The sequence below is a fragment of the Armigeres subalbatus genome, chromosome 3 (assembly GCF_024139115.2).
Source record: "Armigeres subalbatus isolate Guangzhou_Male chromosome 3, GZ_Asu_2, whole genome shotgun sequence".
Taxonomy (NCBI): Eukaryota; Metazoa; Arthropoda; class Insecta; order Diptera; family Culicidae; genus Armigeres; species Armigeres subalbatus.
Window position 1 is genome coordinate 354927836 of NC_085141.1, and position 245303 is coordinate 355173138.

A 245303-nucleotide genomic window follows, 5' to 3' on the forward strand; every position below is an offset into this window, starting at 1 on the left:
AAGAAATTGCATAGAAACAACAATTTGAATGATATTTTGAGAAGGGAGTATAGTATTACTCGATGTGACTGGCTTGCGATTACTTTTCCATATGGGACAATTTGACTTGATATTTTTTCACATTTTTCTAGAACAAACTTTTCGTAAAGAACAGCATAACACATAGTACATGTGAAAATAAAGTAAAATATGGTAATAGCTGAAAATTGCCAAAAAGTCAGATGTGCTCGACTTGCGGTTAGTGGCAGTGTAGGAGATTGTTGTTTCCCATTGAATAGTCAACGTACGAAGGATCGCGCAAGCGGGTGAAGGAGATAACACTGCATTTGGATATGTTAACTTCTATGCCATTCAGAGTGCACCAGTGCAAAAAATAGTCAATATCTTGCTGGAGGGTACAACAGCCGAGATTAGATATATGCATTATTGGATTATTTTTTTCATTGCAGATAGATAGAATATGCAAAATTATCCACTGTTACCGGATCATATACTGTTCTTTGAATGTGCAATATCCATACGCTATCAATTTGACACCATTGGTACTTCGCGTACCTGAAGGAATAAAATAGACCCCATCTCGCGGTCCTTAGCCTCTTACCCAGCAACTCCTATCCCTACCTCCCCGCGGTGCTGGCCGGGATACGAGCAACCTTAGGGAAGATCGGGTAACCAACCCCGGTGGGAACTATGGTCGTATGCTGACAGGGAAGGGGGGGTGCAAATCTTATTGAGCGTCTGTTCTCCATGTCAGGATCGGCTTACAACAGCGTCTGTTCTCCATGTTAGGGGCGGCTGATCATCGTCCGAGTGCCAGCGAGGGACTCTAAGTGAAACTGTGCACCATGGTCCTCCGGAAATTTAGGGGGTTTGGTGTCAGGCCCTGCAAGCCAGCCTTTAAAAAATCATAAGCAACGAACAATCAACAAGAGAGTACGGACCGGAACCATCGGCGAAGACCACTGCGACGAAAAGGGACTAGCGATTGGAAACTCGGTTCGTGGAACTGCAAATCTCTCAACTTCATCGGGAGCACACGCATACTCGCCGATGTGCTCAAGGACCGTGGATTCGGCATCGTAGCGCTGCAGGAGGTTTGTTGGAAGGGATCAATGGTGCGAACGTTTAGAGGTAATCATACCATCTACCAGAGCTGCGGCAGCACACACACGAGCTGGGAACAGCTTTCATAGTGATGGGCGACATGCAAAGGCGCGTGATCGGGTGGTGGCCGATCAACGAGAGAATGTGCAGGTTGAGGATCAAAGGCCGGTTCTTCAACTTCAGCATAATCAACGTCCATAGCCCACACTCCGGAAGCACTGATGATGATAAGGACGCATTCTACGAGCAGCTGGAACGTGAGTACGACAGCTGCCCAAGCCACGACGTCAAAATCATCATAGGAGATTTGAACGCTCAGGTTGGCCAAGAGGAGGAGTTTAGACCGACTATTGGAAAGTTCAGCGCTCACCGGCTGACGAACGAAAACGGCCTACGACTAATTGATTTCGCCGCCTCCAAGAATATGGTCATTCGCAGCACCTACTTCCAACACAGTCTCCCGTATCGGTACACCTGGAGATCGCCACTGCAGACAGAATCACAAATCGACCACGTTCTGATTGATGGACGGCACTTCTCCGACATTATCGACGTCAGGACATATCGTGGCGCTAACATCAACTCTGACCACTATCTGGTGATGGTTAAACTGCGCCCAAAACTATCCGTCATCAACAATGTTCGGTACCGACGACCGCCGCGGTACGACCTAGAACGACTGAAGCAACCTGATGTCGCCACTGCATACGCGCAGCATCTCGAGGCAGCGTTGCCGGAAGAGGGTGAGCTCGATGGGGCCCCTCTTGAGGACTGCTGGAATACAGTCAAAGCAGCCATTAACGACGCAGCGGAGAACAACGTCGGGTCGACGGAACGATTGGTTTGACGAAGAGTGCAGACAGATTCTGGAGGAGAAGGACGCAGCGCGGGCGGTCGCGCTGCAGCAAGGTACCCGGCAGAACGTGGAACGTTATAGACTGAAGCGGAGACAGCAGACCCGCCTCTTTCAGGAAAAGAAACGCCGCCTGGAAGAAGCGGAGTGCGAGGAGATGGAACAGCTGTGCCGTTCTCAAGATACACGCAAGTTCTATCAGAAGCTCAACGCATCCCGCAAAGGCTTCGTGCCGCGAGCCGAAATGTGCCGGGATAAGGATGGGAGCATCTTGACGGACGAACGTGTGGTGATCGAAAGGTGGAAGCAGCACTACGAGGAACATCTGAATGGCGCTGAGAGTACAGGCAATGAAAGTCAAAGCAGCGGAGGAGATGACTACGTCAGTTCAGCGGACGATGGAAGCCAACCAGCCCCCACCTTGAGCGAAGTTAAGGATGCCATTCAACAGCTAAAGACCAATAAAGCAGCTGGTAAGGATGGTATCGGAGCTGAGCTCATCAAGATGGGCCCGGAAAAGCTGGCCACTTGCCTGCACAAACTGATAGTCAGAATCTGGGAAAACGAACAGCTACCGGAGGAGTGGAAGGTAGGGGTTATATGCCCCATCTACAAGAAAGGCGACAAACTGGAGTGTGAGAACTTTCGAGCGATCACCATCCTTAATGCCGCCTACAAAGTGATATCCCAGATCATCTTCCGTCGTCTGTCACCATTAGTGAACGAGTTCGTGGGAAGTTATCAAGCCGGATTCGTTGACGGCCGCTCGACAACGGACCAGATCTTTACTGTACGGCAAATCCTTCAAAAATGCCGTGAATACCAGGTCCCAACGCACCATCTGTTCGTTGATTTCAAGGCAGCATACGACAGTATAGACCGCGTAGAGCTATGGAAAATTATGGACGAGAACAGCTTCCCTGGGAAGCTTACCAGACTGATCAAAGCAACGGTGGATGGTGTGCAAAACTGTGTGAAGATCTCGGGCGAACACTCCAGTTCGTTCGAATCGCACCGGGGACTAAGACAAGGTGATGGACTTTCGTGCCTGTTGTTCAACATTGCGCTAGAAGGTGTCATGCGGAGAGCCGGGTGTAACAACCGGGGTACGATTTTCAACAGATCCAGTCAATTTATTTGCTTCGCGGATGACATGGACATTGTCGGCCGAACATTTGCAAAGGTGGCAGAACTGTACACCCGCCTGAAACGTGAAGCAACAAAAGTTGGACTGGTGGTGAATGCGTCAAAGACAAAGTACATGCTTGTGGGTGGAACCGAGCGCGACAGGGTCCGCCTGGGAAGCAGTGTTACGATAGACGGGGATACCTTCGAGGTGGTCGAGGAATTCGTCTACCTCGGATCCTTGCTAACGGCTGACAACAACGTTAGTCGTGAAATACGAAGGCGCATCATCTGTGGAAGTCGGGCCTACTACGGGCTCCAGAAGAAACTGCGGTCGAAAAGATTCGCCACCGCACCAAATGTGTCATGTACAAGACGTTAATAAGACCGGTAGTCCTCTACGGATATGAAACATGGACAATGCTCGAGGAGGACTTGCAAGCACTCGGAGTATTCGAGAGACGGGTGCTTAGGACCATCTTTGGCGGTGTACAAGAAGACGGTGTGTAGCGGCGAAGAATGAACCATGAGCTCGCCCAGCTCTACGGCGAACCCAGTATCCAGAAGGTAGCTAAAGCCGGAAGGGTACGATGGGCAGGGCATGTTGCAAGAATGCCGGACAGCAACCCTGCAAAGATGGTGTTCGCTTCCGATCCGGCGGGTACGAGACGACGTGGAGCGCAGCGAGCGAGATGGGCAGACCAGGTGCAGAACGACTTGGCGAGCGTGGGGCGTATTCGAGGATGGAGAGATGCGGCCTCGAACCGTGTATTGTGGCGTCAAATTGTTGATTCAGTGTTATCTGTATAGATGTAGACTAAATAAATGAATGAAATCAATTTGACTCGTTGTAACCAGGTTGTAACAATCATCGGCTGGTAAACAAACAAACTTCGATACTGTGGGCTACAACACTTGGCCGAGAGAAGAGAATAAGGATGAGTATGATTGATCCACAACTGGACCGTATTTATCACATTACCACTAAAATAACTTAAAAAGATAGTGTAATGTTCGTACATTTTTGAAAAGAAGCTCAAAACGGAAAAAATAGATTAAAGGTTATAGCCAGCCTAAGCATCGGAGCTAATTACGCCAATGCGTAAAAATAGTTAAAGAAGATTTAATTAAACCTATGGAATGCATTAGCATTAGCATTGTTACGGTGTAATTCGTAGATTGGACACTAGTGATACTCATGTTTTACTTTTGAGATCCTTATCTAGAGTGCTATCAGAAATCAAGAAGGGGAGTGGTCCTTGATTCCAGTCTTAAACAAAAATAACAAAAGCATGAGGATTACTACTCCTGGCCACGCCCATCTTCACCGTAACTAGGGAGAGGAAGGAAGTGTTGATGTGGTACTTACTTAACGAGAGGCCACCGACTTAGCGACACCGTCATAAATACCACGGAGTTGGATAATGAGGAAGGTATTCGTTGGGTCAGGATTTGCCTGTAGCTAGCAATGTAACCGTGGTAGATCTTACCCCGTAACACACCATGTAAAGGTGTCTACCCAGCGTTACGGGTTAAATTATACCTATGGAATGCCTGAAGCGTAAACTTTTTGTTTATATTATTTCCTTAATTAGGTAATCATTGAAATTCCTCTACCTGTGTTTCATCACGACTGAGCGTTATTTCAAAACATCTCCTTTTCACGTGCATTAAAGGGAATGCATGTAACCTGGGGGCAGCAGGGACTATTTCCAAGGGTTTGACGATCCCTCCCCAGGCCATCTGCGAGTTGTGGCGCCTGCCTAGGATGTGGTGGGGTTTGACAGTGGGCCCTGTTAAACCTCTATAAAAAGCTACATGAATCCGCAAGTAGGCTCCGCCAAAGCGACCGTGTGCCGCTCAAAGCGCACAAGCCCAAGTCCTGGTGTTAGGTGGGACGCTAAACAGCCCTGACACGACGGCCCTCCGACGAGACAGGAGGTTTGCGCAGGCCCAATAAGCCGCCTTTAAAAACAACTATTACGAACGACATAGAAGATAATACGACTCGATACAATCGGCAACGACATAGACGACGAATAAAGGATCACGATTGGAAGCTTGGAACATGAAACTGCAACTCGCTAGGCTTCGCAGGTTGCGAAATCTGCTGGACAGGACAGAAAGTGTGGAAAAGCGGGCATCGAGCGGCTACCTTCTACCAAAGCTGCTGGGAACCGGCTTCATAGTGCTGGGAAAGATGCGCCAACGCGTGATTGGGTGGCAGCCAATCAACGCAAGGATGTGCATGCTGAGGATAAAAGGCCGTTTCTTCAACTATAGCATCATCAACGTGCACTGCCCACACGAAGGGAAATCCGACGACGAGAAAGAAGCGTTCTATGCGCAGCTGGAGCAGACATACGATGGATGCCCACTGCGGAACGTCAAAATCGTCATCGGTGACATGAACGCTCAGGTAAGAAGGGAGGAAATGTATAGACCGGTCATCGGACCGGATAGTCTGCATACCGTATCGAACGACAACGGCCAACGATGCATAAACTTTGCAGCCTCCCCCGGAATGGTAGTCCGACGCACCTTCTTCCCCCGCAAAAATATCCACAATGCCACATGGAAATCACCTAATCAAGTAACAGAAGACCAAATCGACCACGTTCTAATCGACGGTAAATTCTTCTCCGACATCACGAACGTACGCACTTACCGCAGTGCGAATATTGAATCCGACCACTACATCGTTGCAGTATGCCTGCGCTCAAAACTCTCGATGGTAATCAACATGCTTCGGAGTTGTCCGCCGCGGCTAAACATTGGGCGGCTACAAGACGGTAGACTAGCCCAAGACTACGCGCAGCAGCTGGAAGTGGCACTCCCAACGGAAGAGCAGCTAGGCGCAGCATCTCTTGAAGATGGCTGGAGAGATATTCGATCCGCCATTGGAAGCACCGCAACCGCTGCACTAGGCACGGTGGCTCCTGATCAGAGAAACAACTGGTATGACGGCGAATGTGAGCAGTTAGTTGAGGAGAAGAATGCAACATGGGCGAGATTGCTGCAACACCGCACGAGGGGGAACGAGGCACGATACAAACGGGCGCGGAACAGACAAAACTCGATTTTCCGGAGGAAAAAGCGCCAGCAGGAAGATCGAGACCGTGAAGAGACGGAGGAACTGTACCACGCAAATAACGCACGAAAGTTCTATGAGAAGTTGAACCGTTCACGTAAGGGCCACGTGCCACAGCCCGATATGTGTAAGGACATAAACGGAAACCTTCTTACAAACGAGCGTGAGGTGATCCAAAGGTGGCGGCAGCACTACGAAGAGCACCTGAATGGCGATATGGCAGACAACGGTGGCGGTATGGTAATGAACCTAGGAGCACGCGCGCAGGACATGCGACTTCCGGCTCCGGATCTCCAGGAAATCCAGGAGGAGAACGGCCGGCTGAAAACCAACAAAGCCCCTGGAGTTGACCAACTACCAGGAGCGCTGCACTGGGTGATTACCAAGGTTTGGGAAGATGAGGTTCTGCCGCAGGAGTGGATGGAAAGTGTCGTGTGTCCCATCTACAAAAAGGGCGATAAGCTGGATTGTAGCAACTACCGCGCAATCACATTGCTGAACGCCGCCTACAATGTACTCTCCCAAATTTTATGCCGCCGACTAACACCAATTGCAAGAGAGTTCGTGAGGCAGTACCAGGCGGGATTTATGGGTGAACGCTCTACCACAGACCAGGTGTTCGCCATACGTCAGGTATTGCAGAAATGCCGCGAATACAACGTGCCCACACATCATCTATTTATCGACTTCAAAGCCGCATATGATACAATCGATCGGGACCAGCTATGGCAGCTAATGCACGAAAACGGATTTCCGGATAAACTGATACGGTTGATCAAGGCGACGATGGATCGGGTGATGTGCGTAGTTCGAGTTTCAGGGGCATTCTCGAGTCCCTTCGAAACGCGTAGAGGGTTACGGCAAGGTGATGGTCTCTCGTGTCTGCTATTCAACATCGCTTTGGAGGGAGTAATACGAAGGGCACGGATTGACACGAGTGGTACGATTTTCAATAAGTCCGTCCAGTTATTTGGTTTCGCCGACGACATTGATATCATGGCACGTAAATTTGAGAGGATGGAGGAAGCCTACATCAGACTGAAAAGAGAAGCTTGATGGATTGGACTAGTCATCAATACGTCGAAGACGAAGTACATGATAGGAAGAGGCTCAAGAGAGATCAATGTGAGCCACCCACCACGAGTTTCTATCGGTGGTAACGAAATCGAGGTGGTTGAAGAATTCGTGTACTTGGGCTCACTGGTGACCGCCGATAACGATACCAGCAGAGAAATTCGGAGGCGCATAGTGGCTGGAAATCGTACGTACTTTGGACTCCGTAAGACGCTCCGATCGAATAGAGTTCACCGCCGTACCAAACGGTACGTGGAGGAGGCAAATGAACTAAGAGTTGCATCAGCTGTTGGGAGAACCATCCATCGTTCACACCGCGAAAATCGGAAGACTGCGGTGGGCCGGGCACGTAGCCAGAATGTCGGACAGTAATCCGGTGAAAATGGTTCTCGACAACGATTCGACGGGAACAAGAAGGCGAGGTGCACAGCGGGCAAGGTGGATCGATCAGGTGGAGGACGATTTGCGGGCCCTCCGCAGACTGCGTGGTTGGCGAAGTGCAGCCATGGACCGAGCTGAATGGAGAGGCCACTCCGGCCTTAGTCTGATAATAAATAAATAAAAAATGTAACCTGGATGCAATGCAACAGTTGATAAAAGTGCCTTGATATTTATTCGGGGATGGTAAAAATCTACATTATCATCATCTGATCAGAAAAACTTCAAATCATAATGACGAGAGACACCTTAAAAATCCAAGGAGCATACAAAAAAGTAGATCGAAAAACTTCTGCTCGACAAAGCAAGAAGCTGTTACATGTAGGTAACATTCATAGCATACCAAATCCAACCATCCGTCATAATGATCTCCGCAGTTAGCGGTGTGGAGGGAAAGAACCGAGAAAAATCTATTGTTCTTGCGATTTTAGGCAGCCGTCGAACGAACTCATCGGGGAATTAATTACGAGAGTTTTTATGTTGCTTTCCCCTTGATGTTTTTTTCCTTCTCTATGCTTCCCTTATTTTAGCGATTGTCATCCTTGTCTCTAATTTCGATGCAGTTTTAGGACCGAGAACGTTTTTTTTCAGCTCTAATGCGAGGGTTGAGGACTAAAATTAATGCACTTTGTGTGTGGGAACGGCAGCCAGTAGCAGTGCCAGTGGCGAGGGAGCAACCATCCGGAATCCAGTGTCGTCGTCGTCACCATGGCGAAATGATGCGAGACGACTTAGGAACTCGTATATTAGGTATCGAGCCTAGGAGCGACAGTTTGCAGCCGTGCATGGTCGGTCGTAAAAATTTTGTATTTTTTATTGATCACTGAGGGACAACTGTTATTAATGAATGAGTTCGATTGAAGAATTTCGTCATAATGAATAGAAGGCGAAACGAGTCTGCTTTGGACGATTGCATACATGTTTATGGCGGGATAAGCATTTTTGTGTTACTGTAATAAATAGGAATAAAATTTATGTTTGTCGGATTCGGTGGGTACATTTTTTATACCGATTTTACAAGGAGAAGAGTTGGTTTTAACAGTGATTGTTCAATAGCGTATATTCGTACATATATTCTAGCGTATATTCTGACTGGAACTTGGCCTGTTTTTCGACATTTCATCAGTTTTTAATTGAAAGCGTTTTTATGCCCGCCATTACATGGGTATGTATCTTGTGTGGCAAGTGCAATGATTACCGTCGTGCAGGGCTTCTTTTGACAAATTGGGGGCTACTTTGGACATTTTAAAACAAGAATTGTGACGTAAATTACTATCAAATTGCCATTATCATGATTCGGGTGTCTTGTTGATTGTTGGATGGCAACTTTCTGTTTCAAATGTTCTTGGTACATTGTTATTGATGACAACGTTGAGACTTTCTTGGAAAATCGAGAAAAAAAGATCTACAGTTCCATTAGGCTGTTTATCGATAACAGGTTGGTCTCGACTGTGATGGGATGCGTCCTGAATGATGAGGAATAAGGGTATGTTCGTCCCATTTGGTGAGTATCAGTATCACTTACTTCTTCGGGAAGAGTAGTTCTTATTTTATGCGACACAGGCGAATGATCAGATAAGCCTTTTTTTAAATTCAGTCGGCAAAAGGCATAATCATACAAGAATCTGTCTTCAGCCGTCCATGAAGCGTGCTATAATTGAGTCAGTCCAGCACAAATAAATGTAATACTGTACCGCATGTTCCGCTCCGAACAAATTATCTTAAAAAATTTAGCGATATTTTACAAGCTTGATAATTTTCAAAGATAACAACAAAATATACTGTAATAAGGTTCAGCAATATGGCGGTATGATACCAAGAAAAACAAAGGCTGGAAATTTTTTCCTTCATTATGTAACAAACTGCAACAAAATGCGTAATTGTGAAAATTCCGAAAAAGTCATTGACCCAACTTTTCCACCTCCACACACCCGATCTGCAGATCCATATTACGGAGGTAATTCTTGTAACGAAACTAAAACTCATCTAAAAATGCGTGAATGTGACAGCTGTTTCAGTAATTAATGGTTCATAGAAAGTATCAATTTTTTAGACGCAATGTCACTTCCATACATGCTTCATACATATGTGTAAAATAATACACATGAAACAGTAGAAGGGGGAAATCTCCCTCGAATCTTATTTTAGTTGTTTCGCGCTGCTTTACCTCGCATGCGAATGCAAACTGACTTGCTGGGGCAAACAAAAAATCAACACAAGGATCAGTATTTTTTAGGGTTATTCCTGTTGTTTCTGAATCGATGACATTTTTGGACGCTATAATAGGGATCAGATGAGCATCGATTGGAAAGAATGACACTGTTAAAAATTTTGGTACCAGATATTTTATGTGTAGCGCGTCACCTGGCCGATATATTTTCGCTTGTGCATGATATTGTGGCTCGTGCTGGTTCGCCACACATTTTAAAAATTTCTTGCGCGATGAGCTAGTCTTCTAAGGCAAATCACGTGCCTTGGCTGGTTCATTATACCTTTTTCGCCATTCTGGGAAGGGTTCACCACTGTCGTTGAAAAGAAGGGGCTTTCGAACAAAAGCGACTATCGATGGTCGTCTCTGGCTAGGGATAAGATTTGATATTCATTTATTAAATGTCGGTACTGTGTAAAACGGAAACGGGCTTCCTATATTATTGAAAGTATTAAAACCTACTGGCTAGAGTTATTCAACTGAGCTTTTTTCGCCTGATTTCTGCGGTTTGACATAAAATGGTACTTGTTGTGTATTCTGTTCGTTCAAGGGATTCTGGGAATCAAAACTTAACTAAAACATCGTTGTCTTGGGAAGAAAATAATTTAAAAGGAGAAATAATAACACGTATCCTTGTGATCCTACGATCCCCTATCTACCACCTAATGGCACTTGTAGCTAAACGAATAAAAATGCTAGATTTCTAAAGCAGTTTAAATTTTGTGTGTTTGTAACAGTTCTTTCTTAACGATCAAAGTTCTAACAGTTGTTTTGTATTTTCAACAGCCTGAATTCATGTTTCCGATGATTCCTCTCGAAAAAAGGCACATCATTTTTGGAGTTTCAAAGCTAACAATTCTTCGTTTCATAAAACATCCTTTGAAGTTCACTCCAAAATATTCCAGTTCTATGTTTAATAAAGTTTTTTTTTTGTATAATAAAGACGACGGATTAAAATTTTGCTTAAAACTGCCTAAGTACAATGTTAATAAATGGAGTTTTTTTTAGCAATAGTTCGTAGTCAAGAGAAGTCAGCTGTGCTGTCTTAATAAACGGCTCCTCCTCCTCCGCTGCCCGGCTTGGTTGATGAAGTACGAATTGCTCCTCTTCTTGGTGTAAGTGGCGTGATTATTGTCCGGCAATCTGTGGGTTCAGAACAGTGGAAAAATGAATTACTGTAAAACTCCAAGATGTTTGAATTATTTGTTTTGGCTATTTTCACATCATATATTGAATAATAATTATATTATTAATTATTAATATAGGGTTACTCCTTCTTGAATCCATAACACGCTTCCTTGTAAATAAGGCCGGAACAAATAGTAATTTTATCTTTTGTCCTGTTACCCATTTTCCTGCCCAAGCTTTCGCTTAGCAGATTTAGTTGATCAAAAATCGTATTGAATTTGCCACTGGCTCGGAAGCTTTTTTTCAAGAGGCTCGGAAGCCTCCTTTCAAGAGGCTCGGAAGCCTCCTTTCAAGAGGCTCGGAAGCCTCCTTTCAAGAGGCTCGGAAGCCTCCTTTCAAGAGGCTCGGAAGCCTCCTTTCAAGAGACTCGGAAGCCTCATTTCAAGAGGCTCGGAAGCCTCCTTTCAAGAGGCTCGGAAGCCTCCTTTCAAGAGGCTCGGAAGCCTCCTTTCAAGAGGCTCGGAAGCCTCCTTTCAAGAGGCTCGGAAGCCTCCTTTCAAGAGGCTCGGAAGCCTCCTTTCAAGAGGCCTCAGAGCCTCCTTTCAAGAGGCTCAGGAAGCCTCCTTTCAAGAGGCTCAGAAGCCTCCTTTCAAGAGGCTCAGGAAGCCTCCTTTCAAGAGCTCAGAGCCTCCTTTCAAGAGGCCTCAGAAGCCTCCTTTCAAGAGACTCCGGAAGCCTCCTTTCAAGAGACTCAGAAGCCTCCTTTCAAGAGACTCCAGAAGCCTCCTTTCAAGAGGCTCGGAAGCCTCCTTTCAAGAGGCTCAAGCCTCCTTTCAAGAGGCTCGGAAGCCTCCTTCAAGAGGCTCGGAAGCCTCCTTTCAAGAGGCTCAGGAAGCCTCCTTTCAAGAGGCTCAGGAAGCCTCCTTTCAAGAGGCTCAGAGCCTCCTTTCAAGAGGCTCAGAGCCTCCCTCAAGAGGCCTGGAAGCCTCCTTTCAAGAGGCCTCAAGCCTCCTTTCAAGAGGCTCAGAAGCCTCCTTTCAAGAGGCTCAGAGCCTCCTTTCAAGAGGCTCAGAGCCTCCTTTCAAGAGGCTCGGAAGCCTCCTTTCAAGAGGCTCAGAAGCCTCCTTTCAAGAGGCCTGGAAGCCTCCTTTCAAGAGGCTCAGGAAGCCTCCTTTCAAGAGGCCTGGAAGCCTCCTTTCAAGAGGCTCGGAAGCCTCCTTTCAAGAGGCCTGGAAGCCTCCTTTCAAGAGGCTCAGGAAGCCTCCTTTCAAGAGGCTGGAAGCCTCCTTTCAAGAGGCTCAGAGCCTCCTTCAAGAGGCTCAGAAGCCTCCTTTCAAGAGGCCTCAGGCCTCCTTCAAGAGGCTCCAGCCTCCTTTCAGAGGCTCCAGGAAGCCTCCTTTCAAGAGGCTCAGAAGCCTCCTTTCAAGAGGCTCAGAAGCCTCCTTTCAAGAGGCTCAGGAAGCCTCCTTTCAAGAGGCTCAGAGCCTCCTTTCAAGAGGCTCGGAAGCCTCCTTTTCAAGAGACTCAGAAGCCTCCTTCAAGAGGCTCCAAGCCTCCTTCAAGAGGCTCGGAAGCCTCCTTTCAAAGGCTCAGAGCCTCCTTTCAAGAGGCTCAGAAGCCTCCTTTCAAGAGGCTCAGAAGCCTCCTTTCAAGAGGCCTCAGAAGCCTCCTTTCAAGAGGCTCAGGCCTCCTTTCCAAGAGGCTCAGAAGCCTCCTTTCAAGAGGCTCAGAGCCTCCTTTCAAGAGAGCTCAGAGCCTCCTTTCAAGAGGCTCAGAGCCTCCTTTCAAGAGGCTCAGAGCCTCCTTCAAGAGGCTCAGAAGCCTCCTTTCAAGAGCTCGGAAGCCTCCTTTCAAGAGGCTCAGGAAGCCTGCTTTCAAGAGGCTCGGAAGCCTCCTTTCAAGAGGCTCAGAAGCCTCCTTTCAAGAGGCTCGGAAGCCTCCTTCAAGAGACATGGAAGCCTCCTTTCAAGAGGCTCGGAAGCCTCCTTTCAAGAGGCTCGGAAGCCTCCTTTCAAGAGGCTCGGAAGCCTCCTTTCAAGAGGCTCGGAAGCCTCCTTTCAAGAGGCTCGGAAGCCTCCTTTCAAGAGGCTCGGAAGCCTCCTTTTAAGATGCTCGGAAGCCTCCTTTCAAGAGGCTCGGAAGCCTTCTTTCAAGAGGCTCGGAAGACCATGCTGAGGGTGGCTGGGTTCGATTCCCAGTGCCGGTCTAGGCAATTTTCGGATTGGAAATTGTCTCGACTTTCCTGGGCATAAAAGTATCATCGTGTAAGCCTCATGATATACGAATGCAAAAATGGTAACTTGGCTTAGAAACCTCGCAGTTAATAACTGTGGAAGTGCTTAATGAACACTAAGCTGCGAGGCGGCTCTGTCCCAGTGTGGGGATGTAATGCCAATAAGAAGAAGAAGAAGGAACCATTTTTTTTAAAGAGGATCGGAAGATTCCTTTCAAGAGGCTCCGAAGCCTCATTTGAAAAAGCCTTCCTTCAAGAGGCTCGAAAGCCTCCTTTCAAAAACCTCGGAAGCCTCCTTTCAAGAGGCTCGAAGGCCTCCTTTCAAAAGGCTCGGTAGCCTCCGTTCAAAATACTCGGAAACATTTTTTTAAAGAGGTTCGGAAGCTTCCTTTCAAGAGGCTCCGAAGCCTCATTTGAAAAAGCCTTCCTTCAAGAGGCTCGTAAGCCTCCTTTCAAGAACCTCGGAAGCCTCCTTTCAAGAGGCTCGGATACCTCCTTTTCAAGAGACTAGGAAGCTTCCTTTTGAAGTACTCGGAAGCATCCTTTCGAAATACTCGGAACCTTTTTTTAAAGAGGCTCGGAAGTCTTCTTTCAAGAGGCTCGGAACCCTCCTCTTAAGGAGGCTTCTCGAACGGGAAACCTGAAGAAGCTTCCTTTCAAGAGGCTCAGAAGCCTTCGTCCAATGGGCTCGGAAGCCCCCTTTCAAGAGGTTCGGAAGCCTCATTTCAAGAGGCTCGGAAGTCTCCATTTAAAAGGCTCAGAGGCCTCATTTCAAGAGGCTCGGAAGCCTAATTTTAAAATACTCGGAAGCCTCCTTTCAAAATACTCGGAGGCCTCCTTTCAAGAGGCTCAGAAGCTTCCTTTTTAAGAGGCTCGGAAGCCTTCTTTCAAGAGGCTCGGAAGCCCCCTTTCAAGAGGTTCGGAAGCCTCATTTCAAGAGGCTCGGAAGTCTCCATTTAAGAGGCTCAGAGGCCTCATTTCAAATGGCTCGGAGGCCTTATTTCAAGAGGCTCGGATACCTCCTTTCAAGAGGCTCGGAAGCCTCCTTTTAAAGTACTCGGAAGCCTCCTTTCAAAATACTCGGAGGCCTCCTTTCAAAAGGCTCGGTAGCCTCCGTTCAAAATACTCGGAAACATTTTTTTAAAGAGGTTCGGAAGCTTCCTTTCAAGAGGCTCCGAAGCCTCATTTGAAAAAGCCTTCCTTCAAGAGGCTCGAAAGCCTCCTTTCAAGAACCTCGGAGGCCTCCTTTCAAGAGGCTCGGATACCTCCTTTTCAAGAGACTAGGAAGCGTCCTTTTGAAGTACTCGGAAGCATCCTTTCGAAATACTCGGAACCTTTTTTTAAAGAGGCTCGGAAGTCTTCTTTCAAGAGGCTCGGAACCCTCCTTTTAAGGAGGCTTTCTTTCAAGAGGCTCAGAAGCCTTCGTCCAATGGGCTCGGAAGCCCCCTTTCAAGAGGTTCGGAAGCCTCATTTCAAGAGGCTCGGAAGTCTCCATTTAAAAGGCTCAGAGGCCTCATTTCAAGAGGCTCGGAAGCCTAATTTTAAAATACTCGGAAGCCTCCTTTCAAAATACTCGGAGGCCTCCTTTCAAGAGGCTCGGAAGCTTCCTTTTTAAGAGGCTCGGAAGCCTCCTTTCAAGAGGCTCGGAAGCCCCCTTTCAAGAGGTTCGGAAGCCTCATTTCAAGAGGCTCGGAAGTCTCCATTTAAGAGGCTCAGAGGCCTCATTTCAAATGGCTCGGAGGCCTCATTTCAAGAGGCTCGGATACCTCCTTTCAAGATGCTCGGAAGCCTCCTTTTAAAGTACTCGGAAGCCCCCTTCAAAATACTCGGAGGCCTCCTTTCAAGAGGTTCGGAAGCCTCCTTTCAAGAGGCACGGAAGCCTCCTTTCAAGAGGCTCGGAAGCCTCCTTTCAAAGCTCTTTTCAAGAGGCTCGGAACGTCTTCTCCACTGCCTTGACCTTCACTGCCTGTACTTTCAACGCCATTCAGGTTTTCTTAGAAGTGCTGCTTCCACCTGTCCATCACCACATGTTCGTCCGTCAAGATGCTTCGCAGCAAGAAGCCTTTGCGGGATGTGTTGAGCTTCTAATAGAACTTCCGTGTTTATTGATGACGGCACAGTCCTTCTCCTTCTCCTTCATAATCCGTCTGCACTTTTTGTCGAACCAATCGTTCCGTCAACTTCGTCACACATTACCCAACGTTGCTCTACGCTGCGTCGTTAATGGCTGCTGTTTATATACTCCAGCATTCGTCAAGAGGGAATTAAAGAATCGATTGAGCGAATGTTTGTTTTTAACAGTGTAATGGTCTTCTTCGACTTTGACAAGAAGGTTTTCCTGGTCATTGTCGACAGTTTTTCAAAATGGATTGAAGTTCAGTAGAAGATTGGAATACATACCAGGAAAGTCAAAAGCATGTTTTTGTGTGTTTTGACGATGTTGAGGTTACCTGGCGTAGTTTTTACGGATGGCATATCACCGTTTAGCTCGAAAGAGTTGATTGATTTCTTTGAGAAGCATGGAATCGAGGTGATGAAGAGTTCATCTTAGCAACGGTGTAGCGGACCGTATGGTTAGAGTTGTTATGGATGGTTTGAAGTTATTTCTGTTGGATCCAGATTTAGCTGATTTATGTAATGAGGATATGGCGTCGTTCTTCTTGTTTGTTCACCGCATGCGTGTTTGGAGAATGAACATACGTTTCTGAACCTGGAGACGCTGTTTAAGCATTATTCGACGAAACCAGAGGAAGTGAATGTGTTGTAAATATCTCCCAGAATCAGCAGGTGGATCGAACAATACGAATCTTTTAAGAGAGTATGTAGTAATCGTCGTCGAGAGCGAGCTCAAATCAATCAAAGTTGCTCGGAATTCCTTACGAACAGGGCAACTATACCCAAGAAACGCTTCAGATTAGTCATAATATATTTAATTTGATACTGTTTCCGCCCTCATAGACACAGGCGAGCGTTCAATCCACTTCTCACACCTGGGATCAACATAGAGACTATGAAGGTGAAGGTAAAAATATTCTTTTTTTAAAACCCTTTACACCCCAATTTTTTTTTTGTTTTTTTGATTTTTTTTTTTTTTTTGAGTCCTTGGTATTAATGAACTTCCGTTCTAATTATCAGTGGTCTATAATACTAACGACAACGCAAATCATTGTATATATATGCAAATGTTTTTTCTTTAAAGTTGACAGAGATTTTATAAACAAGAAAAGCACTTACAACCAATAGGTTTCCGCTCTTGGCTCTAGTAATACTGGGCTGTGGTCCGGTCTGAATCTCAATCACACCAGTTTTACCTCTGACTAGATTGTGCGATAATCTACAAAAAAAATAAGAGCTCATTAGTTTGTTCCACAGCCCATTCCATGCATTTCCAAAACTCACGATCCCGTCTCGACGATGTTGACAAGGTTACGGTTCCCGGTCGCGTCCATTATCCAGATGCAGCACTCGATGATGTCCGGAATGTCCAGTATCAGGTCGCCCTTGTCCTTCTTGAGCTCGAGCGGAATCCGGATGAGCATGATTCCGTCCCGCTCGCTGGTGATGCAGAAATCGACCTTGTCCAGCGGGAGGCGATGCTTCTGCTTGTACGTTTTGCCATCGAGCAAGTACACGGCCTTGTTTGTTAGCAGGAAGAACCGTTCGCGGGCTTTGTACCCGTGCCGATCGTACTTGATCACCGGGGTGGAGTACTAGAAATAAATTGGAGTTTGTTAGTAAACTTTTAACCAAATGCAACAATGCACAAAACTTACATGCAGCTTCTCGTTGTTCATCTGCGTTACCACAAAGTTACTAATTGGCGTGGCATGTTGCTTGGAAATCCGATCGTCCAGGAACCACGGTCCAATACTCTCCGAGTAGTTTCGCTTCTTACCCTTGAACACAGCCTCGGACAGCACCTTCAGCTCGAACTGCTTCTTTTTCTCCGGAGGGAGAGCCAGTCTATACACTCGTGCGAGGTGAAGTTTGTGCATTTTTCGCAGAATTATTGATGCGTCCTGGCAGTGCTTTGGTGCAGGAATCCAGGTGTGGTTCATAAATGTCTTCGGAAGACTCTTGGCCAGTTTTTGCAGCCAATGGCGCTTTGTATGCTCAATGAAAGATTTGTTACACTCATTAGGTGCGTCGTGACGGGTGATGAAGCCCTTAATGAAGAATCGAATCTTATCGGCAGCAATGCGGCGTCGTTTCCTTTCCTGGATAGCAAGATATCGTCGAATGTACTTCTGACATATGATAATCTTGGCGTAGGTTTCCAGATAGATCTGGCGCTGTCGTCTGCCCTTCCAACGCGCTTGAATAATCGACGCCAGGTAGTGTTTCTTCATTTGGAATGCATCTTCAGTCTCGAACAGGGTCTTGGGGAACCGAATGAAGATTTTTGTTTTACCCATTCGATAATCGTCGCGATCGTAGCCCATTTCACATGCCAATACTTGAACACCTTCCTTGGCCGGACCATGGTAATGAGGCCACGTTTGTTTGCTAAGACATTTGTAGCGCTGCAGGAACATTTCGTATGTTCGGCGGTACGCAAAACCAGCTCGACGAACTCGAAGGTTCTCCATTAGGCCAAGATACTTAACCTGGTGGCGAACCAGTTCGTAGTCAAAGTGACCGGATGTCTGCAGGTCGTTTGGTTTGATGCACCGAATATACGACGGTTCCTTGCACATAAGAATGTCCATCAGATTGTTCAACGAGTTTTTAAACTGTGTCACGGCCGTTTCTGGGCGTCGTTTGCTGGATATATCCGCTATTGGGAAACAAGCCTTTATTATTCCGTTGTTACACTCGGACATAGTCTCCTTCAAATCCCTAAAGAGTAGGTCATTGTTCTTATCGAGGAACCCTTGAACGTGATACGTGACGTCTCCAGCGTAATGTACCAATCTAAACTCGTCGCGACCCAATGTCTTCTGGACGGTTGTCGAAGCTCTACTGTGACAAATATAGTGAGCATGGTCTCCCAGGTTGTCGTTCATTTTTCTAAGGAAGCTCAAATCCGTAGGATCTCCCGGGCGTAAGCATTCTTCGTCCATCAGAGCAATAATGCCTTTGTGCTTCTCCTCAATCAAATTGCAAATCACCTTGTTGTCAAAGTACTCTACCGGTACCCACTCAATACCTTCTTTCAAATATTCCTCCTGTTCTGACTTCAGTGTCAGCTCGATGAATAACTGTTGAAGTTTTTCATTGCAGAAATTGATGCAGAACTGTTCAAAACTGTTCTTTTTGAATATCTCGAACCCGTAGATGTCCAAGATACCCATAACGCTGTTCTTCTTTGCAATGTGCTCAGCATGTAAGGAAGTATTGATGCGTGACACCAACCAGGTGAACAGTCGATCGTAGACTGCCTTGGCAAGGGCATCTCGCGCATAGATGGCCATATCACGGTTGAGAGGGCTTGTAACAATATCACCCCGGGCTTCAATCGTCCGATTGGTAAAGGCATTGCGTAACTGTTCTTCCTCGCATCCCAAAAGCTTGATAGAAAAAAAAATGTGATTTGAGTTTTTCGTATTCGTATAATTTTTAAATTACCTTTGCAATCGCCGTGACCGACTCCGGTTTCAGGATCTTGGCCTTTCCTTCTTCCTCGGTAAAACCCACATTACCCATATGGAGCACACTTGCTATGATCTCCAGGATTAACTTTTGCTCTTCTTGGGGAATCTCGATCACCGACATAGCTGTCTGAACCTGCCGAAAGTTGTCCGCGTCTCTAATGTTAGCGCTGTTTCCACTGTCCTAAAATTTGAAATGTTTTAATTATATCTAGACAAATTATTCTACTAGTACTAACCCCATCCGTCAGATAGTAGTACGTATCAAGCTTCCGCTTCAGATGCAGTTCCTGGAGCAACCCGTCATCCGCACCGGCCAACAACTGGTAGAAAATGTGGAAGTTCCTCTCTCCGACACTCTGATGGATCACCCGGCTTTTCTCCAGCAAATAGTTCAAAATGTTGCCTCCCTCCGGCGCCCCCCGGTAATCGAACTGCACGTCCATGTACTTTCCGAACCGGGACGAGTTGTCGTTCCTGTTCGTTTTGGCATTCCCGAACGCTTCCAATACCGGATTGCTCTGCAGCAGCTTGTCCTTGACGCCTTCGACGCTGGTCGTGTGCCCCGTTGCGGCGGCAATGAACTGTAGGACCTTCTTCGACGCTTCCGTCTTGCCGGAACCGCTCTCTCCCGAGATTAGAATACATTGGCCCCGGTTCTCCTCGGTCAGCGATCGGTACGCGTTGTCACTCAAGGCGAACCTGCTCGGTGCAACATTTGCAAATGGTAAAGAGGAAGTTAATGGGAGGGCTATTTTTAGGACGCGTGCTGTGGCGTGTGAGTGAAGTTTGATTTAAATAGCGTTTTAATTGAGAGCGACCGAACGTATGCGGACAGAGTCGAGTCGCTGAAGACGGACAGTTGGACATGACATGAAGATAGCAGTAAATCATTGAAAATGAACTGGAAAATTAACTACGGTCTGATGGTACGATCTGAAGTGACTATCCAGAAATAGAAATAGATTTTCGTTCTAGGAAGGAAAGGTTGAAATTGAAGTACTAATACAACAATGTATGCACATAATGAAATTAGTTTATTTCGTAGCAAACTTTGAAACCAAGTTTAATTAATTCTGTGATCCACACATGAAAGCTCCCCCAAACACACGCGATTCTATCGCTTGGCGACTGCGATTCTGTCGCCGTTGGTGTGGAAGCGTGAATGGAACATTGCCTGCAGCGACCCAACGATAGAATCGCGGCGACTAGTTGTCGCTGTCGTGGCGATGAAATTACTTAGGTCTGGGGGAGCCTTTACTGTCATATATGAGTTTCTGCAATCGAATCGGCTTAAATGCTGCTCGGGATGTTAAAAACTTAATTAGGTAGAGTTGGGAAGAAGCGCGTCTTCTCAGTTTTCTTTGACGATTTTTATCAGTGAATCCTGATTGTCCAACCTGATCTCCATTTCAGAAACCTCAGAACTATGTAAATATAGTTCTAAGGTTTCTGTCTTTTACCAAGACAACCAATGTTTCAAATTAGAAGTAATGATGCAAAAACACTTCCCGTGTTCTATCATCAATTTACATGAAGACCAGAATGCAACTGTACCGCAAACTAGTGTAAATGAAGACAGGAGAGATATTCAGCAATCGAATAAGGTCACTGGGATGAATTGTACTAGGAATAGGGGCAAATTTTGGCTTTCAGGAAGACCAAATGGGAAATCAGGAAAATAGCCAGAGCAATTGGACGAAGCTACTGTGTGGTCTTGAATTTTCTGAAAAACCCCGTGTTGTATGGTCAGAAGAAGTGTCCAGGACGAAAAAAGAAATTGTCTGCCAGAGAAAAGCGTCATGTCGTGAGCAACCCGGATAAAAATTTACAGTAACTTGAATGACATAACCCATTGAAATAAAATAGATTGTGTGGTAAGCAATATAAACTATTGTACGCTTATTGTAAAATGTTCACGGTTATAAAAGATCTTTATTGTACTTATATTGTACGTGGATTTCCCTATTGGACCCGACCGTTCGAAATAGTCGCTCCTTGAACGGTCGTTGAATTCGCCGTTTTCACCTTCACACCCGTCTTCATAGTAAAATCTGTCAAAACTGACAAGTCTGCCATGTGCTTTTTGCTGTTTCCCTCGGACTTCTCTTTCTTTATCCGATGTTTTGACATCTGTTTTGATAGACAAGGAGCAAAAAACAAGGTAATCTACCAAACATTTATTGAGTTTGGCAAACCTTGGTGGAAAAGGGAACGTTTGAAATAGGCAAGTGAACCGACCTTCGAATCCATTGGTCGAGTAAATCCACAATATTAACATAACAATATATTTAAATGTTACCAATACATTCCATAATATTTTTATTGTTCGCTTATGTTTGGTATTGCACATCCAAAAACTAAACAAATTATGAAAGTTTTCGGTTAGGATGATCTGGAAATTCGTCTAATGTAATTGAATTAATATATTTTTGAGATATTTCATGGATTTATTATATTGATTAAAAAACAATTGAAAACAATAAAATTACAATAGCTTTGCTTATAAGATGGATAAAAATCGGTATAAAAATGTTATACCGATTCTCAAGTAATATATTTTCATATTGCAAGTCTAGAAATGTTATGCAATAAAAATTGGAATTCAAAAAAACTAAAGGGAACAAAAACTTTTGCTTACCATGTTACTCGGAGAATGGCTGGATTCATTTGAGCGTGTACAGTTTTGTTTATAATTAGTGAAGAGATGAAATTAATAAAACTGTATGGTGCAGAAAGTGTCTTTTTCATTACAGTTTCTGGTGTTGGGCAACGGTAGATCACTATGGCTTCTGTACCGTGGTAAGTATCTAAAGTGTTAGAGCGCGTTAGTGCATCATTACTGGACCTGAGCGCGAGTATTTTGATCACACTCGCCGTGCTGTCATTTTAGTGTAAATAGTCAAACTGTTTCGCATCGGTTACTATTTTCGGTTATCATTTTGGAGGCTGCATTCCGTACCGGTAACGTTTGACATTTGGTAGTTCATCAAATAGCAGCGGTGTTATCGCGCTGCCAAATTTGGTCTAGTGCGCTTAGTAGCGACCGGTAAAGTGTCAAGTAATGATACTGGGCTGGCAAACGGCTTATACTCACCACCGGTAATCGTAATCTTATACTACAAAAGTTCAATGTACATAATGGACGCAGTGGTTCATCCCGAACAAAAAATAAATAAGAAAAATTATCGTCTGATGACATACCTGGTAACATGTATGCTTGTTCCTTTACAGAAATGAAGCTTATGATGAAATACTGATGCTTGGCCAATCTCACCAACGGGATATAATAAGAACTGATGCAGGTATTTTTTTCTTTTCTTCTCGACGTATTTTTTCTAATAAAACTAACATTCTTTTATAATTTACATTTTTCACAGATTTATAACTATGTATTGTCTATCCGGAACAAAGTTAGTTGGATTTTTTCTCCAGATACAGGCAACTTACCCAACTTCGAAAGTAGTGCGCTGGATTCGCCTAAAGATGCGCTAAACAACACATCAATTAGTTTGACAGATAAAACTTTGGAAGAAAGTTCGGTTTGGAAGTCCCGACAGCAAAGCGAGGTAAATTAGTGAAAATGAAGTTCAAACTGATTTAAAATAAAATATTTAACTTGTAAAGCAAATAATTGTATTGTATTTTTATTGTAATGTTGGAGTATAATGTATTCTAAATCCTGTTGTATTTCTATTGTAAAACAATAGAAACAGTAATTGAAAACATTTAAAACACAATGTTTTCTATTATTTTGTCGCTCAAAATCATCCCATTGAAGAACCGTAAAATCAATTGTTTTGCTCAACATTTTGTATGGAAAATTTTCGATTTTTTTATTGTAAAGATACATAACAACCCCCCTTTTTTATTGTAAAAGTCCCATTTACCATTCATTTTATCGTGGAAAACCATTATTTCTCATGTGATTTTATTGTCAAAATTCCATTATATTCAATGGTAAAAATTATGTCTTAAATGGTGTTGTAACAATAAAATTTATGATATTTTAATGATATTTTTTATCCGGGAAAGCATCAAATTCCACGGAGAGATGTTCTCAAATTCGAGCTGAACTCAATTTGGATGCATCTGTTTCAACTGGTTGGAGGACTTTGAAACAATCTCCAAACATTTCGTTGTCGAAAATGAATAGCGCTCCTCGTTCGTTAACTCGACACAAGGTAGCTCGACTAGAATTTGCGCGCCGAAATATGTCACAGGGCTGAAAAAAAATAGGATAAGGAACTTCAAAGTGTTATTCAAAAAGAAATTTGTTTAAAGTTTAACTATTTACCTTTTATTATTCTAAATCTTCACAGGTGATATTCTCGGATGAGAAAAAGTTCAACCTGGATGGTCCGGATGGGTTCAATGGCTATTGGCGGGATTCTCGGAAGGAACCACGATTTTTCTCGAAGCGAAACTTTGGGGGCGGATCTGTGATGGTTTGGGGTGCATTTAGTACGACCGGAAAATTAAAAATTCATTTTGTTTCGCACAAATTGAAAAGTTCCGACTACATTGATGTCCTCAAAGCCAGTTTGCTACACGTTATTCGAAGGAGACGCAAGGCTAAATTGATTTTTCAGCAGGACCAGTGCTGAAACAATGACGTGGTTAAGGTCGGAAAAAAATTATGTTTTCGACTGGCCAGCTTGGTACCCCGACTTACACCCGATTGAAAACCTTTGGGGTATTATGGTCATGGGAAGATTTTTGAATTGAAAAGCTTTTCTTAAAATATGCTATAATTCTCCTTCTTCTTCTTCTTTTTATTGGCATTACATCCCCACACTGGGACACAGTTTATCAACTGCGAGGTTTCTAAGCCAGGTTACCATTTTTACATACGTATATCATGAGGCTAGCACGATGATACTTTTATGCCCAGGAAAGTCGCCACCCTCAGCATGGTATTGTTTTGCAGCCGCGCGTTTTACCGCACGGCTAAGGAGGGCCCCAATTACTAGTTTTAAAAACATAATTAATGAACTAGTTACCTTAAACAATAATTTTTTCATCTGTTCCAATATGCCATTTGAAGAAAAAAATCGGAAAATAATCTTTTCTCTTACAGCTCACAATTGATGAGTGGTCTTATCATTTTGAAAAGTACTGTAGTCTGGCCAGTGAAATATTTATTGGGATAAACCATCCCCAAAGTTTATCAGACCAATTTGCTTATCATCCATCATATAAAAAAATAAAAAAATAAAAGAAATAGATGATCATAAAAAATCAATGCAACATTCCTTGACGTTGAACGTGCGTTCTAGAACACATCTTACTGTTCCATGAAAAATGCTATGTTGAAACGGGGTTTCGATGTATGGATTGTTGACTGGATGCGATTGGTGAGATGTTATCAAAACGAGAAATATCAGCAAACCTTGTAAGATCATCAATTATTGTGAGGGCAGTAAAAGGGTGTCCTCAAGGAGGCGTACTATCACCTCTATTGTGATCTTCAATCGTTGATGATCTTCTAAAACAACTGGAAGCTCAAGGCTTCGAAATAATTGGCTTCTAAGATGATATAATTATATTGGTCAGAGGAAAATATGACTGTGTAATTTATGACCTAATGCAAATTGCTTTAAACTTCATCATATTATGGTGTGAAAAAGAAGGGTTTCCTTCGAAAACCACAAATTATTCCAAAGAAATAATTCATTTCCTATTTTGAAATTGAAATGCGCGGATTGGAAACTTTCAAATTCAGTCAAGCATCTTGGTGTACTGGCATGGCAAATGCTGAGTAAAGCGTACCATTGGTACTTCGCGTACCTGGAGGAATAATATAGACCCCACCTCGTGGTCCTTAGGCTCTTACCCAGCAACTCCTATCCCTACCTCCCCGTGATGCTGGCCGGGATCCGAGCTTAGGGAAGATCAGGTAACCAACCCTGGTGGGAACTATGGTCGTATGCTGACAGGGAAGGTGGGGTTTGCTCCTCTCCGGAGGTGCAAATCTTACTGAGCGTCCGTTCTCCATGTCAGGATCGGCTCACAACAGCGTCTGTTCTCCATGTTAGGGGCGGCTGATCATCGTCCGAGTGCCAGCGAGGGACTTTAAGTGAAACTGTGCACCATGGTCCACCGGGAATAAAGAGGAATGGTCCTCCGAAATTTTAGGGGGTTTGGTGTCAGGTCCTGCAAGCCACCCTTTAAAAAACATAAGCAACGAACAATCAACAAGAGAGTACGGACCGGAACCATCGGCGAAGACCACTGCGACGAAAAGGGATTAGCGATTGGAAACTCGGTTCGTGGAACTGCAAATCTCTCAACTTCATCGGGAGCACACGCATACTCGCCGATGTGCTCAAGGACCGTGGATTCGGCATCGTAGCGCTCCAGGAGGTTTGTTGGAAGGGATCAATGGTCCGAACGTTTAGAGGTAATCATACCATCTACCAGAGCTGCGGCAACACACATGAGCTGGGAACAGCTTTCATAGTGATGGGCGATATGCAAAGGCGCGTGATCGGGTGGTGGCCGATCAATGAAAGAATGTGCAGGTTGAGGATTAAAGACCGGTACGACAGCTGCCCAAGCCACGACGTCAAAATCGTCATAGGAGATTTGAACGCTCAGGTTGGCCAAGAGGAGGAGTTTAGACCGACTATTGGGAAGTTCAGCGCTCACCGGCTGACGAACGAAACCGGCCTACGACTAATTGATTTCGCCGCCGCCAAGAATATGGCCATTCGCAGGACCTACTTCCAACACAGCCTCCCGTATCGGTACACCTGGAGATCACCACTGCAGACAGAATCACAAATCAACCACGTTCTGATTGATGGACGGCACTTCTCCGACATTATCGACGTCAGGACATATCGTGGCGCTAACATCGACTCTGACCACTATCTGGTGATGGTTAAACTGCGCCCAAAACTATCCGTCATCAACAATGTTCGGTACCGAAGACCGCCGCGGTACGACCTAGAGCGACTGAAGCAACCTGATGTCGCCACTGCATACGCGCAACATCTCGATGCAGCGTTGCCGGAAGAAGGTGAGCTCGAGGACTGCTGGAATACAGTTAAAGCAGCTAATAACGACGCAGCGGAGAATAACGTCGGGTATGTGGGACGAAGTCGACGGAACGATTGGTTCGACGAAGAGTGCAGACAGATACTGGAGGAGAAGGACGCAACGTGGGCGGTCCGACCCGGCAGAACGTGGAACGTTATAGACGGAAGCGGAGACAGCAGACCCGCCTTTTTCAGGAGAAGAAACGCCGCCTGGAAGAAGCGGAGTGCGAGGAGATGGAACAGCTGTGCCGTTCTCAAGAAACACGCAAGTTCTATCAGAAGCTCAACGCATCCCGCAAAGGCTTCGTGCCGCGAGCCGAAATGTGCCGGGATAAGGATAGGAGCATCTTGACGGACGAATGGTTGGTGATCGAAAGGTTGAAGCAGCACTACGAGGAACATTTGAATGGCACTAAGAGTACAGGCAGTGAAAGTCAAGGCAGCGGAGGAGATGACTACATCAGTTCAGCGGACGATGGAAGCCAACCAGCCCCCACCTTGAGGGAAGTTAAGGATACCATCCAACAGCTAGACTAATAAAGCAGCTGGAAAGGATGGTATCGGAGCTGAGCTCATCAAGATGGGCCCGGAAAAGCTAGCCACTTGCCTGCACAAATTGATAGTCAGAATCTGGGAAACTGAACAGCTACCGGAGGAGTGGAAGGAAGGGGTTATATGCCCCATCTACAAGAAAGGCGACAAACTGGAGTGTGAGAACTTTCGAGCGATCACCATCCTTAATGCCGCCTACAAAGTGATATCCCACATCATCTTCCGTCGTCTGTCACCATTAGTGAACGAGTTCGTGGGAAGTTATCAAGCCGGCTTCGTCGACAACGGACCAGATCTTTACTGTACGGCAAATCCTTCAAAAATGCCGTGAATACCAGGTCCCAACGCACCATCTGTTCGTTGATTTCAAGGCGGCATACGACAGTATAGACCGCGTAGAGCTATGGAAAATTATGGACGAGAACAGCTTCCCTGTGAAGCTTACCAGACTGATCAAAGCAACGGTGAATGGTGTGCAAAACTGTGTGAAGATTTCGGGCGAACACTCCAGTTCGTTCGAATCGCGCCGGGGACTAAGACAAGGTGATGGACTTTCGTGCCTGTTGTTCAACATTGCGCTAGAAGGTGTTATGCGGAGAGCCGGGTGTAACAGCCGGGGTACGATTTTCAAAAGATCCAGTCAATTTATTTGCTTCGCGGATGACATGGACATTGTCGGCCGAACATTTGCAAAGGTGGCAGAACTGTACACCCGCCTGAAACGTGAAGCAACAAAAGTTGGACTGGTGGTGAATGCGTCAAAGACAAAGTACATGCTTGTGGGCGGAACCGAGCGCGACAGGGCCCGCCTGGGAAGCAGTGTTACGATAGACGGGGATACCTTCGAGGTGGTCGAGGAATTCGTCTACCTCGGATCCTTGCTAACGGCTGACAACAACGTTAGTCGTGAAATACGAAGGCGCATCATCTGTGGAAGTCGGGCCTACTACGGGCTCCAGAAGAAACTGCGGTCGAAAAGATTCGCCACCGCACCAAATGTGTCATGTACAAGACGCTAATAAGACCGGTTGTCCTCTACGGACATGAAACATGGACAATGCTCGAGGAGGACTTGCAAGCACTCGGAGTATTCGAGAGACGGGTGCTTAGGACCATCTTTGGCGGTGTGCAAGAAGACGGTGTGTGGCGGCGAAGAATGAACCATGAGCTCGCCCAACTCTACGGCGAACCCAGTATCCAGAAGGTAGCTAAAGCCGGAAGGGTACGATGGGCAGGACATGTTGCAAGAATGCCGGACAGCAACCATGCAAAGATGGTGTTCGCTTCCGATCCAGCAGGTACAAGACGGCGTGGAGCGCAGCGAGCGAGATGGGCAGACCAGGTGCAAAACGACTTGGCGAGCGTGGGGCGTATTCGAGGGAGGAGAGATGCGGCCTCGAACCGTGTATTGTGGCGTCAAATTGTTGATTCAGTGTTATCTGTTTAGATGTAGACTAAATAAATGAAATGAATGATACGGTTGATCAAGGCGACGATGGATCGGGTGATGTGCGTAGTTCGAGTTTCAGGGGCATTCTCGAGTCCCTTCGAAACGCGCAGAGGGTTACGGCAAGGTGATGGTCTTTCGTGTCTGCTATTCAACATCGCTTTGGAGGGAGTAATACGATGGGCACGGATTGACACGAGTGGTACGATTTTCACGAAGTCCGTCCAGTTACGTGGTTTCGCCGACGCATTAATATCATGGCACGTAACTTTGAGAGGATGGAGGAAGCCTACATTAGACTGAAAAGCGAAGCTAAACGGATTGGATAGTCATCAACACGTCGAAGATGAAGTACATGATAGGAAGAGGCTCAAGAGAGGTCAATGTAAGCCACCCACCACGAGTTTCTATCGGTGTTGACGAAATCGAGGTGGTTGAAGAATTCGTGTACTTGGGCTCACTGATGACCGCCGATAACGATACCAACAGAGAAATTCAGAGACGCATCATGGCAGGAAATCGTACGTACTTTGCACTTCACAAAACGCTTCGATCGAATAGAGTTCACCGCCGTACCAAACTGACTATCTACAAAACTGGACGATGCGGGACCAACGCGCAGTGGGAGTTTTCGAAAGGAAAGTGTTTCGTACCATCCATGGTGGGGTGCAGATGGCGAACGGTACGTGGAGGAGGCGAATGAACCACGAGTTGCATCAGCTGTTGGGAGAACCATCCATCGTTCACACCGCGAAAATTAGAAGACTGCGGTGGGCCGGGCACGTAGCCAGAATGTCGGTGAAAATGGTTCTTGACAACGATCCGACGGGAACAAGAAGGAGTAGTGCACAGCGAGCAAGGTGGATCGATCAGGTGGAGGACGATTCGCGAACCCTCCGCAGACTGCGTGGTTGGCGACGTGTAGCCATGGAGCGAGCTGATTGAAGAAGACTTTTAAACACTGCACAGGTCACTCCGGCCTTAGTCTGATAATAAATAAATAAAAATGAACGCAAGGGCTCTAGGAACTTGTATGGACATGCTGGGTTGATCTGTAAGACCAAATGATCTGAACTTCAAAACAATTTGGAGAACCTAGAACATCTGCATCAAACTTATTTGGACTGCACATAATACGCAAGGGCTATATGGACTTGTATGGACGTGCTGGGTCGATTCCGATTGCATAGCAGGCGTAGTGGATCTTGTTGACCACTTGATCTGAACTCCAGAACATGTTGAAGAACGTAAAAACATCTGGGTCTTGTAGAGGCAAGCTGGGTTGATTTCCGTTTTAAAGTTCTTCTTAATAAAATTTATTCATATTGAATTTGATAAATCGAAGTTTTCTACATTTTGAATGACAGCATCCGTACTACAGCTGATCTAGCAAAAAAAAAGGATCCCTAGAAACCTTACAAACTAGCAAACTACAGGAAACAAGATGAGGTGGATAAAACATCCTTGAAAGAATGAGAATCACTTCCCAACAAACAGTTTTAGCTGAAAAAGCTAGTTTTTTAGCTGAAGAAGACTAATTTTCAACTTATAAGCGCTTCACCCTCCTCCAGTGTTTGTTGGGTTAGAAACCACCCAGGAACCTGCTGTTTGAAATAATGATTTAAATGGTTTCTTGATCGCAGTATTCGACATGTTAACCGAGAACATGTACTTCCCAGAATGCAATTAGGTTCAGGTTTGCCCTAATACAAGTTCCATACAAATATTTGCACACTTGTTTATTTATTTGATAAGAGATGAAGAGATGAGATGAAATTTGCGTAAAAAGCTTAGTCACAAATTGAATCACCGCAAAAATGTACCATGCGTCTCCATATGCTTTTGTGCTTATATGCTGCTGAACAGTTTTCACAATTGCTACCTATCTTTTTACCTAAGAGCCCCATTTTCGCTTGACAAACACTTATGGGGACTTTTAGTTATTGTAATTGGCCAACTAATTATTATTTAAATTGACCAGTAAATTAGCGAATGAGAAGAATTTTACGATTGTTATGTCTATTTGTCTGTGACTCAACTAATTTCATCTCGACTAAATGTCCATTCGACTTCGGACTTTTATGGACTTTTACATTCGACTAAATGTCCAATCGACTAAATGTCCATTTGACTAAATTTCCATTCGACTAAACTGCCCATAAATTCATAACAGTCCCATGTTTACTTGATTTCCTATCTACATGAGACTGTTATGAAATTATGGGCAGTAAATGTCCTTTCGACCAAATCTCCTTTTCAATAAATGTCATTTGACTAAACGTTATTCGACGAACTCTCCCAAAGCCCATGCATACACACGTACAGACATACACATATAACCTCAATTCGTTATGCTGAGTTATTTGGTATAAAACAGTTTGCCCTCCGGGCCTCCCATCAGAAAATTTTTGGAGTGAACTGAAAGTTTTTTCGTTAAACCTTGGTGTGATCCTAAGCCACGTCCATCCTTAAATATTGTAAGCTAACCTCGAGTTACCACGAGTACGCTGGCTCCTATCCCTCTCTTACTAACTGAAAAAAATGACAAAGTCGAGTCAAGTACGAGACACTGAAGACGGCCTTACTTTTGAGGTCGAAATACGTGTCTGTCAAGATACAATTAAGTGGTGGAATTCAATGGGATTGTATAAACTCGTCTTATGACAGGTGAAAACATTCCACTAAAAAGCTCAACATAATTTTCTTATTAAATGTATATATCACAAAGAAATATGGCTCCGTAAAGTGTTATACCTGCCTGAGCCTACCAAATAAACGAACTTGGAAAAAAAACCTTGGTGTGCGAGAACACGCAGAAGAATCTTGCAAGATTAAATCAACTATTTGGATTGTTGCACCAAACAACGTGCATATTGTTATTTCAATCTTCAACATTGTTGTTTCAAAGATGATTTATTGCTTCCTTCAATTGAACATTATTGTTGTTTCAATACTGCATTGCATGATTGAAACAATAATAATATAGTTGTTCTGACAACCATTTCGTAATATAGAAAAACTGTAGAAACTGATTAACATAAATCATCCTAGCTACAAGAAGTAAGGATGGAGCAGAGGGTGGCAGAGGTAAGTTCGATTCTGCTTCAGCAACATTTTTCTCCTTTGTTGATGTCACCATAGTGTCGATAAACCAGTTTCGTGGCATTTTCGAAAGTAAAAACAACCATAAATATTGTTGTTTTCTGATGTAATATTTGACAGTGACAGCTGAAAAGCATGGTTGAAACAAATATATCCGATAGTTGAATCAACTATCGCGTATGGTTGGTTGAACCCTATTTGTGGTTGTATCAACCAAAAATATTGTTATTCATAAATCAATGCAAAAATATTGTTGATTTGAAGCAGAATCAGGTTGATTCTACCACATTTTTTCTCCGTGAAAGGCAAAAACATCGGAAATCACTGTAACCATAATTCTCCTCCAGTTTTCCCGATTATGTGTTCTATTTATTTTACTGAAAAAATAGACAATCAGTAGGGTAAAGGATGTATTTTGGACCACCCTTGCGGGGGCTCTTATTTTGGACCACCAAGAGCAATTTGCACTCAGTGGTCCAAAATATGAGCCGTCGAACTGGTGATCCAAAATACCTCCCTTACCCTACACAGCTGCTCTGCTCCATATACTTTCTTATTTCAGATTCCGAATCACAAATTGATTCACAATCTCCAAAAATTAAATTTTATTTTAGAAAATGCATAAGCTCTCTACCCGAGTAGACGAAAATAGCTCAATAGTATCAAATGTTGAAAATATAGTAAAATGAGCCATGGACTTGTTTGATATAAGAGATAAAAGATCAGACGACAATATCAATATTTTGCTCTGAAATATCTGGAGGATATCAAGTTATGCTTTTTGTAATAAGTGATCAATATCATATGCCATTAGTTTGTTCTTATCCATAGCATATCTTGATATTTAAATGATATTTCGGTGCACATTTTTGATATTGATGCCTGTTCGGCATCGAAAGCCGACTTCAATGGATATCGAGCACCCTCCTCTGCTGGACCCAATGCGACCATCTATAATAAGACTCACAGAGCAATCTGCGTCTGGTGAACGACGTTTTTTAAAAGCACGACTACGGAACCCAAAAAATATGGACATTTGCGGATGTACCTGTCATACTTGCACGACCAGCCACCTACAGTATGCATTCGTGGAACCACCAAAACCAGCGCCACTGCAATCCTAGCATCTGAAGGACTACCAACAGACTTACAACTATTGCGTCAAATTTTCCTGGATGTACACAAGGATCTAGGAATATCTCGCAACGACGCCTTGGCAGACCTTCAATCACACCGTTCGTTCCTTTCCAGTGAACGCACTCAACAACTTCAACGCACTAGGGAGGCAGCATATAAATTCTACAGCCCATCAAATTTTCATCGGCAATGGCGCTCTCTCCGGAAGTAACATTAACAAGTGAAGCTAACACCGTACATGAAAAATCAGGTAAATATTTCGTCGACCGTCATACTTCCAAAAACTTCTTCGCAGAAACAGAATTCGACTGAAGATCTAATTTATTGTCAGAATTTCAATCGAATGAAAAGCCCAGCCAAAATGAAGGATATATTTAAAAATTTATTAAGCTCATCCTTTTCGATTATTCTGGCAACTGAAACAAGCTGGGATGAAAGCGTTAGGAGTGAAGAAATTTTTGGAAGTAACTTTAATGTATTTAGAGATGACAGGAGTTTTCTCACGTCTCAGAAAAAGTCCGGTGGTGGTGTTCTAATAGCTATTTCAGCAAACTTTAATTCAGAAATCATCACAACAAATAAATTCAATGAATTTGAGCATGTCTGGGTAAAAACCCATATAGCTGGAGGAATGCATATATTCGCATCGGTATATTTCCCTCCTAATCATGCTTGTAAGGACAACTATGAATCTTTTTTTGAGTGCGCTGAACAAATACTAGCAGAACATCCACCGGAGGTTAAAGTTCACATCTATGGGGACTTTAACCAACGCAATGCTGACTTTATTCTAGACTCAGAAAACGAATGTATCCTACTGTCAGTCGTTGGGGATAACGAAACTTTGCAATTAATTTTTGACAAGTCTGCAAGTTAAGAATTGAATAATTTGGTTCAAAAAACAATAAAAAACAATCAAAATTGCTATTTGGACCTCTTGCTGACAAATATCTATGAAGATTTCTGTGTAACAGAATCTAATCCAATGTGGAAAAATGAAGCGTTCCACACTGCAATCGAATACTCGTTATTCATACATGAACAACAAAGACCCAACGATTGTGAGTATGAGGTTGACGATGTCTTTGAATACAATTTAGCGAACTATGAAAATATTCGAGGTAGGTTAAGTAGTGTAAAGTGGCAAATAGTTTTAAGAAATGAAGAAAATGTCGAAGCGTCTGTTAACGCTTTTTACAGATTATTATCTAACATTATCTGACAAGAAACTCCACTAAAACGAAAACGACGTCATAACAATAATAAAGACCCAATTTGGTATAACCGGCAAATCAAAAATTTAAGAAATCGCAAGCAAAAGGCACACAAAATTTACAAAAGTCATAACAGTAATGAAAATTTAGTATATTACTTGGACGTATGCGATCAATTGAATTACGCTATCAGTAACGCTTTGGAAGATTAAAATTCAAAAACGGAGAGCGAAATAAAGTCCTGTCCAAAGAACTTCTTTAATTACGTAAAAACTAAACTGAAATCTAATAACTTTCCATCAATTATGCATCTTGACGTAAACGTGGGGGATAGCTCGGAAAGAACAGTGATCTTTTTGCAGATTTTTTCCAGGAAACCTATTCTACATTTTCTGAAAATGATCGTGACCGCGACTATTTTGCATTTTTCCCAGACTTTTCAAATGATATTGGAGTGAATCAACTTCATGTCCATGACATTTTGCAGGCCCTACGTAGTTTAGATGCTTCGAAAGGTCCTGGTCCTGATGTAATCCCTCCTATATTTATGAAAACCCTAGCAGTTGAACTAACCACTCCATTATTTTGGCTAATTAATATGTCACTTGAATCAGGAAAATTCCCAAATATATGGAAAAACTCATTTTTGATACCCATTTTCAAATCTGGAAAAAAAATCAGACATAGGGTAAGACGGTATAATGCGCCCCACCTGGCCAAAACGCCCCCCTTTGATTTCTAGAAAACTATAACTAATAAAGGGTCAAAACCAGTTGGTACCTATAAGTATTTGTAAACCCATCATACTATGTGAATGTGGAAGTATTTTTGTATAACACAATGAAAATAACAGCAAAATACAAAAAGTTACAGTTTTGATGTAACTTTACATGTTTTTGCTCAACATTCTGGAGCGACTCTGGCATACTGTCCGCAAAACTTGCACTGGAACACTCAGTTGGGCAACAAAATTACTTTTCTCGGTGGTTAATATGATATAAAATTGCTTCCATCTTCAAAAATGTAACGATTTTCGAAAACATGTTTCACTGGCCAAAACGCCCCAGTGTAGGCAGGACGATATGCCCTTACCAACTGGACACAAGCGCAGCGAGCCTGCAGCAGTTGCTTCCAAATTGTATGGAAATATTGAAATGTAATTCACACCTGCTTGAATGGACCTATGTTGGTTTTTTAATGTCAAGCGCATAAGGATTTGCAGCCTTTTTATTATGGGATTGATAAAATACCAATGAAGGGCTATTAAACGTCTTTGGTTGAGGTGGGGCGTATTGCCCAGGCACTTTTTAAAATTCATTTTTTCACGACTTTTCAAAAAAGCTTTATTACGTGTTATCTGTAATATTTTTATATGACTACTCACGGGCAATGCATTTGCGACTTCCTGGACTACCAAATAACACAAAGTTTGCATAAATTGCGTTGAAAAGTTATCAAGGAGTTGCCTTAGGGGGGGGGGCATATTATACTGTCTTACCCTACGTAATTATCGTGGAATAGCCATTATCTCTTGCATTTCAAAACTTTTTGAGGCCATAGTAAACGAAAAATTATTCAAACAAGTAAAGAACCGAATAACAGACGCATAGCATGGCTTCTTTAAAGGGCGTCCAAGTTCAACTAAACTTCTTGAATTTGTTGACTATACCCTGAATGCAATGGATAAAGGAAACCATGTAGAAGTTCTTTATACTGACTTCAGTAAAGCATTTGATCGCATAGATATACCCATGTTTCTAATCAAATTGAAAAAAAAAACTGAAATTGAGCCAGACTACTCAAATGGCTTGAATCCTACTTAACTGAACTGATAAAAATTTAACAACAATAGATCAAACCCCATTCAAGCCACTTTCGGTGTTCCCCAGGGCTCTCATTTGGAGCCTATATGTAAACGACATTTCCTTCATTCTTGACAAACTTAAATGGTTAATCTATGCAGATCTATGCTAAGCTGAAGGGAATAAAGGAAATAAAAATGACCTCAACATATTCCAGAACGAAATACACTGGATTATGTTTTTACACGATTTACATTTTCTCAATTTTCCACTCATCCTAAATGTTTAACGTATATTAATTATCATGTGATTTTTCTTTGATTTATTCTGGATTTTTTGAAACATGTTGCGAAGAGTTTGGTGGCAAATTGAAGTCACACGATCAAAAACACGAGCAAAAAAAATCGTGTAAAAACAAAATCCTGTGTATGCACATTCTACGAATGGTGCAATAAAAGCCTATTGCAACTGAATGTAAAAAAATGTAACCTTATCATTCAGCAGAAAAAGAACATCTTCAAATGTATCAATTGCATTAGGAAACCAGGTTGTAGAAAAATGCGATAGAGTTAGGGATTTAGGAATTATCTTAGACTCCAAAATAACGTTCATCAACCACTACAACACCATTATTCATAAAGCAAATAATATGATGGGTTTTATAAAACGTTTCTGCTATAACTTTCATGACCCATACACAATTAAAACATTATATATTGCTTATGTAAGGTCGATACTGGAATATTGCTGCATTGTATGGTCTCCGTTTTCAATAACACACGAAGAAAGATTAGAATCAGTACAAAAACAATTCCTATTATTTGCTCTTCGTAAATTGGGTTGGACAACATTCCCACTTCCATCATATGAGGCACGATGCAAGCTTATAAACATTCAATCTTTGAAAGAGCGTCGTGAATAGGGTGGTCGGTATTGGCCATTTTTGTCAAATACCGGTTTTCGGTATTTGATGAAGTCAATACCGGTAATACCGGTAGAATACCGGTTTTTGTGAAAATTTCAGGTAGTAAAAGAAAAAATCTTCTGATTTGGACTTCTGGATGAAAAACAACATTTGTTGACAAACTTCAAATGTTAAAATCATTGCTTGTTGAGCTGGGCAAAGCGAAACTTAAGTAGACATTACATACTGAGCGACTCATCTCCCAATCCGCATTGGATTTTGTTAGCAATATTGCCAACTACTGAGAATGCCCTCTCTGGTTCAACCGAAGTAGGACGAATGGTTCCAAGACCGTCGAAAATCAGTGTCAAATACTTGCCCGTAATCCCTTCCGATTCATAGTAGGAGAATTCCTTACGGATTGTATGCAAGGATCCCGGCGTCAACGTATTTGCCACCAGCAACGCAAGTGTTTTGCTTTGCTACAGTCTCTTCACAAGTTGTTCTTTAACCGAAAAACCAGAAAAATATTCATAGAGGCATCTTCTTTGTACCGATCGTCGTATGGTCGTTTTCTCAGTTTCAACGATCGCATCAGGAATGATTAGACGCTTCAAGATCCCATACGCATGCTTAATCTAAGTAGCTCTGGATGCCTTGAAGAAAATGCCAAAATCGTTCCTGATTACCGTGCGGGACCGAAATCCGTCCACCTCATGAGATATCAATCAATTAAAGGGGGTTAAAGGTAATTAATGCAGAAATAATTTATCTTATCTTGTTCAGATTCTTGACAGAAAGCTTTTAGGGCATAGGAATGGGAAGAAGGCTTTGAAATTCAAACAAAAACAAAAATCAAAAACAATTCGCCACCCACCAAACGCGGAGTTTTTGCCACCATTTTGTTTTCGGGTAGAGCATAATTGCTCCAAAAGTATCTGTGTTTTAATTGCTTATTGCGAATAATTACATAAGATAAGCGGAATACAAGTCGAATGGATCTCAAGGTGCGTATCGAACTATTTACAGTCAATCAGACTGCTTCAATTTAAGTATTTCGGTAAAAAATAGCTGTACGGATTTTGATCCTTTGATTCGAAGTCCGTCCACGGTGGACGGATTTCGAGTCAGGAGTAGTTGATTTTATTCATTATTTTATCACGTTTTTCGTAGTTTTGAATGAGTAAATGCGAAACACTTCAAAAGTAGAAGCCTCCATGCTCCTGTGTCAATGACAAACGTTTTATTTACATTCGATTCCTATTTTCTAATGACTTTTTCATATACTAAGGTGCTTAAGTGTACGGATTTCGATGCCCCACGGTAATTGCTTCACGGCAGAATTATTCAAAAAAGCAAAAAGATCGGCGTATTTGGATCTTCTCTCTTGGATTCATTTCTTAAATGCATCGAAATATTGGCGGAAATATATGTGGCTTGAGTTGATAATAGTTCCAACGTAAATTGGAACACCACATCGGCTTCATATAGAGTGCAGAACTCACAGAGCAGTAGTTCCACAACAGCTTGAACATGTTCGAGGGCTTGAATTATTTCAGCGTGCCTTGGCATCAGCCACTAATTCAAATTCTTTTCCGAATTCAGGACGGACATATTTTTGCAGAAAATCGTTTTTCATAGGTGATCTACGGGCAAGGTGGATCGATCAGGTGAAGGACGATTTGCGGACCCTCCGCAGACTGCGTGGTTGGCGAAGTGCAGCCATGAACCGAGCTGAATGGAGAAGACTTTTATGTGCAGCACAGGCCACTCCGGCCTTAGTCTGATAAATAAATAAATAAGGTGATCTACGGAAAAGAACTACTACTTCTCGTACCGTTTTCAAAATTTCATACATTGCGGGAAAATTCTGGACGATATCAACAATGTTCATTGAAGAAAAAGTCAGATTTTTTATACTGCCAGCAAAATTTTCAATACCGAAAATACCGGTATTTTCCGCCTCTAATACCGGTATTTTCGGTACCCAAAATTGGCCGGTAATACCGGTATTACCGGTTTCGGTACTACCGGTTAGACCACCCTAGTCGTGAAACTGCAATGGTTTCATTTATTAACGATATAGTCTCGCAGCGTATTGATTCAACAAACATTTTATCGAAATTAAATTTCTACATACCATCTCGACAACTACGTCATCGGCATACATTTTTAATTAATCACTGCCGTACAAATTATGCAAAATTCTGACCCCTCAATCAGATGATTAATTATTATTATTCTTCTTCTTCTTCTTATTGGCATTACATCCTCACACTGGGGACAGAGCCGCCTCACAGCTTAGTGTTCATTAAGCACTTCCACAGTTATTAACTGCGAGGTTTCTAAGCCAAGTTACCATTTTTGCATTCGTATATCATGAGGCTAACACAATGATACTTTTATGTCCAGGGAAGTCGAGACAATTTCCAATCCGAAAATTGTCTAGACCGGCACCGGGAATCGAACCCAGCCACCCTCAGCATGGTCTTGCTTTGTAGCCGCGCGTCTTTCCGCACGGTTAAGGAGGGCCCATTATTTTTGGAGGAGCCCTTTACTTGCGAGGCTTTCAGCCCTAGGCTGACTCACCTCGGGACATATTTTAAAACACTATAATACCGTATTTATAGCATTAGGAAAATAAAAAAAAACATGTATATTGTATATGTACTAGTCTACGTCGGTTGACGAAATAAATAAATAAATTTTATCTCTTATATCAATCAAGCCCATATCATGTTTTGCTATTCTGTCCATGGCTTCTGCCCGGGTATTGTCTAAATCTTTAGACGGGGTACTTTTACTTATTTATTTTTGCAATTATCAATTCTAGCTGTGCAGAAAAATATCAAAAGATACAAATTCATGCAATGACAGGTACGGAAAACCTTCAAACAAGAACTGTAGAAATTTGAAAAACAAAAATTCTAGAAGTGGTAGAGTGATTAGTGCCACCAAAGAAAAGGAAACGGAAAATGACAATAACAAGCATATCAAACAACGCCATTACACATAACAACCAAGCACTACTTACACATGTGGGGGTGCCTCAAAAAAGTGTCGCTTCCGGTACTCTTTAACATCTTGCTCGGTGTAGATCGGGAGCTCTTTGTACGGATTAACGGATATCAGCACGTGCCCGATGTATGTCTGTCGAGATCGAAAGCATAAAGGAAAAACACCATAAATAAGTTGCATCAAATAGTCTAAGTCTACATTTTCACGCAGTGATACGATTATATGCGAGCAGTATGTTTGTAATCCGATCTGGGATGTAATCCAAACATTGATGGCACTCGGGATTATGACATGAAACAACGGTAACCCTCGCTTTTTCTTACACTTAAATCACGGTATCATATTCCATGGTTAGTAAAACAGCAATCGAAACTTACATAAATCAGATTCTCCTGGAACCTTTTCTTCAGGTTGTCAATGAAGGCATCCTCGCTTTGGTAGTTTTCGAGTAGGACCTGATCCTGCAGTCCCACCCGGTCCCGATCATGAAGTCCCCGTTCCATGGTGGTGCGGAATTTTGACGGGTTTCTGTAAGAAAAAGTTCAATAATGGAATGGTAGTTTAGTTTAACTGTCGCAATAAAAGAAAACTGTACTAGCGTATAAGCGATTATCGAATAGTCTTCGGATGTGATGAAATAACTCAGTTTGCTATATTTTACTGTTCTCGCCCCAATGCACCGGAAATTATTGGCAAAGGTCATTTTGTATAATTTTGTACAGATCTGTAACACAAACATAAAAATGTCTAAATTACACAGTATCCAATATGTACGTAAAACAATTATATCCAACAGACTTGTGATGCAATCGAGTTGAAATAAATACGTCTTTTATAGCAATGGTCGAAATTGTTGCTATCCGTACACTTATTTATTGGCGGTTTTCCTCTTTCATCTTCTGTTGTGATCTCACACCGCACCGGCCGGCTACCGTCGCATAACGTCTTCAGCAGAGCCCACCCGAGCTTATCCGATGAGCGCGAAAGTAAAAGCAGCTCGCAATGTAATTAGATAAGCCCAACGCTCCCTTGTGAACAAATCCGTTAAATGCATCCACCAGCTCAGTTTGCAGAGTGTAAATGGGGACTTTGCTTTAGCAGGTTGACGTACTCGAACGCACCCATTCATCGGTTGCCGGAAGATGACCTTCTCGGTGGAAAATTCACATTGTTTTAGTTTGTTTGGATTGGAACTTCCTTTGATTGATATAACAGTCTTGGATAGTTAATTAGAATTATACAATCATCTAATTAGCTACAGCAGATATAAGGTGATTTTTGCGTTTCGATTTTTTTCGGAACATCCAAAATAATTTTACTAATTAACCTAACCCTACAAGTCATAACTACCCTTATTTGGTGAAACTACTTTCCAAGAAAATCCTAACTCTGTACCAAATTTGAACATCTCTTGGTTTTTTTTATATTATCATTTTACTTACATCATTATAAGACCTTTGGAATGCGGCACAGCTTGCACATTTAAGAATTATAAATAACGTGAAATAAAACTATATTTTACTTAGATAAATTCACTACAGCTTCACAATTTATCGCTAAAGCACTTTCGCTACCATTGGATACTGTTCAGCGACTAGGCATTTTTTCTCACAATTCGATAGTGGTTTGTTCGCCGACGAACATCTACGGCTGTCGTATCTTTCTGAACTGAACCGAGGATACACAGCAGCTGATAAACAGTTGATTGTGCACAAAAATAAAATTCCTTTGGCTGGACCGCATACTTTTGCTATCCTGCACACACTCTCGTGTTTTGGAGAGCACATTCAGATGGATCTGTAATACACAACGGTCAAAATTGTTTAAATGGATGTTTACAATATTATGAATTATTAATCATCCATAGGGTTTAATCATTATTTTCATTTTAAAACTTTGTAGCGTGGTATTTTTAGATATGAGATGCTGCCTGTATGTGTGTGGTATTTTGATTTTTGTATCTATTTTTTAAAATAATTTGCGAGAAAGGCAATCTAGGTTTTTTGTTTATGTTTTAATGTAAAATAAAACTATTTTTCTTAGTACAAAACAAATTATTAAACGATCTTAATCCAATGATAATAATTGTGGCCAACTAAGGTTTGACTCGGCTTTGTATGAGAAAGGCAGTTTACATCACTTGTTGGAAAGAGTTTTGTTATTTGTTTAAAATTCTTGGCTTTGAAATGGATTGTGGATAAAATAAAAAAAACTAATTAAATTCAATTAAAGCCACATTATTTCTAACAGTGTGTATCCATTTTTAATAAAATTCTCTTAAAGAATCACTGTTGTTAGGGTCTGTCTCATTTGGAGAATTAAACTGAAATTAAACTTAAAAGTGACATTTCAATAATTCAGTTTAATTCTCCAAATGAGACAGAACCTTAGTACAGTGTATTTCGATCACATTATAGTGTGATAAAACAAGCAAAAAAAAAACAAACAACCGCACAAGAACAGAAGCCGTCTCGATCAATTAACACATTTCAGCCATAACCGCCAGGGGCCAGGAAATTTTATGCAAATTTTTCACACCTCGTTAGATCTAGTTTGCGACGGTATCTTTTTGTTTTACTGCTGCTCGTCCGGCTGGGCAATCGATGGTGAATTTATGGCCATCGATTATAAAACGGGGAACGACTGAGTTTCAGTCTATTATGACATACTGGACTGGAACCATTCGCATTGGACGGTGTGCTTGGCAATACGAATCGATAACAGCGCAGAGAGCTTTGGTGTTCAATAGCCTTGTAAACAAACTGTGTGATTGTATGATTTTTGATTTAATCCGTTGATAACGTGTTTATCAAAACAGTGCGTAGGTTAGGTACCCAGCACACAATGGCTTCAACAAGTGTGAAAATATGTGACGACGATATCTGAGTCTGTTTATAATTATCAATACTGAAACGTGACTCGGATGTCACGTACACCTTTTCAATAGTCTAGTGTTGATTGTTCTCAAGTTTTTGATGTTCATGAAACTATCAATATTAGCTATTAAATTGGCTCTTCTTAACGTGCCAATTCAAAAGCAGCAAGTACGATCTTCGGTCTGGTTCAGAATCTTTTCGGAGGGAAAGATTTTTGCCTCCCTCTAGATACAGTGTACCCGTTGATGCAATGACTCAGACTCAGTCAATTTGAAAACTAAGCTGAAAAGCCGGCCATGTTTCAGTAGAAAATGTGGGACCAAAAAATAAAAAGAAGTAAATGTTAATAATAAAAACACTGTTCAAGAATAAACAAAGATTAGAAAGTGATAAGCTCAGTAGCAGATAAAACATATAAAACAGTAACATTACGTCAAACTGTTTGGGGAAGCCTTGAACACTGAAAAAGCGTGGTCATTGGTCATCCTAGAAATGGTGAACGCTGTGAGAAAAGTATGCGAATCTAATTCTAATCAAATTTCTGAGAAAAAAAAGTAATTGCTAAACTAAATAAGTATATGTAATAAGTAATTGTTAAAATATCAAAAACACGTTAGCTGGCTTAGTTACCATTGGAACATAGGGTCACGGAAGAAGAAGATGAAACCGTTCCCGTACAATAATAGAAAGAGATTAACAAAACCAGATAAAAATGTCAAAATATTGTACCTGGGATAATAGGCCACACTACATATTTACATTCATTTATTATTTATTATCGCATTATCTTGAATCACAGAATCGCAACGGTTGAATGCAATTTGTTAAATGGAGCTTTTGAACTATGACCAGGGGGGTCAATCCACCATGATGAATTGTGGCCATGATGAACATAATATATTAGGAAAATAAAATTGAATATTCATCACATATTTTTTCTAATCCCTTTTTCGAAAGCCCAAATCTGTTGTATTAATTTTTGTACAATGCTGCAATTTCAGCAAATTATCTACCACTATTTCTCTCATCTCTTGAAAAAAAATACTAGGAAAAGCACGTGGTTTCGAAGATGGACTATTTATGGCTTTGTTGGGAATGTCCGATATTGCTAATTAATCAATTAACGAGAAATCGATTTTTTTTCTCACGCCACTCGATTGCTTTAATTAATCGACAGTAACTGATCGATTAATCTATAAAATCGATTAGAGGTTATTCAAGTATGATGTCCACTTCTTTTTGAGATTTTTTGTATTCGTAGTATTTGTACTGTCACAAAATCTTAGACGCCCTCTAAAACATGTGACGTCGTTTTTAAGCGACCCCTGTTTATCATATTATATTATATTATATTATCTTTTTTCGTATTCTTCTTTTTATTGGCATTACATCCCCCACTGGCACATTGCCGCCACGCTGCTTAGTGTTCATTAAGCATTTCCACAGTTATTAACTGCGAGGTTTTTAAGCCAAGTTACCGTTTTTGCATTCGTTAATCATGAGGCTAGCACGATGATACTTTTATGACCAGGGAAGTCGAGACAATTTCCAAACCGAAAATCGTCTAGACCGTCGGCGGGAATCGAACCCAGCTACCCTCAGCATGGTCTTGCTTCATAGCCGCGCATCTATTTCATATTTTATTATTATTCTATCTTAAAATTGTCATATTATTATGTTTTTTATCTTTTTTATTGAACCGGTGCCAGCGAAAGTGGTACATAAACCATTTTTGTCAATTTTGAGTTTTTTACACCAACGGCTTCTATTTGCAAAGATCTTGTAAGGAAATAACGAAAAAGAGATTTTTGGCAACTAAAACTGGAGATATGCACATTTTATTTTCTGGTATATATCACAATGACCATTTCGTTGCCAGAAAAAGTGGTACATGTACAATTCCACCCACTAAAATCAGCTTATTTAAAAGAAAACTCGGCAACATAACATAACATAAGATTTTAATCCTATTTTCAATTTGAAGATAGTTTACTGCTGTTAAGAATGATTTCAAAAATGTACATGTACCACTTTTACTGTCAACGATTTTCGGTTTCTGTTTCCTTTTGTTCCCAATAATAGTGGTACATGTGCAATTTGCTTCAATAAACTTGGAATTTGCCATGAACTTCGCTTATTTTTCACTACTACCTATAGGCACATCAGTCATAACATGTTGGTACAGTTTAGTTGCAAAAAATTGCGAATATGAATTTATTATTCGATGTTTTTGGGAAAATGCGTCTCCTGAAAAATTTACTCAATGTAACATGTACCACTTTCGATGGCACCGGTTCTATTATCATATTTTCATATAAACTTCAAATTATACTTTCATATTGAATATTTTATGTTTCAATACTTTCAAACTATGTTGTTCCCATGTTTTCGTATTTTCATATTTTGTAAACTTTATTTCAATGGACTGTGATGATTTTTTTTAGAAGTGCTTCGACGGAGAAAACTTCGAGCAGATTTTGTTGTTGTGTGCTGTTTTGGTGACGATTTGGATTTGGTGGAGTGCATTTTATTTTGGATCATCGAGTGCATTGTTTAAACAGATACGTGGCTTTGTTTACGTTTTTACTCTTTAGCGAGATTTATTTTTTTAATTTTGTGTTTTAATTGGGCCAATTTTAATTTTGATTTTTTGTTGATTTTGTGCGTTTCTTTGGGAAGGATGATCTTGACGTCGATTGCCGATCCTTTCGTCCCTTACTCTATGCCATTCAGCCAATACCAAGAACAGCTGGAATTTTTAAACATAATGAATTTCCGGAAGAACGTTATAAAACGTCATTCCTGGCAGTCTGTGGAAAAGAGATTTTCACAGAACTTAAAAGGCTATTCCCAGGAAAGAATTTCAATGATTTAACTTATAAACAAATGACTGATGAACTTAAAAAACGTTATGACAAGAAAGATTCAGCTGTTGTGCATAGTTACAAATTTTGGACAAAAAGGCAAGGTAGAAACGAGTCACTACAGGATTTTGTAATTACAGTCAAGAATTTGGCTGAAAGATGCGATTTTGGAGAATTCAAAGAAAGGGCGATTCGTGATATGCTTGTAATTGGAGTGAACGATGTTCAGTTACAGAAACGGTTATGTGATGAAGAGGATTTGTCTGCTGCTAAAGCAGAACGGTTGATTCTCAATTCGGAGATATCGGCTTGTAGGACGAAGCAATTGAAACACGACGATGACAGACGCGTTAGTTTAGTGGCCAGATTGGGTAACCGATCTGATGCTTCGCGGTCTAGGAGTAGATTCCGAAGCCGGAACCGTAGTTTTGATAGAAATCGATCGTTTTTGTCCAGGAGTAGAAGCAATGGTAGATACCAAGGCAAAAGAGGCGCAAGGTCAGGTAAACCAGTCTACCTTTGTTCCTTTTGCAAGCGAACTGGACATACAAGGAAATTTTGCTACCGTTTGCATGGAAAAAGCCCGCGTAAGAACCAAGTCAGTGTTAAATTTCTTAATTCTCCAAAACCATCTTCCAGTACAAAAGATTCAGGACTGTTTAAGCGTTTAAAGAAAGATTTAGACTCAGATTCAGATTATTCTGATGGCATGCCTTGTCTCATGATCTCGTCAGTCAACAAGATCAGTGATCCCTGCTATGTAGAGGTTTTAATCAATCGAAAGCGTCTAACCATGGAGATTGGTTGTGGATCAGCGGAGAGCGTTATTCTAGAAGAGCTGTATTTGAGAAATTTCAAAAGCTGTGAGCTGCAGCGATGCAACCTTGTTGTTATTGACGGAAACAAATTGAATGTAGTTGGAAGAATTTGTATTGACGTACAGCTCGCTGGGAACCGGAAACAGCTAACCATGGTTGTTTTACGGTGCAAGAACAATTTCATCCCTCTGGTTGGCCGTACATGGCTGGACGAATTCTATTTAGGATGGCGAAACACATTTAACAATCCTCCGTTGATGGTTGGGAACATTGACGTGACTGACGAGCAAACAGTTGTCGATGAAGTAATGAGTAAGTTTCCGACGATTTTCACCAAAGATTTTTCTAGTCCGATAGTTGGTTATAAAGGAGAGTTAATCTTGAAGGAAGATACATTCTTTTTTAAAAAAGCCTATTAGGTTCCGTTGCGTTTGAGACAGCAAGTTGTCGATTATTTGTTAGATTTGGAAAAGCAAAAAGTTATCACACCAGTTGAAGCCAGCGAATGTCAAAAAGGATAAAAATATTCGTTTGATGATAGACTGCAAAGTATCTATCAATAAAGTTTTGCTTCCAAATACGTACCCTTTGCCTGTTGCTCAGGATCTTTTTGCTACACTTTCGGGTTCAAAAATTTTCTGCTCGTTGGACTTGGAGGGTGCTTATACTCAGCTACTTTTGACCGATCGTTCGAAGAGGTTCATGGTAATAAATACCATCAAGGGCCTCTATACATACAACAGACTCCCACAGGGAGCTTCGTCTAGCGCTGCAATGTTTCAAAAGGTCATGGACCAAGTACTTTGTGGTTTGGAGAACGTTACAGTTTATTTGGACGACCTGCTGATAGCGGGAGAAAACTTCAACGAGTGCAAGAAGAAACTTTTTGTGGTTTTAGAAAGGCTAACTAAAGCCAACATAAAGGTAAATCTAAAGAAATGCAAATTTTTTGTAACGCGTTTGCCTTATTTGGGGCATGTTTTAACGGACAAGGGATTGCTTCCCTGTCCTGATAAAGTTAAAACTATTCGTGAAGCAAAAGCTCCACGGAACGTTTCAGAACTAAAGGCGTTTTTGGGACTTGTAACTTTTTATTTGAAGTTCATTCCAAATTTATCATCTCGCATCAGCTGCCTTTACAACCTTTTGAAGAAAGACGTGACGTATTGTTGGACTGACAACTGTGAATAAGCATTCAATGATTGTAAAGGATTTCTTTTAAACCCAAACCTTTTGGAATATTTTGACCCGTATAAGCCAGTTGTTGTAATAACAGATGCCTGTAGCTATGGATTAGGAGGTGTAATTGCACATTTGGTTGAGGACGAGGAGAAACCAATATGCTTTACCTCTTTTGCTTTAAACAGTGCCCAGAAAAAGTACCCTATATTGCATCTCGAGGCGTTAGCAGTTGTGAGCACCGTAAAGAAATTTCATAAATTCCTTTACGGCATGCATTTTACTATCTGCACCTATCTCCCATAACACGGTAGATCACCTTGACGTAGTGTGTTGCGGTGTAAGATATACCAAACAGAGCCCTAGCCTAATCTATTCTTCTAGCTAGGGCAATAAGTTGTGGTAATTAAGGATTCATCGTATTTAGTCCTCGCTACCAACAGCAGTCTCAGAAATAAAACATAATTAATGTTACCTTGCAGACAGTTGAAAGCCTCGAATTCCTCTTGTTTGAAGCTAAACTGTATGCAGCGGAAACAACTTTTCAAGCAATTAGTTAAAAAACCTCGGTACCCGGTCCTAGGCTAAACTGACTGCTGTAAAAATCGAGTTAGGGGTTTAAATACGTACTAACTCTTCTTGAACTGGTGAACAATGGTAGTGAGAGGAACACACGGAAGTTCTTATTACTGAACAAATTCTCTTGCTTGAAATGGTCTTGTAGACAGAGCTGATTTTCTTACCCAACGGCAAAATCCTGGGGGGTGCCCCGTAGAATCGGACGACTTTCTGTAACCTGGGCCAGTCTATTACGGATGGATGACCACCATTCAACTCCGACAATTTTGTAACCTTTTTGAAAAATCCACCATACCATCCGGAGAGCAATGGACAAGCAGAGCGAACAGTTCGATTGGTAAAAGACGTTTTGAAAAAGTTTACGCTGGATTCGGAGATCAGAAGTTTAGATGTTGAAGAACAAATTGCTTATTTTTTTTATCAAACTTTCGCAACATTTGCTTAGACAACAAAGGCCAATTTTCTTCAGAAAGATTACTGTCTTATAAGCCAAAAACTTTGATGGACCTAATTAATCCTAAGAACAATTTAAGAAACCACTTGACTAACTCGCATGATGATTCTGGTTTTACTAATACGCAAGTAAAAAATAAAAAGCCTGACGCATTTACTAAGCTCAAGAATGGAGATCAGATTTTCTACAAAAACATTAACCCAACAGACATCAGAAGATGGTTGCCAGCCACATTTTTAAAACAGGTTTCTGATGCTACTTCCAGATTTCTCTTGGGGGAAGGATAGTGTTGGCGCATAAGCGTCAGCTCTTCTAACTCTCGCCGTAAAGGAACTTTAATGTTCCCACATGAGAGTTCAGCGACCCCAATGCATGATCCAGCACTCATTTTGTCGCCAGTAAGAAATCCAGAAGCAGCACCAGTTTCGTCATCTGTAGAAGCACCACTTTTGTCGTCGTCATCGAATGTTTTGTCACCGATTTCGGTGAGACGTAGTAACGAATTAGGAACAAGAAGTAAAAGGAGACGGAATGAAGAAGAATCCGAATCCGACGACCAATCTACTCAAGATTTCGAATTTTATGGCTACCCAGCCGATTCTTTTGTTTTCTCTAGTGTAGAACCACAGGAAGATCGCCAAAGGAAGGCAAAAATGCGCGTTGTGAACTGCCCATGCGAAATTTCCATATCTTTATTTCAGTTTTTCATTATTTACTCAACTTTATTATGATTTTCGCATAAGGAAATAATCATATAAACCCGTCGGAAACTGTAACGAACGTGACTGAAGGAATGAAGAAAATCCATCTAACCGTTTTTCAGTTATGCGGATACGAACACAGACCATTTCATTTTTATTATATAGATTATCCCTCCCCTTGACATTTCGGAGACCAGTAGGACAAAATGTTAATTAAATATTTGTATCGGCCTAATTAGGATAAATCTCATTAAAACACCACTACCCCCACTATAGGTGCTACCTCCACTAATTTTACATTTCAATAGCCCAACATCAAACCTCACCAGGAAAACTTCACAATATGCTATGAAACCTATATGTAGACGATGTCCTGGCACGTGTCTGCTATCTGATACTAATAACATTCTAAATAATAATAAAATTCTTTACATGAATTCCAGCTTCTTCTTCAAAAAAGATACATCCCGACGACTTAACTTCGGCTCCTAACTAGGCTCCTAGTTACTTAGCCAACAAAATAATACAGCAACAGTTCGCTAACTTCAGACCCAGAGGCTCATGGCGGCGAAGCCTCAATAAAGAAATAAAAGATGTCGACCGAAATCTAACCTGGCAACAGGTTAAAGCGATAGCCGGGCAACGCTCAGGATGGAGATCTTTCAAGTCAGCCCTTTGCACCACCGGAGGTGTACAGGATCCATAAGTAAGTAAGTAAAGTTCGCTAACTGGGCGCTTTTTACCTGGACTGTTTTTTTTTACCCTGGCGTTTGCTAACTGGGCCAAAGCCCAGTTAAAAAGCAGTTATCCGTCAAAAATCAACAAAGACTCGGTGACAAGGGAATTCTGAATGGTATATTCTTCAAGCTTCATGTAAAACATGATCACAACAATGCATCGCGAATTCCCATTTCCCACGTCAGCCCAGTTGAAAAGCGGCGTTCTTAACTGGGCTGGTGTTTTGGGACAGTTAGCGAACGGTTGCTGTATCAACTTTGATATAATATCCTATTATATTGTTATTCATTTCACTACATATTTATAAAACCTCTTCATGTTTTTAAAAAGTATTAAAAATTCAACAGGTCAGCCCAGAATCACAATTCTCATGCTAAAATAAGTCACCTGTCAAATTTTCAGCTAGTTCGGATAAAATTTCTAGGTGGCTCAAGTCGATGTTTACCCTGAAGGCTGTTGTTCTACAAAAAAAGGAATGATATTTTTCCGTAGTACAAATACTAAGATCTCTAGCAAACATATCGAGAAACACAATGTTTCAAGATTATAAACATGTCATGAATATATCCATTTATTCAGAATACATTTTCGAATTTTTTCAGATTTTTCGTTCTAGAATATAAATCATTACATAGATCTATGAAACCAATTACATATTCTGGCATCAATAAATACCGCAATAGAACCGCTAAGAAGTATTAGGAAATAACTCAAAATCTTAAAACTCATGAACGATTCAAATCTATCGTGAACTGAAACGCACCCAACTTAGCACCAAAAACTATATGACTGAGTGAATTCATCCATTTGAATCAACGTAGGTTTTCTATTGTTCTCCTTTTTTGAAAATAGTGAATTGACGTTTGTCACTTAAAACAATGGCGCGCGTGTGAACAATAAATTGCCCCCACAATGAATTTAAACGCTTTTTGAAGCGGAATTATTGTTTGGCAAAAAAGTGAAACGATGCGATTTAGCTTGAAAAAACTCAGGCGTGATGCATTTCTTCAAATTCGCAAACGAGTATGCTCGCGCCGAATTGACTCGATGATTGAGATGTATGAATTATTTTACCAACACTGCCGATAAGTCTTCATAAACTTCATTCCTTACTTATTCAAGCTACTGCAGACCTTCAAGATTTTCCAAAACACTTCCCACCGTATAAGAATTGTTGAATATTTTTACATCGATAAGTATCTTAGGAAACTTCCGGAGGAATTCCTGGAATAATTTCCTGTGGAATTCCTTGACAAACTTTCAGAGGTTTGATGGAGCAACTTCCGGAGGAATACCTGGAGGAACTTCCGCAGGAATTCATGAAGGCACTCCAGCAGGAATTCCTAAAAGAACTGCCGTAGGAATTCCTTTAGGGACTTCTGCAGGAATTCAATTCCTGGAGGAACTTCCGCAGGAATTCCTGGAGGTGCTTGAGGTGATATTCCAAAGAATTTATGATGCATGAAATAAGTGATTCCATTTACAACATTTTCAAATTATTTTAGGCATTCGGGATTCTCCAAAGCGTCCTGAAGATTAGATCTTTAGTTCTATGTTAGACCTGTGTGTCACTAAGATATGTTGTCGCCGCTGATTATTTTCTTATGAATTCCTGGAGGAACTTTCGGAATAATTTCCGGAGGAACTGTTAAGTATTTAGACGTACTAAACAGTATGTTATGTACTTACACCACTTCAGATTACTTTGCATGTTCTTAGCCATAAATTCTTTCCTAGGTTTTGGATTTCTATCGATACCGATTATTATGAGGATATATCTGGCTCATCGGAAACTGTTTGGAAGAACCATAACAGTAATCGAGAATTGTTTTTTTAGTATGGCATAATGTGCTTTCATGAGTGGAAATCGAGTTGTATAGACTCATGGAGAGTTCACATTTACCGTGAGTTGCAGCAATATTGAAATGATATTGCCAGAATTATTGCTTATAATTAGTAATAACAAATCGTTAATAATTGGGAACACATAAAATTCAATTTAGGTTTAGTAAAGACTGTGAGATGGAATTAGAATCCATAGATTTATGCAACAATCACTGCGTTAATCGAAGCAAACTAATCGATTATCTCGATTGTTGAGATGTAGACAATCGATTAAAATTTACTCGATTATTGAGCTTGGTCATCGATTGATCTATTAATCGATCGATAATCGGACATCTCTGTTTGCTGTAAAATCACTACATTATGAGAATATTATTTCATATTGTAACCCAAATATCAAATATCTCTATCAGCGTGTAGAAAATGATTCTGTTGAAAATTTCTTCTTCTTCTTCTTATTGGCATTAAATCCCCACACTGGGACAGAGCCGCCTCGCAGCTTAGTGTTCATTAAGCACTTCCACAGTTATTAACTGCGAGGTTTCTAAGCCATGTTACCATTTTTGCATTCGTATATCATGAGGCTAACACGATGATACTTTTATGCCCAGGGAAGTCGAGACAATTTCCAATCCGAAAATTGCCTAGACCGGCACCGGGAATCGAACCCAGCCACCCTCAGCATGGTCTTGCTTTGTAGCCGCGCGTCTTACCGCACGGCTAAGGAGGGCCCCTGTTGAAAATTTATTGGTATTAAATCGCATTGATGATGTTACCTAATCAATTACAAAATTCATTTTGTCCATGATCAACGTCCCAAATTCTTTATCAGAAACGGCTTCGAACTAAAAATTCCAGATTGTTGTCTGGCCTAGCCCAATGAGCGTCCCGAAGTGCTAGCGTGATTGGCATCGATTGGTCTAATAATACTTGTGTACCTGACTTTATCTGTTTCCAATAAGGATGACGCTGGCCAAGGCACGTGTTTTATGATTAGCCAATATCATCAATTATCCGGCGGTGTCGATTACCGTCAAGTGCTGATAATAATAAACGATGAAGACTATTGACATATTGTTGGCGAAATAATCTTGGCAATTGATTCTTATACCACTTTACATTAGATTTCATGAGGTGCTTTACACTTAACAGCAACCAGCCGGATGTTACTTTTATATGGATTTTTTTAGTCTGCTATCTTAAAATGTTTGTCCTTCTGCTTTTATGAAAAATCTATTTTATCTGGACAGTAGCATACGACTGAAGAGCAATATATACAGGTACAGGTACCGCAGTGAATGAACCGTACCAAAAAATGATGATTTACATCGGATAATTGAAAAATGTGGAAAGCTTTCGTGCAAGCAATATGTTCCACCTGAAATCCCGCAGATCGCTTATTCAAACTACCGGAAACCACTTAACACCTTATCTCATTACACCGTGTCAAGACACCAGAGAGACGGCGGCGGTGGTTGTAGTTACTCGCACATATATTCATTAGACTGCTCTGGGTATACTTGACTGAGACCGTCAACGATGACTACCATTTATTTAGCAGTGCATTGGCTTTGTTATCAGTGCTTTCAGCCGGTCGATGAAGAATTCTATGATATGATGAATGATATACATACATACAACTTGGCTCATTATCAGTCACGCTTTTTAAATTACAATTGAGTAATTGAAACATGACAAAGTACGTAATGAGTAACATCTTCTGAATAACGAATCACATTATAAATCTAGGTAAATATAGTTCAAATTATTACGGCAAGTAAAACCATGTTCAACCTTTGTTGATCTTACTTTCCACAACATTACTCGTAGACTAGAAGCAAATGAAGTAGAAGCTCTGTGTTAGAAGTGTTGTTACAGTTCTTCAAATGAAAAGTTACTACGTAATAGTAAAGATATTGGCAACGATGAGTGATATGGAAGCATGGTACCTAGCTGTTGTAGTTTTGCATCTTTACCAGAAACAATCGTCTGCTCTCCGGTGAGGTATGTATTTTGTAAAAGTACTGCATATTAACTAGAGGCATCTATCATAGAGTTGATAAATATGGTGGTCGACCACAATAGCATGTGCACTGATTATTATTATATAGGGGAACTGCTCCGTTTTCCATCTCATTGAACATATATTCATCTCATCGCGAAACAAAGAATTACGGCACCAATTTCATTGCTTCTTTTTGTTAACTTGCGTGCTCACTGGTGAAAAAAATCACAAAAATAAGAAACAAATCGAATTCCTTTTTGTTGCGTTGTTTCTAGTGGGATGAATATCGAAGCTATGAGATGAAGTCCAGGAACAGTAACCCTATGATCTGTTCCTCAACTTTTTCTAACTAACAAAAGGTGAACCAGCCAAGAGCTGAAAGCCTCTTCAATAAAGAAGAGAAAAAAACTTTTTCTAGCTAGACGAAAAAGACTCATATAGATACCAAAACTTCGGATCAAAATAAACACAATGAAGTCGCTTTTTTACGCGGGGAATGCGTCAATAAAAAAATCCAGGGAAAACCTACTCCGACCTACATAATTAAAAATTCTGAAAATTACACGCTATGGACTTCACGCCATTTTCGCTTCAGAGTCAACAGGAATTTCGTAATCGCTCTACCCACCTCATTGCACGTGTTCTCGTTCTTGCACATTTGTTGTACGACGCTTATATTACGAGCACTGCTTGCTGAGATCCCACTTTGTTCTGTCTTCTTCGAATCGTGGACAGTCAAAAATTATGTGTTCCGGTGTCTTCTCGCAGTTCGGACTAAAGGAAGGACTCTGCGTGTCCGAATCTGTACAGATACTTCCTGAAACATCAATGGCCCGATAGGAATTGCGTCCGGTAGATGTTGACTTCCCCGTGCCTTCCCCGTGACTTCCTTTCGAACTACATACTATACTATTTCAATAGAAGTTTTATGGGAGCTATTCATACTATGACACAAACCGCATCCATCAATATCGTCCGATACGCTATTGAGCCGTGTTAGATTTGGTCCTCGTGATAACTCCAGTCACCCAGACGGTAACTCCGTATCAGAGTATTGACGTGGATACGCTGGCCAGGAGTTTCCTCTTACTGCTACTAATCGCCGAGCTGTGATCGCTTTAGCTGCCTTCTCGCAAGTATAATCGAAGTGCCTGTTGAGCCGATCGTCGATCATCATCGGTCAAGGTTTCACGTCTAACGTTAGTAGTGGTTAGTGGTTTCCTCTTCTCTTTTGCTTCTTGGCTGCTTCAGCTGCTTCGACGACTAACTGGGTGGCGTTAACAATAGACCTACTCTTCCGAAACACGAACTGCAACGGGTTATCAACCGTTTTCGTCTTCTGTGTGGATCGCCGCCGGTTAAGAATGACCCTCTCCAGAAGTTTACCCTCCCAAATAGATCCCCGAGTAACTTCCCAGTCAACACTAGATCGTATATGATACCGTATAAGATGTTAAAGTGAAGGCGATCCTTCGTCTATGCACTGCTGCATTGTGGTGCGAAACATATCCTGCATCGTCGTTTTCAAGACCAGATTGATATATCATCTATTGATATCATCTATTGATATATCATCTATATCATCTAGTCTCGGAGCCTTATTGGTTTTTAGGCTTGTTGCTGCCATGACCAGTTCCTGATTAGAGACACCGGGTTCATCCGTACTGCTGGTAATGGCCTCACTGGCGACGGCCAGACTGTTGATTCGTGATGTGAAAACAGGCGCAGCTACATTCACTATAAACACAGGCCCAGAGCCGTAGCTTGGACTCCCAGCGCCCTTGGCGAAACCGTTATTGGACGCCCCTTACTTACATGCATGTTCAAAACAAATGGCATGATAGGAGCTGTTTTTCTTTTATTATCAACATTTTTTGCGTGGTGGATTTAATAAATGTTTGCTTTATGAATTCCATAAAAATGGTCAGAACATTTCTAAAAATCCTTTTTATAGAAATTTCAACAATTTTCTTAAGGATTAAATAAACCTACGCAAATAAAAAAAAACTAGATCCAGTAGTGCGTGTCGGTAACACAAAATCCAGACTTCCTTGTTGTGAATTCACGCACTAGTGGATCTAGCTAGGCCAATAAAATTCATCTCAATTGTGCCGATCAGTGGTTGGATCACTTTCGGACGTAGTCGCAACAAGAAGAACCCTACTTTGAAGTGGATTGAAAGACCTTCGGAATCGCCATTAGACCTTGGTCGGTGGTTTGAAAGAACTACTCTACTCGCTTTCTGTGAAATTTTGAAAAGTAATTTAAAGATTGGGTTTCTTTTCTAACATACAACAGTTGCAACTTCGGACAAGTAAAAAAGCATCGTCCTGATTCTTCAGACTGAGATAGCTAATTCAACTTGAAGAGAATTAGTGTAAGGTAAGAATAGCGATTTGACCAAGTCGTATAAAAAAAGACAACTTCGGGCCTATTCGAATTAAATATATCAATTCCTAGAGTAGGCCTATCGGTGGTTTGGTGGCATTGGTTGAATTGGTTAGGCCAATAAATTTTCTTCCTTATACAATTGTCTGTTTAAATGAATCGAAAATTTCACAGGATCAAATGCGATCGTTATGGTCCGAATTTTTCTCAAATTAAAACAAACTCCCTATCACTACATCCGAGTATCTATTACTTGGAAACGGCTTAGATTTCTTAATCACGAACAAAAATTATACGCGTTTTTTTAAAATCTACATTATGTTTGCCTTTGGTGTGTTGAAGTCCTAGGGCTTCTTACCCATAAACTTGTTCCAAGCTTCTCTTAATTTATATTTCCTGTTCATTTCCTTTTTCATCAAGTAAATCATAAAAAGTAGACGGAAAGTAGACCAGTTAACTGGTGGAATTAAATGGACAGTACTTAATTCGTCTTAGACGGTTTAATACATTCCACTAAAAGAGCTTAATATATTTTTCATAAAAAGAAGTCAGTGAAGATGCTCCCTGAGCCTATGTTCTGTTACCTGTATCAATTATTGACGAAAAAAGTCCTTTCGAAAATAAGTCAAACGGTTGATTGCGGATGTAGTCCCCGAGGGAAATGTCTGTTAAAAGCTTGAATCTGAAACACTTTGAACCGATAAAATAGAGAATTTATCAAGGTATTTTACATGGTTTGATTTTAGCCGATTGAGACCCTCAGCATCAATAAAACAATGAATTACCCTCACCAAACAAATTACAAACAAATCGAAGAAAATTAAAGTGGTATCCATCCAACCGCGTAAAAAAAACCTTGATGAGATTTGTCATCATTCTGGATTTCGGCGCCCCCTAAAGGCCTGGCGCCCTTGGCGGGGGTCAACCTGGTCAAGCACACGCTACGGCGCTGCACAGGCCTGTGCTCTTCTTTTTCAACGTCGTTGCGGGCGTTCTGCATCCTCCTTCTTGCTCGGAGACATCTGCAACGAAGTTTGGCGATTATTCCTTTCTACCAGTAGATGGTCCGATGGGCATAATGCCCAACAAAGGAATTATGCTGAATAAGCTATGTTTTAGTTGAAGAAGCCAATGTTTAAATCAATCCGCTTCCAATGTTTGTTGGGCGTGGCCATACCTTTATCGGCATGGTTGTAACGCAGGCTAAGTCAATGCTACAACCAGCTCACCCGGACGCAGATTTAGCAGATTGTGCTAGAATCGCATTACTTTTACAACCACAAATGCTTCTGTCTTCTACTTCCGCCCCTTGGTACTGTACTTACTTGATTCCGTCTGTACCCTTCCTCCGACACAATATCGGACCGCATGATGGTCGCTATGCGTAGGGTCCTCGATAAAGCAGGACTACAGAAGTAACATCTAAATATGATGGATTATCTGTCTTCATTTCGATATGTGCTCTTCGAACCTTCATTATAACTAAATCTACATGAAACCTAGCAAGTGCCTATAATAGACTTCAATCTTTAGGATTAATGCAACGGTTGCCCCACTCTACAGTAATGACGACTGGCCTCCTGTCGATATGCTCTTCTGTTATCTTATCCAGCATCTGGTTGAACTGATCAATCGTCCAACGCGGTGTTGCGTAGCTGCTAAATTTATAGACACCGTTGTTTTTGGCGATGACGAAACCTTCAGCTCCACAAGACAACATTTTTTTTAGTAAGGGTATCTTCCTACTGTACAAATTCCAGCTTCATCTGTTACCTAATTACCGTTTCCTGGTAGGATCCGGTATATGGTTCAGAGACGAACGCAACGGCACACTTCGAATCCCTCGCTGATTGTCACAGCAAGTGCTGCGCTGTATCACAGTGGTTGAGGTTAATTTGTATCACGTCCACATCTTCTAAGATCCTCTTCACATCTTCTAAGAAGTTTCGACCAATCTGGGCCCTTACAGCTCCGGGCCAAATGGCAAAACTCTTGGCACCTTCTTAGTCGGATTGTTATGTTGACGTCATCCATCTCGAATCGCTCATTCATTGCGCTAATTACATTACCTGCCGTGGTAATGTCGTCCAGGTCCACGTATTAGTGACTTGTTTCAGGCGCCAAAGCTTTAACCTGCGATCTATCGCCCACAAACTTCTCCGTTAACTCCTTGTATGATGAGCTCTTTTTCTACGAGTCCTTTTTCAGTTCAAAGATCATGTCACCTGCTTGTGTACACCTGATTCTCTGCATGCCGACGTCAAAGTCCTTTAGATCCGGTTCTGTCCTCAGATATTGTACGCAGGACCTACAGATACCCTTCCTCGGTAATCTTCACGACAAGCGCCACGCCCTTCTTCATCACGCTACTTTTGGTGACTTTTTGTCACTCGTTTATTTTGCTGCGACTCTTCTTCGTCTTCCTTTAGACCACCTGCCAAAGAATTCCTCTGTTGCCGTCGCCGGCTTGTTCCGGCTGTGCGGTGACCATTTGTTTGAACAGAGCCTCCTTTTGTTTTTGGAGCCTTCTACTCGTCTCCTGGCAAAGATCTCCGGCATGGAGACCGGAGCGTTCTAGCTTCTCTTTTCCGTTATTTCAAGGTCCTCCAGGAATCAATCCAGGCGTTTCCGTTAACCGTGCGCTAATGAAATGGCGTTTTTTGCTGTAGCCAATTTGTTCTTGGATACTTCTGCTCTCTGCGTCAGATTGTTCTTATTCGTCATGGCTGACCCGACGGCTTTTCGGATCTTCAACATCACCTTTGCCTGTTGAGATAGTCGCCTGTTGTGAACCCATAGGTCCCTATGTAAACAGTGACGTCCATCACAAAACAGATAGGCATCATAGAACAAACTGCAAATTTCAAAGTAGGCTTTTTGTGTATCAACAATCGACGAACGGCACTGCAGTATATTAAAGGCGAAAGAAAGAGACAGCAAAGCATGCGATGCTGCGCTGTCTAATGCGCGTTGTTCTGTAAAGCTTGACTTCCACCGCTAGGTTCGCTTGCGTACCAAAATTATGGAAAGACCACATTTCACGGCAAAAATGCCAATATTTTATTTGCGTTCATGCAAGGGTTCACTCCAGTGCCTTCGAACCAGCTTAAATCAGGAATGCTACATCTGAATCTTGTGTCTACCAGAATTATGAACAGGTTTTGAGCGTTACTGGAGGCCTGTCAGGTTGTTTATCTGGAAGGAGGCAGTCGAGCTATTAGCCTGCTTGCCATTTCAAAAAGGTGCCTCTCTTTCTTACTCAGAAAACAGAATAGTTCGACCGTCAGTTTACAGGCTCCAGAAAACTTTAGAAAACGAAAAGTTAACTATTTAACGTAAGCTCTGAACCCCTGGGCCGATTTTAACCAAATCTGGTACACAATTTCTTTACAAAAGTATCACTTTCTCTATGGGGCGGGAGAGTTATTGAAAAAGGGGAGGTTATGGACGGGGTGTTACTATTTTGGAAACGAGCCATTCAGTGTAACTTTCATCTCTCAGAAATTTAAACCAAATTTGGTACATACATTCGCTACACTGCGGAGTCGATTATATTGGACATGGGATGGTCACTAGGAAAACGGGCAGGGCGGGGAAGAGGGGTATTGTTAAGAAAACGATCAATTATATAGAAGGGTAATTTTGACAATAGGGAGGGTGGGCGGTAAGGGTATTGTTTAAAAAATAAAAATAAATCAGTGTAACTTCTGAATGCCTGGACAAATTTCAACCAAATTTGAAACACACATTCTCAATCCTGAGAGGAAGAGAAGACGGTAGAGTTGTCAAGAAACGAGAGAGGGGGTGGAGGGAGGAATACTGTTTAGAAAACGAACAATTGAGTGTTGCTTCCCTGGACTGTTTTAAACCAAATTTGGAATACATACTACTACATACTGTACTAAGGAGACGATTAAATGGTAAAAAAGAAGAGAGACGGTAAAAATGAACGAGAAACAGGAAAAAGGAGAGGATACAAAAAAGGAAAGAAGCGTTTTCAACCTTTCGTAGTATCAAGCCCAACGACATTCGACCAAATGGCCTAATACCATGTAAGACAGAAAAACAAACCGGTACAGTCACCATATTGAGAAATTATATGCCCGCCAGCTGCATCTATGTACCGATCTATCTTTCTGACAATCTATTGGGTCATTCCATACCAAGTAACCGAATCCTTGTAATCGATTTAAAATCCGTTTTTTATAATTGGACATCCCTTTGCAAATGGGAGAACCCCCGGTTTTTGACGATTTGTAAAAAACATATTTTTGAATGGCTCATATCTCGGTATATTTTAAAGCTACAAATAACTCCTCTGCAAATGCTGGCAAATGCTGGGTAAAGCGTACCATTGGTACTTCGCGTACCTGAAGGAATAAAATAGACCCCATCTCGCGGTCCTTAGCCTCTTACCCAGCAACTCCTATCCCTACCTCCCCGTGGTGCTGGCCGGGATACGAGCAACCTTAGGGAAGATCGGGTAACCAACCCCGGTGGGAACTATGGTCGTATGCAGACAGGGAAGGGGGGTTTGCTCCTCTCCGGAGGTGCAAATCTTATTGAGCGTCTGTTCTCCATGTCAGGATCGGCTCACAACAGCGTCTGTTCTCCATGTTAAGGGCGGCTGATCATCGTCCGAGTGCCAGCGAGGGACTCTAAGTGAAACTGTGCACCATGGTCCACCGGAAATAAGGAGGAATGGTCCTCAGGAAATTTAGGGGGTTTGGTGTCAGGCCCTGCAAGCCAGCCTTTAAAAAATCATAAGCAACGAACAATCAACAAGAGAGTACGGACCGGAACCATCAGCGAAGACCACTGCGACGAAAAGGGACTAGCGATTGGAAACTCGGTTCGTGGAACTGCAAATCTCTCAACTTCATCGGGAGCACACGCATACTCGCCGATGTGCTCAAGGACCGTGGATTCGGCATCGTAGCGCTGCAGGAGGTTTGTTGGAATGGATCAATGGTGCGAACGTTTAGAGGTAATCATACCATCTACCAGAGCTGCGGCAACACACACGAGCTGGGAACAGCTTTCATAGTGATGGGCGATATGCAAAGGCGTGTGATCGGGTGGTGGCCGATCAATGAAAGAATGTGCAGGTTGAGGATCAAAGGCCGGTTCTTCAACTTCAGCATAATCAACGTCCATAGCCCACACTCCGGAAGCATTGATGATGATAAGGACGCATTCTACGCGCAGCTGGAACGTGAGTACGACAGCTGCCCAAGCCACGACGTCAAAATCATCATAGGAGATTTGAACGCTCAGGTTGGCCAAGAGGAGGAGTTTAGACCGACTATTGGAAAGTTCAGCGCTCACCGGCTGACGAACGAAAACGGCCTACGACTAATTGATTTCGCCGCCTCCAAGAATATGGCCATTCGCAGCACCTACTTCCAACACAGCCTCCCGTATCGGTACACCTGGAGATCACTCTGACCACTATCTGGTGATGGTTAAACTGCGCCCTAAACTATCCGTCATCAACAATGTTCGGTACCGACGACCGCCGCGGTACGACCTAGAGCGACTGAAGCAACCTGATGTCGCCACTGCATACGCGCAGCATCTCGAGGCAGCGTTGCCGGAAGAGGGTGAGCTCGATGGGACCCCTCTTGAGGACTGCTGGAATACAGTCAAAGCAGCCATTAACGACGCAGCGGAGAACAACGTCGGGTATATGGGACGAAGTCGACGGAACGATTGGTTCGACGAAGAGTGCAGACAGATTCTGGAGTAGAAGGACGCAACGCGGGCGGTTGCGCTGCAGCAAGTTACCCGGCAGATCGTGGAACGTTATAGACGGAAGCGGAGACAGCAGACCCGCCTTTTCCAGGAGAAGAAACGCCGCCTGGAAGAAGCGGAGTGCGAGGAGATGGAACAGCTGTGCCGTTCTCAAGATACACGCAAGTTCTATCAGAAGCTCAATGCATCCCGCAAAGGCTTCGTGTCGCGAGCCGAAATGTGCCGGGATAAGGATGGGAGCATCTTGACGGACGAACGTGTGGTGATCGAAAGGTGGAAGCAGCACTACGAGGAACATCTGAATGGCGCTGAGAGTACAGGCAGTGAAAGTCAAGGCAGCGGAGGAGATGACTACGTCAGTTCAGCGGACGATGGAAGCCAACCAGCCCCCACCTTGAGGGAAGTTAAGGATGCCATTCAACAGCTAAAGACCAATAAAGCAGCTGGTAAGGATGGTATCGGAGCTGAGCTCATCAAGATGGGCCCGGAAGAGCTGGCCACTTGCCTGCACAAACTGATAGTCAGAATCTGGGAAACCGAACAGCTACCGGAGGAGTGGAAGGAAGGGTTATATGCCCCATCTACAAGAAAGGCGACAAACTGGAGTGTGAGAACTTCCGAGCGATCACCATCCTTAATGCCGCCTACAAAGTGAAATCCCAGATCATCTTCCGTCGTCTGTCACCATTAGTGAACGAGTTCGTGGGAAGTTATCAAGCCGGCTTCGTTGACGGCCGCTCGACAACGGACCAGAGCTGTACTGTGCGACAAATCCTGCAAGAATGCCGTGAATACCAGGTCCCAACGCACCATCTGTTCGTTGATTTCAAGGCGGCATACGACAGTATAGGCCGCGTAGGGCTATGGAAAAATATGGACGAGAAACGCTTCCTGGGAAGCTTATCAGACTGATCAAAGCAACGGTGGATGGTGTGCAAAACTGTGTGAAGATTTCGGGCGAACACTCCAGTTCGTTCGAATCGCACCGGGGACTAAGACAAGGTGATGGACTTTCGTGCCTGTTGTTCAACATTGCGCTAGAAGGTGTCATGCGGAGAGCCGGGTGTAACAGCCGGGGTACGATTTTCAACAGATCCAGTCAATTTATTTGCTTCGCGGATGACATGGACATTGTCGGCCGAACATTTGCAAAGGTGGCAGAATTGTACACCCGCCTGAAACGTGAAGCAACAAAAGTTGGACTGGTGGTGAATGCGTCAAAGACAAAGTACATGCTTGTGGGCGGAACCGAGCGCGACAGGGCCCGCCTGGGAAGCAGTGTTACGATAGACGGGGATACCTTCGAGGTGGTCGAGGAATTCGTCTACCTCGGATCCTTGCTAACGGCTGACAACAACGTTAGTCGTGAAATACGAAGGCGCATCATCTGTGGAAGTCGGGCCTACTTCAGGCTCCAGAAGAAACTGCGGTCGAAAAGTATTCGCCACCGCACCAAATGTGTCATGTACAAGACGCTTATAAGACCGGTTATCCTCTACGGACATGAAACATGGACAATGCTCGAGGAGGACTTGCAAGCACTCGGAGTATTCGAGAGACGGGTGCTTAGGACCATCTTTGGCGGTGTGCAAGAAGACGGTGTGTGGCGGCGAAGAATGAACCATGAGCTCGCCCAACTCTACGGCGAACCCAGTATCCAGAAGGTAGCTAAAGCCGGAAGGGTACGATGGGCAGTACATGTTGCAAGAATGCCGGACAGCAACCCTGCAAAGATGGTGTTCGCTTCCGATCCGGCAGGTACGAGACGGCGTGGAGCGCAGCGAGCGAGATGGGCAGACCAGGTGCAAAATGACTTGGCGAGCGTGGGGCGTGTCCGAGGATGGAGAGATGCGGCCTCGTGTATTGTGGCGTCAAATTGTTGATTCAGTGTTATCTGTTTAGATGTTAACTAAATAAATGAAATGAACTCCTCTGAATTTTGAATAGAATTTTTCAAGCTTGTCAGGAAAAATATCGATTTTGGGCAGAAGTGTTGCCAACTATGTTGATTTTGCGTTTCAAATAACACATTTTATTTTTCTACCAATGAGTATATTTGTATTGAAAAATAGCACCAGCATCGTGTTCTCTAAGCCATATAAACCATATGAAAAAAATGTTTATTCTGCCAGCACTGCTAAACTATGTGAACCAATCATTTAACTGAGAGTTATTTCAAACAGAGATGCATCCTGAACAGAACATGAGCCAAGAGCGCGCCTTGGTGTTCTAAGTTTTGAACTCTGAACATAGTTCAGTGTGCACTGGGTTGGTACGCAAGCAAAACGATCATGGTAACTAAGATTCCTTAGATTTGGAACTATGCAGAAACATACGAGCATGCTTGATTTCTATCCGTTAGATGCCCACGTGTTCCATTGCTAGCCAAAAAATGAGTAGCATGCCGTCGCTTGAGTTTGTTTTCCTAGGATACAAGTTGCTAAGTTAGGTCAGTGCTCTTGAACAGTGTGCAGTGTTCAGAACTTTTTGAACACGAACACGCGTTCTCGTGTTCAGATGCATCTCTGATTTCAAAATTATCAATGTCATAGGCCTGGGAAACTAATCAGAGTTACTCGAAATCATTTCTCAAAGTAAAAATCCGTACAAGAAGGAAAAAAGGTTTTGCCCTCTTACAACCATAGGCTGCCCGATAGTGCTAGCAGAAACATTGATTTTTTGCATATGGTTTGAACAATCAATCTTCGGAGTTCAGTGCGTGTTGACTCTTGTTTCGAGCAGCAGAACGATCGCGCGATTTGCCGAAATATTGTGTTCTGCATTACGCGGCCGTCAGTGCCTGTTTTGTCGTGTTTCTGATCAGTAAGCAGTTAGTTCGCGCGGCAGAGTGAGTAAACAATTGGTGCGTGATCGGACGTGTTTCAGGTAGGATTTAGAACATTAGTAAAATCCGAGTTTTTGGTTTTGTTTTCAATGTTCGGTGAATAAGTGTGCGGTTGAACGTGTTTTGTATATAATGCGAAACATTTGTAAGATCCAGGTTACTTTGTCCTCCTTTGGACGGTTCGTAAGAAAATTGATGAATATTGAATATATTTTACTAATTTTTCAGCATATACTGTTATTGACAAACGCTCTATATTGTCGAATAGAGCTCCCTATTATTCATCTTACCCACTAACAATAATTTTCCTTCCCGAGACATCTATGAAGGTAGTATGGGTTCCCTGCATCTTCACTAGTAGATGTTGAACTAATATTCCTTCCCTTCCTTCCGTGATTGTAAGGACGTGGCCAGGTATACAACTGCTACTGTATAGGAAAATGTACTAATCCCAAGTACCAATTTACGACAATATACAGTAGACTAGCTTTATGTACCAGGCCTTGCTCGGAATTGCCAGATTGGTTTGCAATTTTCTTTTAAAATCGGAAAATGATAAAACCAATTGGTTAACAGGGTAATTTTGTTTACTTATTCATACTTTATCATTTGATTAAAAGAAGGCTTTTGGAAACATTGACTGATTTTGAAGAAGGGATCGTGAGTTTGAAAAGCCTTATTTTTCTAAAGAAGGAAAAACATCCATTGATGCCATATTCCGGGCAAACGCATATTTTTAAAGAAGGAATCACACCCACCATTGCCTTATTCCGGGCAAATGCCTACTTTTGAAGAAGCAATCACATCCACCATCCAGAAGGAAACCCATTAATCATTGCTTTTCACTGAGCATACCATTATTCCGATGAAGGGTAACAATTATCATTGTTTTATACCCAGCAAATGCTTGCTTTCTATGCAAGATTTTTCTGATGCTGTTCTTAATTATCCCAAATGTCCTTCATGTCGAATGACCTTAGGCCAAATAATGTTATGTTTGGCCTGCTACATTCAGGGATATGTCATTTTCAGGGAATCGGGAATGGTATCGGGAAGTATCATTTTTGGGAAATATCATTTTCGTTAAAGTCATTTTTGGGGAAATGTTATTACCGGGAAAATGTTATTGTCAAGGATTTGCATTTTTAAGGAACTCGAGCTATTTGTTTTCGGAGCATTGTACAATGTCAAAGAACCTCGGATGTACTAAATAAGAGGGATTTTAGTCGTCGTTTTCTAAACAATACCCAACCCCAATAACCCCCCCTCCCATTCCAAAAGTCCCTCCCAGCCTCTATATAATAGTTTCCTTTGGGTAGAGATTACGTGTTTACGTGTTTAGTTTGAATTGACCCATGCGATAAAAAGGTATACTAAACTGTATACAATCCCTCTCATTCAACTATGACACTTCTACCCAGTCTGATATAGTCTACCTTAGACAGATAATATGGTTCCAAATTTGGTGGACATCGATAAATGGGTTCAGAAGTCATACTGAATTGATCGATAACTAAACAATACCCCTCTCCCACATCCTCCCCCTTTTAAAATGACTTAATCATATCCACTAAAATCTCTCCCTTATGGCAGACAATATTTGATACAAATTTGGTTCAAATCGGTCATGAGGCTTAAGATTCACATTGAGTTGATCGATTTCTAAACAATATACCTCCCCACACTCCCTCCCCTTTTCGAAGAGCATGCAAAACCCACCTATCGTCCCTCTGTAAGATAAAGAGTTTGTGTTCAAAATTTAGTTAAATGCGGCCAAAGGGTTCAGAATTTACACTAAGCAATACCCCTCCCCCACACCCTTCCCCTTTTCCAAAAAGCAGGCTTAACCCCCCTTGAGTCCCCTCCTTAAGATAAAGAATTTGTGTTCCAAATTTGGTTGAAATCGCCCAAGGGATTCAGAATTTACACTGAGTTGATCGATAACTAAGAAATACAACTCCCCCCACACGCTCCCCCTTGTCCAAAGAGCATGCTTAACCCCATATCGTCCCCTCCTTACGATAAAGAATGTGTGTTCCAAATTTGGTTGAAATCAGCCAAGGGGTTCAGAAGCTACACTGAGTTGATCGATAACTAAGCAATACCCCTCCCCCAACACCCTCTCCCTTCTCCAAAGAGCATGCTTAACCCCCTATCGTCCCCTCTGTAAGATAAAGAATTTGTGTTCCAAATTTGGTTGAAATCGGCCCAAGGGTTCAGAATTTACACTGAGTTGATCGATAACTAAGCAATACCTTTCCTCCCACACCCTTCCCTTTTCCAAAGAGCGTGCTTAACCCCCCTATCGTCGTCTCCTTAAGATAAAGAATGTGTGTTCCCAATTTGGTTAAAATCGGTAAATGGGTTTAGAAGTTATGCTGGAACATACATACAAACATACAAACATTGAGTTTTAGATAGATACATAGATAGATTGCTCAATTGAGCATTGTATAGCCACCCACGATTTGTACAATCACATATGCAATGCTATGCTATGGTTTGAACAATCAATCTTCGAAGCGTTATAACATTTTTTGTTGTCGTTCCAGCATCGTATCTTTTTCAGCAAAGTTTATATTATTCATATTATGATATATTCAAGCTATTCAAATCATAAACATTTACAATTACTAGATGTTTGACAAATCCTGGTCGTTATCTTCAAAAAATCATCACTAAGATTCCATAACTAGATTCCACCGCAAGTCTTTATATTTTATTTTTTTATGAATTGATGCTTATTTCTCAAAGCAAAAAATTCCAAAGCACTAACAATGGTAACTAAAAGTTTTCTGGATATAATTTTCGGTAGCAGATTATGAGTGTGTATTCTCTTTAAAACATCTCCGACGTTTCACTCCTGCTTGTATATTTGTAATTTTCCAATATAAATTAATGGATGTTCCGTCACCTTAACCGTAATTCCGTAATCGTGACGGATTTTGTTATGATTCATTAAGTATAATCCCCCAAAATTGTGAGCCATAACAGTGCCCGACCTCACGAGCCGATGATTCATCTCGCGTCGGGCGTTGTTTTGATTCAATGATCACAGCATCAGCGGTGTGAGTATTCCTTCTTTTTACGACCAATTTGACATCATCCAAACTCCAAGGTGTTGCGGTGAAATGCAAGTGTGGCTGACCAACCAACGAATCAACCAGCAAGGTGTGTTATACGACTGTTGGAATCATTTGCATACTGCCGGCCGGGCCGATGTTATTGAAATATTGTTAATTTGCATCAAAGTACGCATTACCGATGCAAAGTACGCGAACTTCGCTGTGATGACTCATTTCAATAAAACATTTTATTAACATTTGTTTCCAGCAAATTTCATAGACCCGATCGTTTTCACTCACTGAATGCCACATCATCACTGCGAAAATTTTCCGTCAACCAGCACAGGTTGACCGTTACTATTTTATCGATTCCACTGCCAAGGAAGTGACCATGCAAAGTCAATCTGAAGGCAATTTCCATCCCCGTTGCTGACCCGCACTCACCTTGAACCAGCAGAGCGTTGCTTCGGTTTTCAAAATCACCGGACAGGGTGAAAATCAAACCCCCTTTTTCGCAAATGTCACTTCCGCAATTTCAGCTGTGAATTATGAATACACGCGATGATGCTTCCTCGAAACCGACCAGTCAACTGGGTGGTCTAGGTGCACTTTTCGCCAATAACACGCGCGCGATGTTCGCTATCAGTTGTCGAACAGAACGTTATCAGTTGTGGCCCATTTCGCCATCCCGACGCACGGAGGACACCGATGGTTCGGACCAAGTGAGGTCGGGATCGGTGCGGTGGGGTACCCTTGACTGTAGGGATTCCTATCAGTTGATAGAGAGCAGATCAATCGAGGGGCTGGTGGATGGCAGAAGCACAATCGATTTCCCAAAAAGCAAAGACTATCACGTTACCCCTTTTGCCGTGCAATCGAGTTTTATCAGTGGCGCGTAGGTCGTTATCTGTGTGACTTACCAATAATATTATCACTATCAGAATGTGACAAATATTGATACTTTTACAATTTGTGTTAGCCAAGTGGCTGTGACAGTATGTGAATTTAGTATAACGACTGTTAAGAAAATATATCCAATACTTTGATACTTTTTGGTTGATTCTTATCAATTTTTTGTTGACGTCTGAAATATTCATTATGCATTATGCATCCCGGTGGAAATATATGTACATTAGGGTTACTCAGATTTCAGCATTGTTCAAAAATAAATAAGAAGGCAGAAAAAATAAGGAAATTTGAAGAAGGTAGAGAGAACGAAGAAGAAATTAGAAAGAAGTAAAATGAAATTAACAGAAAAAATAAGGGAATCAAGAAAGAACCAATGTAATGAACCTTATCCCAAGAATTGTGCTACATAAAAAGAAGGATGTATGACTAGTATTTTCAGAATTTTACCAGCCAAGGGCTAAAAACCTTTAGTTTTTGGTTCGATTCGCGAGAAAATCACATTATACTTAAAAGCGACAGTTTGAAAATTACAAAATCACCCGGTCATAATAATAACTGGTGCTACCCAGCAATACCAATAGGAAACTGGACACATATGATCCCCACTTTTTGTTTCGGATAGTTCTCGATGTAACATAAGTATAAGTTATACTTGATAACCAAAGTGGACTTGATAAATTATTATATTACTTACTAGTAGACCCGACGAACTTCGTTTCGCCTAAAATTCATTTATTCTCTTATTAGATCTCGAGTTATGAAGAAATTGGTGTTTTATTTGAATGGGAGCCCCCCTTTCCAAAGCGGGGAGGAGTCTTGAACCATCTTAAGAACCTTCCCCGGCCCCAAAAACTTCTGCATACACATTTTCACGCCGATCGGTTCAGTAGTTTCCGAGTCTATAAGGATCAGACAGACAGATATTCATTTTTATGTATATAGAAGAAGATTCAAAAACATCATTGGAAGCGATTATTTTGAAAATTTCCAAAATATCGATTTTTCCGAAAGATAGAAAATTTGGCATTTTCAAAACATGCGGGAGACTTGATCCCTATGTCGGGGAGTATTGATCCCTCTATTAGATGAACGTGTTAGGGGAAGGTGGGTAGACTTGATCCCCGAGGAGACTTGATCACCCCCTGTTTTATCGAGAACTTAAGTAGTTTTGTTCTAGCGTATTTTTTAGTATAGATCCTCTAGACAAATGACCTTTATGTGGTGAGTTATTTTTGGGATTGACAACCTTATTTATTCTGCAGGGCGGTTTGTATGTTTTGACCTTCCTAAAGATTTTTTTATTGGCCACGCAAAATCTGAATAACTTTTCATAACAATGACCAAATGCTTTCGTTTTTTCACAGCACAAAGCCATAAATGTACTTAATGAATTGTACTAATGAAAATGTCAACATTCCATCAAAGTTTTAGGATATTTGAATTTGAAGTTAAGCAGTTAAATTGCCTCAATATGGGGACATTTGATCCCCCATTAGTCACCCATACAAAAATTTGGCGAAAAAATTCAAAAAAATATAAATCTGTTCACGGGTTTCTATTTTTTTGTAGATTTGACAGATTTGATGAAGGGCTGTCAGGAAAAAATATTTATTGCATAGATATCATAGAAAGCGGATCAAGTCTCCCCAAATTTTAAAATTGCATGTGCTGTAAAATTCAATAACAAAAATCGTTCATGTATACGCACAGCAATTCGAAAATTGCGCGTATTTTGAAGGAAAAATATTTAAAAAATCTGAAAGCACCTTTCTAATTTTATCAAAGCAAGTTCTTGGAGAGGGATCAATTTCCCCCGAATATTTTAAAAGTAGATTTTTGACAGCACTCTAAAAAATCGATTGTGTATCAATAACAACAATAATTTGAGGACTGTCATACATCAGTAAAGTTAAATACTATATTTCTTAGAGAGTCTGTGTGGAAATCGCGTATGTTTATTTATTTTTGGCTGTGATACATCGGAAATTAGAAAAGGGGATCAAGTCTACCCAGTCTCCCCTAAAGTTGCTTCAAGTCTAATGAAAGGCCAAATTGGTTTATTTCCAAATCCCAATCCCAACAATTCTTTATAGTTTAACTTGAGAGAATAACTGCCGCTAATCGCAAGTCGAACACATCTGTATATGGACGCCATATACAGATGTGCTCGACTTGCGGTTAGCGGCAGATAACATATTTTTTGTATTGAGTAAGGCAAGTATTTTGGTTCTCGAATAGAGTAACAGTTGCAGATAGAATGTCCGCTTTATCTACAAAGTTGCAGGCTGGTCTTGATCTGCTAAAAGAAATCCACTCCACTGAAAGACATTGACCAAATTATGGCATCGATTATGTATCCAAGATGATCTCTCTTTGTGACTGATCCATTTTTTTTAAACTAATTTTATTTGCTAATTATCTAAAACATGCATTCATCTCTTAGACTAGGTGTTCCGTGTTCTATTAACACTATCATCCTTATTTGCTATGTTACATTTTAGTTATTATTATTACATCTCAATTGCCTCTAGCAGTTAGACTTTTTCCTCTGGTTTAATTTAACCATGTAGGAATTACAATGTTTTCAACTTAAACTAAACTAAACTATTTTATACTAAGGGTACAAGGAGTTGATCGTTTCAATAGAAGATTTTGTTGGACATTTGTTGCAATGTCTCAATTTTAGAAATTCTATGAAGTTCATTGGTACTATACCATGGAGGCAACTTCAGAATCATTTTCAAAATTTTATTTTGAATCCTCTGAAGTGCCTTCTTTCTGGTATTGCAGCAACTAGTCCATATTGGCACAGCATACAACATGGCAGGTCTAAAAATTTGTTTGTAAATCAAAAGTTTGTTCTTAAGACAAAGTTTTGATTTTCTGTTTATAAGTGGATATAGACACTTAATATATTTGTTACATTTGGCTTGAAGGGCTTCAATGTGATTTTTAAAAGTTATTTTTTGATCTAGCAGAAGTCCTAAATATTTAGCTTCGCTAGACCAATTAATTGGAACCCCATTCATAGTGACAATATGTCTGCTAGAAGGTTTCAAATAAGAAGCTCTCGGCTTATGTGGAAAAATTATAAGCTTATAAGTTTTTGAAGCATTCGGGGAAATTTTCCATTTTTGCAAGTAAGTGGAGAAAATATCCAAACTTTTTTGCAATCTACTACAAATGACACGAAGGCTTCGCCCTTTGGCTGAGAGGCCGGTGTCATCTGCAAAAAAAAGATTTTTGACATCCTGGTGGTAAATCAGGTAAGTCAGAAGTAAAAATGTTATACAATATGGGCCCCGGTATGCTGCCTTGGGGAACACCGGCTCTTACAAGTAATCTATATAATTTAGAATTCTGATAGTTCACCTGCAGTGAGCGATCTGATAAATGATTTTGGATTAATTTTGGATCAGTTTAATAATGTACAGAGGAAAATTAAAATTCATCAATTTTACAATCAAACCTTCATGCTAAACACTGTCAAATGCTTTCTCTATATCAAGAAGAGCAACTCCAGTCGAATATCCTTCAGATTTGTTGAGCCGAATTAAGTTCGTAACTCTTAATAACTGATGAGTGGTTGAATGCCCATGGCGAAAACCAAATTGATCATCATGACTGATACAGTTATGGTACCAAAACGGGTTGATCGATACATAGATATATTTTTAATATTCCAAAATCTAATTTTGCTGTCGTTAAATAAATAGTTGGCCGCATCGCAAATGCTATGGCCAATGGTAAATATTCCTTGTACCTTTTTTGGGACCAGCAACCCATGACCTCCTGCTACCATCGCGTGCGGAAGGGCTTCTATCCACGAGTACTGTCTCTCAATTTCTAATATGACATCAGCATCTAGTCGAATATCGCAATAAAAATCCTGTTCGACTAGATGCTGATGTCATATTAGAAATTTAGAGACAGTACTCGTCGATAGAAGCCCTTCCGCACGCGATGGTAGATGAGCAAGTCAAACCACCTTCCTCTGCCAGTGGAGATATATCAGCTTCCACACAGATATTCTTCCCTCCCCCTTGATACGGGAGTTTGGCAAAGGAAAGGTCGTGCGATTTATACCATCACGCTCGCTTTCAAATCGGTCTCTATAAGAACATTCTTCATGCCTGCCGTATCCTAACGGAACTATCAAATCTAATTCTAATTCTATCATGAACATGTACGTCTCTCTTATGTGCTTTTCTTGTTACTCTTATGCGTTTTGTTGTTTTATAATGCACTATAAAGGCACCATCACCGCTAGGTGGATTATTCTGGGTTTTTAAGAAAAGATCACATCCACCATTGCCTTAATCCGGACGAGCGCCTACTTGTAAAGAAGGCGTCACATCCACCATCGTATTATCCCGGACAAACGCCTTTTTTAAGAAAAGATCACATCCACCATTGCCTTAATCCGGACGAGCGCCTACTTGTAAAGAAGGCGTCACATCCACCATCGTATTATCCCGGACAAACGCCTTTTTTAAGAAAAGATCACATCCACCATTGCCTTAATCCGGGAAAGTGCTTACTTCGTTATCCCAAATGACCCTAACTTTTGTTACTGTTCTCATTTATGCCAAATGTCCGAAATGCCAAATGACCGTTATGCCAAATGGTCTTTATGCCAAATGACCTGTTGGTAAGTTGACTGAAATTCGCCATGGAATTCAAGTAAATCCTTCACACCACCTGGCGTTTACCAGGGCCCGTATACCTATAGGTATCCACGAATTGCTCCTTGAACTTCTGTAGAATATTGAGATGATGTGATTCCCTTGTATATATGCCGTGGTGAAAACTTTTTAAAACTTTCGAAAAACATAGAAAAAATAGATGTGAGATTCATATTATCCCCTAAGTCATTTCACAAACCATCGACTTTGAATCGTCTAAGACGAGTTAAGTAACTCCATTAATTTCCACCAATTATTTCGATATCTTTGCAGATACGTATTTCGACCACAATTGTGTGGTCGTCTTCAGTGTCTCATACTTGACTCGACTTCGGATCACGCAAGATGAGACGAAGTTCTGGCATATCGTCACCAGGATCGACAAGATTATCATCTGTCATATCTCTGATCTGGTCAATACGCCGCCGGTAATCAACAAATATCAATCAGTCAAGGACCGGATCATTGCTAGTTTCGCATTGTCGCCTCAAGCCTGCATTGAGCAGCTGCTCGGATCCAGCAATCTTGGTGATCTCCGGCCGTCGCATCTCCTCGTATGCAGGAAATCGCTACGGGTCTGAACGTGGATGACGGCATCATGAAAACGTTGTTCCTTCAGCGACTTCCGAACCACGTCCGTACAATTTTGTCCATCAGCGATGGCAGTCTTGTGAAATTGGCTGAAATGGCCGATCGAATGGTGGAATCTTCTTCAACAAACGTCGCCAGTTGTTCTACTCCAACAGCCGGAGCATCGGCACTCGATTACAGCAGCCTCAAGGGAGAAATAGAAGCGCTCACGGCTGAAATTCGACGGTTGAAGGCCGGACCCAGCCGATCCAGAAGTCGTTCGTCATCCAGACCAGGCGGTGCAGAAGAAACAGTTTGCTGGTATCACCGCAAATACGGTGGTCGTGCCGAGCACTGCCGAACGCCATGCAGCTTCAATCGTCAAAAAAACTAGATTCGCGCCTTCCTGAGTCGGCGCAGGTAGGCGGTGACAGCGGAAGTCGACGTCTTGTTGTATTCGACAAAACCAGCAGTACCAGATATCTCATCGACACGGGCTCAGACGTTTCAATAATTCCTGCATCAAAAAGCGACAAACAGAGAGGAACCATTCCCTTCTCATTGCATGCTGCTAATGGGACGAGAATCAACACCTATGGCAGTAAGTTCATCTCAGTCGACCTTGGACTCCGCCGCCGCTTCACGTGGCGTTTCATCGTTGCTAACGTGAGCGGAGCTATCGTCGGTGCAGATCTTCTTGCGCATTTCAGACTACTGGTGGATTTGAGACAGCGGCAGCTCATCGACGGCACCACTAAACTTCGTACCAGCGGCAGCCTGGTTCCGACAGTCATCTACGGCGTTAAAGCTGTGCATTTCCAGCATCCGTAACGGAACCTCTTGGATGATTATCGTGAGATACTAGTTCCATCGTCTATTCATCGTGAAGTGAAACACGGTGCTACTAAATTATTATTATTATTTATTATTACATCAACAGACTTGATACAGCCCCAATGATGGTTACCCGGTGTTACCCATTACATCGCTACGACAGGCCCACCAGTTGCATCGAAGGCTCGTCGAATGCATCCTGAGGGAAAAAGAGCTGCGCAGGAGAAATTTCAAGCTATGTGTGAAATGGGTATCTGCCGAACGTCCAGCAGCAGCTGGGCAAGTCCTCTTCACTGCGTGCCAAAGAAAAACGAAGAGTGGAGGTTCATTGGAGACTACCGTCGGCTGAATTCACCGTTTCGGACACATGTACACAATCTGCTCAACAGATATCGATGTAAGACAACCTTCAGTATCATCGATTTAGTCAGGGCCTACTACAACATACCTGTTGTGGAAGCGGACGTTTCAAAGACAGCAGTCATAACACCGTTTGGCTTGTTCGAATTTCTCCGAATGCCATTTGGACTTTGCAACGCAAGTCAAACTTTCCAACGGTTTATGAACAAGCTTTTCGAAGATTTGCCATTCGTCGTTGTTTTCATCGATGACATATGTGTCGCATCTTCAAACGAAGAGGAGCACCGAAAGAACTTGAAAATCGTCCTACAACGTCTAAGAGATAATGGCCTCGTTATCAACGTTGAGAAATGCACATTTTTTGCGTCGCAGGTAGAACTTCTCGGATACCTTGTGAACAAAGACGGAATTCGTCCATTACCGTTCCGTGTTGAGGCCGTAGTCAGTTTTCCAACTCCAACAACGGTCAAGGGCCTGCGACGTTTTCTCGCATTGATAAATGTGTTCAAGCGATTCATTTCGCACGCAGTTGAACTTCAAGAAGCCCTCCGAAAACTTATTCCAGATAATCGGAAGAACGACTCGAGGAAAATTACATGGGACGAACATACGCAACAATCTTTTGAGAAGTGCAAACAATGTCTTGCAGAAGCGGCCCTTTTGTTTTATCCCGATGCTATGAAGCCACTATGAAACTGATGGTTGACGCTTCCATTTCTGCCGCTGGAGCTGTTCTTCAGCAATTGATTGACGGCGAGTGGAGATCCCTCGGTTTCTTCTCTCAGAAGTTCTCGGCAAGTCAACGAAACTACTCCACGTTCGGCAGAGAACTGACAGCAACGAAGTTGGCGGTAGGCTACTTCAGACATTTCCTTGAAGGACGGCAGTTCACGATCTTTACGGATCATCTACCGCTTACCTATGCCCTCACCACTGATCCAAGTAGTCGATTGCCTCATGAAGACCGTTATCTACGCTACATTGCAGAATTCACCACCGATATCCAACATATCAGCGGCAAACACAACACAGTAGCAGATGCTTTATCCAGAGTGAATGAAGTTGTCGCTGATGTGGATTTTAATGCAATTGCAAAGGATCAAACAGACGACCTCCAGTTGAAGAAACTGCTTTCATCAAAGTCTAGCTCCCTCAAACTTGAACGCTGTCGTTTTCCAGATGTTTGAATGCCTATATACTGTGATGTCTCGGTTGGTAATTGTATCCGTCCTTACCTTCCAGAACGTCATCGAACAAAAGTTTTGGCACAACTACATGGAATGGCCCATCCAGGAACGCGTGCCACCAGGCGACTCATTGCCGACCGTTCGTCTGGCCTTCGATGAATAAAGGCATCAACCAATTCGTCAAAACTTGTCAGAAATCAACCGACACACAGTGGCACCACTATCAAGTTTTGATGTGCCCAAAGCACGGTTTCGGCATATCCACATTGACCTCGTCGGACCCCTCCAGCCTTCAAAGGGATGCCGCTACCTACTAACGATCATCGATCGTTTCACACGCTGGCCCGAAGCAATCCCGCTCAGCGACATGACGGCTCCGACGGTTGCAATGGCATTGTATTCTGGATGGATAGCGCGTTTCGGCACTCCCGAAACACTGACCAGCGATCAAGGGCGGCAATTTGAATCTGACCTCTTTCGGGAGTTAAAGAAGTTGTGCACCATATTCACACGACCGCTTACCATCCACAGGCAAATCAAATCGTTGAGTGGTTTCATCGCACACTCAAAGCCGCACTTTTGTGTACAAATGCGGTAAACTGGCGCGATCGCTTACCCCTGATGTTGCTTGGTCTTCAAACAGCATTCCGTGAAGATCTGAAATGGCCAACCGCGGAACTGGTCTACGGACAAGCCCTCAGAATTCCTGGTGAATTCTACGACAAACCAGTGGAAAACGTGGACCGCGCTGAAATGTGTAAAATTCTACATCAAGCCTTCTGTGAGCTGAACGCACCGAACGTGAACCATCATTCCAAGCCAAAAGTTTTTGTGCACCCGAAGTTAAAGGATTGCACTCATGTTTTCATTCGTATCGATTCGGTCAAGAAGCCTCTTCAACAGCCATACGAAGGACCGTATGAAGTTCTCCAAAGGAACGAGAAATTCTTCGATGTTTCTATATCAGGGAAAAAGCAAACCATTTCGATTGACCGCATCAAGCCAGCGTTCCTATGCGACAGCAACATTTCGGACCATCCTGAAGACAACCATCGCACCGTAGTTACACCATCTGGTCACCGCGTCCGGTTCTTGGTGTAACTGGGGGGCATCTGTGGCGGCGCAATTCTGTGCCACCCTAACACCACCATGAAACGCCGGCTCTGGAGAAGAAACGTCAGTGAAAAAGTAGAGCGACAACAAAAACACACGTAAATTCGATTGAGAATAAATAAGTTGTATTTTCCCAAACCCGCGTTTGCTTTTGGTCGGTCCCGTATCCGGTTCCCACATGACTATGGCAAAGAATGTTTGTCACTTTGATCTATATTGAATTTCCCGGTTGGTTGAACGATTTCCCGGATTATTACTGGTTGTTCCCGGTCGTGTCCGATTTCTTCCCACTTTTCCCGGTTTTCCAGACTCCCGGGACATTGAACGAACACTCATAACATTATGTGTATCCGGGCCTCATATAAAAAGTTTGTTTTTGAAGCGAACATATATAGCTTTTACGATATTCTGGCAAGACTTGGTTCAACTCGACAATTCATAGGTGTCGATCCTTTTTGTGGTGTTTCTTCGTATGCTCTTAAGCTATCAGTACACTGTTTGTCATAATGACAAATATTTGTCAAGCCAGCCTGATATCCATGTCGATTTCTATTCGGTTTGATAGATGTCCGGATCAACTTGACAAATATTTGCCATTATGACAAACAGTGGATTGCGGGCTTAAAGCTAACTAACTAAAAATCTTGGGAACATTCGAAAATAATGGACATTTGGAAAAGCGCCTTAATTGCGAGGCAGTCTAAACAGTTCGTTACACCTAACGTATTTACTGTCTATGATCGCATTTTTGTAACACTCGCATTTTTGTTCATTTTGTAAAAAGCCTGTGAATCGTTGAGAAAGCTCAATTTACTGCATCTAATCCCGCTACAGTAAAATAGGCTTTACTATTTTGCTTTTCTGTGGTAAGTTGGAAATTATTGAGTTTGTGGAGTGGATTGACAAACGATTTACAAAATCAACAAAAATGCAAATGTTAGAAATATGCGATCATGGGCAGTTTACTTCTCGCAAAATTTTAGATCTCCCTGAAAAAAAAAGATTTACACACAGGTCTTATAACAGGCCAGCCGATATTACTTAAAGCTGTTAGGAAATCTTCAAGATGATGTATGTTGTTTCTGCGGCATACATTTCGAGGACTCTGAACATATTTTATGCCATTGTTCGGCAATTTTAAAAGAAGATTACAGCTCTTAAACAGGAGGCTAATAGAACCCTCTGACAGAACCATAATACTGCATTGGGAAAAGGCTGGTAGTCAATGTGATGCGAGTGCTCTACAACCACATAGTAACAATGCGTCAACTCGACAAAACTACATCAAATGGGGAATAAACATATTACAATATATCTAACAAATGGTGATCGCAGTGATTAAAACACCCAAAAGGGGAAAGAAAAATGTTTTGCATACGAGAACGGCAAAAATCTAAATAGACCCCCAAGACCTTTTTTTTGGGTTACTGAGACATTCCAAAGAGATAAATATCGTCCGCTACTAATATAATTCATGATGACACAATCCTTTCTATTCACATTTAATATAAATATGTATTGCGTCAATGCAACCAACACTATTCTACAACATCTGGCGCCAATTGCGTACAGCCGCTTCCGATTCAATGCCAAACTTCTTTCTTTCTCAAGGTCATGATTTATTTTTCCCGAAGATAACTCCCGTCGACTAGTCGAGTACTTGTGCCAACCACGGCGCCGGGTAAATAAGGAAATACGTCTTCTCATACAACGTGCCCCGAGTGTAAGTGTAGTGCTCTGCCTGTTTGTATATCAAACTAGGTTCAGTGAATCTGAAACCGCGTTGATTATTGGAAGGGTGCTACTGAAAGCACAGAAAACATTTTTATGGACCTACTGAATTCACGTGGTCAGCATTTACCTACATGGGGACGGAGCGAATAAATCGTATCGCACGCTAATGCTGGATTTATGCCAGCTTGGGCAACCTACCTACTACAGGGCGACTATCTATCTTACTCTACTCGCCTGTGGCGATGATTTGTGTTTATTTTAAATTGACCGGAGAGCCATATGCGATGAAGAAGGTGGTTTCCATGATGATGATGGATGATAATTGGAATGTTCGATCGTATCTGAGTTTCAAAATCGTGTTCCGAATCAAAATATTGTTCATTCGATATCAATTGTCAGGAGTACATCTAATACGAATATGGCTTTCTACAGATTGCTCAGCAAGCAGTAGGCAGACAAAAACGTAATTTTCCCTGTGAAGCAGATAACAGCTGGTAGTGAGCGGGCCACTTAATCCATTAACGCCCAGAATATATGCAAAACTTGTTGAGCGTGCACAAGAGCTGTCCTACTTTTATAAGACAGTGTTGTTTTCCCTATGGTGTTCCATATGTCGTACCTGAAAAAAAAAACGAGAGAACAACGCATTAGAATGATAAAAATAATTGTCATAAAGATTATAATATTCTTCCTATCACATATTGTAGTTTCAATAGAAAAAAATATCAACGATTGACAGCATCACATAGATTAAGTACGATTAGCTTCAGCACGCATAACTATCAGGCCTTTTCGATCAGTAGGTGACGGAGAACCTAGCGGCGTTCAAGGCCAACAATTTACAATTTATTCGCTCCATAACAACTGTCATCAGATGCAGATTAGCGACTGCTACTACTAACGTTGCCTCAGACTTCCTAGGCGCCATCGACCATGCGAAGCTTTTCAACCGACTACCCCAAGCCACATTCCGTGAAATTTCCTACGGTTCATAATCGCTATAAACAATGTCATCCAAAGCTATCTATGTCTACATCGACAGCGATGTCGACGACCAAGCCAAGACACAGCGTCACTTGCTGTACAGAAGCTGCCGAGTGTTGATGATGAAACTGAATTATGAATAATGTGCATCAGGGTACGTGCAGTTCTGGTGCAGTGCATCCAATAAGTATACAGTGCACATTTAAAGAACTGCAGTTGGTAATGCAGCATGCGATGCTCTGGTAAAGTTGCAAAATATACCTCCCCAGTCCCCCAGTGCATCGAATCTGCTCTCCGGCTAAATTATAACGAATTCAACGACGAACCAGCCCCAACCAGCGTGGCGCCATCAGCAATCGTCATTCGCTTAATTTACATATAGTAAATACGGTAAATACATAACCAGATAGATTAACATTGTGCAAAACGAAAACATATTGCAGTGGGACGTAACCTGAGCAGCGTTATTTTAAGATTAGACGGTGCGTGTATTAATAACAACAATAATAACCGAAACATCCGAATTGAATCTCGAGACCTGATGTGTCGCACATGCACTAGCTTCTATTTGCTATGCAACGGAAACAATCACCGACTGACTACCCTTGCGAGAATGGTGCACTAGTGTGATGAAATTTGAGAATTGTATTTTATAGCTAGACAAATCCTGACATATGCTGCTATACTGATGCGTATCAGTCTCCTGCGAATCGATATGACAGCATTAGCACAGATGGAATTGATAATGACGATGCAACTACCGATTACATTGAAATATTAGGATTAATCTGACTATTACCAATCAAGCCCCCCCCCCCCCTACACCCAAAAATCCACATATATTTCTACTTTTCCACAAAGAATTTATTCAAATATAAGCCTAGACCTTTTATGTTCAGATCCAAATTATGTTCAAAAGTGGTGTACGTTTGCTAACAATTGTCGCACATGCCGAATTTTACCCTACCGTGAAAAAATAAGATTTTCTGGTTAATCCAACAAAAGATTATTCAAATGTGTTATACCTTTTGAAAACAAATTGGCCTGATCCAAAACAATGCTAGGGTAAAAGACCCAATAGTGGAGGAGCTAAGCACGTTCAATCACTATTTCTTTGCTTACTCCAAGTCTGTACTTTATTTCACTTACCTCAAGTGTACATTCGAAAGCTCCTCAATCAGTTTTCAAACGAAGATTGATCCAATCGCAAAATAATCCACCATCGTTGCCTAAAATGGTACCTCCAATTATTGGTGCAGTGTTCCAATAGTTGCGGTATTTTTTAATTCGTGTTCCTATAGTTGCGAATCCCATTGTTTTCATACGGGACTCGCAACTATAGGAACACTACCGCAACTATTGGTGCAAAGCAGAGAAGAAAATAAGGTATTTTAATGAAACTTCACCGTTTTTTATGCAATTCTCAATCTGTTTGCTTCTATTTCGTGTAATGACAGGTCAATTAGTTGATAGACTGTATGGATTGCTGCGATTGTTATGTGGGTTGTGTAAAAATACCACTACCGCAACTATAGGAACACCCACGACTATCGGAACTTTTACCATACCTGCTCTAGAGACAACAATGATGGTTTAAAGATGTTCCTCAGCATAAGCGAAAAAAAGTAGAAATTCTGCTTGCTCTGATCCAGAGGCAAAACGATGGTAACTTGAAAGAGCTGCCTAGGCTTTGGTCCGATTCGTGAATTAAAATCGAATTAAACTTAAAAATGACAGTTTGAAAATTTTCAAATAACCCTGCTCGCAGAGCAAGATTACTTTTGACAGATATTGAATCATTTTTGATAGATGTTTTGTTGGTCTTGCTGGGTAGCACCAACCATTCTTATGAGCGGGGGATTTCAAAATTTCCGAACTGTCACTTTTGAGTTTAATTTTATTTTAATTCGCGAATCGGACCAAAGCCTTAATTACAAATTGCATGAAGACTTCCAATCGTTCGTAAGACAAAAGCCATTATTATTTTTTAAGGAATTGAACACATCTTGCATTAGTTCCGAAATCGGTGATTACACAATTATTATGCCAAACGACCATTATGCCAATCGACATTATGAAAAACGACCTTTATGCCAACCGGCATTAGGCCACACAGCGTTTCACCAAACGACTTTATGTCAAATGACTGTCAATTAGACTCGGTGACTAGTGCGTGGAAAAAATGTGTGAGGCTTAAGACAAGTCTAGGTTCGAATACAGTCCAGTCCCAAAAACATTATTTTATATACACCAATACAAGTGTAGAGACTCTTCTCCAACTCTACAAAACAAAATTTCTAGGAACTCCAATCGAATCCGGTAATTTTTTGCATATGCCAAGTTCTTATACGGAATCTGCATGTAAATAATGCATAATTGTTTTAAAATCTGTCTGTATAATGATTTTCAAGCATACTTGAAATGTAAATCGCTATGTTTAAAAATATGATGAAACCATAATTCAAGACAAAATTTTCAAAACTACTTATCTGCTTTTATAAACAAAGATTCAAACGACGAATCTGATAGCTCTCCCACGCAAACCAACACCACCAATAGGTAGGTGAAGGTTTCCGCTAGTTCATTTCATTTATTTAGTTAACATCTAAACAGATAACACTGAATTAACAATTTGACGCCACAATGCACGGTTCGAGGCCGCATCTCTCCATCCTCGGATACGCCCCACGCTCGCCAAGTCGTTCTGCACCTGATCTGCCCATCTCGCTCGCTGCGCTCCACGCCGTCTCGTACCTGCCGGATCGGAAGCGAACACCATCTTTGCAGGGTTGCTGTTCGGCATTCTTGCAACATGTCCTGCCCATCGTACCCTTCCGGCTTTAGCTACCATCAGGATACTGGGTTCGCCGTAGTGTTGGGCGAGCTCATGGTTCATTCTTCGCCGCCACACACCGTCTTCTTGCACAAGGCCAAAGATGGTCCTAAGCACCCGTCTCTCGTATACTCCGAGTGCTTGCAAGTCCTCCTCGAGCATTGTCCATGTTTCATGTCCGTAGAGGACAACCGGTCTTATAAGCGTCTTGTACATGACACATTTGGTGCGGTGGCGAATCTTTTTCGACCGCAGTTTCTTCTGGAGCCCGTAGTAGGCCCGACTTCCACAGATGATGCGCCTTCGTATTTCACGACTAACGTTGTTGTCAGCCGTTAGCAAGGATCCGAGGTAGACGAATTCCTCGACCACCTCGAAGGTATCCCCGTCTATCGTAACACTGCTTCCCAGGCGGGCCCTGTCGCGCTCGGTTCCGCCCACAAGCATGTACTTTGTCTTTGACGCATTCACCACCAGTCCAACTGTTGTTGCTTCACGTTTCAGGCGGGTGTATAGTTCTGCCACCTTTGCAAATGTTCGGCCGACAATGTCCATGTTATCCGCGAAGCAAATAAATTGACTGGATCTGTTGAAAATCGTACCCCGGCTGTTGCACCCGGCTCTCCGCATGACACCTTCTAGCGCAATGTTGAACAACAGGCAAAGGAAAGTCCATCACCTTGTCTTAGTCCCTGGCGGGATTCGAACGAACTGGAGTGTTCGCCCGAAATCTTCACACAGTTTTGCACACCACCGTTGCTTTGATCAGTCTGGTAAGCTTCCCAGGGAAGCTGTTCTCGTCCATAATTTTCCATAGCTCTAGGCGGTCTATATTGTCGTATGCCCCCTTGAAATCAACGAACAGACGGTGCGTTGGGACCTGGTATTCACGGCATTTTTGAAGGATTTTCCGTACAGTAAAGATCTGGTCCGTTGTCGAGCGGCCGTCAACGAAGCCGGCTTGATAATTTCCCACGAACTCGTTCACTAATGGTGACAGACGACGGAAGATGATCTGGGATAACACTTTGTAGGCGGCATTAAGGATGGTGATCGCTCGAAAGTTCTCAAACTCCAGTTTGTCGCCTTTCTTGTAGATGGAGCATATAACCCCTTCCTTCCACTCCTCCGGTAGTTGTTCGGTTTCCCAGATTCTGACTATCAGTTTGTGCAGGCAAGGGGCAAGCTTTTCCGGGCCCATCTTGATGATCTCAGCTCCGGTACCATCCTTACCAGCTGCTTTATTGGTCTTTAGCTGTTGAATGGCATCCTTAACATCCCTCAAGGTGGGGGCTGGTTGGCTTCCATCGTCCGACGTAGTTACATCGACGTAGTCATCTCCTCCGCTGCCTTGACTTTCACTGCCTGTACTCTCAGCGCCATTCAGATGTTCCTCGTAGTGCTGCTTCCACCTTTCGATCACCACACGTTCGTCCGTCAAGATGCTCCCATCCTTATCCCGGCACATTTCGGCTCGCGGCACGAAGCCTTTGCGGGATACGTTGAGCTTCTGATAGAAATTGCGTGTATCTTGAGAACGGCACAGCTGTTCCATCTCCTCGCACTCCGCTTCTTCCAGGTGGCGTTTCTTCTCCTGAAAAAGGCGGGTCTGCTGTCTCCGCTTCCGTCTATAACATTCCACCTTGCTGCAGCGCGACCGCCCGCGCTGCATCCTTCTCCTCCAGAATCTGTCTGCACTCTTCGTCGAACCAATCGTTCCGTCGACTTCGACCCATATACCCGACGTTGTTCTCCGCTGCGTCGTTAATGGCTGCTTTGACTGTACTCCAGCAGTCCTCAAGAGGGGCCCCATCGAGCTCACCCTCTTCCGGCAACGCTGCCTCGAGATGCTGCGCGTATGCAGTGGCGACATCAGGTTGCTTCAGTCGCTCTAGGTCGTACCGCGGCGGTCGTCGGTACCGAACATTGTTGATGACGGATAGTTTTGGACGCAGTTTAACCATCACCAGATAGTGGTCAGAGTCGATGTTAGCGCCACGATATGTCCTGACGTCGATAATGTCGGAGAAGTGCCGTCCATCAATCAGGACGTGGTCGATTTGTGATTCTGTCTGCAGTGGTGATCTCCAGGTGTACCGATACGGAAGGCTGTGTTGGAAGTAGGTGCTGCGAATGGCCATATTCTTGGAGGCGGCGAAATCAATTAGTCGTAGGCCGTTTTCGTTCGTCAGCCGGTGAGCGCTGAACTTTCCAATAGTCGGTCTAAACTCCTCCTCTTGGCCAACCTGAGCATTCAAATCTCCTATGATGATTTTGACGTCGTGGCTTGGGCAGCTGTCGTACTCACGTTCCAGCTGCGCGTAGAATGCGTCCTTATCATCATTAGTGCTTCCGGAGTGTGGGCTATGGACGTTGATTATGCTGAAGTTGAAGAACCGGCCTTTGATCCTCAACCTGCACATTCTTTCATTGATCGGCCACCACCCGATCACGCGCCTTTGCATACCGCCCGTCACTATGAAAGCTGTTTCCAGCTCGTGTGTGTTGCCGCAGCTCTGGTAGATGGTATGATTATCTCTAAACATTCGCACCATTGATCCCATCCAACAAACCTCCTGCAGCGCTACGATGCCGAATCCACGGTCCTTGAGCACATCGGCGAGTATGCGTATGCTCCCGATGAAGTTGAGAGATTTGCAGTTCCACGAACCGAGTTTCCAATCGCTAGTCCCTTTTCGTCGCAGTGGTCTTCGCCGATGGTTCTGGTCCGTACTCTCTTGTTGATTGTTCATTGCTTAAGATTTTTTAAAGGCTGGCTTGCAGGGCCTGACACCAAACCCCCTAAATTTCCGGAGGACCATTCCTCCTTATTCCCGGTGGACCATGGTGCACAGTTTCACTTAGAGTCCCTCGCTGGCACTCGGACGATGATCAGCCGCCCCTAACATGGAGAACAGACGCTGTTGTGAGCCGATCCTGACATGGAGAACAGACGCTCAATAAGATTCGCACCTCCGGAGAGGAGCAAATCCCCCCTTCCCTGTCAGCATACGACCATAGTTCCCACCGGGGTTGGTTACCCGATCTTCCCTAAGGTTGCTCGTATCCCGGCCAGCACCGCGGGGAGGTAGGGATAGGAGTTGCTGGGTAAGAGGCTAATGACCGCGAGATGGTTTCTATTTTATTCCTTCAGGTACACGAAGTACCAATGGTACGCCTTACCCAGCGTTTGCCGTGCCAGGCACCCCTAAATCATGTCCGATTCAGCCAACCCCCGAACAACTTGACATTTAGCCTTAGTTTCGCGTACCCACTTAGAAATCGCAGATGGCGCTTCGAAATATAAACAATGGGTCCATCCTATACCACCGTCACACTTTTTCTCCATGGAAGTCATGTTTTTCGTTTCGTCATTTGTGGTCTCCAAATAACAGACAGGATCCTCATTTGAATAGGGCAGATTTTTAATTACGATGTAAATATAAGAAAATAAAATAAACAAAAAGGAAAACAAATAATTTTTCTATTATTCGTTCATTTACTTATTATGCTCAAGTGCATTAAGCGTAACGGAGCCAAAATCATTATTCATTGTTTTACAATTTTCATTTCATTTCATTTTCATTTTGCAGCGTTTGGTGGGGCAATGAGAGCGCAAGTCAATCCAAAGCCGATAATAGAGAGGGTAATGGCAGAAGAGTCCGTGCAGACCACTTGAACGCCATGGGGTAGGATAAGGATGGGGTGAAGTGAGGTTCGGATTTGGAATCGACTCGACACTAATGCAAAATGTAATTGAATGCAAACTAGTCAATGATCAAAGGCTAAAATGATAATTTCAAGATTTCTAGTACAACGTTTTTCTAGTTATTAAAAGCAATGTTTAAAATGCAATGTCTTCTTTTTTGCCTTAGAAGCATCTGATATGGTTTGAAGGCCACTTAGTCATATAGTACAATTATAAGTTATTTAATGTGTTAGCTTTTTGTGACCACATTGAAAATATAAAAAAAATATTGCGAATTAGTGTTCTATTTTTAACTTTTATTTATGCAGAATGAAAATTAATTGACTTTGTTTGCTCTGAGTGTAGGTTATGCGTTCGTCAAATCACTTTGTTTGCCTAAGTCATTGTTTCGTCAATGTTTTTAAGCTGTGTCGACACTACAAACTCAATGTAAGTTGTATAATGTAAAAGTGGAAACTGCTAAAGAACTTAGTTTGTTTCATTATATTTTTTTGTCAAGGTTGCCTATAGCTTTAAACTGTTCTAACAAGTAGCTTTATCGTTGATTAATTACGGTGATTATCTATTAAGTTGTAATCAAGGTCAGGTATAGGATTCACTTTTCGGTGGCAAGCTAAAGCTTCATCACGCCTATTGCCTATCTGTTTGTAAAAATTATCGAGAATGAAGCCGTTATAAGATTGTTCATATACTATCATTATAATGTGAGGTATTTTTATTATATGGCTCTTCGAAGTGAGGCATAACAAAATAAAACTGGCACCACGTTCATAGTTTTGAAAAAACTTCTACTCAGTGAATCCAGCAGTCGATTCCCTACGAATATCTTGAATACTTTGTTTTTCAATAAATACCTAGCAAGCTAAATGTAAGCGTGGCTACGACTCAGCGTCACACGGAACGCATCAGAAAAGTATTGCCGAAAAGAAGAGAACTCACATCATTATCACTGATGAAAAGGCCTCTGCCTGACTGCACTACCATTCAAGGCTCCAAGACACGATGTCCGTTGGATCACATGCAAATGCCGTAAATTAGTGCGTCAATGCCAGATACGTAACGCGGCACCAAACAAAAATAGTCAACATGTGATACCACCACGACAGGATATGTCTTTGGTTGCCATCTCAGTGCTAATGGCGTAAGCCGACCCACCGCGGCAAGGTAACATATCCGAGGGGAAGGATTATTCATTGTTTTACAATTTTGCAGCTTAATACGGATTAGATAATGCAAAGAAATGTAAAACTGACTGAAAAAAATCGAAATTTCTTTATGACAAGGCAGTTTTAAATATTTTAATTCACAAAATAACGCATAATGTTTCTCATTTGGGAGAATCTGTCTTTTGCGCTAGAATTGTATTACTTTCGTTACCGCTTGTATTATTTTCTAAAGCTACATCTTCCGTGTCCATTCTTCTAACTTTCTTAACTTTATCTTCATGATACCGCCGTCGGGGTGACAAATGGTTAAATGGGGGTGAGAAAGGATCACTTTTTCAACTTAATGGAATGCTTGGTGAATAGATTTAATATATCCGAGGACATGAAAACTGAATTATAAGAGAACTTTTTGAACTAATTTAGTTTTCGCACTCCTGACTGTCGGTGAAGGCGCTGACCCATTCCCACCCTTCAAACCCATTGTCACCCCCGACGACGGTACTCTATATTAAAATGTCTGTATTCCAAACCTAATATAAATTTGTCTGCCTCCAAAATTTGAATAAATTTTCAAGTTATGCGACATTCTCGCTGAACGATAAACCGTTATCCGAGAAAATTAACCCACCAGAAGTGTTCTGGTAATCGACACCAACGACCTTAAGGTGGTCATCTTACTACTCAGCTACGGAAGCCCCATTCTTCTTTGATTAATTCAAGTTTAGATTGATTTTCCTTTACCTTTTTTCTGCATTGCACATTAATTCCATTTTCGCCCTATTCGTGAAATGAATCGAATAATTTAGAGTTTGACAGGACCACCCGGACCAAAATTTCGGGGTACAGTGACATTGTACTACATATGTCAAGTTGCTCCCGGGTTGGATTCAGCTTGAATTTTGCAGGGGTTCATTCATTTTCATTCATTAATTTAGTCTACATAAAAACAGATAACACTGAATCAACAATTTGACGCCACAATACACGGTTCGAGGCCGCATCTCTCCATCCTCGTATACGCCCCACGCTCGCCAAGTCGTTCTGCACCTGGTCTGCCCACCTCGCTCGCTGCGCTCCACGTCGTCTCGTACCTGCCGGATCGGAAGCGACCACCATCTTTGCAGGTTGCTGTACGGCATTCTTGTAACATGCCCTAGCCTTCGTACCCTTCCGGCTTTAGCTACCTTCTGGATACTGGGTTCGCCGTAGAGCTGGGCGAGCTCATGGTTCATTCTTCGCCGCCACACACCGTCTTATTGCACACCGCCAAAGATGGTCCTAAGCACCCGTCTCTCGAATACTCCGAGTGCTTGCAAGTCCTTCTCGATCATTGTCCATGTTTCATGTCCGTAGAGGACAACCGGTCTTATTAGCGTCTTGTACATGACACATTTGGTGCGGTGGCGAATCTTTTTTGACCTCAGTTTCTTCTGGAGCCCGTAGTAGGCCCGACTTCCACAGATGATGCGCCTTCGTATTTCACGACTGACATTGTTATCAGCCGTTAGCAAGGATCGGAGGTAGACGAATTCCTCGACCACCTCGAAGGTATCCCCGTCTATCGTAACACTGCTTCCCAGGCGGGCTCTGTCGCGCTCTGTTCCGCCCACAAGCATGTACTTTGTCTTTGACGCATTCACCACCAGTCCAAATTTTGTTGCTTCACATTTCAGGCGGGTGTACAGTTCTGCCACCTTTGCAAATGTTCGGCCGGCAAATGTTCCGCGAAACAAATAAATTGACTGGATCTGTTGAGAATTGTACCCCGGCTGTTACACCCGGCTCTCCGCATGACACCTTCTAGCGCAATGTTGAACAACAGGCACGAAAGTCCATCACCTTGTCTTAGTCCCCGGCACGATTCGAACGAACTGGAGTGTTCGCCCGAAATCTTCACTTAGTTTTGCACACCATCCACCGTTGGGCAGCTATCGTACTCACGTTCCAGCTGTGCGTAGAATGCGTCCTTATAATCATCAGGGGGTCATATTTTTGGGTAATGAAACTTGTGAGCAATGTTGTTTTTTAAAATTCGATGACATTTTTTTCCCATACATTTCATTAGCACTACTTCCACATTTTTCTAAATTTAATTTTAGATGCGTGCCAGCATTTGTATGACAATTGAGAAAATCATTAGAAATTAGAAAGGCATTAGAAATTAGGGATTAGGGATTGAGGAACTAAGATATTAAGGTATTTAAGAATTAGGGATTGAGGACATAAGGAATTAAGGAACAAAGGAGCTAAGAAATTAAGGAATTAAGGAACTAAGAAGCTAAGGAATTAAAGTGTTAAGGAATTAAAAAGATAATAAGATAAGGAAATAAAAAAATAGGAAAGTAGGGATTGAAGAACTAAGGAATCAATGAATCGAAGAATCAATTATTAAGAAATTAAAGAATTAAGGAATTAAGAAATTAAGGAATTAAGGAATTAAGGAATTGAGTAATTAAGAAATTAAGGAGTTAAGGAATTGAGGAATTAAGGAATTGAGGAATTGAGGAATTGAGGAATTAAGGAATTAAGGAGTTTAGGAATTAAGGAATTAAAGAATAAAGGAATTAAGGAATTAAAGAATTAAGGAATTAAAGAATTAAGCAATTAAGCAATTAAGCAATGAAGGAATGAAGGAATTGAGGAATTAAGGAGAATTAAGGAATTAAAGAATTAAGGAATAAGAGAATTTAAGAAATTGAGGAATTAAAGAATTAAGAATTCAAGGAATTAAGGAATCCAGGAATTAAGGAATGGAGAAATTAAGGAATTAATTGATCACGAAATTAAGAAGTTAACGAGTTAAGGAATTAAGGAATAAAAGAATTAAGTAAATAGAAATTATATAATTAAGGAGTTAGGATTTGAAGAATTAAAGAATTTAGGAATTAAGGAATCAGGAATTAAAGAATTAAGGAATCCAATCGGACAGATTCTATAGTTCAATTAAGGTATTGAAGAACAAGCTGGCTTCGAATAAACAAAATGGATGAAAGTTTTGCCGAAACGTTGTAAAATACAGCCAAAATGTGGGAAATCAGTTACCATGAGGAGATTCAATGAAGCATTGCACTAGACACCTAACCATAATGTATGTTTCAGATTGTTCTTTGAAAGTTTACAAAGAATTCAACTTTTTTTTTTGTCGGTCATTTTGGATGTGTATTATTTTAATTATGTCAACTTACAGCCTAAATTACCTGTATGTAATCATCGTGGTCTGAAAGTTACAGCAGTTTGATGGAAAGTTGTGTTTTTCGAAATATTTTCAAAAGCTTTCAACAAAGCAAAATACATAGGGTAAGACGGTATAATGCGCTCCACCTGGCCAAAACGCCCCCCTTTGATTTCTAGCAAACTATAACTAATTAAGGGTCAAAGTTAGTTGGTACCTATACATATTTGCAAACCTATCATACTATGTGAATGGTGAAGTATTTTTGTATTACATAATGAAAATAATAGCCAAATACAAAAAGTGACAGTTTTGATGTAACTTTTCATGTTTGTTTGCTTAATATTCTGGAGCGACGCTACCATACTGTCCGCAAAACTTGCACTGGAACACTCAGTTGGGCAACAAAATAACTTTTCTCAGTGGTTAATATGATAAAAAATTGCTTCCATCTTCAAAAATGTTACATTTTTCGAAAATATGTTTCACTGGTCAAAACGCCCCAGTGTAGGCATGACGATATGCCCTTTAGGGTGGTCGATATTGGCCATTTTTTAGAAATACCGGTATTCGGTATTTGGTGGAGTCAATACCGGTAATACCGGTAAAATACCGGTTTTTGTGAAAATTTCAGGTATTAAATGAAAAACTTTTGATTTGGACTGGATGAAAAACAATACTTGTTGACAAACTTCGAATCTCACTTAACTTTTCAAAAGGACCTAAGTAACATTTTTTCATGAATTAATTTGAACATTGCAATCAACAGACCAATATGAAAGCTTTTGATTGCAGTACTCAAATTAATTCATGAAAAAAATGTTACTTAGGTCCTTTTGAAAAGTTAAGCGAGAAATGTTAATCATTGTTTGTTGAGCTGCGCAAAGCGAAACTTAAGTAGACTTAACATACTGAGCGATTTATCTCCCAACCCGCATTGGATGTTGTTAGCAATGTTCCCAACTACTAAGAATTCCCTCTCTGGTTCAACCGAAATTGGACGAATGGTTACAAGGCCGTCGAAAATCAGTGTCGGGTACTTACCCTCAATCCATTCAGAGGCATCTTCTTTGTACCGATCGTCAGGATTGGTCGTTGTCTCAGTTTCAAGGATCGCATCTGGAATACGCTTGCTGATCGACGCTTCAAGATATCGTCCGCTTGCTTCGTCAAGGTAGCTATGAATGCCCTGAAGAAAATTGTTTCTGATCAATTGCTTTACGGCAGAATTATTTAAAAAAGCAAAAAGATCTTGCAGAACTCACGGCAGAGTAGTTCCACAGCAGCCTGAACAGGTTCGAGGGCTTAAATTATTTCCCAAATCGCCTGAAAATCATCAATGAAGTTTCGATAAAATTCGATAAAAAAAAATAACAAAAAAATAAAAAAGTTTAATTTGAATTAAAACTTCAACTCATAGATCCGTTTGAGCATAAATAGCATGATATTCCTGCGTTCTTTGGGGATAGCCACTAATTCAAATTATTTTTCGAAATCAGAACGGGCATATTTTTGCAGAAAATCGTTTTTCACAGGTGATTTCCGAAGAACTACTATGGATCTTACTTCAATAAGGCTTAAAAAAATTCTATGGCACGAACCTTTTTCACAATTTCATGCGATAAAATTCTCGACAATGTCAACAATGTTCATTGAAGGAAAAAAGCAATTGGCAAGCAACACAGTATGATTAATGACTATGATGATCGATTTTTGCTGTAAATGAATGTCGTAATTGATGCTTGCTTGTGCAAAGGTTCATTCATGCGCGCATTCAATTTTTGTATTTTTGCACGTATTTTTGTCTTTACTGCTTGTAACCGAATATTTCTCCCGACTATGCTGGATTTTCTTTTATATAAGACAGATATGTGATTAGTAAACTGCCTAATATATATAAACTGCTGATATATGTAGGTGAAAACTATTTGAGATTTTTTATTCTGGCCGAAAATTTTGAAATACCGCAAATAACGGTATTTGGCGTCTCTAAAACCGGTATTTTCGGTATCCAAAATTGGCCGGTAATACCGATATTACCGGTTTTGGTACTACCGGTTGGACCACCCTAGCCCTTACCAACTGGACACAAGCGCGGCGAGCTTGCAGCAGTTGTGTCCAAATTATATGGAAACAATTGAAATGTAATTCAAACCTGCTTAAATGGTTGGTTTATTAATGTCAAGCGCATAAGGATTTGTAACCTTTTTATTATGGAATTGATAAAATACTAATGAAGGGCTATGAAACGTCTTTGGTTAAGGTGGGGCATATTGCCCCTTTTTGAAATCCATTTTTTCACGACTTTTCAAAAAAGCTTTATTACGTGTTATATATTATATACTATATATAATAGCCCTGTTTGTCTGTCCGGTGACTAGCCAACCAGACGCAGCACGAGGGGAAATTCTCACAAAAAATCAAATATTTGACACTTTAGTTCTTTTTTACTATCAGATGCAGAAAACAAAACCAGTGACAACCTTAGACAACCAGACACAGCATCTGATGAAACAAATCACAGACAACAGAAGTTGAAAATTTTGATTAAAAAAACACTTGCCACGGGCCCTACTGCGTCCTCAAATAAACTAGTGTGTAATATTGTTATATGACTACTCACGGGCAATGCATTTGCGACTTCCTGGACTACCAAATAACACAATGTTTGCATAAATTGCATTGAAAAGTAAAAAAATATCAAAGAGTTGCCCTAAGGAGGCATATTATACCGTCTTACCCTAAGTGGTTTACAAACTTAGGCTGCTGTTTCAGCTACATGTCATTCGTGATCAACTAGCATATGCAGCTAAGACAGAAAAAAATGCATGCATTGACTAAACGCAACATCGTGTAGAGATAATGTCTTGAAGACCAGAAGCACGTTTTTTTGTTTTATGCTATCATGTTGGGCTACAATGTACCGGCATCTATAGTGCACCTACGGGTTGATGTTCGTTGAATGCGTGATGGCTAGCAGTGAACTTTCCGACAATAGCGCCTACACTCGACACTCAACACGAACAGATTATGGGACAACTAGCACTCGTTGAATTACAGCAACACTTAAACCAGAGACCGGCGGATTGAAACAATTAAAAAATAATTCAGTCTCACTTGTACGATCAGCTGATTCTTAAGTATAACAAATTGTACATTGTCTGATTGGAACCGCTTCTGACTGTTAGACTGACGGTAAGATTTTTAATAGCGCCTCCTCGTATCTCCTATTTTATTAGTGGTTCTTTTGACGATGCGCTTGAAGCCTTGCACTGTATTACCGCAGAGCTACATTTTTGTTGAAAGGCAATAGCTTTCAGCTGCTGATGAGAACTACACATCACCTCTTACCGATGCCGGGCCGGAACATGATGTGCGTGGTCACAGCAGTGAAATGCGCATTGGCGAGAGTCGGTGAGAACATTCGAGCCATTCAAAGTGCGGTTATCATCATCGGAAGCGATCTGCTACACTAAGATACAATTACGCGGTACGAAAGCTGTGTGTTTAGTTTTCGAACGATGCGGTAATGCATTATAATGTGAGGTGCGAGTAGTTGTGAAAAACAACACAGAAATGGACTGATAATTATGCACATTTTGTTAACCCGGAATATCTCGAGTCTCGACTGCTGGTAGTTCTATATACGTACATCTTTTCGAAGAATAAAGATAGGTATTGCCGACAAGGCCTTATCCTGACAAAGGCGCAAAAGTCAATGGATGGATTGTTCTTCCCAAAATTAAACCTAAAACGCTTACGCTGCCTCTAATATATTTTTCTGATAAAGTTGCTATTTAAGTGTGTCGACTGGTAAGAGTCAACTGCTGATTTTTGATTGTCTTTATTAAAGAGACTTTCATATAACTAAATATTTTTAATCTTGATAAAAAGCGTAACTGGTCCACTATATTAAAGTCATATAATGGTCTTTGCAATAAGCGATTTTAACCATAACTCTACATGCGAAGAAAGAATCATTGCCTAAATTATTATTTCTTGATGTCCAGAATTAAACATTCACACACATTTAATGCATCCGCATTAACAAAATCTCGTGGGTCACGCTTTGTTTTGCAACATTTCACACCAGATGGATATTTTTAAAATCAGCAGGGAAGCCGTGTCTCGTGTGTCGTCTTGACCCATCATCTATATTCTACGTACTCACGCCTGACTGGCAGTTTGTGTCATCTCAACCACGAGCGTTTCTAAAATAATGAACCTAGCTGGCACGCAATCCGTGATGCGTTCGTTTGGTTAGTTTTATGACATTTTGTCGTCCGGTGCATCCCGAGAAGCAGAAAATGTCGTATGCGATTTTATACATGCGTTAATGGAGAAATGAAATTAATGATTGAATTAATAATAATTAAATAATAGCTTTGAAAAGATTACAGATTGTCACAGATTGTCAGAAAAATAAACGAAAATCAGGAGAATATTTCTCGGGTACTTATTCAAAAGGACGTATGTGATTTTGTAAACAAAGGTTCAAACGTCGATTTGTCCGATTTGATGGCACTCCCACGCAAACCAACACCACCAACAGGTAGCCGAAGGCTTCCCCTACCTGTCTGTGGTGATGGTTCGCGTGGGAGTGCTATCAGATTGACCAAATCGACGTTCGAATCTTTGTTTACAAAATCACATACGTCCTTTTGAATAAGTACTCGAGATTTGTTCAAAAGTGGAATCTATTTTCATCAATATCAGATTTATTTCTTGGATAATGCTTGGTTTTTTAATAATCTAATAAAAATATAAGTAAACAAACTGGTGGTGTTATTTTACTGCTATTTCACACCAAATTACAGAGTGAGTTTTCACATCTGTTCTCTCGGGATTGCATCATCGCCGAAATCACACATACGCATCGGTTGGGAAACCGACAAGCGGAAATGGATTTCATCTATTGGGGTTGACATCATCGTCATCATCATCTTCATCCATATTAGAAGCACAGACCAAATCTCATCTCCCTCTGCGGGAAAGTGAGAAAATTAATTGAGACATTTTGTCACCTAAACACAGTCGAATATTACATTCTACTTGTATCATCAATAATAGGACACTATTAGGTGTACGATTTTGCTTCCGCTGTTCTCCTAGGTACGAGATCAGTGTGATCTATCGGCGGAAGCAAAGTTGAACACCTAGTACCAAATTAGGGAAAAATATCCGGCAGATTATCAAATCCTATTTCGTTGGTGTATTGTAAACCTAGAAACAAAAGCCCATTTGATCAAAGGAATATACGTAGTGACGATATCGCGTCTGGGACTTTCCTTAGCCTAGATCCGTGACTTTTGCATTGATTTATGAATAACAATGGTTATTGTTGATACAACCACAAATAGGATTGAATCAACCATACGCGATAGTTGATTCAACTCACGAATATATAAGCTGCAAGAGGGACATAATCGCCATGAAGTCTTATCACTACAAAAAATCAGGCGAAGCGTCCGACAACAAGGTGGATCCTTTTGCCAGACGAAGTGACCTTAATCGGTCGCCCCATAGGTCGCCAGGAGTAGGCGACAGAGAGGAGCCTGGTAAGAATATAGCTAGACCAACATTTGAAAAGGGCGTTGTCGTATCCGACGGCCGAACTTCCATCCGCTGATTCCGCCATTATTTCGCTCGCCACGAAAATCGTCACAAGAATGAATCACTTCCTCTATCAAGAAAAAACTGAATCCCATAGTTTCACTAGTGGTCTCTGTTTTACTCCTTCTCCATACTATCCCTTGATCTTCTGTCTCTTACTCATCTCCTCAAAAAAACCGTCTACCGGAAGTCCGGAGACTTATTGATGGTTGGAAGCATTGCTATGGACGGAGATATTTTTTTTTTTGCGCGTGACCTTTTCTCTCGGCAGTGGGAAACTCTTTGAACTTAAATGAGAACAATTTAAGAATTCTCGTGAAACATAGTACGGAAAGCATCTGGAAGTCGTTCCATCGTTCAAGTGAACCGTTCTGGATGTTATTTTTTGTTCGACGTGTGTCTGGAAGCAAGAAAATGAAGCCATAACTGAGCGAGAGAAATAAACGAATAGTCATGAATTATTCCGAAAATTCCTCAGGATTTCGTCCAGATATTCCTACAGGAATACCTCCGAATATTCCTCCAGATATTCTTTCGGACATTCCTCCAGGATTTCCATCTAATATTCTTCCAGAAATTCATCCGGATTTGCTTCCAGGAATTCCACCGTATATTCCCCCAAGAATTTCTCCGGATTTTCCCAAAGGAATTCCTTCGGATATTCCTCTAGTATTTACTTCGGATAATACATCAGGAATTCCTTCCGAATTTTCTTTAGGAAGTCTTCCTGATATTCCTCCAGGAATGTTTCCGGATATTCCTCCACAAATGGTTGGGGTGGAGGAATATATGGACGAAATCCTGGTGGAATTTCTGGAGGAATCCTTGGAGAAATATCTGGAAGAACTCCTGGAGGAATGCATGGAGAAACATCCGGAGAAATATTTCGAGTAATATCTGGACAAACTACTGGAGGAATATCCAGAGGAATTCCTGAGGGAATATCTAGACGTTTCCCAGGAGGAAAATCTGGAGAAATATTTGAAGGAACATCCGGATTAATTTCTGGTGGAATATCCGGAAGAAGTTCTGGATGAAAATCCGGTTGTATTCCTGGAGGAATATTTGAAGCAACTTCTGGAGGAACATCCGGAGGAATTCCTGGACGAATTCCTGGAGGAATATCTAGACGGATTTTATCTAGAATTTTTATTGGAGGAATTACTGGAGAAATATTCGGAGGAGTTCCTTCAGGAATATCCAGAGGAATTCCTGGAGGAATATCTTGACGAATTCCTGAAGGAATATCCGGATGAACATCTAGAGGAATTTCTGGAGAAATATCCGGAGAAATTCCTGGAGTAATATATGGACAAACTCTTGGAGCAATATCCGGAGGAATATTCCTGGAGGAATATCCGAAGGAATTCCTAGAGGAATATCCGGAGGAGTTCTTGGAGGAATATCCGGAGGAATTCCGGCACGAATATCTGGACGAATTCTTGAAGGAATTTCCGGAGCAATATACGGAAGAATATCCCGAGGAACATCCAGAGGAATATCTGGACGAATTTCTGGAGGAATATCCAGAGGAATTCCTGGAGAAATATCCGGAGGAACTCCTGGAGGAATATCCAGAGGTATTCCTTGAGAAATATTAGCAAAAATCCCTGGAGTGATATTTGAACAAATTCTTGGAGGAATATCCGGACGAATTTCTTGAGGAATATCCGGAAGAATTCCTGGAGGAATATCCAGAGGAATTCTTAGAGGAATGTCCGGAAAAATTCCTGGAGGAATTTCTGAATGAATATCTAGAATTCTTGGAGGAGTATCCGGATGAATTTCTGGTGGAATATTCAGAAGCATTCCTGGATGAATATCCGCACGAATTCCTAGTGGAATATTTGAAGCAACTCCTGGGGTAATATCCGGAGGAATTCCTTCAGAAATATCCGGTAAATTCCTGGACAAATTCCTTGAGGAATACCCGGAGGAATTCCTGGAGTAATTCCTGGGGGAATATCTGGACGAATTCATGGTGGAATATTCGGAAGCATTCCTGGATGAATGTCCGCTCGAATTCCTGAAGGAACACTTGAAGCAACTTCAGGATGAATATCCTGAGGATTTCCTGGAAAATAGTAGGTCCACTAAATTTTCTAGGCACATCCCTTGATAAATTCCAAAGAGATTGTCAGTGGGGATAAGCAAAATTCCTTCCCAATTCCGAGTTACAGACATTTTAGTTCAAAAACAGCGCTCTACCGCGAGAGAGCTTCCCTCAGCCTCCGGAGCGACGCTTTGCGACAAACTTACTTTTGTTAAGCCTGCGCATTAGGGTGTCCCAAAAAAAAGCACTATGTTCAAAAAGTCATGGTGCTCAAGCCTTATGAAAGATAATCGCATCTGAAGCATTTCTGTTTTTTCTTTTGCACTTATTGTCATATATTGGCCATTATATTCAAATCACTTTTTCAATCGTTCAATTTATTTTTTATTTTTCTGTGAACCATAATGATTATCCTACATGGTAATACGGTTGGGATTATGCTATTATAATATTACCTTCGCAACCTTGCCTCTAGCAATGTTGTCGATTGATGAAATGTAAAAACCAACTTTATTATGAGCTCTAGAACCATTTGAATGGCTTACATTGGCTTACATGATTGGCTTACATATTTCATGAGAATGATATTCAATCTGCTAAAACGATTGTGGCAGTATAACAAGCAAGCTAAGCTAAGTGCCATGGAGTATTGGAGTGTAGAATTATGCTTTCAATCATTCCCAGTTCTCTTAAATTTTCTTGACATGACATTGACATGCGCCATATTGTGAACTTCTAATGTATGTAGTTGCAATATCATAAAAGGCGGAAAAAAATCTAATTTACTCTAGATTGAATTACAGTATTCAATTCTGTTAAAAACAAAAGCAAATGTATTCTTTCAACTACTCGCAAACCTATTCACAACTACACGTCAAAATTGTTGAATAACCATTAGACAACTGTACTGCCGCTAACCGCAAGTCGAGCACATTTTTTTGAATTTTGGGTTGTTCTGCGAAAATGCTTTAGATGCGATGGTCTTTCATATAAGGCTTGAGCACCATGACATTTCGAACATAGTGTCCATGCGGCTTTGGGACAGAATGTCGAAAGACAAAAGGTCGAAGGACAAAAGGTCGACGGACAAAAGGTCGAAAAGACAAAAGGTCGATGGGACAAAAGGTCGAAGGGACAAAAGGTCGAAAGGACAAAAGGTCGACGGGACAAAAGGTCGACGGGACAAAAGGTCGAGGGGACAAAACGTCGACGGGACAAAAGGTCGAAGGGACAAAAAGTCGAATGGACAAAATTTAAAAATCTATAATTCTGTATACATGAAAAATACTAAATATACGACAAGTTTGAAAACATGTTTCTGAAAAAAAAATTTAGCTTGTTACATTTCCCAGAGATTTCTCCTTCTTTATTTCATGGGCAGTTCTTTAACCAATTTACGGTAAATATTCAACAGCCAGGGCGAGCATTGTATGATTTTGATTAGTTCTCGGGACGAGAACTGAAAAATTAAAACTTGTTAGATCGTGCTCTTGTAACACGTTTCGCTACGAGTGCATGTTTGAGTGAAATACGTTGGTTTTGGTATCTTTGATTCAGTGTCGTATAATTAATTATTACACCAACGCGACTTCCTATACATTCCTATACATTACATTCCGATGTCGATCATGGAGAATCAGAAGTCTCTTGTATAAATGTGTGTCAAATTCATTTTCCACTCATCATCATGTATTAGATGGGAATATTATTGGTTTTAATTCAACGTGACGTTATTATTGGTTTTAAATAAGAAATAAACACTGAATCATGTACACAAAGACCGGCCTTAAGCCGTACACAACAGTTTACATTATGCACATTATTCGGTGATTCAACCGTACGAGTCATTTTAACACTCAAACATGCGTGATGTTGTATATTGTACAACATTAACGAAAAAATCTCTCTCATGGTACACAGCATGAACGATCCTGCATTAGTGTTTCAGGATAAAATCATGATTGTGCATATGCAAGCACTCGGAGTATTCGAGAAACGGGTGCTGAGAACCACCTTTGGCGGTGTACAAAAAGACGGTGTGTAGCGGAACCACGAGCAAGCCCAGCTCTACGGCGAACCCAGTATCCAGAAGGTAGCTAAAGCCGGAAGGGTACGATGGGCAGGGCATGTTGCAAGAATTCCGTACAACTACCCTGCAAAGATGGTGTTCGCTACCGATCCGGCAGATACGAGACGGCATGGAGCACAGCGAGCGAGGTGGGCAGACCAAGTGTAAAACGACTTGGCGAGCGTAGGGCGCATTCGAGGCTGGAGAGATGCGATATCGAACCGTGAGTTAACGTCGTTGCCGACCGGACTTTGTGAATTTCCATCGACGTTCTTATCGGTGTCAGCATTTTGGAGTTGGCAACATCGAGGCGCATCAGCAGAACCAGGCGAACGATATCGAGGGCGATCATCAAACCTGTACCTACCGAGCCAGTGCAGACTTAACATACTTGTAATGTAGTTAAGTTATCAGTTGGTTGTGTACAGTGAAGGTAGTGAGAAGTTTAATTTTTTTTTTAAACAGAACTCCGTGTTCTCGAATTATTAACTCGTGTATTGTGGCGTCAAATTGTTGATTCAGTGGTTTCTGTTTAGATGTAAGCTAAATAAATGAATGAATGTGCTTATGCATATTGCATATTAGTGATAGAGTTTTGTGTAGAAATTAGAGTCTGTAGGTCGGCTATCTGAATCGCTCGAAAAGGGCCTTATATTACATTTTCCTTGTGCTAAATTTGTTGAAAACATGGGCCAATCTGACCCTTATTTGGCCAAGTGTCATCCCCGATGACGGTACTCATATCATAGTTTTCATTTGTTTTGTTCTCAATACTATAGCTTTTCAATTTTAACCAATTTTGTAATTTCGACCTTTTGTCCCTTCGACTTTTTGTCCTTTCGACATTTTGTCCCGTCGACCTTTTGTCCATTCGACCTTTTGTCCTGTCGACCTTTTGTCCCTTCGACCTTTTGTCCATTCGACCTTTTGTCCTTCGACCTTTTGTCTGTCGACCTTTTGTCCCTCGACCTTTTGTCATAGATTCGTACGGTCAAGCTTAAAAAATAAATCTCAAACGGGGTGGGTGTACTAAGTGCCGCCATACTTAGGAACAACTAATTAAAAAAAATATAGTGTATGAATGGTGTCAGTATGTCAAACGAGAGGTTTCCCTTTCTGCTCCATAGAACAATAGTAAAAACCGCATTAAAATTTGTAATTACATATCTTCAAAATCGCTTATCCATAATAGGAACACAAGCATCAGTTGTAGCATTATTCTTAATTTTGTTTCCAATTGTTTTCTTATGGGACTGATCATAATGGGGCCGCTTGTGCGACAACTGGTGCAAAGGAGGTCGAAAATTAAGTGAAATTATTTTTTACTATTATGTTTTGAGTTTCGTTAAGGAAATTTAGGGTGTTATCGTATCTTATACAAAGGATTAATTTATCCTAACATGTTTTGTGGTGATTTGGTGTGCTGTTCGATGTATAACGCACTAGTGCGACAATTGGTGTTTATAACATAATCACATCTGGTACATTTACACCATTTATGAAATAACTAGCTGACCCGTCTCGCCCATAATTATTTGTGACGATGAAGTATTCAGAAGGAGCAAATATAACCGCAGGTCAAACATCAGAACTTCTATTTTTTCTACACGCCAAAAACGGTTCCATTTGCTTGATTAGTTCTCGAGTTATGTGGAAATTTGTGCTTCATTTGTATGGGAGCCACCCTTTCCAGAGGGGCGGGGGTCTTGAGCCATCTTCCTTCCCCGGCCCGAAATACCCTTGTATACAAAATTTCACGCTGATCGGTTCAGTAGTTTCCGAGTCTATAAGGGTCAGACAGACGTAAATTCATTTTTATGTATGTAGATTCTAAAGCCCTTCGCAAATATTACTAACAGTGCTAGTAAAAATGTAAAATATGTAGGCCATCAACTTTGGATTAACTGCTTCCAAGAAATCCCCACCGGAAGCGTCGAATGCAAACAATTGAACAATTCTATCAATTTGTTACGACTGCGCGGTTGTTAATGGCTCCTCCGTCATCCAAGATGGTTCCCCGATCAACTCTGGTACAGCCGTTTCAATAAGTCGTTTATCATTCCAACCAGCACTATGATACGAAGCCGGCTGAACAACATCTCACTTTCCGCCATGGATTGCACGCGCTGCGAATATAAAATCGATCAATCTCTTGTTTCGAAAGTATAGATGCGGTGACCGCGAACTGTGATCTGGTCTTTCAAATGTTACGTTCAACATCCGGTCGATCGATGGACGTCAATTCGTTATTTATCATGCGCAGACAGAGTGTTACCAGTACGTTGAATACACAACCTAATGCAAAACACATTCACATGTCTGTCATTAGCATTTCATAAAATTCTGATGAATAACGTAATTTCTTCTCGTAATCTGTATATATATATATAAATGATACGGTCAGTGTTCGTATCCGCATAACTCGAATTGGCTGGACGGATTTTCTTCATTTCTTCTGCGGATACGTTCGTTAGTTTTCGGCGGGTTTATATGACATTCACTCATATAAAAATCACGAGTAATATTGAGTAAATCGTGAAAACCTAAAGTTAAGATTCGCGTGGAAACTTTGCATGGGCCGTTTACATCGTGATTTTTTGCCTATGCAGGACTAAACTATCTTCTAGACTTCCGACATACATCAGGGCAACTTGTTGGTCGATTTATGGTTGCTTATGGCATTTGGATTTAATAAATAAATCATTGATTCAACCCCATGAAAAACGCAGTGTGATCTGCACCCTTATCCCATCAATGCAAGCTGACTAATAATAAAAATTGTCGCTAATGTAGGTGTACTTCTATTCATGCAATGCACAAAGTAATCATGCAACCATATTTCACACTGGACGTGTTTATGTCCACTTCCTTTCCAACCTTCCGGGATTTGCACCATCGCACTGGTCACGCGCATACATTTGCTCGTGCTGTGCACAACAAGCGTATACCAGGGTTGAAAGATTTTTTTTTACAACCGGCGAGTCCTCGACGGTTAAGCAGTGTGCCCAATTTGAAACCTCGCAGCTCTCTAAGCACACTTAAAAGCTCCCCTGACTGTGTTGGAGCCAGCGAATGCATTCGAACCGTCAATAATGGATTCTGCAGCTTGTGATCATGAACTTCAGTTGGTTTTCTCGGTTCAAGTGATTCAAGAGAGCTGGCTTGACCTTCATAAAACGCAGCTTCAACCGTAGTCGTAGAGATCTTTTCTGTTGTTCTTTACTTCCTACAAGCCATTGCAGTCTGTAGCTTGCACCCACACAAATCGCGACGATTGGCGTGGCCGTGCGGCTGTGCCGCATGCAATCGAAATAGTTACGCTTTCCAGTATGATCGATGAGATATATGGTGCTGGTGCCGGTCATTATTCGATCTTTGATCCGGTTCCGATCGATCAATGTTATATGTGGGTATTATTTCGGAAGACAACGTAAGCTGAAATTCTAATTACAACGCAAGAGCCCCCATAATTCAAGAAGTAGTTCAACGCAACGACAAAAAAAGCATCGAAAATTCAATTCTCCAAACTACAAATTATCCATTACTCAATGGAGGCTAATTTCTGGTTACATCAGGGCACCCACCGCTAACGCCTATTATAGCCATGCCCGTCCGTAGTAACCGGTTCGGAGTCGGCATGCGTAAGAAAATTGAAAGTCACACATTCCAATTAAGCATTTTCCGCACGCTTGAACTGCATTAGTAGGTATGTAGAGCGTTTGGAAGTTTTCCATTTCATAGGACAGCTGATTCTCAACGTTGTAGGTTGCTCAGGTCCAATCGGCGTACGATGCTTGTGCTTCATTTAATCCTTGTGGAGTGATGATTTTTCATATCTGCTATTTAACATCGCAATAACAAAAAGAGCAAGCACAGATACGATTTTTGTTTACTTAACATTAGACTAAGCATGCCTTATCAAATTGTTGTTAACAATCAATCGAGCACTATTTTCATTAAGGAAATTTTACATTCATATTTAAACATCGCACCGCGTGCAGATGATTCGTTTAAATGGTGCTAAGAGAGCTGATTTTTTTTTTCTAAATGTAGATCTAGACAGAAGATGATTTAGTCTTACAACAAGCGGTCTTAGCAAAATAGAACAAGCCATGTAACAAAATTGCTATTTCTAATGAACGCAAGATATATCTATTTGTCTTCATACGACATTATGACTAAACCCTTCATTTAAGGGACCCACTGGATTGTGGACAGAATCCAGTGGGTCTCGCAAAAAGGGAATTAAATAAGAAAAGGCATAACGAGCAAGGTCGATCTATCATAGGGATAGAGCTCTCAGTTCGATCGGGTTCGATTCCCGGTGCCGGTCTAGGCAATTTTCGGGTTGGAAATTGTCTCGACTTCCCTGGGCATAAAAGTATCATCGTGTTAGCCTCATGATATACGAATGCAAAAATGGTAACCTGGCTTAGAAACCTCGCAGTTAATAACTGTGAAAGTGCTTAATGAACACTAAGCTGCGAGGCGGCTCGTCCCAGTGTGGGGATGTAATGTCAATAAGAAGAAGAAGAAGAAGCTCTCAGTTCTTCTTTGGTTAATTCAAATGTGCGCAGGTCTTGCTCCAATGATGCGTCACACCGGTTCACAAAAACGTTTATACATTGAAAACGTTTATCTAAACTTGGTGTCGTTAAGCAAGCACATATCACATTAAAGGAACTTTTGAATGGCACTGCGGCATTGGATCGACGTCAGAGCATGCTGACAAAAGATGTTCGAAATCGGAACCAATCGATCAACACTTTCTCTAATAAGCATGCATGAATTAGTTCATGGCTACGTATTTACTTCGCACGAGAAATGGCCAAAAATGCAAATGGTATCGTACGAGCGGGATAGCAATGCCCAGATAGTTGATTTATCATACTCGAAATTTCGAATACTGCTCACGTGCCATTGCTCCATGGATCGGGATCCGTTGACTAGGTCAGCGAGTCATTTATCTGGATGCATTTACAATCCGATCACGTGCCGACCGGACGCGGGATCCATTGATTGATTCCTGTTGTTTTGCTTTCAGGAGAGAATTCTTACTAGGTATGGATTGGGGTTAGCTGATCGTAGAGGCTTTCACTTGGTATTTGACGAATCACTTTCTAAAACATATTCGAAAACATGTTTCACTTTCAGTCATTTTTACTGCATGAATTATTTTGCTCAATAGGATATTGCCGAGTCAGTTCGTGTCCTGGTATTGCAACATCATTTTGGAGAAAATTATCTCGATAGCATGGAGGTGTAAAATGTTAAAAAGGCAGATCTTATATGAGTAATGCAGTTGATACAAATTTTTATATTCACTGAGTCAGCGAGTTATCACCATATAACGATGAGGTGTGTTGTTGAATGTACAACTCAGGGATGCATAAACAAAAAGAACCATAGGGTTACCGTTACGGTTCATAATCACATATCACCAAATTCATCCTATCAAAACAAAGTAGAAATTAAAAGCAAATAAGAACGTTTCTTATTTACGTAGTTTTTTGCCTTTCTCGTATACTGCCGCTAACCGCAAGTCGAGCACATCTGTATATGGGCGTCCATATACAGATGTGCTCGACTTGCGGTTAGCGGCAGTATACTAAGTATACGTAAAGGCTATATTTCATTTCATTTATTTAGGTAACATCTAAACAGATAACACTGAATCAACAATTTGACGCCACAATACACGGTTCGAGGCTGCATCTCTCCATCCTCGGATACGCCCCACGCTCGCCAAGTCGTTCTGCACCTGGTCTGCCCATCTCGCTCGCTGCGCTCCACGCCGTCTCGTACCTGCCGGATCGGAAGCGAACACCATCTTTGCAGGGTTGCTGTCCGGCATTCTTGCAACATGTCCTGCCCATCGTACCCTTCCGGCTTTAGCTACCTTCTGGATACTGGGTTCGCCGTAGAGTTGGGCGAGCTCATGGTTCATTCTTCGCCGCCACACACCGTCTTCTTGCACACCGCCAAAGATGGTCCTAAGCACCCGTCTCTCGAATACTCCGAGTGCTTGCAAGTCCTCCTCGAGCATTGTCCATGTTTCATGCCCGTAGAGGACAACCGGTCTTATAAGCGTCTTGTACATGACACATTTGGTGCGGTGGCGAATCTTTTTCGACCGCAGTTTCTTCTGGAGCCCGTAGTAGGCCCGACTTCCACTGATGATGCGCCTTCGTATTTCACGGCTAACGTTGTTGTCAGCCGTTAGCAAGGATCCGAGGTAGACGAATTCCTCGACCACCTCGAAGGTATCCCCGTCTATCGTAACACTGCTTCCCAGGCGGGCCCTGTCGCGCTCGGTTCCGCCCACAAGCATGTACTTTGTCTTTGACGCATTCACCACCAGTCCAACTTTTGTTGCTTCACGTTTCAGGCGGGTGTACAGTTCTGCCACCTTTGCAAATGTTCGGCCGACAATGTCCATGTCATCCGCGAAGCAAATAAATTGACTGGATCTATTGAAAATCGTACCCGGCTGTTACACCCGGCTCTCCGCATGACACCTTCTAGCGCAATGTTGAACAACAAGCACGAAAGTCCATCACCTTGTCTTAGTCCCCGGCGCGATTCGAACGAACTGGAGTGTTCGCCCGAAATCTTCACACAGTTTTGCACACCATCCACCGTTGCTTTGATCAGTCTGGTAAGCTTCGCAGGGAAGCTGTTCTCATCCATAATTTTCCATAGCTCTACGCGGTCTATACTGTCGTATGCCGCCTTGAAATCAACGAACAGATGGTGCGTTGGGACCTGGTATTCACGGCATTTTTGAAGGATTTTCCGTACAGTAAAGATCTGGTCCGTTGTCGAGCGGCCGTCAACGGAGCCGGCTTGATAACTTCCCACGAACTTGTTCACTAATGGGGACAGACGACGGAAGATAATCTGGGATATCACTTTGTATGCGGCATTAAGGATGGTGATCGCTCGAAAGTTCTCACACTCCATTTTGTCGCCTTTCTTGTAGATGGGGCATATAACCCTTCCTTCCACTCCTCCGGTAGCTGTTCGGTTTCCCAGATTCTGACTATCAGTTTGTGCAGGCAAGTGGCCAGCTTTTCCGGGCCCATCTTGATGAGCTCAGCTCCGATACCATCCTTACCAGCTGCTTTATTGGTCTTTAGCTGTTGAATGGCATCCTTAACTTCCCTCAAGGTGGGGGCTGGTTGGCTTCCATCGTCCGCTGAACTGACGTTGTCATCTCCTCCGCTGCCTTGACTTTCACTGCCTGTACTCTCAGCGCCATTCAGATGTTCCTCGTAGTGCTGCTTCCACCTTTCGATCACCACACGTTCGTCCGCCAGGATGCTCCCATCCTTATCCCGGCACATTTCGGCTCGCGGCACGAAGCCTTTGCGGGATGCGTTGAGCTTCTGATAGAACTTGCGTGTATCTTGAGAACGGCACAGCTGTTCCATCTCCTCGCACTCCGCTTCTTCCAGGCGGCGTTTCTTCTCCTGAAAAAGGCGGGTCTGCTGTCTCCGCTTCCGCCTATAACGTTCCACGTTCTGCCGGGTACCTTGCTGCAGCGCGACCGCCCGCGCTGCGTCCTTCTCCTCCAGAATCTGTCTGCACTCTTCGTCGAACCAATCGTTCCGTCGACTTCGACCCATATACCCGACGTTGTTCTCCGCTGCGTCGTTAATTGCTGCTTTGACTGTATTCCAGCAGTCCTCAAGAGGGGCCCCATCGAGCTCACCCTCTTCCGGCAACGCTGCCTCGAGATGCTGCGCGTATGCAGTGGCGACATCAGGTTGCTTCAGTCGCTCTAGGTCGTACCGCGGCGGTCGTCGGTACCGAACATTGTTTATGACGGATAGTTTTGGGCGCAGTTTAACCATTACCAGATAGTGGTCAGAGTCGATGTTAGCGCCACGATATGTCCTGACGTCGATAATGTCGGAGAAGTGCCGTCCATCAATCAGAACGTGGTCGATTTGTGATTCTGTCTGCAGTGGTGATCTCCAGGTGTACCGATACGGGAGGCTGTGTTGGAAGTAGGTGCTGCGAATGGCCATATTCTTGGAGGCGGCGAAATCAATTAGTCGTAGGCCGTTTTCGTTCGTCAGCCGGTGAGCGCTGAACTTTCCAATAGTCGGTCTAAACTCCTCCTCTTGGCCAACCTGAGCGTTCAAGTCTCCTATGATGATTTTGACGTCGTGGCTTGGGCAGCTGTCGTACTCACGTTCCAGCTGCGCGTAGAATGCGTCCTTATCATCATCAGTGCTTCCGGAGTGTGGGCTATGGACGTTGATTATGCTGAAGTTGAAGAACCGGCCTTTGATCCTCAACCTGCACATTCTTTCATTGATCGGCCACCACCCTATCACGCGCCTTTGCATATCGCCCATCACTATGAAAGCTGTTCCCAGCTCGTGTGTGTTGCCGCAGCTCTGGTAGATGGTATGATTACCTCTAAACGTTCGCACCATTGATCCCTTCCAACAAACCTCCTGCAGCGCTACGATGCCGAATCCACGGTCCTTGAGCACATCGGCGAGTATGCGTGTGCTCCCGATGAAGTTGAGAGATTTGCAGTTCCACGAACCGAGTTTCCAATCGCTAGTCCCTTTTCGTCGCAGTGGTCTTCGCCGATGGTTCCGGTCCGTACTCTCTTGTTGATTGTTCGTTGCTTAAGATTTTTAAAGGCTGGCTTGCAGGGCCTGACACCAAACCCCTAAATTTCCGGAGGACCATTCCTCCTTATTTCCGGTGGACCATGGTGCACAGTTTCACTTTAGAGTCCCTCGCTGGCACTCGGACGATGATCAGCCGCCCTAACATGGAGAACAGACGCTGTTGTGAGCCGATCCTGAAATGGAGAACAGACGCTCAGTAATATTTGCACCTCCGGAGAGGAGCAAATCCCCCCTTTTCTGTAACCATACGATCATTGTTTCTATCAGTGTTGATTACCCGATCTTCCCTAAGATTGCTCGTATCCCGGCCAGCGCCACGAGGAGGTAAGGATAGGAGTTGCTGGGTAAGAGGCTAAGGACCGCGAGATGGGGTCTATTTTATTCCTTCAGGTACGCGAAGTACCAATGGTACGCTTTACCCAGCATTTGCCGTGCCAAAGGCTATATGTTCGCTCCAAAACCAAACTTTTTATAGGAGACCCGGAGACCCATAGTGTTATATACCAATCAACTCAGCTCGACGAATTGAGGTGATGTCTGATTGTGTGTATGTGTGTGTGCGCAAAAGGTCTCGCCCATTTTTCAGGCACTTACTCATAACCAACATGCTCGCAACAAGTTGCATTCAATGCAGAGTCCTGTTCCATTGTTTCCTATTGAACATTTTTCGGATCGGACTATGGGATTGAAAGTTATGACCAAAATACATTTTTTACGCCAAAAACGCTTAAAAAAAGTCTCGCCCATTTTTTACACTTTTACCCTTAACAAATTGCATTCGACGCAGAATTTTGTCACATGATCCCCTTTTGATAGTTAGTCGGATCGGACTATAGGAGCGGAAATTATCGCCAAAATACTATTTTTTATACGCAAAATGAATTTCAAAAACTCATTCATTTTTACGGCACTTATCGTCAACCAATTTACTGGTAACAAGCTAGGTACCTTAAGGGGGAGTTTATTATTGAAAATGAGTCAAGTCGAATATGAGCTTAGAACCTACGCCTACGTTTTTTCCCTTGACCGATTTATTGCAACAGTGTGCATTCTATGGTGTTGTTCCATTGTTTTGTATGAACAAAGATTTAGATCAGACCACAATCTTTGAAGTTATGGCCAAAACACTATTTTTCTAACTTTAACTACGTTTCGACACTGACTCCTTTTTTTCAGCATGGTCAAATAGAGATCTGATTGGCCAACTAATCTAAATAAATTATTAAGTGTCAGCGACAAATACAGATTTAACATTTCCTCAAGTCACGCTTCCCTAGCAGATGAATGTTCACCAATGGAGCAACTTCAATGTTTATGGAAAATTGGTGAGCCTTTCCCATTTGCGTTTATTTGTCTTATTTAAGATAATATTATAGGGGCCCTCCTTAGCCGTGCGGTAAGATGCGCGGCTACAAAGCAAGACCATGCTGAGGGGGTGGCTGGGTTCGATTCCCGGTGCCGGTCTAGATAATTTTCGGCTTGGAAATTGTCTCGACTTCCTTGGGCATAAAAGTATCATCGTGCTAGCCTCATGATATACGAATGCAGAAATGGTAACTTGGCTTAGAAACCTCGCAGCTAATAACTGTGGAAGTGCTTAATGAACACTAAGCTGCAAGGCGGCAATGTCCCAGTGGGGGATGTAATGCCAACGAAGAAGAAGAAGAAGAAGATAATATTATTCCTAACTTCTTTTGGAAGATAATTCTGTGGATATATTCAAAACCTTGAAATATCACACCAACAGTGACTTGATTGGTATTGATATTAATAGTGTATGCCTCTGTATTTTTAATTCATTGATCTCTGTATTTATAACCAACCACCGCGAATTTACAAAAAGCCATAATCCGGTAGCTCGGATGATGGAATTTATAAACCGTTTGTAGATTTGATTGGACATAAATCAATGTAAGCGATTCTTAGTCGACTTTCTAGAAACAAATTAGAATGTGAGCTAGAAGATGACGAGTTCTGCTTTAGCCAGAGCCAATCACCTAGTCACCAGGTAGTTTCGGGCTAAACCCACCTCTATCTATCACGAGCTCCTTATATGCAACCTTGAAAATGATTTTGAGATAATTTGTCCGTAGTTCGAATTATCATCAAACGAATTCATCAGTAACTAGCGTAAGAAACCCAGCTATGCCCGGGTGCACGGCATACAAAAACAAGGCAGGCTCATCACGTATGTAAACATTCAGTTTGAATATAAACATGTGACGTCACTGCTATCTTCGCACAAGCTGGACCGAGACGATGCTCTACGGTCGCAGCATGCTTACTTTTGTACTCCAACATGTGACGATAAAACATGCGTCACATTCGAAGTGTCATTTTTCTAACGAGCCTACCTTGTTTTCTGTATACCGTGCCCGGGTGTTGCAAATGTCACAATGAACTTTTTGAAGCACCGCACTCTAGATTAATTTCCGTTCGTTTGTTTTATTTTCCTCAACAGCTGACCCAAAATTGTATTCTAATGATGTTTCATATTTCCCCGTTAAATTCACCAACTTTTTGTATAGGATCCCAAAACGAATCGATTAGGGGAAAAAATTGGAAATCAGTCAACCCGTTCGCGAGTTAAATCGTCAGGAAGGAAATCTCAACTCATCTTTATTATATAGAAGATTAGCATCTGTAGTTTTAAGTGAAAGGCCCAAAATGAAAATTTGAATAGGATAGTTTGTTACAATTCTTTATCCATACGTTTAAACATTCTTGAAGGCTTCAATAAAGCTAACAGTTTGTTCAGATTACGATCTTTAGACTTTACTTACATAGAAAATAAATTCAATAAGATGTGTGACCCCTTATCAAGTGATAAAGCTTGTAGTCTGAATAGGCTCTCAAAATAGTATTAGATGCATTCTCAATATTTTTGTTCAGATTTTGGAACAATAGAAACAAATTAGACTCGTGAGCAAAGGCGTAGGATTGCCAATCCGGAGATGGCTAGATCGATTCTCGTTCCGGTCTAGGAAGAATACTAAGTTGAAAAGCAGTGTTGGTAGAATCATACTCAAATCTCAATTATCGAGGCTTCATGCACGAGCCAATCCGCTTGGGATTCTGTAGGGAGAGCATCGCGTTTGAGTTTATTGAGCAAAATCGCATCGCTTCGTTCACTCGCTGAAAAATGATTTCGCTCTAAAAAATGTCAAAACGCATTCGGGGCGTATAGTGTGTTTACATATGAATTTATTAGCCATTTTTTAAGCGAAAAAAGTTAATTCAATTCAATCAACACTGAAGAACACGTAAAAATCAAGCGATGATGCAGATCGCGATTTGAATCATGAGCGATTCTCTGGACCATGAGCCTGATGGGATTTGACTCACTCATGATTTGAATCGCCGTTGAGATTTGAGAATTTGAAACTTTACACTTTTGAAAAGCAGTTTAATCTATCAAAAATAAACGCATTTAGGCTTCTGACTGAATCTATTCTTCAATTTAACTTTTATGAAATGTTATTTTCAATATCTTACAATATAATTGTCATAGCATCATTCCATAAATAAATATGTGCAAGACATAGTAATGACCCGATTTCGAACATGTACAAATTTTGACTGATCCTGAAATGAATTTTGAAAGTATATGAGGAAGAAGAATCATAATAAATCCCAAATAGTAATCCATAAGCAGTTGCAGTAAGAAAGTTAAAGAATATACATGACAGCTATCAGTATGCAATACTCCGTTGTAACGCAACGCAAACAGATACAGTTGGTCAAGGGAACGATAGATCGAGTAATATGCATAGTTCGAGTTTCAGTGGCGCACTCGTGTCCCCTTGGCCCCTCGTGGCTGCTATAGAATATCGAACTCAGTGACACCGAATGTTTTGGTAGCATGTCGAACAGGTTCCGGTGCGCCAAACTTATGAAATCCAAGCCATAGATAAATCTGCTGTTGATAATGGACTGCCCGATTCACAAACGAAGCGTTTGAGAGGGTCATGATAATGTTAGCTTTTTAGCTTGGGAACCCTACAGTGTGGCCCAACGAATAGCGATTCTAATGGCGGATTCGGCCTTGATGCATTTGCGCCTTAGTCTTCGACGACACCGATCAGTAGGATGTCGTCCGCATATATGAAAACGTTCTTGCCTATTGAAAATTGAATTGTTCCCTATTGAAAATTGGACGGATCGGACAATGGGATTGGTAGTAATGGCCAAAATACTTTTTCTCAGAAAAAAAGCGCGTAAAAAAATCTAGCTCACTTTTAATGCACTTACCCTGAACCGATTTCCTCGCAACAGGTTGCATTCGACGCAGAATCTTTCCTATTGAAAATTGGCCCGATCAGACGATGGGCTCAGAAGTAATGCCCAAAATACTTTTTTTTACCGCACGAGAAAGGCATCATCACCGCTAGGTGGATTAATCTGGGTTTTTAAAATAACTTTAACATGGATCTAAAATTGCATATTATGCAATGCATATTTATAACTGTAATGATGATTTTTCTCAGTAGCGTGGATGATGTACATTGCCGAATTGTCCTATTCAACATTTAAGGAGGAAAAAACTTGTTTTCCCGCGTTCTTATTCAGTTTAGACTCTTGGTGTCTTCAGCAGTGTTGGGAAAAACTCAAAATATCAAAACTCATGAACGATTCAAATCACTCGAGAGTTGAAACGCACCCAACTCAGCACCTAAAAAATCATGGCTGAGTTGAATCATCTATTTGAATCATCGTTTCTTCTGTTTTCCTTTGTAAAATAACAGTAAATTAACGTTCAACACATAGCACAATGGATACTCTTGCATATGTGAACTATAAATTGTCTTCATATTGATTATAAGCATTTTTTAGAACCGAAATGATTTTTTGGGAAATGAGTGAAATTATCCGTTTTAGCATGAAAAACTCAGACGTGATGCGTTATTGTAGAATCGCAAACAAGTTAGTTCGCACGAGAGCGCTCAATGATTGAGTTTTATGAATGATTTTACCAACACTGGTCTTCAGAGAAGTTGATTGTAATTAAATGTTACAATTGTTTGATTGAAAGTTTATTTGGGTGGTTCCCATTCAAGTCTAAATCTAATGTCAAACTTTTAACACAGAGAAACAGACGTCTCACTTAGAACAAAATGCAATCCAGATCATCGTCACGGAAACATTACCCGTCAATGCTAAATAGACTGTAGGTGGACAAGCGGCATCCAGGTGGCGGTAGTGAGCAAACGTCGCTTGTCATCGGTGGCAACAACTTCTGAATTTTTGGACAACGAACAACTTCTTAACCCCTTGACCGACACTGAGACACATATTCTTTATCAATAACATAAATTTAACATTTTCCCATTACATTTCAATTAGATTTGTATACATTTTCTGAAAAATAACAATTTCCTGAAAATAGCATTTCCCCGAATATAAATATGAAATTTCCCAGAAGATAACAATTTCCTCAAAATTACATTTATCCGAAAGCAACAGTGAATACATTCCACTGAAAGAGCTTAATATATTTTTCTGAAACTTTTTGAGATATTAGCATTTAAAAACTACATAACTTTTTTAACAAAATTGCACAAAACTTTAAAATGACAACACTTATAAATCTATAATGACCATTAAAAAATGCATCATTGCGTGCTCTTCTGAAGACTATAATCTCTTTAAATTGAAAACAAAAAGGTTAAAGCTAAACAATAAGGGTCACCCTCATTGAAAGCCTAAAATTTGGTTTAGTCATCCAACTTGAAATGCTAGATAAATGGTGTCTTCGGCGAATCTGCGTCAAAAGGTCGAAGGTCTAAAGGTCGAAAGGACAAAAGGTCGAAAGGACAAAAGGTCGAAAGGACAAAATGTCGAGGGGACAAAATGTCGAGGGGACAAAAGGTCGAAGGAACAAAAGGTCGGAGGGACAAAAGGTCGAAAGGTCAAAAGGTCGTAGGGTAGGGACAAAAGGTCGAAATGAATAAAATGTCGAAAGGACAAAAGGTCGAAAGGACAAAAGGCCGACAAGATAAAAGGTCGAAGAATAAAAGGTTGAAAGGACAAAAGGTCGAAAGGATAAAAGGTTGAAAACAAAAGGTCGAAAGGATGAAATGTCGAAAGGACAAAATTCGGAGATGGCTTTTCAGTCTTGACAAAATCAAAACACTGTTATTTAATCTTGTCCAACGTTTCGGTCCGTTTGGGACCTTCCTCAGGGACTCAATTCTTACAGGTTTATCCTCAACTGTGGTTCTGCTGAACCATTGATTGTCATGAGGTCAGGATTTTCCCACATAAACGAGAACGGTTCGAGCACCGCGTTTATGGTAAAACCCTTTCCGTTTATCGTTCGTTGGAATTCAGTGCCTGGCACAAGATCGATCACCATTGCTTTCTACCGATCGATCTTGTGCCAGGCACTGAATTCCAACGAACGATAAACGGAAAGGGTTTTACCATAAACGCGGTGCTTGAACCGTTCTCGTTTATGTGGGAAAATCCTGACCTCGTGACAATCAATGGTTCAGCAGAACCACAGTTGAGGATAAACCTGTAAGAATTGAATCCTTGAGGAAGGTCCCAAACGGACCGAAACGTTGGACAAGATTAAATAACAGTGTTTTGATTTTGTCAAGACTGAAAAGCCATCTCCGAATCATTAAACTACAGTCGAAATTAATAGAAAGGACAAAATGTCGAAAAGACAAAAGGTCGAAAATCAAAAAAATTAAAGGAAAAACGGACGAGTCAAAAAATTGAAAGAACAAAAGGTCGAAATGACAAAATATCGAAGAAAAAGAGGCTCGAAAAAACGACAGAAGGTTAAATGTATAGCAGGTCAAAAATCAATTTTGAAATCTGAACAATAAAAAATAAAAAAAATATTAAAGATTCCCGTCTGAAGGCGGTCTTGGGCGTTAGAGGGTTACTGGTTGACTTCAAAATGAAACACAAAGTTTGCATAAATTACGTAGCGCTTAGTGGGGAAGGAAAGTTGAGTGAAGTGTAACGATCCGTACAAAATTTTTAGATGTTTCGTACAAAAAGTGAGGCATATGGGGGAGAGAGGGTTTAAAATTCCCAATTTTTAAGTTACGTATTTAATGGATCTTCACTAATGCAAATTTTGGCAATTCCATACCCCTCCTTACTTAACAGCATAACGTTACGGTTTCTAATAATAAAAATAAATGTATTATGTATATTCGTTTTTAGTTACTTAAAAACAAATTTTGTGAACAAAAACGTATCATCTTTTGAGCACATAAAAATAAAATTACTGTCATTAAAAGATGGTATGTTAAGCTAAAATGATATATTTTGAATTATCATTTTGATGAAAATGAGTGAAGAACTATTTTCAGGAATTATAATTAGAGTTAATAAAGCCTAGCAATACCTTGATAAAAATATTGATTTGACAATACACCTCTGAAGAATACCCTATGTTTTAACAAAGGAAAATTCTAGAATGAAATGTTTTCAAGTGTTTTTGGTATTTCACATGCGGCATAAAAATGCGAAACTCGAAAGAAAAGGTTATGAAAAAAAGGAAGAAAAGAATCAACAATGAAAATAAAGTTAAACACAAATAAATATGAATGTGCGAAACTCGAATGACAAGCCTTTAATTAAAAGAAGGAAAAATCCACCAAAAAGTATAATCAGGTGAAACACAAATAAATATAAATATGTGAATCTCGAAAGAACGGCCTATGACTAAAAGAAGGAAAACTTCAACATTGAAATATTATCAGGTAAAACATGGAAAGCAAAAGAATGGTTGAATAACACTCGACGTTTTGCCTATTTTTTTCAAGCTTCAACCTTTAGACCTTCGAGTTTTTGATCTTCGACTTTTTGGCCTTCGACCTTTTGTCCAACAACCGCAATTTCTATCTTTTGTTCTTTCGACCTTTTGGATTTTGACCTTTTTACTTTCGACCTTTTGTTCTTTTTGTTTTTGACCTTTTGTCCTTCGACGTTTCTACTTTCGACATTTTGTCCTTCGATATTTTGACTCAGATTTTTTGTCTCGACATTTTAACCTTACGACCTTTCGTTCTTTCGACTTTTTGACATTCGACCTTTTGACCTTCGACTTTTTGACCTTCGACCTTTTGTCTCAGATTATTTTTTTTCGACCTTTTGACTCAGATTTTTTGTTTCGACCTTTTGTCCCTTCGACCTTTTGTCCTTTCGACCTTTTGACCCTTCGACCTTTTGACTCAGATTTTTTGTTTCGACCTTTTGCCCCTCGACCTTTTGACCCTTCGACCTTTTGTCCTTTCGACCTTTTGACCTTCGACCTTTTGTCCTTCTACCTTTTGACCTTCGACCTTTTGTCTTACAACCGTCTTCGGTAGTACTTCTCCAATAAAGTGTTCTACAAGTTCGTTGAAGAGCACAACCTCGTATGAACCTCAATAAAAAGGTTTGACTTCAGATTTCAATTGGCCCTCCTAACCCTCTACAACCCAAATTTTTGTTTTCGCTCAAAATCACTATTTTGCTTCCTAAAATCGATCTAAACACGGTTTGGGCATTGAAATTTTTTAATACGCGATTTTTTCAATTTCACATATTGATTTTTTAGAATTATGTTTTTCAAGATTTTTATCCAATCAAAAAGTTTCTTGAATCGATCAATCATTTTTGAATCTCCAACATATTTATATTTTGAAAATTCCTATTCAATGCTGACTTATTGCAATTTTGAAATTTTCAGGGTTATTTTTTTTATTTCCGGGCAGATAGTTGGATACATATTTTAGAGTGTAACGTTTACAACTATAACCTTCTTTGAATAAGGTTAGTTGTAGAAAAATACTAAACTACAAATATTTCACTATTCAAGGGTATACGAGCGAAAACACGGAGGAACAAAATATTACTCAATTTTAAATATTTTATTGTAAATGTGTAGAACTTTGAATATTGAATTAAAACCACATTTAAACATGCATTGAAGTTTATATTATTGATCAACACCAAAAACTTTTCAAAATCTGATCAATTGTAAATTGCAAAAAACAATCAAATTACCCCGTCTAAAGGTTTAATTTTTTTTATTAAAATAGTTTTTCCTGCTAAAACGCTGAATCGGACCATTGTGCATCGAGGTGGAAATTGAAAATATTTACCTTTGAATGTTTATGGATTTTTTCATTGAAAACCTGAATTCCCTATGAATAGCAGAAAATATCCGTGAATAAAATAATTTCCAGTTGATAAAAAAGATTTTCCCGGAAAATTTTTCGTAGCAATTCAGAAGAATTATCAGTGAAGTTCCAGTATTATTTTTTTCGAAAGTTCAGTTAATTGTTTCATAGAAATATATACGGACGAGAATACTCGTAAATCGTTTACTCTCATGAACTCAATTCGTATAAATTCTCAAAGCAACTGAAATCACATTGCAATTGAAAAAGCGTTAGGACAAACGATCGTTTCTCCAGTTGTGTTTATTGTCACATTCGTCTCTTCCTATAAACAGTTTCATTTGTAGGATAGTCCCGCAGTGCGCGACCACGGTCATATTTGAACAAAACTTCAATTGACTGTGCCACAGATGCAAGTTGAACTCTGCAGGCTGGCAGCCTTCGCATTGAGAAAAGCGTTTCGTGATTTAGAAATTAGATACCCTGCATGACTTACTTATCTGGTTTGAAGCGATATTTACCTTTGAAACATAACAATCATGAATGACTTTCAGGCACCTTTTATAATTACGCTTGGTGGAATAAGTTTTGGGGACTTAAGCAACCGGTGTAGGAAATAAAGAAAACTACTTTCTTTCTCCAGATGTTCAGCAAACAACGACAAGAAAATGTGGAGAAATTTACATCATATTGACAAGCAAATGTATGGGAGATTTTGTTTTCAATTTTTATGAGGTTTTTTAAGGATTTTCCCGCACTAGACTAAACTATACATATAAAATAAAATACACTAAATACGATCTCTACTGCATATGATCACATATTAGTCCCATATGCGTTTTCGTTGTTTTACAGTTAGAAACCGTAATGGTTGTATTTTCTATTATATTTTAGAACGTAACGTTAAGAACAAGTAAAACCAAAAACATGCATATTTGCATATGAAAGTAACCGCTTATTTGTCCTATTCATTGTTCCATCTTCTCTCCAATTTATATTTATTTTTCAAATAAAATTTCGTATGATGCACAATGAACAACTGTTGAAGGTCTTCAACCAGATGCAATTTGAACACCATTAAAATGTGATCATATATAGTGTGGAAACCTTCTCAAATTCTCAGCAAATATGTACTCACTTATATGGCCAAAACTTCGGCGTCAATTACCCACAAATATTTACATTTTTGCGTTCCTTTCTTCCAAACCGCATATAGCTCGACTGTCTGGCCGATAACTTTGTGTGCGATGATGCAATCAATTGATTGAATTCCGAAGTGATTGCTCGTTTGCCATTCATTATCGCCGGTTTATTGAAAATAATTGAACTTGATAAAGCCAAATTGTTTGAAAGCCGCCGAGGACTTTGTTGTATGTGTACGATGCGCCCGTATGGATAATTATCATTGCATCAAATTTCCACGAAATCCACCTGGAGGCCTTGCCGGTGGTAAGATCAAAAATCGACATTATAAACTGTAATATTATAATGATTTTGAGCTCGTTTTTTATCCGATGATAGGCTTCTAGCTTACAAATTGCTCAATCATTGAAGAATGCACATTAAATCAACACCACCAACGAAACTGTAAAAACTATGAACCTTCGATTCCTCCCGTCAGTCAGTGGAAGGTTTCCAGTTGAGTTCAAGTGTGTTTCAAATGTAGAATTGAATTTAATGAGAAGTACTTTCAGGTCGATCTAATAAATATGCTGCATATGCATTTGACATCCGGGGCCAACCAAGTCATCGCAACGATATTGCTTGACCATGTGTGAATTTATTGGCTGCAACTTTTACGAGTGCGACGAGGCCAATAAAACCGTCTTGATTCAGCTATTTGCTGCTATGCCCCAACCGACAACTCGCGGTCACGATTGAATTTGTTCCAAGAAATGTATCGGTGTTTTTTTTTTCATTTCTCTGCACAGGTAATCCTATCTGATACAGAATGGGAAATAAAGTCGTCCAAGTGTCGGAACGTGATGATAGTCAACAATGACTTGAGATTTCTCTAGCCTCGTATTCATATAGATAAGTAGAAATTTATAGATCTCAATTTCAACGTCAATTCGGAAACATTTCTTCTTCTTCTTTCTTATTTTTTCTCTAATGACTGTACATTCCAACGGGAACATGGCTTGATTTTCAACTTAGTATTTTTATTAGCGTTTCCTCTGTTATTAATTGAAAGCTTCTGTATGTCCCCAATTGCATGAATATGTATCTTGTATGACAAGTACAATGGAGACACTATGCCAGAGAGTCCCACTCGAAAACATCTCAGACCGAACCGAGAATCGAACTCCCCATCTCCGGAAAGGCAAACCAACATCTTTGCTCGCAAGGCCAACTGGACACCAGAAAACCGAAATACTACACGGAAATGAATCCATTTCCATACTTATAACCATGAATATAAAATCATGAAATGATAAGATTTGCCAATTCACGATATCATGATTATCATTCATGATTTCGGGATTTTCACTCCAATTCAATTCCAACAAACGTAATTCATTATTCATGATGTATTTTCATAACAAAAACATTATTTAACAGATGTTATGCTATATTACTCCCACATAAAATCGAACTACAAATTTCTATTACAATTGTACTGCCTGCTACAATCTTCATCTTATATTTCCAAATCCAAAACTGCACTCGTGAAAGTGCATTTTAACTATCAGAAACATAAACTTATCGGCCTAAGAATCGCTTTTAACGTTTCCAACAAGCAAAACGGCACCAATTGGTGACGGTGGTTGGTCAGTCAATTGGCGGAGAATACAGATTTCAATTTGATTGATGCCCGCATTATCGTCTTCGAGTTAAAAGCCTGGACCACCTCCAGAGGCCATCGACACCGCTGCTGCTGGCTGCGATTGCACAAGAGGAACCTTGACGAAGAGAGATAATTTACCCCTCCGGCGAGCGTGATTCCTGACCCGGCGCTCGTTGCTTCCACCGAAAACGCTGTATAATAATGGTGCACATGGTTATTGTAACGAGCAACACATAGGTACAGAATCGACATTGCGAGCAAGGAACTCCCATCGCGGAGGAATTACTTGCTCAGGTTCCAGGCTGGAGGGAAACCAGTTTTTCAAGCTTACCGCCAAAGCAAGGTTGGTTAAGGCATTTTGGCAGCTTTAAGATGCACACCACACTGGGAGTGATCTTTCGAGCTACGAGTAGAACAGACTCAAGCCATTTGATAGCATACGGACAAATTGCTCTAGTTTTCATAGATTTTTAATCAACATTAGGCAAATAAGTACCAATGCTACTATAAACAGCTCCACCAAAACCAGAACTCATGATAATCTATTTCTTTTATTTTATTATATTAAAATGAATTTCTGTCTGTTTCACCCTTATAGACACGGAAACTACAGAACCGATCGTCGTGAAAAATTTTATGCAGAGGTTTTTGGGACCGAGGAAGAACTCGAGAATTAATCAAGCAAAATCGAACTAAATCTGTCATGTGGAGGTTTTGGATGGGGAGATATGTTTCGAAACCCCTCCCCCTTTTGGGAAGGGGGGGCTCCCATACAAATCAAACAAATATGTATGCATAACTCGAGAACTAATCAGATAACAAGTGGCAACCTAAAGTAAGTGGGACCTAAAAAAACGCTAGTTCAGCAAAATTGTTAACGCATACTTAGAAAACAGTGTATATCAGAACATTAACCACGGATACATCATTAAGTGCTTCCATTGTTGAAGTGTAGACGTGTTGGCCTTTTATTCAATTACAAAAAAATATTGGTAGTGAAATAAATAAATTCACCTGTAGGACCCACTTATCCCTTCAAACGGGGCAAGTGGGACCTGTTCTGTTTTATGCTGTTGAACGAAACTAATCCATATTTTTTCTGAGTATTAGTATTTTCAGATCTTGGATGGAAATTGGTTGCATGTCAGACTTTGTTTTTGCAACAAGAAAGGGATTATAATTAGCAGATATGAAAATAAGGGAAGATCCATTAATTACGTAACGCAAAAATTGGGCATTTTCACATTTAAAATAGCTTTATCGGAAATGTTGTTCAAATATGTCCCACTTGCCCCATGTATGTTAAAACTCAAGGGCTTAAAATAAAACTTTTAAATCGTTTTCGATGTCACAAGATTATTTAATTGCTCTAAATATTTACTTTCCACGTCAATGGTAAATTTAGAAACGACTATTTTGTTGGAAATCCATTGAATTAGAAAAAAAGTAATAGATTTTCTCGGTAGTTTAAAATCATAATCAAGCAATAACATTAGTATGGTGCCTCCAATGATTTGGATTTTAAATATTTTTGTGTCGGGGGCATTCGTTGATAGTTATACTTCATCTTTCTAGAACATTGTTACCATAAAAAGTTCATCGATTGATCGGCAATCATAGTACCCACTTACCCCGTATTTTCACTTGACCCGTGGTACCTTAATACATTAATTTTAGGCGAAACGAAGTTCGTCGGGTCTGCTAGTTAAGAAAAAAAAAACAGAAAAGCTTTAATTTTTGCATTATAATAGCATGGTATTTCGCCTTTTTCGGGATTATATTAGCCTTATATAGGGTCTCAAGGCTCTCAAGGAAATTAGAATCTAGAGATAATTTCACTTCATTGCTACTGACGCAAACGCCAATCACTCGATGGCTTTCCGCAGAAACGCAATAGACTCCATTCATGCGAATAAATTTTCGCAGCATCTACCTCCGACGAGCGCATGCGATTCTACCGACCCCAAGCGATTATAATTTGCACTTTGAAGAAAATGCCTTGCGCCTGGTTTCGCACGGGTGCACTGGCATCGAACGAACGAAAGGTGGAACTAACGAGCCGTCACCAACGGTACTGACAAACGAAGGGGCGAGGCCTCAGTTTCAATTGATATCGGATAATGGCAAGCCGAGGTCTGGTTGACGCGACCGATTAGCACGTAATCGACGAGATTCTAGTAGATTTACCGTGAACCAAACCGCGGGCTGCTATGGCAACCTATAACCATGGACCCCCTTCAACGACTTAGAATTGCCTGATGACGTTGCACTTCTCGCTCAACGGCATCCAATATGTAGAGTAAGCTCAACGACCTTGCCGAGCGCTCCTCTTCGGCAGGTTTAGTCATCAACGACAACAAAACCAAATCGTTGGATGTCAACACTGTGACCCCTTCCAGTTTCACAGTAGCCGGGCAACCAGCGGAGAATGTTGAAAGCTTCCAATATCTTGGTTGCCAAATGGCTTCAGACTGCGGTCACAAGATCGACATAGGCGCACGGATCAAGAAAGCCTTTGCGAGTTTAAGAAATATCTGGAAAAAACAGGCAGATAAGTGAACGCATCAAAATACGAATTTTCAATTCTAACGTGAAATATGTGCTGTTATATGCTAGCGAAACATGGTGTGTATCAGTGGAGAACACTCAACGGCTGCAGGTGTTCATCAACAGATGCCTGCGGTATATAATTCGGGCCTGGTGACCTCACAACTGAATCTCAAACAACGAGCTCCATTGTCGTTGTCACCAGAGGCCGATAGCAACAGAAATTCGGGATCGGAAGTGGGGAAAGGTCAGCCACACTCTACGTAGGGGCGGAAACAAAATCTGTAAACAAACATTAGACTGGATCCCAACGGGACATCGCAGCAGAGGCAGACCCAGAGGCTCATGGCGGCGAAGCCTCAATACAGAAAGAAGTCGACCGAAATCTAACCTGGCAACAGGTTAAAGCGATAGCTGGACATCGCTCAGAATGGAGATCTTTCAAGTCGGCCCTTTGCACCACCGGAAGTGTTGTACAGAATCCATAAGTAAGTAAGTTTTTTTTGGGAAAATGTAATCGCAGAGCATTTTTCCGTGTTGAAAAATAACAATAGTTGATTCTGCAAAAAGCGATAATCGTTCATCGAATTGAGTCCGAAAGAACATATTTAAATAGTCAGCGTATGAAAGGCTTGGACATTCAACTATGAAGTTCACGTCATTAAAGTATAATAGGAAAATCAGTGGTCCTAGATGGCTTCCTTGCGCTATTCCCGATGAAGCCTGGAAATCGTCGGATGTCTATCTCCGACGGAGACCGACAGCTGACGTCCAGTCATATTACCTATGTCTAATGGTTCCGAACTTCCGGTTCCGGGCCCTCCTTAGCCGTGCGGTGAGACGCGCGGCTACAAAGCAAGACCATGCTGAGGGTGGCTGGGTTCGATTCCCGGTGCCGGTCTAGGCAATTTTCGAATTGGAAATTGTCTCGACTTCCCTGGGCATAAAAGTATCATCGTGTTAGCCTCATGATATACGAATGCAAAAATGGTAACCTGGCTTAGAAACCTCGCAGTTAATAACTGTGGAAGTGCTTAATGAACACTAAGCTGCGAGGCGGCTCTGTCCCAGTATGGGGATGTAATGCCAATAATAAGAAGAAGAATGGTTCCGAACAAAATTGGCGCAATTCAAAATATGAAAATGGTTGGATACGACAATTTCAAATTTTAACTTCAAACTAGCTTTATGTACCAGGCCTTGCTCGGAATTGCCAGTTTGGTTTTCAGTTTTTTTTCACAATAAAAAAAAAGATAAAACCAATTGGTCAACAGAGTAATTGTGTTAGCTTATTGATACTTCATCATTTGATTTAAAGAAGGCTTTTGGAAGCATTGACTGATCTTGAAAAAGAGATCGTTGGTTTGAATAGCCTTATTCCGGGCAAACGTCAATTGCTAAAGTAGGAAAAACATCCACCGATGCTTTATTCCGGGCAAACCCCCATTTTTAAAGAAGGGATCACACTCACCATTGCCTTATTCCGGGCAAATGCCTACTTTTAAAGAAGCAATCACATCCACCATCCAGAATGAAACAAATGAATCATTGCTTTTCACTGGGAAAACCATGATTCCGATGAAGGGTAACAATTACCATTGTTCTATACCCAGCATGCTTTTTATGAAAGGTTTTTCTGATGCTGTTCATAAATATCCCAAATGCCCTTCATGTCGAATGACCTTAGGCCAAATAGTGTTATGTTAATGGCCTGCTTCATTCAGGGATATGTCATTTTCAGGTAAATGTCATATTCTGGGATTTGCGTATCGGTAAGAATCATTTTTAGGAAATATCATTTTCGTTGAAGTCATTTTCGGGGAAATGTTATTACCGGGAAAATGTCATTGTCGAAGATTTGCTATTTTTGAGGAATTCAGGAAATTTGTTTTCGGAGCATTGTACAATGTCAAAGAATCTCGAATGAACTAAATAAGAAGGATTTTATTTTATTTTATTAATCTTTGTTAAGGTGTTTTTTTTAATCTACAGACTAAGTTCAACACCGGAGAGGGATTTTAAATTTAATCGTTTTCTAAACAAAACCCAACCCCAATAACCTCCCGCATTCCAAAAGTGTCTCCCAGCCTCAATATAATAGTTTTGGGCAGAGATTACGTGTTTACAAATTTTGTGTGAATTGACCCATTCAGTAAAAAGGTATACTAAACTGTTCGTTTACTAAATATACCATCTCTCTCATTCAGCTATGACACTCCCACCCAGTCTGACATAGTCTTCCTTAAACTGAGAATATGGGTTGCAAATGTGGTGGACACCGGTAAATGGGTTCAAAAGTTATGCTGAATTGACCGATAACTAAACAATACCCCTCTCTCACACCCTCCCTAATGACCTACCCACATCCAATAAAATTGTTTCCTTAGGACATACAATATTTGATACAAATTTGGTTCAAATCGGTCATTAGATTCAAGACATACATTGAGTTGATCGATTGCTGAACAATACTTCTCCCCCCATACCCTCCCTCTTTAAAAGAGCATCCCTAACCACACTATCGTCGTCTCCTTAATATGAAGAATGTGTGTTCCAAATTTGGTTGAAAACGGCCAATGGATTCAGAAAATACACTGAGTTGATCAATAGCTAAGCAATACCCCTCCCCCATTTCTAAACAGCAATCTTAACTCCACAATCTTAACTTAGCATCCCTAACCCCCATCGTCGTTTCCTTAAGATAAACAATGTGTGTTCCAAATTTGGTTGAAATCGGCCAAGGGGTTCAGAAGGTACACTGAGTTGATCGATACCTTAGCAATACCCCTCCCCCCATACCCTCCCTCTTTTCCAAAGAGCATCCCTAACCCCCCCATAGTCGTCTCCTTAGGATAAAGAATATGTGTTCCAAATTTGGTTGAAATCGGCCAAGGGGTTCAGAAGGAACACTGAGTTGATTGATAACTAAGCAATACCCCTCCCCATCACACCGTCCCCCTTTTCCAAAGAGCATTCCTGACCCCCCATCATCGTGTCCCTAAGATAAAAAATGTGTGTTCCAAATTTGGTTGAATTCGGCCAAGGGGTTCAGTAGGTACAGTGAGTTGATTGATAACTAAGCAATACATCTCCCCACCACACCCTCCCCCTATTCCAAAGGGCATCCCTGACCCCCCATCATCGTCTCCCTAAGATAAAGAATGTGTGTTCCAAATTTGGTTGAAATCGGCCTAAGGGTTCAGAAGGTACACTGAGTTGATCGATGACTTAGCAATACCCCTCCCCAATTTGACAGGGTTTATAAAGGAGCTATTAGCGTTTCAAATCTTGCCTATTTTCGTGATGATCTCGAATTTGGAAATTTTCATTTTACACCCTGTATCCGAGTATTCCCCTTAGACGTAGTTTACGTCAAAATTTACTTCAGGAATTTACTCATTAACTGTTGAGAACCTGAAGAAAAATCAATCGATGGAAAATATACAGTTTTTTAGAACAAAATTAATATTGTGCCTTGCAACAAAATGACAACTTTTGTGATCATTTTCCAATGCTCTCATAGATTTGGAAAATTTATTCACAGTATAAATATCACGTGCTATCAAAGCATACATCGCCACAATCAGTGTTGTAAAATGTCATTTGCATTCGTTTGTATAATTTTCCCAGAACTTTTTTCAGTAGTTAGCTATCAACTATCAAGTATGACGAACTTATAGCGCTTAAATGTGGCTACAACTTTGTCTAACAAGACATTGCTGTAAATATGTAATCTGGGGCGTGGGAGGCAAAATGTCATTCAAATGACATTATGTCAAATGACACGTGACATTTTGGAGAGATTTCACTCTCTAGCCTCAGATGTTATATTTAGAGCAATGTACCCTTGGACAAAAATATAGCACTACTCAAGCGTTATGCGTACATCGAAAATTATGAAGTAAATTTGGCTTCTGTAAAAAGTTATGAACAAATTAGTCAAATGACATGCATATGACATTTTACAAGCCTGGCCACAATCCACCATATGGCGGCCTAATTTTCAAAAATATAAAAGTTGCTTTTTTCTGGAGGTATGTTTTTTTTAGGCGACTAGGTATCTGGTTGCAACACTACAACCAGCGACCGGCGAAGTGAAAAACTGTCGAAATGGCAACGTATGGAGATGCATGAAATCGTAGAAATAATACTGGCAGCACTTGAACTTTTTGCTTGCTTCTTATGGATGCAAAATGTAAACAAATCGAATTGGAACCGCTTTTGGCGGTTCGATTGGAAACAAGATGGCGCTTTTGCCGATCTCTTATTCTAGTATTTCTAGTATTTGGCGATCTTTTTTGTTGTTGCAATTATAAATAAGCGGAGGAGCGGAACAGTACAGTACGAGTACGACCTTAAAACGGTACTGTCCTATTGAATACGATAAATAGGGTGAAAGATCTGATAGTCGTGGGTGTTCCTATAGTTGCGGTAGTATTATTTTTATAAAATCTATGAATTGAACGCAGCAACCCATTTAGTCTATCAATTTGTTGACATGTCAGTGGACGAAATAAAAGGAAACAGGTTTGGATTTCCCTTAAAATAGGTAAAGTATCATTAAATACCTTATCGTTTTCTCGGCTTTGCACCAATAGTTGCGGTAGTGTTCCCATAGTTGCGTGTCCCGTATGAAAACAATGGGATTCGCAACTATAGGAACACGAATTAAATAATACCGCAACTATTGGAACATTGCACCAATAATTGGAGGTACTATTTTAGGTGGCAATAATGGATTCTGCTGCAATTAGAACACTTTTCTGGTGAAATATGATTAACGATCTTTCTTATACACTCTGGAGGTAAGTGCAATGAAGTATAGACTTGATGGAAAGCAAGAAATAGTGGTGGGACGTGCTTAGTTCCTCCACTATTGGGTCTTTTACCCTACGTATGGTCAGCCCAAATATATTGCTATTCGTATCGAAGCATACTGAGATCAACAGAAAATTAGGTTTCTCTAGAGACATTTTCAGAATTTAATATGAGCACCTTACTTTGTTGCCATTCAGATGCAGACTCCCAATGCATCATCTACCTGAGAAGGGGCGACCTTGCAGGCGAGAGCATCGTCTGATCGATGATGGAGGTATTTCTACGAATCGTGTTTTATTCGCCGTTGCTGTGGCTGATGGTGCGGATGCTTTTAGCGAGCCTCACTCTCACAACGCACTCAAGGCAGAAATGTTGTACGTACATATAATGAACACTGATTCGCAGGTTCCGTTCGCACTAAGTGCCCCCCATTAGCCAATGTTTGGTACCCTATACGCAGCAGAAGTGTGAAGAGCTTTTGATTGGATAAATTAGCAAACTTCGAGTATTACGGTAGAAGTACTTTTGGAGGCTTTGTGTTTGCTACAGATGCTTTGACCTTACCACCAATAATCGATCACTCAATCGATTGACGTCGTCGTCGGTCGGTCAGCGGATTGTAGTTTATGCATCCGATGACCCACAAGCAACATCGATCGATCGTGTTTCGAGATTTTCTTGTTTATGAATTGAGATTCAGATGGACCTCAAATGCAACGAGTTTCACCGCTTGCAAACTGGTCTTGAACGGTAACTAGCTCCCGGAGAAACATCAACGTGACATAATGGAATGAATCCGCCGCCAGATGACGATGATGATGACGATGGAAATTGGACATGGCCGGCGTCATTGGTCTTCGATGTCGTTCCCGTAACACAGTAGCGATGAAGAGTCACCGACACCACGTCAAACTGCTTTTGCTCGAGATGAAGAGATCTGGTTCCATGGCTAAAAATGTACTGCATACGCATGCAAGCCTTGTTAGTCGGTCAAGCTTATGCCTTATTTTATGTTTTTAACCCGTGTTTAGCGAAGGGGTTAAACTAAATTTATCAAAGCCAGTGGCTGTTTTTGTACCTACCGTAAACTGCAGTATGCGCTGATATCTATAAGAGAAAGGCTGATATCTATAAAAGAAACCGCAAAAAAATAGGCATCTAAATTAATTTTCTCAAAAGTATGAACGTTTCTCGAAAAATCATTCTATCCTGGTTATGTACGAAGGTGTTTGTTACTGCGCCTACACAGCAAATAGTTTTGAAAATTCAACGGCATGTAAAATTGCAGCTAATCCCAACAAACGAATTTACAGTAGATATTGAATCAAAGTTCACTGAATTTTACAAGTAAGCACAGTTTAAATTTATTTCGATTTAAAAGAATAGTAAGGTTGATTGAATTTTGCGTTTATTTGCATGCTCCAAATATGTGCATGAAAATATATTTAAAATATTTTTATCTGTGTAGTCTAAGCCTGTTTTTAATATCGATCCAAATGTAATTCATTGGTGCAGTTAGAGAATACTAAATCAACATGACTATTATAAATTTACGACTGCGACTACGAAACTTTTTAGCAAATTTAAAAATAGTTTTGAAAATTTAAACTAAACCTGAAAAGTTCAGGTAAGTATTCAGTGAAGTACAGATGAGTTAAGAATCAACAATCCCTTAACTTTGGGACACAATTTTATGGATACAATAATTAACCGACAGCTTCTGTTTCATCATTCATTCGCCACAGAAGTGCATGCTTCCTCATATACCGAACAAAGTTTCCCATTTCGAAGAAGCCTTAACTACCGAAGCACGAGTTCAAGACCTACCTTGGTTGAGTATGTCTAATCCAAATCCGTGCCGCTTTCTTCTACCACAGCACAGTCCGTCCGCCACGATTTAGGCGTATCCGCATGTGCTGCCGGCCCGTCGAAGCGTACCAAATACCTTCGACCGGTCAGCCTGAGCCTGCTGGTCTAATTCACTCCCTTTTCACTGTTTCCACTTTTTTGTTGCTGTTATGGTTCCACTTCTGCTCGTGGCTTCTTTCACTTCACTTTTTGCCAACTTTGACGGGCAACCCCACTAGCGCCAGCCTGTACGCTATTTCGTCTTCCGCCAAATGGGTTAAACCCGGTATAATCCAACACACACTGCACTACTGACTGGTGGAGGCTATTATTCCACTGACCCCTCAATTTCCGCTAGCTCGTGCGAAGGGTTTGTTTTCAGCGGAATTCGATATATTTTGCTTGCACTCACTGCGCTCTTCCACAGCCGCATTCGTTAAACTCCGATGCTGCCGACGCCAAACGTTTCGATTTTCTTGACCTATATATATCAGCGGGATGATCAGAAAAGACAAACATACAATCTTCGGCCCATTTGCGTGCCCAGTCCGCCAAGACAAGATGCGATGATGACCATTTTCACATGGCACCGAGTCACAGATCAGCGGTCAAATTTGTTTCCATCGCGTTGTTGGACATCACCTTCAAATTTACCGAATCATCGTGTGCCATCGATGTTCAGCGCACGCATCATCATTAGTCTTTACCGCATGCGAGTTTTCAAGAGTCCATCCGGTCGATGATTGATTTTGGATGTCTATCTGTACATTATGTGATCAAAATACAGTAATGCCATATGTATTCTAAGATACAGTGTCTTATAATGAATGAAGTGATCACACGTCCCGCGTTTGTTTTCTCTTTCAATATTGTATCGCAAAACAAAGGATTGTTTCAATCATTTAGTCAGAGTTTAACTAATTTGTGAATAACTCGTTCCACATGCAGATTTTGGAATAGCTTCGAGTGATATCGGTTAATAAATGTGCTTTTTTTTAAATTGATAGATTCATAATTTTTCAAGTGATAAATAGGTACGTGAATGATAAATAGGTGGCGTTTTTGATTTTTGAACGTTTAGAGGACCCACAATAACTGATGTATAGGCTAACTCAAACAGTCGATTGTTCGCCAAGGCTCTGAGGACTTACGAAGACATGCTGGGTCGCAATCGGATTGGTACCAGTCCTTGTTGAGCAGTTAGACCAATTGATCTGATCTTTAGAATATTTTGGAAACTCTAAAATATCTGTTATGTACTTGTTTGAATAACCCAATTCGCTTCGATTTTACCCATTTTCAGCTATGTTTTGGAGCAATAGAAGCTCTACACCTAATTTTAAACTAATTCTGGTATAGTACAGTCGAGATATGTATGGCAGGTCATCATGAGCATGTAACACAAGCCATTTGCATATTGTCAAAATGATCAAATTGTTCCAAAATATTTTTGATATTATCCAATAACTTTCCGTAGCGCAGAAACTTGAATTCCTGCTTCGCTTAAGTGAATCAAAATTTATCACAATACACTTCTGTTAAGGTTAAAAGACTATTATAATAATAGTCTTTTAACCTTGTAGCATTTCCCCTAAGACGCTCTAAAATAATTAATCAACACTTCTGTTGATCAGCTCAGGTAACAGTATGATCCCATTTTTCTCCATAAAGTATTAAAACTCGAAAATATCAAAAGTTTTATTGACGCGCTGAAATTTACGTTACCTTATCATACTTAAACTTAATATTCACTTTGTCAACTTAACCGTCTATTTACTTTCATTCAGTTTTAAGAACTTTTATTTGGAGTAATTTCGCTTTTTATGCCATTTTTGCGGAACAATATAAAGCAGATTTTGGAATCCATGCGGTTTTCACGAGGTTTTCATTTACATGGTAAGTATCCCACGCGTAAAAACCGACTTCAGTGTATTGAGATTAACTTGAAAAAGAAATCGAAAGTGACCGCGAGACGTTGAAAATTATTGAATATTTTTGATATTCACTACATTTAAAGTCAATTGAGGCAAAATGGGACATGATTTATTTCCCTAAAAGAGCACTGATGGGTCATAGTTGATTTTGACTTGTTTGTCGTAGCTGAATTTCAAAACATTGACGAGATTTTTTTAATAATACTTCGATTTTAAGGACGGCTACGCAGTCTTGAATTATTGAAACAAGATGTTTATTTATCCGACGTTTCGACACGGGGATGGTGTCTTCATCAGGGGAAATAATACGACGTTATTGGATATAAATTGATTTTGCTATAAATTGGCGCAAAGGGGCAGGTTAATCATTTTCACAATATGCAAATGGCTTTTGTTACTTGCTCATGATTTACCATGCATATCTCAACTCTACTCTACTAACATTAGTTCAAAAATATGGTGTTGAACTAGGGGAAGAGGTTCGGTTATGGACACTCTTTTGTTTTGCCTTTCTCGTATTTTGGTGGATAACTTTTGCCCTAGTTGAGATTATGCCAACATTTGTATATCAATGGAAAGCTAGACAAACAACCTTACTACTAGCCAAGGAATTGTATTGATTACGTCGATTAAAAAAAAAAAATGACAAATCGACAGATCAACCAAAGATTTTACAATGTCCGCATCATCGGCATATAACCAAGCAGGCTCAATAAGCATATGCGCATGGTGTGAACTAAATTTTCTTGAAAACGAGAAGTTCAAGGTAATCTGAAACGTTCTCGAGTTCAGCCCACGGTATCTACCAGATCAACCAACCCGACTAGAAGAGCATATCAAAAACTGAACACAATTTTACCGAATTAGTTTACCTTGGAACGCTTGTGACATGTGACAATGACGTTTCCCGTGAAGTAAAAAGACGTATTGCTGCTGCGAATACGGCCTCTTACGGGTTTCGTAATCCGATTAGGTCCCGCAACATGCAGACGGAAACCAGATTTGCTCTATACAAAACTCTGATTTTACCAGTGGCCCCTTATGGACATGAAGCATGGACGTTAAAAGAGGCGAGCCGGAGTGCTTTCAGAGGCTTCGAGCGAAAAGTGCTGCGCACACTACTCGGAGGGAAACTAGAAAATGGTGTGTGGCCCAGACGCATGAATCATGAACTGTATCAAGTATACAAAGAAGAAAATATTGTGAATCTTATAAAATACGGCAGACTTCAGTGGACTGGTCACTTAGTGCGAATGTCGGAAGAAATAATAGCAAAAACAATATTCAACAGAGAACCAGATAGGGGCCGGTGACTTCGTTGAAGGCCACGAACACGCTGCACTATGGTCCAGGATACAGATTTACGCGGAAAGATGAATTTTACGCCAAAACTATATTTTTTAGAAAAAAAAATGTTGTTCTACAAAATTGTTCGAAATAGTAAGGCCATCATTACGGTGCAAACAAAAAATAGGGTGGCCCATCATATAAAAAAAATTAGAATTTTTTTTTTTATTTCTCGTAATATTGACATGTTATGTTCTACAAAGTTGTAGCGCAGCTTATTTCAATCAATTTTGCTAAAAAAAACTTTTTCTGTAGCTCTTAAGTTGGCTGATTTAGAGCAATTTTACCTAATTGGATTAGGGTGTACCTCAAAAAAACAGTATTTTTGATCTACTTTTTTTTATTTGAATTTCTCGAAAAAGTCATCTTGAGGTGACTTTTAGAGCTCAAAAAATGCAACTTTTGATGGATAAATAATAAATATGCTTAATATCTTTTTCCGATCAAAAGTTATAATCGTTTTTCTGTCAAAATTACATTTTTTTATAAGTTGATATCTCCGGTTAGGGCAGACCAAAAAAATATGTTTACACGGAATTTGAAAGAGAAATTCATATTCTTTATCATGTCAAAAAATTGGGGATATGTTATTTTTTTATCTCAAGTTTTACTAATTTTACTAAAATCATGGTTTTGTAAATTAATTGATATAACTCGACAATGGAAGAAGATACAGACGATATTCTTATAGTAAAACACCCGTTTTGAAAAACCCCAAAAGTCTTTAGAAGATGACATCCGTGAAAAAAAAAATGAAAATAAAAATTTCACATTTTTATAAAATGGCCCACCCTATTTTCGGTAACTCTATAATAAGGGCCCAAGTATCCAGAACAACTTTGTAGAACAAATTTCTTTTCTTAAAAGTATGCTTTAGGCCGAAAATGCATCTCTTCTCGTAAATTTTGCAATACGATGATAATGATAAAACTTATAAAAAGTGTTAAAACAGTAAATTTTTTATTTTTCATTTCTCACAAATGTCACCTTCTGAAGACTTTTGGGGCTTTTCAAAACGGGTGTTTTGCTATAAGAATATCGTCTGTATCTTCTTCCATTGTCGAGTTATATCATTTTTTTTGAAAAAAACATGATTTTAGTAAAATTGGTAAAACTTGAGACAAAATAACATATCTTCAATTTTTTGACATAATAAGGAAAATGAATTTCTCTTTCAAATTCCTTGTAAACATATTTTTTTGGTCTGCCCTAACCGGAGATATCAACTTATGAAAAAAATGTAATTTTGACAGAAAAACGATTATAACTTTTGATCAGAAAAAGATATTGAGCATATTTACCCATCAAAAGGCAGCTATCTCCGTCATTTGTTTCGGGTTGACATGGCCGCGTGCCAACGTCACTGCTGGGGTTTGCATTTTTTTAGCTCTAAAAGTCACCTGAAGACGACTTTTTCGAGAAATCTAAAACAAAAAAAGTAGATCAAAAATACTGTTTTTGTGAGGTACACCCTAATCCAAATAAGTAAAATTGCTCTAAATCAGCCAACTTAAGAGCTACTGAAAAAGTTTTTTTGGCAAAATTGATAGGAATAAGCTGCGCTACAACTTTGTAGAACATAACATGTCAATATCCCGAGAAATAAAAAAATAAAAAAATTGAACTATGTATAACAATACATCTTGAATCTGATTCTGTTATAAATTTTTAACAAAATATGTTATTTTTGTGATAAAAAAAAACACAATTTGAAAGCTTTTTGTTACAACCAGTCTTATTTTTTATATAAATTAGGTTATTTTAACAACATCCTGCACCAGGTTCATTACATAGTTTGTTATAGAAACTTAGTATAACATGAGAACATATGTTGATATAATTTTAATATGACCGTCTATTCGGGAAGGCTTTTGAAATATCCTCATCATCGGCATACACCAAATCCGTTGCAATAAGCAGGTTCGCATTATGTGAACCCAATTTCCCTGATAACGAGATGTTCAAGGTATTCCGAAACGTTCTCGAGTTCAGTCCACGGTATCTACCAGATCAACCAAGGCTTTTACGATATCCTCATCATCGGCATACGCTCAAACCGGTCACGGACAGAAAAAGTCACTTCAACTACACTCAAATACCTGTCATAAGACGAGTTTATACAATCCCATTGAATTCCACCACTTAATTGTATCTTGACAGATACGTATTTCGACCTCAACAGTAAGGCCGTCTTCAGTGTCTCATACTTGACTCGACTCGACTCGAAGTCGAGTCAAGTACGAGACACTGAAGACGGCCTTACTGTTGAGGTCGAAATACGTATCTGTCAAGATACAATTAAGTGGTGGAATTCAATGGGATTGTGTAAACTCGTCTTATGACAGGTGAAAACATTCCACTAAAAAGCTCAAAATAATTTTCTTATTACACTCAAATAGTTGACATCCAACAAACAATCAAATCACCAGTCCTGCACAAATTTGAATGTGCAAATGAATAGGACGGCATGTAGGGGAGACTGGAGAGACTGATTTCCGATATATCACAGCCAAAAATAAATAAACATACGCGATTTCCACACAGACTCTGTAAGAAATATAGTATTTAACATTACTGATGTATGACAGTCCTTAAATTAGTGTTGTTATTGCTATACAATCATTTTTTTGGACTGCTGTCAACAATCGACTTTTGAAATATTCGGGGGAAATTGATCCCTCTCCAAGAACCTGCTATGATAAAATTAGAAAGAAGCCATCAGATTTTTTTAAATATTTTTCCTTCAAAATACGCGGAATTTTCGAATTGATGTGCGTATACTTGAACGATTTTTGTTATTGAATTAGACAGCAAACGCAATTTTAAAATTTGGGGAGACTTGATCCACTTTCTATGATATCTACCCAATAAGTAATTGTTCCTGCCAACCCTTCATAAAATCTGTCAAATCTACAAAAAATTAGAAGCCTGAGAACAGATTTATATTTTTTTGATTTTTTTCGCCAAATTTTTGTATGGGCGACTAATGGGGGATCAAGTGTCCCCGTATTGAGGCAATAACTTCAAATCCAAATATCCTAAAACTTTGATGGATTGTTGGCATTTTCATCAGTACAGATCATTAGCATATTTATGGCTTTGTGCTGTGAAAAAAGGGAGCATTTGATCATTGTTATGAAAAGTTGTTCAAACTTTGCGTTGCCAATAAAAAATCTTCAGGAAGGTCAAAATATATAAACCAAGGAATAAGGTCAAACATACATATGGTTGTCAATCCAAAAAATAACTCACCACGTAACATTTTGGTTTTATGCAGGTTTTATAACACTCTTGTAAAGTAAATTATGGTCTTCAAGAGCGTTATAAAACTTTAAATGTTGCTTGGGTAGAGCATCTATACTAAAAATACGCTAGAACAAAACTAATTTAGTTCTCGATAAAACAGGGGGTGATCATGTCTCCCCACCTTCCCCTACATCAGGCCTGGCCAACCTTTTCAAGCCACGGGCCAATTTTCAAATTGGCCACTTGCTGGCGGGCCAGGAAATATTCGGAACATATTTAAAAAAAAAAATCAAAATAACCAAAGTAAAATACATTTTTCAGAATGGCTGATTTTTTAAAGGAATAACTAAACACAATATAATTGCGTTTAAGCAATCTTTTTTGTGTGTGCCTATTTTCTTTTTCTTTTTAAGTAACAGGACATGGAATTGTTGACTTCTTTCCAATACTCGACGCATATTGATTTCACAATCGGTGATCGAATTTAGCAGCAGATAATGAAGATCAACAACTACTTTTTACTGCTTTCATTCTTGATAAGAGCTGTTCACACAGATATGTACTTCTGGAGAGAGAAAATATCTTACAAGAGAACTGTCTTTATGAAATTTAAATTTGAGCTCGTTGTTGCATTCGAGGTCAATTATCTCCATTTGAAACATTCCAGGTGCATTTGCATCAGGAATAGGTATTGAGGAACGATGTTCTCAAATATTAGCGAAGAGGCTTGAAAGTAATGTCGAAAGGCTTCGAGTTTACCAGCATGTTCAACAGATTTGCAGAAACTGTTATCTACCGGATTAGGGTAGATTAGTATTAGTTTTCGACAATCAATTGGGCCAAATTGTTTCAATTTTGTTTCAATAGTTCGTATGTTGCATAAAAAAATTTCAACCTATTGATCCCTAACTTGCAGCTTAATGTTCAAGTCATTGAGATGTTTAGTGACATGTATTATAAAGGCCAAGCCATTCAGGATCATGCAGCTTGGGATTGGTTTAGCTTTGTCTTGTAAAAATAATGTGATTTTCTTCGCTCTTAAGCAAGGTATCATGGTTTAGCCAACGAACTAACACAACAATTCTCCGTATTCTGCTTCCATTTTCGTCCACATAATTCTGAATTAGTGGTGGTTGAGTTTCTTCGCGTAGGTAAAGTTGATTTTCTTAATAACGAGCGACGCTACATCACGATTATTTATCGTTTTTGTCCATAGATCCTTTTTGCAAAAATGATTAACAATTGATAAAAAAAAACAATAAACAAATTGCTTTAGTTTCCAAGTGTCACAACGCCAGTGTTCTTTCCTATCATTGCCGGAGCTCCATCAGTTGATAGGCCTTCAGTCAAAGATGAATTCAAGCTCCTTCATACAGGTCTTAACAGCTTTCCCCAGGTCGATACCGGTAGGAAACGTCATTGGGATCAAGACTGCCAATTCCTTTGTGATAAATATGAAGATGATCATAAATTCCCCTTATTAAGACAGCTATACGTACCTTGTTTTTTACATTAAGTATTTTCATCGATTGCGAGCAGGTACAATCAGAATCAGGTGGCTTTTTCACGCTTTACGACAAACTGTATTGTCGAGAATCATGAATACTATTGATACATATGAGTTGTTGGGCGAAAATTGACTTGATACGCGATTCCTGGTGAAACTTTTGAAATCTGTGCGAGAGGTATCACAAGTTTTGCATTTTCATTGAGCTGTATGTATCACCACTGATGCTTTAGCAAGATTGCGGTTTTGGAAAGATCAGTTTTTTAAATTTATATTTTTTGCTGTATAGTGATGTAAAATATTCAAATTATATCTGTGATAAAAAATCGGATCGATTTTTCTTTTTGGAAATCCGATTAAATGCATATCAATTAATTATCTTAAAGATAACTCGTCTAGCTCAAACCCTTGTAGGGGTATGTGCCGGCCCATCGTCATCATCATCATCATCATCCTGGAAAGGTTTCATCCGTAATTCCAAAATTGTATTAACAGCAAAACTAGCCTGTGCTGCATTGTTCGACTCCGTTCTTGCACAGATTGTATCTTTTAATAAGTAATAACTCACAGTATTTATTAATAAATAATGAGAAGGAGCTTCTCATGCCAGAGAGAAAAGCTTTCGGGCTGGTTATGAAGTATTTTTTCTCACACGCCGCGGGCCATAAAAAAATGGAGCCACGGGCCGCATCCGGCCCGCGGGCCGTACGTTGGGCAGCCCTGCCCTACATGGACAGCAGCAAGCTTCGACTCTCGGTGTGCGGTGTCACAATGGATCTACAGCATCGCACATTGATATTCAATTTAAATCTTAAAATATGGATATTATTTCATACTGTAGTGCATAGATTTAACATTTTGAAGTCAGATTACTAAAATACATGCATCTGTTTAGTATCTAAAGTAAAATAATCGTCATTTATCGGTGCAAATCAACCACAATTCAAAATATTCATTTCAGCCTCTGTATATATTTATTCTTTACGCTCGATTATCAATCGACCATTATTGAGGATCAGGCGGCAAATTTGGTATGGAAGTTTGACAGCATGCTGCGAGATATTCGTGCCTGAAATGCCGAGCGTCTGATCAAAACAAATACGGATCAATGACGAAGCTGCCTACCGAGTATCGATGCAAAACGATAGTAACACTATAGTAAAACGAAGATTTCCGTCCTACCGGTTTAAAAACCATATGTGCATAATATGAACCCCATTATCTTGAAAACTAGATGTTCAAGGTATTCCAAAACGTTCTCGAGTTTGACCCAAGGTATCTACTGGATTAGCCAAGGCTTTTGCAGTGTTCTCATCATTGGAATATAACCAAACCGGTTCAATAAGCATATGCGTATCACGTGAACTCAATTTACTCGTAAACGAGATGTACACATCATAACGTTCTCGAGTACAGCTCAAAGTATCTACCAGTTCAGGACTATCAGGACTATTGCAATGTCATCAACGGTATATGTCCAATCTGGTTCAATAAGCATATGCGCATCATGCAATCCCAATTTTCTGTACAAGATGTTCATGGTACTTCAAAACGCTTTCGAGTTCAAGCCAAGGTATCTCCGGGATCAATCAAGGCTATTGCAACGTCCTCATCATCGGCATATCTATACACAAACTGGTTAAATGGTCTTAAGCTCCTTAACGTTTGAAGAAGCAAATAGCGTCTGTAATACAGACAATCATTCATGAGTTGCTAATAAAAGGACCGTTGATTCAAGCATATATCGCAATGTGGAGTAGAAGCTCCTGAGCGATTCCAAGCAACAGCATCAAAATTTAAGAAAATTTTTAATTCATGATTTTTTATTGAGTTGAAACTTTGCACAGTTTTTCAATTTCATCTAAATCGTCATTTTTCGATATCAAATCTTCATATTGAGTCACGACTAACTTTTCAAAAGGGTGTATGTGAAAATGGTTCAAAAATATTTAAAAAGCTGCACAGCAAAAACGGAATGTTCGATTATTATGATTTTTTCAGCAAAGTTAGACAACTAAATGGTGATTCTTAAGAAAATGTGCACAGTAAAAAAAAATTTTTTTTGCCTTTAAAAATATCATTTTTGTCACAAAAACTCAAATATCTCAAAACCCTATCTTTTTTCGAACGTAATTTTTTAGGAAAACGGTCCATTATATAAGCTATCTACCATAAAAATTTGGTGATGGTAAACTAATAAACAAAAAAGTTATGACATTTCAAACATTTCACAATTTTCACACATAGTAAACTAAAAAAATTTCCGTGTATTTTTTTCAAGAATCGCAGTTTGATGCTGATTTTATTATTAAGGGCCTTGCGTGAGTTAAACAAGTTTTTTGTATGATATTCCATATTTATGTATTCATCGATATTATGTATATTATATGTATAAATATTATATGTATAAATAAATAAAATGAATTAATATTATCCTAAGTATTAAATGAAATGTGGCAGTTACACAATGTTGTTATAGAAACTCTAAGAGTTTTGGGTGTGGATTTTGGAATGGGTTATGATATCATGAAAACAGTTTATTAATACTTATTTTTATTTATTTTTATTCAATTTTTAAAATATCGAACACTTTTGAATTATTATCAGCACAGTTTGAGTATAGTTTTGCTTTAATTTTATTTTCCGACAATGGAATGAAACAGTGAAATTTTTGGGTTCCTTGGATCGTTTTCGCGTTATTAAATTGCTCGCTGAGCTCTGAAGCCTTTATTTCGTACTCTTCAGTAGTAGTAAAACAAAATGATAATTTGGTTAAATCTTTTCTTTTCTACGATTTGCCCAATCAAAAGTTCTTTCGCAGTTTTAATTGGATGCTCACGTTCTTTGGCTAAACTTGCTCTTGTGGCCATGCGCTTTATTGTTCCTCCAATAGCATCACAAGGACCTTTGCCATGTGATGTAGCAAAAATGCCATTCTGCATCAATTCCGTACATTGATTTAAATTGACATAGGCTCGAAAAATTCTTACGATTTTGTACTGCGACGCTGCTCCATCAGACATGAAATATATCTTTTTGACTTCTTTATGCTTATCAACGCGTAAAAAGTTAATCATTTTTTCAATGAACAAGTTTACGGATACTGAATCGTGTCTTAAATCTTCGGAAATTATAATAAAACTTAAGTGTTCAATTTGCGTACTTCCATTAAAATAAATAACGAATGGATGAATTGTAGCTTGTTGTACGTTCCATGATAACTGATCAATATATTTTTCTTCAAACTCAGCGAATAAAGTATTTTCCAATGATGAAGAATCTGGACAATCCGAACAAGATCGTAGATAGCAATTTGATGTTGTATTTTCACACAAAAGACTACCAGTTAACATTTTAATATCCTTTGTTAAATTGATTCTTTTCAAACTATGTAAAATAAGATTAATATTCTCATGGGTTGTGCACACACACACATTATGTGTTCCTGAATTGGAAAGAAGCTTACATTGCCTTGGCCGAAGGCTTGCAAATGAGGAAAAACCTATTTTAATATTATCGTGAATTTCCTTGAAGCGTGTACGCTTCTTTCAAAGTCGTCATCATTAATCGTTTTGGATTGCTTGACGCTTTCCATCTTTTTACTGATACATAATCTTTTTGACCAGGCATAGCTCGACTTACTTCATCATCTTCAAAATATTGAACTACTATTTCTTTTGTCTCATCTGTTAATGCAGTACTAGACCTAGTATTTGAAAGACAGTTATTCTTCAATTGTTTTGCCTCTTTTACTGTATTTCTATTGGTTTTGAACTCATCAATGGCATCCTGAATAGACCACGAACTTGGCAGCATCGACAAAATCAATAATTTTTCTTTCCTTGTCGTGGCTGCATTCGAGAACCTTTCCTTCATATTTATAATTACCTCATCGTAGTCTGTATTTTCCACATCATCAGGTCCTAATTTGAAGAGGTTTCTTCGTACAGCTTCGTTTATTTCACGGTATTTTTCTCCGGGTAATAAACGTAGTCCATCTTACTCCATTTAATCGGAGTCACTTTTATCCCAGCTATGCCCTCGTTAAAGCGTTCGATGTTGACCTTTTGGATACACTCATCTTCCGATTGATTTGTTGAAACAGATTTCGCTGATGGTACGGTGGCAAGGCTCTCAGCACTTAATACTTCTGGTAATTCCTCAGTTGTTGTCGATACATCTGGCAATTCCTCAGTTACTGTCGTTTTCGAACTTCCTGCGCTCTGCTCAACCGATGATATACAGATTGCTCTTTTGTCAACGTTTAGACGGCAGGACGTGCAAATGCGTAAATTTGTATTCAATGTGGACATTGGAGCATAACCAGTCGCTTTCAGTTTATCTATGGTGCTTTCGGTGAGATTTCGTAACTCTTTTGAACACTTTTTTCCATCATGTTGTTCGTAATATTTCAATAAACAAAATCACTTTTAAGTTTTTACTGACTAGTTTGGTGTCATTTGCTTGACTGAAGAAAAAAATTACTATAAGATCTTTAACAACCTTAGTAGTAGTAATTTTTTTGCTTTTTCGTGAGCATTGTCATGGTATGTACCTATCATGCATTTGTTGTTGTTGAAGATACCCGTTTCCTCCCGATCATAAAGTCTATTCTCTAAGAGGTATATTTTTTGCAGGTAAACTATAGACGTACACGTGTATATAAATCTTTGATTTTGCAGCTTTTGTCTTAAAATAACATTTCTGATATGTTTCTATCAACGTTATTATCAACAGGTTTCAACACTATTAAAAGAATTTTTCGCCAGTCACGTGCAATGAAAATTATGACACTATCAATACTTTTGATCACAACACTGGATCGTGTCTAAGTTTCTTATAGATGCTATGAATAATTAAATCAAAATATCATGAAAACAACTTGTTTAAATCACGTCCCTTAACAATAAAACCTGCATCAAACTGCAATTCTCGAAATAACTTACACAGAAAAATTTCTTTTTTTACTACATGAGAAAATTGTGAAATTTGCAATGTCATATCTTTTTTGTTTATTAGTTTACCATCACCAAATTTTTATGGTAGATAGCTAATATAATGGACCGTTTTCCTAAAAAATTACGTTCGAAAAAGATAGGGTTTTGAGATATTTGAGTTTTTGTGACAAAATGATATTTTAAAGGCAAAAATTTTTTTTTTACTGTGCACATTTTCTTAAGAATCACCATTTAGTTGTCTAACTTTGCTGAAAAAATCATAACAATCGAACATTCCGTTTTTGCTGTGCAGCTTTTTAAATATTTTTGAACCATTTTCACATACACCCTTTTGAAAAGTTAGTCGTGACTCAATATGAAGATTTGATATCGAAAAATGACGATTTAGATGAAATTGAAAAACTGTGCAGAGTTTCAAATATTTTCGCTCAGGATCGACTGACATGCCCCCGTGGAATGCCTCTCCTTGGAAAGTTGTTCGAAACGACTATCAGAGTAACCTATAACATGTTCTAGTATGGTTTCCCGGGGCGAATACTTCCGGAGTCGTGTAGTAGATTGAATCGCGAGGGACAAGATTTGCTACCAGCGTGTTCGAATTCGGACGTCAGACATCCAAACCTCAATCGACTCGAATCCAACCAGCACCGGGTCAAGTTCCTCGATCTCTGGTGAGTTCAACGCTCCTAGAGCAGAATCATCCGATACAAGCAGAACAATTTGATGATCACGATCCATTCGAACTCTCGGGCTTCCAAATCGCAGCAAGACAAGCAGTTTCTAAAGACTTGCCGACATTTGCTGTCAACCCTGAGGAATGGCCTATTTTCTTTTCTATGTGCATTAGTATACTGGATTGTGTGTATTCAGTAAGAAAGGAAATCTCGTGCGGTTGCAAAGAAGCTTAGAAAGGAAAGCTTGCAAATCAGGTAAATATAGATTGATGCATCCGGGAAACTGTACGGACAACCAGAGGTCATCGTCAGACCAGAGGTCATCTATTTGGCGAAAGCAGCAAGTACGATAACGTTCCCGATGGAATCTTTGCAGACGAAAACAACTCGGAACGATTTCGTCGTAACAGAAAGGGTAAAGTATATCACTCAATGCACATTCCGATACACAGGCGAAGCACGATGTGAATAACAGATCGTTTTTCAAAGTATCTGAAACTTTTGCAGCACAGCATTTGCAAATATTAGCGTTTTTAAGCTTTCCATACACTCCAAATGGACGGTCATTTGGGCGTTTGGTATTTGTTAAACATGTCTCCGCCAGTATAAAAGATATTCCGTAGAGCGAATCATACGGCATATGTGTACACTTGACGAGTGGTACTGAGTCAGGTGAAAAGAACAGGACACGGGTATTGTTCGTCTATAAGGAACAATTGCAACCAAAACTCGTTTAGGCTGCCAATTTGTGGTAACCTGGGATCTGCAGGTGCTATGGAAATTAAACTTTTGCTCGTTAAATGAACGGCCTATCGATGATATGCATCAAGCGAATAATTATTATAAATTATTATTTTTCCATTGACAGTCTGACCAGATTAGCTAATCCAAGCTGCTGCATCTGTCGGCCAAAGATGAGCGAGCCGAAACACATGCTTTTCAAAAGGCGCTCGTGAGTTGGTAAGGAGCAAAAAAAAATAAGATGGAGTCGGACAGTTCGAATGAAAGTCAGCCGGAGGTTTGTCCGGAATCCCCGGAAAATCACCACAATGGCGCAGTCGGTAGTTCTACACAGCTGTGCAGTGACCATCACGAAAGGAGCGAAAACAAGGCGAGAATCACCATTATTCTAGGGGGGCTGCCTATCCGATTCTGTTTTTTCGCACTTGTATACAAGTTTGATACATTTGTTATGATTCGGAACAGTTTTTGCCTAAGTAAACGCTTTCACCTACAAGATCGGTTGGAAGCGCTTCGATGACTTATTACTCGAGGGTTGGCGACGTCATACAAAGCGGGAGCTACTACGGATTCTGATGACCATATTCCATGCTTTCTACGGTTCACAAAGAACGGAAAGACCGCTAAATCTAGAGTGGCATCTTTAAAACTGGCATCGATCCAGGTGGATGTAGCCAACGGTGCTACCAAATGGGACGGGCTTCCTGATCTTTCTATTGAAAGTAGATGGTTTCGAGATCCAAGATTTTTTATGGAAAGGCGAAGACAAGTGGCCATCGTCTACCAAACGCGGTGAAATAATGAACACCGAGTTGTTGCTGACATGTCTGCTGATCCGTTACACGTCTCCGCAACCGGTCATTTGCCCTCAAAACTTTTATGGACTATTATTTTTTCAAAGCCAAGAATATGGAGAAGTGACTGGAGTATGCTCAAAATGTGTGGCAGAGCTGTAGAAGTTCTAGTAGGGGAACTGTTCCGATTTCCATCTCACTGTACATATATCCATCTCATCGCTAAACAAAGAAATACGGCACCAAATTCGTCGCTTCTTTTTGTCAACATGCGTGCTCACTGCTGAAAAAAATCACAAAAATAATAAACAAACCAAATTCCTTTCCATTGCTTTGTTTTTGATGGGATGGAAATAGGAGCTATGAGTTGAAGTGGCGAACCGTTCCCCTAGAATGTTATTTTCATGCACGAGAGAAAATTTATTTTTTTTTCGGAACCATCATACTGGTCAGGGCATGGCGCAAACCAACTACCGGAATCAAACAAAAAATGCGACCGACTTATAAGCATAGTGGGGGTCATGTTATGGGTTGGGGAGCGATTCCAAGCAACAGCATCAAAATTTAAGAAAATTTTTAATTCATGATTTTCTATTGAGTTGAAACTTTGCACAGTTTTTCAATTTCATCTAAATCGTCATTTTTCGATATCAAATCTTCATATTGAGTCACGACTAACTTTTCAAAAGGGTGTATGTGAAAATGGTTCAAAAATATTTAAAAAGCTGCACAGCAAAAACGGAATGTTCGATTGTTATGATTTTTCAGCAAAGTTAGACAACTAAATGGTGATTCTTAAGAAAATGTGCACAGTAAAAAAAAAATTTTTTGCCTTTAAAAATATCATTTTTGTCACAAAACTCAAATATCTCAAACCCCTATCTTTTACGACCGTAATTTTTTTAGGGTAAACGGTCCATTGTATTAGCTATCTACCATAAAAAATTGGTGATAAGAAAACTGATAAACAAAAAAGTAATATAACATTTCAAATATTTCACAATTTTCACATTTAGTAAACAAAAAAATTTCCGTGTATTTTTTTCAGGAATCGCAGTTTGATGCTGATTTTATTGTTAAGGGCCTTGCGTGAGTTAAACAAGTTGTTTGTATGATATTCCATATTTATGTATTCATCGATATTATGTATATTATATGTATAAATATTATATGTATAAATAAATAAAAATGAATTAATATTATCCTAAGTATTAAATTAAATGTGGCAGTTACACAATGTTGTTATAGAAACTCTAAGAGTTTTGGGTTTGAATTTTGGTATGGGTTATGATATCATGAAAACAGTTTATTAATACTTATTTTTTATTTATTTTTATTCAATTTTTTAAAATATCGAACGCTTTTGAATTATTATCAGCACAGTTTGAGTATAGTTTTGCTTTAATTTTATTTTCCGACAATGGAATGAAACAGTGAAATTTTGGGTTCCTTGGATCATTTTCGCATTATTAAATTGCTCGCTGAGCTCTGAAGCCTTTATTTCGTACTCTTCAGTAGTAGTAAAACAAAATGATAATTTGGTTAAATCTTTTTCTTTTCTACGATTTGCCCAATCAAAAGTTCTTTCGCAGTTTTAATTGGATGCTCACGTTCTTTGGCTAAACTTGCTCTTGTGGCCATGCGCTTTATTGTTCCTCCAATAGCATCACAAGGACCTTTGCCATGTGATGTAGCAAAAAATGCCATTCTGCATCAATTCCGTACATTGATTTAAATTGACATAGGCTCCAAAAATTCTTACGATGTTTGTACTGCCACGCAGCTCCATCAGACATGATATATATCTTTTGACTTCTTTATGCTTATCAACGCGTAAAAGTTAATCATTTTTTCAATGAACAAGTTTACGGATACTGAATCGTGTCTTAAATCTTCGGAAATTATAATAAAACTTAAGTGTTCAATTTGCGTACTTCCATTAAAATAAATAACGAATGGATGAATTGTAGCTTGTTGTACGTTCCAGTGATGGGACTGCACTTCATCTTGCAATACAAAGCTGTAATTTTCAGAAAAATCACAAATGACTAAAAATTCACCATTTTGTACACAGAAAAAAAAATATGAAAAATAAACAGCGCGTAAAACTTGACTCGCGGGAATTTACGCTATTCTACGCTGAAATGGTCCTCTTCCAAACAAGATTGCTTACAACTTGTATGCAATATTGACGAATCACGTCAAATATTGTATACATTTAGGCTATATTTTGTGTGGGTTTACGCTAATAATGGCGTTCCATTTATGTGCATGATATTTAGCGTAAATTTCAGTGGATTTTTCTATCTGTGTAATGTATTTTTCGTATTTTTTAAAAAGCTGGATTGTTCTGTTTTAATGAAATCGTGAGGGATTAAACTTTCTAATTTCAAGCAAAAATATGACACAAACTCATCTACAGGTTTTACAATAGTTTCTATGTCACACCTATCCGTGGTCACCCATTGCTCAAATGATAACTGATCAATATATTTTTCTTCAAATTCAGCGAATAAAGTATTTTCCAATGATGAAGAATCTGGACAATCCGAACAAGATCGTAGATAGCAATTTGATGTTGTATTTTCACAAGACTACCAGTTAACATTTTAATATCCTTTGTTAAATTGATTCTTTTCAAACTATGTAAAATAAGATTAATATTCTCATGGGTTGTGCACACACATTATGTGTTCCTGAATTGGAAAGAAGCTTACATTGCCTTGGCCGAAGGCTTGCAAATGAGGAAAACCTATTTTAATATTATCGTGAATTTCCTTGAAGCGTGTGTACGCTTCTTTCAAAGTCGTCATCATTAATCGTTTTTGGATTGCTTGACGCTTTCCATCTTTTTTACTGATCCCTAATCTTTATGACCAGGCTTAGCTCGACTTCCTTCATCATCTTCAACATATTGCCTACTATTTCTTTTGTCTCATCTGTTAATGCAGTACTAGACCTAGTATTTTTGGTTGAAAGACAGTTAGTCTTCAATTGTTTTGCCTCTTTTACTGTATGTCTATTGGTGTTGCACTCATCAATGGCATCCTGAAGAGACCACGAACTTGGCAGCATCGACAAAATCAATAATTTTCTTTCCTTGTCGTGGCTGCATTCGAGAACCTTTCCTTCATATTTATAATTACCTCATCGTAGTCTGTATTTTCCACATCATCAGGTCCTAATTTGAAGAGGTTTCTTCGTACAGCTTCGTTTATTTCACGGTATTTTTCTCCGGGTAATAAACGTAGTCCATCTTACTCCATTTAATCGGAGTCACTTTTATCCCAGCTATGCCCTCGTTAAAGCGTTCGATGTTGACCTTTTGGATACACTCATCTTCCGATTGATTTGTTGAAACAGATTTCGCTGATGGTACGGTGGCAAGGCTCTCAGCACTTAATACTTCTGGTAATTCCTCAGTTGTTGTCGATACATCTGGCAATTCCTCAGTTGCTGTCGTTTTCGAACTTCCTGCGCTCTGCTCAACCGATGATATACAGATTGCTCTTTTGTCAACGTTTAGACGGCAGGACGTGCAAATGCGTAAATTTGTATTCAATGTGGACATTGGAGCATAACCAGTCGCTTTCAGTTTATCTATGGTGCTTTCGGTGAGATTGCGTAACTCTTTTGAACACTTTTTTCCATCAAACGGCCTACAACAGTTGAGAAAGCGGCTACTCATGTTGTTCGTAATATTTCAATAAACAAAATCACTTTGAAATTTTTACTGACTAGTTTGGTGTCATTTGCTTGACTGAAGAAAAAAATTACTATAAGATCTTTAACAACCTTAGTAGTAGTAATTTTTTTGCTTTTTCGTGAGCATTGTCATGGTATGTACCTATCATGCATTTGTTGTTGTTGAAGATACCCGTTTCCTCCCGATCATAAAGTCTATTCTCTAAGAGGTATATTTTTGCAGGTAAACTATAGACGTACACGTGTATATAAATCTTTGATTTTGCAGCTTTTGTCTTAAAAATAACATTTCTGATATGTTTCTATCAACGTTATTATCAACAGGTTTCAACACTATTAAAAAGAATTTTTCGCCAGTCACGTGCAATGAAAATTATGACACTATCAATACTTTTGATCACAACACTGGATCGTGTCTAAGTTTCTTATAGATGCTATGAATAATTAAATCAAAATATCATGAAAACAACTTGTTTTAAATCACGTCCCTTAACAATAAAATCTGCATCAAACTGCAATTCTCGAAACAACTTACACAGAAAAAAATTTTTTTACTAAATGTGAAAATTGTGAAATGTTTGAAATGTCATAACTTTTTGTTTATTAGTTTACCATCACCAAATTTTTATGGTAGATAGCTAATATAATGGACCGTTTTCCTAAAAAATTACGTTCGAAAAAAGATAGGGTTTTGAGATATTTGAGTTTTGTGACAAAATGATATTCTTAAAGGCAAAAAAAATTTTTTTACTGTGCACATTTTCTTAAGAATCACCATTTAGTTGTCTAACTTTGCTGAAAAAATCATAACAATCGAACATTCCGTTTTTGCTGTGCAGCTTTTTAAATATTTTTGAACCATTTTCACATACACCCTTTTGAAAAGTTAGTCGTGACTCAATATGAAGATTTGATATCGAAAAATGACGATTTAGATGAAATTGAAAAACTGTGCAGAGTTTCAAATATTTTCGAAATGGTCGCTCAGGATCGACTGACATGCCCCCGTGGAATGCCTCGGGGTGTTTTTAGTGCAAACAGCAACATTAGCATTAGCATTGCTACGGTGTAATTCGTAGTTTTTCGTTGTTTCTCGTTGTTTTTAGTGCAAACAGCAACAAAACAAAAACCAAAAGTTCATCAAATAGTACTATGGATCGTTTCATTCATTTGGACAATTTGAAGGATAACAGCAAGCGACGTTTAATTGTGTCGTTGATTCAATTTTTAATTTGTCCGGAAGCAACGGTTCAAAACTTTCTTCCAATCTCGTCAAAGAACGATTACTGTGCAATGTCAAATCAACGCTCCAGCATACTCCTCAATCTTCAAACTTTAACACCACTGAAAATCTTTGGAATCCTTGAACAGAATGTTCGAGGTCACACGCACTGGCGGGGGCACCAAATCAAATATTTCCTACAACATTTAATTGTGAACGCCAAAATTGTTCTGAAAAAAAACTGATTTTCCGCCAATTTTTATAATCACTGGCGGAGTTAAGCTGGGGCACGATGGGGCACGTGACCCACCAAATTAAATATTTTCTCTAAAATTAAATACACCAAAATTGGTTTACAAAAATTGGTTCTCCGCCAATTTTTATAATCAATGGCGGAGTTAAGCTGGGACACGATGGGGTACGTGAACCACCAAATCGAATATTTCTCTTAAAATTTAATCATATAGGGGAACAGACGGTTTTGGCAGATTTTGTTCTATTATTGGCAGGGGGGTTTTTGTCGACCGAATTTTATGAAATTTGGCCACAATATTCTTTGATATGCAAAGAATGTTTGGGCCAAATTTGAGCATAATCAGTCATAAAAAACCCCCTGCCAATAATAGAACAAAACCTGCCAAAGCCGTCATTACCCCTATTGAAAATTATTCTAAAAAACTGATTTTCCTAGAATTTAGAGTTATTTTTGGATTTTTTTTCAGTTGGAAGATTTTTTCCGGAAATTTATAAAAGAATGAAATAGAAAATTCTAAAATAATTTTCGGATGAGTTTTTGAAGAAACTATCAAAGGAATTTCCATATGAAATTTCCGAAGGAACTCTTGAAGTAATTTTTGAATGATTCCCAACAGAATTTCTGTATGAATTTCTGAAGAGATTTCCGAAAGAATTTATAAAGGAATATCTGGAGGTCTCAAGGAATTTCCAAATAAATTACTGGAGGAATGTTCGAAGAAAATCTTGAATGAATTTTTGAAAAAAAAATCTTGGTTGTAATTCAGTGTTGTAAAATGTCATTTGCATTCGTTTGTATAATTTTCCCAGAACTTGTTTCAGAAGGTAGCTATCAATTCATGTTGTATGACGAACTTATAGCGGTTAAATGGGCCTACAACTTTGTTTAACGAGACTTTGCTGTAAATATGTAATCTGGGGCGTGGGAGGCAAAATGTCATTCAAATGACATTATGTCAAATGACACGTGACATTTTGAAGAGTTTTCACTCTCCAGCCTTTGATGTTATACTTAGAGCAATGTACCCTTGGACAAAAATATAACCCTACTCAAGCGTTATGAGTACATTCAAAATTATGGAAGAAATTTTGCTTCTAAAGAAAGTTAAGAGCAAATTAGTCAAATGACATGCAGATGACATTTTACAAGCCTGGTTGTAATTCTGAAGGAATTCCCAAGAGAAATTGCAAGTGAATTCCAAGATTTTTTCTTAAATTTTCTGAAATAATTAAGTAGAACGAAATTTACAAAGTATTCTCTAGACCAGCGGTTCTCAACCTGGGGTACATGTACCCCCGGGGGTACCTTCGCTGACCCCAGGGGGTACCTCGGACGAAAATGCGTAATGGCGGACATATTACAGTTCCAATAAAAAACTATAGGTAAAGTTTTAATAATTGTATAAAATTACATTCCAAGACTTTGTACTGTACATAATATGCATAGCAATTAGTAAATCAAAACATATCGAATCATGTCCACCACAGCCAACACAGTGTATAAAGGCCTGCGGAACAGAAGATCAAAAAAAAATCTTCAAAAACAATCTCTTTAATCGAAACAAAATTATGAAATATGTTAAGAGTATACTTCTTAACTAAAATATTAAATTTGAAGGTTCAGAAGCCTTGGCATAAAGGCTTTTTCTAAAAAAAAAACTCTTGGAAGCCAAAATAATTAAAATAACAAATTTAAAGGTTAGGATAAAGGAGTTTTCCAAAAAAATCTGTTGGAATCCTCTTCGACGCGGTTTAACAGTCTCCTTCTAAGACCCCTTCAAGAGACTTGGAAACCTCCTATTAAGGGGCTCAGAATTCTTCTTTCAGCCAGCCCCCTTTCAAGTGGTTCGTAAGCCTCTTTTCGAAAGGGTCTGAAGCAATCTTTCAGGAGACTCGAAAGCCCCCTTTTCAAGAGAGTTGGAAGCCTCTTATCAAAGACTCGGAAGCCCCCTTTCAAGAGGCTCAGAAGCCTACCTTCGAGAGACTCGGAAGCCTCCTTTTCAAGTGGCTCGGAAACTTCCTTTAAAGGGGGTCCGAATTCTACCTTCCAGAAGCATGAAATTCTATTTTTAAAAGGATAAGCAACGTCATTTCAAGTGGTTCGGAAGCCTATTTTCAAATAGGTCGGAGAACCAGTTGCAGGAGGTTCGGAAGCACCCTTTTCAAGAGGCTCAGACGCCCACTTTCAAAAGACTCCGAAACCTTCTTGTTGGTTGGTCGGTTGGTCGGAAGCACTGGGTTCCCCAGTCAACACAAGATTATATATGATGCCGCAAAAGATGCTAAAGTGGAGGCGATATAGATACTTCCCTTCCCTAACATGTACCTATATCGCCTCCACTTTAGCATCTTACGTTGCATGATACATGTTTAGTGTAGACTGGGAATTCTTCTTTCAGTCAGCCTCCTTTGAAGTGGTTCGGAAGCCTCTTTTTGGAAGCCCCCTTTCAAAACAGATAAGAAGCCCTCATTCAAGAGGCTCAGCTACACCTTTTTTAAAAAGGTCACAAGCCATCTTTGAAGCCCTCTTTCCCCGAAAGCCCCCGGAAGCCCACTTTCAAGTGGCTCGGAAACCCAAACGAGAGGATCGGAATTCTTCGTTCAAGAAGCTTGGAAGTCTATTTACGAAAGGCACAGCAAAGCCACTTTAAAATGGTTAATGCCTCCTTTCAAGAGGTTTCAGCCAGCCCCCTTTCAAGTGGTTCGGAAGCCTCTTTTTAAAAGGGTTGGAAGCCTCATTTCAAAAGGCTCAGAAGCTCTCTTTCAAGAGGCTCGGAAGTCCCCTTTCAAGTGGATCGAAAACTTCCTCGGGCTCGGAATTCTTCCTTCGACCAGCTTCAAAAGGCTCAGAAATGTCATTTCAAGTTGACCAAAGCCTCATTAACAGAGACTGGAAAGATTTTTTCCATGAGGCTTGGAAGCCCCCTTTTAAGAGGCTCAGAATTCTCCGTTCGAGGGGCTCGGAATCCTTTTAGCCAACCATCACGAGTGGCTTGGAAGCTTCTTTTCAAAAGGGTCGGAAGCCCAGTTCCAAGAGGCTCGGAAGCCAGCTTTCCAGTGGCTCGGAATTTTCCTTTCGTGTGACTGGGAAATCTTCTTTCAAGAAGTCTACTTTCAAACGGCTCAGCAACGTCATTTCAAGATCCTCAAAGCCTCCTTTCAAGAGGCTCGAAAGTCCCCTTTCATGTGGCCCTGAAGCCTCCTTTTGAGAGCCTCGGAAACTCCCTTTTGAGGGGCTCGGAATTATTCTTTCAAGAGACTTGGAAGCCTGCTTTCAAAAGATTCAGAAACGTCATTTCAAGATGCTCAAAAGTCTTTTTTCAATATGTTCGAAGGCACTCTTTCAAGATAATCTTATGAGTTACGCTTATTAAAATATGGGGAACCTCATTGTATACAAAAACACTAAAGGTTGAGAACCGCTGCTCTAGACGAATGTGAGAAGGAATTCCTGGCGTAATTTACTAAATTATTCCTGAAGTGAATTCCGGGAGGAGTTCTCAAAAAACTTCTGAAGGATTTCCTAAAACATATTTCGTAGAAATTATGAAATCAACTTTTGAATAAATTCTTAAAGGAATTTCCAAATTCCAGTGGATTTCAAAGCAATTTCTAAAGTAATTTCCAAAGAAATTTGTAAAAGAATTTCTAAAGAAATTCCTAAAAGATTTTCTGAAAAAAATCCTAAAAGAATTTCTAAAGAAATTCCTAAAAGAAATTTCCGAAGAAACTTAGAATTTCTTCTTTGAATTTTCAAGCTTTCGTGACGAATTTCCAAAGGAATTTCTGAGCTCTGACGCCGGTTTTATAAATGGTTTTATATTCGAGGCATCACTGTACGGACAATTTTTTGTGACAGTTCATATACAAGCATCATTTAGGATCTAGTTCATTTATTTACATGTTATTATTTTTACAGGTAGGAATTCACAACATACAAGAATTGAGTGCTATTTTTTCACAATTTGGGATGCCTGTTAGACTGAAGGCAAATAACAGGCCACAATTTAGTAAATTGCGAAGAACTTTACTCAATTAATTTTGCGTAGAAATATATTAGCCTCTACAAAATGGAAAAGATTGGAAAATTGAGCTTACAAATAGATACTCGATGACTTGATGACAGGGGTGACATAAGCAATCTAAAGCATAAGACACAAAATATTTCAGGTCACTTTTGTCCATGAATTTCGTGAGGGATGATTGAAGTATTCAAACAAAAATCAATGAACTGATAATGCAGTAGTTGTGTACAGATAGGCCGCTCTGTCTGCTGATAAGTGTGACCAATATTCTAGTGGAGAGGATAATGAACTCTCTGTTCCACGAGCTACACAACGGAAGAAACGCTCCTAACAGGTACATTATAGTTATAGTGAGATGGAAAGAGAAACAGTTCCCTTATTTGAACTCCGGTCTAATGTTTGCTACACAACGTAAAACAAATTATAATTTCAATCTGATGTGAACATCAGCATTGACCTTAAGTTGGCATAAAATAAAATTAAAACCCTTGAAATGAAATCATATGTTCACTCCTTCATCGGTTGTATGTTACCTCATGCATGTATGGTACTGCAACTGGTCTTCATCTCATAGCTCCTATACTCAACCAAGCAAAAACAAAGCAAAGAAAAGAAACTTGATTTGATTTTCATTTTTGTGATTCTTTTAGTAGTGAGTACGCATGTTAGCATATGTTAGCATATGACGATATGTATTTTTTTAAATAGGATGAACATAAGTTCAGTAAGATGGAAATGTGAACAGTTCCACTGCATAATTCTATGTACCATACATGAGGGTAGAGGCATAGAGGTGTGAGTGATATTTTGGTAAAATTTGATATATCTTTGCTTTGCGAGCTTAAATATAATGATGGAACATTATTATTTTTTTTAACATGCCATATAATTTGTATGGAGCGACAACACATTTAAATCTTTGCAGATTGTTTCCATAAAGCAAGGTAATTGTCAATTACTTCCTTTTGGTTCTACCCCCTCATGTAATAAACTAACTAGAGATCAACTTTCAATAAAATCAAATATTGACATAAAAAGAGATTCGTCAATTTTTAAATTACATCTATCCGCAAAATAATCTAAACAAGGCAGGATTTACCAGACTTTTGTCTAGTAAGGTCATGATCACCGGAAAGTTATTCCATTTATTTCTGCAATGCAGCAGCGTACACAAATTCGATAATGATGGCCACTAATGACGGTTCAAAGATCGATGGCCAGAAAGTAGCAGCGCACCATATGAACGCTGTTCAGCTGTGCTGGCATTTCTTTACAGCCCCTGATGCAGTCCATTTGAACTCCACGCGCAAATAGATGTGCACCGTGCGCAGATCGTACGAACGCTCATAAAACCAGGAACTGCACATTTTTTCACACTAATAAAAGTCCACCACATCTCGGGCAGATCTTCAACCTGGTTAAACTATACCGGCAAAACTGAAACGGTGCACATTTTCGTGAGGGAAAAAAAACAACACTTCCATCATTGTAAAAAACAAACGAATTCACAACACCATAGTTAAACAAGATCGGAATCACTTCCATAAACACACCATGCCAAATCCAAAACCCGCCGGGTGAAGAAAATCTCAACTCAGCGAAAAGAAAAATAAAACATTGAAAACCAGGGCTAGTTTCGAATCCAGTTTCACGTCACGTTCGAATGTTACAGAAGAAAAAGTGCGTATTTCTAGCGCAATTACCAGTAAAAATTTCCATAAACATGACTACTGCTTCGGGTTTTCGTATCATACCTTCCATATTCGTCCTATCGTACACAGTTGGGGGTGAAAACCAAATAGACATGTTTCTTATTTTTTTAATTCAATTATCAATGTTCATGCAAGTTAAATTTCAGAGCATTATTCAAATTAAAGAATATTGAAGCTAATTATCCCAAATCCCGAATATCGTTGGCAAACCTGCAACCTCTCTTGAATTTTTGAAAGGACTTCGTGGTTTCGTTCTTGATAAAACTTGGGTTATTCTTTCAACGCGTTTTCTTCAGATTAGAAATCATTTTGTTTGCTTACGTGGCTGATTGGAGACCCTGTTCTATAACTATCACAAATTCGTGAAACTGAAAAAATATAATGAAAGTGAAACTACTATATGTAGGTCCAGCGCTATTCAACAACCGTCGTCGCTATTCAACACATCGTCCTCTTACATATATGCAGTAACTGTCACTGTTATTGACGTTGAAACCGAACCCGAGCAACAAACAGTTTTATGTTCTTCCAGGCACTACATGTCCACCGTTCATTGATCGTCATTCAATTTTATTCTTCTGACTATTACACAACAGTTTTCCACTAAAAAAGAACTTCCAATGTCTGTCTATCACACAAATATAAATAATGTAAATAGACTATTCAGGATCTAAAATATGTATCATAACTCGCATCACATTTCAGTCTTCTCATTACTGGAAATCACCAATCATTGTGCACTTCAAACTTTTTCGCCATTGGTCCATCCCATCCCTGCAACAAAAAAAAAGATGCTGCAAGATCTTTCTCATTACCGTGTGTAAATGCGCGCACGGTCCGTCCCTCAGGAGAAAATCCAAAACAAGCAACCAACCGAAAAACTTCTTAACGTTATAGAAGACCCGCGCGAACTGGACTGGCAAGTTTGCCACTGCGGACAAGACTGGCGTCGAACGACGGACCGTTGCGCGTGTTGCTTTCGTAAGCACGGACGACGACGACGACGATTATACCTTTAACGAAAAGCGAGACGGTTTGCACTCGCGGCGGAGGGACCAGAGACCGATCGGGGATCAACCTGAGTCATCCGCAGCACTTCTATGCACATTGTCTACCGGTGTCTAGCAAGCAAGCACCCAACTGAGCACCGAACGGCGTACCGACGCAACGGGCCGACCAACCGGTGTGAGATTTGGAGTAACCGCGAACTGAGACTGAGAGTGAGTTTATGTTTATGCTGCCGACATGCGCTTGCTTGGTTCGAAGTTTGAATGAACATTTTTATCTCACTAATGTTGGGAAGAGCGAGGTCACGAGTGCAGACATGTTTCTCAAGAAGACAGTTGAAACCCACTCACCTGTGAGGTAAGTCAAATTTCAAAATAATGAAATAGATTATGTACCTACATCCAAAATTTAAATTCAAATCCATTGGAGTCCTGTTACTGGTCTCCCATAAGCCGATGGTTCAGTCCGGAGTAATAGGAATTCCGACAAAACTTTATAAATCTTTACTAACTTACGAGAAACGCATTGGAGTTTCAGGATTTTTGAGGATCTTCCTGAGAAACATGACAGGCATCCGAGAGTTCTTAGTCAACACAATAAAAACAATACCAAATTAATCAAAAGACGCCTAATTTGAAGACATTTAATTCTGAGAAGGCAATTGAAGACTTGTCAACATATTTGAAGGTAAGGGAAATATGGTCAATATGCACCCCCTGGGCAACATGTATTTTCGAAGTGTCTGTCAGTAATCTAACATATCAGTCATTAAATGGTCCAAAAATTTTCATGTAAAACCAACAATATTACAACAAAACAATTTTATTCCAAAATTGAGAATTTTCATCCAAAATAAACGATGCTGAGCAATATGCGTCACCCAAAATGATACTTTGATATTCCAATATTTTTAACAAAAATTGTCATACTTTTGACTCATATACTTGAGCACAAGATTAGTGTCATCCCCAGTGACTGCAGGAGAAAGTTTTTTTTGTAATCCAAAGAAAAAGCATTGAGGACGTAAAGGTGGAAATTGCGTCGGAAAGAGTCAAAATAACATTTTATTTTTTTATTTTCAATATTTTTTGACTAAGTTTTTTCGTTTGGCGTACAACTGTTTTTGGCTTCAGCCGCTTACGATTTTGAAAAAAATAATAATTCGGTTATCAACCAAGAAAAGGTTGTGACGCATTTTACCCAACCGGAGCATTTAATACATATACGTGATCGTGATCAGCCAGCTAATAGAAACTTTAGTTTTAATGATAACTAGGATATTTTTAAACTACTAAAAGTGCAATAATGATGGCCTTGTGGTTCTATTTCTGGATTAATTGTCACAATTTCATATATCAAAATTCTGCGACATTCAGAGGAACAGTGACCATTTCCATCTCACCGAACATTTATTCATCTTATCACGAAAGAAAAAAAACGGCGTCAATATCGTCACTTTTTTGCTAACATGTGTGCTCACTGCAGAAAAATTTAAAAAAATAAGAAGCAGATAAAATTTATTTTCATTCCTTCGTTAGCTGAGGGATGAAGTGCAGTGGAACAGTAACCCATATGCAAATTGTATGGTCGGGGTAGGGTCGGCCAATCAGCACTTGGCGACAATGAAAAATAACTCAATTTTACGAACAAAATAACATGTAACGGTAGAACCAATTGCCAATGATTTCTACCTTAAATATCACAAGCAGATTTTTTCCCTTTTTTATTTAATTCTGAATACTGATTTTAATGCTTCTGGTTTGGAATCCAAACTTTGGATTTGTATATCAAATCACTGCATATTTTGTCTTATATCACTTCGCATTGGGTTTTGCGCCAATCTTAAAAGCTTCGACGGCGGCGTTCGTTGATATTTTTATCAACATAGCGGCGTTTTAGCTGTGACAGAACAGCACACTTTTGATTTCTTCCTAATTTTTTTTTTGAAATATTCCTTGCTTAAATTTATGAAAATGTGAATGGAAATTCAAAAGAATTTTCTGTGCAAATTTTAAAGAATTTCAAGTAGAAATTCAATATTAAGTAATTTTTAAATTTATAATAATTTCCAACGGAAACTATAAAAAAAATCGATGAATAGTCTTCGGGATAAATATCTGACAAATCCATGAGATTTGCCAATTTTGTTTCTTCTTTCGTCGATGTATAATGAAATATTGAATTGTAAAATTTTAATTAAAAACAAACAGCTGCGCAGAGTTTAGTATTAAATAGACCTGTGCGACGCTGACGCCGCGCCACGCCGCCCCAGCTAACGATTTTCTCACGCAACCGCCACCATCAAAATGTAAAAATTGACCACGCCACCGAATATTTTTTTACCACGCCGATGGCACTTTTACTATTAAGACTAGATTTATCTAGCTCCTGGCGGAAATACATATTTTCAGCCAAGTTCATATGACATTTATATTCTTTACAATTATTCAGTATTTATTCTCTTTTCGAATAAAAACCTAGCTGGACCCTGCTGGCTTGTTTAATTAAAAATAGGATTTCTCAGCTAAAAAAGAAGCTTATTCAGCTTGATTTTTTGTTTAGGAATCACTAGATCCCTTGTTGTACAACCTTTGCTCGGTCAAACAAAACAATATTTGTTTAAACAAAATTCATCTGACATTGAATTACCGTCGTCGGGGGTGACAATGGGTCAAATGGGGGTGAGAATGGGTCACTGTTTCAACTACTTAGAATACTTGTAGAATAAATTGAATGTATTTTAGGGCAAGAAGACTAAAATATAAGAGACCTTTTTGGACGATATTGCTCTACGACCTCCAGACTGCCGGTGAGAGCGATGACCCATTCTCACCCCCCAGACCCATTGTCACCCCCGATGGCGGTACTTAGAAAATAAGGAAATTGTTCTTCAGGAATTCATGGAATTACTCCTGGAACTTCTTTGTTGTTTGAAAACTCGACAATCTTTTTGAAATTCTGTTCTACTTCTAGAATTTCTACAGAAACTCTTTTAGAAATTCCTTCGATTTTTTTCCTCTGAGTCCATCGAGAAATCCACACGAAATAAATTCAAGATTTTTTTTATACAAATTTCTTCTGAGTTTCAAACCAGGAATTCCTTTGCAAATTTCTTCAAGAAATAGTTCATGCATTGATCATTTGAACTCCTTCTGATATTCCTACGAAAATTCCGTCGTGAATTCTTCATGGAAGAGAAAATTTCCGGAGCATATTTGTGGAAGTGTTCTTGAAGGAATTTTCGCGGATATTTTTGAAGGTATTTTTGAGAGAATTCTTGAAGAATTTCTAAAGAAGTCTCTGAAGAAAATGCAGGAGAATTTCCGGAGTATTTTCCTTATGATATTTCGGAGGAGTTTTCGAGGGAATTTCCCGGAAAAATCTTGTAAGGTTTTCTGGGCGAATTCTTGGAGATATTCTGGAGAAGTTTTCGTGGGAATGGCCGGAGAGATTCTTGGAGGAATTTGTAAAGGAGTTCTTAGAAAGTTTGTCGGAAGAATTCTTAAACAAATTTCCGGAGAATCAATTTCCAGAATAATTTATTAGTGAACGACTTTTCGGAAGAATCCAAGAATTCCCAGAGGAATGCGCGTAAGATTTTCAAGATCTTCTTCTTATTATTGGCATTACATCCCCCGAGTTTTCTCAGCCAAGTTACCATTCATGCGTTCGTATATTATGCTAACACGGTGATAATTTTATGCCCAGGGTAGTCGATAAAATTTGCTAGACCGGACAGGGAATCGAACCCAGCCACCTTCAGCATGGTCTTGCTTTGTAGCCGCGAATCTTACCGCACGGCTAAGGAAGGCCCCATTTTATAGATCTAGATTTTGCAATTTAACTTCCATAGGAAGTTCTTCAAGAACTCCTGGACAATTTTCCGGAAGAACTCCCGGGAGGTGGGTTTGGTTGAATTACATGTGAATTTCGAAAGGAATTCAAATAAAATATCTGAAGAGTCATCGTGGTACATTCTGTTGAATTTTCGAAATAAATTATGAAGTGTTCTTGAAGGAGTCTTGAAGGAACTCCCTTAGAGAATTTCAGGAGAAATTCTATGAGTAATTATTTATGAAGTTACAGGATTTTTCGGGGATTTCCTGAGACATCATGACCAGTAAATAAAAGTGAGGAACATCTAAATGGTAAGATACAACAACTATTTAAACCGTCTAAGACGAATTAAGTACTGTCCATTTAATTCCACCAGTTAATTTTCGTTATCTTTGCAGATACGTATTTCGACCACAACTGTGTGGTCGTCTTCAGTATCTCGTACTTGACTCGAAGTCGAGTCAAGTACGAGACACTGAAGATGACCACACAGTTGTGGTCGAAATACGTATCTGCAAAGATAACGAAAATTAACTGGTGGAATTAAATTGACAGTACTTAATTCGTCTTAGACGGTTGAATACATTCCACTAAAAGAGCTAAATATATTTTTCTGAACTATTTAAAATATATCTATAGGCTAGATGTACCAGTTGTGGCTATTGCACCAGTTGTCGCACTAGTGCTTAATATGTCAACTGGCAAATCACCGCAAACCAAGTTCATATCGTTAAATCATATTCATATGATACGATAACACCTTGATTTCCTCCAAAACAAGCAAAGCATAATTGTAAAATTTGATTTTGCTTAGTTTTTGACGTCCTTTGCACCAGTTGTCGCACTAGTGGTCCCAATTTGGCCAATCCCATAAGAAAACAATGGGATTTGCCAAATAAGGAACCAAAATTAAGAATAGTGCCACAACTGGTGCATGCGTTCCTATTATGGATTAAATAATTTTGTGGATAATAACAAATTTTATTGTGGTTTTCACAGCTGTTCTAAAGAGCAGGAAGTAAAACCTTTCGCTTGATATATAAAGTCCACCCACATGCCTTTTACTTATTTTTTTGTAATAGTTGTTCTTATGTATGGCGACAATTGGTACACCCACCCTAATGAATAAAATTAAATGCGCGCTGGATTTAAAATATAATAAATATATTATGAATCCGGAAGTTTGATTATGATTCCTTTATCCATTTGATAAACCAAGCGGGGCTTACTGTTAGTGATAGTGACCTCGGAGTGTACATGAAATACCAGGCACTCTGAAATGGATCACTGGAGCTGCAGTAGAGCTAGCACTATCTAACTCCCGGATTAAATCTGACTGTTTCAACAGACAGCTTTCTTCCATAACATCACTGCCAGGTAGTGGGGGTTAGTTTGTACACACACACTTTCCTGAGAAAACATCATGAAGCTTTCATATAGGAACTTTCGAAGGTATTCCTGATGAATATTTCAAGGAAATACCAGAAAAATTCATGGAGGCACTTTCATAGAATTTCTGGAGGAACTTCCGGAGGAATTTCTGGAGAAACTTTCGAGCCAATTCCTGAAGCAGCTTTCAGAGCACTTCCTGGTGAATTTTACGGAGGAATTTGTGGAAGAATTTCGGAAAATTTCTTTTGCTTGAAATAAGCTCACGCCGACCCACGCCACCAACGGCGTGACGCCGCCGCCGATAAATTTTCAATCGGCGCACAGGTCTAGTATTAAACAAATGAGCCCAATAAACAAAAAAAAATCTGCTTCAAACCAAACAAACATATTATTTGCTAAATTTTCATCTACAAATAGATGAGATATTCAAAACGTTTGTAATGTTATCTTTACAATGTGAATATTATTCTGTAATAAGCAGTTTTATCCAAGTGAAAAGAATAAAACAATATAGCCACAAAAATATGTATGAAAAAGATTTAGCGATAATATGAGTTTGAATTCGATAGATATGCACTTTCCTACAGTGTTCGAGTAAATATCACCCGAATCACACTTTTAAATAGGTCCGATATTTCTCGACTTTTCCTAATTCGTGGAAAGCTAGGTTCCTGAACGTTGACCTACGACGGCCCTGAAGAGCTCCCAAAAACTTACACTAACGGTGTTCAGGTCATATATTTCAGCATTTATATCAGGAAGCAATATCTCAGGAATTTCTTAGCCAAATTCACATGTTTATGATGATGATGATGATGATGGTGGTACTACCATCTATTGTAGCAAGGCACCTGCTGATAGCACTGGCCATATCTGACAAACGATTTGATCATACAATTGTTTGTATTTCATCAAACTTCTGTATGAAGGGCCAAAAATGAGATGGATGCAGAGACATTTTTGCGAATCCAAAGTTCGTACATGCAATATTATAATCTAGCCCTCGTCTCCCAGATTGGCCCAATAAATGGAAAGAAAAGCCCGCCCTATATCCACGAGATGTTAACAATAGGAAGTTGGCAAACCCACTCTTCCTATCCAAATCGCTTCAATCGGCTGCCCTGATGGATTTTTTTTATGCTCAGCCAAAAGCACATGTTTATACACCCAGGTTTTTTTACGCGGCTGGATTTCATTAATTTCTCGGTTAATCTGAACTTTCTTTGATTTTTGTGAATTTTTTTGTGGGATTAACTCATTGCTACATTGATGCTGAAGGTCTGCAACGACTATATCAAACCGTGTAAAAAAACCTGGGTATTATATACCCAAAATATTCGTCAGCTCATAAATTTCCAGACACTGACCTTAGAGACCATGTGCATTGTGCATGATTTACGATTTGGATATGTCCAATCCGGATATTCGAAGTACTTAAAATCATTCTGCAGTAAGGCTTCCATTCTCGGGAAGGATTTTCATTTCCCGGGATTCCCGATTCCCGGGATATGAACATAAGTTTCCCGAATTTCCCAGAAAGTGTTTTTACGGGTTTTGAGTTTTGTTAACTAAATCTAAGGTACTAATTAATTACATTTCTACTAATATTTGTTCTTCGTTCTCATAATAAAACTTTGTTTTTTTTTTAAATTGATGGAGGTAGTGTCCTCTTCCAATAAACAAACCAAAATCCTTTTCATTTCCCCATCTTCTTCTTCTTCTAATATTGGCATTACATCCCCACACTGGGACAGAGCCGCCTCGCAGCTTAGTGTTCATTAAGTACTTCCACAGTTATTAACTGCGAGGTTTCTAAGCCAGGTTACCATTTTTGCATTCGTATATCATGAGGCTAACACGATGATACTTTTATGCCTAGGGAAGTCGAGACAATTTCCAATCCGAAAATTGCCTAGACCGACACCGGGAATCGAACCCAGCCACCCTCAGCATGGTCTTGCTTTGTAGCCGCGCGTCTTACCGCACGGCTAAGGAGGGCCCCATATCCACACTGAATTGTGCAAAGCAAAACTAAACCGTTTAGGAAGAGCCGGAATAATGCAATGGTGTCTTTGAGAATGCAGAGCGACATGTTTCAAATATCACAGATCTTTGAGTACTATATGGATTAGGAATACGACATGCTTCAGAAGAAGAACTTTAAGAAAAATCTCGTCAGGACACTGCAGACCTTATGCTTGAACAAGATCTAGAATCTGCAAAATGAAGATGAAATCTCTAAATTCTCTGATGCAAAGGAGATAAATCTTTTGGACATGGACGGCAAACTTGCTTAAAAACTTCTATTCTTCTATAAACAATTCTATGTTTATTCTATACCATATCCACTGACAGTAAATTCTTACTTTCAATCTCAGCAATTATATGCTGTGAAAGTCGGTCAAGACAATGTTTCGTATTTTTCTGTAGAGGGTTAATTCATCGGTATTTTATGTTAAAGATTTAATTTTCATTATGTAGACGTATTCACGTTTTCGAAAAATATCTGCGATTCAATGAGTCAGCTTTTTTTTTTTTTAACTAATTTTATTTGCTAATTATCTAATACATGCATTCATCTCTTAGACTAGGTGTTCCGTGTTTTCTTAACACTATCATCCTTATTTGCTATGTTACGTTTTTAGTTATTATCAATACATTTCAATTGCCTCTGGCAGTTAGAATATTTCCTCTGGTTGAATTGAACCATGTAGGAATTACAATGTTTTCTACTTAAACTAAACTTAACCTAATTTATACTAAGGGTACAAGGAACTAATCGTTGCAATAGAAGATTGCAACGATTTTTGTCTAAAATTGGAAATTATTTTGTTGGACATTTGTTGCAATGTCTCAATATTAGAAATTCTATGAAGTTCATTGGTACTATACCACGGAGGCAACTTCAGAATCATTTTTAAAATTTTATTTTGAATCCTCTGGAGTGCCTTTTTTCTGGCATTGCAGCAACTAGTCCATATTGGCACAGCATACAACATGGCAGGTCTAAAAATTTGTTTGTAAATCAAAAGTTTGTTCATAAGACAAAGTTTTGATTTTCTGTTTATAAGTGGATATAGACACTTAATATATTTGTTACATTTGGCTTGAAGGCCTTCAATGTGATTTTTAAAAGTTAATTTTTGATCTAGCAGAAGTCCTAAATATTTAGCTTCGCTAGACCAATTAATTGGAACCCCATTCACAGTGACAATATGTCTGCTAGAAGGTTTCAAATAAGAAGCTCTCGGCTTATGTGGGAAAATTATAAGCTGAGTTTTGGAAGCATTCGGGGAAATTTTCCATTTTTGCAAGTAAGTGGAGAAAATATCCAAACTTTTTTGCAATCTACTACAAATGACACGAAGGCTACGCCCTTTGGCTGAGAGACCTGTGTCATCTGCGAACAAAGATTTTTGACACCCTGGTGGTAAATTAGGTAAGTCAGAAGTAAAAATGTTATACAAAATGGGCCCCAGTATGCTGCCTTGGGTAACACCAGCTCTTACAGGTAATCTATCAGATTTAGAATTCTTATAGTTTACCTGCAGTGAGCGATCTGATAAATAATTTTGGATCAGTTTAATAATGTACAGAGGAAAATTAAAATTCATCAATTTTACAATCAAACCTTCATGCCAAACACTGTCAAATGCTTTCTCTATATCAAGAAGAGCAACTCCAGTCGAATATCCTTCAGATTTGTTGAGCCGAATTAAATTCGTAACTCTTAATAACTGATGAGTGGTTGAATGCCCATGGCGAAAACCAAATTGCTCATCAGCAAAAATAGAATTGTCATTAATATGAACCATCATTCTATTTAAAATAATCTTTTCAAACAGTTTGCTTATTGAAGAAAGCAAACTGATTGGGCGATAACTAGAAGCTTCAGCTAGATTTTTGTCCGGCTTCAAAATTGGAATAACTTTGGCGTTTTTCCATTTATCTGGGAAGTATGCCAATTGAAAACATTTGTTAAATAAATTAACCAAAAAGGATAACGAACTCTCAGGAAGTTTTTTGATAAGTATGTAGAAAATACCATCATCACCCGGGGCTTTCATATTTTTAAATTTTCTAGTAATAGATCTCACTTCATCCAAATTAGTTCCCAACGAAGGGTCAAAAACATTATCTTGGTTGAGAATATCTTCGAAGCTTCGTGTAACCTGATCCTCAATTGGACTAGTGAGACCTAGACTAAAATTATGGGCACTCTCGAACTGCTGAGCAAGTTTTTGAGCCTTTTCGCCATTTGTTAATAAAATTTTATTTCCCTCTTTAACCGCTGGAATTGGCTTTTGAGGTTTTTTAAGAATTTTCGTTAATTTCCAAAAGGGTTTCGAACTGGGATCCAACTTCGAGACATTATTCTCAAAGTTGGTATTTCTCAGAATAGCGAAACGTTTTTTAATTTCATTTTGCAAATCTCGCCAAATAACTTTCAACGCGGGATCGCGAGTTCTTTGGTATTGCCTTCGCCTCACATTTTTAAGACGGATCAGTAGCTGAAGATCGTCGTCAATAATAATGGAGTTGAATTTAATTTCACATTTAGGAATTGCAATGCCTCTGGCTTCGACAATTAAATTTGTCAAAGATACGAGCGCATTGTCAATATCACTTTTGGTATCCAAAGGAATATTAACATCAAAATTCCTATCGATATATGTTTTATATAAATCCCAATCAGCTCTATGATAATTAAAAGTAGAGCCGATTGGATTGTAAATGGCTTCTTGTGAGATTTCAAATGTCACAGGAAGGTGATCAGAGTCAAAGTCAGCATGAGTTACCAATTGGCCACACAGCTGACTTGAATCCGTTAAAACTAAATCAATTGTAGAAGGATTTCGACTGGAAGAAAAACAAGTAGGGCCATTGGGATATTGAATAGTATAATATCCCGCAGAACAATCTTCAAATAAAATTTTGCCGTTGGAATTGCTTTGAGCATTATTCCATGAACGGTGTTTGGCATTGAAGTCACCAATTACGAAGAATTTTGATTTGTTGCGAGTCAGAATTTGAAGATCAGCTTTCAACAAACTCTTTTGCTGCCCATTGCATTGAAAAGGCAAATAGGCTGCAATGAAGGAAAATTGTCCAAAATTTGTTTCAACAGAAACTCCCAAGGTTTCAAAAACTTTGGTTTCAAACGAAGAAAATAATTTATGTTTGATACGTCTATTAATGACGATGGCGACCCCACCACAGGCGCTGTCAAGACGATCATTTCTGTAGATAAAATAGTTTGGATCTCTTTTAATGGAGAGTCCTGGTTTTAAATACGTTTCAGTTATAATGGCAATATGCACATTATGAACTGAAAGGAAGTTGAATAATTCATCTTCCTTACCCTTTAGAGAGCGGGCATTCCAATTTAGAACTTTCACACAATTATTTAGATCCATTAAAACGGAGTCCGATAACAATTTTTGTGTGTACTTTATACCAACCTGAACAGCTTCTGGTATGAGTATTTGCTTTGAACATTGCATCAATCATGTGATGCAATTGTTCAGTTAAAAAATCAAAATCGGAAGCAGTCATGCTACCTGAATCGGCAACATGACCATTATTTTCCGTTGGGACATGGGTATAAATCTCATTTTGAGAAGAGAAATTTTGTCTACCAGCAGCGATGTTTGCATACGTAGGTACATTCGAAAAATTGGAATTTACTGAAGTGCTTGCTACCCGTTGACGAGCGGCAATATTTGTTTGTGAATTGTGGTGGGTATGAATTGCTCGACCTGGTAACTGGTTTCGAAATTTGAGCGTTTGAAAAATTTCTACCCGTCGAATCTGGCATCCGATTGGAATTTCCCGTCATCAATTTTGCACGGGAATTCAAAACTTTTTTGCGTGAAGGGCATTCCCAGAAATTGGATTTATGATTGCCCCCACAATTTGCACATTTAAATTTATTGGAATCTTCTCTCACAGGACATGCGTCCTTGGCGTGAGAGGTTCCACCACAAATCATGCATTTAGCATCCATGTGACAATGTTTGGTTCCATGACTCCACTTTTGGCACTTACGGCACTGGGTGGGGTTTTGGAAATTTCCCCCAGGCCTGCGGAAATGTTCCCATGTAAAAGGGACATGAGACATAATACAGGCCTTTTCCAAACTTTTCATATTATTTAGTTCACTTTTGTTAAAATGAACTAAATAATATTCTTGAGAAATGCCCCTCTGGGAAGTACCGGAGTGGGATTTCTTTTTCATCTTAATTACTTGGATTGGTGAAAATCCAAGTAATTGAGAAATTTCAATTTTAATCTCATCCAGTGATTTGTCATCACTGGGGAGACCTTTCAAAACGACTTTGAACAATCGCTCAGTTTTGTCGTCGTATGTGAAGAATTTATGGCGCTTCTCAGTTAAATACTGAAGAAGACGTTTGCGATCGTCAAAGGATCCCGGCAAAACGCGGCAGTCACCCTTCCTAGCAATCTGAAATGAAACCTTGATCCCCTGAAGGTTACTCAAAATCTCATTCCGGAAGCCAGAAAACTCGGCAACAGATACCACAATTGGCGGAATCCTTTGCTTTTTCGCATGAATCGAATCACCTGGGCTAGAGGTATATTCGATTTGCTCAATTTCATCATTAATCAAATTGAACTGATTGCTCAGTTCGATTGGAGAAGAATTATTTCCAATATTAGAGTTAGAAGGAATATCTGAATTCTCCAGCTTCCTTCTATTTTTTCCGCGCTTTGGCAGGACGGTCTTGAAACCTTGTTTCTTTGAAGGAAGTGGAGAATTCAGAGATTCCCCCTTCCTCTTGTTTTTATTAATGCTCATGGCTGAGCGTGGAGACGTGACCTTCTAAGAGGTTTTTTCCCAGAACGGTGTCCCTGCAGGATTACCACCGCTTGTCGGAATTTTACTTCCGCAAACGGGTCCAACGTAAAACGATGGCACGGGTCCTTGCAAAGATCGTAACGGGATCAGTGGGTACAAATAGCGCTAAGAAGCACCGTTGAAATTAAAATAGCTTCGGGTAGTATTAAAAACTTCCTTCCGCAAAGAGAGAAAGAACCGCACAGCACGATGCGGTCTGATTAGACTAGGTGTTCCGTGTTTTCTTAACACTATCATCCTTATTTGCTATGTTATATTTTTAGTTATTATTAATACATTTCAATAACCTCTGGCAGTTAGAATTTTTCCTCTGGTTGAATTGAACCATGTAGGAATTACAATGTTTTCAACTTAAACTAATCTTAACCTATTTTATACTATGGGTACAAGGAGTTAATCGTTGCAATAGAAGATTGCAACGATTTTTGTCTAAAATTGGAAATTATTTTGTTGGACATTTGTTGCAATGTCTCAATATTAGAAATTCTATGAAGTTCATTGGTACTATACCACGGAGGCAACTTCAGAATCATTTTCAGAATTTTATTTTGAATCCTCTGAAGTGCCTTCTTTCTGGTATTGCAGCAACTAGTCCATATTGGCACAGCATACAACATGACAGGTCTAAAAATTTGTTTGTAAATCAAAAGTTTGTTCATAAGACAAAGTTTTGATTTCTGTTTATAAGTGGATATAGACACTTAATATATTTGTTACATTTGGCTTGAAGGCCTTCAATGTGATTTTTAAAAGTTAATTTTTGATCTAGCAGAAGTCCTAAATATTTAGCTTCGCTAGACCAATTAATTGGAACCCCATTCATAGTGACAATATGTCTGCTAGAAGGTTTCAAATAAGAAGCTCTCGGCTTATGTGGGAAAATTATAAGCTGAGTTTTGGAAGCATTCGGGGAAATTTTCCATTTTTGTGGAGAAAATATCCAAACTTTTTTGCAATCTACTACAAATGACACGAAGGCTACGCCCTTTGGCTGAGAGACCTGTGTCATCTGCAAACAAAGATTTTTGACACCCTGGTGGTAAATCAGGTAAGTCAGAAGTAAAAATGTTATACAAAATGGGCCCCAGTATGCTGCCTTGGGGGACACCAGCCCTTACAGGTAATCTATCAGATTTAGAATTCTGATAGTTTACCTGCAGTGAGCAATCTGATAAATAGTTTTGGATCAGTTTAATAATGTACAGAGGAAAATTAAAATTCATCAATCTTACAATCAAACCTTCATGCCAAACACTGTCAAATGCTTTCTCTATATCAAGAAGAGCAACTCCAGTCGAATATCCTTCAGATTTGTTGAGCCGAATTAAGTTCGTAACTCTTAATAACTGATGAGTGGTTGAATGCCCATGGCGAAAACCAAATTGCTCATCAGCAAAAATAGAATTGTCATTAATATGAACCATCATTCTATTCAAAATAATCTTTTCAAACAGTTTGCTTATTGAAGAAAGCAAACTGATGACTGAACTAGAAGCCTCAGCTGGATTTTTGTCCGGCTTCAAAATTGGAACAACTTTGGCGTTTTTCCATTTATCTGGAAAGTATGCCAATTGAAAACATTTGTTAAATAAATTAACCAAAAAGGATAAAGAGCTCTCAGGAAGTTTTTTGATAAGTATGTATAAAATACCATCATCACCCGGTGCTTTCATATTTTTAAATTTTCTAGTAATAGATCTCACTTCATCCAAATTAGTTCTCAACGAAGGGTCAAAAAGATTCTCTTGATTGAGAATGTCTTCGAAGCTCCGTGTGACCTGATCCTCAATTGGACTAGTGAGACCTAGACTAAAATTATGGGCACTCTCGAACTGCTGAGCAAGTTTTTGAGCTTTTTCGCCATTTGTTAATAAAATTTTATTTCCCTCTTTAAGCGCTGGAATTGGCTTTTGAGATTTTTTGAGAATTTTCGATAATTTCCAAAAGGGTTTCGAACTGGGATCCAATTCTCAAAGTTGGTATTTCTCAGAATAGCGAAACGTTTTTTAATTTAATGATTTGCAAATGCCAAATAACTTTCATGCGGGATCGCGAGTTTTTTGGTATTGCCTTCGCCTCACATTTTTAAGTCGGATCAGTAGCTGAAGATCATCGTCAATAATAATAGAGTTGAATTTAATTTCACATTTCGGAATTGCAATGCCTCTGGCTTCGACAATTAAACTTGTCAAAGATACGAGAGCATTATCAATATCACTTTTGGTATCGAGAGGAATATCAACATCAAAATTCCTATCGATATACGTTTTACATAAATCCCAATCAGCTCTATGATAATTAAAAGTAGAGCTGATTGGATTATAAATAGCTTCTTATAAGATTTCAAACGTCACAGGAAGGTGATCAGAGACAAAGTCAGCATGAGTTACCAATTGGCCACACAGCTGACTTGAATCCGTTAAAACCAAATTAATTGTCGAAGGATTTCGAGTGGATGAAAAACAAGTTGGGCCATTGGGATATTGAATAGTATAATATCCCGCAGAATAATCTCCAAATAGAACACTGATAGTTTTCGCGTTATCGATTTATGTCGCGAAATTTGACGAATCCGACCATTGTGCGTTTGTTTGAAAAACTGCATATGTAACATTTTTAACCAAAATAAGATTTTTATATATTCTAAATCCTCGTCCAAAAATACGTATTCTTGCAAAAAATGCGAAAACAAATTTTTTGTTCGGGAATGTATGAAAAAGTATTCGATTGCTTGAGAAACAACATATGTGCCCGCAATTTGAAGAGCAATTCTGGAGTAGGTACTGCTTACAGTTTTCACACTGGAAGTGCCACAGAACGTTGAGTTTTGTGAAAAACTTTTGATCTGTATCGAAAAAATCGAAAGATTCGGAGCCAATTTGTTCTAATTAGGTGCTGGATGTGATAATTTACATTTTACTTACTTGATACTTGATGGGCTACGGCTCCTCGATGAATCTTCGCCGAATGGAGTATCCTCCTACACTGGACACGATCCTGGGCCAATCGCTTCCAGTCGCCCTGAACGCCCCGAAAAGCGCTCTCAGATTCTCTTCTACTACAAAAAGCCATCGCGTACGCAGCCTTCCACGGGTTCCAGGCCTTCGGCCTCTTCCGGGTTCTCTGCTAAATATCATCTTCACTTGGCTCTCTTCCGATACACCAAAAACATGTTCAGCCCATCGTAGTCTACCGTGTTGTATAAGCTTAACAATATCCAGCCCGTTATACATCTGGTATAACTCGTGGTCCATGTGACGCCGCCAGATGCCATTCTCCTGTTTACGGCCGCCCAGTCAACATTTTGATACATATTGCAAATGATATAGGTTACCATATGCCTACAAAGAATCTTGTATATAATGCACAAATTCGCCATATACCTACTAAAGTGGAGGCTATATACGTACTGAACAATGACTTGCTTGAGTTTTCGTAAGCATTAATACGATCTAGTGAACAGTGAACATAAAAAAAATATATAACAAGCCCCGTCTCGAACATTCGACCTCTGGATCTAAAGCCCGATACCCTACCATCGGTGCTACTAAGCAACTCTTGAGAGGCAGAACTATTTTGACAATCACAATGTAGATGAAAGTTTAGTACTGACAAAAGCTTCGATATTACAAATTACGATACATATTACATTTATACGATTTAAGTACGTCGTTGTTACATGTATAAACGTGACTTGAATCGCATATGAAAACTGTGTACAATTATTCCGATAATGTTCATGCATACCAACGATTACGCAACAACAGCAAAGTTTTATTTCACCGTGTTTACCTCCGAAATTGTTTTATTTAGTTGTATTTCAAGTTCTTACACGCATTTTTGGCATTAAAACGGAACGGTGATCAGCACCGCAATAGCACTTTATGGATATATCGGCGTTTAAGCATATCGAAAGGAATGAAGTAAGTAAAAATGAATTAATTTGTCGATAAGATTCAGTGGGCTTCGGTAGGCGTACAGGAGTAAGTAGCTATATACGTGAAACGCTGATCAATATACGATTTGTATAACAATGCGCGTCCGTATAAACGATATTTCCGATTCAATCCGATCAAACCGATATTGTTTATTTTGATTTATGACTTTCTCGAAATGAATCGTAAATATTCCAAGTTCAGGTATTAGATACGATAGTTATAATATTTTGGCCACCTTTATGAGTGCTTATATACGATTTTGATACTAAACAGCATCATATGCGATGAAATTTGTCTTTTCATATACGATCTGTGGTTGGCTGGGCGAGTATTCTCCGCAGTACCTTACGCTCGTGTACTCCGAAATCTCTCCGATTAGCCTCCTTTAACGCCCATGTTGCATGTCCGTATAAGCCCACCGGAAGAATCAGAGTAGTATACAGCACGAATTTCATTTTCGATCGCAGAATACGGGACTTAAGCTAATTACGAAGTTCGTTATAATAAGTCATACTCGTAGCTGCAATAAGCATTTTCATCACACGGGTAACATTATTATCGCACGTCACTAGTGTTCCAAGGTACACACATTCTTCTACAACTTCAATTTTTTCACAACCAACACCACTTCACTACCACCGCTAATGAACCCACGTTGATTGCCAGCGATCAGGTACTTCGTTTTTCTGGTATTGATCGTGATTTCAATCCTTGCTGTCTCCCTCTGGCAAGGCACAAAAGCATCTTTCACGGCACGATTATTATTCCCGATAATATCGATATCGTCCGCAAAGCCCAGGAGTATATGCGATCTTGTGACCTTGTGTACTTTTCGCGTTTTAGCACTCCAGCACTCCGAATCGCTCCCTCGAGCGCTATATTGAATTGTGAATTCGAGAGCGGATCACCCTGCTTCAATCCATCTAAGGTAACAAATGATGTCGAAATTTCATCCGCGACCCTTACATTTTATTTCGATCCGTCCAACGTAACACGAATCAACCGTATCAGTTTCGCTGGAAAACCATAATATGCCATAATTCACTTCGTTTTACTGGATCGTACACTTCCTTGAAATCAATTAACAGATTATGTGTCTGCAATTTGTATTCCCGGAATTTATCAAGCCCTCACGAGCCGAATTAGAGAGGGTGATTCCTCGGTCCTCGGCTTTCCAGTCTGTGCCCTTTCTCAAAGAGTGGGCAAATGAGGCTGGACAACCAGCAAGCAGGCAATTGTGTTGGGAAGAAGTTATATGGAATGCGGTGAACACGGCATCTCAACAGGTAATGTCAAAACTGCAGCGATGATGGTGTCTCGAACAAAACCAGCAGCTACTGTCATGCTGTGAACACCATGCTCACCCCCTCCTTAGCCGTGCGGTAAGACGCGCGGGCTACAAAGCAAGACCATGCTGAGGGTGGCTGGGTTCGATTCCCGGTGCCGGTCTAGGCAATTTTCGGTTCGGGCATAAAAGTATCATCGTTAAGAAAATTATTTTGAGCTTTTTAGTGTAATGTCTTCACTTGTCCTAAGACGAGTTTGTACAATCCCGTTTAATTCCACCACTTAACTGTATCTTGACAGATACGTATTTCGACCTCAACAGCAAGCTCGTCTTCAGTGTCTCGTACTCGTAAGTCGAATCAAGTACGAGACACTGAAGATGACCTTGCTGTTGAGGTCGAAATAGGTATCTGTCAAGATACAATTAAGTGGTGGAATTAAATGGGATTGTACAAACTCGTCCTTATGACAAGTGAGTATCATTGTGTTAGCCTCATGATATACGAATGCAAAAATGGTAACTTGGCTTAGAAACCTCACTGTGGAAGTGCTTAAGTAAACACTAAGCTGCGAGGCGGCTCTGTCCCAGTGTGGGGATGCAATGCCAATAAGAAGAAGAAGAAGAAGAAGAATCATGCTCACCCCGACAACAAACACATCGCGGGTGGGCTGCGGGGATCTCCGTTTATAAATATAGAGGTCATTGCGGTTCATGCGCAGTGGTTGTCCATTTGTCCAGTTTATTATACAGACCAATAGGATACTATCATAACTTGCGATCGACGAGTGGTGAGGTTACCACTCTTGAAGTCGATGTTGTGTGTTATAATGCCTTGTGCGTTAGCATAAGCGTGAGCGTTCTCGATAGCCCCCCCCCCCCCTGATAAATTGAAAATAAGGACTAGTGAAAGGGTTTTGGTTTTAGCGGGTCGGGTAAGAGTTACATGACATACCCATCCCCACACTACCTAAGTTAACCTCCTCGGACAACGCGGTCTGCACGAGTACCTAAACGTGCCTACACGTCTAAACGTGCTCTCCAGGGGGGGGGGGATTCTTAAGGTGATTATACATTTGATTCCGTGGTGAATTTCAAATTCTACTCCCGTTTCCAAAAGTCCAAATCCAGCGTAATAATGTTTGTACTGTTCTGAAAATTAAGTCAGCATAAGTAAATAAATGATCTGCCATTGTTTCACCCCATATGCATGTTATGGTTCTATCAACTCGTGCTCTTGAAAATTGCGGCAAAAAGAACGTGGTTTCCAAGATGGCCGATTTGTTGTTGTTTAATCACCTTAAGACCGGGCCGTTGCCACGCGGTCGTCTTGGAGTAGTTTCAGTACGTTGAAGCCAACCAGTCCAACTGTTACGAAAACTGTTTTTTTTTTTGTTGAATTCCTGACTCCGGAGGTCTTCACGGGATCGTTCAGTTCACTGCTAAGGTTGGAAACCGCAATTCACTTGTCACCGCAGGTTGGGAACCGTTTAGTTCACTTAAATTAAATTTGATTCAACTGTTTGCCGTCTTGTCTCCTATCTAATATTTTGCATGGTTTCTTTATTCCATATTATTTTGAGTCTTTTATTTAGGTTTAAGGTAGATAATATATTTAATGCATGGTTTTGTTCGTCTTTACAATATTTCTACAAAAACAATCTACTTTTTATTTTCCGTTTATTTATACAAGTTACTTCTAAAATACGTTTTTTGAGCTAAGGAGATAACAAGAGAAGATCTTGTACAGGTGGTGACAAATTCAAGGTGATTACGAGACGAGCCAGCCTTGGGCTGAAAGTCTCGCCAATAAAGACAAAAAAAAATCAAGGTGGTTGTTGAGTTTGTGCACTTGGACTCACTGAAATCTTACTTCCTGTGGTCTCCGTAAACCACATTATATTCAATTATTTCGCCGCCATACCAAAACGCTGCAACACGCTTATAGGTAGGTAGTCCTCTACGAACATGTGATGTGCGCAGCGTTCAAGATGAAACGTTCTAGTGAAAGATGATTAAATCATTATTTGCTGACCTTCCCTAGACTGGAAACAATTTATTGAGAAAATTCATGAAATCCAAATCAAGTAGAAACTCAGGATTACTAGCGGCGTCAACCATATTGTTGTTTATGGGGCACCACTTGATGCAAGAACGTTGCCTTGGAGAACAATAGCGTGCTTGCAATGAGTGGGGTGGTACTTCTGGCTCCGCCAGTGCTCAGGATTCCATAGGGGTTAATAGTTATTAACAATAATCATGGGTTTCCGAAAACATAAATCCAATATTGCCTATATGTATATCAAATTTCATATCTAAGGTACGTAGACGCTCAGTTACATCTCGCAAAGCAATGATCTTCAAAGTGATTATTACATTTGAACTGGTACTATAAATGTGAGCCATGTCATTTTGTCTTCCAATGTTCGTTTCTTGCCACACGCTATATGTGATCTCATAAACTAACATTTTCCAATGAGTCGTGAATGATAACAGCTACGTTTAAAATAGAGTGAGAAGACCGTAAAAAATAGTCATCCCAAAGCAAATGAAAATATACGATAAACACAGAGTAATATCCAAGTGACTCCATGACTTCAGATGGGGAACTCAGAGCATAATGCAAGTACGAGAGAAAGAGAATGTCGGTACACAAACAGGGATGATTATGGAAGCAAACATTAGACGGTGTACCGGCTTGTTAAATATTGGCGTACCTATGCCAAATCTATATATGTATGACGTTTGAATTGATTTATGATTTACAGATTTGAAAGTAAAACCAATTTAATTTATTTACAAAGCTTATCCAATAATTGTAGTAGAACGGTCAATTTTTTGTTTAAAGAAATGTCAAATCCAATAGGCACAGTTACACGAACTGATCTACATATGCCGTACTTATATGTATAGCAAGTATGAAAGAAGCTCATCATTTCAGTTCAATGTAATGCCAGTCAGATAGTTGAAACACGTTTAGCTAGCTTGACATTATACTATTTCGGCCATTGTTTGATAACAGAAGATACTTTATTTCATCAGTTACGCTACATGAGCATATCTTGAATACGTCTTTTTTTATTCTATTTCTATTTTTTCGCTGTATTTTAAATTTGTGTTTTGTTCTATTACAGGTATATTTTTTGAACACTTCTTTCCTTATTTTGTTTTTTTTTTTGTTTTTCCTTATATTCAACTAGCTGTATGTACCCGGCCTTGCTCGGAGTTGCCAGTTTAATTCGCAGTTTTTTTCACCATCGGAATTGGAATAGGTCAAAAGGATAATTGTGTTTTCTTATTGATATTTCATCATTTGATTAAAAGAAGGTAGATTACATTTGAAAACATTGACTGATTTTGAAAATGGGATCAAACCCAAAATCGCTTTATTCCGGGCAAACGTCTATTTCTAAAGAAGGAAAAACATACACCGATGCCTTATTCCGGAAAAACGTCTATTTTAAAGAAATGATCACATTTACCGTCCAGAAGGAAACACTTTAATCATTGCTTTTCTCTGGGCAAACCATGATTTCGATGAAGTGTTGAGTTGATCGATCCCTGTCATCTTCGCCTTCTTAAGAAAAAGAATGTTTGTTCCAAATTTGGTTGAAATCGGGCAAGGGGTACAGAAGTTATGCTGGAACATTGGATCATTGCATACCTTGCTTTTATTTATTAATCTTGAATCATTATCATATAATTATCATACCTTTTAAAATTTGGAATAAAGGTTACTCGATTATGGATCACTATGCAATTTGATCATTCATAATCATCAATCATTAATCATATCGATCGTTAATCATTAACCATACACATAGTGTGTCAACATTTAATCACGATCGGTAATCGTTAATCATAATCCAACGGTTTTTTTCATTATTCATAATCGTTAATTATTGTCAAAAATGAATTTAATCATTAATCATTATCAGTCATCATTTTCAAAAAATTATAATTCATTAATCATAATCTTTAATCATAGAGTTGAATGATTTAATCATTCACACTGAATTGCCCGTTTTCTAAAGACAACCGCTTTCCCTTTACCCTTCCTCTTTTCTCAACGGCCATTTCACCCCCTTTGTTATCTTCTCCTAGGGATAGAAAATGTGTGTACCAAATTTGGTTGAAATCGGTACAGGGGTTCAGAAGTTACACTAAATTGCCCGTTTTCTGAACAATACCCCTCCCTTCAGACCCCTACCCCCCTTATCCAAATTTCCTCCCGTACGATCGGCTCCTCATAGTGAATATGTGTACAAAATTTGATTGAAATCGGTCCTGGAGGTTGGGAGTTACACTGAGTTGCTCGTTTTCCAAAGACAACACCTCCCCTATACCCTCCCTTTTTCCAATGACCATCCCATCCCTTTGTTATCTTTTCCTTATGATGTAGAATGTGTGTACCAAATTTGGTTGAAATCGGTACAGGGGTTCATGATTTACTTTGAATTGCCCGTTTTCTAAACAAAACCCCTCCCTCCAGACCCTCCCCTTTCCCAAATCCCTCCCATATGATTACCTCCTCGTAGTGAATATGTGTACAAAATTTGGTTGAAATCGGTCCTGGGAGTTGAAAGTTACACAGAATTGTTCGTTTTCTGAACAAAACCCTCCCACCACCCCTCCCCTTTTCTACATGACCATCCCACCCCTTTGTTAACTTCCTCTGAGGATAGAGAATGTCTGTACCAAATTTGGTTGAAAACGTTCCGGGGGTTGAAAGTTACACAGAATTGTTCGTTTTCTGAACAAAACCCTCCCACCACCCTCCCCTTTTCTACATGACCATCCCACCCCTTTGTTAACTTCCTCTGAGGATAGAGAATGTCTGTACCAAATTTGGTTGAAATCGGTCCTGGGAGTTGAAAGTTACACAGAATTGTTCGTTTTCTGAACAAAACCCCTCCCACCACCCCTCCCCCTTTTCTACATGACCATCCCACCCCTTTGTTAACTTCCTCTGAGGATAGAGAATGTCTGTACCAAATTTGGTTGAAATCGGTCCTGGGAGTTGAAAGTTACACAGAATTGTTCGTTTTCTGAACAAAACCCCTCCCCCCCCCCCCCCCCCCTTTCTACATGACCATCCCACCCCTTTGTTAACTTCCTCTGAGGATAGAGAATGTCTGTACCAAATTTGGTTGAAATCGGTCCTGGGAGTTGAAAGTTACACAGAATTGTTCGTTTTCTGAACAAAACCCCTCCCACCACCCCTCCCCCTTTTCTACATGACCATCCCACCCCTTTGTTAACTTCCTCTGAGGATAGAGAATGTCTGTACCAAATTTGGTTGAAATCGGTCCTGGGAGTTGAAAGTTACACAGAATTGTTCGTTTTCTGAACAAAACCCTCCCACCACCTCCCCTTTTCTACATGACCATCCCACCCCTTTGTTAACTTCCTCTGAGGATAGAGAATGTCTGTACCAAATTTGGTTGAAATCGGCCAAGTGGTTCAGAAGTAGTTAGCGAACATACATACATAGATTGGTTTTTATATATATATATATAATATATATATATATATATATATAATATATAATAATAATATAAGATAAGATTCTAGATGAACTCAAACATTTGAATTATGTTAACTACTATCTGCTTTCCTTTCATCTGCATCAAAATTGCCAAATTCATATCGCCCAAATTGAAAACATATTTAACCCCTATCCCTGATCATCTGAGTGCTAATCGTCCGACTGAAACCGTATTTTCGTGAAACTAATTTGCACTGTTTGCACCTTGCGTCAATAGCAGTTCAACTGCTTACGTTAGTGTGGAAATAAAGGGAAAAAAATACCACTTTCGGTTTCGGTACTGCCCACCAGCTAGTAGGTATACCTACACACTCCACCCATCATCTTCAGGGCAAACAGAGCACTAAATCAAGGTAAAAGAGTGCGGAAAATTAGTGAAACGTTTGAACTATGCTGACCAGTCAGCAGGAAGCTCAAGCCGGTGTTTCGCCGCAACCGAGAAGGCCTTTCGGTATTTTCTGTGAACGAGAAAAAACGGAACATCGGAGAAATTTATCTGCTTTATGAATAAATATGATTGAGAAGCTGAAGAAGAAATTTTTATTAATAGTGATGTAATAGAACTTAAATAATTGAAATTTCAGTTTCATTCACATTGAAAATGAAATTTTGAAGTTTAATGTGGGCCTGAATGCGATAAGAAACCTAAATATGTACTTATTTCTAGATAATTAAAGACACCTGAGAAAATAACCCAGGAAATATGGTGTTCCTACTCAAGAAGTCAAAACAGTTCCTAACCAACGCACATGTAGGGGAAACTGGACACACATGATCCCCGGGGACACATGATCCCCCCATGTTTTCTCGAAAACTAATCACATTTTTATACCAGTGATATGTGCAAACGAATCCGTTAGATAGATTATTGAATCTGAGTAACATTTGATATTAGTTACTTTATGTATATGGATTTTACAGAGGTTTTATTATTTTAGCATTCTCAATCCTTTTTTTCTTCAAAGGAGAAAAGTTTAATAACTTTGAATATGTCCAACCAAAACGTACCAAATTTTTACTAGACAAAGATTTATTATAGTAGAATTGAATAAGTTCATTCAATTAACTATGGTTATTTTCCATTGAATACAATAAACAAAACAAGATAAATACTCAACATGGACACACTTGATCCCCCACAGTTTGGACACACTTGATCCCGATATTGCATATATTAAGGCGTTTGTTGTATACCGTCACATATTATTGTATTGTATGTAACTAGTTGATCTGTTAAAATTATTTTCTAGTTAAAAAGTATAAATAAATTTTATTTCTCTTTAATTTTATTAATCAGACAATACACGCGCAATTTGAATTTCTCAATAGCCTTATTTCATTAACCGGAACAAAGTGTAGTTGAACATACTTTGTTTGGATTAGTTTTATTAAATGCATTTTAACATTATTTTCAATGAAAAGAGTGTAAATTAAGCTTTGAAATACTCAACAAATCACAGGGCTTAAAATCAGTATTGTTCGATCTGGTATTAACTTTTTTTCCGTTTGAACGAGGAGAAGTTTGCTTACAATCACCATTTAGTTGTAAACCTTCTTAAAGAATTTTTAATAATAGTCTCATTCAACATCTTTTGGTCAGTCGTTTAAGAGAAATCGCATTTGTGTAATAATAACACGCACTACAAAAATTATGATACGTGATAGTACCATATTGATGTATGAAGTCATCATCCTGGTATGATCACGGTTGTGGTATTGGTAGTAGTCTGGCGATCTCGATGTACCGTCGTCGGGGGAGGCAATGGGTCAAATAGGGGTGAGAATGGGTCACTGTTTCAGCTACTTAGAATGATTGTAGAATAGATTGAATGCATCTGAGGGCAAGAAGATCAAAATATAAGAGACCTCTTTGAACAATTTAATAGAATAATTAGATTCCAAAATTACAAAGATATATTTATGTATCGATCAACCATTTTTGGTATCATCTGTATCAATCACAAAGAGAGATCCTCTTGGGAGCATCATGGTTGTCGTGATATGACCACTGTCTGTTACTGGAGTGAATGGTTTGCAGATAAATCATCATCACCATGCCAATTTTGTTGCTATAGCAGACATTCTATCTGTCACTACTACTCTATTCGAGAACTAAAATACTTGTCTTGCTTAATACCCACAATATTTAATTTTCGCACGACTAATATTACGGCAGACTTTGAAGAATTATTAGGATTTGAAGCTAGACCAATTCAACCTTTCATTAGACTTGGAAGAACCTTAACATGTTCAGGTCATAAAGGGATCAATTTCCCCCTATATGGGGATCAAATCTCCCGCAAGTTTTGAAAATGCCAAATTTTCTATCTTTCAGCAAAATCGATTTTTTGGTAACTTTCATGGACAAATAATTACTTCCAATGACGTTTTTGAATAGCTTATTGAGTTCTTTATCAAATCCATCAAGAAGCGTGCAAATCGGTGCATGTTACATCGAGAAATATCCTAAACAAAAAGTGGGGATCATGTGTGTCCAGTTTCCCCTACCAAAACCTTTTACATTAGTAGATCCCCCGGCCCGCAATCAATTCATTAATTATAGTAAATATTGAGAATGGGTCTCGTTTGTGATATCGCACAAAGCAATAGTAGGATAGTGAGCAAATTCCCGTCGTAGTTGGTACTGCGTGGATACAACGACACTTGTCCATTTCTAAACATGTGCTGTGCATATGCACAGCCAAGATATGCAACAAAAAAAACTGCGTGGTTTTCAAATTTAAACCCTACTACTGACTCCAACTAAGTTGTATGTAACATGTATATTAGACTTCCTACTTTTCATTGCGTAATATTAGCGCAATGAACAAATTATGGTTTATTGGGAATCGGTAATCAAAAATACCCTACTATTTTTTTATTTGTTCTACAAAAATTTGATTAGGCCCAATCGTCTATTTCAATATTTGATGGATTGCTATCAAATAAATCTGTTGATATTGGTGTGCAATTTCAACAAGTACACCAAATTAGTTTTTTATGGAGTAATATGCACCGTGATAAATAAAAATGGCATACCTAAGTTAATAAATAAAAATGACATAAGTTTATGTCCATTGTGGAACATAAAATGGAAGAACGATGTTCTTGATTATTCAAGAAATCCCAGAAATAAAGGTCTTCAGATCTACACACGTAATCAAAAATCTTTGTCACAGTTCTAAATACGTTATTTGCCCATTGTGGTACATATAATAGATTATATGTATGAAAGATGTTCACGATTATCAAAGAAATTCCTGAAGTGAAGGCGTTCAAATCTACACGCATAGCCAATGATTTACAGGCCTGTTTTGAATGTGTTATGTGCCCAGCGGATTGGCTTTCAGTCACGAGTAATAGAGTTGACCATTTTACTTCATTGCCGACGTTTCGATCCGAGAATGTGATCTTCTTCAGGGCTAGATGACATTAAATTTGAGTATTACTACTACTACTACATGGTTTACTACTACTTATAACTATAAGAGCCATCTGTGATCACTGTCAACGCTATTACCCGTGACTGAAAGCCAATCCTGTAAATAAATTTCAAATTTCACAGTCCAAAACTCACACTACAGTCTTGATGTTCTATATCTCGATATCTCTCCCTATGTCGATGGTTTCCTCAGTCCGTTCAATCTACATACATTTGGGCTTTCTACATCTCGATAACCTCCCTATATTGCTATTTCTCTATCTCGATGGGTTTGTGATCATATTTTGTTCAGGATTCACTCTCCTTATATCGATGTGGTCAGATTTTCAGGCTACTAGACCATCTTTGGACAATAACACACACATCAACAACAGGAAACGACATTTGTTTTGTTGTCGTTTTTCATATAGCATGGAGCTTTTTTGGATCTAGTACCCATTTCAATTTTCCTTCCATTCCTCGATCCCTCCCTATCTCGATAGACGAATCCAAGTAAAAATAAGAAGAAGACACACGACGGTGTTAACTTTGACAGATCCTACAGTAGGGGAGATGCGGTCAATATGCGCCCCCTAAGCTAATCTCTTAATTTGATGGTGATTTCATCCGAAATAGTGTAATTTCGAAGTGTTTATCAATAATCTAGCAAATCAGTCATTATATGGTTCAACAATTTTTAAGACAAACCAACAATATTACAAAAAAAGGATTTTATTCCAAAATGCTGCATTTTCATTTAAAATGAACGACGCTGGGCAATATGCGCCACCCAAAAATGATAATCAAAATATTCCAATATTTTTCACTGAAATAGTCACACTTTTTTGCAAAAGAATAGTGTCAGTGTCAGTGCTTTAAGGTAGTCAGTATTTTAGACTAATGAAATAAAGGAGAAAATATTTTTCGTACGTGAAGAAAAAGCATTGTTGACGTAAACACCGAAATTGCATCGGAAAGAGCCAAAAATACATTTTATTTTTTTAAATTTAAACACAGAGTTTATGACAAAGTTTTTTTGTGTAACGGCTTAAAAATGTTTTTTGGCTTCAGCCGCTCACGATTTTGATACAAAATTCGGGTTAATAACCAAGAAAACGTGGTGGCGCATTTTACCCAACCGGCGCATTTCATACGTATCTCCCCTACAGCATAGGAAGATCATTTTAAAATGCTTATTATAAATTCTAGACAAATTGTAATTAAAAATCTGATTGAAGTATGATACGGAAAAAGTTCTGAATTACATATTCGGAAGCTTATCTCAATTTTTTTAATATTTTCCAAAAATGTATCTATCATACAGTTCGGAACAAGTACTTGCTATTATATCTTTAGCACATTTGTTTGTTTTTATCTTTGTCACATTTACCCACATTGACGTGTTAATGTTAGGTCATCCAAGAACTTCTTGGCTACAGACCTACAAATCATCGAGCGTGGCGATGAACTTCTAATCTCATATGTAACTTCATGCGAAAAAAAAACCTCATTTTGGTCGCACTGGGTGGTTCATCATCTTTTTAAAGGTTTGAAACATATATCTTAATTGATCTTGTGCTTATATACGCGACTACAGTAATGTTGGATTTGGATTTCCAGTCTGGTAGGATTTTTTTAATCTTTCCTGGACATGGCGTACCATTATGTTCGCATCGTGATACGAGAATGCAAAAATTTCTAAGACTTAAATTTCCAGAATTTATTTTGATAAACAATTCCCAGAGAAGGTTCTTGGTTTACTTGAAATAATTTCCGAAGAAAATCCTGGAGGAAGTTCTGAAGGAATATGTACCTGAAAAAAAATCTTAGAGTCCTGAGAAATTTCTGGATTTATTTCCGTAGTAATTTCTGGAGGATTATCTGAAGGAACCCCTGGAGGAAATTCCGGAGGAATTCTTGGAGGAATGTCCAAAGAAATTCTTTAGGAAATTTAAGAATGTCGATAAATCCATTAGGAGTTTCTTTGGGAATTGCGCTAGGAATTCGTACGAAGATATTTAAAAATTCATCCTAGAATTTTGGAAAGAAAGGGCGAAGGAAATTCTATTACTTGATGAAGTTCCTAGGGATTGGAATGTCTTATGGATATCTGAAAAAAATTCCAGTGCAATTGTTAAAATAATTTCAGAACAAATTTTATTGAATTTTTTAAAAGTATGTATATGTGCACGTAGTCATCCACTATCCTTGCTTGAGTCTTGGTCTACATACGGCTCCAACCAGTAGTGTTATTAATTAATTATAGTCGAATTTAATTACCATTCTGCTTTCAATGCACTGCTGTATGAAGGGCAAAAAACGGAGGTAAGGGACCGTGAGCAGAGACACTTACGCGAAGTCCGCGGGATATAGAGAGAATCTCTATTCCATAGTGTAATCCAGCAGACTAATAAATAGGTTCGCGATTCTTTCTGAGCTTTCCGAGATGGCTTTTTTGAGGAGGGCGCGTCAAATCTATTGCAACTGTGGGGAAAAATACCCATCAACATGAGTAGAATTTTTTTTAAATATTTCAAAAAGAATTGCTGAAAGAATTCCTGATGGGATTGTCAGAAATAATCTTAGAAAAAAATTGAAGCAATTTCCAGAAGAATTCATTAGGAAATTTTTTAATGTCCTAAGAAGTTTCGAAGCAATTCCAAGAGGAAATTTCAAAGAAAAACCTGGTTTCATTTGTAGAGGTTTTTTAAAGGAATTCCTGTAGAAATTCTCTATTGAGTTCTTGACGGAATTTTTGATGGTATACTAGAATGAGTTTCTTGATGACTTACCAAATTAAATCCTGAATGTTTATTTAAGGAATTATTTAAGGTATTTACAAAAAAAAAACAATAGAAATTTTCGAAGGAACTCCTGCAGTAAATTCCCAAGGACATCTTGAGAAAACCCGCAATAAGTATCGGCAATCTCGATATTTTGGGAGTTTTCATGTAGGTTGGTTTTAGAGTCAAAATTGTGTTTGTTTTACTACTGTCCGGACTTTCGAAGAAATTCCTGGATAAATATAGAAATTTCTATGTAAATTCCAGTAGCTATTTCTTTGGAAAATCTACTAAAAATTTCTTCGTAAATTCTTTTATAATTCCTTCGGATATTCCTTCAGAAATTCATTAAACAATTCTGTTATAAAATAAATATTTTCAGGGTTTTTTTTTTCTTTTATTCCTTCAAAAATCTCTTCAAAAAAGTCACCAGGAACTATTTTGGACAATCCTCCAGGGATTCTTTCAGAAAACCCTCCGGAGGGGGCTTTGTAATTATTTCAGAAATTTCTTTGGAGCTTCCTCCAGGAAGTCCTTAGGAAATTTCTTCAGTACAACATGCAGAAATAATTCCCGAAATAATTTTAATTTGTATGAATTTCTATAGAAATTTGCGAAGAAATTTACAAAGGTATTTAAATGTTAAACTTATTTTCAATTAAAAAAAACACTTAACCAACGGTTTAAAAAAAATGAAGAAGTATACAAACGAAATTTCCGTAGATTTTCTAAAAGAATTTCTGAAGAGATTCCCGAAAGAATTCTTAAAGGAATTTTAAAATAAATTTTCGAAGGTTCACAGGAATTTCTAGTACAGTTGCAAAACGAATTTTCGAAGGAATGTGCGAAGGAATTCCTATAGGAAATTGGGAAAGAATTCCTGGAGAAAGTTCTAAGTTAATCCCAAAGGGAAATTTCGAAAGAATACCAAAAATATCTTCGTAGAGTTTCCGAAGAAATTCTTTGAGGAATTACTGGAATAATTTCTATTAGATATTCCTAAAAGAAATTCCTGAAGGAATTTCTAAAAAAATCCTGCATCGAATTCCGAAGGATTTCTCCTGAAGAGATTTCCGAATGTATTCCTAAAACAATGTCCGTGGGTATTCCTATAGAAATTCCTGAAGGATTTTCCATGGGTATTTTCTAAGGAATTCTTAAAGCAATTTTCAAAGGAATTCTTAAAGAAGTTTTCGAATGTACTTCTGAAGAAACTCCCAAAAGACTCCATAAAGGAATTTCCGAAGCAATTCCAAAAACGATTTCCAAGGAAATTCCTGAAGGAACTTTTGGAGAAATTTTGGAAAGAATTTCCGAAAAAATACCCAAATAAAATTCCAAGGGAATCCTTGGAGGAAGTTCTGAAGGAATTCATTAGGGAAATTCTAAATTTATCCTTAGAATTCCTTTTTCGATTTTCTGAGGAATATCTTTAGCAATTTCTAAACGAATTTCTGGATTTATATACGAAGTACTTTCCAATAAACTTATGTGGTGTGATGCGGCAATGTCCTAGTTGAGGATCTAATGTAAACTTTTACTGTGGAGATACAAGCTACAGCTATTAGGATGTTCACACCATCAGTCTGACGCTAGCTAGCATTGCAAAAAAAACCCTAAAATTTATAAACAGCATAATATGCCTTGCAGCCTGATTTTTTTTACCAGCTCAAAATTCTTCACGCCGATTCACGTAGCCGCCGCAGCCGCCGAACATAGCTCACGGCGTGACGTCGCCGACGCCAACGCCGCCGGTGTAAAAATGGCCTTACGCCGCCGCCGTTCACAAATACTTCGGCGCACAGGTCTATCGCAGTACAAATAGCACGTGCTATCAAAGCATTCACCGCCAGAATCCACCACGTGGTGGCCAAATTTTCAAAAATATTAAAGTAACTTTTTTCTGGAGGTCTGTTTTTCTTAGTTGACTATCTGGCGCTTATTTTTCGTTGCAACTAAAATTGAGCGGAGGAGTAGATTTTATTATGAGCGGTACAATACAAAAGTGCAGGCGACGTTGCACGGTAGTGTATGCGATGTACATGATTTTCAAGCGAGTTATTTTGTTATTCATTGCGACAAACTCTGTTTGACAGATAATCCGACTTCATTAGAGTTTGCAGGAATATGTAATGTCAGTAAATGAAGCTGGAATGAACTCGTAAAACAGCCTACCCGAGAGAGCAAATCGATAACTAATTTTGTTGTTGTGAAATCGCCTTATTTTGATAACTCAGGATGATATCCTTTTGGTCGTTTTAACGGTTAAAATAAAAAAATGTATAGCAGAAAAATCTTACTGTGACATCGCCATTCTTATGCGATATTTTTTTTTGTTCGGGATGAGCCACTGCGTCCATTTCATTGAACTTTTGTAGTGTACCCGTGTCATTTGTTTAGTGCATGTCTTTCTGCTCCATTTCTATTGAGAAGAAATGAAGTAGTCGTTTTTTATTCAGATATTTCTTAAGCTTAATGTAAGGCCTCTTTAGATTAAGGTACCGCTATTTATACCCTTCGAGAAATGGCTTATACCAACTCTTAAAGGCGCGCCCCTCAATCAGTTTTGGCTCAACATTAAGTGGGATAATACTAATTTTGGGCATGTATCGGTACTGAAGCTCAAACATATTTTTGCTTCATCTTATGAGATCCGAATTCATTTTTGTACAGAGATCTGATTTCATTGCGTTTGAGCATTTCTGAATCTCACCTTTACACAGAGCTCTGATCAGTCAGAGGGTTCAACAGATCCTCCAAATTCGTATCCGCTTCTTTTCTAATTAATCAGCGCTCTGGAGCTTGAAGATTCATGTCGTCGGCTTCGAAGCCAGCCTAAGATTGAGTTACGTTTTTATAATTTACTCCATTGACTCCATCCAGAGAGGAAAAGATGGGTCATCTAAAAGCAAATTATAGACGTTCCATACTCTTCCGACCATCACTCATAAGAATTAACAAGAATAGTAAGAATTAGAGCACAGTGTGGTAAATCTTACTCCGTAATGCTCCACGAAAAAGTTTCTACCCAGCATTACAGGCTCCGTTAACTGCCTGGCTAATTGTTTCACCCCCCAGGCCATTCATCCCCTCGGCACGGGTCGCCTGACACCTTGGGATTCGGAGTTAGGGACATCATATTGTCAGCTTCAGTGTTCAGTGTTGTACTGAGCCCAGCGTAACGGGAAATTCCGTCCCATGCTCCGAGTGTCCTCCAAAAACCGATTTGAACAAAACCTGGTTGAGCGCAAGCCGGTTCAAGTTTATATGAAAACTAGTATGGGAAACTGCACCTTTTATTACGCTGGCTAGAGTGCCTCCCCTCCAAACGAAAAGAGAACCCGCATAGCTGGAAGCAACATTCCAGAGACTTCACTGAACGAATACCGCATCGCTGGAACATCCATTGATTTCGTAACGCAAAAATAGCATTTTATACCCCACTCACCCCCATGTCACACTTTTTGTTTGAAGCATCTGCCCCTGGTGCGATAGTGTAGACTAGACTAGACTAGAAGTATCTGCTCCTGGTGCGATAGATATCACAGACAAATTCTTGGTACATATTTTGTTGAATTGCACGTTTCACTGATGCCTTCTGAGAAGCCCAATTATCATACTAAAGATTCGCAACCTCGATTAAAATCGACTCCCAACTATTGGAACGACCATTCAATATGGATTGTCTATGGAGTTGTCTATGGTCTCCCCCCTTGCCATCGCCCAATGATAGAGTGGCAGAATCAGAATAATGTTAAATTCAAGCTCGCCATATCAACTGTCATACAAACCTGAAACGACCTGTGCACGGCAAGCTTCTATTCAAACCAGCCCAAACCATCGGATGACACCCAAATTGTAAATCATATTCGACTTAGCGTGGCGGAGCAAAATTATTTTTTGAACCACCCTAGTTATTAGTTTGCTGCTGCCGGTGCCGTTGTTGACATGCGCTCCGCGATCAGTTTTTAATCGTTTTTTTTCGGGCAAAAACAGCAGTTTATAAGTTTTCGGTTTGAACAAGTGACTGATCTCGAAAAGTGATGTTTAATTTGCATTCCATCAACATTTCGGGCTGCTCAAGTGCGAAGAAGTGAGTAAAAACTTGATTTTTTCAGTGCCCTTTGAGAAGAAGTGAAGTGCAGTGGTAAACCCACCAAATCGCGAACGGCTAATAAATTGGCACGAAACTGATGATTTAGAATATTATTCGAGCCGAAATACATAGGACTCTTTGGATAAACATGTTCATTATCACGGGAAGTGAATAAATATGCTGTGAACAGGTTAGTAATTTGAATATTAAACTATTGTTCAAAGCTGTTCGATGAATTCGAATGTTGGTGGGAGAGGAGTGCGGGAGGTGTGGGGTTGACCCGTAGAAGGTCCGGTGCCATATTGACTGCCATCGTGGTACTCTTCCAACAATGTCCTTAAGGTGCAACTGTCCAGAATTCAGAAAACATCACCTCGCACTTTCAGAAGCACCAATCCCAACAAAGAAGCGGAAATTAGCCTTCCAAAGGCATTGGTTTGTTACTAGGAATAACTTAAATCTATAATTTGATAACCTATCTATCTGTTTACACTACAAGTTGATAACCTAGATTGCATCAAGTGCCCTAAGGTTGGCTGGTCAGATGTGACGCAATGGACCCTAAACTTTTCTATACTCTCACCAAAGCGTTCCACAAGATTTTTTATTCCAGCCAGATGGTGGACCTCGGATGTTCTAGTCCTGGGAGGGGTGTTGAGGATCATCCCAAGGAATTTGTTTTGGACCCGTTGACCTGGGTCTTCGCCATGTTGATACAAATCTTCCAGCTGGTGAGGTACTCTGTCAGGACGTCCAGGCCTCCCTCCATTTTCGTTCTCGAATTTCTGTTTTTATCGGTTTTTGATTGCATCGTCGATGGAGCTCAGCATTCAACATTTATTTATTTATTAGCATTCAAGATCAAGTTGTGAGGCTACCAGGCCCGAACTATAAAACGTAGACATTCGGTTGATGAATACGTGACTCGCCGATATCGATCCTAGACAACGACTGAGTAATTAATTACGCCGATCAGCTTTCTGCCTTTTCAGTTGGTGGTGCCGTGCTCCAGATGTAAAGCTGATCGCGATATCTTGGTGATATCCTTGTGGTGACAAACAATGACTCTCGCACAATTTAGTTTATTTAATTAATAGTTTGATAGTTAAATGACCGGTCGCAATTGCTGTTGGATTTGGAAGGTCGGTTTAAAAATCAAACTAAAACTGAAACTATCAGTTCGCCACGCAGAAATTCAGTTTCATTTTTCGAGCACTTTTTGAAACTGATTTGCAACTGCTTGACTGACATATGTCATTCGAGAATAATAACGTTAGAAACAGACATCATTGGTGAGCAAGCTGCTCACGAAAATATTCAGTCAGCTGACTGTGCATTTATTCAATACTCCTCTTCTCTCCAATGGCATTTAAGGCAAACGTGCATCTGGTTGTCTCGTTTTGATTCCTTACTTATGAGCTGAAAGAGAATGGCAAGTCAATACGAGCAGAGAAAAATGATGCCATCGGAACTTTTTCGACTTATTAAACTTAGAGCAAACGTTCAATTTCGGATCGTTTATTCCTAAATAGAAATATTTGAATATCATCTAAATTCCAATCTCCAACCATATTCATATTTTATATAATAAATCTATAAATAATTCAAAATAACGTGTTTGAGTGCCCAGAGACGATTTTGTATATTTATTCAACACAAATACAAACACGCATACAGACAAAAAATTGCTGGAAGCAAAAAAGTTCAATATAAATTATGTTCTCAACTAAATTAAAAACAATAATATTTGGTTACACTTACCTTAGAAACAAAACCAAAACATAAACAACCCACTGAAGCAAAAGAGAGCGGGATAGCAATCGATAACAAAACCGTCTGATGGATACTACTCATTCATACGGCCGCGCACGTCATATGCACAATCTGACAACTGACGAAGACATAGAAAGCTGGCAGCAGTAGAACGAACTGTAATCGAAGACGACAAAGTAAAATTTTGTGCTAAGTGTGTGCCTGGGGCACAAATTATCATCAATTTTCCTACAGTTTCCGGAACTTTTTATTAATATTCCGGCACTAGTTTTCAACAGTGAAATCCACTCTAGCAATTGGTGTTAAAAACAACCAGATTTGATTTTGGTAAGTATGGTGTTTTGTGATTTAAGCTATCTTGTTGTAACTTCATATGGTGGTGGATCGGTCGAAAAGTACGACTGCACCAACCAGCAGAGACATGTATCTGATCTGACTCATTATTGTCTGGTTAATCGCGTTGATAATGTGTAGTGGATTACCAAGCGTACAGAGCAATTCGTCATGTCGCTTAGTTAAGTGTGCGATAATGTTTTTTGAACATGTTTGCCATCCGATCAAAAAGGTAAACTCCCGTGAGTTGTATTATCTCTTTTCGGTTTCAAAGGCACAACTGCGTCGTGTATCAAATTTCACTAGGCCTCGAATGGTATGTTGTAATGGGCTTGTTTGATTAACTTTCATTATCGCGGATGGAAATAGTTAACAAAAACATTGCAATACAGAGAAATATCAAAGTGAGTTTGATACATTTTTAGATTGATAGAATTTAAAAACTATTGTAATAAAAGTCATTAAAGCTTGACGATTGCAATAACTTTATGTCACCAATGAACTGACATTGAGTATTAAGGGAGTAATATGAACATAATAGGGTGTTCAATGATATGCAAAAATATGTGAAGAATAATAAAACAATTTTCTGATAACTATTATTCAGGAAAGATAATCGCCAAATAGCAAGCTTTTGGCGAGTTTGCCGTTCGCTACGAAAACATCTTCGTGGTAGGAGATTTCAACACCGATATGCTCCGTCCTAGCCATAGGCATGTGCGGTTCGAATTGATGCTTTCTTGTCATTCGTTATCGTCACTGATTGAAGAACCAACATTCTTCCACTGTGGAGGGTTGTCACAACTTGATCTCCTTCTAACCAACAGCAGCGGTTTTGCAATTTGGGCAAGTCAGTTTTCCAGGGTTATTCCCACACGATCTTATTTTTGCGTCCGTTGACTTCAACATCTCTCGTGTGTCAAGTCGATGCACATATCGTGATTACGTCAATTTTGATCCGAATGCTTTGGAAAATGCGCTAATAGCGCTTGATCATTCAGACATCTACATTCCCGGATTGCTGGAAGCACGCGAAGGTTCTGCCACTGAAGAAGAATCCGTTTCTGAACTGCATCACCAATCTACGTCCAATAAGTATACTTTGCGCCAACAGGACAACAGGCTTTTGTCAGATTTCCGGGCAGGATTTCGCCGCCGGCAAAGCATCAAAACCGCAGTTCTTCGAGTGTACGATAGCCTGGAAATCACCGAATCGATAAAAGAGGTATATTGCTGTTACCAGATCAGGGCCGTAAACCTTATGGGGTCGTATCTGTATACAACGGTTTTCTGTGGCGATTGTTGCTCTGATAGCGTTGAGGTGCCGTATGGTATACCGCAAGACTCAGTCCTTGGTTCACTACTTTTTAGTTATCACATCAACGATCTACCAACGGTACTGAAGTATTGCTAAATTCATTTTTTTTGGTTCTGATGTTGAGCTTTATATTACTCGGCTTGGCCCTTGCGCAGAGAACTTGTCAGAATGGTGAATGAGGATCTTGAACATGTGGCAGACTGGTCACGGCGAAACAATCTTCGAGTAAATCCAGCTAAAAGCAAGGCCTTGTTCGTCACAAGCCGACGTCGTATTGTTGGTAGATTTACTGCACCCGTTCCTGGAATCGTAAAATGGATGGTCAGATCATCGAATGCACAGGAAGTCGATAATGTTTCCCACCCGAAAAAATCCTAGACTGGACCGTGAATAAAAAGCGCCATCTCCGGATTGACAATCATACGCCCTGCAAACCTAAACTGCAAACCCTAAATAATATTTACAATACATGAAATAATAGACTGCTGGAATACAGTTAAAGCAGCCATTAACGACGCAGCGGATAACAACGTCGGGTATGGTATGTGGGACGAAGTCGACGGAACGATTGGTTCGCCGAAGAGTGCAGACAGATTCTGGAGGAGAAGGACGCAGCGCGGGCGGTCGCACTGTAGCAAGGTACCCGGCAGAACGAGGAACGTTATAGTCAGAAGCGGAGACAGCAGATCCGCCTTTTTCAGGAGAAGAAACGCCGCCTGGAAGAAGCGGAGTGCGAGGAGATGGAACAGCTGTGCCGTTCTCAAGAAACACGCAAGTTCTATCAGAAGCTCAACGCATCCCACAAAGGCTTCGTGTCGTGAGCCCAAAATTTGCAGAGATAAGGATGGGATCATCTTGACGGACGAACGTGTGGTGATCGAAAGGTGGAAGCAGCACTACGAGGAACATTTGAATGGCGCTGAGAGTACAGGCAGCGAAAGTCAAGGCAGCGGAGGAGATGACTACGTCAGTTCAGCGGACGACAGCCAACCAGCCCCCACGAGGGAAGTTAAGGATGCCATCCAACAGCCAAAGACTAATGAAGCAGCTGGTAAGGATGGTATCGTAGCTGAGCCCATTAAAGATGGGGGCCGGGGAAAAGCTAGCCACTTGACTGCACAAACTGATAGTCAGAATCTGGGAAACTGAACAGCTACCGGAGGAGTGGAATGGAGGGGTTACATGCCCCATCTACAAGAAACGTGACAAGCTGGAGTGTGAGAGCTTTCGAGCGATCACCATCTTTAATACCACCTACAAAGTGATATCCCAGATCATCTTTCGACGTCTGTCGCCGTTAGTGAAAGGGTTCGTGGGAAGTTATCAAGCCGGCTTCGTTGTCGGCCGCTCCACAACGGACCAGATTTTTACTATACGGGTACGGCAAATCTTTCGAAAATGCCGTGAATACCAGGTCCCAACGCACATCTGTTCATTGATTTCAAAGCGGCATACGACAGTATAGACCGCGTAGAGCTTCCCGGGGAAGCTATCAGACTGATCAAAGCAACGGTGGATGGTTTGCAAAACGGTGTAAAGATTTCGGGCGAACACTCCAGTTAATTCGAATTGCGCCGGGGATTAAGACAAGGTGATGGACTTTCGTGCCTGTTGTTCAACATTGCACTAAAAGGTGTCATGCGGAGAACCGGGTTCAACAACCGGGGTACGATTTTGAACAGATCCAGTCAATTTATTTGTTTCGCGGATGACATGGACATTGTCGGCCGAGCATTTGCAAAGGTGGCAGAACTGTACACCCGCCTGAAACGTGAAGCACCAAAAGTTGGTATGGTGGTGGATGCTTCGAAGACAAAGTACATGCTTGTGGGCGGAACCGAGCGCGACAGGGCCCGCATGGAAAGCAGTGTTACGATAGACGGGGATACCTTCGAGGTGGTCTGATAACAATGTTAGTCGTGAAATGCGAAGGTGCATTATCTGTGGAAGTCGGGCCCACTACGGGCTCCAGAAGAAACTGCGGTCAAAAAAGATACGCCACCGCACAAAATGTGTCATTTACAAGACGCTAATAAGACCGGTAGTCCTCTACGGACACGAAACATGGACAATGCTCGAGGAGGACTTGCAAATACTCGGAGTATTCGAGAGACGGATGCTTAGGACTATCTTTGGCGGCGTGCAAGAAGACGATGTGTGGCGGCGACCCAGTATCCAAAAGGTAGCTAAAGCCGGAAGGGTACGATGGGCAGGACATGTTGCAAGAATGCCGGACAGCAACCCTGCAAAGATGGTGTTCGCAGGTACGGCAGGTACGTGACGACGTGGAGCACAGCGAGCAAGGTGGGCAGACCAGGTGCAAAACGACTGGGGCGCATTCGAGGATGGAGAGATGCGGTCTCGAACCGTATATTGTGGCGTCAAATTGTTGATTCAGTGTTATCTGTTTAGATGTAAACTAAATAAATGAATGAATGAACATGGAATAATGGAGACCAAAATCCGGCGAAAATTCTGTCCGGAGCTGTGAGACAGCCTTTTGTTGATGGTTCTCCACTTTTGATAAAAAAAAAAGTTGCATAACAAGGCTTAAAACACTTTCTCTTGATGTAAATCCTAGAAATCCAATACAGGAATCTTAACCAGAACCCAATTCGTTTTCTTTTTAGTACTGTTAATTTCTTCATCGCAATAAATGCCAAAAAACGCATCGCTATCTCTAACACTCGAAAATCACACGGCTTGAGCTTAAGAATTAGAACGTTATCTTTCTTCATGCTAGTAAAAAATGCCATTGAATTGTAGCATTCTTCCTTTACTGATAATGACGGTGTCCCCTACTATTTATTTATTCAGAGGTATACATCAGCAGACTAAGTTAGATTCAGTGACGTTAAAAATATGTATACTTATGTACCAATAAAAACCCTAATCTAAGTTAGGCTTCTTAAACTGCATTGAATTCAGTCCATCTCACGGTCATCCTCAATTTCAGTAACGTAATATAACTACCTGTGAGCTCGCCGTTCCCTGTCGGACCAACGACACATGTCACGCGAAGGAACGGGCCTATCCCGCAGCGGAAGTGGCGGCACCAGCAGCAACAGTGGACCACGCGATTACGGTGCAACCAGTAGTGGAAGTAGCGCGGCCATGGCGTCGACCGACGCGAACAACTTTGGCGGATTCAGTCCGACGGAGTTTATCTCGCTGAGCGAATCGATTGCCGCCAATACGATTTTCGTGAAGCAGAGCTGGCAGTTTTTGGAGAAGGCCAACAGGACGGTTGGAACGGCGAAGGACAACCAGACGCTGCGGGATAAAGTGTAAGTAGTGCAATGAGCTATGAAGAAAAGTTTTTAATGATGAAATTTGTTTTTCGTAGACATGATATTCAATCAGGAACCAATCAGAGGATATCTACCACCAGCAAGGATTTGCAGCGGTTGACTGTTGTGGTGAGGCGAGGCGACAAACAACAGAGGCTTCAGGTGGAGAAACTGACATCGGATTTTACCCATGTAGTACAAATGTATTCCAAGAGCCAACAGGTAAGTTTCCAGCTGATCAAGTGTGAGAGGAAACTGAGTCTAAAATAAATCGCAGGTTATCGCTGCCAGAATGAAGCAGGTTCTGCTGGTGAGTGCTTCCCAACAGGACGACATAAACCGGGACTTGATGGGATTTGGCGATGGGAGTCAACAGCAGCAGCAACAAGAACAGCAGCAACGTCAACTGCAGATCCAGCGGGATCTGCAGTTCGAACAGGATATGCTGCTGGAACGAGAACAACAAGTGCGTCAGATCGAAGCAGATGTGCTGGACGTTAATCAGATCATGAAGGAGCTTAGTAGCATTACCAATCAGCAGAGTGAAGTAATCGGTGAGTGTGGATGGATCTAACTGCGAAATGCTGCATCAGGAACGTTAAAAACAGTCTGATTAGAAAGGATTCTAAAATATTCTTCTCGATCTTTGTGCTGCTCTGAGACGTTTATAAGTCAATTGAGCGCTTGTCTGAGTCCCATGAAGGCGAACGTAGTATCAATTGGAGTACAAGGTTGCTTCAAGTCATTCATAGTAGAATGAGTACTCATCTGAGTCCCATGAGGGTGACCGCAGTATGAAGCTAAGTACAACATAATTGCTCTTAGGCATACATAGCGGATTGAGCACTCGTATATCCTTAGTTACTTTTGTTTTCTTCTCTTCAAGCGAAATAATCAGAAAAGAATTTTTGTAAGAAAGTTAAAAAAAAATTATCCCAAAACAGGGGTGACATTGCGCATCTCGAATCGAATCTCTCGATTCGTACGTTTTTGCATTCGTTTCGAAAAAAATGCGGCATTATGTATTTCGTTCGACTTCATTCAGTCGCAGTACAAGATTTCGAATGGTGCTGTACTAGCTCAATCGAGTATGTTCTGTCAAACGAAATGTAAACAGAGAGAATAAGAGATAACTGTCTCCGTGTTTATTATGCCGCCCGCTGGAGAGACAACCTTCAGCGCATTGCGAATGTGAGTAAACAAAGAGAATAAGAGTAATTTCATCTACGTGCAGCATGTTGCCTGTTGGAAAGGCATCCTTCAGGGTATGAATTGGCAGTTAATTTATAAACAAGCAAATCGTGCTCAATGACTATAAAAGCCATATTATTTATTGAGCAGTTGAAACCGATTAAAACATTATGCCGATACGACATGTTTTATAAATTGAGATAAAGTTACGACACAAATTATAAGTTTTATTATTAATTGCATATTATTCGGCAACTCGACCGTACGAAAACCATTTTTTTGTTAAATGTCTTGGCTGTGCATATGCACAGCACATGTTTCGAAATGGACAAATTGATATAAAATTTGCGAAAAAGAATCCACGTGTCTTGGAGAGACTCGAACCCTCAACCTCCTACTCTCTAGATAGGCGTGATAACCCCTACACAACAAGACCACTTAAAGGTCACGTTTGCGGAAAAGCATTCAGAATCCGAGTACCAACCTCAACCACGGTTAGCTCGTTTTTGCAAATTGAATATCTTGTTTGAATTGTCCAATCTTCACATGTGCTTTACTGTTGTATATCCATAGTCAAGCGAGTGCACATTGTTTATAAATCGAGAGGATCACACTCTATGCCCCCAACAACAGACTGGGTGAATTTGTGCAAAAGGCTTGCTTGGCTAAAGCATTTGATTACTTTGATTGCTCTAATTGTAATCAAGTGTCGGTCTTCCACCGTCATTTGTCGTCTGAGTACACGCGACCGCATGCTTAGAGCAATCAAACTCATCAAATGCTTTAGCATTTTTTATATTTATTCGAGTTTATAACACAGATCCAATTTTGAGCTAAATAATTTAAAGCTAAAGAAGGATTCGATAATAAATTACTTCGATGTTTCCATGTGTTTCAGTTAAATGCACTTGGGTCATCTCTTGCGCGTTTTTTTTTTAACTTTTTTTAACTTTAACTTTTTTTCAACTATTTTTACGTAGATTTTCCCCATAGATTTTTCACGCGTTTTATCGAAATTGTCAAGAAATACGTGAAAACTGCAAAAAATCGATTTAGGTTGAAGTCGTTTTTACGAGGATTTCGGGATAATTAGAGATTGTTTATTGTCTGGAAACTATAAAAAAAAGATATACTAATGACATTCTTTCCTTCAAGATACAATAATGAAACATTTATTTTCTTCCCGTAGAGAAATAATAATAAATATAATGAAAAACTTTCAGCAAGAAATGACTCTCGAACAACATTCGAAAGCTATAAAGGTGACGAGTGATTTTCATTCGACTTGAGTCGTTTTTCAGTGTGCTATCGAGTCTCCATAATGCCAAAACATCTCGTTATTCTTGTACCTCATCGAGCATACTCGAACGATGAGTCGTTTTCGAGATCGAATCGAAAGCCGTAATGCCAAACATGTTCGACTCGATAGAATTACGTTCGAATCGAGATGCACAATGCCACCCCAGCTTGTTGGTCGTCGATTAACCGCGACAAACAGGTGCGACACCTGCATTTGGTTTTAAATGTAAAACCTTGTAAAACAATGCTCGCTTAGCCAAAAAGGTGATCATAGCATTCTCTCGCTAATTTTGCGCTCATTTTTCTTCGTTAATGGAAACTATCATGACGATCGTAAACAGTAACAGTAAAATTCAGCGGTTGCATTACTTTCATAACTTTAAAATATTTCCTAATCTAAACCTAAGATGACAATCCATCTGGGAGGATATTGTTCTTTGGGTTGATTAGGCTAATAACGTACTGTTCCCAGAAGAGAAGAACTGTTACAGAAACCAAAGTGAATATCCGCTAAGTTGTGAAGGCCGACAGAGGTCCTTCGTAGCTTTGTTGGTTGAAAGCACCAGTCTAGCGTACTGAGGGTCGTGGCTTCGAATCTCATCAAAGAAAAAATGTTACCAGCAATCCATCAAACTCTTCCACATAATTACATGTCCTTATTCCGATAAGCGCCTAATTCCGTTCACGCAAGACAAAATGATAAATAATAAAGAGTTTTTGTCTAAAAACAACAGAAAAATATCCTTGTACTTTTTTATGGTTATGTATGCATGAAATGAAATGAAAACCAGCGTCATTTTTAGCGAATAATAGTGAAAATTTAAACAAAATTAGTTAGTCATCACTACGAGCGCCATTTTGACTGTTTTCATTACCCGGTTGCTAAGAACGTCTGTCATAATATTTAAGCATTTTTAAGTGTGTTTGAACAGCAGCATAACAAAAGACAAAACAAATAACATTATAGCGTATTACCAAATTGTTGCCTGTATTTTCCCAATAGAAAATGCTGAAAAGTGAAAAATAAGGGTACATCTAAATCTACTCGTATAAGGGTACATCTAATAAGGGAATAAGGGTACATCTTCGGAATAAGGGTACATCTAAATCTACTCGTTCCTTATTCCGTTCATTGGGTTTGAAGGATGGATTCCGAAAATTCCGTGTTTGAGAATATAATCTATGAGCAAGAAAAGGTACATCGTACGTGAAGACATATGAATGGTAAACATTTGAAATTATATCCTGCAAGCAGGCAGACAGAAAGGAATTCCGTTAACGACTCTACTCGAAAAGGTTATGGGACCTTTTTCAACTCGTTCCGGGAAAATACAGATTTTTCAGTTAATGATTTAATGATGATTTATAAAGTGTTTCCGGAGAATACGGACTGTTTTAAACAGCACAATCCATAATTGCGGCGTTCTTGTTTAAAAGCTTTATCCGGAAATTTCTTGGCGAATTTCTATAAAAAAAAACACTGCCCTCTCTGAGCTGCAAATAACGTTATGTTTTAACGAAATGCGTGAATACTTCGTAGAAGTAGGGTTATCCGGTACTTTAAAGAACCGGAACTTTAAAAAATATTCAATTTGAACGAAACAGTGGTACCAACAATTCCAAACAAACAGGGATATAGTTTTGGAAGGTTCAGGTCTGAATTAAAGGCCTAGTATCCAGGCTCTAGTCAAAATTACGTTGTGGATAAGGTGTAAAACGATAAGGAATCGTATCTGTCCTTTTCTGTGGTACAAATGCAACTGGGCAGCTAGCATCAATGTTCATGTTGAATATATCTTGAATATAGTGAAGCAAACGAAAAAACAGTCAACTTGGCTATACTAAGGAAATATCATTCATTGTATTTTAAATTTGGAAGGAAATTACATTTTAAGCTTTTTATTTGCAATATTATAATAAATGATGGATTTGTGAGAAAAATGATCCTGGTATTAGCATCTCTAAGAAATCAAATGTTTTTCGGGTGATTGGGATTAGGAACACGAATGAACGGAATTAGGAGGTTGGTACTCGGATTCTGATGGCTTTTCCGCAAACGTGACCTTTAAGTGGTCTTGTTGTGTAGGGGTTATCACGCCTATCTAGAGAGTAGGAGGTTGAGGGTTCGAGTCCCTCCAAGACACGTGGATTCTTTTTCGCAAATTTCATATCAATTTGTCCTTTTCGAAACATATGCTGTGCATATGCACAGCCAAGATATTTAACAAAAAATGGTTTTCGTGCGGCCGAGTTGCCGAATAATATGCAATTAATTGCATCCCAACATATTTTATTTTCAATTGTATATAGGAAATGACACTATGTAGCGAAATTGCAGCGTCAAAAAACTAAACCTCTATTTTTTAGAGCTTTTAGACATAGCGCATTGTCTTAGATGAACGGAATAAGGGCACAGCACGGTACCCGAAAATTAGACAATTAACTTTGGTTGAACAAAAGTGAATATGTTTATACTTCTTTGACGGCATCTTTTTTTTTTTTATTTTATTATTTTTTTTTTAACTAATTTTATTTGCTAATTATCTAATACATGCATTCATCTCTTAGACTAGGTGTTCCGTGTTTTCTTAACACTATCATCCTTATTTGCTATGTTACGCTTTTAGTTATTATTAATACATTTCAATTGCCTCTGGCAGTTAGAATTTTTCCTCTGGTTGAATTGAACCATGTAGGAATTACAATGTTTTCAACTTAAACTAATCTTAACCTATTTTATACTAAGGGTACAAGGAGTTAATCGTTGCAATAGAAGATTGCAACGATTTTTATCTAAAATTGGAAATTATTTTGTTGGACATTTGTTGCAATGTCTCAATATTAGAAATTCTATGAAGTTCATTGGTACTATACCAAGGAGGCAACTTCAGAATCATTTTCAAAATTTTATTTTGAATCCTCTGGAGTGCCTTCTTTCTGGTATTGCAGCAACTAGTCCATATTGGCACAGCATACAACATGGCAGGTCTAAAAATTTGTTTGTAAATCAAAAGTTTGTTCTTAAGACAAAGTTTTGATTTTCTGTTTATAAGTGGATATAGGCACTTAATATATTTGTTACATTTGGCTTGAAGGCCTTCAATGTGATTTTTGAAAGTAAATTTTTGATCTAGCAGAAGTCCTAAATATTTAGCTTCGCTAGACCAATTAATTGGAACCCCATTCATAGTGACAATATGTCTGCTAGAAGGTTTCAAATAAGAAGCTCTCGGCTTATGTGGGAAAATTATAAGCTGAGTTTTGGAAGCATTCCATTTTCCATTTTTGCAAGTAAGTGGAGAAAATATCCAAACTTTTTTGCAATCTACTACAAATGACACGAAGGCTTCGCCCTTTGGCTGAGAGGCCCGTGTCATCTGCAAACAAAGATTTTTGACACCCTGGTGGTAAATCAGGTAAGTCAGAAGTAAAAATGTTATACAAAATGGGCCCCAGTATGCTGCCTTGGGGGACACCAGCCCTTACAGGTAATCTATCAGATTTAGTATTCTGATAGTTTACCTGCAGCGAGCGATCTGATAAATAATTTTGGATCAGTTTAATGATGTACAGAGGAAAATTAAAATTCATCAATTTTACAATCAAACCTTCATGCCAAACACTGTCAAATGCTTTCTCTATATCAAGAAGAGCAACTCCAGTCGAATATCCTTCAGATTTGTTGAGCCGAATTAAGTTCGTAACTCTTAATAACTGATGAGTGGTTGAATGCCCATGGCGAAAACCAAATTGCTCATCAGCAAAAATAGAATTGTCATTAATATGAACCATCATTCTATTTAAAATAATCTTTTCAAACAGTTTGCTTATTGAAGAAAGCAAACTGATTGGGCGATAACTAGAAGCCTCAGCTGGATTTTGTCCGGCTTCAAAATTAGAACAGCTTTGGCGTTTTCCATTTATCTGGAAAGTATGCCAAATGAAAACATTTGTTAAATAAATTAACCAAAAAGCATAAAGAGCTCTCAGGAAGTTTTTGATAAGTATGTAGAAAATACCATCATCATTTTTTTTTTTTTTTTTTTTTTTTTTTTTGTCTCGTAATTCGTTTCTAAGCGATTTTTTTTAATTCGGCTGGTGGTGACACAGTTTCGACCCTTTATTGTTTTCGAAGACCGAACGGTGGAATCGGTAAAGATCAGATTTAAAGTGATCACTAGTGATGTTCAGTTTAATCAGTTAGGGTTTAAATTCAAATGTGATGACAATATGGTGAAACGTAACATGGAATGTGAAACGTAACATGGAATTGGCCGGATGCTTTCCAGTAGTATCAAGAACCTACGGCTTGGATCAACCATCGAAGCTAGAATATGCCTAATTTCCTATACTGAAGCTGACGATAAAAGCTGTTTTTCATAACGATAATGGGTGAGTTCGTTTCATGCTACACTAATCGTATCTTCATTCCCTAACTACCGTCGTCGGGGGTGACAATGGGTCAAATAGGGGTGAGAATGGGTCACTGTTTCAAGTACTTAGAATGCTTGTAGAATAGAATAGATAGAACTAAAACATAAGAGACCTTTTTGAACGATTTAGCCATCCGACCTTCAGGCTGCCGGTGAGAGCGATGACCCATTCTCACCCCCCACACCCATTGTCACCTCCGATGGCGGTACTGGTTTTTACATTGTTGTTTCGGTGATTTGATAGAATTGAACAAGAAATGTACACTCTTAAGAGCTCCGCACATATATTATTGCACTTGAACAATTTCCTATAAAAAATTGTCAAACGAAAAACAAACGTCCCTGTTTGCTAGACTCTGTACTCCATACTACGATAAGCTAACTGTCGTCTGTCAAAAGCAAGGAGAACTTAGTAAACCAAAGTAATATGCATTTATTAAGTCCTCTATTGTCTTTTACATTTATTAATTGTTGAAATAACATATATTTTAAAAATATATATTCTGAATTTCTAATATTGTTTGAAAACTTTAGGTTTTTATATTTGAGAGTTTTGATTTTTCTATCACGGATTCCTCATATTTAACATTTACTATTCCATATAGTTCAATTGATTCAAATAGCGTCTATTTTTACAAAATTGTATATCATATAAGTCATTCTTATCGTATATGTCCCGAATATTTAAAATTTCAATAGTTGGTGTCATAGACAATCCATTAATTTTACAGTGTTTTCTGATTAATATAAATAAGTTAAATATTCGTATTATGCTGTGAAATTGTGCACTGTTTCGTGCAAATGGCTGTTATTCAAACAACAATATTTCATTTGATTTTTCATGGCTCTTCGAATTTTTCGTTGACATGCGTGAAAAACGCCTTTTGCGGAAACGAGTCCGTTTGTTTCTCATCAGAGAAATATATTTTATTAAAAACTTTGATCCTGAATTTCGTAGTCAGCATATTAAAAGTTTGCCCAATTACGCTTATTATATTTATTGCATTCACCATATTAAAAAAATGTTTTATACTTCCAGTTACAATGGAAGAACTTTTGCAGAAATATACACTTGAGCAATATCCTTTTTAACATTATTTAAAATTTGCAGCTTTCAAATACACTCCTAATCGATAAAGAATACGAGGAGCAACACATACATATTAACATAGATATATTTTCATATTTGCTTATTTACATATTTTCGTACTCTCATATGCTCAATTTTTATATTTTAATGCTTTTTTTTATATTTTTCATCATGTTTTCATATTTTTGTATTCTTATGTTTTTATATATTTAGTTCTCCATATTTTCATATTTTTTGTTTCGATATTTTTATATTGTTTCTTTACTTACATACTTGAAATAATTGTAAGGACGTGGCTAGGTGTGTGGAGGAAGTCGTGTCTACCTAATTGTAGATTATGGCAGAATCCACAATGTTTATCTCTACAAATCTACCTACGATTGTGCAAGGATTCATGCTCTGCTATGCTATTATTATTAATTATTTATTTAGTTTTGTATTAGTATTATTATTATGCATATACAATTCGATGGATATTTTCACATTTTTTTCATTTCATTCAATCTGTAATTTCATTTTCAGGAATAGTATGATGAAACAGCATCCATGCGTGAATTCCATATTACCGGATTATTGATTTGTAATCTGCAGAAAAAAAACTCCACAAGTATAAAACACGATACTTATCGTCTTCCATCTAATCATGTTCATTACGGTCGATTCTTCATTCTAACTCACAATCAAGGGAACAAGTATTTGGTTTTGGGGACAGCAACAGACCTTTTTAACAAACTTCTAAATATTTTAGGTCTTTGCTCGCAAAGTTATAGAATACATAAAATTCTAAATATTTGTCACATTGTCACATTGCTTCTTATCATGCATGTATTTAATTTTAATTATAATACATATGCTATATATTATATCAAGACAAAAAATATATCTATAATATATTTTTTCAGTGTATTAACGATTGCTAATGTCGTTAGGAATAATATTTCCTACACCTGCCCGAGGTCCAGTAATAGCGGTATTCTTTAACTGAAACGACACCGTATTACGTTGTGCTTACAGGAAGTAGTTATTAATAAACTAAATTTACGATAATATTTTGTTTCAGAGTAAAGAATTGGTGCACAGTAGCTTCCTGGGTTATCTGCTGGATAACTATTTCATATATTTTCTACAAATTCCTAAATATTCCTTATTATTTTACTGATTTGACTGTAAATATATGATATGGGGTTGGGAGGGTGCATCAGGGCATCAATGAAGTTACAACTGGACAATGAAGTGGTAGCCAATCGGAGTCAAGGAAGGAAAGTATTAGTCGTTAGCGTCTATTACTTTTATCTCCAACAGTTGTCTACCAGTTGACGCGCCCTTCTTCAAACAAACCATCCCGTGGAAAGCTTGATAAGTATCGCAAATTTCATTATTCTTTTGTTGGGTCATTTCGCTGGAAGGAGATTCTCATTTTCCCGTGGGTTTCGTGTAAGTGTCTCTGCTTACAGGTCCACCACCCCCATTTTTGGCCCTTCATACAGCAATATGTTGAATTCAAAATAATATTGAAATTTGACCTTACTGTTAAGTGGAACCGCATGCAGAGCAAGACTCCAGCCAGGATGGTGGCTTACTACATACATACATACATAGTATGTAGAAAATACCATCATCACCCGGGGCTTTCATATTTTTAAATTTTCTAGTAATAGATCTCACTTCATCCAAATTAGTTCCCAACGAAGGATCAAAAACATTATCTTGATTGAGAATGTCTTCGAAGCTCCGTGTAACCTGATCCTCAATTGGACTAGTGAGACCTAGACTAAAATTATGGGCACTCTCGAACTGCTGAGCAAGTTTTTGAGCCTTTTCGCCATTTGTTAATAAAATTTTATTTCCCTCTTTAAGCGCTGGAATTGGCTTTTGAGGTTTTTAAGAATTTTTGTTAATTTCAAAAGGGTTTCGAACTGGGATCCAACTTCGAGACATTATTCTCAAAGTTGGTATTTCTCAGAATAGCGAAACGTTTTTAATTTCATTTTGCAAATCTCGCCAAATAACTTTCAACGCGGGATCGCGAGTTCTTTGGTATTGCCTTCTTCTCACATTTTTAAGACGGATCAGTAGCTGAAGATCGTCGTCAATAATAATGGAGTTGAATTTAACTTCACATTTCGAATTGCAATGCCTCTGGCTTCGACAATTAAATTTGTCAAAGATACGAGCGCATTGTCAATATCACTTTTGGTATCGAGAGGAATATCAACATCAAAATTCCTATCGATATATGTTTTATATAAATCCCAATCAGCTCTATGATAATTAAAAGTAGAGCTGATTGGATTATAAATGGCTTCTTGTGAGATTTCAAACGTCACAGGAAGGTGATCAGAGTCAAAGTCAGTATGAGTTACCAATTGGCCACACAGCTGACTTGAATCCGTTAAAACTAAATCAATTGTAGAAGGATTTCGACTGGAAGAAAAACAAGTTGGTCCATTGGGATATTGAATAGTATAATATCCCGCAGAACAATCTTCAAATAAAATTTTACCATTGGAATTGCTTTGAGCATTATTCCATGAACGGTGTTTGGCATTGAAGTCACCAATTACGAAGAATTTGGATTTGTTGCGAGTCAGAATTTGAAGATCAGCTTTCAACAAATTCTTTTGCTGCCCATTGCATTGAAAAGGCAAGTAGGCTGCAATGAAGGAAAATTGTCCAAAATTTGTTTCAACAGAAACTCCCAAGGTTTCAAAACTTTGGTTTCAAACGAAGAAAATAATTTATGTTTGATACGTCTATTAATGACAATGGCGACCCCACCACAGGCGCTGTCAAGACGATCATTTCTGTAGATAAAATAGTTTGGATCTCTTTTAATGGAGAGTCCTGGTTTTAAGTACGTTTCAGTTATAATGGCAATATGCACATTATGAACTGAAAGGAAGTTGAATAATTCATCTTCCTTACCCTTTAGAGAGCGGGCATTCCAATTTAGAACTTTCACACAATTATTTGGATCCATTGAAACGGAGTCCGATAACAATTTTTTGTGTGTACTTTATACCAACCTGAACAGCTTCAGGAATGGTATTTGCTTTGAACATTGCATCAATCATATGATGCAATTGTTCAGTTAAAAAATCAAAATCGGAAGCAGTCATGCTACCTGTATCGGCAACATGACCGTTATTTTCCGTTGGGACATGGGTATAAACCTCATTTTGAGAAGAGAAATTTTGTCTACCAGCAGCGATGTTTGCATACGTGGGTACATTCGAAAAATTGGAATTTACTGAAGTGCTTGCTACCCGTTGACGAGCGGCAAAATTTGTTTGTGAATTGTGGTGGGTATGAATTGCTCGACCGGTAACCGGTTTCGAAATTTGAGCGTTTGAAAAATTTCTACCCGTCGAATCTGGGATCCGATTGGAATTTTCCGTCATCAATTTTGCACGGAATTCAAAACTTTTTGCGTGAAGGGCATTCCCAGAAATTGGATTTGTGATTGCCCCCACAGTTTGCGCACTTAAATTTATTGGAATCTTCTCTCACAGGACATGCGTCCTTGGTGTGAGAGGTTCCACCACAAATCATGCATTTAGCATCCATGTGACAATGTTTGGTTCCGTGACCCCACTTTTGGCACTTACGGCACTGGGTAGGGTTTGGAAATTTCCCCAGGCCTGCGGAAATGTTCCCATGTAACACGGACATGGGACATAATACAGGCCTTTTTCCAAACTTTTCATATTATTTAGTTCACTTTTGTTAAAATGAACTAAATAAAATTCTTGAGAAATGCCCCTCTGGGAAGTACCAGAATGGGATTTCTTTTTCATCTTAATTACTTGGACTGGTGAAAATCCAAGTAATTGAGAAATTTCAATTTTAATCTCATCCAGTGATTTGTCATCACTGGGGAGACCTTTCAAGACGACTTTGAACAATCGCTCAGTTTTGTCGTCGTATGTGAAGAATTTATGGCGCTTGTCAGTTAAATAGTGAAGAAGACGTTTGCGATCGTCAAAGGATCCCGGCAAAACGCGGCAGTCACCTTTCCTAGCAATCTGAAATGAAACCTTGATCCCCTGAAGGTTACTCAAAATCTCATTCCGGAAGCCAGAAAACTCGGCAACAGATACCACAATTGGCGGAATCCTTTGCTTTTTCGCATGAATCGAATCACCTGGGCTAGAGGTAGATTCGATTTGCTCAATATCATCATTAATCAAATCGAACTGATTGCTCAGATATCCCAGATCATCTTCCGTCGTCTGTCACCATTAGTGAACGAGTTCGTGGGAAGTTATCAAGCCGGCTTCGTTGACGGCCGCTCGACAACGGACCAGATCTTTACTGTACGGCAAATCCTTCAAAAATGCCGTGAATACCAGGTCCCAACGCACCATCTGTTCGTAGATTTCAAGGCGGCATACGACAGTATAGACCGCGTAGAGCTATGGAAAATTATGGACGAGAACAGCTTCCCTGGGAAGCTTACCAGACTGATCAAAGCAACGGTGGATGGTGTGCAAAACTGTGTGAAGATTTCGGGCGAACACTCCAGTTCGTTCGAATCGCGCCGGGGACTAAGACAAGGTGATGGACTTTCGTGCCTGTTGTTCAACATTGCGCTAGAAGGTGTCATGCGGAGAGCCGGGTGTAACAGCCGGGGTACGATTTTCAACAGATCCAGTCAATTTATTTGCTTCGCGGATGACATGGACATTGTCGGCCGAACATTTGCAAAGGTGGCAGAACTGTACACCCGCCTGAAACGTGAAGCAACAAAAGTTGGACTGGTGGTGAATGCGTCAAAGACAAAGTACATGCTTGTGGGCGGAACCGAGCGCGACAGGGCCCGCCTGGGAAGCAGTGTTACGATAGACGGGGATACCTTCGAGGTGGTCGAGGAATTCGTCTACCTCGGATCCTTGCTAACGGCTAACAACAACATTAGTCGTGAAATACGAAGGCGCATCATCTGTGGAAGTCGGGCCTACTACGGGCTCCAGAAGAAACTGCGGTCGAAAAAGATTCGCCACCGCACCAAATGTGTCATGTACAAGACGTTAATAAGACCGGTAGTCCTCTACGGACATGAAACATGGACAATGCTCGAGGAGGACTTGCAAGCACTCGGAGTATTCGAGAGACGGGTGCTTAGGACCATCTTTGGCGGTGTGCAAGAAGACGGTGTGTGGCGGCGAAGAATGAACCATGAGCTCGCCCAACTCTACGGCGAACCCAGTATCCAGAAGGTAGCTAAAGCCGGAAGGGTACGATGGGCAGGACATGTTGCAAGAATGCCGGACAGCAACCCTGCAAAGATGGTGTTCGCTTCCGATCCGGCAGGTACGAGACGGCGTGGAGCGCAGCGAGCGAGATGGGCAGACCAGGTGCAGAACGACTTGGCGAGCGTGGGGCGTACCCGAGGATGGAGAGATGCGGCCTCGAACCGTGCATTGTGGCGTCAAATTGTTGATTCAGTGTTATCTGTTTAGATGTTAACTAAATAAATGAATGATTGCTCAGTTCGATTGGAGAAGAATTATTTCCGATATTAGAGTTAGAAGGAATATCTGAATTCTCCAGCTTCCTTCTATTTTTTCCGCGCTTGGGCAGGACGGTCTTGAAACCTTGTTTCTTTGAAGGAAGTGGAGAATTCAGAGACTCCCCCTTCCTCTTGTTTTTATTAATGCTCATGGCTGAGCGTGGAGACGTGACCTTCTAAGAGGTTTTTTCCCAGAACGGTGTCCCTGCAGGATTACCACCGCTTGTCGGAATTTTACTTCCGCAAACGGGTCCAACGTAAAACCTCTTTGACGGCATCTCATTTCTTGTTTTCTACTGAAAACACAGTGATCAGAGACTGCTCAAATGGCCTGATCAGTGAATCATTCAGCATTACCAAACCAGAAGTGTAAGGTACGATCTCCCTTTTCTGGGATCTTTCAGGTTGAATTATTTCAACTTCTTTGGACATAGGATATAATTGTGCTTGCCACACAATTGGCTTAAAAAGCTTTCAATTATTAGATATGCAAGTGCGTCTAGACTATTAACATGAGAGCCAATTAAAAGCTAATTACCATCTACAAAGGCTTGCAAATATCCTAGAAGGATAAGACACGATAAGATACAGCAATCTTCCTCTTCATCACCTGAAGTTATCTGTTGAACGGGATCTTTCTCCTATATCAAATTGAAATTCATAAACGTAATCAATGTTTCTCCATAGATACCATCGAAAACACCATCGAGCACACCGTGGGAAACGTGGAGTCAGGTCACACTGAACTGGCCAAGGCGGCTGAGTATCAGAACAGATACCGCCGCAAAGTTATGTACCTGTTGATCATCGCCATCATACTGGGAGTCATTATCACCGGAATCATCGTGTCCAGGCTGAAACACTAGACAACCACGGAGGCCCTGGCGGACTTTGGTTGCGTTCTTAGTTGTTAAGGAACATATTATTTTTATCGAATGTTATTCCTATCATTACTAGATAGATAGTTATTAGTCTAACGGTTTTTCAAATTGCGTTTTTCTACTTGTGTATAGAGAAGATATTTCGAGCGGGCTTATAGAAATACAAATATCCGGAGCGGAGAATACTGAAAAAATCTGATCTAATAGATATAAAAATAAAATGTTCTGTTTATTATAATTAATAAAAATATTTAATCTTCCGCAGTAATAAAGCATGGTATCAAACCTATTGAAGCACGAAGTTCAGGATAACCAAATACAGAAAATCAGCATATACACATCATAGAAAATAGCTTCATAGCTTCATCGGATCCGTTTGCGCTTATAATGCCAATTCAAAAAGACGATTTCTACAAACACGTCAATGTTCACAATAGCAAATATACGTATAAAAATGAAGCGTTAAATTCGTTTACCCCCAGTGGATTGCAAAGAAATACAGCCTCTGTAGTTTTTTTTTTTTTGTTGAAATCATTGTTTTGTAACGAAACAATCATACGACTTATTGAGAAATATTAAATAAATATTAAAACATCAACTGCAATACATAACTTGTAATTATTTGCTGCATTATGACAAAGTATCGTCCTAACACTGTTCGCCGCAGAACATATCGATCGAATTAAGTTCGCTGTCGTACGAAGTTGATACTTACCAGGCTGGGAAGACCACTAGAGATATGAGATTTGCCAACTTAGCTTTGTCAGCGATATTGATATTGTGGAATGTAACTTAGAGAAGATTGAGGAAGTCTCCATCCGGCTGAAGAGGGAAACTAAGCGGATCGGACTTATCATCAACACGTCGGAGACAAAATACATGATGGGAGCAAACTCAAGAGAGGACAACGTTAGCCTTCTATCACGATTTTGTACCGGTAGTGACTTAATCAAGATGGTTGAAGAACTCGTGTACTTAAACTTACTGGTTACCTTAGTAAAACATTACCAGCAGAGAAATTCGGAGCCATCCATCGATCATCGTGAAAATAGGGCGACTGCGATGGGCCGAGCACATAGCCAGAATGTCGGACTACAACGCGATAAAAAATATACTCGTGAACGACAAGCATAAGAAGATGAGTTGCCCAGCAAGCAAGGTGGAAAACGATTGGCGGACCCTCCATGGTTGGCAATGACTGTATGTATACTAGAGTGGGGCGTCATGGTCATTTTTTCAAATCAATGGTTTTTCGAAGCCAATCTGGGTCCTGAACAACTGTGCAGAATTTGGGACCGATTGGTTGCTTCCTCGCTTTCCGCATCGCGTTTGAAGTTTGTATGGAAATTAGTATGGGAGAACGTATATTTTTGCATTTCTACTACTAGAGGTTTCAGTTCATCGTAAACCAAGTGGCACATTGCGTTAAAGTATAACCGGAAGGATGCAGAAAAACTTTGCTGAAGAAGGCACGTTGCTGGAACGTCCTCGAAAAAAGTTATAACTTTTCGAATATTGAGTGTTCAAACCATATGCATAAAATCGTTTATTCTGCCACCACTGCCGTACTACGTGGACCAATAATTTAACTGAGTGTTATATCAAAATAATCGATCTTATAGGGCTTTATAGCTAATGGGAGCTATCCGGAATTATTTCACAAAGAAAAAAAAACGATAAGAAGGAAGATGGGTTTTGCCCTTCGATAACCATAGGTTGTCCGGTAGTGCTGGCAGAAACATTGATTTCTTGCATATGGTTTAAATAATCAATTTTCGAAACGTAATAACATTTTTCGTAGACCTTCCAGCTACGTACCTTCTTCGGCAAAGTCTTTCGGCATCTTCCAGACTATATGCTAACGTATTGAGTCACGTGATTGATGATAAATTAAAGCCGGTAAGAGCAAAAATGTAAAAAAGTACGTTTTCCCATACTAATCTCCATGTAAATTTAAAACGCGATGCGGCATGCGAGGTTGCAACCAATCGAGCCCATATGTTGCACAGTTTATTGGGGTCCCAAAACGATTCAGAAAAACCTTGATCTCACTTGATCGGAAGAAGTTTGCGTTTTTCCATACAACTGCGCCCCACTCTAATGTATACTGCAGAGGCCACTCTGCTGAACTTAGTCTGAATAAATAACAATTCGTGCTAAAGAATGTTTGAACCTTCGAACTTATAAGTAGTAGAAGCATACGAAACGAACTGCAAGACTGAGTGAATATATAAGTACGCAATTGGACGTGTTCATATAACGACGCGGAATAGTCGCGAAACCCGGGTTTGTGCCGTGAGCAGCCGGGCTCCCTGCATCTTTAATAGTAGATGTTGAACTAACATTCCTTTCCCTACTTCCGTAAGTATAAGGATCTCAAGTAACATTTTAAGTTTTATAATGCTCTTAAAGACCATAATTCACTCTTCAAAAGTGTGCATAAAACCAAAACGTTACTGGGGGACGGAGCCTGGTATACAATTGCTTCTGTATAGACGAATCCAAGTTAAAAAATAAGAAGACTAAGACTACACAGCAAAATTTTGCTGAGTTTTGCTGAGCTGAATGATCGACGTGCGTCGCCCGAATTACGAAGGGATATAGCTCACCCGGCGTCAGTTCATCATCCCCGGAGACCTGAACCCAAAGCACTAATCGTGGAGCAACACTGTCTCGAACCGGAACGGAGTCGTCTGGTCTAACGACGAGCTGCCCAGTTGCCACAGTCCGGGGCCCATGCAACGCTCGACATCTTCATCACGAACATGAACGATTACGTCTCCAAGTCGGTCGTCTTTCAGGAGCTCAGCTCAGACCACTATCTGGTGGTGGCTTAAGTTGGAACTTCGGTGAATCGATACAAGCTAACCCGTCGTAACTATCACCAAATCGTTTGGGGTCGGTTTCAACGGTGCGTGGACGAGAACATCGACTACCAGCAGCATCCGGTGATGCTGCACGCCATTCAGGAGGCACTCTCCCTATCCCGTGAACAGCATCTACCAAAGGCCCGTCAGGTAAACAACACCCTAGCCATTGATACACTCACCCAGTCTTCCCAAACGAACATCAAACACGCTAAGTACAGCTGTTCGTATACTCCATCTGTACCCTTGCTTCGTGTTTGTACGCATACGCACGAAAAGTATACTTGTACCCGAACTTGCGTTCGAGTTTCATTTTGTACATATGTACTGTACATCTGTACAGCACACTTGTAAAATCTGGCTGTAAAAGTGGCTGTTGAATAGAATTCCAGAAGCTTCTCGAACAAAACAAATGTAGACAGTGAACAAAATCATAGATGTGCGGATACAAGAATATTTGGGTTCTCAATATTTTCATGAGGATTGCTACTGTAGAACGCTCAGTGAAGTGTTTATGCAAAAATTAAGTTTATATCTATCAAGTGTTGCCCTCTTCACTTTGGGTAAATTCATGCCTTGAAAATGCCCCCTCTCCCTAAATACGGTATTTGTTGCGAACTTATCAAACTGCGATTATTTGCAAGGACGGAAATCTTCGTTTTACTATCAGTTGCATCGATGTTCAGTAGGCAGCTTCGTCATTGATTCGTGTTTGTTTTGATCAGACGCTCGGCAATGCAGGAACGAACATCTCGCAGCATGCTGTCAAACTTCCATACCAAATTTACCACCCGATCCTCAATAGCCGATTGATAATCGAGCGTAAAAAACGAATATCTACCGGGGCTGAAATGAATATTTTGAATTGCGGTTGATTTGCACCGATAAATGATGATTATTTTACTTTATATACTAAACAGATGCATATATTTTAGGAATCTGACTTCAAATTGTTGAATCCATGCACCGCAGTATGAAATGATATTCATATTTTGAGATTTCAAATTGAATATCAATGTGCCAAGCTGAAGATTCATTTTGACACCGCACAAAACAACGCTGATACCGAGGGTCGACGCTTGCTGCTGTTCGTGCACATGCCGTCCTATTCATTCGCACATTCAAATTCGGGAAGGACTAGCAACTTGATTGTGTGTTGGATGTCAGCTGTTTGAGTGTAGTTGAACTGACTTTTTCTGTCCCTGATTATTTGTATATCTTAAAAGCAAAACAGATGGCTATTTTTTGTCAACATTTTGACAACCAATAAATTCTTGACCGAAAACACCGTCAAAAATCGGTCATCATGTTGTCCTATTTTGTTGCACTTTCTTGGTTATGGCATGTGCAGATTACGAATATAGTCATCTTTCTTCTTCTATATTTAAAATGAGTTTTCATTTCCTTTGAGGCAATAAAACTCACGAACGAATGGACCGATTGGCAAAATTTTCTCACTAATAGATTCGTTTTGGGATCATCTGTGTTTGTATATAATAAGAGTTGATTAATTAGAGGGGGAAGATAAAAAATTGTCAAAATGCAACGGTTTCAAAAGTTCCGAAGAAAACCATCAAACTTGAACTGAAACCGATCTAGAGTACGGCGCTGCAATCAATTAAATGATTGACAGTTATGTAAATAAGAAACATCCCGAGCAAGATCGGGCAAGTTCGACTAGTTTCATATAATTTTAAAAGGAAATGAGGTGTGTGATCTTTGATATCAACCTATACTCTTTATTGAGTAATAGAGCGTTATTACGTGCCTAATATGTAATGTATGGTAGTTTCTAACACGATGCCGGTTTTTGACAATATAATGCGGTGCATCCATGAGGGGTGTTCATGAATTACGTGACGCTATAGAGGGTGGAAGGGCTTAGCGTCAAGCGTTATGACTCAGACAAAAGATTTAAATTATCCATACACAATGTGCTACAAAGGAGGGCCTGCATACGCCCGATTTTTTGTTACGTAATTTGTGAGCGGCACCATACGGCAACGAGAAATGCTCTCTTCCGATAGACAATAGACAATTTAGTTTTATTGCGAAAACTTTAACGGAGAATCGAGAAATTGTTCCGCTGATCTATGAGTATACATAGTATTTATAATTATGCGCTTTCTATTCCTTCTCTGTGGAATGCACACGCTCAAAAAAAGTTGTATAGTGGGATGTGAATCGAGGTCAAATTTATCAACATCTTCTGTTCTCTTAATTATTCTTACGTAATGTTGAAAACCCATGTCAATTGGTCATTAACGCCATGAAAAAGTTTTGCTCCATTAGAAAAATAATCGAATAAAAAACCTTTCAGATCCACCCATCACTGCGCATCTTCATATCAGCGTGTACAGTTTCCGAATTCCATTTTGTCCTTTCTCTTCGTCTCTTACTCGATCGACTCACGGACCGCTCGGACCTGAAAGCAAGTTTGTACATGTGTTTTGTACTTAAGTACAAGTTTGCTTAGGCAGGTACTGGGTATCGCGTTGTACTCGAGTACGGCAATAATTCACGTTCAGTGTTCAACACGAGTTGATGAAAATGTACTTGAGTTGAACTTCACACATGTTCGTGGGAAGACTGCACTCACCAAAGATTTGATCCGTCTGCGAAACGCCACTCGCAGACAGTACGTTCCGATACCAGTGCAGTGTACATTCGGAGAATTCGGAAGTCGAGACTTCCGAACCGAACTTTCTTCTGAAGTTTTATCTGTCAAACTAATTGATGCGTTGTTTAGCACATCTTTAAGCGAATCCAGCGCACTACTTCCGAAGTTGGGGAAGTTGCCTGTATCTGCAGAAGAATCCAACTTCGGTATAAAAAGCGTTCTAACTTTGTTCCGGATAGACAATATATCAGAGTGTTTGATTTTCCACAAGAATTACCGGATAACGTTCAAAACAGCAGGTTACAGAGTATGGAGAAGTAGATCCTGTGGTTTAGGAAAATATTACATTAAGATACACATTTTTATCAAATTTATGTTGTAAAAATATGTGGATTTTTCTCAAAATCGAGCCCCCGGGAGTGTATATCAATGTGAACAAGGAAATTCCTCATTCACTTGAAGTGTCGAAATGAAAGAGAATGGTGTTCTACCAGGATTTGCGGAACAAATGTAGAGCTGGTAGCTAGTCACTTTTTTTGTGACTTGGTCACTGTTTTGAGTCCTGTCAATAAAAAGTCTCTAAAGTCGCTATTTTTCGGAAAACAGTCACTAAAGTCACTATTTTGCATCGCTATTCTAAAAATATTTCAAATAAAAATCATTTGTTGCTACGTGTTTCTACAATTATTATCAACCAAATCAAATGTGAATCCTTTATAAAATTTGAGAATTATGCACCAAATAAGCTCCTAGTGTGTTGTGAAAATCGTAAGATTACTTCGATACAGGCTTGGCATTGGTCATGACAGTCATTGGTATGCTCAGTTTTTTCTCCTATTGATCGTCGTCACCAAACGCAACGTTAGCAACCATATCTCATACCCAAAAGCCATAACATCGCGACCAAGAAACCATTCCTTGACCTTCAGTGGCTCTGACCGTTGTTAGTTTGATGGTCACGACCAATATGTTCTCCACCTTTTATCAATCTATTTATAACCTATGTAAACACTTTTGCTAGAGTTCGCACTAGTTCAATTCGTCAAGAAACTAATCAATATAAACTAGAACTAATATATACCAAGATAAGGATCAATTAAAAATTAAAATAATTACAACAAAAAATGTTGATTAAAAATACACTGGAGAATCGAACTCAGAACCTCAAGATCTGCTGGCTTAAACGCTAGCATTTGTACCAATTTAGATCCGTGAAGGTTGTGCACTATAAAGCTATGATATGACAAATAAATCACAGGTAACTTTGCCTACATGCCGTAGGTTACCTTTTCACTGCATTGAGCTTCGCGACCGTCCTTTATATATCCAGAGAGGGTCATTCCCTGAAAAACATCGTTCTCGCCATCCATGGTAACGAGACGGGCTCATTCAATGAAGAGTCTTACCGCACATGGGCTGGGACGTAAGTAAACTAGAGACAAACAAATAATGTTTCCGTCCTGACAACGCGGATTTGTAATTAAACGAGCCTATTGCGATTGAATGATCCTGCAAGTGAAACGTTGGTCTTTATTGTTTGACTATGACCACGGTATACAAAAAACAAGGTAGGCTCGTGAAAAAAATGACACGTTATGTGACGCATATTTTATCGCCACATGTTGGAGTACAAAAGTAAGCATGCTGTGACTGTAGAGCATCGTCTCGGTCCATCTTGTGCGAAGATAGCAGTGACGTCACATGTTTACATTCAAACTGAATGTTTACAAACGCTATGATCCTGCCTTGTTTTTTGTATGCCGTGGACTATGACAATGAACGGTGATCAATGACAAGCCTGCTTCGATAACTTTCTATTCATCTATAATCTTCTTTTGCAGGTATAGAATTTGTTAAAATGCAAAGTGTTGACTCTAGTATATAGATATCCTATAGAACAGCGGTTCTCAACCTTGGGTACATGTACCCCTGGGAGTACCTTTGTGGGCCCTAGGGGGTCCCTTTTACAAAAATGCCAAATGCTGGATGTATAAAAATTTCAATAAAAACTTTTTGTTAAAGTTCTGATAATTTTTGATTTTAAGACTTTGTTCTTCTTCTTCATCTTCAATGGCTCTACATTCCAACTGGAATTTGGCCTGCTTTTCAATTTAGTATTCTATTAGCATTTCCTCAGTTATTAATTGAAAGCTTTTCAACGGCCACCATTGCATGAGTATGTATCTTGTGTGGCAAGTATAATGGATACACTATGCCTAAGGTGTCGAGAATGTTTCCAACCCGAAAACATCATAGACCGGACCGAGAATCAAACTCGCCATCTCCGATTGGCAATCCTACGCCTTTGTTCGCAAGGCTACTGGAGACCTTAAGACTTTGTATTGTTCATAATATGTTCGGTGATCAGTAATTCGAAGACTATTGAATCCTGCTTATCCTAAGCACAGTGTATGAAGGGTTGTGGAACAAAAGATTAAAAGAACAAAACGTCGAATAAACAAATTTTAAAAATCTTCAATGCAATCTACCACCGAGACAACATGTTGAATAATATGTAAAGAATATATTTCTGAACTCAAACCAAGAATCTAAAGGCGAAAGCCTGTATTTGAGAGTCATGAAGGCCTTTTCTGAAAAGCTCAGTAGCTTCGTTGCAAGAGGTTTGGAAGCTCCCCTTTTAAGAGGCTTAGAGGCCGCCAGCCTTCTTTTAAGATACTCGTCAGCCTCCTTTCAAGAGGTTCGTCAGCCTCATTTCGAGAGCTTCGGAAGCCTGCTTCCAAGAGGCTCGGAAGTCTCCTTTCAAGAAGCTCGGAAGCCTGCTTTCAAGAGGCTCGAAAGCCTCCTTCCAAGAGGCTCGGAAGCCTTCTTTCAAGAGGCTCGGAAGCCTCCTCTCAATAGGCTCGGAAGCCTCCTTTCAAGGGTTCGGAAGCCTCCTTTTAAGAGGCTCGGAAGCCTCCTTTCTAGAGGTTCGGAAGCCTCCATTCAAGAGGCCTGTTGAAAGCTCGAAGGCCTACTTTCAAGAGATTCGGAAGCCTCCTTTTAAAAGGCTTGGAAGCCATTTTTTAAAAGGTTCGAAAGCTATCTTTCAAGATGCTCGGAGAGCTCCTGTCAAGAAGAAGCCATGTTTCAAGAAGCTCGAAAGCCTCTTTTAAGCGCCTCGGAAGCCTTCTTTCAGGAAGCTGGAAAGCCTACTATCAAAAGCTCGGAAGCTTTCTGTTAAGATTTTCGGAATTATTCTTTCAAGAGGCTTGAAGACCTTATTTCAAGGCGCTGAGGCGCTTTCAACATGCTCAGAGGCCACTTTTTTTAAGGGGCTCGTCCTTTCCAAGTAATAATTATGGTTTTACAATGTTCTTGAAGATATCGATTTACTCTTCAAGTGTAGCAAGCATTATGGAACGTACACACGGTCAAGCAGTTTGACCAACATTGACTCCACCTCTCGTTTATTCAAACATCCATCAAGTTTCATCAACAACGAAACGAACAATAAATTTATTCGACCAACAATATCACACACGAACGACCGAAGCGCCAACTTGAGCACCAACCATGCGCCGTCGGACGCATCAATGTCACATGTTACAAACGAGAAAAATGAGAAAAACGCATTTGAAGTTTCAAAATGCATTCATCCTGTTATCGCAAAATTTTGCTTTTTTATTGACTTTAACCCAATAAACTATAGAAGAATATTCATATTCGTTGGGCCGGACTCAAACATTGCCAAAAACAACTATTTTTCCCACGTTTTTCAATCAAAACCCGAATGTGACACTTATGCCGCGAAATTCACTGGCCAGGCGAAAAATGTACGCATATTTGTCACACCGTGAACTGGGAGATAGTTGTTGTTAATTTGTTTTTACATTTCGCCAGCGACGATTGTATTTCTTTGGTGTGATTTTTCGCTGTCGGTAGAAGTGCAACCGGAAATGGAATATCCAATACAAACAATCCAATGGTGCGGAATCGGAAGAGGACTTCCTCGGGTTCGATTTAAAAAATGACACAGGTGATCGTGTTTTGTTTGCGGAGCCGGAAAACGTTCCATTACCGGTCCCAGAGGTTGACCAACCGGTTCTTAGCAGCAGTGGCGTAGTTTTCTTGCCCGGGACAAGGACATACACAACATCCTCAACGTCCAAAGGAATCACGACTGTCTTATCGAGATGATGGTGACAAAGTTCTACCAGATGAAACAGTTTTTTCTGTGGATTTGCAAAAAGTTCTCAATTATTTATATATTATATTCTAGGTCATACGGTTGGATTGGTTCAAGAAAATTAACGTAAAAGCTGCTGGTCTTTAATGAGAGCTTTGCGCCTGTTGCCCCCTACATACGAGCATTCCCATTGTCTGCGTGCATTCGGTCCGAGTCAGTTAAGGGTCGTACAGCCAACGAAATCCTTAGCTGTTTTTTTCAAAATTATTACGAAGTTCGCTGACCTGAAGACAATTATCTTTTGGTTGGATAATTGTTGTTCGCAAAATAAGAACTGGAATTTATTCCATCGCATTACCCTACTGATAAACAGTAATGAAATTCAGGTCGAGCGCATACTGTTGGAGAACTTTCAATCGGATACGTTAATGGCCGATGACTCTTTCCATGCGGCGTTTGATTCCAAAATGCGCCATGAACATGTCGTCAGTTCAAGTCTGTGATTGGCAATGCAAAGAACAATGTTAACGTACTTAATATGTAAGCAACTGACTTCTTCAATGCTCACCGTTTTGGAGTATACGATAAACCACTGCAAGCCACGCCCGTGTGTGGCTTCCATGCAAAAAGTGGTGTTTGAAAAAGGCCGTTATGAACTTGGATACACAAACAATACAGTAAAGATCTTAAATACAGCAAGTTGTTTTCCAAGAAGCAATTTAAGTTAGTTGTAAAGAATTCATCCTCTTTTGATACAAATGTACGTTGGCAAAATGCTCCTCAAGGAATTGAAGAAGAAAAGAAAACTTCTCTAATGAAAGTGGTTCAACCTGTTGTGGGTCTGTTCACAAATTACGTAACGCAAGAATCAGAGTTTTTGACCCCCTCCCTCCCCCTCGTAACAAAAAATAACATTTTTGGTACCCCCTCCCTCCCCCATATAACGCGTAACTCTGAAAATTTTAAAGGCAGATTTTTTTCCTTCTCTGAAGCATGTGGGTCTTAGTAGTTTTTGAACACTGTTAGAATAGGGACGGGATGAAAAACCAAGGATATCCAGAATGCAGCTAATTGAAACGAAAATAGAATTTGCAACCATGGCCATTTAAATAGTTTGGCGGAACTGTTCTGCCAAGAAATATTATATTCGCTTGGTATTTTAACGCATATCAGTCCCGCTATGTGCTTGATTACGATAATGACTAATATACGATAACGATAAACATATAATTTTTAAATTGACCTGGCTGAGCTAAAATGCAATTGCTTAGAATGAAAACCTTCTTGCCTCTATTAACTTTAGCTTGGTTTGTTAGATCAAATCATAAAATACGTGACACAAAAATGCCTTGAAATTTAGCAACCATTTTTCGAAAAAATAACTGACAGTCTTTCAAAATTAAAAAAATACAAATGTCAGTCATACTCCAATCAGTGATTCAACAAAAACATTCAAATAAAGTACATTCAAAGTTAATTGCCTATATGCCGGGTATTAAGCCACCCGGAGTGGAAATTAATTACTATGTCTGAAACTTGATTATGCATATGTACAACATGTGATAGATTTAGTGCGGAAAAGGTATTGGAGGGTAACCGCCCCTTCGGTGGGGTTTGATCCCACGACCCCAGTTCGCATGACAGGTGCTTTCCCTACTAAGCTACGAAGGACCTCCGTCGTCCACCGCAGCTTAGCGGGTACTGATGAAACCAAATTCCCAGCACCAGGTACCAGCCGATCTCTCGCAATACATTTTCAGAACTAACTCTCTCAAATGTATTTTTGTACACATCATGTCAACCAAGTAGGATGAGTATTTAGTATTGTCCGGCTCCTACACACTTGCTTCATCAGCAACGGCGCTCAATGAAGTAGGGTTGTGTGAGGTTGTGCCAGTTTGGTCGTCAGATCCCAACACGACCACACAAGCGAAGAGAGATCGCCACTCGAGATCAGTACATTCAAAGTTAATTGCCTATATGCCGGGTATTAAGCCACCCGGAGTGGAAATTAATTACTATGTCTGAAACTTGATTATGCATATGTACAACATGTGATAGATTTAGTTCTTGGTTGACATGATGTGTACAAAAATACATTTGAGAGAGTTAGTTCTGAAAATGTATTGCGAGAGATCGGCTGGTACCTGGTGCTGGGAATTTGGTTTCATCAGTACCCGCTAAGCTGCGGTGGACGACGGAGGTCCTTCGTAGCTTAGTAGGGAAAGCACCTGTCATGCGAACTGGGGTCGTGGGATCAAACCCCACCGAAGGGGCGGTTACCCTCCAATACCTTTTCCGCACTAAATCTATCACATGTTGTACATATGCATAATCAAGTTTCAGACATAGTAATTAATTTCCACTCCGGGTGGCTTAATACCCGGCATATAGGCAATTAACTTTGAATGTACTGATCTCGAGTGGCGATCTCTCTTCGCTTGTGTGGTCGTGTTGGGATCTGACGACCAAACTGGCACAACCTCACACAACCCTACTTCATTGAGCGCCGTTGCTGATGAAGCAAGTGTGTAGGAGCCGGACAATACTAAATACTCATCCTACTTGGTTGACATGATGTGTACAAAAATACATTTGAGAGAGTTAGTTCTGAAAATGTATTGCGAGAGATCGGCTGGTACCTGGTGCTGGGAATTTGGTTTCATCAGTACCCGCTAAGCTGCGGTGGACGACGGAGGTCCTTCGTAGCTTAGTAGGGAAAGCACCTGTCATGCGAACTGGGGTCGTGGGATCAAACCCCACCGAAGGGCGGTTACCCTCAATACCTTTTCCGAACTAAATCTATCACATGTTGTACATATGCATAATCAAGTTTCAGACATAGTAATTCAAATAAATTTGTATTCGCGTTATGCGTAACATTTGGTAGTACCCACCCCCTCCCCCACCTTTTAGTGTAACAAAGTATAACGGAAGTTGGACCTCCCCTTTCCCCCCAAAAGCGTTACGTAATTTGTGAACAGAGTTACCGAAGAGGAAAAATCGTTTTTCATTGATCTTGTGATGAAGCAAGAAGCTTCTGATTAATCTTTGTACTCGTTTCATACTTTGAATAAATTTTATCGCCATGACATGTCACAACAGGAACCCTTTTTATCACTTTTTTACAGGCCTTGAAGATTTTAATTATGTCACAGTTTCATATCATCTTTTCCCAAGAGGCCGTTCACGTTATACTTGCATGACCTTGCATGCTTACCAGCCACCCTTCTAAACTATCCACGTGGATTGTAGATGACCCTGAAAGCATGGTATATTTTATGAACGGTCAGTGGCGTAGCCACGGGGGGGGGGGCGTTTTTTGGACATACCCCCCCCCCCCAAGAGGCCACACTTTTAAAAGAAAATTTTTTTTGGGGAAAAAAATCTTCAGAAAACAACCCCCCCCCAAAACCAATTTTCTGGCTACGCCACTGTGGACGGTCTCCAGGACACATCAAACAGTGTTATGTGTCTTTTTGAGTGATTGTTATATCTCTTTTTTTTAGTGTGACAAATATGCGTCCATTTATCCCGGTGTGACAAGTATGCGTCCATTTGTTCGAATGTGACAAATTGACTTCAGATTTTTTACGAGTTTTCTATAATAAAACCTCTGTTTTGACAAAATATTTAGAAAATACAAATTATGACGTTAGACATCAAAACCTCAAAAATGTTAAAATGTAACATGTGACATTTATGCGTCCAACGGCAGAGTAGGTCGTTTAAGAAAAAACTTGCTTATTGCTGGTTTCTTTACAAATAAAACATCAGAAATTGACACGACGCTGCTCATTTTTTCTAACGAGTGTGTTCATTTTAGTTAGTTCATGTTTACAGTACCAAAGGCCAATTTCTTTACCACCTTAACTCGTGATGCTTATAAAAGTGGTTAAAAATCGTATTTGTTCCTCTACCACGCTCATTCAATTCTGTATCATGTTCTGAATGTCACATTTTTTAATATTCTTCATCAGCAACACATTTTTATAAATATAAAAAAGATGCTGTTTATTGAAAAAAAATAGATACCTAAAAAAAAACTTGTGGAGATGAATTAATTGGTCGGAATTTAAAAAAAAAACACAAACAACAAAATTAAATTTAGAAAAAAAAATAACTCGAGTCTCTTATTTCTTATTAACTTTAATACTAGTCTCCCATTTAAAGATTTTAGCTTACTAGAATTCCTGGATTTCTAATAATAATATATGAGCTTCATGGTCGAGTTCAGAATCTTATAAACTCAATTTAAATCTGTTATCAAACCGACGTTTCACAGGAAAAATCGTATTTTAAAAATTTCTTCATAAGTTTTTCAAATAAGGCCGTTACAAATAATTAATTTAAATTATGTCCTATTGGTCTCCTCGGATTTGTTAGAGAATATTTTGAAAATCCTCATAATTACCCGAATGTTTTTTGTTGTTTTTTTTTAATGTTTTTATCGGTGTAAATGGTCCTACAAATGATTTATGAGCTATGTGTGAGTCCAAATAATTCTCTGTCTAGGAATCAATTGGATCATTTCATACCCCTCTTTAACAGTTTTACAGAAAATTTTGAGTCCATATTAAACAACAAAATTATAAACATTATTTTGTGTAGCAAACTTGTAGCCCACAACCTGTTCCCGTGGCGTCGGGAAGATACTTTCTTGTTACTAAAAATGATTCACCATGGTCACATTGTTGGCCTCTGGCTGTTCCTACGAATAGCATTTTCAATATCCAGCTCCAACAATATGTATATGTACTTATGAAGGTGTCGGTAACTCAATGGCCTCTTGCTAAGTTCCATCCTCTCCCTAGTTAAGGTGAAAATGAGCGTAGTCAGTAAATGTAATCCTCATGCTTTTGTTATTTATTTTTGTCTTCTCTTGATTTCTGATAGCATTTTAAATAAGGATTACAAAAATAAAACATGAGCATTACTAGTTTTCAATCTACGAATTACACCATATAAATACTTATGCAACTTTTAGCTTAATACCTGGTTTAAAACTTCACTCAAAAGTCACTATTTCTGCAACTGAAAGTCACTATTAGGTCACTTTTTCGTCATCGTTGGTCATCAAAGTCACTATTTTGAACGGCATTCATCGTTACCAGCCCTGCAAATGCTTTCTGTGTCGAGCAGAAGGTCATCGAAAGGATGCGTACCCTCGAAGGAATACAGTGAACCAGCAAAAGGAACAAACGGCGGGAAAAAAGGAGGCAAAAATAAAAGACAACGGACCAGAAAGACATTATTGGAAAACTAGAAAATAAAATCAATGAACAACTTGCATTAACAATATCTTTATTAACGATAAATTATTTAAAATTTTTCCCATCCCATAAAAGTCACACCTTTTACCGCTCCCCTCAGCGATAGCTCAGCCTTACCTCCGAGTACGGCAACTGTCCCCGCACTAAACAGTCCACGAAGCGTACGTCCTTCAGCTTCGGAAACTTCTCCCGCATTCCGTCAAAGTGTTCCGTGTCCAACTGACAGAAGTTAAACACGATCGTCTCCAGGGCACTCAAACCCGGTGGACACCGGCCGAACACATCCCGCCGCAGATGGCCCTTGATCAGCTCCAGCTTTCGCAGCTGACCCAAGTAGGTCAATTTGCGGAACGTCCGCGATGGTACTCCGGCGTAGTCCAGAAAGTACAACCGCAACTCGTGCAGCCGCTGAATGTGCATCGAAATGATGTCGATCACCTCCGGTGCTTGCGACGAGTATGACCCCACCGTAAGGCGTTTCAAATTCACAAACTTGCTGAACGAGTAGGATGAGTCTTTGAAAACTTCCAGGTGCAGGGTCTCCAGCTTTGGTAGATAGACGTAGTGGAAGGAGATTTCGTGAGAAGAATAGATATTTGGAAGTGAAAGAATTTTAAGGTTCTGTAAAAGTGATAGCTTATCAAGAACGGTGCAGTTTACAACCTTAAGGTGATCTATTTTGAGCTCTACTAGATTGCGCGAAGTTTCACAGATTGCCAAAAATATGTTCTCCGCTGTGTATTTTTCCTCCAGAATGAGTTTCTCTAGTTTGTCCAGATGCCGGAAGAAACGTAGCTTTAAGCCTGGACGATTCGAACTTACAGGGATTGGGAAGCTGAATTCGTTCATTATGCCGCGACTGAGTTTAAGGGTTTTCAATTGATCCAGTGTTAGGGCGTAGATTTCCTCTTCCCCGCAGTTTGCCGAAGTGCAATCAAGTTGAAGCTGTAGTGTTGTCAGATTGTGCGCTACACTTTCGATTATGCCGGCGATGCCCGGTTGTAGACTAACGTCTAGTGAGTTTAATTTCGGTAGACGCATCTGCTCCGGAATGACCGATTTCAGCTCTATGTGCGTAATGGTTTGGCTTTCTATCACTACACAGGGTCGAACCTGATCTCCGCATTGCAACCTTCGCTGAGGATCATAAATCAAATGAAAACTTCGTAATCGTGTCATATTTCTGATTGCACTGTTCAATATAGTAACGAGGACGTTCAAATTTGAAGAGAGAATGATTTTTAAAATTTCAACACGCTCCAGACCGCTAGGTCTGAGTAAGTTTAGGATGACGTTGAACACGTTGTCGGTGAACTCACTCCTATTGTCGCACACAAAAGTAATGTTGTTGTAGTGACGACAGGACCGCCGCAGTACCATCGACATATGGCGAAGTTCACATTTCGATTTTGCCTTTCCTGTCCGGCAGCGTTGATACAGCGAACAAGGGAATGAACTAGGAACGCTGACCCGAGATCTTTCCGACAATACTGGAGATCCCACAGCCTTAACCATCCGGGTCCGGTCGGACCTGTGCAGGTTGATCCGGAGCATGAATCGCCGAATGTAATAGTCGGAGAAGATGATGTGACACCACCTTCGACAGGTAAGGGAAGCATTTTTCAGGTCCGATACGCTTAGATAGTCAAAGATCATACAACAAATCTGCAAAAATGTGGAATCGCCAAATCACCAGTGTTGGTCAGAAAGAAAACAATTTACTCAAGCTGACTCACCTCAAAGGGGAGGAACTCAAAGCTGGACATGGCCTAGGAAATCTGGATGAACATGTTACGTAGACACGCTTGTTTCTTATAAGTCGGTATTGAAACCACGAACTACCCCGTGGGGTTGTTCTACATCTTTTAAAGAACTAGTTAAGCTAGATGGATATAAATTTATTAGTAATGTAACAGATTGATGCCAATTGACTTGTTCCTGTTGGATGGAAATAAACAAACAACATCGATGAATTGCTGGGTAGGACCGTGGTAGAGAGAAAACATGACAGGTTTCGTTCCAGGTCATGCGCAATAGGAATCTCTGGCTATGAATTCTTTTGGCGCAAATTTTCCCATTAAATTGGCGGTTACGACTGTAAGCATGAATATTAATTACACATAAGCATGATTATTATTATGACAATGCTATATGCTTTGACAACTCAATTGAATTGTTAAAAGTTGAACAGGTTCAATTTTCATTTCATTCAAGTGAATTTGTAACGTCGCGCTTCAATCGTTGTTCAAATTTGTTTCAAAAGCAGGAGATCTTTGCACTTTTTCCTATTTCATATGAGATAATTTCGTTGATAATATAGCTTTGCAAAACAAATTCTCATTGACAGCAAGTAGGATTCTAAATGTAGAATGTCATAAATCCATTCCGTTAGAAACCAATTTAGTAATTCTAATTCTTAGTTATGTATGTATTCTTTTTTTTTTCATAGATGGCAAGTGAACCTAGATAATATATCGCTTTTTACTAACACAATATCATATCCTTAGATAATCGCAGAGAGACCGACGGTTTGTCGGTCTCTAGTAGCAGCGAAAGTCGAATTAACAATTATTCCTTTCCCTAGTGACAAATTTGAGTGTATTCGACCAAAAATTTGAAAAAAATATATAGGAAAAATCTTAGTATGATCATTGCCTAATTTTTCTTAACTCTAGCAGCTCCTAAGAACTAACCAGTAACCAACAAACAAATAAATAACTCTAAAATAATCTAAAATGTGAAAATTTGTATGCAGGAGTAGGTACATACATTAGAGGGCCTTTGTTCTGAACTCGTTGAAATTTCAGATAATACGTTTTAGCGCAGCTCTCTCAGATCGGCATGACGTATTCGATCACAGGCAGAGGCGTAGCCATAAAATTGGTCGGAGGGGGGGGGGGTTTTCTGAACATTTCTTCTAAAAATTTTGTCTCTGGGGGGGGGGTATGTCCAAAATCACCCCCGTGGCTACGCCACTGATCACAGGGATGATGATTTGCTTTAGACAGCAAGATTATTTTTCAAACAATGACGACCGACGGTTGGTCAGTAGTTTGAGCAAAACGTTATGGAACGTACACACGGTCAAGCAGTTTGACCAACATTGACTCCACCTCTCGTTTATCCAAACATCCATCAAGTTTTACCAACAGCGACACGAACAATCAATTTATTCGACCAACAATATCACACACGAACGACCGAAGTGCCAACTTGAGCACCAACCATCAAAAAATATATGGGGGTTTGTGCAACTTCACTACAAATGCTCAAACATGTTCGGCGAACCTTGACTCCACCCAAAAGATATTTTAGTTACTAGATAAAGATTGTCGCTTCGATTCCCTTTGTTCTGCTGTCCGAAACATGTGTGGTACATACCTGTCAAATCGTATGGATTTTCCTTCTTTGACATTTAGCTCCCCTATCCTCGCCAGCAAAAGATGTTCCGGACAGCGACGACAGCGACAATCTTTATCTAGTAACTAAAATATCTTTTCTCCACCCCCGACAACTCAAACCAAAATCAAGCCGTTTTAATTTTGTCCAATCGAGCCGCCAACTGTCAAATGGTTGTTCGAACAACTTCACACACGTTCAAACAAAGCAGCAACCTAAGCGTTTTCTTGGGGGCGGAGTCAATGTTCGTCAAACTGCTTGACTGGTGTGTACGTTGCATTATACTTCGTCACCGTCTTGTCAAACTGTTGCCGGATAATAAGCTTGTTGTCGAGGGTCAATCCAAGATAGTCAACCTCACTGGCCCATTCTACTGTCGTGCCATTGAGGGTGATTTTAAAAGATATTTTAGTTACTAACTAAACTAAAATATCTTTTGTGATTTTACAATCCTCAGGTGAGGTACACTTTCTTTTCTTTATTATTGACATTGAGGTTTTCAGCCCTGGACTGGTTCACCTCAGAGGTGAGATACTCTGTCAGGGCATCCAGGCCTCGTTGTAGTTTTGTCACTAACGTTCTGATCACTCTACCTTTGTAGACGAGAGAGGTGTCAGAGACAGAATGCTGCCATTTGGAGGCATGTCAGAGGTGAACAGGTTGAAAAGCATAAGCCCGAGGATACTGCCCTGAGGGACGCCTACAATGATTATCGTGCACATAGGAACTCGCTGATACCCGGAATATCTTTGCTGACAGGTAATTGTTGATGATTTTCATCAAGCATAGCTCGAAAGATTGTAGCGTTGTAGTTTGTACCTCACGACATCGATAAAGGCCATGGCGGATGTTTTGAAGACAGACTTGTTCCGTCTTAGGATGTTGGCAACTCGGGTCAGCTGGTGCACGATAGATCGTCCGTTGTGATGTTCGACAGGCTCAAGTAACCGGCTGTTTGTCGCCTTTTCAAACAGCTTGGATAACACTAAAAAAGGCAGATGAAGCGATAACTTCTTAGAGAGGAAGAATTCTTCCCAGGCTTCCGGTCGGGGATGACTTTGACTAACTTCCATGACTATTGGAAGTAGCTGAGACGAAGACACTGATTAAAGATCAGCGTGTAGGGTCCTAAAGAAATACATATAAACAATCTCGTATGCACACCTTCATATGATTTATCTGAGCTCTAACAAACCGTCGTATGATGAGAAATTGGAGAGTTTACGAATAGTATGAAAGAGTTGAAGACGGGGAGAATTGGATTGAGCATTTTGCGAGGCGGACGAGTTTCTGCTGTGACGAAGAGCATTGTTCAGAATAATGTAAGCGGATAGTTTTGGAGCATCGGTGTTCATATTTGGGAAGTGGGAGCACTCAACAGTCCAAAGGTGCTCGAAAAACGGAGCACTCATGTGTTTTAGCTCGAGATTCAGGATGTGATCGAAGCCTTCATGATTATTTGATGTAGGCCATCAATTCGCCAGCTGAGATCTCCAACTTCTCCGAAAAGTCGATGAGAGCCAAATGAAAGTTTTAAGCCCGCTCTTTGACGGCTGCTTCGCGTGGACTGACGATGTTCTATCCAAGATTGTGCGAGCGGACGAAGTGACGACCTATTTCGGAGATTTGCCTGCCGAACCGTTGGCACATGTTGAACACGGGCTTGGAACCTCTTAGATAGCATGGAGCTGTTCGTCGATATCTTCAGATGTGGCCGGATGTCGCTTGTAGTCGGCTCTTTTCATGCACAAAGAAAATTAAGCGGTAAGTCATAAGCCCCGCCCCAATGTGGAAAAGGATAATCAAAATGTGCACCCATATCGTTTACTAAAGGGACGGGGCTAATGGTGTTACTGTTACTTCTTTAGATACAAGAAAGCTGCTGTCTCGCAAGCGCGTCATTTTGTTCAAGATTTTGCGGAGTGCGGTTCCATTGGTGTGATGATGGCGTGGCTAGCTCTCCGGCAGACTTACCGTTTAGCGGTAACTCATCGAGATGTCGGTTTGCAGTAGCAGCATCAAGTGAAAATTATGAGAGAGTGGTCATCGGGAGGTACAGAAGATTCGGGGTGACATTGCCGTGAGTAGTGACATCAGTGGTGGTCATTGATGGTGAAACGACGATCGGGCCGCATTGTTGGCGTTTGCAGTATACTGAGTGGTCGGGAAACAGCTCTCAAGTCAGATTTGTCTCGCAGCATTCAAACTACAGTATACCTCGTGCGAGTTAATAAGACGCGTGTATACTGGTTGGGCTCAAAGGGACTAATGAAAATTTATTTAACTCTAGACCAACATTTGAAAAGGGCGTAACAGCCAAAATTTATTCCTTCTGATTCTTCGTTTACATATATAGCTATACATGTGGACGAAGAATCAGAAGGAATAAATTTTGGCTGTTACGCCCTTTTCAAATGTTGGTCTAGAACTAATTACTTCAATTAAACAAAACTAGGTTGCTACTAAGCAGGGATGGTTACTAGGCATAACTAGGCATATGTTTACAGTGCACTAATATCGTGGGTTACTAATGCTCAATACACAACATTCCTCCACAGACAAACAGACATAACACATTGAACATTTACTCATCAAATTAATCGTCGTTCAAACACTAACGACATCTGTTGATTTCAGTTAGTTGGGCAAATCACGAACCAGATGGCGGTAGTGAGCAAATGTCAAACTCGAGCAAAAACGATGCGCGCGCCACGAGTGATCGATTGGCCAACTAATGATTATTTGAATTGACCAGTAAATCAGTGAACGATGGAAATTTGACGAGTGTTATGTCTGTTTGTCTGTGATTCCTCCTTAACCTACGATTCCAAGAAGTTTCTTAAATGCTTCATGTTTGTATCTTGTAAGTGGTTTTGTAAAGCCGTCCGCTGGTTGTTGATCGGTGGGAACATAATCCAGTGTAACATCGCCACGATTCAATGCTTCGCGAAGAAAATGATATCGAATCGAAATATGTTTTGTACGAGGGTTGTAACCTTGATTTCTTGCTAAAAATAATGCTGATTATCACATAGAATTGGTACAGTACAGCTTCGGTTAATTTGCTCCAACATCTGCTGCCACCAGAAAGCTTCTTGTGTGGTTCTTGATAGTGCGATGTATTCGGCGAGTTGTGTACCATCAGGGCTTTATTCGACTTCCTTGTGTTCAACTTATACATTCCGTTTTCTTGAATACCGGTAACAACTATATCACTATCTTCATCGCGAACTTCACAACCATCCTTCTTGAAAAGCACAGTCATGTTATTTTCACAAATCTTGCTTATAGACAACAGGTTTGTCATCAGATCAGGAACCATCCAAACATCTTTCTTCCAACTCCATCTTTACAATACCTTTTGCTATCGACTTGATACTTTGACTGCTTGCTGTAACGATCGAATGTATCCAGTCCGCTTGCTTGATGAAACCTTCTTCGGTCCGTGTCATGTGTGAGGTCGCCCCAGAATCAAAATACCAATCTTCTTCTTTCCCGATACCTGCAGCTCGCGAAACACACAACGCTTTCCCCTTTGATTTCGAAGAACTTGCTCCTTGTTTCTGAGGACAATTCACAGCGAAATGCCCCGATTTCTTGCAATTGAAACAAGCATCATTCTTTCTTTCTGCAGTCCCTTTATTTCGCTTCGACTTCTGCTTTGAATAGAGAGCGCCTTCGCTGCTGAAACTCTTCAGCGGCCATTTGACATCTTGGATAATCTTCGTCTTCACAACATCAGCAGTTAATGCAATTCCTGAAGCTTGAAGACCCATCACCATCGGATTATAGTATTCAGGCAGTCCTTTCAGGAGCAAAGACGCCAGCCACTGATCGTTGACTTGAAAACCAATTTCTCCTAAATCATTTGCCGCCGTAACCATCTGGTCAACATAATCTTCAACGGATTCACAATCTTCCAACTTGACAGTTGTAAGTTTGTCCAGCAGACGTCCTGGAACGCTTGCTGCAGTTTATCCTATGCTTCCTTTCTGGTACCAGCATTCTTGACTAAACTAAAGTTGTGCTTCTCCAAGCTTAGACATATAGTTGCAAGTGCCCGATCACTCATGTCCGGATCAACCGCCACATTCGCCGATGGTTTTACTGCACGCCACGTACCTTCTCGTATGAGCAACATTTTCATTGAAAACGCCCACGATGCATAGTTCTGCCTTCCCTTCAATTTATCTATGGCCGGTAAAGCTACTGCACTTCCAAATTGCGTCCGACTAACAGTTAAAGACCGCACACTGCTTGCGCAGCCGGTTCATCACCTTTGCCTGATTGTATCGCATTTGTACCAGTACGCCTTTCACCATATGAATTGGAATTATCCCGTGGAATCATCCTCTTGAAATTGAACGAACTATTCTTGATTTGACTACTTCAAGCTTTGACCAGCTCTGGGCCCATAACCTCTTGCGAGTTAATAAGACGCGTGTATACTGGGGTGACATAGCGCATCTCGAATCGAATCACTCGATTCATAAGTTTTTGGATTCGTTTCGAAAAAATTGCGGCATTATGCATTTCGTTCGACTTCATTCAGTCGCAGTACAAGATTTCGAATGGTGCTGTACTAGTTCAATCGAGTATGTTCTGTCAAACGAAATGTAAACAGAGAGAATAAGAGATAGCTGTCTCCGTGTTTAGTATGCCGCCCGCTGGAGAGACAACCTTCGGCGCATGGCGAATGTGAGTAAACAGAGAGAATAAGAGTAATTTCATCTGCGTGTAGCATGTTGCCTGTTGGAAAGGCATCCTTCAGGGCATGAATTGGCAGTTAATTTATAAACAAGCCAAGTCAATATTATTTATTGAGCAGTTGCAACCGATTAAAACATTATGCCGATACGACATGTTTTGTAAATTGAGTTACTGTTTATGAGTTATGACACAAATTATAAGTTTTATGTTTATTCGAGTGTATGCCACAGATCCATTTTTGAGCTAAATAATTTAAAGCTAGAGAAGGATTCGATAATAAATTACTTTGATGTTTCCTTCCATGTATTTTAGTTAAATGTACTTGAGTTATCACATGCGCGTTTTTTTTTTATTTAACTCATCTATTTTTACGTAGATTTTGGAATTTTTTCGCCGTTTTTACGCCGATTTTCTTCATAGATTTTTCACGCGAATTGGGTTGTTTAGCTAAGAAAAATATGAGGTTTTTTATAGTTTAACATAAAGAGCATGCTTTGCTGATCTCCAACATATTTTATTTTGTTTGTAAACCTTTTATTTACATTTTTATACAGCAAACAATAAGCCATTTCAATCGATAGAATGACACTAACATTCATACAATGACAGTTGACCCATGCAGCATAAGAACAAATTTTTAGTCCCATATAAAATTAAAATGCAAATTAAAAATAGTTCCGGGACTCCAAAAATTCTGAAAAATTGGGGTTAGGCTCAGTTTTTTATGCAGATTCAGAATATGTAAAAACATGTATACCCCTAAACAACCCAATTATCGAAATCGTCAAAAAATACGTGAAAACTTCAAAAAACCGATTTTATTTGAAGTCGTTTTTACGCAGATTCCGGGGTAATTAGAGATTGCATATTGTCTGGAAACTATAAAAGTAGGTATACTAATGACATTCTTTTCCTCAAGAGACAATTATAAAACGTTTATTCTCTTCCCGCAGAGAAATAATAACAAATGTAATTAAAAACTTTCAGCAAAAAATAACTCTCGAACAACATTCGAAAGCTATAAAGGTGACGAGTGTTTTTCATTCGACTTGAGTCGTTTTTCAGTGTGCTATCGAGTTTCCATAATGCCAAAACATCTCGTTATTCTTGTACCTCCTCGAGCATACTCGAACGATTAGTCGTTTTCGAGATCGAATCGAATCCTGAATGCCAAACATGTTCGACTCGATAGAATTACGTTCGAATCGAGATGCACAATGCCACCCCTGGTTGGGCTCAGAAGGACTGATGAAAATTTATTTAACTAAATACTTCAATTAAACAAACTAGGTTGCTATTAAGCAGTGCTTGGTTACTAGGCATAACAGTGCACTAATATCGTGGGTTACCAATGCTCAATACACAACAATACCCTTGCTGATCCGACAAACAAAATCACAGCATAAATTTGAAAGCTGACAGCATAATGTGTTTAAATGGATTTTAATCCGGAAAATTACGAATTAGCTAGATCCGGACTAACGAGTCGTCGGGTTAGTGAGGTCCGGATAAGCGGAGGGATACTGCATTGAGTAATTGCTGATAGCGATGGGCGCTCCGCTCTCGAGCTATTCAGAAGATTTGATTCCTTACATCGAGCTGATGAACCGTGGATCTTTTTTAAAGAACCCCAGCTCAGCATTGATGACATCATTGTCATGAAGTAAAACACGCGCCTATTAAGAGCCACGCACATATGATACGTTTGCTTTGCGTTTGACAGTTTTCCCATGGGAAATGTGTCAAACACAACGCAAACGTATCCTATGTGCGGGGCTCTTTAGGCTTTCTGCGAGCGTGTACGCACACGCACGGTGTTCCGATTATTTACTTGTAATGTTTTGTTTTGGTATTGTTCTGCGTGAACATTCCGTTAGGTCCGAACACAAAATAATGTTTGTAACTTTTTATTTTTCATTCGTGTTTCTTCAGCATTTCATGCTTAGAATGCAATGGTATGAATAATCTAACGACACGTTTTAGGAATATGAAGAATATGAAAATCTTTATTCTAAAGCCCTGGTAGCCGAAAAGTAAACAGGTAGAATTGATGATGGGACCCATCGGAATGTTCATCGCGAAATTATCAAACAAACGGGCTCCCACTAATTGTTAAAGTAGATAAATAAACACAAGAAAAACAGCTGTTTCGATCTGTCTCATAAAATGCCTTATACTTGGGTCACTTTTTAGTTGGGCTTCCGCTTCGATGTTTGTTTTAAATTTTAAAAATACTTAGGGCTGATTTCTTCACCTACACTTAGTGCTTAAACCCGGTTTAATCGTATGGGTGAGCACCGCTTAAGAGTTAAGCGGAGGTGAAGAAATTGGCCCTTAGAGGCCTTAAAAAATATGGGTTCTTTGGGAAAGTTGACCTTAAATAAGCCAAACCCAAGTAACCATGGAGCTATATATGCTTGCAAATAATCCAGTTTTCCACGCTCTGTAATGGCGGCTTGTAGCTGTGTAAAAATCAATCGGTCACTGTACTGTTTGACACTAGCTGGAGGAAAGCTTACTGGCGAAAAGGCCTTTTTTCCCTTCCCCTCATCCAGGAACGCCAGTGAGCTTTCCTCCAGCTAGTGTCAAACAGTACAGTGATCGATTGATTTTTACACAGCGACAAGCCGCCATTACCGAGCGTGGAAAGCTGGATACAGCCATTAAAGATGACTTAAAGTGGAAAAAGCCATTTAACGACCGAAAAAATGCCTTATTACTTTGACATGTTGAAATAAAATGAATAAATGCATCTTTATATCGGTAAAACTGATCTAATGCAATTAGCATTTAATATGCTGATCTGTGATTGATAACTAGCATTAATTATTGCTTGGTAGTTACTACACAGAAAAAAATTCCATGGTAACGGTTACTATTTTGTAGACTACGCCATGTTTTTAAAACAACCACAAATTTTCAGTTAAATTAACCACGCATTCGGACAAATTCACCACTGATTCAGTTCATGTAACAACATTCCACCAGGACCACAGTTGATTTTTACTGCGCGCATGGTAAAATCAAACGGGTTTGTTCTGAAATCGTCGGTGCGTATTCTTAAATTAACTCTAGGAATGGTAGTTTCGACCGCAACTTTTTTTTGCGTGTAGCAACCCTATCCAGTTTTCCGCGAGCGGTAATGGCTGCCGGCTTGCTTGCGGGTTGGTCTCTGATTTGACGTTTGTGGAGGTCAACTGCACCCACCGCTCCGAGCATTCTGACCAATGTGGTATTTAAAAAGGTGCTGATTCAGTGAATTCAAGCCTTCTTATATAACACATTGATCAAAATGCTCGAATGGTGGGTGCAGTTGACCTCCAGAAACGTCAAATCAGAGACCAACCCGCAGGCAGGCTGGCGGCCATTACCGCTCGCGGAAAACTGGATAATCAGAGACCGGCGGAGTGAAAAACTGTAGAAATGGCAACGTATGAAAATGCATGAAATCGTGAAAATAATACTGGCAGCACTTGAACTTTTTGCTTGCTTCTTATGGAAGCAAAAAGTAAACAAGTCGAATTGGAACCGCTTTTAACGGTTCGATTGGAAATAAGATGGCGTCTTCACCGATCTCTTATTCTATAGTATTTCTAGTGGTTACTTGGGAAGAATCGATTAAGCAAATAAAAACTTTGACAAGAAAGGTCAATTCGACAAAAATTGTATCTCTTTTTACTGTCACCTTTGCTGCTTTGACTTATTTAGGGTCATATTTCAGCAAAGGACCCATATTTGTTGACGCCTTTTAACTATTTTATAATCGACTGAGACCCGAAGAGATAGGGTCTGTTCAAATATTACGTAACGCAATAGGGGGTGGGGGGTTGTTTTATTTTTGTTACGATTTGTTACGCAAAATATAGGGGGTGGGGATCCTTCGAGAAATTGTTACGCGTAACAATGGGAAAAAATATTTATTTTTTTCAAAAAATAGTTATTGTCTTCAAAATAGCATAAAATACACAAAAAATAATAATTTATTGTATCGTGGTTCAAATTCTACCAAAAACAAGATGTTTAAAAAAAAAATGTATTTGTTACGCGTTACACATGGGGGTGGGGGTAGTTCTAAATTTTGTTACAGATTGTTACGAGGGGGTGGGGGGTTCTTAAAAAAAACGTTTTCCGCGTTACGTAATATTTGAACAAACCCTACAATGTTTGACGAAAAAGTCCTACGCCAGGAAAAAAACTGTGCTATAAAATAAAATAAAAATTAATCTTATTCCATCCCTTGTCGGTAAAATCGCCCGATTCCCATTCATGACGTTTCGATCATCGACAAACACTTATAAGTGAGAAACATTTCTCGGGAACTTTTTCAAATCGGCGTATGTAACATTTTGATCAAGCTGAGAAAATGAGCTTGGAAGTTTTCAGATTTCATTTTTATTCCTATTTAGAAACTAATCATTTTTATTGCAATTGAATACACCTCAACGATAGATTATGAAAAGGTTCATCGTCACTGACTCTGAAATCTGCACTGCGTGTGAACATTCCAGTTATTTTGATAAAAATATATGTTACAACGTTCTGCAACAGATAAATCACATACGTCGTTTTGATACGTCAGCATGACCGAGGTCATGCTACTTTCGTCGAAATGTTACGCTGCTCCGTACGCTGCATTGTTGATACGTCGAAATGTTGCGTCAAGTTGAAACGTTTCACGCACATGCGACAAAAAAATTGCAACACTTACAACACGACGTAACAACATTTGCTGCAGAAAAACAACGTAAAATGTTTTTCCTAACGAAAATCAGAATATTCAAGCAACATGCTTAATTTTGAAATCAGTGATGAAAAAGTACAAGCAGACGCACGTTTTAAACTATTTAGTTGTTTGAAAAAACTTTTTAAAGTACATTTTCTGCTAAGCGGTGTATGTGCAATATTTTCAACAATGATGTTACACCGTTTTGCAAAAAATTGATTTACATTTTTAATAACACATTTTCATGTAGCTTTGAAGATATACACATTTTTAGATGAATTTTATACCATATGCTGTTGAAAACGGGTTTGTTTACAATTTGCGACATACGCTGTTTTGAAAAGTACCCGAGATCTCTCACATTCACCCACAAGCTGCCGAGAAGAGCGGACCACAATAACTGCCAGTCAAGTGTAGTGAAGCCATTTTGTTCGGTTAACCGCGTGGTATTGAAAAAAATCAAATTGTTTTTACAGAGTTAGAAAGAATCGACAAAGAGCAAAAAACAAAAAATAGATTGAGTAAGATTTTAATAATTTAAGTAGTAATAAAATAAGCAAAGAGTAAAAAATCGGTATTTTTTAGTGTAGTTTAATAAGTTAGGTTAGGTTAGGTGTGAAAAGTGCTGGAGCGGCGGTTCATGCCTGTTTCCCAAGCATGAACGCAGAGAAGGAGCGGGGCTCAGTGCCCCCGGATAAAGGTAAGAAATGGCAGACCATTCCCTTACCCTCATCAGACGAAGACCACATGGAAACAGAATTCCATGGTTTCGACGATACCAACACGTACAAGCTAACACAAAACAAACACAGGAAAAGACGTGACGACAAGACGAAACAATCAAATGAACAGAAAAAGACAAAACCAGACACAGACGAATACACTGAACAAACACACAAACAAACCCAAGATCACAAAGATAACCTCAACACACAAACTACGAACAATACCACTAACACAAAAACCAGAACAAAATCAAAACACAAAATTTACAATCAAACCACAGCAAAACAACACGAACAAAGAGTTCAAAATCAAAAACAACACATACAACGTAGTGTTCATCGAGCCGATATCGATCAAAGAAGGCGAAACGCTTCTCGAGTCAATGGAAGTGGGAAAATTCCTGTACGAAGTAAAGCTGGATCAGTTGATGTACAAAAAACCACAAGACACCGAAAAAATACTGAACTCAACTACGCTTCTTTAGGAAAACAGGACATTCATCCCGAAAATGCTGACCGAGACAACTGGAGTCATCAAAGATGTGCCAACCTCGCTAACGGAACATGAAATCTACGAAAAAATAATCAGCAGCAAGAAAATGATCAAAGTCGATCGAATTAAACGAAAAAAGGAGATTCATTAGTAAACACCCGATCAGTTAAAATTGCCGTGGAAGGCTCAGAGCTGCCAAGAGTAATACAACTTTACGGAGTACTAAGAAAGCCAGAACTGTAGATTTATCCAGTCAGAATCTGCAACAAATGTTGGAGATTCGGACATAAGGCAGCGGCATGCAAAGGCAAACTAACATGTCAAAGATGCGGAAAAATGATTACGGACGAACACCCAGGCTGCGACGCGACCACACCGGCTAAATGCAAAAATTGCGGGAGGAACCACCTACCTACGGACACCTTGTGCCCCGAAAGAAAAAGAAGAGAACACATCAACGCTGCAATGACAATTAACAAAATGACATTCACAGAAGCTGAAGAAATGTACCCGAGAACAAGCAACCAATATGCCATCCTGGAGTCTATCGGTGAATTCCCTGGACTGGAACACCACAATAGACCAGTGACAGGTTTCCGACAGGTAGAAAGAGCAAGCAAGAAGATCGACTACAGCCAAATCATAGAAGAACTATCTAAACCAGCTAAAAAACCAGTGATCGTTAAAAACACTTTCCCTCAGGTAGAACAAATACCAGAGCAAGTAAGTGTAATCGAGAGTAATCCCCACGCAGCATCAGAGGCGGAACGTCTCCAGACAATGTCGAAACAACTGACAACCCTCTTCTCAACCGTCCTCCAGAACAACGGCAAACCAGATACCGATCCAAATATGGACCTACTAGTCATCGAAATCGGCTCGATGATACAAACAATAATCGATAAGATCAACACAGCCAAAAAGAACGCAACATAACCCTTTTTTCAAGTCTCAGGAAATGGCTTTCAACGAATCAATAAATATCTCACAATTTAATATTCATATTCATTAATATTCACCCTTGCAAAAAAGAGAAAGTATCAAAACCTACCTTAGTACTAATAACATTCACATTCTCCTGATCCAAGAAATTATGATCAAAGACTTAGAAAAATACAAATTTCTCAGCTATACTTTTTATAAAATGTAGATTAGAAGGATACGGTGGATCAGGAATTATAGTCCACCCTTCGGTAATATCAGAAAAAATAAATATACCCAACGTCGACTTAGAACTAGTAGCAATTAAAATCAAAAATACAAAGAACCCTATTATTTTCATTTCACTATATATTCCGCCGGAAGATACGATTACTGACATTAAAAGCTCTTTAGAAAATCTATTCACATTCATTCAAAGTAGCGCAATACCGGTCATGTTGGGTGGAGATCTTAACGCCCACCATCCCATATGGGATGATACACTGACGAGAGCAGATAGGAGAGGAGAACTAATAAGTGAACTGATAGAGAACAGAGACATAATATTTCATAACACTGGTGTGGCAACCAGATGGCAAGATCTTAATAGTACAGCTTCTGCAATAGATCTAACCCTTACAACAACAGATATAGCTCCCAACGTCACATGGGAAATAAGTGAGGACGATTTAGGATCTGATCACAAACTAATAGAATGTAAAATACTAAATTATAACAAAATCACAAACAACATACCATACACAATAATCAGTAAGAAGAAAGCAATCGAACACCTAAACAGAATAGACCCAACAGAAATAAATAATATAGACGATTTAGAGAAACAACTGGAAAACGCTATCAAGAACGCTGAATTTACATTTTTTCCGAATAGCAAAAAGAAAATCAAACCATATTGGACGGACACAATAAAACGACTGTACGAAAACAAAAATAGGAAACATATACAATTCAGGAAAAATTTGACTTTAGAAAATAAAACCATATTCAAAAGGGCCGAAAGGGAATTCAACTTAGAGTTGAAAAAAGCTGTAAAAAAATACAAAGAAGAAAAACTAGAAGAAATTAATGAGGATACCAACGTTAAACAGATGTGGAGCATAATTAGATGTATAGCAGGGAATTTTAAAAACAAAAACAACACAGAACTTGTATATAATGAAGAATTAGCAAAAGAGTTTATTGACTTAAACTTTGTGAAAGAAAATGTATCAACATTCGAAGGATCAAATTACGATGTAGATGAAAAAATATACGCAGAAGAAATGAATAAAGACAACTTAATTAACACAATAAAAAACAAAAAAGATAGTTCTGCAGCAGGGTTCAATAACTTGTCATATTATTTCCTAAAAAACATGAATACAGACCTATTATACAAAATATTAGATTTAACAAATAATGTATGGAGAAATGAAATCATACCGAAGCAATGGAGAACCAGTAAAATTATTCCAATACTAAAACCTAACAAAGACAAAACTCAAGCCACTTCATATAGACCAATAGCACTGATTAACGTAAATCTCAAAATTATAAATTGCGAAGTTAAGAGAAGATTAAACTATTTTACTGTAGAGAACAATATAATACCCCCACTGTCATTTGGCTTCAAAGAAAACTCTTCCACTATAGACTGTATTAACTATCTAGTATCAACAATTAAAGAAGGACAAAGAAAAACAATGAAAGTAGCTACAATATTCATTGACTTAACCAAAGCTTTTGATTCAGTAGATATAGGTATATTACTTAAACAATTAGATTCATTAAGATTTCCGAATAAAATTCAAAGATGGCTTAAAGAATACCTTATTGATAGATCAGTAGTGGTTAAAACAACCAAAGGTAACCTTTTCAAAGAAACTAATAGGGGGTTGCCGCAAGGCTGCCCTCTATCACCTATTCTCTTTAATATATACACAGCAGGATTACACGAAATCACGTCAGAAAAAGTAATATTAGAGCAATTCGCTGATGATTTCGCCATTACTATTCTAGGAGAAACGTTGGAAGAGTTAGAAATAACAGCAAACATTACACTAAACAGGATAAAAGAATATTTTGAAAAACTCAAAATTAACATAAACCCTGAGAAAACGGCTTTAATAGTATTTGACACTAGGAAGATTGAAAACATAAAAGTAAAAATGGACAACGTAACCATAACACAGGTAGAACATCACAAATATTTAGGATATATACTAGATCGAAAATTAAATCACATCTCGCACATAAATCACTTAACAAATAAGGCAAAAGAAAGGTTGAACGTTTTAAAAATAATATGTAAAAAGCAAGGAGGAGCACATCCGCAAACAGCACTTAAAATCAATCAAGCTATAGTGCGTTCTCAAATTGACTATGGAATAACTGTCTACGGAGACGTAGCTAAATCGAACCTCCAAAAACTAAACTCGACATTAAATGCTGGAATAAGAACTTCGCTGAGGCTTGTTAAATCAACTCCTATTAACGTACTATACGCCGAATCTGGTGAAATCCCTATAAAAGAGAGAGCAGTACTGTTAGCGAAAAAAGAAACTATCAAAATATTTGCACACAATAAACCGACAACAGACACATTAAGCAAATTTATAGAAATCGATGAACTTCCCAAGCACCACTCATTTTTAGAAAAAATAACATACGAGAATAACTACTTGATAGCACAAACAAATAGTTCGCTAATCGACACAGAAACAAGACGTAAAATAAACACACTGAGCAAACTTAAAATTGAAACACACATTCCCAACATCGTTAAAAACAATATGAATGAATTTGCAATAAGAGCCATAGCAAATGAACACATTACAAGAAACTTCAGAACACATATAAAAATATTTACAGATGGTTCAAAAACAACAAACAGCTGCGGCATAGGAATATGGATTGATGAAGAAGATACCATAAGCTGTAAAGTAAACGCCGAATTATCAATAACAAACGTAGAACTAACAGCTATCAGCACAGCAATAGATCTGATTAACAATCACACAGCCACTGAATTTGTCATTTGCTCTGACTCCAAATCAGGTTTACTCTCCCTTAAGAACAAAAACTTTAAAAACAATTACATAGTCACAGAAATTCTACACAAACTTAGTCAAACTTCAAAAAACATAACACTCCAATGGGTCCCAGGACATAAGGGAATAATGGGCAACGAAAAAGCTGATAAGCTATCAAAACAGGGTTGCAATAGCACAAACATACTATATACTAAACTACCACTAGCAGATGCATTCAATTTAGCAAAAAGAGAAACTACCAAAGAATGGATACAGGAATACACGACTGTTTCACAAAATAAAGGACTAAGACACTTTAATATTTATCCAAACCCAACACTTAAACCCTGGTTTTACAGACAAAATTTAGAAACACATGAAATTATAACTATAGGTAGACTGCGAACTTTTCACACGATGACTAAAGAAAAACTTTATCAATGGAAACTGATTAACGACGAAAATTGTGAAGAGTGTGGGGTAAGGGAGGATGTCAACCACGTCCTCTTCACATGCAGGAAGTACTTGGGAGACAGGTACAAATATCAAAGCTTATTAGCATGTAATAGCACCGACGAACTACTTAAAACAGCTAACACAAAAACATACCGAGAAGTAGCTAAGTTCATAAAATCAAATCGAATACAAATTTAAAATCGCGAACATAGTCTTACTCAATCTAAACAGTTTGTAAACAATAACCGACTCAGGTGTCGGTCTGCTCACTTGTCAATTCCGACAAAAACGCTATTGAGATTCTCACGTCCGAATGTGTGAGTGGCGATAAAAGGAAAACAAACACTCCTAGAGGGTGCAACTCAGCAAAGATTGGGTAAAAATGAGTATATTTCCATATATTTTTTGACTCTTTTGAAATCATTGTGATGACCCGATCATTTTTGAGGTTATGAGCAAAAGGAAAACAAACATGTTTTTACACATGACGGATTGCACATTAGTGTGCGAGCGCTAAACGTCACTCATCTCTATAAAAACGATATCGACCGTATTAAAAAATAAATAAAAGGGCATAT

The 245303-nt window shown here is 39.8% G+C and overlaps 4 protein-coding genes across 8 annotated transcripts; 2 read left to right on the forward strand and 2 right to left on the reverse strand.

The window, feature by feature from the left end:
• Positions 1-10271: 10271 nt before the first annotated feature.
• On the reverse strand, positions 10272-157019 carry LOC134226119 (unconventional myosin IC). 4 transcript variants are annotated; one of them, XM_062706688.1, is made up of 10 exons: positions 156885-157019; positions 129929-130430; positions 39443-39593; positions 39082-39197; positions 19086-19548; positions 18824-19030; positions 17029-18765; positions 16655-16965; positions 16490-16589; positions 10272-11037 (listed from the first exon to the last, which is right to left on the reverse strand). In XM_062706688.1, the coding sequence occupies exons 3-10, from the start codon at positions 39566-39568 to the stop codon at positions 11023-11025; spliced, it is 3075 nt and encodes a 1024-aa protein (XP_062562672.1). In that variant the 5' UTR covers positions 39569-39593; positions 129929-130430; positions 156885-157019; the 3' UTR covers positions 10272-11022. The 4 variants fall into 4 exon arrangements, with proteins under 4 accessions (XP_062562672.1, XP_062562673.1, XP_062562671.1 ...); XM_062706689.1 differs by lacking the exon at positions 129929-130430 and having other exon boundaries at positions 156885-156999; XM_062706687.1 differs by lacking the exons at positions 129929-130430; positions 156885-157019 and adding an exon at positions 67621-67780.
• On the forward strand, positions 75738-76822 carry LOC134222827 (uncharacterized). The gene is made up of 2 exons (XM_062701976.1): positions 75738-75860; positions 76253-76822. The coding sequence occupies exons 1-2, from the start codon at positions 75738-75740 to the stop codon at positions 76820-76822; spliced, it is 693 nt and encodes a 230-aa protein (XP_062557960.1).
• A 35128-nt stretch (positions 157020-192147) lies between the features above and the next one.
• LOC134226126 (syntaxin-7) lies at positions 192148-211981 on the forward strand. 2 transcript variants are annotated; one of them, XM_062706698.1, is made up of 5 exons: positions 192148-192357; positions 196638-196968; positions 197028-197193; positions 197249-197525; positions 211184-211981. In XM_062706698.1, the coding sequence occupies exons 2-5, from the start codon at positions 196691-196693 to the stop codon at positions 211360-211362; spliced, it is 900 nt and encodes a 299-aa protein (XP_062562682.1). In that variant the 5' UTR covers positions 192148-192357; positions 196638-196690; the 3' UTR covers positions 211363-211981. The 2 variants fall into 2 exon arrangements, with proteins under 2 accessions (XP_062562682.1, XP_062562683.1); XM_062706699.1 differs by lacking the exon at positions 192148-192357 and adding an exon at positions 192466-192595.
• A 14309-nt stretch (positions 211982-226290) lies between these two features.
• On the reverse strand, positions 226291-228622 carry LOC134223265 (uncharacterized). Its single transcript, XM_062702417.1, has 2 exons — positions 228000-228622; positions 226291-227928 (listed from the first exon to the last, which is right to left on the reverse strand). Exons 1-2 carry the CDS (start codon positions 228027-228029, stop codon positions 226360-226362), a joined length of 1599 nt encoding a protein of 532 aa, XP_062558401.1. The 5' UTR covers positions 228030-228622; the 3' UTR covers positions 226291-226359.
• Between the last annotated feature and the right edge of the window lie 16681 nt (positions 228623-245303).

What these genes read in the sequence shown, in the direction of transcription:
- LOC134226119 (XM_062706686.1), bottom strand. An exon ending in TTTGAGGCACCCCCACATGT is followed by an intron (nt 19,549 to 39,081) that starts GTAAGTAGTGCT and finishes TGCACCGAGCAG; the next exon opens with GTTCGCCTTGAGTGACAACG. An exon ending in ACTACTATCTGACGGATGGG is followed by an intron (nt 19,031 to 19,085) that starts GTTAGTACTAGT and finishes TTCAAATTTTAG; the next exon opens with GACAGTGGAAACAGCGCTAA.
- LOC134222827 (XM_062701976.1), top strand. Translation starts at nt 75,738, where the DNA reads ATGTCTCGGTTGGTAATTGTATCCGTCCTTACCTTCCAGAACGTCATC. An exon ending in CAGGCGACTCATTGCCGACC is followed by an intron (nt 75,861 to 76,252) that starts GTTCGTCTGGCC and finishes TACCATCCACAG; the next exon opens with GCAAATCAAATCGTTGAGTG.
- LOC134226126 (XM_062706698.1), top strand. Translation starts at nt 196,691, where the DNA reads ATGTCACGCGAAGGAACGGGCCTATCCCGCAGCGGAAGTGGCGGCACC. An exon ending in CAGACGCTGCGGGATAAAGT is followed by an intron (nt 196,969 to 197,027) that starts GTAAGTAGTGCA and finishes TGTTTTTCGTAG; the next exon opens with ACATGATATTCAATCAGGAA. An exon ending in TCAGCAGAGTGAAGTAATCG is followed by an intron (nt 197,526 to 211,183) that starts GTGAGTGTGGAT and finishes GTTTCTCCATAG; the next exon opens with ATACCATCGAAAACACCATC.
- LOC134223265 (XM_062702417.1), bottom strand. Translation starts at nt 228,029, where the DNA reads ATGTCCAGCTTTGAGTTCCTCCCCTTTGAG. An exon ending in TTGAGTTCCTCCCCTTTGAG is followed by an intron (nt 227,929 to 227,999) that starts GTGAGTCAGCTT and finishes ACATTTTTGCAG; the next exon opens with ATTTGTTGTATGATCTTTGA.